Source organism: Misgurnus anguillicaudatus, chromosome 21 (genome assembly GCF_027580225.2).
Source record: "Misgurnus anguillicaudatus chromosome 21, ASM2758022v2, whole genome shotgun sequence".
In the NCBI taxonomy this organism is placed as follows: Eukaryota; Metazoa; Chordata; class Actinopteri; order Cypriniformes; family Cobitidae; genus Misgurnus; species Misgurnus anguillicaudatus.
The window spans coordinates 2,603,824-2,841,945 of NC_073357.2; the positions used below are offsets into that span (position 1 = coordinate 2,603,824).

General features: G+C 37.9%; 1 protein-coding gene across 20 annotated transcripts; it reads right to left on the minus strand.

Annotated features, from left to right (window-relative positions):
- Nucleotides 1–7,203: 7,203 nt before the first annotated feature.
- Nucleotides 7,204–231,075, minus strand: LOC129416326 (adhesion G protein-coupled receptor L3). 20 transcript variants are annotated; one of them, XM_073858892.1, is made up of 25 exons: nt 230,593–231,074; nt 164,107–164,255; nt 138,281–138,494; nt 111,878–111,987; nt 103,878–103,892; nt 95,349–96,149; nt 76,424–76,750; nt 73,075–73,178; nt 68,676–68,861; nt 65,289–65,327; nt 58,310–58,493; nt 52,748–52,870; nt 47,547–47,752; nt 41,930–42,106; nt 35,153–35,362; nt 34,138–34,358; nt 33,876–33,942; nt 33,418–33,509; nt 17,306–17,474; nt 17,094–17,219; nt 16,926–16,976; nt 14,119–14,215; nt 10,931–11,059; nt 10,021–10,072; nt 9,162–9,366 (listed from the first exon to the last, which is right to left on the minus strand). In XM_073858892.1, the coding sequence occupies exons 2-25, from the start codon at nt 164,171–164,173 to the stop codon at nt 9,306–9,308; spliced, it is 3,828 nt and encodes a 1,275-aa protein (XP_073714993.1). In that variant the 5' UTR covers nt 164,174–164,255; nt 230,593–231,074; the 3' UTR covers nt 9,162–9,305. The 20 variants fall into 20 exon arrangements, with proteins under 20 accessions (XP_073714984.1, XP_073714982.1, XP_073714983.1 ...); XM_073858883.1 differs by lacking the exon at nt 10,021–10,072 and having other exon boundaries at nt 7,204–9,366; nt 41,930–42,103; nt 230,593–231,073; XM_073858881.1 differs by lacking the exon at nt 10,021–10,072 and having other exon boundaries at nt 7,204–9,366; nt 230,593–231,072.
- Between the last annotated feature and the right edge of the window lie 7,047 nt (nt 231,076–238,122).

Here is a 238,122-nt window from a genome sequence, read left to right on the forward strand (position 1 = left end):
TATCATCTTTTGGGGTTTAAATATAAGCTGGGCATGTTCTCGACAGATCGAGTGGGATTCACCTATTTAAATGTAAATGGTTTACCATTACTCTCAAGTGTCCTTACAAAGATTTCAATGTCTATATTAATCTTATACTGTATGTGAATATCCCGGCTGAACCTTGACTTCAATGATGGACATCTTACCTGCAGGACAAACCAGCTGAGTATGTGTGTGTGTGTGTGCGTGCGCTGTCCTTCAGGAGCTTCTCTGAAGATTAGATGATGCTATCTCTGTTTGGTCTTCAGCTGGAGTTCAGGCAATGTTCATATATTTAATTAAAATGCCATCGCCTGGCAGACAAAGGCCAGTTATCTAACACAGACGCCTCTCTGCCCTCTAATTTAAAGATTATCTGCTGTGATTGGCATCTGAATGTAGAGATGGAGTGAGTGGAGATGAGGAACATGTGGTGAAACGACCCGTCGGTCCTGAGAGCATCCCGCTGTCGCCACACCAATCCATTTCCATGGCAACTATCATCCGTACAAGCATGTGCTGCTAACAGCTGTGGGCTGATCACACGAATGTCAAGGGAAACATCTGTGTCTGTGGATACTGTAGGTTTGAAATTTGAAATGCTACCAAATCTACAGGCGCATTTTTCCAGTGTGAAAAATAATGCAGAAATATCAGGAGTTATTAATGAAGTCCTCAATATACACAGAGAATGACAACCAGGAAGACCATCACATAATCCAAACACTATGTCTCAAGGCAAGAATTAAACCAGTAGTATATAAAGGAATTAAGTTAAACATAGGTGACACTAAACATTACCTAACAAAGGAGCCTCCGGAGCCAATGGTGTAGGGGCAGCACTCCGATATGTGGTGCAACCCGAGTTCGATTCCTGACCCGTGGTCATTTGTCGATCCCATACCCTTCTCTCCTCCCTGTACTTTCCTGTTCTCTCCTTAATCACTTTCAAATAAAAGGCAAAAATGGCCCAAAAAAGGATTAACTAAGGTTAAACTAAAAGGTAAAACAACGAAACTAAACATAATTTGACATTACTCCCCTCCTGGCAAGCGCATCCCTGTGCCATAATTAAAAGTCCAGGTGTGTAGGGAAGAGGTCTTGGAAATGGATGAGGAGTTGGCAATGGACAGAGGACCGGAGGGAAGACCCAGGGTGGAGCACTGATGGACTTTGTAGGGCAGAGCTCGGTGGCAAAATGACAGACAAAGATCTGGATAAGGTGGAGACCTCTGCGTAGCCGCAAGGACGACGGTCCAGGGTGACACCGCAGGCCTGGAAATCCATGTTGGAGCTGCCAGCTTGAGGGACCACGGCAGGATAGGGTAAGACCAGGAGTGAGGACCCTGGATTAGAGATCCAGAAGAATTATGAGTGCCCCAGAGGAACAAGGGAGCCATATGGAGCCTTAGGGAGAGCACAGAGCCAAGAAGATTCCAAAGGGCCAAGGTGGAGTCCTAGGTGATACCGGCAGGAAGATCAGACACCAGCAGAGAAGGAGGACGGAGCCAGGGAAGAAACGATTCCGGATGGGACCAGGTCATCCAAGCAGCCCAATTGGGACAAGCAAATGAGGAGAAAGTTTAGGGGGGATGACATGCGTGGAAACTGGCTCCTTAAAGCACAAATCAATAAGTCAGAGCTCCGCCTCCGGTTTTGGAATGGTGTGAGCAGCTGGCGATGATTACGGGTCTGTCCTGGCAGCAGACTCCAGCCTCGGGACAGATATGGTCGCTGGTTCTGGAATGGATGCATGTATCTGGCTCTATTGCTGGAGTAGACTGCATCATTGCTGGGTCCATATTGCTGGGTCCATCGTGCATCATTGCTGGGTCCAGATATAACTGGGCCCTTGATATTTGGTAACAGGTGCTCAGAGACAGTGGTTGTGCATGCACAGAATCGAAATGTGATCTACATACATTAAACAGCATCTTGGTGTGTGTGCAGGTTTGACCTACATTATGGCAACGAAATGGGATTATAATGTAGGAAAATATAAAAATTTGCTGTGGTGTGAAGGCACCTCAACTTTCCTTATAACTCAAATGGATGGCTCAATAAGAACGTATTTTTTTAATGAAAATGTAAATATGCATAAAGGTTTCTGTGAGGTCGGGGGACAGAAATGTTCATAAGTTCGAAATGAAAACTATGAAGTCGATGTTGGCATGCACAGAGGTGCTGTGTTTGCGGTTCACTGGCACCTGTTATGAACCTCAGTAATGACTCATTAATAATGTGTGAGTGTGTTTGTAGACGAGAAATTGATTTGTGTGATCAATAAAACTGAAGAGTTTGAGTTACAATGCAGCAGATTTCATTACCTGAAACATATCAACAGGCGTCAGCACAATAAACCTTATCACTGTGAAAAAGTTGCAGCATTTATGTCAAATCAACACATATTTTTATGTTACTTTAACTTAAATTTATAAACTTGAATTTATAAGTTATGTCAACTGTTTTAAGCCGAAACTTGGTTTGACTTGCTAAACCAGGTTGTTTTAACTTTGTGCTGCATATTTTTTATAGTGAAATGTTTAACCTTTCATGAACGCAGTGGTTTTCATACCAAAACAATGACATTATCCTACATCAAACACAAATCTTGATCATCTTCATATGGCTTTAGAAACGTTTAGTTCAGGAGTCATATGGACTTTATATATGTTCATTTATGTTTTGTAACATTTTGTGAAACTTCCTTTCCAGAGATTTTCCATTCCTGGTGTTCGTCCACATTCATTGTATGGAGGAGAGATGTGTGGACAATGTGATCACAAAAACTACATGATGGTGGGAAAATAATCACAGATGGTATTATTAAAAAATATAAGGGAGAACCGAAGCGAAAGCAACGTGGGACGAAGTGATTTTCTCAGAGCTCCGACTAGATTTGCATTCCAGACAGCATCTTTAGTGTGCGTAACCCTTCATAACCCTTGTGTGCATTGAAAAATATTGCGTTATTTCATCACTGTTTCCCATCTGTAGGTTCGGAAAGCGTTTTTCGACCATGGTAAGTAAAATCTGTATTTTTTATCAAACTATAGGTTATTTAGTGCTGTAACACATCCTGAAGTTTGCCTTCAAATCGGGTTTAAATGTCGGTAACACTTGTTACTTTTGTCCCGCTGCTAATACTGTTGCATTATGTTGAGAATTATTATTATGCCACAATTGGTTTGTTCTGTCAGTTCCTATGAAACATTTAAACATTAAAATGGTCGCTATTTATGTTCAAAGTAAAATTATACTGAAGTTGTTTTACATTTGTTTATATCACGGGTTCGTTGAATGCTTCATTCTGATTGGCTAAGAAATGTTCTATGGGTGTTGATTATTTTTCTGTAAACCGCACACCTAACTTGTCAAATGTCTTAAAAAGAGGCACCAGAGCAATTTTTGTGGTTACGGTGGTATAAGATGAATAATTAACTCGGTCCTTTGAATTATTTGAAAATAATGCACACCCAAGGTGGCAATGTGGCACGACGCGAAGCGGAATTAATTTTCAAATAATTAAATGGCCATCGTCAATTATTCCTTACATAAAATTTGTTTAAAATCAACCACACATATCTCTGTCTAAAACATTATCTTTTAAAATGACATTTTACTAAAAAAAAAAGTACTTTCGCCCCTGCTCTCCCCTAATTATCATAATAAATCATTGTCAATTAAAATTTGAGCTGGGCAAAGTTTAATCTAGATTAATCGCATACAAAATAAAAGTTATTTTTTGCGTAATATGTGTGTGTGTGTGTTGTTATTATTATGTATATTTAAAAACACACACATACAAATAAACATTTAAATTTTTTATTATATCAAATGTTTTATTAATTTATATAAAATATAGAATAGTACAAATATAAATAAATAAATATATATACACATAAATGTTTCTTAAATAAATACATGAATGTGTGTGCGTGTATTTATATATACATAATAATTACGCTTATATACATAATAATTACGCTTTTTTTAATCACTTTTATTTTGTATGCGATTAATCTAGATTAATCTTTGCCCAGCACTAATTAAAATTATTATAATTATTAATATGTATTAATTAACCCTTTAAACAGGTACAAACAATAAGGAGATACACTGTAAGAAAATGCAGCTTTCATATGCAAGTCGATTCAAAATATTTTAAGTTTTGACCTGTGAAGAGTTGACATAACTTATGAAAACAAGTTGAAATTGTTCAAACTTCATTTCTTAAGTGAAAGTGAGATAAAAATATATATGTTGATAAAGTATGATATCATTTTTACAGTGCAGTGTCTACTTTATACCTTTGAGGTCACATGTTTACATTCCCCTTGCACAATCTGCAAAATAATAATCATTTATAAAATGATATAAGGAATTATTAAAATCATATTATGTTTATTTTCTTTTATTAGTTTGAAATATACATAAACCTGTATCTTTTATATATTATACTGTTCAATGTTACCTAGACGATCAAGAGGTGTTTTATTGTGATACACTGTAAAAAAAAAATTCTGCCTTAATTTTACTATTTTATAAATTATTTATCTTGACAAGAGATGAGTTGCTACAACTTGAACTTGAAATGAAGTTGACATATTTCCACTATATAAGTGGAATAACAACTCATCTCTAGTCAAGATAAATAATAGTAAGTTGAAATGACTTGTAAATCTGATTTGATTAAACTGTTAAAAAATCTTTGCTGGCCTAAAAAAAAATGTTGTGTTGTTTACGAGTCTCTTGGTTGTCCTGAGTCATTCACTGAAATTCAGAAAAATCCTCACGGCCCGGCACAGTCAGTGTTTTTCCAGCATCTTCTGTATATTTTTAAAGGGATACTCCAGTTAGATATCAAAATTACCCCATGATTTACTCGCCCTCGATCATCTTTCAGACGAGTACATTTGGAGTTATTTTAGTAAATGTCCTTCCTCTTCCAAGCTTTATAACGATAGAAAGCAGGGAACAACATCTGACTTTAACAGGGACATTTCACAAGACTTTTTTAAGATGTTCAATACATTTTTGGTGTCTCCAGAGTACGTATGTGAAGTTTTAACTCAAAATATCATATAGATAATTTATTATAGCATGTTAAAATTGACACTTTGTAGATGTGCTGTTTTTGGGTGTGTCCTTTAAAATGCAAATGAGCTGATCTCAACACTAAATGGCAGTGCCGTGGTTGGATAGTGCAGATTAAGGGCCGGTGTTATCCCCTTCTGACATCACAAGGGGTGCCTAGCTTGCAGAGAATGGTTTACCAAAACTGGGTTGATGTTTTTCACATTTTCTAGGTTAATAGAAGCACCGGGACCCAAAAATAGCACTTAAACATGCAAAACGTCAGATTTTATTCATATGTCCCCTTTAAACCCCAAAAATTGCATTCACAGAAGTACTCCACACGGCTTCAATGGGATAAAAAAGGTCTTCTGCGGGTAATCAATGTGATGTTGTCATCGCGTGAGCCCAAGATGGCATCATAACCGGAAGTTAGTTGTAATAGTTGTTAAGGAAACATTCACTGATCCTTGATAAGTCAATCCATTTTAAGAGTCATGTTAATGTAAATGTTTCAAAAAGATGATGTGTGTCAAATGCTTTTATCATCTTATTTAGCTTCTGAAGGTCATTACAAATGTAAAAATGACACTGTTAAAGAAAATAGCTAGAGATGAAATAGTAATGATCCATGCATAAATTCTTTCATTTATTAACAGTATGTAAACGAATGACCTTGATGGTGTTACACAACATATTCATGTTTGAAGTAGATAGTTAAGAAGGCTTTGGATAAAACATGAATTCTTTACTAGAGAGCAGTTGAACCCCACGGCCATAACTCCAAGCACAAAAGCAGAAATAATGTATCAAAGGTTCCTAAAAGCAGTTTAATTTTCTCAGAAGTGTCTATTGTACGACATGCATTTCAAGGCTCCTTCATTTATTTATTTTTCTACATCTTCAGACTCGTTTTCCCCCTCCGAGTCGGATGAAATTAGGCAGAATAACTCAATAAAAGTAATTTCAGAAGACGCTCCTCATTGTTCGGAGGAGCTGAAGAGGAATTCTGTATCCATGGCAACTTGTCGGTCTGCTCTCCAGCATCTTTTAATTTCCTTCAAGAGCAATGAATTTCAAAACATGTTTTCACCAAGCGGAAGTGATTTAAATTTAAATACCGTCATCTCGCCCAAAAAGGAATCTTATTTAGGGCAGCAGCCGGAGAGATTGACGTACAGTACATTAAAAGTTTACTAGCGTACAGACTCGCCGTTTATAGACCCGACACAAACATCGGCATGCTTTAACACCAGCATGTAAAACTTTCATTGTGACATTATGAAATTAGCTCATCTTTATTTTAGTCTTGCGGGCTTGGCAAAAATTAAACGCTACAGTCGCTCTCTTTCGAATCATAAATTAGAATATAAATGAAACCGGCCATGCTTCACAGGATCTTGAGTTTGAATTGAAATTAATTGTAAATAAAATATATATTAACAGGGAGTAGTGTATGGGAGGGTGGGGTTTATGTAAATCCTGAATAATAAAAACCCTCCCAAACAAAATGTATAATTAATTTATACAATCATTGATGAAAAAGTACAGTACGTACAGTTCAAGCCCTTGTAATTATATATTAAATGGACAGTTCACCGAAATGGTTAATGATTGTAACCAAGCACCATTCAATTCTATAGGAGGAAAAATAATACTATGTAAGTGAATGGTGTCCCAGATCTGCATGGTTGCAAACATTTATTAAAATATTGTTCTCTCTGTTCAATAAAATAAAGATATTTATACAGGTTTGAAACAATGTATGGGTGATGACAGAATTTTAAATTCATGTAAAGCTATACTTTCACTGTACCTTAAATTCTGAATTAATTTCTAACCTGTTCCTTCAAATCAAATTAACCACACAGTTTGGACTTTCATAGTAGGGAAAAATACTATGGAAGTCAATGGGTGCTGTCAACTGTGTGGTTACATTATTTATCAAAATATCTTCAACAGAATTTTTAGATGAACTATCCCTTTAAGAAACTAAATTAAAATATGAAAGACACAGTACACATAAGAATGGAAATATCCAAATTGTTTATACATTGAGAGAAAACACACACACAGTGACCGCCCATCACCACATCATCATCATCATTATTTTTCAGTCATTTATTTGTTGGCAAACAAGTTTCACTGTTACAACAAATATTAGTGAGAGGTCATTTAACCACAGAAAATAAATAAAAATAAAACCCATAATCGTATTTGTAATGAAAAAAAAAACTATTATATCTGCCGCATAGATTTCACCTCCAGACATTTCTCCTAATAGATTGTACTTAGTGTCATTGTCTTCAGTTGAAATAAATAATCATTCATGTATTCTCCTTCAGAAAAGAAGATAATGCAAAATCAAGGCCTAAATTTTCTCTCAATCCAAATGTCAAGTGTCTTGTTTACACCCCTGACAACTTCTTAACCCCTATGAATGATAAAGATCTCTGATATTGTGTTTCTCAAACCTCTATCTCTACATACATTTTTTTGTAATATTGGGCTTTCTTTATTTATCTACAAACTTGAATCGATCGAGCGATTATCCAAACAGAACAAGGAAAAATATCCACCAAAACTGGATACCATTAGCAAAGTATTTGTTTATTGTCTATTAATTGTCACTGTGATTGCCTGACAGTGTTTTTATTGTGATAAGACATGAACGTAGGAGATATAATTAAAGAAAGAGACCTGTTGAAATCGGTCATGGACGATGAGACATCTGAAATCACCATGGTTACAGAAGCAGAGGGTGTGGAGACTGAATGAGCACTGTTTCTGTAACGTCTCTATATGTACACATAGAAATATTCTCTGGTATTAGTGTCGGCCCTCTTTTAATATTTGTTATTAATACAGAAAAAAAGAGAAAGTCTGCTCTAGAGCACACGTGGTAAAGTTGTCCTTTTGATATCGTCCGGTTTTGCTTCACTTGAGGAATACTGTAGCAAAATGTGTCGCCTTTCACCTTACCAGAAGAAAAATATTTAAAAAGCAAATATGGATACAGAAGGTATTAAAATAGTTTTCGAGTCACATTGCTTTCAACTTGATTGGTGTTGAACTTGAACATCTCTGGCAGTTATTTGTATTCCTTTTGGGTTGCTGCGAGTCTTGGATTCACGTAATCCCGCAAGGCTCCGTTTTGGGTCCGTTCACCCTTTAAGCAGAATTGCACAGACGAGACGAACATCAGCAAAGGTTCCTCGGCAAACAAAAGTACCCATAATCCTCTGCCGAACACAATACAAAATTTCCTCCCGAGGTTTTTCAGCGCAGTCCATTTCTCTGCGGAAACATAGAAACAAAAAGTGGAAACAACCGCGACGACTGAAAGGTACACGAACGCAGGAGAGCGCGTGAAGGTTGTGATGTGATCAGAGAGGGGCGGTGGACATGGCCAGAAGGAAATACTGAGCAGGACGATGCACAAGCGCGACCTCTATAAGCTGGTGACCAGGTGTGCAGGCTCCTCAGACGAAAGGTCATCTTTTGGAGGGACGATGAAGCCGTCGCTGCTGCCGCGGCCCAGCTGGTAGTAGGAATGCAGCTGGTGCAGGTGGTTCCGCGAGCCAAGGTTGGGCATGCTCTTATAGTACACGTCATCCGGCTCTCCACTCCTGGGGAGGGTGTGGACGTCCCCGCTGCGGGGCAGCGAGCGCACGCTGTCTGGCTCAGGCAGCACGGGCATGCTGGTGTACAGCGAGTCTCTCTGGGGTGACGGAGTTTCATCCGTTTGTTCTTCGGTCAGCAAAGGGAAAAAACTCTCGCTGTTTTCTTGTGGGAGGCGGCGTCTGGATGACGAGGTGGAGCCGAACGTGTTGGGGAGGGGCTGAGTGTGACCGTCAAGGGGAAGCAGAGGTGCGCTGGACTCCTCCCTAACCAGCTCGAGCCCCAGACCGTCCTCGGGCGGGAAAGTTGTGGAGTCCGCCAGGCCCAATGCAAGATTGACAGGCAGCATGGGTGTGTCTTTCAGTCCGCCCCCGTTGACTTCGTTAACCAACTTGTTCATAAGGTTGCGTCCGTGCTCGGCCGTGCGGTCGTGATTGTTCAGGTAGGTGGGCAGGTAGTTGGACGTGAGCTCTTTGAGGATGCGTTTCTCCAGCGTGGTCTCTTTGTGTACGTTGTACGTGCGGTCGATGATCTGCACGCAGTCGCTCAAGTAATCGGCGCCGGCCAGGCTGTAGCTGTTGCCGTGGTTACCATTCAGCGGTAGAGTATCCATGGCACTTGTATCCCGGGCATTGTTCAGAAGTCCCTCTGTAAGACGGGAGTCAGAGAGCAGTAATTAAAACGAGGCGACACATCTGTTAGAGTCACATGCTCACACTATTCATCCCTGAGGCAGATATTAATTGGGCTTGCACGTTAACGTTATCGAGGGTGTTGATTGGATTCGTCAGGGGTTCGGGGCTGATAAGAGCTCATTCACATATTCACGGGAGCGTGCCAGCCAAGCCCACATTGATGGACTTACCCGTCAGCCGGATACTCGTATCACGCTCGGCAAAGACACAACGCACGTACACAAACGCACACAACAGCCATGCAGACGCTCAAGAGTGTAAAACCACAGTCATGCTGGCCTTTATATAACACAGATATATCATTATTAGGTACAGAGAGAGCTTCTGCACTATCTATAGGTTTTAACCTCGCAGAATTACTGCTGCAGGAATCAAGTTCATTATCAATTAAATGAAAACTTCTTTTCTAGTTCCTGTCATGCACCTTTTATCCACATCATAATTGAATTATCCTCTAAACTTCCGTTTTAACCAAAAGTGCACTGCTATAGAGAAGATCTGGTTTGTATTAGAATTCGATGGCTTGTAAGAGTGCTCTCTGATTCCTAGATTGATTTCAACATCATTGTAATTTAAAGGACAGAGTAATAACTTCAAGAGAAATTACATTTGGTAAGCAATGTTTAGTCTGACTCCCATACTCGTCTCTCTGTAGGGCTCTTAAAGGACAGCATGGAAAAAAGAGAGAAAGAGAAAGAGAGACAGAGAGAGAGTACATGTAAGCATTCACAGTGACTGCTGGAAAAAAAACATGCACCAGATTTAATGAAGCGCAGGTAAGCGGTTTCACCTCTCACATACAGACACACCCCCGAGTCCCTCGGCACGTGCATGTAAAGCGCATGAAATCGTACTTTAAGGACCCTGTTAATGCCTGGGGGGCTTGGGTCCGCATTAGCGACGTATCCACAGTCAGAACCGTACGTAGCTATCGATCGCGCTAAAGAGGAACATTAAAAGTGGCTGGGGATCTATTTGTAATTTGGGAGCTTTTATTGATATTAGATTTGAAGGTCGCTACAATGTTACCGGCCCGGATGAAGATGTTGTTATCCTGTGCCCCCCCTCCTGGCTGACTTTATACAGAAACCCGTCCGTGTCTCTGTGTGCTTTAGTGAAGGTGAAGAAAACTGACAGCAAAAGAAGCAAGTGTAGCAGGAGACGTGTTGTTAATAATAAAGAGAAGAAGTCATCTTGAAGGGTCATGAGAAACATGCAGAATTGCGTTTTTTTCTGTCGCGACACGAAGACAGACCGCCACACTCTCATAGACACAAATTACAGCTGCATGACTTGAAAGAAGCGGGCGATGCTGTCTTGCGACTCTAATGCAGATTTTCTATCAAGTCGCAAGATGCTTTCAGCTAACCTCACTAAGTCGTGATGCGTGTGTGTGCGTGTGTGTGTGTTCGAACCAGACAACAGATAAAAATGAGCTTGAAACCACATATCTGACGCCGTCCCTCCCAACATCACACACACAGAGTTAGTTGAAGCAACAGAAGATTGCGGCACACCTTGAGTGTTGTACATGCTGAGGGTGGGGTTGTTATAGACGCCCGATTCGCCCAGTAAGGTGTTATAGGGGTTGTTAGAGGTGTGCGAGCGCAGCAGAGAGTTTGGGATGAGGTGATTGGCCATGGCACCTGATGCAGCCACACAGATGGAGAGAAAAACACACAGAGAAGATCAAACGAATGCAGTGTTAGCATACAGTCGTGTTATCATCTCGGCCGCAGACACAGAAAAGCAAAAACATTCAAGATGCCATCTCAGCAGAGGCTCAATCTCTCTTACACAGTACATTAATTATAGTATTGTATTATAGTATAAATCATTTTATAGTTAGGGTTTGATTTCTTACATGAAGGTCGTGTATGTGTGTGTGTGTGTGTGTGTGTGTGTGTGTGAGAGAGAGAGAGAGAGAGAGAGAGAGAGAGAGAGAGAGAGAGAGAGACCTTAAAAAGGCCAAAGGTTCACTGAGGTCCACATTAATGTCTTGTACTGCAGAAGTAGTTACAACCTCTGACCTGCACTGTGTCTGTACAAACAGTGTCATAACCTTTACAAGTATCACATCAATTTGTAACTGAAGATGGTTCTTTTGGTGTGTGTGTGTGTGTGTGTCAGGGCCAGATTATCCATAGATGGATTGGGCAGTTTTGTCATGTTCTGTTATGTTTTGTGTGTTGCACTTTTATTTTGATACCCTGTTTTGTTCTGACTTTTATTTTGGTATCATGCTATGTCACACTTCACTTCCCACTTCCTGTTTGTTTAGTATAAAGCCACTTCATTTGGATCATATCACTGCTGATTATTACCTAGTATGTCCAGCCTGTTCACCTTGCCTGTTTGTTAACCTGTTTACCTGTTATCCTGTAGTTTGTTCTTTGTCTGCCAGTTTTTGACCTGTGCCTGATTTTTGGATATTGTTTGTTTTGCTGCCTGCCCTGACCTATTGCCTGTTTTTGGATTACGTTTTGAATTGCCCCTTATTGGATGTGTTTGCTAGCCCTTTTGGAATTTAATTAATAAACCTCTTTTGCACATGGATTCTACTCTCCTTTGCTTTCCTCAAGCACCCCACGTTACAGTGGGTTGTTCTTGTTCACGGTTTCTAGGTTGATGGAAGCACTGAGGACTCAATTATAGCACATGAAAACATGAAAATAGTCAGATTTTCACGCTATGACCCCTTTAAACACATCTCACTTACTGTGCGTTCACACCAGACGTGGTAGAGGCGGCAAAAACGTGCTATTCGCGCGTAGTTGGACGCCTAAACATTTTGAGTTTACTGACGTCATTCGCGCGTGAAAGTTGCACGTAAAATTCTAGTCATTCAAGACATTCACGAGGAAATTCGCGTCATGGGAGGGGCTTATGCGACTCCGCTCGCTTCCTGTAATCATGTCACTACTAGAGCAAGCTTCTGATTGGTTAACACGGCGCGATTTTCCACCAAAGTTCAGATTTTTTAAACTTGCGCATTTCCCGCAAACAACACTCAATTCGCAACATTCGCGAACTAGACGTGAATGAGGTGGATTCGCGTCTACCGCGCTGCGCTAAACGCCTCATTTGCGCAGCGAGACCTCCAGACACACGTAAACATGTCTTTACATTGACTTAACATTGGGCTTATTTCACGATAACTACAGGCTGCCTCTACATTATCCCGCTTATTACACGGGTCGGCTACTTGCTACATAAGAAAAAAAACTGGACATGAATATGAATTTGAAACATTTTATTGGCATATTTGTCTTAAATTAATATTTTTATCCTTCCGCGAAACTTTGCACAGATGCATAAAATGATCGTAATACCTTATTCCTCTGCTTCATACTTGTCTGTCTCCATTTTGTTCTGTTTTAGCCAGTCTTTGAGAAGTTTTAATGCCCATTCTGTATTTTTTGTGTGTTGGCTTCGTAGCTGTCATGCTCTATTTTGTCAAGTTCAGTCTCAGTAAGCTCTCTGTGTCTTGTCGTTTTTCGTTCTTCTATTCACTGTTTAAATGTTTTGTTTTTTCCGTACATGTTAAAATAAATGTCAAAATTTCCATTCTTAATTGTGGTTGTCCAGTGTTTGTTACAAGATGACGCCAAACAGTAATCTTTGTTGGCGCGGAGGGATTTTAAACATACAAGTAGTACCGGCTATGCGTTATTACTTTGGAGCGGTTATTATTTGAAAAGAACGAACCTGCAAATGTCTCAACTGACCAATCAGAATCAAGCATTCCAGAGAGCCGTGTAATAACTATAGTTATTGTATACTAACTGTAACTGCTGACCTAAGATCAGCATAGGGAATCTAAATGGCTAATTTAAAATACACCTATATTTTGCTGATATGTTGTACCTTTTGTTGTAAATTGAGGCATTGCAGGCTAATTTAAGGTGTCCCTCTAAATTTTCTGCTCTGCTTTTTTTGTTCAATTCAATTTTATTTATATAGTGCTTTTCACAATTGGTAATTGTTTCAAAGCAGCTTTACATTAATAGAAGCAGGGGAAAACACAGAAAAATCGACAGACGACATAAGTAGCAAAATACAGCGGTTATGAATAAACTTTACAGGCGAGCGTATTAATAATGTAACATATAGAAGACTCTAGTGAGTAAAAAAGTTATTCTGGAAACCTGCAATGACTAGACCTTTAAAATGTGAAGGGGGGGCACTCCAAATGTGGTCATCCTAGGGCACTACATTGTGTTAATCCAGGCCTGGTGTGTGTATAATACTCTGAAGTAAGTTCAATCTTCAACATCAACCCATGCATTTAAATGCATTTAAATTGATTTCCTTTTTAAATGCAAACAACTATATTGAATTTGGAAAATATAATGAAAGCAATACAGATATGTGATCTGTTTTATATGGATAGCTAGGCACATGTGTGTGTGTGTGTGTGTGTGTGATGTTTTCTCACACTCTTTGGACCTCAGTTTGCCCATCTCTCTCTCTCTCTCTCTCTCTCTCTCTCTCTCTCATATGTCTGGGTAAAGTGCTGTGTGTGTGCTGAGAGTCTAATTATTGCCAACGTGACACTTCCTCTATCTGAAGAGGGTCAATCCATCACCATTACAAAACATTACTGTCAACAGAATACTGTGTGTGCGTTTGAGTTTGTGTGAGTATGTGTGTGCGTTTGTGAGTGTGTGCGTTTGTGTGGGTGTGTGAGTATGTGTGTGTCTACCTCTGTTGAGTGTAGCTGAGCTGTTTATGTCTCCGGTCATGAATGAAGATTCTGTCTGTTTCCTCACCGTGTCGTTCCACATTCGACGGATTCGGCTCTGTGAAGAACATCACATACAGTAAAGTGAATCTAACATCTAAGTGCTGCCGAAATCATTCACTCCTTCACTATTCCCTATATAGCGAAAGACGTTTTAGTCCATCATATGCGGAAAATGTAAACAAAAATGTGACCAATTTCGTACACTGACGTAAATATCATGCGTCAGAGAGTATCTTTAAGAAGATTCATCGTAAACCCTTACGCTGGCTGTGCTGTGACACATTACAGTTTCGTTTCTTACAGTTTGTCACATTTGTCATGTGTACTTATTAGATAATATACACTTCAAAACTTTCTTACCTAGTATTTTTATCTTGTTTTCAGTAAAAATTATCTAAGAAATGTTAAATTAAGATATATTTTCTTGATGAGCAAAATGACCTAGGAAAATTACAGAGCCCTAAGGTGACATTGGAGTAAAAAAAAACATTAAAAGTTTAGTTTCATGTGCTCTCGTGAAACTTTTGCGTGCTCACGTGAAACCTTCATGTGCAGAATTTTTTTTTAAAGTTTAATTTCACGTGCGCACGTGAAACTTTCTCGTGCGCATGTGAAACTTTTGCTTTAACGTGCGCGCGTGATAGTTTCAGGTGCACACGCGAAACTAAGCGCAATAGTTTCATGTGCACACGCAAAACTAAACTTTATTTAATTTTTGCCCCATGTCCCTTTAGGGGCTCTGTAGAAAATAAGTCTAGTTTTTAGACAAAAAATATAACATTTAAGGGAATTTGTGCTTAAAACAAGCAATAAATAAATAAATAAATAATAAACTGCATACAAAATTTTTTCTTAAATTAAGTGTTTAGAAAAAAAGTAAACTTATTTCAAGAAAAAAATTCCAATTTAAGCACTGATTTACTTAAAAGTTAATATTTTTGGTCTATAAACTAGACTAGTCATTTTGTTCATCAAGAAAATACATCTTCATTTAATAATTTTTAGATCTTTTTACTGAAAACAAGACAAAAATACTAAGTAAGAAAGTCATTTTTTGCAATGTAATACTTTAATATAATACTATAAATGCTTGTCATGTTTATTTACCACTACATTTATCTATTATATTTATTTAAAAAGAAAGTTTCTATCAATCACATTTATCTGTTAGCTCTTTCCCCGCCATTAATGAGTTATCTCGTCAATCAAGAGAAAACGCTTCCCTGTCAGTTTTTACGGCAATCCATGTTTCCACTATTATCCACCAGGTGGCGAAAATTACCCAACTTATAAAACACTGAAACATCCACTGATCTAAAAACAGTAAAAACTCTGTGTATGTGTTGATCATCACTTTGAATCTGATCTCTAACAAAAGACCTTTACAAAATCCAATTATCTCAGCTTTTGGCTCAAAATTTGGTATTTTTGAAGAAACCTACCCATATCTGAGAGGTGATTAAAGAAAACAGATGAAGATAGGATGAAAGGTTTTGTTTGTTTGTTTGAAAGAAGAATGTCTGTTTTTTCATTTGATATATTGTTGTTCATATTTTATAGAAAAACATTTTCTGGAAGGCATTAAACTTTTGTGAAAAAAAAATGCTGGCACTGGCAACTTTAAAAAAAAACACGCTGGTGGGGAAAGAGTTAAAAAGTAGAAAATTATTGTCACGTGCCAACATAGTGCACTATATAGGAGATATGGGGCGCCTTTGGACACAGCAAAGACTTGACATCAACAGAAACATTGCACAGTGTTCATAGTTCACCCAAAAATGACAAATCTGCCTTCATTGATTTTATCATTTCTGAAGCTCAAGATCTCCATTCACTGCACTGAAAACAGTGAGCGATACTTTCTTCAAAACTTCCACTGGTACTCCATGAAAGATTGAAAGTCATACGGGTTTGAAGCGACATAAGGATTTGTTTTGGGGTGAATTAACCCCTTCAGGTCATCAATAATGAAAGCTGGTACATCCCAGACAGCAGACGACTCTGGGCCGGAACCACTGTCTGGGATGCAGCCGGGCGCCGCTGTCCTGTGCCGTTCATAAATAAAGAAGTATAAAGGTTCAGCATTATAATACACAAGAAGAAGAATCTTAAGAGTCGAGCCATTCAAAGCTTATTACTCATCCTGCTGACATTTACACGAACACACGCGCGTGTCACAGGTCATCACAGCGCACTCGGCTACGTGTTTGCAGACATCTCGGCACATGACCCACAAAAGGTTAAAGGTCAAACCTTGTCTCCATGGAGATTATGTATCCAGACATACTGTTACCATGGAAATGAGATATTAAAGCGCAGATATGCAAAGGCACAGATTTGTATGAGACAAGGACGGCGGACAATAAGGTTTGTTTGAAAGTCCTTTGAATGTAGGAATATTTTACTTTAAATGTTAAATGAATGCATTCTTGTGTAGGTCTTGTAATAGCGAAAAAAGTAAATGCTGACTTTTCTTTCAATACTTAATGCGCAAAAAAAATATATATCAATAGTATTCGCATCTGAATTCATGCCATAATGAAGCAAGTTAACTCTAAATGTTCAAGCATCCAACTATGGGTGAATAGCGCGAATAATTCGCTTCATTCGCGTCTGGTGTGAACGCACGGTAAAAGCAATATGACGGTAAACAAGACAACATGTACTTTTTTGGGTGAACAATTCAATTCATAAGACAAATAATCACAAACTACAGAACAGTAGAGGAGATTAAGGTGATAAAGATAAAATGGAGTGATAGTTACTTGTTCATACTGTAACTGTGAGGAGTTTGTCATACAAGGCGGGTGGTGAACCTTGTGATGAAAGAGAAAACACACACAGAGACTAATGAAACTACATTTACAACAACGGTCACAACTGTTTGACACAAAACTTTCCCAGCAGAATGGACGCGTGTGCACATGCGTTACCTGCGAAGCTGAGGAATATCGTCCGGGCCCACGGGATGCTGAACTTTTCCCCGAACCCATAGATGAATCCAAACTCTTTCCACTGTAGCAGTGAGTACGCAGGCACTTTCCATACTCCTTCCGCACCTGAATGCACACAAGACAACCGTTAAACTTGCATCATGTCCTCGTTGTCATATTATATCGTGTGTGTTTGTGAGCTTTTCTCGAACCTTCTTCTGCAGGACGCAGTGAAATATGAAGATGAACATGCCCTGCAGCGAGTTAAAGATGGTGAAGAGATACGCCATAATGACCGTGCTCTCGTTCACATACATCAGTCCAAACGCCCAGGTCAGACCCAGCAAACACAGCAGAGCTATGGCTCCGATTACCCACGATCTGAAACACACACGCACACACATTATTATAATGCGCTATAAAATTGATAGTCCTCTGCTGGATGCTGATTAGTCAATAGGCGTGATTTATTCTCAATACAGCACAGTTGACCTTTTCACCGAGTTATTATTGGTTATTACTGCACACCATCTAGATCTCGTTATTATAGACTGTTTACACGTCAATGGCTAGATTTTGTAATGGCACGTAATACAGCACATTCTCTCATACCATACTGCTTAAAACTGCATTTTATTTAACCAGGAAGATCCCATTGAGATATAAATGTAAGACATTAAATTTGTTGAATTTGTGTTTCCAGAAGAGCTTTCCATATAAATTAAAAAGGATCCAGTTGGAATGAGCTCAATGTTTGGTTTTTGTTTTTATATATTCAGTGTCAAATAGGCTTAATTCATCCAAAACTAAAGGCCGATGTATGATCCACTTTGTACGTGTACGCAAAGGTACAGTGCGTAACAAAATTTTCGTCATCAGAAGAGTGCATGTGTACTGAAAATTTAGTATGTGGCCCAGTATCGATAGCCAAATGGTTCAGATTTTGCACACTTTTTACCGCCGTATCGATATTAAAACGCCGTTTACATAACGCCGCAAAGCGTTAAATAAGCGCCGTCAGGCGATAAGTTAACATCAGACGCCGCCACGCGTTGAAATAACGCCACACGCCGACCGACGTTAAGTAAACGGCACACGCCACTTAAGATCCAGGTTTATTTGCTCATTTACATGGACACGCCTCTCTATGGCAAGTCGGGGCATCCAGTTTGCAAGATTTTTAGAATCGAGTTTTAACTAATCGATTAAATAAATGACTTATTGACATGCTGCCACCTACTGCCGGTTTCAGTTTCATTTTAAAGTATAAATTGAGTCATTTAAATTGTTTAATATTTCTATATTCAAAACTTCATATTTTAAACATTAATCTCATAACATCGTTATTATGCATTATACCACGGGTCTGTTGAATGCTGCATTCTGATTGGCTGAGAAATGTTCTATGGGTGTTGATTATTTTTCTGTAAACCGCACACCTAATTTTTCAAATGTCTTAAAAATAGGTACCAGAGCAATGTTTGTGGTAACCGTGGTGTGGGAGGAATGATTGGCTCCGGTCCTTTGAATTATTTGAAAATAATGTACACCTGCAGTGTAACGGCAGTGCCGCGTTACCACCTTGGTGTGCATTATTTTCTTATAATTCAATGGCCTGTCGTCAATTATTCCTTACTTAATGCCACCTCTAAGTCTATTCAAAAAGTCTGTAAATATTCCTTAATGAAACAAGATAGTTCAGTGCCTTGGAAATATGTTGATGCTGATTGCATTTGACCGGTAACTTATTATTCTTCATTGTATTTTTTTATAAAAGTTTATAAATCTAAATGTTTTGGCTTTAAAATAAGACATACATTTAATAAAGTTTGAAAAAGAGGATTACAAAGGGTCTTGTAAGAGCTGTCCTTACATCTTTGCACTCTTGCAAACTGGATGCTCCGACTTGCCGTAGAGTCCTCATTGCCATAAGAGGCGTGTCCATGTAGATAAGCAAATAAATATGCATATTAAGTGGCGTGTGCCACTAACTTAACGTAATCAGTGTTTGTTATTTTGACGCGTGGTGGCGTCTGGTGTTAACTTGTCGCCTGGCGGCGCTTATTTAACGCCTTGCGACATTATATAAACGGCGGTTTAATATTGATAAAGCGGTAAAAACCATGCGAATTCTAAACCATTTTGCTTTCGAATGCCCAGGAGATGCATTACATTTAGTCGCAATGTGCATGCGTTGAATGTCTGTGTACACGTATGAGTCAAATAAACTATACTTTGCTAAACTATACTACGTTCGTACATTGATGTGCGCGTAAAAACAAACTATACTCCGGGCTCATTAACTCAACCTCATGTCATTTTAAACCCATATGACTTTCTTTTTTGTGTTTCCATAACACTGATTTTATTTGCATTTTGAAGTATCAAATAACGAGTTATGGAAATGCCAAATTTCAATTAAAAATCCTTTAATTTGCAAAAAAGTTTTTACCCTTGCTTGAGGTGGGTTTTGACTTTATGCAAAAAAGAGTAAATGCAAATAATGGAAGATGGAAACTGGAATTTGCAGTAGGGATGCACAATATATCGGCCGACATATCGTTATCGGCCGATAACTGCTTATTTTTTTATATTATCGGTTATCGGTCTGATAGCAAAATTAGGCCGATAAATGAAAGCCGATAAATGATGGATTATTTTGGTTTGTTGAACCACTTCACTTGCTCATTGCTGGTCATGTGGAGTTTTGATTGGTGCTTTCTGTGACATAGCACGAAGATGACACGTGTTGCGGGCTTAAGAAGAGTATGCTAGTCTAGCGCAAAGACAAGATGTCCGCGGTCTTCGAGTTTTTCATTGTGAAAATAATATTAATATTTATTGGACTATAGATATCGGTTATCGGCCTTCAAATTTAAAGAGTTATCGGTTATCGTTATCGGCCAAAATTTCCAAAGCGGTGCATCCCTAATTTGCAGAATAAATTCTGACGTAGCGAACATTAAACCCATGTGACTGATCATCTAGTAATGCCCTTGCTGCTTGTGCCTGCATCAAAAATGCTGGATTCCTCCTTCTGTGCACAGCATTAAGTTTGACAAGCTACACTGCTAGTAAATTTATAACTTGCCCAATCATAACTAAATGCAGTCCTGTCTCCATTTTCGTGCCTTGTTTTATTTACTGTTGGTTTCCAATAACACTGTTAATCAATCGAACAACATGCTGGAAACGCAACTAATTATTTTTTGCAATTTTGAAAAGATTCGCTTCAAGTTTGGATGGAAACCCTACAATTGTCACTCAATTCGAAATAATCCGATTTCGGCCCTTTTTGATTGTCAGGTTATAATCTGTCCAGCCTGATCTCATGATAATTTGTTCGTATTTGATGAGTTGGCTAATTCGTATGAATTTGTATGAAGTGAATATTGAAAATGAATGTTGTCGTACTAGCCATATGGAAAATTACACCCCAAAAAACTTTCTTACTTAGTATTTTTGTCTTGTTTTTAGTACAAATATCAAATAATTCTTAAATTAAGATGTATTTTCTTGATGAGCAAAATTACCTAAGAAAATAAGTCTAGTTTTTAGACAAAATATCTCAAATTTAAGTGATTTGGTGCATAAAACAAGCAAAAAAATCTGCCAATGGGGTAAGCAAAAAAATCATGAACATTTTTCTTAAACACTAAATTCAAGAAAAATTCAAGAAAAATTAGCTTACCCCAATGGCAGATTTTTTTGGCTTGTTTTATGCATTAAATCACTTAAATTTGATATTGTTGGATCAATAAACTAGACTTGTTTTCTTGGGTCGTTTTGCTCATCAAGGTGAAGCATCTTAATTTGGGAATTTTTGGATATTTTTGCTGAAAACAGGACAAAAATGCTAAGAAAATGTTTTCTTGAAAATAATTTTTTGCAGTGTACCGATTATAGAGATATAATACATGATGAGAGCATTCTGTCAACATCATTATCTCATATTTAACAGAGGTGGCGTTTAGTGGCTTTTGCATCCGAGCTCCTCATATCTTATCTCAGAAAAAAAGAGCACGAGTGACCACACAATGTTTTGTTTTATGGTGACCTGTTTCTTTAAGCGTCCTCTTTCTCGTAGTATTATGTTGTCTATGTGTGACAGCAGTTAGCACGCATCTCCTCTGAATATTTCAGAGTCAACCAAACCAAACATGCACATCTGTACGTGTGTGTTGTGTTCACCCGGGGGCGACAGATTCACCCTGCTGATCACAACGACTCAATTTAACATGACAGAAATATGCAATTACTGTAAGTATGGATTCAATCCAACATACCGCTCACATGACTATACTATTGTAAACACACAGGAATTTTACATTTGGCTTCTGAAAGAATCTTTAAAAAAAAAAATGTACAAAACATCACAAATATTTCAGCTCATTAAAGATGCATTTCTCATTCCAATAAAGAAATTTCGCAAAATCCTCCATGCTGTTACGGCACAGGAGGTTGCTAAGGTGTTTCAAGCACAATTTGTAGCACAATGCTTTTAAAGTTTCTAAGGTCTTCGAGAGCTGTCAATCAGTTACACTTTTATTCAATTAAATGTTATGATATGCAAGTTATTCATTCTAATTAATTATAGGAATGCTTTCTACTATTTCATCTTTGCTGAGTTTAAAAACCCCACAAAATAATACACAGCAGCATGACCAGACCAAACTGAGAGGCAGCAAACACCTGGGGTCTCATTTATAAAACTGTGCATAGGGTCCTTACTAAAAGTCTACATATGCACAAAAGCCAAATATGGCATACGCCAAAAATATGAAGACTTATAAAACAAAGCAATGTTCCCTTTATAAATCACAGATCACCTGTAAGTGTGCGTACATGAATCATCCTCAGATCCCTGCAAGCCCATTCTCCCATTACGTTTGTTTTTGTATAGATCACAACCTTTGCGTGGGAACTGGCTTACGCACATTTCCAGACCCATTTTGTGTGTACGCACGCTTTATAAATGAGACCCCAGGAGGTTTACTTCAAGTTCATAAAGGAAATCAAAGTTTTACTCCTAGAAAGAGTCTAATATTAAGAGGATGATGTCTTCACATGCAATGAGACTATTTGAAGAGACACAAGGTTAGCCCTAAGAGACAACTCGGGATAAAGAAGGACGACTTTATGGGTTCTGAGAAGGTGATGAACAGAAAACTAAAAAATGGATGGAGAGATTCTGGATCTTCTTACTTAATCTCTGGATCATAATCCTCATAACTGAAGAATCCAACAGAAAAACAGAAAAGCAAAATAATATTAGAATAAATAAACAGACAATAAGTGATGAAGTGATATACTGTATATAGAGCCATTTCACGACCTAAAATGTTTCAAGTCTGTAAAAAATAACTCGAATAGGAGGATTATGAAACTATCATTTTCTTTTATTACTATCAGATTGGCCTCTGTTGGCAAAAAAATTACTTTCTTACGTCTTAGTATTTTTGTCTTGCTTCTTAAATCAAGATGTATTTTCTTGTTGAACAAAATGACCCAAGAAAACAAGTCTAGTTTTTAGACAAAAAAACATAAAATTTAGGTGAATTTGTGCTGAAAACAAGCAAAAAATAAATACATAAATTGCCAATGCAAGAAAAAAAAATCTTGAACTTTTGTTCTTAAACATAATTTCAAAAAACATTTCTTGCCCCATTGGTAGATTTGTTTAGCCTCTTTTAAGAAATAATTTTACAAATTCACTTACATTTTATGTTTTTTGTCTAAAAACTAGACTTATTTTCTTAGGTCATTTTGCTCATCAAGAAAATACATCTTGATTTAAAAAAAATAAAACAAAAATACTAAGAAAATATTTTTTGCAGTGTGCCTAATAAAAATAACTCAGGTTTACTATAGTGAAACTCTAGTAACCGTGTATTTTTAAGCAGATTGGTTAGTATTTTTATTACAAGAGTGTCACTACAAATATCATGGTAAAACTGTGATTTACTGTAGATGTAAGAGAAGATTTTGATAATGTATACATTTTTCATTTTCTGCAAAAAATGACAAAATATTTGTATTTTAGTACAAATATCCAAAAATTCTTAAATTAAGATTTTTTTTTTGATGAGTAAAAGTTTTTAGTCAAAGAATATAAAATGTAACTGAATTTGTGCTTAAAACAAGCAAAAAAATTCTGTGGTTAGCACAATTTTCTTTAAATTGTCTTGAATAAAGTGTTTAAGAAAAAGGTTACATATTTTTTTCTTACCCCATTGGAATATTTAGCTTATTTTAAGCACAAATTCACTTAAATTGTATGTTGTTCTTGTTGTTTTTTTCTCTAAAAACTAGATATATTTTTATTTTGCTCATTAAGAAAATGCATTGTGATTTTAATAATTGTATATATTTGTACTGTAAACAAGACAAAAAATTTTACAGTGTAAATATTTTAATCCCTAAATTGGCTTAAATATACAGCCATGATTTAAAAAAAAATCTCAACACTTCTAAATCCATAACTGTTTCAAAAAGTTGATTCAGTTAGAGCAGTTGTTCTCAAACTTTTTCAGCATGCGGCCCCCCTTGTGCACCGTGCATTTCTTCACGGACCCCCAAAGAAAATGTATAACAAAAAAAGTTCTAAAACTTAACATTTTAATTAAACAAAACATTAAACAATACAAAGTAGCGCTATTGGTAAGTAGCCTTATTTTAGGTTTAATTACACAGAATTCATGATAAATGAATGTATTTTATAAAAAAATCATAAAACTGGGGCCCCCCGTGCACCATCGCGCGGCCCCCCCGTTTGAGAAACACTGAGTTAGAGGAGCCTTGATTCCAATCAAACAGTTTTGAAGTAGCATACAATGTGTTTGATAAAAGATGCAGAATTAAATCATATTTTTAATGAGAGAGAGAAAGAGAGAGAGAGAGAGAGAGAGAAAGGGAGAGAGAGAGAGAGAGAGAGAGAGAGAGAGACAGTGGGGTTATTATGCACAGGTGCACAGGTAATGACCACACACACACAGCAGGTGTACAGCAAAATAAATGATTGATGGAAATAAAGGGGAGACTATTAAACTTCATTTTCAAACGTCCATCTTAATGACAGGAGCTTTTAATCCAGTCGACTGACCCATAAACGCTTGGGGATGTGTTCAGTAGCAGTATAGGAAGTGAGAAAATCATAACCAGATGAAAGAGAAGAACGTGCAGTCATTTTATCCAACATAAAGGTATACATTAATTGAATTGAATTATAATGTAATATTAATACAGTGCAGTTGAACTACAGAGATGCAAGAGCTCATCAGCCCATGTGCTTTATTTTGATATGCAGATGCTCAGATAACTCATTCACACCTCTCTCTCTATTTATCACACACAGGTGCATTTGAAGTGTAATTGAATGGGATAGTGGCGATTTATAGCGTTACAGAGACGTCCTGCTGGGAGATTCACAAATACCCGACGGCAACTGAAGTGTTTATCTCCCAAAGGTACCGTCTCTGCTCATCAGCTGGATTAAAAAATTCAAGTGAATTATGATAAACACTTTAAAAGCAGTTCCAGGCGTCGTTTTTAAGTGAATTAGCAGCAGTTTGTCATATCATCTCGTTTAGTCTCCACGAGTCAATCTGCATCTCAGTGGCAGCTGTAATTGAGTTAGTTGGAGACTGAAAGTCCCGACTGAGATGTGAATGATGTCCTCAAAGCACAGATTTACTTCTGAGACACGTCTCGTCTCGTCTCGTTAGAAAGAGTTTGTTTATGATTTTCATTCACAACCTAAAATGTAGACAAATTATGTGACGTTCTGCCCCTTTACGATAAAAAGGAAATTTGTATTTACTCAAAGATATTTCATATTAAAAAGATGCGTCACTGGTATTGATATGAATGGGGGAGATCGCAACGGTCAGAATGACCGCTCTAGTCCCGCCTCCCAGTAAAAAGAGCCAATCGGCAGCCATTGAAGAATGGAGAGGGACTTTGAATTGACAGGTCAACACCTGGAGGCGTTGCAAATATGCCAACGCAGTGATCCAAGGACTTGGATTTGTTCTCGTGCACAGGGGGGCTCTTTATTGGTCAGGACATTCAAGAGGGTTTAAAGTCATTGTAAAGCTTTGTGGTTATAAAATATCCCAAGCAACAAGTGTCTGTGAAACCTCCAAAAGAAAATACATAATTGTGAAAGATAACACAGGAGATACATGATGGTGAAACCACATAGAGAAAAAGGGGCTGGTGTATGGACGTATGAGCAGAAACGGACTGATCTTACCAGTGCCACTCCACAATGACACAACCGTCATACAACTGATAGCTGGACAAACACAACAGCAGAAATATCACAAAGAGAAACAGAAAATGTTGAAAATTAATGCAAATAAACATAAAAAACTGAAATTCACTTCACAGCTGTTACACGATCACTTTAAAACTGAAATAATAAGTTGGATGAGAAAGAATGAAGATAAGGTAATGAGATTATTATAATGTTTTCGTGTGTGTTTTTATAATGTTGTATTTTGTATTGTCTATGTTATGTTTGAGAAACTGCCTGAACTTGAAACCTAATTTACCTGTGGCTATAAAATAAAGGAAGATAAAGGAAAAAAAACACTAAAGGCACTTGACTTTACAATCAGTTGTAGAGGACCAGGTCATTCATTTATTTATCATCAGAAACAAAACCACATACAGACTTTTTCTTTCTTAAACTAACATAAACACACTAATGGTCTTTTCAGGTCCAAAGAAATGTACCCGACCCGAAATTAACCAAATCACAATTCATCCAAACCCGATAAATAATTTTTTTAAAAGAAAGACCCAACCCAACACAAATCCAAGAAAATATGATCCAAGTCCGACGCAGTTGCCATTTTTTTAACTCGACTGGACCCAAATGTAAATGGCATCGACGTGTGTGCAGCCCCGCATGCAACCAATTTGGCCCGCTGCTCTATTTATTTTCCTTTATTATCTGACGACGACACCAAGGTAACCACTAAAATGTGCATTCAAAATTGATTGACAGAAGTTATTGGCACCACTTGAGCTCTCGGCAAACAGGGTTCCTACACCTTAGTTAACTTCAAATTCAAGGACCTTTCAAGGACTTTCCAGGTCCAATACCCTCAATTTTAAGCACTAAATGTGGGGGGACATTTCAAATTCAAACACATTTCTTCATTTTTAAGATACATTGTTACAGTTCCCTTTTGAGGGAACTTGCGCTGCGTCACTGCGGTGACACTTTGGGGTCTTCTCCAGGTGTAAGTGTGTCTGAATGTGTATATCAAATTCAACCAATGGTGAGGCTTAATGACAAAGACAGGGTGACGCGGGAGCCAGGAAGTATATCGCTATCTGAAATATTGCCAAAGATGGTGTTACAGGGACGCAGGAAGTATGACAAGGAGACGCAGCGTCTCGTTCCCTTCTCAGAGAACAACAGTTACATACATAGCCCGAGACGTTTTCATGTGTCAAACACAACTATGCATAAAAGCATTTTGGTATGAATCAACATTCACATACAGAAGATATAAGCCTTTAAAGCGAACAGTTAATGCTTAAAAAGTCTAGAATTTATGCAAATGTATGTCCGAGGCACACGTGAAACTTTCTCGGGTCGGACCTCGGGTTTTCGGGTCTAAGTGGACCCGTGAAGACCTCTAAAACACAGTTCTGGTTATACAAAACCGTTCTCCACACAACATTAAAGCTATCAAATATTTCCATCCATCGCTTAAACAAAGCCAAGCGTGCAGGCAGCTGCCGGTTTATCGCACAGATAAATGCACACAGTACATCTGGATTTGTGTTATGACAGAACCGAGACGATAAGGTTGTGACCTCTTTGAGATGTGTGGGTCAGCTGTAGGTTGGTTTGTGGTTAATAACTCGCCGTTCCAAATAGCCTTATAAATCACATCAAACACACACGGGTGCGTTTAAATCTTTTCGAGGGCAGTTATAAACAAATCATGGAGAAAAGTTGATGTACACACACTGAACTACAAATCTAAACTCACAGGCATGTATATAAACACACACACGGCTAAAGCTGGAGGTATGATGGAGAGTTTACTATACTATTTTTTATATTTGAGTGGTTATTAGAACTTCTGTGTGATATTAACATATGAAAGTGATGTAAATAAGGCAGTGGTCTCCAACATGGTGCCCGCGGGTGCCAGGCTGCCCGCACAGAGTCTGTGAGTTGCCCGCCAAAGCACATTTTCTCAATAGCCTTGAAAATTTATTTATTACATATTTTTATATTAGCTTGGCTTCTTTTAAGCATGTTAACATTTTAAGTAATGTTTTACTGCCAAACTTACTGATCATCATAAATTGCATTTAGCTTATTTCTAAGTTATAATAAAAAAAAATAATAATCATGGAGACACAAAAGTACCATTTGTAGTATAAACTGTCACTAAATAATATTTCTTATTCAGTGATACCCATATGGCAAAAATGAATCTCAGGCCAAAAATATATGTTTTAAATAGTAAAAATAAAGAAAAGCTTAATTAAATATGTTTTTGAATTTAAAAATATATTTAGTTTTAACCTTAATATAGGCGGTTTCATTGGACGCACATGCGCTGATGCGACACACGTCTGGATCCGAAGCTTATTTCCCGTTTTGCATTATTTAATGGTCTGACTAGTTGCTAAACTGATCTCTTGAACAAATGCCTCGTCGAAAATAACAAATGTTTTGGTTTCATAGGTAATCTATGTTTTTTTTTTCTTGTTATATAAATAAACTACTTTTAAAGAACTTTGTTGTTATTTATTCTTAGCGGAGTTTACCGGAAGTTGCGTGCGGACCACGGCAGCCGCGTGTTTATGTTGTTACTGCTGAAACCGTCTATATCAACATATATTTCAAAATGTATTGTCATCATCATCGTCATTTTTTACAACCTATACTGCAGAAAATTCCTGGCCAACATATACTTTAAATTTAGGCTAAATACATTTTATTAACTGTGAAGTTAATGTTGCAAATGAAAATATAATTAATGTTAACCTTTACAGGTTTTAAAGGGAAAGAAAGTAAAAGTTTGTAACAAACAGTTAAGTTTTCTTCCAATGCGACATGAATATTTTTTCTTGGATTGATATTTATGAAGGGCTAAATATATTTTTAAACGCTTTGAAATATATAATTTTTTTTTTAAATATATTGCAAAATTTACAAACATGGCCAAAATATATTTGCTTGCTCTAAATTCTGCTGGGTTATTTTTAACTCATGGTTAGCATGGGTTTATTTATTAACCCAACATGTGTTTTGTCTAGGGATGCACCGAATCCAGGATTCGGTTTCGGATTCGGCCGAATACTGGGCTTTTTGGCGGGGTTCGGGTTCGGCCGAATCCTAGATTTTTTTCCACCGAACCGAACCCTAGGCTTGCGCTACGCTGGTCGACGTCACGCAGCCGTTGATTACACACATTGGGTGCTGACGTGGAGATGAGCTTTTTCTTTCGGTCAGCTGGACACACCAAAACTTTTAAACACCGCTGAAAACGCCTTGAGGACGCCAAATGCCAGCTGTTTTTCAGCCGAGCGCTTGGTAGCTGTGATGCTTCAGCTGTGAGCCGGTTGGTTGCTGTGGTAATGTCCCGCCCCTCCTCAAATGTAATTGGACGACCGTGTGAAGACTGACATTGACGAGCGGAGCTTCTCACTCAAAGTTAAATATAGTTTTTAGCGCGGAGCTGCTTGCTTATTGGAAAAACGAGCGTGTCGCAACGCATCGCTTTCATTATGCATAGGCTTATGGTAATTGTCAAAATAGTTTTTCCAACTTGTCATCCTGGCATAATGTACAGTTAAAATTAAATAAAATTGAAAATACACTGCTGTGGACGTTTTTTACTTCATTAATGTGTTTTACTGTGTTGGAATAAGGATGCGAGTAGGATTCGGTATTCGGCCGAACCTAAAAAATCTGGATTCGGTGCATCCCTAGTTTTGTCCAATATTTACCCAACCATGAGTTAAATATATATATATATACATATATTGAAATATATTTAAAATTATATGTGCAAATATACTTTTTGCCATATCGGTATAAGATTTACAGCACATACCCCCAAATGAACACTCATACACACTGCTGTCAATGTTTCTGTTCGCTCTGTATGCGAGTATGAAAACAATAGATTATAATCATCTGATTATTAACATGAATACAACGTCTGATTACAAGAATTATCCAATCTAATGTCAGAGCTGATGGAGTGGGAAGGTTTGGATGAATTAAAACCCTCATTCATGAATTGATCAAACACATCCCCTCTGCTCTTCTTCTGAATCCAGAGCTTTATTTTTAGTATATATAATTATAATTATATAATTAAAATATATAATTTTAATTTTTATGAATTTGCATGATGTGAATTGTACAAAAACGTATTATTATTAGAAAAAATATATATAATAAGACCCCAACCCCATCCCTAAACCTAACCATCACTGGTGTGAGAGCAGATTGAGATTGTAAAATACTTACAAATTGCTATTAGATATTTGTCATCTACAAATTTTCAGAGAATCCATCAAAATAATTTGGCTACAGAAGTACCACCTGATTTTTTGGCAAAGACCATTTCTAAACTTTAAGATAGACCATCTGTGAGCGCGTGTGCTCCTTCAGGCTACTTTTGCACCTTGCAATCTGTGTAACTTCAAGAAAACTGTTAACACTGTAAAACTGCTTGTTCAGAATGAGATATATTATATACATAATATATTACAACACTGTATATGTTATTATTGTCCACTACTGAACAGAAAAATCCAACATCAAGAAGTGTGACGTCTAAACTTCTTTGCATAGAAATATGAATGCTTGAGGTCTGTTGTTTATTTTTCAATTATGTTTAAAATTGACAGAATTTTTTTTACTTTAAAGTTGTGCCATCAACCGATTAATCACAATTAATCGCGTAAAAAAATAATATATAATATATATATATATCAAAACATGTTTATTGTTATGTTATCATGTTATTATTTTGTTTTATGGTGCTACTAAGCTGTATTTTTTAAGTTATGAAGGTTTAAATCAAAACAAACTGCAGTTGAATTGATATTAATTGGAATGCACATCCAAAAAACAATATTCTGAAAATTTTAAAAAACTGAGTTATCTCGTTTTGCAACGAAACTCTTCATATATAAATAAAAAAATTATAAATACATATAAATGTTTCTTAAATAAATTCGTATTTATACATAATAAATACACACAGGACACACACATATATTATGCAAACACAAACTTTTATTTTGTATGCGATTAATCGCGATTAATCGGTTGACAGCCCTACTTTAAAGTGTTATGGGTCGTACATCTCCAAAAGCTCCACGGTGCCAACTGATCAGTACAAGAGAAAATAACAGACAACATAAAGTTTTTAAACTGCATATGACCACACTTACATTTATTATGTTTTCACTGTATTAACACTGTTGCAGTGAAATTTTGACAGACATCTCCTAGACTGACATTAAATAATCTGTTAAGGTATTTGACTTTTCACTGCTAGATTTATAATAAATTTGTGGCGGCTGTAGTTAAAGTCTTTAAATGTGTAGCAATACATTTAGACTCGACACATTGACCTTTAACCACTGATAAGCAGTTTCTTCACTCATACATGACTTCATGTACCCGGTCATGTGCCTCTGTGCTCTCAGATCAGATTATATTGATTCAAACAGTCTGAATCATTTGATTCGTTCATTCTCTCTCTCTCGCACACACAGATCAGCTCACTGTCTTGCACACTATGCAGAATCTAAGGGGGCCGTCATACATTTGCATATTTATAGCCCGTTTATGACTCTGCTCTCCTGAGTGGCTGCTTGTGTGGCTGTGATGATGAATATTCATGCGCATGCAGAGGTTAATTTGTGCAAAATGTCTTCTGCTCTTTTCTGTGAAACAACACAGATCCTTAGGTAACAACATCTTCCCCACAGAATACACACACACACACACACACACACAGAATACACACACACGCACACACACAGACACAATGGGGAGATATCTGTGCCACTTCTACTTTCACTGCAAACTGATACAGAGAAAATGAAAAATTAGCAATATCAGCTCTTGAATAGATGTTTATTGGGTCACACTTAGTATTCAGAAGATTAACAGAAAACCAAACAGATGCGCAAAATAAAGTGTCCCTTTTGCATCGCCCATTGTTTAGTAGTTCAGCCCACAGGTGTAACAACAAGAGCATTTTTGTATCTGTTGTTTAATATGATGGGATTCCTAAAATGTATTAACATAAATACACCTGTAAATTAAATTTCTCTTTCCTGTTTATACATCAACATAACTCAGCTGACATTCAGCCAGAAATTACCTTTCCATATTGCGAGAGCCACAAGCGTGCCATGACTCTGTAAACATGCTGACATAAACAGATTTAGTTATAGTACACTGTCAGTATACTGCAGCCTAAAGATGATGACGTCTTGACATTTTCAATCTAAGGTCTTCATTTAATTCCATTCTATATTTTAAGCTATATTACCATGTCGCCCAGACCCCACCCATCAGATTCCACCTCTCCCAGGCTCCACCTCTCACAGATCCCCCTCTTCAGACTTCATGCAGCGTTGCAAAAACCATCAGGCAGATGACATCAAAGTACCCTGAGAATTATTTAAGAAATCATATAAAGGAGTCTGCTTTCGAATCCTGTGATACTTTAATGCCATCCACCTGTCAGTTCTTATGGAACCACATGTCCAGCACACCTATCCAATCACAGACCCCACCCATCAGATTCCACCTCTTACTGGCTTCACCCATCATAGACCCCAGCCATCAGAATCCCCCTCTTACTGGCTTCACCCATCATAGACCCCAGCCATCAGAATCCCCCTCTTACTGGCTTCACCCATCATAGACCCCAGCCATCAGAATCCACTTCTCATATGTCACCACATAAAGTCGAACACATCTATAGACTACACTTCTCACTGACTCCACCCATCACAGACCCCAAACATCAGACTTCACCTCTCCCAGACCCCACCCATTAAACTCCACATCATTCAGCTTTAGACTCCACCCCTCACAGACCCCATTAGACTCCACCTCTCCCAGACTCCGCCAATCAGATTCCAACTCTCAGAGATCCCCCTCTTCAGACTTCATGCAGCGCCGCAAGAACCGTCAGGCGGATGACATCAAAGTCCCATGAGAATGATTTAAGAAATCATATAAAGGAGTCTGCTTTCGTATCATGTGATACTTTAATGCCATGCACCTGTCAGCTCTTATGGCACCACATCTCCAGCACACCTATTGACCCAACCACAGACCCCACCCATCAGATTCCCCCTCTTACTGGCTTCACCCATCATAGACCCCAGCCATCAGAATCCACCTCTCATATGTCACCACAAGAAGTCGAACACATCTATAGACTACACTTCTCACTGACTCCACCCATCACAGACCCCACGCATCAGAATCCACCTCTCATATGTCACCACATGAAGTCGAACACACCTATAGACTACACTTCTCACTGACTCCACCCATCACAGACCCCAAACATCAGGCTTCACCTCTCCCAGGCCCCAGCCATTAAACTCCACCTCCATCTAGCTTAAGACTCCACCCCTGACAGACCCCATTAGACTCCACCTCTCCCAGACTCCGCCAATCAGATTCCAACTCTCAGACATCCCCCTCTACAGACTCCACCCATCGCTGACCCCAAGCATCAGACTCCACTTCTCATAGACTCCACCCCTTACAGACCACACCTATTAGACTCCACCTCTATCTGGTTCCACGCTTCAGACTCCACCCTTCACAGACCCCATTAGACTCCACCTCTCCCAGACTCCACCCATTAAATTCCACCTCTCACAGATCCCCCTCTCCAGACTCCAACCATCGCTGACCACACGCATCAGACTCCACCTCTATCTGGCTCCATGCTTCAGACTCCACCCTTCACAGACCCCACCCATTTGACTCCACCTCTCACAGACCCCACCCATTAGACTCCACCTCTATCTGGCTCCACGCTTCAAACTCCACCCTTCACAGATCCCATCAGACTCCACCCATCAAACTCAAACTCTCTCAGACCCCACACATCACAGACCCCACACATCAGAATATGTTACTCCACTTCTATCTGGCCCCACCCATCAAACTCCACCTCTCACAGATCCCTCCCATACGACACCCATCAGAAACCCTACCACTAGTTGCTGCCCCTTACAAGACCCACAGGTCAGGCTCCACCACTCAAAGATCATCTGTCAAGCTTACTTGATGTTATCAAGGCAACCAGAGTCAGGCTTTAGGATGGCGGTGTGGTGGAACATCTTGTAGAGAGCGATTCCCAAAAAGATCACATTCAGCTGCAAAAAAAAGAGGTACAGGATTAAATTGAGTTAGTTGTGCTCATAAGTCGAATACTTGTAGGGTCACAAAATATGGCATCACATAACAGATGATTACAAACATTCCACATTAGCACACATTTGCTGGATTAATCTGTTTGGTTCTTAATATCGTGTGCTTCCTCTTCATATAACTCTTTCCACTGCCACCACTGAACAGCGAGAAAAATCTTTCAGTTTCTGCATGCAATATTTACACATCTGATACGAGTTTAGGGAGTCCTGTATGAGGTGTAGGGTTTATATGAAAGTATCTCTTATGTAAAGTATAAAGTGTTACGTTTTAGAATAACATCTGGAGACTCAATGATCGCCTCTGCTTACCATGATGATGAGTGTGGCTGGACCTATAAAACTCCAGATGAAATAAGTGTCCAACCTCAACCAGCACCTAAACACAGAAGAGAGATTCATGAATCACATACAAAAACAAACACACACACATGCAAAGACACACAGGAATTAAGACTGCGGGTTGTCTCCAATGTTCTTCTGGGTGATACATGAGAGTTTCTTCAATTATTCAAGCTTTAATTTCCGCAACATTAGACTAAAATTGAACCCTGCGCGCACACACAAGACTTACACTCTGTCCGTCCCATAGCTCTGATAATCCACAGCAGCTGAAACGGCCACGATGAGGGCGGGAATGCCGTATCCGGCCAGGTAGAAATACCGCTTACGCGAGTGTTCGCTCTCAAACACCTCCACCAACATAATGTAAAGCTGAACGCCTTCCAGAAACATCCACGTGAACGCAGACAGGAAGAAGAAATGCAGAAGAGCCGCGAAGACGGCACAGGCGATCTGAAACACAAATGATGCGCCACTCGTCATCAATGTGTGAAATACTTTGAGCTACATTTACCCATTACCTGCAAAACTATGCATTGTCTCATCTTGCATTGTCTTTTTTTGATGCTTTATTTAAAGTAGGGCTGTCAAATGATTAATCGCGATTAATCGCATACAAAATATATTTTTTGCATAATTGATGTGTGTGCACTAATATAAATATAAATAAAAATTTACCTAAATAACATTTTTCTTAAATTCATGCATGTATGTGTGTATTTATATACGCACACAGTAAACACACATATATTATGCAAACACAAACTTTTATTTTGTATGCGATTAATCGTGATTATCTTTTGACAGCCCTAATTTAAAGCTATCAAATATAATGTCAAACCCAAAATCTATCTCTAAATGTCATGTTTCGTTCGCATTTGGCTTTACTCAGACTCTCTCTCTCTCTCTCTCTCTCTCTCTCTCTCTGGATGTGCTGTGTGATGTTGACATTGATGGATGCTGTTCAGTGACCTCAAGCACCTGTCTAGATAATTGAAAAATATGAAATAATCGAATTTAAAGATTATTAATCATGTATGATGTCCCTGCACTGGAGTCACACACACATTAAACTTTTATAAGACACATTCAGCCTTTCTTAAAGTCAACCTTGTCCACGTTGAAACCGTGCTGAGTGTGTAGTGTACTAGTATCTAGGGTGTTAGTGTGTAGTGTACTAGTGTCTAGGGTTGTAGGTGTTCAAGATTAATGTGAAGAGTAGGGTGTAGGGATGAAGAAGGACGTACAGGCTGGTCTACGCGGTTGATGCCTGTGAGGAAGAGCGTTTCAGCGATGAAGAGCGAGATGCACAGGTTCTTGTGAATGGTGTTGCGATCGCTCTGGAGGCCACGGAAGAAGCAGAAGGTGAAGATACAGACGAGCAGACACACCAGAGACAGCAGGATGCCCACCCATGTGATGACGTCCAACAACAGATCGTGCACAGGATCTGCCGGCTACAGAAAGAGAGAGAATCAAACGTCACACCTAACCATAGCTTTTAATACTATAGGTTGTTGGCCGTCCCTTTGCTTTTAAAGTAGGTTGCCCAACACAATAGTATTTCACCTCGTGTACAAGATTTGCTGTTTCTTTTAAACATAGTCACAGTGTGTGACAGCGAGTATGATTTATGAGTGCGGTGCGGTATGAATTCTCAGATCCTGTCATTGATTTCCCGCCGGACTCCCTCCGTAGGGTCCCTACAGAGAGCATACAACCAAGGGAAAAGAAAACAGCTGATATAGGACGCATCCCAAAAGACTTTGAGTTGGTAAGACCGGATCTCAGCATTTCTGAAAACACGGCTCATGAATATTTAAGAGTAGCGCATAGGTACACAACCTGTGTGTGTTTGTGTACGTGTGTGTGTGTGTATGTGTGCGTGCCCCGAAGGGCCGTTGTGCACATAACACATAAGTCTTCTTGAGGCTCATTCACCCCTGAGCGCTATATCTCCAGTACAGTATAGTTTGTGTATGTGTGTGTGTGCGTGTGTTGTGCTGTAAGTAAATCAACTCTTAAAGCCCTGCTCAGCAGATTTCACAGTTAGTCCTCAGACTTTATAGAGTCGACGCTCGCCTAAAGTAAATCTATGTGTCTATAAGCACACACACATACACAACTTAAACATAGAGAAACACAAAGAGCAGGATTGTTGTTCAATTAACTAAACATGTTTAATTCAAGCACTCAAATGCAATACAAATGTAGGTATATGTAGATTTTTGTGTTTTGGAGGTTAATAATCCAAGTCTCTCAAGTCCTTCTTTTTAACTACATTGGACACAATTATAAAAGCAATACTTTTGTTTTTTGCCCCATTTTTATGAGTTTTTCATTTGCTTCCATGATGTAGGGGAGAACCGGGGCAAAAGTAACGCGGGGCGAAAGTAACAAAGCGATTTTCTCCAAGCTCTACATAACATTTGCATCCCGAACTATGACCGCATCTTAGGCACACAACCCTTGACAGAGCTGACAAATATCACGTTATTGACAAATATCGCGTATGTTTTCATGCCGCTGGGAGATTTTTTCCTTGTTTAAAGCCGGTGCTCAGCAGTTTGTCCACACTCAGCGTCGAGGGCTAAAACAGATTCAATTTTGTTTGAAAAGCTCCACTCGTCAATGTCAGTTCTCACACAGCCGACCAATCACAATGGAGGAGGGGCAGGGCAAATATCACAACAACCAACTGGCTCACAGCCCAAGTATCACAGCTACCAAAGTGCTCAGCTGGAAAAAAAAGGTGGTGCTCAGCTGAAAAAACAGCTGGGATTCGGCATCCTCCAGGCGTTTTCAGCCGCGTAAAAAAGCTTTGCTGTGTCCCGCCCCTTACATGTTTAAAAATCCTCTGCCTTGTACTACGCGCTCTCTGGTGTCTCTTCCATCAGCTACAATTTCAGCCATTTCAACCACAAAATTATTTTAGAAATGTTTTTTTGCCGTTAAATAATGGTGCAAAAAACTCCTAGAAATGCATTTGCAATAAGGTCAGTGTCAAAAATAACTAGACCACACCTTTTCATCGCTAATTATCCACTGCGCGTCTTTAGTATATCCTGACAGTCATTATTTAACGACAAATGATGGTTTGTGAAGGCGCACGCTGTTAGTAAATCTTGCCCTTACTGTGGCGTTCACACCAGATGCGGCAAAAACGCTTTATTTATTTATTTGAACATTTTGAGTTAACTCGCTTCATTCACTCATGAAATTCTAGTAATTTGAGACATTCACACGGAAATTCGTGTCATGGGAGGGGCTTCTTGCCACTCTGCTCACTTCCTGTATTCATGTCACTACTAGAGCAAGCTCCTAATTGGTTAACGCAGCTCGTTTTTCCGCCAAAGTTTAGATTTTTCAACTCCCTCAATTTGCGTAATTCGTGCGAACTAGATACGCGGATTAGGCGGAATCGTGTCTACCGCACTGTGCTAAACGCCTCATTCGCGAAATAGGGCTTTTGTGTACATAGAAAAGTCTTAGATCTTTGAGATCAGCTGATGAAAAATGGGGGCAAAAGCAAAAGTGTTGCGTTAATAATTTTATTCCGTGTATATACAAGCCAGACACCTAAAGTTCTCACTTTCTTCACAGAAACATAGTTTCAAGACATTTACGATAAGTTATGTAGTAGTCATTGTCTGAATTCGTTCACCCCTCTGTTTCTAAAAGTAACGCCCATAATTCTGTCTGATTCCTCACGGCTGACACACACCTGTGTAATGAGAGCGTGGGGTAACCATGGTGACCAGTTTCCTCTCTCTCTCTCCTGTAGGATTGATGGATGACAAATGCCTAACATTGTCCCCAGACTCATCATCTTTCTCTCTCTCTCTCCATGTCAATCTGTAGATGAATACAGATTCCACTGACACACCTCTCTCTCTCTCTCTCTCTCTCTCTCTCTCTCTCTCTCTCTCTCTCTCTCTCTCTCTCTCTCTCTCTCTCTCGCTCTCATTCAGCTGTGGCACAGACACTCATCATACACATAAGCTCTCAACGCTCTGAGGGTGAAACTGAGCAGAAGGACATTTATATAAGTGAGTGGATGGATAGGTTAATGAATGAAACCCATCTGTATGGTTGTAAAGGGCTGAACCCACCTATAACCTTTTCAAAAAATATATGTGTAGGTGTGGCTAACCCTGATGTGGGTGTGTGTCCATCTGTTGGTACTTAACGTGACTAACACGGTGTGCATGAAATCTAGGAGAGCAAGCTTATTTCTCCCACAACAGGACCTGAAGGAGGCCTGTTGTTCTCCATCTCACTTTGCTATTCAAAACGCCCTTCTGTCTCTCTCCGGAGAATCATTGCCGCGTTGACGCACAACACACAGTGAGGCCATTCTTTCATCTGTAAAAATGTGATTTTTATTTTCGGTCTCCTGTCAATTGTTCTTCTGTTGTTTCTCTCTAGGTAAAACTGAACTTCGGTTCTGAATGGAAAATGCAAATGAAGCTTTTAGACTGCATGCACCTGGCTGAGGCCCAGTTTGTGGTCCCTCGCCTGCCCGACACACAAAAAAGCAACAATGGCGCGCACGGCCACACCGACTGTCCGACACACACATTGCGACGGCAAAATAAAAACGCACCGCACTCAAAGGTGATCGGTTTGGAAATAAAGCTCCGATGCAATTTATGGGCGGCCACGCCGGATTGTCAGATGGATCGTGTTGGCCTTTCCACAGAAACACAACATGCAGACAAAGAGAAGAAAGAGCAACGCTAACAATGCAGTCTGATAAACACACGGCGTGCTCGTTCATTGCATTAACTCGCTCTGCGGGGAATCAGTGCTCATATGGTGAGATAAAGACCACCCACCTGCTGATCTCCAACAATCCGCCTCACAGTCTGGAGTCATGGCCACACAATAAATAATCAACACAACCTCACACATCAGTCCTTACAGCCACCACACATGCTTCTCATAACAGAAATGATAACTAAAGGCATAGTCTTATTACTGACAGCAATTTAATAGACACATATAACCTGTTAAGCCCATACAGCAAAAATTGTATGTTTTAAATATGTGCTAAATACATTTTGTTGAAAGTAAAGCTTTATTAAACATATTTTTACCCTTTATATATGAGAATATATTTCAAAATGTATTTCAGGGTTAAGAAATACAATTCTAAATTTACAATACATACGACAAATATATATATATCGTCGCTGTCCGATGAAAACCACGTATGTCCATTTTGCCGATTTTGAGATTTTTCGATATATATATATATATTTTTTTTTTCTGGACAAAATATCAAAGTTTGTATAAAATAAAGTATATAATGTATACATATGTATAAAGTATAATATATATTTTTGCAGTTGAAAATATATTTAGGTTTTAACCATATACAGTATGAGAATATATTTTAAAATGTATTTCAGGGGCAATAAATAAATTTCTTATTTTACAATCCATATGCCAAAAAATATATTTTTCCTGGGCCAAATATCAAAGTTTGTATAAAATGTATAAAATTATAAGTATATTTTTTGAAGTTGAAAATATATTTAATTTTAACCTTTTCAAACATGTTATGTTTACAGTTTTTTTAACATACAAAGTTTTTCTTCCAATGCCATGTGAATATAAATGCTTAAAGGGGCGGTGAATTTGTGGATTTTATTGTTTTATACTGTTGTCTGATGTCTACTTATGATGTTCGCATGGTTTTTACATTCAAAAACATCAAAAGCAATAAGTAATAGGCTATTTTGGAACATGGATTAGTGGCTCTCTGGAGAAATGGTTCGTTTGAAGGGGCGGGCCGCATTGAAGACCTGGATGTAAATGCCCACTGCTATGATTGGACAGCTTCATTCCCCGTCATTACATGTGGGGAAATGTTTTAAAAACATTAATGTGTAAAAATAGCAGCCGAACACTGCAACTCAGTATGCAACTTGCCTAAATTACCGTATACAACACAGTAAGCGGGCATCAGAATCTAAATTGTGGCTGGTAAGTCCTCCTTTATCACTAACTTTGTATATTTCTATTGATATATTACAGTCGTATTGTTAAGTGTTGTACCTTTATTAATTGTTTAATGTTTTAAGTAAATTAAAACAGTAACATATGTGTTTAGACACGGATGTTACAACAGACATATCAAGCAATCTCTTCTAAAAAAAGCAATAGTGAAACGCAGTAACTTAAATAAAGTTAAATGTGTATCACTGTGTATACTGCTGTGTCATTTTTGTCAGATCCAATATTAGTGGTGTTTTTAATCACAGTCTCTCTGCAAATCCAGCATCGATTTCTTTACAAATGAATCCGTGTACACAAAGTTAACAAACACTCCCCACGTCAGCTGGAACTTCTTAAAAACAAACTTTATCCACGCATTCCTAATGTTATGTTCTGAGCCTCCGTTATCCAGCGTCTGTGTTCTTTCCATAGACGGTTCTTCCACAACCGAAAATGTGTTTCAATGGTTACGCTTCAATAACAGATCACCGCGTCAAAATTAAAGTCTCTCAGAAAAAATTAATTTAAAAGTCATTTTGGTTACATTTGGCAAGACATGTTTACTGATTGTTGAGACACATGTATGTCACGCGAAGCTGTGGGCGGGGCTACAAAAGTGGTCATTGTATTTGGATTCGGGAGGTGCTTCAATTCTACTTTGACATCATATTTCTTAGAATTCCACACTCGGTCGTAATACTGGCTTGGTGCCAAAAACTGTTATATTTCAGTATCACGGACGTTTTCAGTTCTGAAACTTGCAGGATGTTCATTTAAGTATGATGACCTCTTATATAACAAATTATCAAGTTAAAATTACATTTTTGTAAACATATTTAAAATATATTTCAGTACATAATTTTTTGTATATTTTTAAATATATATAAAATCACATTTAAAAAATATATTTATATATTTTTTATATATTTGTATGGGACCATTTAAGGGTTTGACCAAAACTAGTATGTTTGTTTATAAACAAGTTATTAAACAAGTGATCTCCTTTGGTCTCCTTCCTTTTTCGTGATTCCCAATGGTGAAGTTATAAAATGATTTGTAAGTTGATCTGTTGGGTCACATTTCACTGGAAAGTCAGCCGTTTTCAACAAACAAAAAGATACAACCTGCAGTTTTTTGTTTTAAACAGAGGTGGCGATAGTGAGCCATTCCTATAGGAGAAATTGTTTAATATTTACTATAGTAAGCTGTAGTACCTCACTATAGTAAATATTAAAGTATATACAACAGTATATCGCTTTACTACAGTATACTACACTAAACACTTTAGTATACTATTATTTAGTAAACTATAGTATAACTATCATAGTATACTTCAATTTATTACAGTTTACTATAGTAAACACAATATTTCATGTGGGTTAAGTCAAAGCAAATACTCGGCCTGTAGGTTGCAAGTGTTTAGTTCAGGTTTACTGCGGCCGTTACAAACTTCACTGCACAACAGGGACACAGAGTTATTTTCTGTCCCATTAAACCTGATGTTAATATTGGGATAGTTGGCTCTAAACATGTCAACACTTAAACAAACGGAGATCCTCTTGAATCTGTTGCTGTGCCATTCCAGAATGCAAAATGCGTGTCACAATGCTTCGGTTTTTGAAGCTTTGGGAGTAAAAATGTGTTTTAGGGTTAATAATATATCAGGTGTATCATTTTAGACTTGTATTACAATAAGACATTTAATGGGGCGTACACACATAAACGCGAATTCAACAATTTGCGTGAGCACATTACATTCAAATTCGATGCAAAGACATGAAAAGACGCTAACCTGTGCGGGGTATGCGAATGACGCAAATTGGGCGGTTGTGATTGGCGCAAAAACACACGGTATTCGCGCAAGTTGAAAATATTTAACTTGAGCGAAAATTTGCATTCACAAAGTTAAATCCCGCGAGTAATCTAGTGTGTACGCATCATTAGACTGCTAATGCAATGCTCTACAAGTTGAGCTACAAGTGATGTGTGGTTTATATCTCAGATTAGTGTGTGTAATTTACCTGTACATCCACATGAGCCATGAGTACAGCGAAGTTTGTCAGGTGTGTACACGAACAGGTGGTGTGCGTACGGTTGGTCCCGAGCAGCCGGCAGTCCTGTGTGGACCAGAAACCCGTCATGCTCCGCTTCGAGTAACTCCAGAACGAACAGTTAGGATTGAAATTCTCTTCTGACTGCTGGATGGAGAAGAGACAACATCATCAGAGAGGTAAGACATGATCTGCGTTTGCCAGGTTAATGGTAGTGAATTACAAGCATTTTTGGAAATACATGAGCTGTACTGACACATAGGCACCAATTTCTTTTTCCACCAGTGGGTGCTTGGCACAATGTCACACAACGCATAGGTTGCTTAGCAACAGCAGATGCTACGGGAGCGCCCAAGCACTTTGGAAAGGAGGAAAGCGACGTGGTTAGATGCGAAATGTAAAATGTCCCTTATTCGTGAGATCCACCAATCAGAGAGGCTCCCAATTTCCAAAGCGTTTTTAATTCAAATTAAATGAGCATATCTGCCATTTTGCGTGTATGCTCGGCCACTTTGGTGGATGCTCAAGCCCCGGGGCACACAGGGGATTGGCGCCTATGATCTGACGCATGGTATGAATACACAGAGTTTTCGTTCACTTCTTCCCCATTTAATGGACTCAAATGTCATTTGCTTTATATGGAACAGTGAAAAATAAAAACTGCTAAACTTCATCATGTAACCGAATGTTGAAATCCCTGTGGCCCATATATTGCTGATTTATTAAACTATAACATCAATATTGGATGAGCCACATTCAGTGCTGTCTAATGATGATAAACACACAGCTATATTAAAAAAATACATGACATGAGGAATCAAATTTTCTCTTTATTGAACTCGAGCATCAAAAGCATTCCTCATCATCGCTGATGCCTAAACACATCATGACTGTTACCACAGCAACAGCATCTTTTGCATCAGCAGCACTTCTTTGGTCTGCAGATGAAGTGATGCTCATAGTGCAGGGCAGGCACTATAGATACACATTATTGTCTGCTTTATGTATAAATGATTGTTTGACTGTGAATATGTGCTAGCTAGATGAACACCTGTTAATCTCCTGTCAGTCGCTTGTTTCAGCACAATTTAAAAATGTTTTTTAAAACCTTTTACAAACTTATCTTTTGACCCCTGCTGTCTGTTTCATTCCTCTGTGTGGTGTCAAGCTGTTTTAAATGCAATTTGAATGTCCAGCTAAGCTATGCTGTTTTAAGTTGTTTAACATCATTGACGTTCATGAACTCTTGAGACTACAGGTACAAATGTGTCTTGCCAGAATTGAGAGAATGTTATAGATAAAAATAAAATTCAGAGAAAAATGTTACAAATATAAAGAAAATTTCTTCTAAAACTAAATTTTTTTCTTTGTAATTAGAAATGTTTAAGACAGTACTCTTAAAGCTACGGAGCCCCTAAGGGTACATGGAGCAAAATTAAATAAAGTTTAGTTTCGCATGCTATAGATTGACGTGCACACGCGATAGATTGACGTGCGCACGCGAAAGATTCACGTGTGCACACAAACCTAAACTTTAAAAATATATTCTGCACATGAATGTTTCGCGTGAGCACATGAAACTAAACTTTAGATTTTTTTTCTCCAATGTCACCTAAAGGGCTCGGTATTAAGCCGCATGTCTGACAAAATGATGCACTGCAAAAAATGACTTTCTTAGTCTTGTTTTCAGTAAAAAATATCTAAAAATTCTTAAATTAAGAAGTATTTTCTTGATGAGCAAAATGACCTAGGAAAATACGTCTAGTTTTTAGACAAAAAATATAAAATTTAAGCGAATTTGTGCTTAAAACAAGCAAAAAAATCTGCCAATAGAATAAGAACATTTTTCTTGAATTAAGTGTAAAAAAAGTTAAAAAAGTAAAAAAGTTAACTTATTTCAAGAAATGTTTTCATTTTTTTGCTTGTTTTAAGCACTAATTTACTTATTTTTTGTTTAAAAAACAAGACTATTTTCCTAGGTCATTTTGCTTATTAAGAAAATACATCTTAATTTAAGAATTTTTAAATATTTTTACTGAAAACAAGAAAAAATACTAAGTAAGAAAGTAATTTTTTGCAGTGTGTTTGCTGCAAAAAAATATTTTCAAGAAAAAAATGTCTTACTATTTTTGTCTCGTTTTCAGTAAAAGTGTCAAAAAATCTTGAATTGGGATGCTTTTTCTTGATGAAAAAATCTGCCAATGGGGTAAGACAAAAAATCTTGAAAATTTTTCTCAAACACTAAATTTACGAAAAATTCAAGAAAAATTTGTTTACCCCATTGGCAGATATTTTTGATCATTTTATGCACAAAATCACTTAAATTTTATATGTTTCGTCTGAAAACTAGACTTATTTTCTTGGGTCATTTTGCTCATTAAGAAAAAGCATCTTAATTTAAGAATTTTCAGATATTTTTACTAAATTTTTTTTTCTTGAAAATCTTTTTTTTGCAGTGCATGTACAGTTTTTATCTCTGTCAAGGCACTGTGCAAAAAAACTAATGTCTGCAAGACATATCTCTGTTTTTAAGTATTAAAATAGTTAAGAATGCAAGTTATGCTTCCCTGAACACAGCAAAAAGAGATTTCATTTCATATTTTATACATGTTTCATATTTTAAATGTCATGTTTGTCCTGGCCTTGCAAAATCTCTCTTGAAGCATATATATTTAAGCAATATTGCTCGAGTAGGAGTGTGATATAGCTCTATATCATCACGGCTGTGATTAGGCCAGAGGCACGAGGCCGTAGGCCGAGTGCCGGAGGCAATCACAGCCGTGATGATATAGAGCTATATCACACGACTCCGAGATCGATATTGCTTTTAAACAACCGTTTGAAAAACGAAAACTAGAAAACAACAACGGAGTTATTTTAAAAGCCTCTTTGTTTGAGAACTACTTCTTCCGCCACGGATTTGAGGGCGGCCAGAATGACAGGTAACACTTTCAGCTGCTTTGAATCTCATGATAACTCAATGGACGGAAAAGCCGTTACTTTATATTATATTCTATTATATTTCTTGGTCACAAAGTGTAGTTTTAAGATTAGTTCAGTCTAGAATATATATTTATTATATTTAAATCTACAGTCGATTAGTAAAGATATCGCCTGTTTGAACGTTTCCTTAGTGAGATTCGGTACGTATGAGAACCAAAGCATGAGCGGACGTCAGTGTTCACTCGCCCCGCTGACCACCGCCCTCTCTGGGCTACATCTCTGACAGGGATTCCCTGGCTCTGATATTCGCCTTGTTTGTTTTTGATGGTCAAAATGAGATCAAATCAGCAGTTTTTGGTGTCATGATAAAACTATTACTTGTTTTCTTATTCATATTTAGTGTCTTTTGTGTTGTTATTGTTTTGGCGCGAGGTAAAAGTTAATAAAACTATACTTATATAATGTTACTATTGGTTTCCCATTTACTCTTAACGTGATACGAGCACTCTATTATTATTAAACTTTGTTCTTTTCAGTACTATATAAAACGGTTTTTTATAAGTGTCAGAGAGATGTTTTTGCATGCTGCTTATAAATATACCAGTGGCGATATTCTCATAACATGTTTTAATAGTCACGTCGCGATTAAATAAATGATCAATGTCCACATTTAAAAGCTGCGGTGCTTACCTGCAGTTCCACGTTGTTTTCGCATTCTGATAAGAGATATAGCTCCAGAAAAAAAAACGAGTGTTTACATTCCTCTTTCCAAGTGTTCACACGATGTGACAAGACATTAATCCCATTAAGTTTAACGTAACATCCAAGAGCGCTGATCTTTGACGAAATAATAACTTCTGATTGGGGATTCACCGACTGATTTACGAGCTAGTGAACTAATAAGACACATGGAGAGTGTTTAAAAACAGCGCGTCTGTGTTTTTCCATTCAGAGATGAGCCTGTTTAGGACCTCCATTCACTAGGTGGCGGAATGATAAGAAAGGTAAAGCGGTTACTGTGCCGTTATCAGTACAATATCGCATAGCTCTTAGCCAATCAGATTCGAGAACCAGAAAGAACTGTTGTATAATATATAATATATAACATAATATTAACATAATAACATAATATTATATCTTACAGTTAAGAGTAATAAATTAATAACTTTTTAAAAAGAAAATTAAAAAAGGAAATTAAAAATGTATAAATGAAATAATTTTGTATGACTTGTGTCTTAAATTACTGTCAACAGATTAAATTATACATAATTTAGGATATGGCTGCAGGCGTCTTGACTGTGTGTCTTTAATATAAAGCTAATCTGGCACAAGTTTTTTATTTCTGTTTATGTCCTATATTTATTATTGTTACTAACAGTGTCATCCCATACAGAGTCAACATTATAGGCGGAGTTGGAGGGGGGCACTGCCCCCCAGACCAGAGCCAATTATAATTTTGTCTCAGCTATTAATAAAATAAAAATATAAGCATTCATATTTTATTTGAGTCATCTTAATATTTTAATAGATAGACTTAACGATAGACTAGCTAATCTAAAAGTATTGCAGTATCCTTGTTTTGTATTATGTACTCCCCAAGCACAAATGCGAAACTTCACCTATGTTTAACACCAACGCACTAAATTCGATAGATTTGTGTCAAATTGTGAATAAAAAAATCTTCATTTAAGTAGCTTATTGAAGTTGCATAAATCTGACAACAAACAAGATGGCTCACCCTGCTGTTAAATCACATTAATCATCCCATTCTATTCTATTCCAGTTTGGTTGTTTATGAGTCTTTCTTTTGTCTCGAGTAGTGAATGTGGATTTCAGCATCGTCAAGCCGGTGTTATTGAGACCTCAAACATGCAAAGCACGCTGGGAAACCAAAGAACCGACTGTAGCTGCAGGATTGTTTGTAAGGAACAGTGGGCAGCTCGTGCGCTACTTTTAAATAAAAGTACAATGCTTGAGGAGGCAACACACTGGGTTAAAAAACAGGGGGGTGCACAGTTTTATGACAGGATAATCTGTGCAAATTTAGTCATTATTTTGTCCTGTGGAATATATGTAAATGTCTGTCGTGTGAAATGGCTTGAAACACCCTGAGGAAAACGATCATGACGAACACATTTGTAAAAATCTTTGTGTTTTCTTTATGTGTGAGATCGCTCGCATCCTCCAATGTGAAGAATCAAGGTTTTTAGTGTATGCCACGGGCCACACACAGTCAAATGTGTGTGCTTGTACATTGGTGTGTTTGTTAAAGTCAAAGTGGTGAGAAATAATTCAGTATAAATGCTGGAGGTGCGACTGAAGGACCTCTGGTGAGACAGCGCTTACTCATCCAAATAAAAACACACACATTTAACTTAGTAGCTCAGTAGCAATTGCAATGAATATAGCAGTGTTGTACGAATCCATTGTAAATGACTACATTGTCTTGGATAGATCTATACTATTTCAGTAAAAGACAGGCATCACCTATATAGATAAAGTCCCCAATATAAGAAAGGACACAAAGACATACGGTCAAACACAACACAAAGAACATGTTTATATCTTCATCTCAAATCGTATTCATAACTGAGAAAACAAATAAATTGGCTTTGGACAAACAGCGCTGCATCTGCTGTCATACCTGAACGTGCCGGACGGTGAAGATGACGGGGTCAGACAGGTAGACTTTGTTACTGTCTTTGCTGATGGCTGCCGTTATAACGGGCGAGTTGACGATGACCGAGTAGTTTGTGTTTAGTGTCTCGCTGCTGAACTTCACGCTGGCGTTTTCGGTGGTCAGATATGAACCCAGGTGCTTGTACAACACGAACGCCATCCGGATCTCACCTGAAACAAATGGAAAACAGCTGTTAGATTTATCGTGACTCTGTTCGGTCATTCTCAAGCTCATAATGTGAAGTAAACAACAGCCTTGGTCTGTATATAACAGTCTAAAAATGTATTTATTTTAACCCTTTATGTGTTGTTGGGGACATTTTGGGGGTTTTTAGTCTTAATTTGCCCACAACCTTCTCTGCGTTTCAGCAAATTGAATGATTTTTGATGACAAATCTTATACTGACACATATTTTGAGAAAATGCTTTGACATTTCACAAAAAACTCCACAATATATCGTGAGCAAATTTACTACTCTTTCGGGTTGTTTGTGGCATAAATCTGTTAATCAACCTCATACTGATCAAAACTACCAAATGTTTACAAACATTCCATGATTTTAACCCTTTAAATGCCAAATTCATAAGTGATGTCACTGATTTGGGGGAAAAACACACAAAATGACTGCTTTTCAATACACAAAGTGATTGTAAAATGGATTTTTGTTTACCTTTTTCACAGTTTTGGGCATGCCAAAGATTGGTAAAACATTGGCTTTGATGCATTTTTAGTTTTTTTTTTGCAGCATCAGTTTTTATTTTTGTCTCCCTCATTTGTTGCTCATGGCTGTTTTTGCCCCATTGACTTCCATTATAACGAAATTTTTTTGATTGCAAAGCCATGACACAATACTATCATGCATTTTTGATTGTTGGTGGTTTTTCCTTTTGCTAAGAGGTAGAATTTGTCATTTTTACTGTTGATCGCCATGTGGCACTATTAACCCTTTAGTAGGCCTGTGCAGAAAACGAAGCTTAATTTCTGGCTTGTACAGTGAGTTATATGGAGTATAACACATATTAGAGTGTGTGTGTGTGTGTGTGTGTGTGTGTGTGTGTGTGTGTGTGTGTGTGTGTGTGTGTGTGTGTGTGTGTGTGTGTGTGTGCGTGCATGCGTGTGTGTGTTGCAATCAAAAAATGTCTTTATAATGGAGGTCAATGGGGCAAAAACAGCCAAAAACAAATGAGGACAAAAAAATCTGATGCTGCACAAAAACTAAAAATTAATCAAAGCCAATGTTTTTACTAATCTTTGACATGCCCAAACTGTGAAAAATGTAAAAAAAAATCCAGTCCACAATTTCTTTTTATATTGAAAATCTGAGATTTTGTGTGTTTTTTCCCAAAATCAATGACATCATTTATGAACTTGACATTTATTTTTGTAAACATTTGGTAGTTTTGTACTGAGGTTGATTAACAGATTTATGCAAAAAAATTGGAGAAAAAATGTATATGATACATTTTCATAATAAATTTTTACATCCATTTAATTTAGTGGCTTTTTTGTCCATGAACAACCCACAAGGGTTAAATGTAAAGGTTTTTTATATCAACTTCATTAAAAGTGAGATACATGACGAGTTACTTTGTTTTGTTAGATTGATGTCAGCATATTTATTTTAGAGCCCGACCGATCTGCGTTTTTTCGGGCTGATGCCAATACAGATATTAGGGAGTAAAAAAAGAGTGATAACGATATATCGGCCGATATTCTTTAGGTGTATATTATAGTACAGTACACATACTACAGTATATTATACTACAGTAATGTACATAGAATACACTATATACATTAACAGAATATACTGTATATAAATAAATACAATGCAATGCAATGATCACTCACAAATGCGGTGATCAAACACTTAAAATGACGTAACAAAGATATGTTTTATAGGCAAGAAGTTAACAATAAACTTTATTAATTAAAATGAGTCTGATATCAGTGCACTAAACCGTAAACTTGACTTATGATAAATAACTTTAAAACACACACAAAACAAAATACATAAAATTTTCATCATTTGCAGTTTTTTCGAGAATATATTGGACTTGAATTGAAAAGGGAAACTTATGAAGTCATTGTATATTAGCTTTACAGCAAGTTGTATACTCCACAAATTAGTTAGCAACTCACCGTTAAGAAGACAACGTAACATACTGATGTAGGCTAATATGTAATGTACTGCACAACGTTTTTATAACAAGAACCCACAGTGTTCGCCGCAAACTTTAGACTTTTATAAAGTAAAGCGTCTTCTCTCCGCCTCTTTTATTTAGTGAGGGTGTAAATATACTGTTATATAACTGTTATGCACGACTGCGCGTAGTTTAAACATGTCATTTCTCCGTCTCGCGTCATTTCTCCCGCTTGCGTTTTAATCACACGCAAGTCGACAAAAGAGAAGGATTAAAACACCAAATGTAAACTGGAATGCGTCTCTCTTGTCCACTTATAATACAATCGACCAAAGCGCGTCTTAATACCAGGTGTAAAAATGTTGTAAAAGATACCGCGTCACTGCCGCCACCTGAACTGAGAGACTGACTGAAGTAAAGGGTGGGGGATTGGCTGGTGTCGCCATTAGCAACCAAAAGGGTGCACTTTGCTGAACAAACAAGTACTTACATCTTTCAAAAGCATTTAATGTGTTCTGTAAGAAAGTTCATATCGGCTGCATATCTCCGGCTTAAATGCAGATACAGATATATCTGTGACAGGCTCATATCGGCCGATAAAATCGGCAAAACGATAAATCGGACGGGCTCTAATTTATTTTCATTTTATTTTGGTTTTGCAAACCTGAGTTTGCCTTAATTATGGTCAAACTTACCTGGCTAGTTTCATGGTAAAAGACCGACAGCCCGAACAAGCTAAACCCAAACACCAATAAACGATTAATACTGGCATAAAATCCCCTTGAACCAGAAGTCGTAAATCGACTTTACTTCCGCATTGTGTTTTCTACTGTTAATTGATTGGATATAGAAAAGTAGGTGTTTTTAATTCAGAAATGGAACTCGCAGCAGATTAACAGTTGGAGGGGCGGAGTTAACAGACGCTCCGCCTAAGCCATCCAGCTGACATCATGAAGGATTGATTTTCAGATTTTGATTAAAGTTTATGAGGGCACATAAAACATTTTTAAATAATGACTTGTACAGCTAAATTGTTTATAATGAACACTGCAATATTCCTTTAAAAATAAGAATTGTCAGTTTTGATTTCATGGGGACTTTAAGTTGATCTTGTTAGCAGGGGAATGGCAAAATTCTTTAGAAACGCAGAACTTGATTCATCTGTTGCTTTCTTTAGGGTTGACTAAAAAAGCCTTTTTCATTACCGGGTGCTGATGGCATCTATTAGAGTGCTCAGACACTGTCACAATGCCATCAAAATCCTGTTTCGGCCGTTATACGAGAGGAAAAGAGCAATGAAGTGAAATCATTTCAGCTTTGATTAGATGGGACTCAGTAGATCATGTAATGAATACATAACACCCGTAATGCATTGTTCTTCTAGGCAGCCCTCACCCATAATGCTTTGTTCCCCTCAGCAGCATTTACTGAAAGCCACAAAGGTTTCAAGTGGGGAATAAAAAAACGTCTAACCACAGAGGCGATTTGATTCGGCTTCATTGAAATGTCATTAGCGCTTTACTGGCTCCGTTGACGTTCTGCTCGTTATTTTCACGTCTCTAACTCGCTTATTTTTTGTAGTGAAACAAAATGAAAGAACACCCACCGCCGTGCCCCCCCCCCAAAGTCTGGCATCACTGACTCACAACAGAAGAAAAGCAAAAGAACGATTTTTTTGGCTTCCCTGTTGATCGTCCAGTTGGTAACAAGCGTTTTTTGGAGGGAAAAGAAGCCTTTGATGAAGGAATGAGCTGCACGTCAGCTTATTCGTAAAAAACAGAAATACGTTTAGGAGTGAAAAATGTTCAGAGGATCTCTGCTCCGCTTGCATGAAAGCCATAAAAACATCTGAATAAAAAAGTTAAATTATTTTGTGAACTTCACGTGTAAATGGGATTCAGATGGACCGTACATGGCAAAAAAAGAAGGAATGATGGTCCTAAAACAAACACCAAAGCTAAAAATCAAACAGAATCCATTTATTTAAGTCTGTGTAAAGTCATTGCAGAGAATTGTTTTTAAACACATTATAAATATAATAAATGTATTGCTTAAACATGTTACAAAGGATTGTGGAGTTACTCCGTTAAATAGTTTTTCCACATTTTTGTGTTATTTGGGCGGAGCTAAACGGTGGCTCGATGATGCACTGGAGCCAACGACCATGGCCCCGCCCCTAGCACAATCATAAGCATCTATCCAGATTGTAGCTGTATTTAAGAGTTGATAGAGACGGCAGTTTTGCTGCGAGTGGGCGTGGTTTCAGCGCCGACAGATGACACGCCCCCAGCGTTTGGGAGCATAGAATCCTGCCTGTTTTCCAAGATTGGGATAACTTATTTTATTTATTTGGCGTATTTTTAATAATTCAACTTTGGCTGTGGTGGAAACTTATCCCATTTTTCTGTGGTGTCACAAACTAAGAACACATTTAATATCGGACTTTAAAGATGGAGAGAAAAAAGAACCTCACAAAAAAGAATAATAATATGTATAATATTAAGTTTCCATCACAATAGCGCCATATCTCAACGTTTCTGAATATTCATTCATGACTCAATGATAATTCTGTGTTATCTCTACATTAACTGTAACATAAATTTACAATAATGTTGTGCTAACATTGATGATATTTCATCAATAACTCCATGTTAACTCTATGATAACTTTGCGTTAATACTGTGATAACGCAAGACCAAAAAAGTCATTTTCTTCAAACAAAATCCAACATATTGCATCCATCAGCAAGTAATCAATACTTTTTGAATGATAAAAAGTAGAAACTTGGTCATTTTAAGTTACTTTAAGTTATTGTATATCATTTGAAGACTGTTTGTGCGTGCCTGCCAACCATTTTGGCAGAGTTGGCGTTTAGATTTCCTCAAACATTGGGGGTCAAAAATTGGTTTTTGTTGGACTTTTCAAGTAGTAAAGTAAGTTAGAAATAAATGTAGGAAATAACTGTGTGGCCTGGACGTCACCTCACATCCACATACATGCTGTTGTTTTGTGTCAGGACCGTACCGTTTCTCCCATGTTGTTTAAGAGTGTTAGCTGACAGGTGGATGGCGTTTCCTTGGCCTCCAGTCTGTGGAAACTTCAGATCAGGAAGATTTCCATCTGTGCTCATCCTGGCCACTTCCAGCTCTAAACACACAAACAAACACAGAGAGAGAGAGTTAGGACACAAACATGTGCAAAAGCAGATGGGAAGGCTTGACCATGCTAGTCAGGACACATGATTCAAAATGTAACATGCATTCTTCTGATAGAATTAAATGCACAGTACATTAATAAAAGGATACTTAATTTACTAAAGCAATATGAGATACATATGTCCATCATCTTTCAGACGGACACATTTGGAGTTATTTTAGTAAATGTCCTTGTTTCTCCAAGCTTTTTAATGGTAGATAACAAGGATCAGGGAACAACAACTAACCTTAAACCCGCAAAAAGTGCATTCATCTTTCCCAGAAGTAATCCACACGGCTCCAACGGGTTAATAAATTGTTTTTGTTGGTAGTCGATGCGATTGTGTAAAATATCCATATTTTAAACTTTATAAACTATAATTAACTAAATTTCGGTAATGACACAATCCTGGACTCGAGAGTCACTGCACAACTTAACTATGGCAACCAACGCTCACTATAATAAACCTTGTGTGAATCGCATGAATCCAAGATGGCTTCGTTAATGGAAGCTAGTTATTACACTTTATAAAGTTTAAAATATGGTACCCAAAGAAGATCTTTATTAACCCTTTGGAGCCATGTGGATTACCTCTGTGAAGGATGAATGCACTTTTTGGGGGTTTAAAGTCAGTTGTTGTTCCCTGATCCCCGTTTTCTACCTTTACATAGCTTGAAAGAGAAAGGACATTTACTAAAATAACTCCAAATGTGTTCTCCTGAAAGATGATGGACATATGTATGTCGTAAATCATGGGGTAATTTTGATATTTGGCTGGATCCCTTGAATACCAATTAAATTGACATCCTTATTTTAAACACATGGCAATGATGCAATACATCAAGTTTGGGTATCAATAAACATTTGAGTTCATGTATTGTAAAGCAGGGTTTTCCAAACTGGGGTTCGCGAACCCATAGTGGTTCGCAGAGGAATTGCAGTGGGGTTGTGAGTTGATGAAAAAAATGAAACAATATATAAAGAAAACATTTACTTACAATATATATATATATATACAGAAGTTTATTTGTCTAATCGTGACTTTTAGACAAAATTATGTTATATCAGAAATTATATTTATGTTGAACCAAGGTTAAATTACCTTTTGATTTTGCTAATTAAATCAATGTTGATATTGCGACATTCTTTCAACGTCTTACTTTCAACATGGGTGAATTAAGGTCTTTGCATCGACTGAAAATATGCATTGATTTAGCAAATTGAATCAACATTCATATCGTGTTTAGCATTAACCATTTTTCAACGTTGAACAAACAACTGATATTTCACGAGTTCACACTTACAAATAAGTTGGATGAATAAAATTTGTAAACGTATTTGAGGCTGTTTACACTTGGCATTAACATGCGTTTTCATCGATCGGATCACAAGTGGACGACGTTAATGCCAGGTGTAAACGTTCAAAACGTTTTGAGCTCATCCACTTTCGACCACTTTCAACCACATTCAGAGGTAATCGAAACCACTTTCGATCGGATCGCTTTTGTAGTTGCGGAACGCACATGTGGTTGAATGTGTTCGAACAGCCACACGCGACTGCCTTCTCTCCGCCCATTTATCTAATCTGAGGTACTAAACACAAGTTTACGTCTTTTCTGACTTCTGGCTTGAAGATGCGGTGAACAGCGCTGTTTTTAACCTTTCATTAATACAACTTAAGCGGCTGATCTCCTTAGTTTCGTGTTGAAAGCGTGTGAAAGTTGCGCAATCCTTTTTTATCAATTGCGCTGAAAATTTCAGAGAAAGCTCTAACATATACACGTAAAAAACACTGTGCAGCATGTTTACTTGCTAAACAAGCAGCGGACTCCGACATAATATTAGTTTGCATGCTTATAAACTCATCATTACCCCCGCTCGCGTTTGAATGACAGCAGAGAGACTCGCCCACCGTCTCACAACAGACCACCCCCTCACAGTATTCAGGACAGAAGCGGTCGAAAAGAGACGGATTTAAATACCAGGTGTAAATGTGATGTGTCTCTCTCATCCACTTGTGAGCCGATCGATGAAAACACATCTTAATACCAAGTGTAAACAGTTCAACTGTGATTTATATATGGCTTGCTTTCGAGCGGATTGGGTGTATTGTTGATTACCGATTGTAAGGGGCTGGTGCTACTGACTACTGACTGAAAACAGCTGGAGTCACTTAGGTATTTTATTTGACGTGTTCCTCCCGAACTTTGTTAATAAGACATAATTTCAACCAAATTTCAACGTTTATTTTTAAGCATTTTATTTATTTTTGCAACCGTTAAGCATTAACTGTTGTTTCAACATTGAACAAACAACTGACATCTCAACCAAACTTTAACGTACATTTTAAGCATTTTTTTAACCTTTTGCAACCGTTTAGCATTAAGTGTTGTTTTAACGTTGAATCAACGTTGAACAAACAACTGACATTTCAACTAAATTTCAACGTTCATTTTTAAGAATTTTTACCTTTTGCAACCGTTTAGCATTAAGTGTTGTTTTAACGTTGTATCAACATTGAACAAACAACTGACATTTCAACCCAATTTCAACGTTAATTTTTAAGCATTTTATTAACCTTTTGCAACCGTTTAGCATTAATTGTTGTTTTAACGTTGTATCAATGTTGAAAAAACAACTGACATTATTTCAACCAAATTTCAGTGTTGAAGGTCGGTTGCATGCCAGCTGGTTGAGAACTCGTGCAAAATGGACAGATCTGTTTTATGTACCAATTAAAGAAAATTACCTGATAAAGGTCCACTAACAAGTAATAATAATGTATGCAAATATAAAAACTTTAAAATGGATGAAACACAAATATTTTTTGTGGGTAAACATGCATGTTCTATTTTAATTATTTATATACTTACTTAAAATCTCATGGATTCTATTGACAAAAAAAGTTTGAAAACCCCTGATGTGTAAGTCTCAGACTCAGAAGTTTGAATGAAAGTCTCGAGAAGGATAAGAAACATGAAAAAATGTACACAAAATTCTTCCTGTGCTGTCTGATATTATTCATCTGAGGACTTGAATCAACCGCTTCATAGAGTTTTTCACCCTACTCCGCTTTTCTGGATGTTTGGGGCATTTATAAACTTTCTCTCACAGGACCTCAAAAGAAGCTGGCTGTAAAATCAGACGAAATTAACATTAAAATTCTTCGCCGGATCTCTGGCTGGAAACTGATGGCTTTCCGCTCATGTCGCATTCACACGCAGGTTGTTGCCACCATCGGGACAATAGAGACCGATAAACAGTGACGGCAGAGCAAATACTCTCTAATTTCTCCAGCATTTCTCTGAAAGCCTTAAGACCGGTAAACAGCAGAAATGTTGTTGTGCCTCTGGAGAAATAAAAAGCTGGTTTAAATTGCACATTAATCGCTCAAAATCTGCTCATCGGATTATGAGTTTCAGGACAAACAGTCATACGCTTCATCTGAAAGCGGAATCTAAATAGTATGGTACGCAGTGTTTTGAGGCGTATTATATTAAACTGCGGTGGGAGGATAATGATGCTTCAGGGGTATTCGGCAAAAACTGAAAATCCCAAACAAACACACACACAAGCCTCGGCTTTACCCCAAAAACTATATCATATGATGATAGCGATGATGCTTATGACAATCTTCTGTCATCTTTCCAAATGCCACTGCATTTGTTCAAAACAGTTCATCCCAAATTGCCACTATTCACCCACTCCTTCAAAAATATACCGTCAAAACAAAAGCATGCAGTGAAATTGGAGCTGTAAAGTTGTCCAACATGAGCTTTAAGGAACCTGTGAGGAATTAATCAAAAGTTACCAAAATCATGATTCACTGAGTGCATGTAAATGTGGCATTGTTAGACGCAATGCATAAGATGCAACGTCAAAGGCACTCATGCATGATGTGGATGACCGACACATACAGCATACAGCTATTGAAAAGCCAAGGATCATAGCTCATGTGACATGGTTTAATTATATGACACGTTTATAGCTCAGCTCAGACATTCAGCTCCTTGTGTGTTCGACGGAGGAACGGCTTGAACGTAAATAACTTCAAAACTTTCATTTTTAGGCGTACCGTTCCTTTAACTGACGGCTGCTTCTCAGCTCAGCGGTGTCGACGGGGACCCCTGCGGGCCAAACAAACCTTACAATGCTGCAAACCAGCACCATCAAACAGGGCCCGAAGGTCCGCTAAAGGTGTCAAAGCGCGCAGATTAATCGCCATGCAGTGCGAGGGATGTAAAATAACCTCGTAAAAAGTTCATCGGAGGGACTCCCTCCCTCTGAAAAGCCGAACTCCGGATCCCTTAATATCGAGATAAATCCGATGGCAGACGCGATAAATTCTGCTTTATTAATTCCCCAAAAAGCGAGCATCTCCGCTGAGGGATGGCAGACCTACATTCAGGAGTTTCCATGGCAGCCAGACCCCCTTAAATCCCAGTGTTTAGGAAAAGGAGATATAGTGCCTCAATCCTCACGCGCCGCTATCCTCAGAGGAACGCGCGCGATCGTTCACGCTCTGATATTCTCAACCAGATGTGAGCGGCTCAGGAAAATGTGGGCGTCCTCAAAACGTCTTGTCCGTTCCTCCCGGGGTGAGAAATGCTTTGTAAAGGACATTAAATTCTGCTAGCAGCAAGATAAGTCAGGCTTCTATTAAAAACTGCTTCATTATCATGCAGGCCTGTAATGTCCAAAGGGATCTATGATACCTAGAGCGCTACTATGCATTTCCATTCATTTTAATGGCTGCTGCTCGTGTGCCTATACACGCTCGAGTTTATGAAAACATCATGATGTCGATTCGCCATTGAGACCAGAAGTTTTGAGCAACTTTACAAAATAAAATTTTAATATTCAATTTGCATCTTAAAGGGGACATATCTTAAGATGTCAAATAAATCTTTTGTGTCCCCAAAGTACATAAGTGTAGTTTTCCCTTAAAATACCATATAGATAAATTATATAACATTTTAAAATTGCTACTTTGTAGGTGTGAGCAAAGATGTGCCATTTGTGCTGTGATTGGATAGTGCAGATTAAGGGGCGGAATTATCCCCTTCTGACATCACAAGGGGAGCCAAATTTCAATGAGCTATTTTTTCACATGCTTGCAGAGAATGGTTTACCAAAACTAAGTTACTGGGTTGATCTTTTTCACCCTTTCTAGGTTGATAGAAACACTTAAAGATGGAAAAAGTCTTTAAGAGTAAATAGTTTCTAATCTTCATTTGTGTGATTTTGTTATTTCGAGCAATGCACATTAAATGCTCCAGAAGGAGGTAACAGCACTGGACGTTTCAGATTTGTGCCTGTTATGCTTTGGATACACCAAAGTGAACCCTACTTGTAGAAAGTGCCTCTTACAGACAGATGAAAGTGACTTACGGATGTTTTCCGTGTTTTCCTGCACCACGTCGGTTTTGAGCAGGTTGTCGGCGAGCACGAACGCCCCCTGCTCGACAGTGTCCAGCAGCATGGTGGCAGCGCGGAGCTGCTCGCCCGTCGACAGCTCCTTCCACGCCGCCCGAGCCTGCGGCTGCAGCAGGTTATTCACCGTCTCCACCATCGCCTGCGAGAGCAACATAACGTTATTGTTCAAAAGCAAGTTCTTAAACCTGCTAAACATTAACTTTTTTCAGATGAATCGCATTTGCCCGTGACGTAAGGAGTGTATGTGAAGCGATGGATTGAGCACAAGCAGGGTGATGCACAACTTTGGATGGGGAGAGATGAGCACAAATCTGCACTGCATGAAGCTAAAACTATGATGATAGTGATGATCTTATAAAAAGTTAACAAGTCCTAAAAAGTCCTGAAAATCCACAAAATCTTTTTTCAATAATAGCAAATTACCTCAAAAATAGATAAGCCATAAATAACTACATTACCCATAATGCAATGCCTAAAACAATTTGTCATACAGACACTCAACAAGCGTTGTTAACACCTGCCTGGCTTTCTTGTCAAATCCATAACCAATTCAACAGTTCACTAAGTTTTAAGCTCTTCACAAAAACACGGCTCAGCGCATTGAGATGAGAGCGGTACAGCAGCGGCGGATCAATCAACCTTTTAATAATGTTTAACCTCCTTCATCAAAACCTCATCATTCTGCCCAATAGCACTAGCACCAATTAAACATTTAAAATGCTACGGGCGAAAAATGTGCCTGGAATGCTAATAAGCTCAAATGTGTGGAGTGTAGCATCTATTAAACGCTGGGAAATTTCTGTTCGCCGGATGGCCGTTTAGACAGAAAACCATCAGGAGAAGATGAGAAAGCCGCTGAAGTTTAGGGACCCTCGTGTTTTAGCTTTTCTAATTTGCACTTTCCAGCAAAAAGCTTCGTTTTCAATACCCAACACTGAGCATTTGAGAAGACAAAAGCAGAAAGCTCTTTACGGGAAGAGATGTCCAGTACGGTGATAGCGCACAAGGACGTCCTGATCCCGCTGCTCTTAAAGCTTTTGATCAATGAAGTATGAAAGAGAATATTCTGATGTAGAAGAGATAAACGCTGACAGAACACAGCCGATCTGTCTCTCGCTGGAAACCTGAATCATGGCTTGTATGGGAATCGAGTGTGAATGACACTGTGGGGATATCGCACTTCACGTGTTAACTTTATAGAGCAGTTCACCCAAATATTTGTTTTATCCACATTTACTCACCCACGTGTCATTCAAAATTCATATGACTTTCTTTAGAAGACAAAATAACCCCTCGTACCTCAGACCTCATCTTCCTAATACTTAAACCTTGAGACATTTCTATTTTGTCTACTTCTGTTATTTGAAAACTACAGTGGAAAAAAATTAAAACCTTATCACAACCTTATTAAAGAATAATGTCGGGACTCGCAATTGCAACCATTTTGGTCCCATATGTCCTGAAATTTAATTGAGGCGACCTCAAAATATATTTGGGAGCATTTTGGGAGTGCAAATGATTGTTGTGGTGCAACCCGTTTTCATTTCTTTATGAAAGTTCGCATATAATGTGGAATAATATGCGAACGTCTTATAGACACCAATTAAACTTTACATGGATGACTAGGTTTTGTGCTTTTTTTTGCCTCCGAGGACACGAAAACGCGAAGTTCACATTCAGAGCTGCTGTCAGTTTTCACGCGGATTTCATTGTTAAATTTAAAAATGCGATCGTCAAAAACATACGGACAACCCATCAAAATAAAGGTCTGTTAAAAGTAATGACGTTAACAGAAACATAATTGTTTAGTAAAATCTACTTTTAAAATAATAAAGATAAAAATAATATTCTTTTAAGTAATATAATTACCCTCAAAATGTTTGTACTTTCATTTTTAATTTAATCAAAGTTTTGTTATGCAGCAGTTTGACAAAAAATAATAATCAATTTGTTTTATTTTTATTTCATTATTTTAGAAAAGATTTACATTTTATGAATTCAGTTTATTAAAAATACTGTTTAAAAAGTAAAAATAAATATTTAAGTAAGTGAAAAGTAAATACAGAATCCATAAAAATTGGGATTTTTTTATTTAAAATAAATAATTTAAAATAACAAATGTTTTTATAGGGCCCCATGAATCTACAAATTTTAAGCATAAGAGCTTGTTTAAAAATGGGCCATGCACAAGTCACATGTCTGGCAAATAATTTAAGATCAAGTTTGATTGTTTTAATCTTCAGAATGAGTTGTGGTGCTTCTATAATTTTTTATGGATGCTCCCAATTTTTTGCTGGTGCTCCTAACTTTTAAACTTGGGAGCACCTACTAAAAAAGTTCATTTCGAGCCCTGCATAACGTGATGTATTTTTGGTCAAAAGTGTTAATTTCATTTAAACAAAGTTGTATGTTGTTATTGTATTACGTGCAACATTTTCCTTAACATCTTTCGTCTCTGAGTAACAATAATATTTTTTTGGGGTTTAAACAACATCCACAAGAGTCAGCAAGAAAAATGTCAGTAGCTTGGAGAGACTAAACAGATCCATGTTACAAATGCACGAGTCTGCTCTTCATGTGGTTATAAACTTTGAAGTATTTTGTCCATGGACCAGCACTGATCGCTGTAATCCAGCACAGTGTTAAACCGGCTCAGACTGAGAGTTTGGGCTGAGCTGAACCGGTCCACTCTGGTCTGTTTCCCGGCTTACACGGGTCTGATCCTCCCCGCATCACGGGCCAAGGCGAGCGGCTTACGACTCGACCTCAGATCATCCCCACCGAGAACAAAAACAGATTACACACTGATCCCAGTTCAGGTTATCTGAGCTCAGGGGAACGTGACACCAAACACACCAAATGCTGTCTAATTCGGTCCAATTTAGGAATCAGCATCATGCGCAACCCAATAAATATTCATTCATAAAACATTCAAGATTGCGGCTTCACAAATAATATAAAACGTCTCAATTCAGGTGGTGTATGCAAATGAGAGTAAATAGAAATTTAATAAGATAAGAGAGAGAGAAAGTCAAGTGTGAGGTGGATTTAAAGCTTTCAGGGAGATAAATGTATTAGCTGGAGGATATAAACAAACTTACATCAAAGAACGTTAAATTATATACACAAGACACAACAAACTATTTAAAGAAGAATATTTCCATGAACGGCCATCAATCAATACAAATGATTAACTGAATGAAAACATTTGCGCCATAATTTTTATGAGAATTAAGAAAATAAGCGATGAATATAACTGTATTATTAAAAAACTCTCCCGCCAACATGTACGCTTTTAAATAAGCATGCATTTTATTCAGTAACGCTATGAAAGTCCTTCAAATTGTAATTCACAGATGCACTTCGCATCTGTTTTTGTTTTTACTTTTGCAAATTAAATTCTGCATCTTCTCGTCTGAGGCATTCTGCTCATACATACTGATGGCATCCATAACTGTGTGTGTACACAGCCGATCGCTCTGATAGTTCAGCTAGGAAGAAAAATTCATATTTTTATACACAATTATAATACAAAATATTTCAAACTGCTTTCATGGTGTGCATACAGATAGCCAAACAACCCATAATGCCCCTTTGAGAAATCCTGTGTGTTTGTAATTGAATCTGGAAAACAGACAGCGACTCACTTCACTAAACACACACCTCTATCTCTCTCTCTCTCTCTCAATCTCTCGTATTTAATGCAGTAAACTGATCAAATTCACACACACTTTTCTTATGTGATTAAATCTTTCTGTGATGTGACAGCATTGGTGGCTGTGTGTTTCCAATATGTGTGTTTTGATAAGGTTTCTTCATGACATTTAAAGTTACATTTATGCATTTGGCAGATGCTTCAAAGTGACTTACAAGTTATCAATTTTATATCAGTATGTGTGTTCAAACCCATGATCTCAACGCAATGCTTTACCACTGACCTATTGACTATCTTACACAACCATCATTAAAGGATTATTCAACATTTTTGATAATTTACCCCATAGATATGTATAAAGGCTAGATGTCTCGCCTACGCTGCTGGCCAATCGAGTGGAGCATCCGCATTTGGCGGCCATCTTACCACAGGCAGCTCGCTCACTCATAGCATTGAGTTTTAATGGTGCAGGTACTTTTAAATGATCATAACTTGCTACATTTTTACCGATTTTCAAATGGTTTGGTTTGTTATAAACGTCAAAGATGTACCTATGACACTGCATACTTACTAAAAAAAAATTCATAGAACATGTCCAGAATTATAGCCACGTTAATAACGTTTGTAAGAAACCAAACCGTTTGAAAATTGGTAGAAAATTGAGCAAGTTATGGTCATTTAAAAGTACCTGCACCATTAAACTCAATGCTACGAGTGAGTGAGCTGCCTGTGGTAAGATGGCCGCCAGGTTATGACGTTAGAGACTCCGCCGTAACACATCTAGCCTTTATACATATCTATGATTTACCCACCCATGTAATTCAAGTTGTTTATGTCTTTCTTTGATCAGTAGAAAAGAAATTAGGTTTTTTAAAGAAAACATTCCAGGACCTTCTCCATATAGTGGACTCTGGTGGACCTGAACAGTTTACAGTTTCAATGAAGTTTAAAATTGCAGCTTCAAAGGGCTCCAAACGACCCCAACCGAGGCATAAGAGTCCCATCTAGCAAAATGATCATAATTTTAAAACAAAAATTACTTTTTAACCCCTACCTCTCGCCCTGCACCAGCCATGTAATGCGACAGCATGACCTTACGTACTAGTTAATAACGTCAAAAGGTCACGTCAAAAGGTATGTGAAACTACCACTCCAGTGCTGAGAAAGAGGACCGTACAGACGTTGTTTTTGGAATGATATTAATTAATGTCTTTGTGTCAGTTTATTGTTTAAAATGGTCTGCAAGTGTGCGTTTCACATATTTAATGCGTGACCTTTTGACGTGATTGCAGAGTACAGTCGTGGTGGCACGTCACACAGCTAGTGCAAGGTGAAAAGTTGAGGTTTCAAGTACTCTTTTTGTGTGTGTGTATATTAATTGACGACTGTTTCTCTAGATAAGACCCTTATGCATGGTTTGGGATCATTTAGAGCCCTTTGATGCTGCATTAAAACTGTAAAATTTTAAGGTCCCCTATATGGAGGAAAATCCTGGAATGTTTTTCTTAAAAAAATTATTTCAAACATCTTGGATGACATGTAGGTAAGTTAAGAGTTTATGGCAAGTTTTCCCTTTGCACTGTAATATTTTATCACAGATTTCTCTTTCCAGCATATATTTATATGCCGTTACTTAATGCAAATCCATTTACGTCCCACTTTATACGGACCCGAAAAAACAGCAAGAACAGTAATAAAATCTAAAGACTTCATCGAGTCCGACGTCAGCGTTTTATAGATTCCTCTAAACCTCTTGTTTCTTTGAAATAACAACTGATGTTCCTCAGTTTGTTGTGGGTCATTTATTGACTGGGAAAGGTCATCGATAGTTTAACTTTAAACATCAAACAAGTTTCCCCTTTAGAAATACACACTCTCTACCCATAATGCACCACCAGATAAGGTTTTTTGGTCCTAAAGACACTCTACAATAAAATCAATTCCTCACTTGGGATCAGGTCAGAAATTGATCCATCACTGTTAATAATAAGTCAAACACAGCACCGGTGCACAAAACATAAATTATTTTTAAAAATCTGCACTGCTCAGCTCTCGCAGGTCTTTATATTGAACATGACTGTTTTCTCTACTATGAACATTAAACCACTGACCATCAAAGCAAATCCTTTATACTCCCAGAGTTGGTAAGCAAATACTTTTAGTTTTAAATAAAGCACAGACTAACGCTGATGTATGGTGCAAAAAGAAAAATGTAGCATACAAAGCTTAAACTGTTTTTATACTTTGATGAAATGTTTGGTTCTCCCTCCGACATCAACTCAGTTACCGCTTTAAGTACAAGTGGCCACATTTTGCTACTAAGGAGGAGAAGCGCAAACTGCAGTGTTGCACTTAAAAGGGATTCGCAGAGAAGAAAAGGTTAATAATTATCACAGTTTGAGCAATTCAAACTTGTAATATCACTTGTTTTTCAAGTGCTTAATCAAATACTCTGAGTCAGTGGACATATTGCGGCAATGCCATGTTAAAAAGCAGATGGATAGAGCACAATGACATATGATCACGCTAAACTTTGCAAAAACTGGCAAAAATGTCCATCGTGTGAGACAGCTTTCATGCCGACCAAACAAACAAGCAAATTCAGGCCTGCACCAAAAGTATTCAGGGCATTTTCATAAAGACTTTCATGTGTTCATAAGAATTCCTGATGATTTAAGATATCCTAAGACATTGTTAACCAGCCATCAAGTGCTTGCTGGGAAGGGTGAGAAATACATGCAAACAAAGCTCAAGCGCAAATCTGCAGGTGACTGGTCATCTGATCTGAGACCAACTATGCTTTAGATCTTAAATAGTTAAATGCATTCAACAAAACTACCAGCAAAACAGTTATGTACAAAACTGAATTAGAACTGCAACTAGGTTTAATTTTTAAAAGATAAGCAAAGTTGGTTTTATGTGAACTGATAATGATGAGCAATAATCTAAGGCCATGATCAAAAAGAATTCTTCTTCTACAAGACACTTTTGTCAAGTAGTCATCCAATGTATTTTCAGTGTACATTCTGAATATGTGTTAATAATCTTAAAAATAAAATTTCCAGTGGCATTTAAGTCAGTATGAGGCGTCTGCTTAGAAGAGCACCTTGATTATCATGGGTTATTTGCAAAGATTTAATTGGTCAAGGCCTCAAATGACAACAACATCACCTTACAAAAACATGACCACATGCAAATGAAAAATGCACAAGCACACAGTCCCATGGCCAGCTCAGCAGAAATGAGGATGAATGCGATTTAAGAAGTACAAAAAAATACCTGAACAAAATATCGACACGACCGCTCCCTTTTCTGCAGCTGAAAATCCAAATAAAACAACATATATTACATTAAAGTCATTGTTAGAGCCACATACAGTACTGTAAGAAACATTCAAGTACTGCAAATGACATCCAATTTGAAAAAAATAAAACAAGAAGAACAGTAGAATTGGTGACTTATTACAATGCTTAATGCTGACTTTAAGATAGCTAAAGAGCTCGGCTAACGTATGTCCCATTATTAGGGTAATAAGTGTTTTGTTTCCGACATACGCTGTGTGCAGAAAGACCAATCACAACTGATTGGACACACCAGCACCATATTCAGCAAAAACAATTACATTCTGCACACACAGCCTTACACTTTATGCTTTTAAATTTTAACAGAGACAGACAGAGTCTTTTTTAAATCTGGTCCAGGCCGTCTCCAAGGAACAGGGCTTTGGTTTGACAGGTTGTGATTGTAGTCATGATTGCGTGCTAGCGCATTAACGCACAAACTCTTCTTGGTCACCGCGGGAGCAGAGAGCAGCAGGAAGCACACAGAGAACTGTGTGTGTGTGTACTCCATGAATTATTGAATCAGGGAGAGGAAGAACGAGGGATAGGAGCAGATAAAAATAAATAGCGGGCAGGTCTGTCGCCCCGCCGCCGGTGCTGATGGAATGCTAATGCGGACTGACGACGGCCATCTTTAGAAACACCTGTCCCAGATCGCAGCACACCTGCAGCTCGGCGCATTACGTTCGCTCTTTAGCAGCTTCTTTTAGCGCCTCTTCAGGCTCTCTGATCTCTAAAGTGTCTTGATCTTGTCGTTTGCAGACTCGATCCTCTCCGTCTGTCGGTTAAGCCCGTTGGCACGCTATCAAAGGAATCTATCACTCCGCTTCAGTTGGCCGGCGTTCGGCGGAGTGTGTCGAGAGGATGGTGTCCTGAGCTAACTGTGATGGTGTCATCACGCCAGGAATTTCGACGGGAACTTTCGTTCGCATTTTTCAAGGCTAATGCGCACATGCATTCCGGAGTAATGCAATGAGCTTTTTTAATTGAAAGGCAGGACTTTCTGAAGGAGATTTGTGTCGCATGCTGCTGTACTCTCATTAATCTATGACCGTTCCTCCTCATCACGCTGTTTCTAGCATTACTAGAGTCTCCCGTGTGCTATTTCTGTGACCATTAAAAGAGCCGCTGCCATTATAGGGCTTTTAAATGAGTCACTTACGAGGTCCTGTGATGGTTAGGAGGCAGCCGTGAAAGAAAGCTTGGGAGGGTTTGGCACCGAGCTTATATGTGGTATTGCAGATGATGTCGAGTCGATCTGAAACTACACTTCCAGATTCACAGCAGCTCAAACCTGTCAGCTGTAAAATGTACGGCCAGGCTCGGTTTAAAATAAGCACCGGTTGCCTCATTAACATGCAGGACAGGAGAGCGTGATGCCTGCGTGAGAGAGTGCGAATGTCACCGTCCCAACAGAAAACGTTCACCGGTGCCGTGGAAAGTGACATTTGCGGATCCGAGGGCGGAAACAAGTGTGATGTTTTACAGCAGATGCATGGAAACAGCCGTTTGGGTTAGACTGTCGAGCATCAACACTCGGAAAACCTGTTTGGCACTTTCCACAAATAAATACAGTAGACTACCATCTTCTGTCTGGACTTTTAAAACATTAGAGGTAAACTAAAGAAGTGTCAAACTATTATTAATATTGCATAGACTTAATAATAGATCTTGCATTCATCGTCTAGGTCAGGGGTCTCCAACATTTTTTGAGAGTAAGGGCTACCACAATGGATAAAACAACATGGAGGGCTACTTTTTTTATATAGCCTACTCAAAACTTTATTTTATTTTCCTTTTTTATATCATTGTTTAAAATTTAAACATGATGAATAACTCACTTTTAGCCAAAATAAACTTGAATTATGTCGTTTTTGCCCAAATAACATCATGTAAGTCAACAGTGATTACAAGGTGTTTGCTTTCTTTTATTTCTCTTATTTCGTTTATTCTTTTGGGCTATGGTTACACGTCTATAAAAATGTTCACAGTCAGCTCAAATTGTTTAAGTCTAGATGTCTGGGCTGTGTTTGGATATCTATTAGATGTTTTTAAATGCAAAACTGCTTGTTGGGCAGTGTTTTGAGAGCAATCCTGGAAATGCGTGGATTTCTTCCTATTATACGAATTATAAAATGGCCTATTATAAAAATGTTTTGTAACTTAATCGACACCAACTAAATTATTTATAAAGCAAAATATTTGGAGTTTTAGTGCCTGTGTTTCAGCAGAAGATTGTGAAGACTGTGTTGAGGATCACATTCACTGTAAATGACACCCAACCACCTGATTCAGCCGTCTGCATGCGGTAGGAAAGACTACACGCAGGTCTGGAGTAAACCTCATCAAACAGACCCCTTTAACTCCTCACAAACTTTAATAACCGCAGTGATTTTTCATGTTATTTAATGTATTTAGAGAGAGAGAGAAAGAGAGAGAGAGCCTGCACTGTGAGGTAAGAGAGTTTTTCTTCCCCCGAGTGAAACATATTTTTAAACAGACGTCTGACTGTGAGGAGAAACACGGGGGATCTTTTATTCTGACAAACATGGACATCATTAAAAACACCCACTTCTTATCTTCTTCCTGTTCTTCATCCAGAGGAAACTCACTAACTCTTCATGTGCATGTCTCTTTTACTGAGAACCGGACATCGCCTCTGATCTGGACTTGAACTGTAGTGTAGGCCTTATTACTGTAGGTCTACTGCAGACACATCAGACCGGTTTACTAAAGCGTCTGATCTTTCGCTCACCGACAGTGTTTACTTTCAATTCTCAGATAAGATGACCACCAGATACTCCGACTGTATTGCTGTGTACACACCAAACATGAAGCATCGCGTTCCTCGCTCTAGATTACTTGCGGGATTAAACTTCGTGTCATGCAAATTTTTCTGTATTTCAACTTGCACAAAGACACATTTCAGGTGAATAGCGCATGTTTCCGCGGCAATCGTGCCACCTAATAAGAGTCATTTGCATCGCCCGGTGCAAATTTGCATCTTTGCATTGACTTTGTATGTAATCTACCCGCGCAAATCGTTGAATTCACGTTTGGTGTGCACGCCCCATATGATGTATACTGCAGAGAGTACACTTCATCAGGGGTTTTGTTGAGTATGGTTCTTTGTTACATCACAACGGGTCGAAGTCCTTGTATGGGCATTTTTTCACGGAAAAGCACATGCAGACACCAACCAGACCAAGAGCAACTTATTCATTCAGAAAGTGTAAATGTGCCCTAAAAACTTGAATCAAATATTTTCAGCTAGTAACTTGTGAATGTTGATTTCATTGATGATAAATTATGACGTAAACGTTACCTTGTTGAGGCTTCGGGCAGCGCTGTCCTTTCCACCGGGAGTTAGATTCCTGAGCTGGACGTCGAGCAGGTCGATGAGATGACCCAAGGCTTTTACCGTGTAGGTGATGTCACCGGCGTGCATGTGGCCCTTGGTCTGTTCAGAGAGCTCGCGGGAGATTATGGCTGCTGGCTCGCCCGCTCGCATCTAAAACACAAACACACACAATGTGATGAATGTGACCACATGGACCACACTAGGTTTTTGCAGATTACTCATAAAATCTTTATCACAGTTACAGATGTTTGCAGCATCTTGCAGTGAATTCAAGGAACATGTTTGAGCAGTTTGTTTGTCCTGGGAATTGAACCCATGACCTTGGCGTTGCCAGTTAAGCTACAGGAACACAATCAGCCAACATTGAAACACAAATGAAACTTAGCTTGAACCACCATCCTCTCTACATTCAGTATCTGCACTGCTGCCCTGACATTCCCCTGAAAAATGTTTTGATAGACTTTTGAATTTGTAATGTGCAATCTGATTGCAAACCCCAAATCCAGATGTCCCCTGCACCATATTTCACTGCTGCAATCAGATTTTGGTGTTCTGCATTTCAGACAGGATTCCTAAACCCTCTTCTTTTCCACCACTGGTCGGGCTGAACAGAAATGTTTACACAGATCACCTTTAACTAAACACTTCACTACAAAATAAAGGCATTCAATTGCATGCAGATCCTCAACAATAGTCTTGCTTTCTTAAAGTCATTTATTTAAATTAGGGGTGGGCCCTGGTCCTGGAGGGCCACTGTCCTGCAAAGTTTAGCTCCAACCCTAATCAAACACCTTAAAGTCATTTCCAAGTCATCCTGCAGCTTTGATTAGATTTTCAGGTGTGTTTAATCTGGGTTGGAGCTGAACTTTGCAGGACAGTGGCCCTCCAGGACCAGAAATGCCCACCCCTGATTTAAATGAACAATACAGAATGAACAAGTTCGTTCAAATGAATTAGACTTCACAACGTGAACTAAGATTAAGACTGTTTCTGTATTTTAATTATTGATAAAGATACGTGAGCAGTCCAGTGTGATACGTACAGTATGTTGAAAACAGGTGTAAGTCATTCACTTGAGTGAGTCGCACATTGTTTTCTTGAGTAAAGAGTTTAATGTAACGCTCCTTCAGTCAGAGAAAGCAGTGTATTTATTTGTTAATGAGAAACACACGACAACTAAACATGCTGTCGTCTCTTCGGCTGCCTGCTGGCTTTGAAGAAAAAGTTCAGTCGAGAATGTAATTCGGTCACTGTTTACCCTGCCTCATGTCAAACCCATCTGCTGTTATTCAGGCAGAATTCTGAAAATTGTTTCTGCAGATCTTTCCATACAATGACCACGTCTGTCAAGCTCTTAAAACAATGACTTTAAAACACAACTGAAGAATGGAAGTCAACTACACTGTAAGAAAAGATGTACTGTTTCAAGTTAAAGTAAGTGTTTGTGCTGCTTCAGATTTTTTAGTTAATTCAACTTGAAATGTTTACTTAACATTAGTAGTTAACTAAAAATAATACAAATTCAGTAGTAATATTTTAAAAAGTTGAATTAACTCAAAATTTGAAGCGTCTGCCAAATGTGTGAAGGAAAATGTAAAGTAATAATAAAAGTCTACATGGTGTCAAACCTCATAGCAAGTCAGAATAATTTGTTTGCAAATTACTCCAAGTGATTTTTAGTGAGCGCCTCAGGTTATGTAATGTAAAATGGGATCAATACATGATCACACGGTAGCCATGTTTTCATGTTTAAAAAAAATATATATATATATATATTAGCGCATCAAAACGTTTACTAATATATACGATTTCAGCAGTAGCAACATAAACAAACGGCTTTCGTGGAATGCACTTAACTAACGGTAAACTCAGCTAAAAATCAATAACAACAAAGTCCTTCTAAAGTAGTTTATTTGTAATAACAAGCAAAATAAACAAAAAGTAGTGTTTAGTGTAAAGTTTCGACCAGACGCGTAACCGCGACTATGGACAGTTTCATCGGACGCATGCAGGTTGTCGTGGTTGGAACTTAACTTCCTGTCTCTATTTGTTTAAGAAATTGGTGGCCAAACTGAACTCTGGAACAAATACCTTGTGGAAAATAAGAAATGTTTTGGTTTCCTAAAAAAGATCATGGATTACCGCTATGTGAAGGGAGGTTTGGCAGCCAAACTATTTTAACTTGAGATTTAGTTAAAAAATGCGTCTGATCAACAGCATCTCTGTTGTTGGCCCAATGCTGTTGTCTTTAGATATTCTGGACACTTTTGTGATATTTCGTACACCTTTGCGATATTACGTATTTCAATTTTGTGAAATTTTAATGACTGTAAGCTGGCAAATTTCGAATTTTAAGCTAGAAGTATAGTCCCGTTTTTATGCATACGCAAGGGTCAGGGCACTATGTGCATGACGCAAATTTCATCATCAGAATAGTAAATGCCGGGTTTTTGTAACCACGCATACTTTGTAAGCATAGGTCACGCATGTAGTATGTTGTACAGGAGATGCAATGCATTTTGTCGCAATGTGCATGCGTCAAACATCTGTGTACACGTACAGTATGAGTCAAAATAAATGATACTTTGCAACTATACTTTGCGTTTGTGTACTGTACTATACTCTGGGCTTCATGTGACATTCTGTTTTCGTCATTTGTGACATCATTACGCACACCATTTCATCGGTTAAAAGTCATTTAATTTTTTAGCGCAAAAACTGGATGGAAACATGGCTACCACGTATCTTTGAAAGGGAACCAGACTGATCAACCTGAAACAACTCAGACTTGTGTGAGCAAATGAGCATGCAGGGTAAATCAGACGCTGACTTGTGCTGTTCACGAGTCTCTGATTTCGAGTTCATGTCAAACTTGAACAAGTAAGTTGGTGACTTAAAGGGACAATATTCTTTTGAAAATATGCTCATTTTCCAGCTCTGCTAGAGTTAAACATTTGATTTTTACTGTTTTGGAATCCATTCAGCGGATCTCCGGGTCTGGCGTTAGCACTTTAGCATAGCTTAGCACAATCCATTGAATCTGATTAGACCATTAGCATTGCGCTAAAAAGTAACCAAAGAGTTTTGATATTTTTCCTATTTAAAACTTGACCCAGTTACATCGTGTACTATGAACGACGAAAAATTAAAAGTTGTGATTTTCTAGATATGACTAGGAACTATACTCTCATTCTGGTGTAATAATCAAGGACTTTGCTGATGTAACATAACTGCAGCAGGCGTAGTGATATTATGCAGTGCCCGAAAATAGTCCCCTGCTATTGAAAGTAAACAAGGGGACTATTTTCGGGCAGTGCGTAATATCACTACGCCTGCTACAGTTATGTTACAGCAACAAAGTCCTTGATTATTACGCCAGAATGAGAGTATAGTTACTAGCCATATCTGCCTAGAAAATCACAACTTTTAATTTTCTGTCAGTCTTAGTACACGATGTAACTACAGAAGACTCAAGTTTTAAATAGGAAAAATATCAAAACTCTTTGGTTATTTTTTAGCTTGATGCTAATGATCTAATCAGCTTCAATAGATTATGCTAAAAGTGCTAGCGCCAGACCCGGAGATCAGCTGAATGGATTCAAATCAAATGTTTAACTCTATGGGAGATGGAAAATGAGCATATTTTCAAAAAAAGTGTAGTGTCCCTTTAAGTGTGATTGGAGTCAGAGACTCGTGTTTCTCTCTGTGATATCTTCTGTCAGACTGATGTGTGTGTTTCTGATCACGGTGAAACGAATGAATTACACACTGACATGTCTGATCTCTCACTCTCTGTTCCTCCAGATATATTTGTCTCTCTGAACCTGTCGAGTTTGATGTGAGAAATGAAAGTGTAGTTGTAGAGATCTGAAACGTTATATCAGTTTTACTCATAATGATCTTCAGATCTAACCCAGATAAGAGTCACAGAGATGCAGAGTAGACTGTTTAACATCAGCGTAAACAAAACATGTCACCACTTCAATAGTGCTTAAATAAAAAACTGCCGGCTAATAATTTGTCACAATCGTGTTTTTCTATTAAAGTGCTGACTTATTGCTTCAAAACAGAATTGTTTAGGGTTTAATACTGTATGCCTCATGGGGAATGTTGGCTGGTCCACAAAATGAAGGTGATTTTAGGTTGTACTACTTTTGTAGGACACTTGCTCCGTGTGTGTGTGTGTGTGTGTGTGTGTGTGTGTGTGTGTGTCTATAGACAAAGTAATTATAATCATGGCATCAGGCTGATTTGCCAGGGTGTATTTGCGTTTAATGTGTGTGTATGTGTGTGTGTGTGTGTGTGTGTGTGTGTGTGTGTGTGTGTGTGTGTGTGTGTGTGTGTGTTTGTGTTGTTCTTTAACCTTCTGGTTGATGATGTTGATCCATGTGGAGGTGCAGTTGCTCAGATCGGGCCCCTGCAGGTCCCACAGTCCCTCAGGCCCGTGACAGGCAAACACAGCTGTTCCTGCACAGAGAAATGAGCCGTTACCACATTATCACTGTGTGAGAGGAAATAATGCCAACGTCAGATGTGTAAGTGACATGTAAGCACACGCACCCCTTCAGGTTACATCCATATGACACGAAACACATTCAAATCTGATCATAAAAGCGAATGTAATTATACAGATCGCTGAGCTCAGTGTGTGTTTGATTCATCTGACGAAGATAAAACTCACTGCAGTGTGTTGTGTTGTGTGTGTCTCTAACCACAGACAGATGCAAATGTGTGTAAAGGTTAAATAAAGCTCAGGGAATGAGATGTCTTATTCTCAGTTCTAATGAGAAGGACAGAATGAATAAAACATGTCATGCTTACACATCAACAGCTGTATGAGTCTTCATGTGACTCAAAAATGTACATGCATAACTGTAGCAGAAAAGAGTTTATGATTTGGTTAGCTCCAAAATACATGAAATAATAAAGCAACATGGCTCTCGTGGTAGTGTGATATGGTTGTGATTAAGCACAAGGCTGCAGGTTGAGTATAGGAGGCATTCACAGCCATACTGATATAATGTCACATGACACAAGTGTGTAAAAAATAACTGGGGATTACTTTTGCTTTGGATATATCTGCTTTTTGAACTTTCAAAGTGGGGCAAACAATTGATCTGCATTATATGAATCACAGAGCACTGCAGTTTCTGCAAAATATCTTCTTTATTGTTAATTGCACTAACATATCGGATGGCCTGAGGGTGACCAAATAAACAGCAAATTTTCATTTTTGGCTGAGCCATCCCTTTCACAACAGCAATTATGTCTCACTATTATTGCAATTGCCCAATCGGAGTCACTTATTATCACCCAAGATCCACCGAATAAACACCATAAAAGTGTTAATTTAATGCTTAATTTACAATCTTTTGCATATTCAGCTGTTGATCAATCATTATTAAAATAAATATAGTATATAATTAATTAAAATAAGAAATGCGCCGATATATCGGGCAGTAATCGGTATTGGTCAATACCAGCATTTTTCACACTATCGGCAAAACCCGATAATCATGGCTGATATATCCCTTAAACCAAAAGAGAACAGAGAAATGCTATGAATTTGAGGTTTGTGTATAAAAAATGTAAAAAAAACATCACTAATGTTCAATATTAAATGGTCATTATATGAATGAATAACATTCAGAAAATTTAATATTTATAATTTAGTTAATATAACCACCAAACTATCGGCAATGGTATTGGTCGATGTAAGTCTGAATAATCAGCTACAGTATCTGTATCGGTGGGGAAAAAATCGGCATTGTGCTGGCAAAATGAGTGGGAATGCGAACAATGTAATTCTGAGCTAGAGCCAAAAGAAAATATAAATCTTGAGGAACTATATTTTATGGCGTAATAGCACTTTTGGGAGTACTTTGACTCGCCTGAAAAGTCCGCTCCCCTTCTCACTCTCATAATGGGAGAGGGAGGGTGTTACTGCGCCGAGTCGAAGTACTCCCAAAAGTGCTATTACGCCATAAAATATAGTTCCTCTTTTAAATCACCTTAGAAAAGCGCTACGTTTTATTTTGTACCACCAAACTTGCTCGTATAACTACTCGTCTTAAATAGGAAAAACGTTGATGTGTTTTGTCACTTCTAACTTTATCTCTAAATGGTACCATTGAATGAATGGGGCTAAGCTAAATGCTATCGAAGTGTCGCAGCGCGATCCAGCGCTTACGTGCACGCACACAGATGATAGAGGGATGTATCAACAATTATTAGTTAAGGTAATAACATATTTTAATATTGAAAATGAGTAGACTATTCCTTTAATTCTGTGCTGTGTAAACACACGAATTTGGACTCATACTGTAACATCTATGACTAACAATTTCGTTTTTCGTTGCTTCAGAGCGTCATTAATCAACGTCATTTGTTGATATTGCCGTTTTGGCACCACCTAGTGGCGAATTTTACGTATTCCATCTTTAACCCACTGTACCTTTAATAATGGCACACATTGAAATAATACTATTAGGTATTAACACATATGGTAGAATATTTTGAACTGATAAAATGATTAAAGGCGGAGTCCACGATGTTTGAAAAACGGTTTGGAAAAGGAGACGGGCCGACTACCAAAACACACTTATAGCCAATCAAATCAAATCAAATGCCGGGTTGCGTATGTGTGGGGCGGGTCTATCAACAGAAGGTCCAGATTCTATTGGGGTAGGGGCGTGTTTGTTTAGGTGATTTCAAATATCAACATTGGCTTTCAAACATCATGGACTCCGCCTTTAAATGAATTGTACTACAATATATTGATCACTCAACACTTATCAACACAAATGAATCAACTATACTTTGATAAAACATCTTCACATGTTCATTTAATAAAAGATTTTGAAAATGAAGTGCGGCATTAAATTTTCCTTAATTTTTTTAGACACATGGCACGTCTTTGTACTAAACCCATGTCTTTGTTTTTCTCTCACCCCAGGATCAATGAGTGAATGAACTGAATAAAAGCATAAAAAGTGCTGTTGTACAAAATACCTGCGGCACAAACAGCATTCATATTCACCTTAACAACACTCATGCTGGCTTCAGAAGTACTTGTTACTGTTACCGTAAGTTCTCATTTTTTTATTCATTTAAACTATTTACATTTAACATTCACCCAATAGATGCACAGCTTTCCAATCAGGATTAAGAGCAAAGCCATCTAACAAACGACAAACTCCTTCTTCCTTGTTTAAATGTTCTGGTTTCTGACTTCACAGAGATTGTGAGTCAGATCGACAGCCTGAGGACTAATCCACCAACTGCATCCTCAGTCTGGAGCTCAACTAAACTTCAAGAACAAAGAACTAATCAGGAACGACTGTCAATCAACCTGAAACCATGATAACAGATGAGAAAGAGAAAGGGAGAGAGGATGAGAGATGTTTGTGGTAGTGCTGCAGTGGTTTTGATGTATTTCTCCACACTTGTTATTTCTGTTCATGCCGAGCGTCTCTCTTCTTGTGCACATCCAAATATGAACTTATAACAACCTACACACAAGAACTGGGTTTCTAGCAGAACTGTATTTGTTAGACATAGTGAGTAGATGTTATTTATTTCCTTTAATACCAAATGACCTAAAGCTAAACTACTAACAAAATATTTCTGTTTCAGTAAAAAAAACGATTGGTCCTTGTCAGTTTACAACTAACCAACACAATGCTTTTTGTGGATGTGGAAAGATGTCTTACCGATAGTTCCAGGTGGACACGGTTGCTTAGCGACGAGTCCCTGTCGTGTTTTTGGCCAGGTGAGGGCGGAGTCACTGATGGGGCTGCAGTATTCCACAGCGATGTTAGGCAGGACAGAGGAAGGGTCCGAGCGCGTGGTGGGAACAGCGCCCTCTGCAGACTGTCGTTGTGTCGGAGAGCTGCGCGTGGCCGCCGACGTTGTGGCGGGTGGTTTGGTCGTTGTGGTTATCGTCGCTGTGGTGGTTGTCGTTGTGCTAATGGTAACGGGGCGAGTTGTGGTACGTGTAGTTGTTGTGACCATTAAGACGTTATCCGAGGAAGATGATTCTAAAAACATAAACAAAATAACGTTATTACAACAATATTACAACTAAAGCGGCACTCACATTACATGTTCAAAACCGAATTCATACCGATATCACGTGAAAGTGTACGATCAATAGAAAATTAACACAACAATGAATGCGGAAAATCCAAGATGGGTATTGCATTAACGCATTTTGTTTAAAAAAGTCTCGCAAAGCAATGACAATTTATATCATATTAAATATGAACATTTATAATAATTTTACGACGCGATACACATGACACGATCGGATTGTAGTGACAAGCAATTTGACTGTCCAAACCAGACACGATGCGGCTGCAAGTACGTGACAAAATCAATCAAAAACCACCACCAATCAGAAGAACGTGTGGGCGGGTTTCACTAACAATGAAATGGATACATTATAAAAATAATAAATACTACACCACTTAAACATGATTAAAAGTACATACTGAGTTACTAAAACAATCTTTGTAATTGAACACAAAATGATATTGAAAAACCTTTAACATTATATAAAGCACATAAACAGTACCTGATATTACAGTACCAAACTGTGTGTTGTTTTTCCAACAGCAACATCGCAGAGAAATAAAAAACATTTTTAAAACAGAATCGTTGCATGACGCCATTGTGGCTAGCTAGGAAAACTAAATTAACACGTAAAAGATACCTTTCATTGCATCTTGCATTGTTGTGTGTATTTAGGTCTAGGGTTGCAAAATTCTGGAAATTTATGGCAATTAACAGGAATATTTGGGAATAAACTGGGAATTTGAGAAAATTGCAAAGTTGCCTATAACAAGGAACTTAAATAAAGCCAACAACCCTTGCATTCTTCCATCATTGCATGTATTCACAAAAATTACATACATTTGTTTAAAACTTCCTTGTGCTGGTGTAGGCTAGTGTGCAGGACTTGTAAATTTCCAAACATTCATGTTAATTCCTAAAAATGTAAACAATTCCATAAATTTCCATAAATTCCTGTAAATTCCAATACATTTGTTAATTCCCATATTTTCCATAAATTCCCATAAATTCCTATACATTCATGTTAATTCCCATACATTTCCAAATAACTGCCATGAATTCACATAAATGTATCATAAATTCCCATAAATTCCAGGAAATTTCAAACAATTACCATACATTCCTGTTAATTCCTATAAATTCCCGGTAAGATTCCAATTTGGAATATTTCCAAAATTCCCCAGGTTGAGATCCCTTAAAAAGTTTCCAGAACTTTTTCGGAAACTTTCCGCCCTTTTGCAACCCTACCTGTAGTTAGGACACCTGCAGTAACGCCAATTCTGTTGACCAACATAAGGTTAGGTCATGAAGTGTGAAGATGCCCAAGCATGCCCAAGTGCGACACTTTCTCACAGAACCAGGTTACATCCTTCAATGCTGCATTATGGCACTGAGGCTACGGGGACAACACTGCACTGAGAAAAATAACCGCAGACAATGCTGTGTAATACTGACATAAACAATAACTGAATGGAGACAAAGGACCTGTGATTCTGGGGTTAAATCCATGTCCAGACAGAGCTGAGTAATCGACCTGATGAATGTGTGCAAAGATGACCAGGACATACATCACATCACATCACATGCTACACTCCTGTACGAACTAGTTTGTCATAGCTGTAAAATTGAAAAATAAAAACTGCCGAAAGCTAAAATAATTCATGTGACTAAAATTTATAAACACACAAAGAGTAGCTCTCATTATTAATGATTAATCGACTTCTTTTTACCCATTTTTTGGTCAATTTCAATTTACAAATTCATCTGTTATTGCCAATAAACACTATCTGAACATCACCAATGTTAACAGAATATTCAGAAATGAGAGAGAGAGAGAGAGAGAGAGAGAGAGACTCTGGAGGAATATGGCCCCTGACCCAGGAAATGAGTAATCGACCCACCCGCAGGAGGAATTAGTTTTACGCACCATTAAAGACAGGGCAGACCAAATATTTCATAGATATAACACTGAAAAAATGTACAGGTTTGCTTCTGGAAACCTACTTTATTTGCTATTAAGTGCTTCAAACAAATAGTATTCAAAGATTTGAGGCCATGAACCTGACAAATACAAGAAATAGTTTTTCCTCAGATGTGCATTATACATCAGACGCTTAGTGACTGAACTGTGGGCGCATCTGAGGCGAAGACTATTATAATGTAAGTATGATTCACTATACAGCGGGTTTGGATCATTTACATCAGATGTAACAGCCTACGCAACATATACAATGACTTACCGTTTATGCATTTACATTTAGCAGATGCTTTTGTCTAAAAACATCACTGAGGAAAACAATAAAGCCACATTTTGTTCTTCTAATGTTTAGAGGTGATTAAATCTTGGATTTTATAATTGACTTAGAATAAAGAGAAAACGCCTGCGGGCAGTAATAGCACAACGTTAATTGTGTCGAGCAAACAGCACTTTGTACTCAAAATGGAGGCTTAGTTAAAAAGCCGCAAACTATAGTGAGTCAAGTTTGCATAGAATGAAGGTTTGTGCTGAAGCGAATGAAAATAACATATCTACGTACTTGCTGTGCAAAGCAATTGCAGCACGTTTAACTAGTATAGCTGGATCGTGGTTGGCTTGTAAACAAGATACAGGTTTTGCATTGAAATACTGAAGTGTCGAGTGAATTGTGTCCTTTGTGTTATTATAAAAATGTATAGTATATTGGCTGGTTCTGCTTGTGCGGTCCTTCTCATCCAATCGGTGATGTACATTTTAGTTCATTATTTCAACCCACCACCACCAATGACACACATAAACCCACTCATCTTGTGTTTCTATAACAAACAGCTGCACCATCTGAATCAATGATACCCACAGGTTTAAGCTTTACTGCATCATTAAACCCAAACGCAACAGAGATACATCCACAAACACTGTTAGACAAAAACGCTAAAACATCACGCAAACACACAGCTGTTCTCTCTCGTGCAGGGAGACACACTGTGTTTTTCATATGGATGTTGGAGGGAAACAGGACAGCAGTGGGAAGATTATAGAAAAGAAGGAAAACGGATACAAGACAGATGGACCATTGTATGGACAGACAGACAGTAGCTGCGAAGGCCTCAGTCTTCAATTTATGCAGCTATAAAGTCCACCAAACAAACTGAAATGAGACGGTCTAGGCTACAGAGGATTAGGATTTGCATCACCCACCCACCGCTCCTGATGGTAGCGGGACACAGCAGCAGGGACGTTTCTGACTTTTTTAAAACAAAAATGGATACAGAAATTTTTTGTTTTGTTTTAGAGAATATGATGCATTGTTGTCTCTGACAAAAAGGCAGACAGACAGACAATGAGGACAGACAGAAGGTACAGATAGATAATGTAGAGAGACAGACAGACAATTTGGGCAGACAGAAATTATAAACAGACAGGCAGTATAGACGGTCAGAAAGTCTAGAACAGATAGAAAAACAGAGTGGACAGACAGAAAGTATAGACAGAGAGACAGTGTAGACCGACACGGACAGAGAGACAGTGCAGAAAGACAAGCAATGTGGAAAGAAAATATAGACAGACAGACAGACAGACAGACAGAAAGACAGTGATGACAGACAGAAAGTGTAGACAGTCAGAAAATGTAGACAGACAGGCAATGTGGACAGAAAGAAAATATAGACAGACAGACAGTGTAGACAGACAGACAGAAATGTGGACAGATAGACAGACAGACAAACAGATAGTGTAGACAGTCAGAAAGTGTAGACAGTTAAAAAGTGTAGACAGACAGGCAACGTGGACGGAAAGAAAATATAGACAAACAGGCAGTGTAGACAATCAGACAGACAGACAGAAATATGGACAGATAGACAGACAGACAGACAGACTGTGTAGACAGACACAGACAAAAACAGAGTGGACAGACAGAAAGTATAGACAGACAGACAGTGTAGACAGACACAGACAGAAAGACAGTGCAGAAAGACAAACAATGTGGACAGAAAGAAAATATAGACCGACAGACAGACAGTGTACACAGAAAGACATTGTGGACAGACAGACAATATAGATAGACAGACAGACATTGTAGACAAGCAGACAGACAGACAGACAGAAAGACAGACAAACAAAAAGTGTAGACAGACAGACAATGTGGATAAAAAGAAAATATAGACAGACAGACAGTGTAGACAGACAGACAGAAATGTGGACAGATAAACAGACAGACAGACAGTGTAGACAGTCACAGACAAAAAAACAAAGTGGACAGACAGAAAGTATAGACAGACAGACAGTGTAGACAGACACAGACAGACAGTGCAGAAAGACACACAATGTGGACAGAAAGAAAATATAGACAGACAGACAGACAGACAGACAGACAGACAGACAGACAGAAAGACAGTGTGGACAGACAGACAATGTGGACAAAAAGAAAATATAAACAGACAGACAGACAGTGTAGACAGAAAGACAGTGTAGACAGACAAAAAGTGTAGACAGTCAGAAAGTGTAGAAGGACAGACAGGAAGTTTAGACAGACAGACAGACAAACAATGTGTGTATACAGAATGTAAAGATAGTCAGAAAGTATAGACAGACAGACAGACAATGTGGACAGAAAGACAGTCAGTGTAGACAGACAGACAGTGAAGACAAACTGTCAGACAATGTAGACAGACAGACAGTGTAAACGGACAGAAAGAATAGACAGAGAGATAGACAGACTCATGTTGTAAGACACATCCACACGTATAATTTCCATATTTGTCTGTCAGTGTGCTGATGTTCATGTGAAGCCAGGAAGAGAAGAGTCATGGAGTGACAGTGACACATGATCATATGCTTGACAAAAGAAGAAAAAAAACCCTCATCTGTGATGATCCACAGTGATGAGAGCTTTAAGTCATTACCATAAAACCACCTGCTAAGACTCAGATAACACATCACATCCTTTAAGATGTCTTACAGGTTATTTCTCAAGCATTTAGAGGATTACAAATGCTTAACATCAGTTGCTGAGCTTGAGCAGTATATGTAGATATAACTGTGACATATGACTTATATTGCAGTCTGTTGTGCATATCAAGCAGCACATCACTCCACCGATGAGGGAACATAACTCTTGATGCAGAGATTTGAAACCGTGCCATTTCACTGCATGATCCATAATGTCCCAATTCATTTTTCTATCAGGCAAAATCTTTCACCTTACAGGAAACATTGAAACCTGAATGAAGTCAACCCTGCCTCCGGGTCATTATCAAAGCATACTAATATCTTAAACGTTCTGTCCATCATCCAGACTGACGGCAGAGGCCACAATGTGACTCCGTTCCACGGCAATGGTCTCAGTTTCAGACGATGTACTATTACACTCAATTTGAAGTGTTCGTCCTGTCATAATTATCCCTTATTCCTCTCCTCAGCACCAAAGAAAATGAAGAGAAGTTTCTCTGGCTGTCAGAAACAGCTCATTACTCTGAATTGTCTCTATTCTGGTGTCTTATCAGCGTGAGTAAAAACCAGCTTGGCTCATTCTCGTCTGGCAGGGAGATTAAGCGTCTCTATCATTGCTCGGTCACAGCCATTTTTTTAATTAACGTTTGGACAGTTTTCACACTTCCCATCACGGCTGGTTAATCTGTTACAGAGCCGGGTCATTAGCGTTTTCTGAAACGGAGAGGAAAAATGAAACGAACGATTTACACGGACATGCGTGTTCTTAAACGGAAATAAAAACTTCACATCTATTACACCTTACGTCGTTTCAAACTTAAATTTTATAACCATATCGTATTCTGTCAATATGTATTAATATTCGTTTAATATTTATTCACTCTGTAGTTTACATTTTTTTATTAAACATAAAAGGTGGCACACAATCATGTCAATAAAATACTTTTAAATAGAAAAATGTATAAAAACCTTTATATATATTATATAAAAATATAATATTTTATACCACGGCCCTGTTGACTGCTTTATTCTGATTGGCTGAGAAATGTTCCATGGGTGTTGATTATTTTTCTGTAAAACGCACACCTAACCTGTCAAATGTCTTAAAAAGAGGCAGCAGAGAAATGTTGGTGGGATAAGAGGAATAACTGACTCCGGTCCTTAACTGGCACTTCACGTCGTGCCACATTACCACCTTGGGTGTGCATTATTTTCTTATGGTGCGTTCACACCAGACGTGTAAGAGGTGGCAAGCACGAGTGATTTACATGTTAAGTTAATGTAAAGACGCGAATAAGCATCCTGCGGCACAGTATGTGCAAATGGCACGCCGCAAATGGCGCGGAAGACGCGTCGCGGATGTTGCGTTTCAAGCAAATTGAGCGTTGCCGCGTGATTCGCGCAAGTTGAAAAATCTGAACTTTGGCAGATTTTTGCGCCGCCATAACCAATCAGGAGCTTGCTCTAGCTGTATTCGTGAAAAACAAAACAATAATGGAGAACAATCATCATCGCTACACGAGACATCTTCGTACTTTTACAGGAATTTAAAGGATCTTGTTTAGAAGAAAGTAAGTGAGGTTGAACAATCTGATAAGTTTACTCAATTTTGGATATATATAAGCCCCTCCCATGACATGAATTTATGCGTTAATGTCTCGAATGACTAGAATTTCATGCGCAAATGAAGCAAGTAAACTCCAAATGTTCAAGCGAACAATTACGCACGCATTGTGTGTTTTTGGAGCCTCTTCCGAGTCTGATGTGAACGCAGAGTTATAACTCACGTCATCAATTATTCCTTACATCATCTAATATACTAAAAACGCTACTGAAAAATCCAGATAAAACCAGCTAAAACTGGTTAAGCTGGTGTAGCAGGCTGGTTTAGAAGGGGGTTTGGCCACTTTTTTGCTGGTCAGGCTGGAAGACCAGCTGACCCACCATCTTAAACCAGCTTGACCAAGCGATATTGGCTAAGCTGCTTGGCTTGTCTTAGCTAAATTAAGATGGACGAAGCTGGTTTCGGCTGTCTCTTCCAGCCTGGCAAAGCTGGTCCTCCAGCCTGTTCAAGCTAGTGGGTCAGCTGGTCTTCCAACTTTTTGACCAGCTAAAGAGTGGGCAAAACCTTATAAACCAGCTTGCTACACCATTTTAACAAGCTATAACCAGGGTGAGAGCCAACCAAAACCAGGCTGGGAGAGCAGCTAAAACCAGCCAACCAGCTTAGGCTGGTTTTAGCTAGTCTTTTCAGAGAGGTACATTTGAAAATGACATCAAAAGCTTTTTAAAATGCAATACTTAAACAAGTCTCAGAGTAAATTGTTCATGCACACATTGGCACTGGTGTTGTTAATTAATGAATCTGTCGGGAGTCTTCAAACTAAGTATTCAAACTAGCAAGTCAAACAGTGAGTTATATTTGACAGAACGACCCAGCAATTCAACAGGCTCAGGTAGTCACGACACAAGGCAGCACTCCTCCGGGGTCAAAGCTAAACATATTCCACTCAACATATGGGCCAAATTAGGTCAATTACCGTCTGCCTAAAGGGTCCCGCTGAGTCGAGTCGCCTGGAGAGTCGTGCCAGTGCTTCAGCTCTCGTACACCGCAACCAAACATCAACATGTTTGACATTCCCTCACATGTTCTAAATATCAGGTCTGTTTCTCATCACAGCAGGTCAAAACAGAAGATCAGTATCTTAAATGCCTCATGACATGTTAGGACTCAAATGACCCTAAAGAAAAAACCAAGGTCTTTCAAATAAAATATCTGTTCATATAAAACAGATAAAGAGCGTGCCATAAAAAATAAACATTAACATAGATGTTATTCTAGGTCATGCTTCGTTTTATAAGCAAAGGATGTACAGGTTTGATTGGATGCCATAGGAACAGAACGCAATATCCTGATTCTTGTCTCCATTTCAAGAGATTTTATGCTGATTCTGTAACATGATGCAAAATTTCAAGATTCGAAAATGATGAAGTGATGCTGATTTTTAAAGTAATAGTTTACACAAACATTGAGTTGAAATATTTTAACTTGCACAGAACACACGATTGAGTCGAACATTCAGGTTCACTGCAAACCCTTACTGAAAAGGCCAGCTAAAACCAGCCTAAGCTGGTGTTCCAGCCTTGTTTTAGCTGGTTTAGCAGGCTGTTTTTTAGCTGATCAAGCCGGTCTTAGCTGGTCAGGCGGGGAGAACCAGTTGATCCAACAGCTTGATCAGGCTGGAAGACCAACTTGAGGACCAGCTTTAGGGGCCAGTCACACCAAAAGCGCTTTAAACGCTTGCAAACTTTTTTCAAATGGCAGTGCGACGCGGCTTTTCATATTGCTAAGCAACCACCGAGTCAGCTGTCTTGTCAATCAAACATTGAGGCGTGAGCGCTCTTTTGCTGTTAACTGTCATATTAGCAGAATGTTTAAAACGAGGGCGCTTGCTCTGACCTTGTTTGAGGGTGAGAGGTGCACAAACACGCAGGAGAGAGTGAGCGAGTGGAGTCCGGTTCTTCAAAGCAACTGTAAACTTCCCTCACCACAACGTAAGGCCCGCCTCTCCCCTCATTCGATTGGACAATGGAAAGACGCGAATGGCGTCGGGCGCTTCTCCGCTCTCAGCGCTCCTTCAAAAACGCGTGCGCGGCAGGCGGCAAAAAACCGCAAGGCGCTCGGCGCGCATAAACAGCGCGCAAACGCGCCCTGCCCATATAGAATATCATTCAAAAAAGGCGCCTGCAACTGCCATAAACGCTTTTGGTGTGACTGGCCCCTAAAGCAGCTACTTCCACCTTAAACCAGCTAAGGCCAGCTAAAAGTGTCCAAACCGCTCTAAAACACCCCAGTCTCATCAATTTACGTATAAATAACACAACTTTTCAAAATAGTGCAGTGCATATGCCAAAGTTCGATTTTGCGTGTACATGATACACCAGTCCTTCCCGTTCACTTTGATGGAGAGCAGGTGCCTACAAATAGCACGCATGTGTTTTGTGTCATTTTATGTATTGGTTTCTAATTATTATAATCTTTTTATACAATTGCCGGTTGGGGTTAGACAACTTTCTTTTACATTTCGGACATTCTAACCCAATCCTTAAATCTAACCCCAAGCGACAATGGTTTTAAATAAAAAAAAGGGAAAACAATACGTAAAATGACACAAAAAGATGCGTGCTATTTGTACGCACCTAGGGTCTCATTTATAAAGCGTGCATAGGCACAAAACGAGGCTGGAAACGTGTGTACGCCAGTTCCCACGCAACGGTTGTGATCTTTAAAAAAAAACTTGACGGGAGAATGGTATTGCAGGGTGGGATCTGAGGATGATTCATGTATGCACACTTGCAGGTGATCTGTGATTTATAAAGGGAACATTGCTAAGTCTTAATATTTTTTGTGTATGTAAATTTTGGCCTTTGTGCATACGTAGATGTACGTAGACTCTCGAAGTGAACAGGAAGGACTGGCATATCATATGCACGCAAAATTGAACTTTGGTGTATGCACTGCATGATTTTGAAATGTCGTGTTAATTGGGTCAGTGACAAAAACGGTTTGACAAGATGAGAAATTCAAAATAAAATAAACTAATTTTAAAAGAAAGTTTAATTTTTATGAAAGTTAAGACTGAACAGACCGGAAAATGTCAAGTGGTGTAACCGCCAATTGCGCCAAAGAATGAGAAATATGAAATATTTTATCCAACTTGATGGCATGTAAGTGTAATCATTAAAAAATATATATTATTTTATTAGTTATTTCTCAATGTAAATTTTAATGCGTTTTTTTATAATATTTGGCCGGACATATGCTGAAAACAGCTCAGTTTTCTAAATAATCTTTGACAAATTATGTAAAAATCTATGTAAAAAAATCATATTTTATTCCACTTTTTTATATATTACTTATATTTAGATTTAATTTATCTGATGATCTTCATCGTGACACCCTGTTGTTGTGGTGTTAATCGTGTGGTCTTTTTCTCTGAATGGGACTGTGTGTGTGTGTTCACACTCAGTGAATCTGGATCAGAGAGTCTGGTGTTCATCTCTCTCTTGACTGCCTGTGATGAAGTACAAACACACTTCTGGCCCTGAGCTCAGGGATTTTCACCAGTGAGTAATGGAGCCGTGTGCAATGATAAACGCAGCCGACGCTCAAACTCTCCATACAATGTGCTGTATATACACAGTATACCGTATTGACATGATATTACACTGTTGTATGTTTCCCATTTGATCTAAAGACTTATGTTAAATTTATTCAAATTCAAAAATATTCATGCCTAATGTATGCATTCATTTCTTTACTGTCATTTTAATGAGCTAAAGCAGATGGTGAATGAAACAGCCAGCATGTGTCCAGTAAGCGGAGATGTGATCTAGTCAAAATCTATAGGTCTGTAGGTTATGCCCCCTAGCGTCCTGGATAAAAGATTTGTCTCTCTGAACACTGCTGGTTTCAATGTCATTAAATGTGTGTGTGTGTGTGCGTGTGCAGTTGCATGCCACACTTCACAGATGGCACGGGACAGCGGGTGGGTTGGAGATTAAGAGGTCTCAAGCTCACATGATGTGCAGAAAGACAGTAAAAAGCTAAAGATGCGGTGCACAGCACAATACTGTCCAGAAACAGGGTATCAAACAGGGCCTGATGCCAGAAACAGGTTTTAATTATTTGTCAAGAAATGGTCAACAGGAGCTTCACCAAGAGAGTGTACTCGCACATCAGGAATGACCTCCTGTGACCGATTTTCCCATTTCACAGGGAATATTTGAATAAGGTGTCTCCATAAACTAATCCTCACCACCAGTAGTATAGAATAAAAAAGGGAAAATGCTTCAGAGGTCTGTCCTGATATACAAGCCATATAAGAGCATCAAAATTAAAAAGATACGTTTTTTAAAACATACAAATAAAAGTCAGTCGTTCTATACGGGCTAAGTTAGCAACAAATTGTGGTCGAGCCACTTATGTCATAAAACGTTATCAATTTTTAGAATAATCCAGCTAATGGTTTCTGGTCAACGTGAAACTATTTGTTAAAATCATTTACTTGGACTAAGTATAACCTACTACTTGTCCAAACCATATTACTTTTTAACGGTCATGGTTTTTTAAACTCCTTCCCCGCCATTGATGAGTTATCTCATCAATTAAGAGAAAACATTTTCATAAAAAAAAAATTATCCTGATGAATTTTTATGTTAATCTGCAATACCGATTATCGATTTTCCACTAGATGCGCACTTACCCAATTTATGAAAAAACTGAAGCCAAAACGTTATTTACTCATTTTAAACTCTGTGTATGTTTTGATAATCGTTCTGAATCTGATCTCTTACAAAATTTCTTCACAAAAATGCAATTATTTCAGCTTTTTGCTAAATAAAATTTTATTTTTAAAGAAAATACCCATATTGAACAGTTCATAAGCAGAAAAAAATATAGATGGATGAAACGTTTTTGTCCTGTTTTGTTTGTTTGTTTAAAAGCAGATGGTCTGTTCTTTCATTTGATATATTTGTATGTTTATTAGGGCTGTTAAAATTAACGCGTTAACGCAAATTCATCTTAGCGGCACTAATTTTATTAACGCGCGATTAACGCAACACGCAATTTCTGTTTGACCCACAGCTGGATGAACTGAGATGCAGCAAGTGACCCGCGCTGTTTAGATAGGTCGGAGGTTTTCATAAAAATAAGAACATTAAGCTCTCGTCTAGCAAATCCAATGCTGTAAATGGTCATTAAACAACAAAATTATCTTTATCTGCACGTTTCCTGAGAGGTGTACCGTCCCAAATCCATAGAAGCGTCTTCTTTCACTTTTTGGTTTCGTTTTTAAAGCATTCAGAACTTATAGAAAATAGACTGCGGGTCATGCTTGATGTTAAAATAATTATTAAGAGAGATAAAGTCCAGGTCCTGATTAATGTTAAAAGAGTTATTAAGAGTGACAAGATTCAAAAGCGATGTCTGACACAGATGTCTGAAGCGCATGCACACAAACACGCGAGTGCGCGACCCAGATATATACTATATAGACATCTAACACAAAATTACAGTTTTAAAAATATCTGTTTTGACAAGAATTCACGCAGGTATGACCTATAATCTGTTATATCTGAAGTGAGTGTTGGGTTAACTGTTGAGGAAAAGTATCTGTTGTGTAACATTATATTAAACCCTTGCATATAGCCTACTGTATCTTAAAGCAGAAGCAGTCTGTCTCAATGTCAAAATGAAACAATAAAAGAAAAACATATATTGATATTGTTTTTGCTTTGCGTAAACAGGTATAGTTCTGTCATGCTTTGTCAGATTCCAACAATTGTTCCAATTGTTTTGAAGTTTTTTTAACAGAGAATGTTAAAATAGAAATAACACATTTTAGAAAATTTGCTCATCCCAACTCAATTTGCCAGCACAGGTCACAAATGATGCAGCAGCAAACAGAAATGGAGAAAGAACAAGGTCTTCTAAAGGGAAAATCATATATATAACTATGGCTGATGGTTCTGTTGAAAATGTAAACAGGCTGTTGTAGACATACATTTGCATATAGCATATATATTGACCAAATCCATGCTGATTAGAGCATTAAAAACTTGAAAAGTGTTACATTTAGGTAAATTTAGAACATATAAAAATTAACTCATGAAATCATGCGATTAATCGCGATTAAATATTTTAATCTATTGACAGCCCTAATGTTTATATATTTTTAGAAGAAAATTTTCCTGGAAGGCATTTTGTGAAACTTTTGTGAAAATCACAAAAAATGCTGGCGGGCAACTTTTCAGAAAATGGCTGGCGGGGAAGGTACAGAAGGTACTATATATAGTATGAATATGGAAAGTATGAATGAATTCGGATGTACTATATACACCATGGTGATGAATCACGTGACATACGTCATTATAACAACAAGTTAGTTGTTAACTGGAATGATGTTTAACCACAACGGACAGCTGTTTAATATGTATTTGCATTTGAATAGAGCCGTGTTAGCGCTTTTGGACATTTTTGAATAAAACAAAGACCCTCTGTCGTCTTCTTCGTTGTATAACTCCTATTTTGGGGGATCACGGGATAGTAAAGGGTCCATCGAATGAAGACTTCGGGATCTTGCTGGAGTAGGTAATCTGGGTACTTTTCACCTACTGTTTTTCAAATACTATGACTTCCGACATACTATTCGCCTACTGCTTTTCACCTACTGTATAGTATGGAAGTAAGCGGTTTCGGACACAGTCATGGTTTTACAACAGTAACCGTGATTTAATCAAGGTTTTCAAAGCACAACAACCATAATTATTATGTAGTAACCATGGTATTTTCTTCTGTAGTACAATCATGGTTAATTTTCGTAAGGGGTTTAAATTGATGAAAGGGAGAATATGTATGAACCTCTATGTTTATCCACTTTATTACACGGCTCTCTGGAATGCTTGATTTTGATTGGTCAGTTGAGACATTTGCAGGTTCGTTCTTTTCAAATAATAACAGCTCCAAAGTAATAACGCATAGCCGGTACTACTTGTACGAGTAAAATCGCTCCGCGCCAATAAAGATCAATAAAGATTACTGTTTGGCGCCATCTTGTGACAAACACTGGACAACCACAATTAAGAATGGAACATTTTGACATTAATTTTAACATGTACGGAAAAAACTAAACATTTAAACAGTGTATAGAAGAATGAAAAATGACAAGACACAGAGAGCTTACTGAGACTGAACTTGACAAAATAGAGCATGACAGCTACGAAGCCAACACATAAAAAATACAGAATGGGCATTAAAACTTCTCAAAGACTTTCTAAAAGAGAAAAAAATGGAGACAGACAAGTATGAAGCAGAGGATCTTAATAAGGTATTACGATCATTTTATGCATCTGTGCAAAGTTTCGCGGAAGGATAAAAATGTTAATTTAAAACAAATATGCCAAAAAAATGTTTCAAATTCATATTCATGTCTGTTTTTTTTCTTATGTGACAAGTAGCCGTGTAATAAGCGGGATAATGTAGAGGCAGCTGGTAGTTATCGGGAAATAAGCCCCGACAGTGTGATCAGGATCCCTTACATGACGTACTAACAACAATCAAAAATAATTTATTTGGGAGTTATTAAAGAGGTACACACCATGAGGAATGAATTTTGTTCTCGTATCACCTACACTAAAACAAAGAGTCACATAAAGATGAAGATTCATGAAGGTTTCAAGCATGTCATAGATGTTACGCTCAGTGTTGGGTAAGTTACTCAAAAAAGTAGTTACTAATTACATCTTCGATCATGTAATAAGATTACTGTACAAATGACTTTACTACACAGAGCCGAATTTCACAGAAAAGCTCGTCAAAATCTCATTTATAATCATGGAAAATCGCCTCCAATATTGTATATGATTTTGCCTAGCTTCTCTGTGAAATCCGGCTCTGTGTGGTAAATGCCGCTCCATCTAAAAGCAGGTGATAGCAATTTACTACTAATCACCAAACCGACTTTACTGATGAGATGCACATGAGAATCGCAGGCAATTTTTTGCCCAGCTCTTTGTTAAATCCACTATTGTATTAGAGTATACATAATTGATCTACAGTCCATACACAGTATTTAGTTACATCAGAAGTAACTGTTTAAATTACAGGAAAAATAGAGTAATCCCTTACTTTTTTAAGGAAAAGTAATTCAATTATAATAACTAATTACTTAGTAACTTGTTACACGCAACACTGGTTAGCTATAAAGTAATGTTAGAGCGCTCACTGCAGATGAAGTTGTTTCTTGTTCAGACTGTAAATGCATATAAGTGTATCTCAGATCACAACATCATTTGATAAGAGCAACGGCAACACGTCAGAAACACACAGAGAAAAATGTCCTCTCTCTTTAACCCCAAACAAGAACACACATTTACAAGCTATTATGTGTGCAGTACAGTATGAAACCGCATACACATTCAAATAACCATTTAGAGACATTTAAATGTACTGCATCCTTTGCAAATGTACTGTATAATACCAGCTCGCATTTAAATAGTATGTAAAACAGTGCGCACACTTTCCCAGTAGTATTCCTCACATGACCCCAATGTGTCAGCAAGAAAGATAGAAAGAAAGCATGAGAAAGAAAGAAAGAAAGAAAAAAGGGAAAGAAAGAAAGAAAAAGAAGGAAAGCAGATTTGTCAGTGGTCAGTAAGTAGCAGGGATTGGAGTGATAAATGACTCCTGATGGGTTGAGAGAGTAAAACTGGCGTGATCGCAGCACACTTACTCACTCTGTCAAATACACTTTCACTCAGCTGGATCTACAACACAACAGACACACTGCACACACGTAACTCATGACCCTCCAAACCCTTTCTGTTGTCCAGGAGACATGAATGAGACAATGAACTTCGACTGAAGTTTTTTAGAATTAAAACCTGTAATGGAGAAGAGTGACGTATGCGCCGTTCACAATATGATGATAACTATAACTTAGGGCTACACGATAACAGGACAAATTATGCTTGTGGTTATTTTGCTCAAGCTTTTGGACACAATTAAAAATCAGGATTATTCTTTTGGTAAAGAACTTTTTTATTTCACTTTACAGCCATGTATATAATATTGTGTCCAATTAGAATAAAACATTTTTTTTAGAATAAATAATAATAATTTAGAATAATTGGAGCATGACTCCTTTTTGAGAACTAACTGTGCCATTATGTTCGCTCAAGGTGAATGCATGTAAATCTCGTGATGCCTACGTACTACGTACAGGCCGCGCTTGCAATTTAGACGCCGTCACATCAGACATTATACTTCAGACGCTGTCCGTCATCCATTCCGTATACTCTGACTACGCCCATAACAAACAAACACATTGTTTGTTTCTAGACCGTCTGTTTTGTGCTTTGTGTGTGACGATTTTCATTAATTAATCACGGGCACACATAATATTAACATGATAAAAATACGACACATTACATAAGTATCACTGCGCCACTGTTGCTGCGTACTGATTTATGAAAATAAACACCACATGTGTCATATTTTTCATATTTTTAATTTGTCTACAATTGCACAATTAATAGCGATATCCAGATACATGTCAATATTGTTGAGTCATCTCATCAATAAGGAGAATACGCTCCCTGAGGAGTTTCTACCTCAAATTCATATTTCCGCTATCCACTGGGTGGAGATCTTACCCAACTTAAACACCGACGCATTCAATCAACACTAAAAACAGCGTGTTTTGATCAGGCTCTGAATTTGATCTTACAAAAGTTCTTCACAAAAATGGAATTATCTCCGCTTTTAGCTGAACATTTGAGAGGTGATAAGAGAACTAATGAAGGTAGGATGAAACGGGGTTTTTTTTGTTTGTTTGAAAGCGGATGGTCTGTTCTTTCATTTGATATTTTATGTTTATTTAAAGAAGATCTTTTTTCTGGAAGGCATTAAACTTAAACTGGGTGGCAACTTAAAAAACAAAACAAACAAAAAACCGCTGACGGGGAAAGAGTTAAGCATGCTTCCAAGCATATTTGATCATCACTTCAACAGTTGCACAATATAAATGTTAATGTATAAATTAGATAAATGTTGATTTATAAAAATAAAGACCACGGTCGTTAATCGTATTTTCATTGTGTCTTTGCTGTGTTGCTTGAGAACTGCGCTCTGTTGCAGACACACTTGATTCTGAGGAACTACTTTGTTTAGAGTAATATTTGTACTAATATAATTACAACTTATTTGTGTTTTATTTTATGAAATCCTGCCATGCATATGAAGTAACCGTTTTATAAAAGCAATAAGCCCTGCAAAGCAGTGGGGTTACAGTGCATTTTATAACAGCTAAGGGGGTTTCCGCTTCGCGTCGTGCCTAACAACGTCCCTTAGCTGTTATAAAATGCACTGGTAACCCACTGCTTTGCGGGGCTTAATGCTTTATTAATCATGCAGCCCTACTATAACTATATATTAGCGTTCACACTAACAAATGATAATGTAACGTTAATTGTAAACTAATGCGTTGCATTGTTACAGTCACTAAAATGGATGTAGATGAACTTCTGTTGCTTTGTGTTTTCTATGCTTTGCGTTTTTCTCCCAATTTTGACTGTAAAAGCTGGATGCTCTCTCTGAAGGTGCTCTTGTCGCTACCATGTACAGCATAAATCTTGCCAGCTTGCTCATATTTACATATAAATAATTGACTGCTATGGTCTTTAATTCTGAACCTGCACCGCCGTTAACAATAGACAAACAACATTCAGGAATTCGTTAGGGCTGTGACGATTAATCGTGCAAATGCGCGTTTTCTTAGTTAACGAAATGCTTTTACATCCAAAGGCCAGAGGGCGCTCTCATGCAGAAACTCCATTTGTGCCACAGAAGAAATATCATTACAAACACTATTCCAGGAAATGTCTATAAGCATATTTATATCGCTGTTCTTCAAATTGGTATTTTAATGATAATAAGAAATTTTTTTACCATATTAAGTTAAAGTTGTCGTCCATAGTGTAAATGGCGCTTTGGTGGCCCACCCAGAACACCACAGCATCCACTTAGCAATGTACTAATTACACTCAGAACACCTTAGCAACCACCTAGATTTTCTTAGCAACACACTACAGTAAATAGCCTACTACAGAACATGGGAGTAGTGTCTTTGTAAGGAGTATAAACGTTTTCCGTGCGTAAGCAAATACATTTTCTGTAGAAAATTAAAAAATATATAGTTTTGTTTGTAAGTGAAAATAAACAATGCTGGAAAGCAGTTAGAATAGTTTTCAATTGATTTTCTTTCCCTTAGCGAGGAGCCAAATGAGTCTTCCTCCATAATTACTCTAAGTCGTTTTCATTAATGCTGTTTTCCACAATGTTGGTGCAGATGTTTATGAACGTTTTCTTTCTTTTAAAAGCTTTTAATTAAATGGCAAAAGGAATGTCACATTCAGAGAAGCATCGGCTCTCTAATTACTGGTGTCCACGTTCTGACTTTCAGAAAGTAACTTCCCTGCACAAACTTTACTCTGTGCTTTCCAATTAAAGAGTCCGTTTCAAATGTTCTCGTCTGACATTAGCCAAACACTAACTCAAGTAAACACTGTCAACACTCATTCTGTCTGTGTGCCACCCGCGGACCATAAACAGACTTCACTTCACTAAATCTCACACAGTTACGGCTTTGACAACACCACACACAGCTGTGGTTTCACAGAAATGTGTTAAATGTCCCCCTAAAATTAAAATTATGTTTTGCATAAATAAAATTAACCGATTTTGGACCATCACACATTTTTAAGCAGCCCCTCCCAAATTGTGTGCATCTGGACATGAACTTTCTATTTTTTTATATATGTTAATTTAATTAGGTATACATTTTTATTGCTGAATATCCACTCTTCTAATATTTTTGTTTTTCAGGAAAACACTGTAATATTTAATAGTTAAATAAGAATAAAAGGCATCGTGATAAAAACGTTCTCGGAAATTTAATTTTGGTATGAACGCAACCAAGGATTTTCTTGTCAGATTTTCTAGTTCGAACGGATTTTTTTGCTGACAAGTTGTAATTTGTGATTAGAAAATGAGGAAAAACATATAATAAAGCTCTTACCTTGCCTGATGTCCAGCATTCCAAAATCAAGTGTATATTTGACCACATGGTAGTTATTCCAGACATAAAGCAGATTATCTCTGGGATTATAATCCACGGCAGCAATATACTGATAGGAGTTTGGGAAAGGGATGTCCAAGTAGCCATCTTTGCTCAGCTCTGTGTTGTAGATGTAGTCGATTTTATTCCCAGTGGCTTCGCTGTCGTCGTCTTCGTAGACGGTTTTTATGACGTACAAAATTCCACAAATCATAAAAGCGTTGGAGGCGGAGCGTTTGTCGTAAGCGGTATCCCACGTTCCCTCTACCCGAAGCGTGTACGGATTCAGCTGGCTGATCACAATTCGTCCGTTGTTTTGTTCTGTGGCGTAAATCACCCAAAGACCATTTTCATCCACTGCCAAATCGATATCGGATTTCCCACCCCAGCGGTATGGAGACGTATCATGGTAATTTGCACTGGCAATGATGGCCTCGCCGCTTTTGATGCGGGTACGCAGGTCAAACTTGACGATGTTCCGTGTCCGCTCCTTGTTGAAGAAAAGAGCCCCGTCGTAAACGACAAACCCTGTGCCATCAACCCGATGGGGCAGTTTGTAAGTTGTCGTGGGTCGACCGGCAATAAAGTCCTCTTTGCTGGAGTATTCGGCGAGACTATCTGTCCGATACGGCGTCCAGGGCATGTAATAGATCTTATCGGATGCCTGCAAGGGGTCTTTACACCAAGCGCCAGACTGGTGGTCCGATTCAAACAAATGTTCACTCTGATAAACGCCCCGCAAGAGCCCTGGGCACAAGAAAACTACAGGAAAACAGAGAGGAATCAGTGAGGACAACTTAAGACTTATCTCACAAAACCTCACCAAAAGGTCACAAAATAAAACGTGTGTCTGAATTTAGATAACCTCTTACTGGAAGTACATAACAAATGATTTCATAAAAGTTTCACAACAAAAGTTTCAGTTCCACTTTATATAAGAGGAAACACATCTTTTACTGGTCCTGCAGTTTACTTTCATCCATACAGTACTTCCACTGTTGTTATAGAGTTCTCATTCATCAGACAGACTTAAACAATGTATTTCACCTCATACATCATTAAAATCAACATAAATTGCCGTTTACAACAGTGGTTCTCAAACTTTTTCAGCGTGCGCCCCCCTTTGTGTACGGCACATTCCTTCGCGCCCCCCAAAGAAAATATATATGACAGAAACCTAAAACTTAAAATTTTAATTAAACTAATTATATTAAATTATACAAGTGGTGTTGATTAGTAGCCTTAGTTTTTTTAGATTTAATTACACAGAATTCATGATAAATTAATGTATTTTATAAAATGTCATAAAACTGGGACCCCCTTGGCACCATCTTGCGGCCCCTAGTTTGAGAACCACTGATTTACAACACGTTAGCACTTAGTATGATGGGTTTTTTTAGTATAGGGGTATACTGCAGTTAATAGGGATTGGCTAACAATTAAGAAGGCTTGATGACATCAGCTTAAAAGGAGAGTTGTTTAAAAAACAAATAATCTCAGTGTTTTAATTTGTATTGTAAAATTTATATTTTTTTTACTGTTATACACTGGGTGCATTATAGGATAACTTTATTTTACTAAAATGTTTTCTCTAAAGTTGCTTTAACACTGCACAGTCAAGTGGAAGAAGTGCTGTTGAATGAATTGAATCACATTAATATAACATAACAGATAGGGTGGATCTGGTGGGTCATGGTGAGGTTGAGGTAAGGATAAAGGTGATCGTATAAAGGTGAGGTTTGAGGTGCAGGTGGGGTTGGTGGGTTGAGAGTGCAGTTAGGAATAAAAGTGGGGGCAAGGGGATTAAGGGTAAAGGTAGGGTTGAGGTAAGGGTGGAGGTGGTCATATAAGGCTGGGGTTTGGGGTATGAGTGGGTTCAGGGTGCTGTTAGGAATAAGGGTGGGGCAAGTTTGAGGTAAGGGTGGGGTAGGTGGGTTGAGGGTGCTAGTAATAATAAGGGTGGGGGCAAGAGGATTAAGGGTAAGGGTGGGGTTCAGGTAAGGGTGGAGGTGGTCATATAAACTGGGGTTTGGGGTATGAGTGGGTTGAGGGTGCTGTTAGGAATAAGGGTGGGGCAAGGTTGAGGTAAGGGTGGGGTAAGGTTGAGGTAAGGGCAGGGTTCAGGGAAGGGTGGAGGTGGTCATATAAGGGTGGGATTTGGGGTATGAGTGGGTTGAGGGTGCTGTTAGGAATAAGGGTGGGGCAAGGTTGAGGTTAGGGTAGGGTAGGTGGGTTGAGGGTGCTGGTAAGAATAAGGGTGGAGACAAGGGGATCAAGGGTAAAGGTAGGGTTGAGGTAAGGTTGGAGGTGGTCATATAAGGCTGGGGTTTGGGGTATGAGTTGGTTGAGGGTGCTGTTGGGAATAAAGGTGGGATAAGGTTGAGGTAAGGGTGGGGTAGGTGGGTTGAGGGTGCTGGTAAAAATAAGGGTGGGGGCAAGGGGATTAAGGGTAAGGGTGGGGTTCAGGTAAGGGTGGAGGTGGTCATATAAGGGTGGGGTTTGGGGTTTGAGTGGGTTGAGGGTGCTGTTAGGAATAAGGATGGGGCAAGGTTGAGGTAAGGGTGGGGTAGGTGGGTTGAGGGTGCTGGTAAGAATAAGGGTGGGGGCAAGGGGATTAAGGGTAAAGGTAGGGTTGAGGTGGTCATATAAGGGTGGGGTTTGGGGTATGAGTGGGTTGAGGGGGGCTGTTAGGAATAAGGGTGGGGCAAGGTTGAGGTAAGGGTGGGGTAGGTGGGTTGAGGGTGCTGGTAAGAATAAGGGTGGGGGCAAGGGGATTAAGGGTAAGGGTGGGGTTCATGTAAGGGTGGAGGTGGTCAAATAAGGGTGGGGTTTTGGGGACCAGTGGGGTTGGTGGGTTGAGGGTGCTGTTAGGAATAAGGGTGGGTGCAAAGAGATTAAACGTAAGAGTGGGGTTGAGGTTAGGGTGAAGACTATAACCTATAACTGATGTCTCCAGGGCCTCTGGGCCTTTTGACCAGCTGTCTTTAAAGGCACACCATGAAACTTTTTGGCCACTAGGGGGTGCTACACATGTATTTTTCACTTCTAGCGCCCCTAGAGCCCACAAGCGCCGCAGCACTGTCGCAAAGGAAAGGAACTGGCCAACCTTAAAACTAAACTAAAAACTAAACATTTAAAACGCTAAAAGATCAACATTTTGAGACAACAGTGAGAAACGCAGTCATGTTACAACTTTCTGATGAGGAACTCGTCGTGGCAGAAGCCATGTCTCAATCTGAAGGTTGCAGCCTCCAGATGTTGTATTTCTAAGCTGTATACGTCATCAAGACTGTCTTATTTCACAATATTAACAATTACAAAGTTGACTATTATACCTAGTTAATCGTAAATTGTTGCAGTATGCTTATGACTTGCGAATGTATTGCTCAGTTTACCTTAATAAACCAGGCTTGATGACGTATGCAGCCTGCATGTTTGACCTCCGGAGGCTGCAGCCTTCCAATTCAGAAACGACCAGAAGTATTTCCTTGCCTTTTCCCAAACAAATATTGTTGCATCGTCTCTCTCTCCCCCTCGCCATCAGGATTTTCCGCAATGGCACTCGTTTTTCCTCTCTTTTGTGTGAAAATTGTCGCTCCAAATCCAAGTAAACCGATGTGGTCCAAGCAGACCTAAAGGCTGCCGCTTTGTAATACGTCACGCGAGTGACAGCGGAACGCAGCAAATGATGAAGAGAGAAACGCTCGGATCTGATTGGTGAATGAATAGGGTTTGGTTTTACACTGTGTGAGTTTGAGCAAGTTTGAGTGCTATAGCATCCTGGATTGTAATGTAAATATCATAGACACAGTAAAAGAAAGGTAAATACGCGAACACCGCATGTGAATACAGGGAACTATATGCAAGATAATCGCCGTCATTTATAAAGAACATCGCATTTATGTATGAATCAAGAGTTTATATAAAAAATTGCCTTAAAGGGGAATCGAACCCGGGTCGCCCGTGTCATAGGTCTTTGGCTCTAAAGACTATGCCACAGAATCACATAATAGAAGCTGCTCTCTACATTCCTTAAGTAAGCCTCCACCAAAATTCACCTTAAAAACAAATTGTGTGGAGGAAGTGACGTATGCCGTAAAGCAGTCGAATTTTGTAGTTTTTTTTGTGCTCTGGTTACTACCAGAAACCCTAAGTTTTAAAATACGAGTAAAAGTGATACAGACCCCGTCAGGCTATGGTAGACATGTCATGCAACCTATTTAAAGTCGATGTACTATCACAAGGGTCTTGAAAATTTATTATGAAGGTTGAAAAATTACATGGTGTCACTTTAATTATATAAGGTTATATAAGAGTAGGATTTTGGGTACTGGTGGTGTTGGTGGTTTAAGGGTGCTTTTAGAAATAAGGGTGGGACAATGGGATTACGGATAAGGGTGGGGTAAGGGTGAGGTTAGGGTTCTGTTAGGAATAAAAGTGGGGGTAAGAGGATTAAGTATACAGGTAGGGTAGGTGGGGTTAAGGTAAGGTTGGAGGTGGTCGTATAAGGGTGGGGTTTGGGGTATGGGTGACATTGGTGGGATAAGGTTGCTATTAGGAATAAGGATGGGGCAAGGGGATTAAGGGTAACCGTGGGGTGGAGGATAGGGGGTGGTCGTATAAGGGTGGAGTTTCAGGTATGGGTAGGGTTCGTGTGTGGAGGGTGCTGTTAGGAACAATGGTGGAAGCATGAGGATTAAGGGTTGTGGTAATAAATGAATGTGGTAGAGTTATGGGCAAGGGTGTGGTTGGAAAGGGTGTTTAAAGACTCCAAATTAACAAATTTTTTGAAACACTATGATTATTATCTAGACATGACTAGCATGTCTGTGGTAGTTTTATTTTGTATCCTAGACTCTCCAAATAAGTAGCTACACAACAATAGTATAAATCGCCGTGCAAACAGATGAACATGCACAAGAGAATACCCAAATTATGCAAAAAAATGTAATTCTGACTTAAAGTCGGCATTTAAAATTTTGATAAATAAGAGTCTGCTTATTAATGACAGCTGGTCAAAAGGCCCAGAGGCCCTGGAGACATAATAATGATCTTATATTTATTACAATCTGAACAAATTCCCTCCCAACGCTAAATTTAACTAGATATTGTCAATTTGTGTCACCTTGATTTATGGCGCCTGCACACACAAAACTAATAATAACAGTATTTCCCTTCATTTCGGTTCACTCTAACCAGCCAGGCTCCGTCGGTAGAGAAAGACTCTGTTTCCTTTCAGGGTCTCTGCTGCACAGAAATGAATTAAACGCAATGCCTGACTACAGCGATCCCTGCACTTAAACAGATTAGTTTAGAAATATAATCTCATTCCAATTAATTTCCTGTGAGGGGTCAAATCTGTTGATACCAAAGAGATTTTGGCAGTAACCGAGCATTAGGTTTGGCTCTGTATGTCCCTATGATATGAAATGTATCATATTTACGATTGCGTAAGAGCTCAGAATGGTTAATAAATCAGTTTTTAAACAAGTTTTAGTTTATCTAGTAGTCCATTAACTATATACAGATTTCAACTTTGCTCTTTTTGTTATTTGAAGGTCACACTGAAAGTAAGCAGAATATATTTTTTTTTCGGCTTTTCAAAAACAATGTAGGCCACATGTAAATTCTGTTGCTTTAAAGGATTACTCCACTAAAATCTACTCACCCCCATGTCTTCCAAGATCATTATGCTTACTTTGCTCAGTCAAGAAGAAATTCTGTTTTTTGTGGAAAACATTTCAGGATTTTTCTCCATATAGTGGACTTTAGTGGACCTCAACAGTTTACAGAATCAATGCAGCTTCAATGGGCTCTAAACGATCCCAACTGAGGCATAAGGGTCTTATCTAATGAAAGATCATCATATTCGCAAAAAAAATTACTTTTAAACTACAACTTCTCATCCCTTACTAGTCTTGTGACCTTACGTATTACGTAATCACGTCGAAAGGTCATGTGTTACATGTAAAACGCACACGTTATAAACAATAAAATGACACAAAGACATACAACATACAACAACGTCTGCACGATCCTCTTTCTCCACACTTGTAAACACTGGAGCGGTAGTTTCACATACATCATGCCTTTCCATGATTACATAATGGGTAAGTTCACATTGGAGCGTTACAAGGCTACTGCAAGACGAGAAGTTGTGTTTTAAAAGTTTTTTTGTGAAAATGATGATGGTTTTGCTTATCTTGGGATCGTTAAGAGTCATTTGAAGCTACAATGACACTGTAAACTGTGTCTCAACCACTAAAGTCCACTATATGGAGAAAAATCCTGGAATGTTTTCCTCAAAAAAACGTAATTTGTTCTCGACTTAAGAAAGAAAGACATAAACATCTTGGATGACATGGGGGTGAGTTAATTATCTGGATTTTTATGAAAGTGGAGTAATCCTTTAACCTTTCCCTAGAGTTTCTATCCAAATTCATAATAAAAACATTAATAATAATGTTTTATTAACGTTGTTATCATTTTTATGCCCTCAATAATCTACAGTAATTTACATCTGATGAAGTTTACATATAAAGTTTACTTGTATAAAGTACTGAGCCAGCAGCATTGGGATTTTTTTATTGATATGTGAAATTTCTTCAGTCCTGCAGGGAGTCTGAGCATCTACTGTAGGTATTATTAAGATTAATGAAGTGGTTTGTGGGCAGCATTATAATGCTGTTAATACCTGTATCAGTATCTAAAAGCCAACATATAGACACACAAACAAACACCTCCCAGCAGAAACTAAAAAGACAGACAAACGGACAGATAGACAGGTGCCCACTCCCATCAACATCATAGAAACTCGGTGGAACATTACAACATCTGATGTCGGACAAGTGAAGTAACCTTTAGATGTGAGACAAGTGAAGATGTTGCTTTAAAGAGACAGTTTACCCAAAACCACATTGTTCCAATACTGTATGACTTAAAATGAAATTATGAAAGTATGCATATTCATTTTTGGGTAAACTCGCTGTGTTTTAATGCTCATCTCTGTTGCTGTGAGACACTAAATGCCACTCGAGTCCATGTCAAGACCAAAACCAGAGATTGAGTGTCAAGTCCAAATTCAGCTTTATCTGGACTCGTTCTTAACATTTGATCTCTGGTCTTGGTCACTGCTAATTACCAATGTTTGATTTTTGGGACATTTCATTGGCTTTTAAACAATAAAGGATATGCCGCGCTGGGTCACTGCTTTATTTCCAGTTTAAAAACTGAATTGAACTTACTAATTGCAAAACAGACATCTGAAAACCACTAACTTAGAAAACTAATTAATCGAAGCAGAAACGTGGCGTAAGATTCGGCTTCGAGCAGCGTGCATGCGTTTTATAGACGTTCTTATGTTCGGTTTCTCGTCACAATGAAGGTCAAAAGTACTATCATCGTAATGATGTCATTTAAAACGCTGACAGCTCATTGGCCGGACTATTGATTGGGCTTTACTGGGTGTTACTAAATGAGAATTAGATTATGAATATCATTACCGTTAAAGTGCTAACGGGGGTTTGCGAGCACTTATCTGATACAATGATGCTATAAGATCCAATTACCAGCCAGATGAAAAAGGATACAAGCTATTAATAGATCTGAATAGAGGTACGTGCCGAGCATGTTAGCACGCTCATACGGTTTCAACAATTACTGATTCGATACTTGACATTTGTTGGTGGTGCCAGATGGTATTTACAGTAGAGTGCTTAATGTAATTAACTTTACGCATTCGTTCTCAAACATCTTTGTTTTAAATATCAGCCTGCATTTTACTGTCCAATAAAATAGTCAGTAGACTACACAAATAAAATAGTCAGTAAATTTAAAGTAGCTTCCAAACACAAAGTTTCTCTGCGGGCCCAGGAGAAGAGCATTAAAACATGGATGAAGGAGGAATGAGGGGGATACAGTATGAAAGCCCATCACCCCCACACATGAATCCGCTCGCACACTTTACACATTCAGACACGTGTGTAACATCTCCTTCAGTATTACATATCACTGTAACACAAAGCCAGTGTCAAACATAATCTGGATCTGAAGGCATTGCTCATTTGTTGACTGGTAAGAGCGCCACACGTGTTGTAAATGCAGGAGATAAAACTGTGCGAGTGTACTCTGACAAAAGTACTAGGGCTGAGAATTGATTAATCGCGACTAATCGTTTGCAGAAAAAAAACGTCCCTGTTTACATCATATATGTGTGTGTGTAATGTGTATAATAATTATTTATATATAAATACACACACATGCATGTAAAATTGTATAAAAATTGTATAAAAATGTATAAACACATGTAAATATGTATTAAATATATACTTGTATCTGTGTGTACTTATACTGTATGTATATCATTATTATGCACACTACATACATATATGATGTAAACAAAAACTTTTATTCTGCAAACGATAAGAAACGATTAATCGTTTTGTAGGCCTAAAAATGACTTTACACGGGGTTAAAGAAAAACATCTTTACCTTTCTGATCCACCTCTATTTTAAGCATGGAGAAAAAAACAGAGAGAAAACAAGAGCAATTAATTAATAATTCAACGTGTGATTCAGTACAGCCTCAGTTATACAGCGTCTGCCTGTACTGTACATTACAATAACAGAAGAAATCATTTCTGTATCAGCAAATCTTCCCACAGAGGCCTGTAAACATACAAAATAACTGTAGAAATAAAGTGCGTTAAAGGAGACTGGAAAACTGTGAAACAATTTCAATAAAACACAACAACTTTCAAACAATCAATGGGTCAAACAATAATCATGTGTAGTGCATGGGACTCACAATTGTTTCCTATACAACTGGCATGATAAAAAAAATTAGTACAATAACAATATCTTCAGTTATTATTAGCAATACTGGCATTGATGCCTGCTGTCGCTGTACTGTCTGACAATTCATCATGTACATTAATATTATTATAAAGATAAAAAAAACTTTGTGAAGTAGCTAGTTTGTCCAGAACAAAGCATTCACATAACTCATCTGGGTAATATACTTATGCCGCAATAGGTAGCCTGTCTGGAACCGAGCGGATTTTAAACCACAATACTGTATGACACTTGCATTACATGTGAATGGCCCCTACGCTAATAGGATTCTGTTTTTCTCTCCCTGTCTCGACCCCGAGGAGGACAATGAGACAAACAGAACCAGTTCCTGCAGCTGTGAAGGCAGTCACACCACTGATCTACTGGCTGTCCTTCAACATGTTGCCCACCGATACGCAACCACCGACCACAGGCTGAACCAGTTTAAACCGCTTACCCGCTTCCTATTCCTACCTTTATATATATAAATATATATTAATCTCTCTCAAGAGTTATTGTCCTCCTAGGAGTTTTTCACAGGGTTTTTCTCCTAGGGGTTTTTTCATCCCTGTGAGAGTCAGCCAACATTGGCTTAACTTAGCACTTTACTGTATACGTTACATTATTACTACGCTTGCTTGTACGGTTTATTCTTAGCCGCTGTTGTCGTCTTCTTAGAATAATCTATAGATAATATGTGTTTTTCCCTACATCTATTCATGTAAAGCTGCTTTGAAACAATTAACAATTGTGAAAAGCGCTATATAAATAAAATTGAATTGAATTGAAAAGTTTAATCAAAACCATGATGTCACGTTAAAGAAGTTAAATTATCACTAAAGTATAACGCGTGCAATAAATAAATAAATATTTAATTGTCAAACTGCTGTTAAATTGTAGAAAACTGTACGTTTAATCAAAAACTTATAAGACAATCACCACTAAGATTTGTGCAAATTGCAAAAAGAAAAGCAATGTTTAAAAAAAATTAATGTAAGTTTTTGACATTAATATAATGTCACGATGCAAACCGTCATAATGATGATCCAAAAATGAAAATTAAAAAATGAAAAAATGATCCAAAACTTGTGTAAATGTTCTTTGTAAAATATTATTGCTAATTATGTCAACTGATGAAACTAATTTGCCAATGAAGTGAGAAAATTAAAGAGACATTCACGAAAAACGAGTCGTATTATCTGAATATTTACTAAATCTCACAGATTGTATGAATCTTAAAGCACTTAAAAGTACAAGCATGAGGTGATGATAGTGATTGTGTTTGATTGCTAAACCATGGCAGAGGAATTTGTGTGTGTGTGTGTGTGTGTGTGTGTGTATGTGTGTGTGTGTGTGTGTCTGTGTGTGTGTGTGTGTGCATGCGTGCGTGCGTGCGTGTGTGTGTGTCTGCATGTGTGTATTTGTGTCTGCTACAATTAAGTGCTTTGGGACTGTTTTTCCACAGAACTGCAGCATCAACAATTAATGTTTGACACCAAATCTTTACAAAGTCAAACACACAACAGACAGACGCAGATTAAACACACACAGACACACATTCTGGTTTCCATGTTTTGTGGGGACATTCCATAGACGCAATGGTTTTTATACTGTACAAACTGTATATTCTATTCCCTTCCCCTAACCCAAACCAAACCCCAACCATCACAGAAAACTTTCTGCTACCTAAATTTTTAATAAACATCATTCTGTTTGATTTAGAAGCTTGTTTCCTCATGGGGACCTCAAAATGTCCCCACAAGGTCACAAAAACAATGGTATTCTTATATTTGTGGGAACAATTGGTCCCCCCAACGTAATAACTACCAGGTACACACACTCGCAGGCTAAAATACTTCCTAAAAAAGATATAAAGATGGTCCTCAATAATAAGGCGCAGATAACAAAAGAGGTAAAAGCTTGCATTATTGGAAAAAAATAGCTGTCTGGAGTCCGACCTATGTCTGGGAACGACCGATGATTTTTAAAATATTATAAATAATTATGTAATTAAGTATAATTGTTATGGCATTAAAATGTTGCTGTAGTCTGTTACATGTTGCATGGCGCGTCTGTAGCCATGAGTCCAAGACAAATTTCCTAAGAAAGGACAATAAAGTATCTCTAACTCAATGATTTAATTACGGACCTAAAAACTATCCAAATGAATTCACAGCCTTTAATTTCTGTCTTTGTAGCTCTAACGTGTTCTGCATGCTTTGTGGACAACAGAATCAAAAAGCCGTGAGAAGAGCCAAGCTGTTAGAATGGAGGTTTAGATTATTTCCGTAATCTGCTTGGGGGAGCAATCTGTTTTCCACTGCAGCGATGGTCTTCAGCGCTGTCCAGATTGATTACATTCTGCGATTCTGGAGCAAAGGCCCAGCGGACGCTTATTTGGAAGCCCTGATCTCTCCAAATCTACATCCAACCTCCCAGCACAGCTTGGAGGGTCAAGGGGGGGCGTCCAGATACACGCCGGTGCCTTGGCTCTGATTTTAATCTAATTCGAGTCCAACCCGATCCCTGAAATCACCTGCTTATAACAAACACCTGACGGTATCCCCACGCTGCCAAGACCGATTTGCTGGCCGACCGGCATCAGGATAATTAACAATCCCTAATTGGCTGAGATCCACGCAGCTGCGTGCGAGCGGAGGTTCGCGGGACACTGATGTCTATGACCAACCCATCGGTTCCAGTACTCGTCCGAGCTCTCCGATTGGATGTAAATAATGCTCCGGCGCGAGATGCTGTTGTGAAAACACGGTGACAGGTAAATGAGCGTGCGCTTACAGATTGAGCACAGGTGCTGTTTGTTAAAAGACGAATGACAACGAATTAACTGGCGGGACAACACACACAAACGGCAAAGACAGAGATCAGCGTTGAGATTCATTACGACGAGAGAGAGAGACCCAGGTGCTAAAAACCTGCCAAAACAATCAGCTCTCATTCTATTGCCCCCATAAACCTCAGAAATCCATAAAGCCATTCTCTCGTCGCACATGCATGCAGGACAAAAGGCTACGACTGAACCCACGCGAGCACAATGAATGCTGGGACCTCCATTTTCTGCTCTCGCTGAAATGGCGTTATTGGAAACTGGCTTTAAGGCAAATGTAATTAAAGACTAATTAAATATCTGCGGTACAGCCGGTGAGGTATCCAAACAAACCAGCGGCTCGATATCTGGAGTCAGCGATACCGGAGAAACAGTATCTCCTGCTATCTGTGTAACAGCTTTCATTTGACAAGAAAGATATCAAAACTCAAACGGATGCATTTCTGTGTTAATTAAAGGTAGTTACTTGCTAAATGGTTCATGATGGTTGAAATCACAATTCGCTTTAAATATACAGATAAAATCACAACGTCTGTAAAGTGTCCTCACTGATATGGTGACAGCACCGTGTGCTTCAATAACACTGCAGAGGAACTCAAGGTCAAAAATGAAAGCCATGATAACATCTCTATAACGCAGAAGAGTCCATCACTCCAGGTCAACAACACGCATACAATCACCTTCAGTGTCACTGTGTGTTTGTTATTTTAACTACTAGATAAAGAAGTCTGACCATCTCTGTTTTCAACTGCTATTAAGATGCATTTATGGGCATAAATTGAAAAGAAAATTTACTTCATTACTTGTATAATCCTTTATTTATCAAGAGATTTTTCCCAATCATTTGCTCCATCTCTTCTGTTCCGTTCACATGACCGCTAACTGACAGATTTATTATTTTTCACTGATGAGGTTATTATAAACAGGAGATTTGTTTCTCACAAACACATGTGTATGCTGTCACAGTGACAAACAAACGCTAACTCGAATGTCCTCTGGATAATTTCGAGTAAATTACACTTGTGAGACTGCGGGAATTCAAACCATCTGACTCATTATTGTGTCTGTGTTGTTTTAATTGACACTTTATTATTTATAATAATAACTGGAGGGATTTTGTTTCGACCCGTAATTGCACACTAAACAAATGAGCAAAAGAATTCCACTCTGCAACCGCATAAAACACGGCAACGTTACACAGGGGCTATCGCACGCCTCCGTCCTGGCGTTAGTCGTCTACACAACAACATGATGATCAGCTCGTCATCCTCTGAGGATAGAGAACAGATCCGAGCTCTCCTTAAGAGTCTTAGATTTAGAAGCCATTCATTTCTATTTATAATTACTAAATGGATTCAGCTTTGTTGTTAATAACAGCAAAACAATCACTACATAAAATCACCTCTTGCAAACAAATGATGAGCCAGCAGCACACCATGTAACACTGTGTATACATAACAGTATCTTGTTGGTGCTATCTAACTAACTTGACATTTTGACATCACAATGGTCCAGTGACAGAAGCTGCTTTTATAAACAAATATGAAACATATATACAGAGACTTGGTAATGCAATATTTCACCAGAAATTGAAATAATGTAGACTGATGACTTTAACAGAAACATATCAATTAACAAATTCTTTAAAAAAAACATTAATGAAAGCAATTCAAATTGCACTTAAAAATAAAAACTTAAGTATAAATGCAAAGGTTCACAACATTCTATACAAAGCTCATCTACCTGAGAATCAGTCTATAACAATTCATGATTGGCTGTTTTTACTGGAAGGCAAGATTTCCATTACTATGGTTGTCATATTGAAAATTTTACATTTACCTGCCCAGGTACAAGCAGTTGTTTATATACAAAGGTGAACAAAATAACTAACTCAGAAGTAAGTGAAGTAACCAGACCAGTAACCAGTAAATAAACTAACCCGTAACCTGTAACTAAACTAACCAGTCAGTTAACTAACTAGCAAGTAAAGTAACCAGTAACTAAACTTACCCTAAATTAACCAATAAGTAAAAGTAACCTTAAACTAACCAGTAAGTCAAGTAAGTCAATTAACCATTTAGTACAGTAACCAGTTATCAGTAAGTAAACTAACCAGCAAGTAAATTAACCAGTTACTGTTACTAAACTACACAGTGAGTAAAGTAGCCAGTTACCAGTAAGTTAACCAGTAAGTAAAGTAACCAGTTACCAGTAAGTAAAGTAACCGTTAAGTAAAGCAACCAGTTACCAGTAAGTTAGTTAACCAGTAAGTAAAGTAACCAGATACCAGTTACTAAACTTACTCAAAACTAACCAGTAAGTAAAGTAACCTGTTACCAGTAAGTAAGTTGACCGGTTCGTAAAGTAACCAGTTACCAGTAAGTAAAGTAACCAATATGTAAAGTAACCAGTTACCAGTAAGTTAGTTAACCAGTAAGTAAAGAAAGTAGTTACCAACAAGTAAAATAACTAGTAAGTAAAATAACCAGTAAGTAAACTAACCAGCAACTAAAGTAACAAGTTATCAGTAACTAAACTAACCCTAAACTAACCAGTAAGTAAAGTAACAAGTGACCTGTAAGTAAACTAACCAGCAAGTGAAGTAACCAGTTACTGGTTAACTAACTATCCCTAAACTAATCAGTAAGTAAAATAACAAGTGACCTGAAAGTAAACTACCCAGCAAGTGAAGTAACCAGTTACCAGTAACTAAACTAACCCTAAACTAACCAGTAAGTAAAGTAACCAGAACCTAAACTAGCCAGTCAGTAAACTAACCATTAAGCAAAATAACCAGTTGCAAGTAAATAATCTAACCCTAAACAAACCAGTACTTAAAGTAACCAGTTATCAATAATTAAGTTAACCAGCAAGTAAATTAACCAGTAACTAAACTTATCCTAAACCAACCAATAACCTTGGTTATTGTAGTAAAGTACCCTTAAACTAACCAGTAAGTCGAGTAAGTAAATTAACCTGTTAAAACAGTAACCAGTAAGTAAAACAACCAGTAAGTAAACTAACAAGCAAGTAAAGTAACCAGTTGCCCTTACCCGCCTAACCCTAAACTTACCAGCAAATAAAGTAACCAGCTACCAGTCACGTCCCCGTCTCCCCTTTACTCCCTTGCTCGTCCGGAATTCAATAAAGCACGATGGGTATAGATTTGTGGTGTTATGCCCACTACTTGGGGGCGGGACTTCAGTCCTTAAAAGGGTATCACTGCACCCATTTCCAAAACATTTGCCGTCCCGTGCATTTTTCTCGTTCTCCCTAAACCAAACTGTGCAGAGTCTTTCACTAGGATGATGTTGTATCTTCAATACGTATATGTACGTGTGTGTATATGTATGTGTGTGTGTGTATGTATATATATATATATATATATATATATATATATGTGGATATGTGTGGATACAGTATATATGGATATATGTTTGTGTATACTGTATGTACATGTGTATACATATGAATGGCCCCTATACGCTAATTGGGATTTGTTTTTCTTTCTTTATGTCTCGTCCTTCTCTCCGAGGACAATGAGACAAACAGACCCAGTTCCGGTAAATGTGAAAGTCGGCACACCTCTGACCCACCGGCAGACCTTCAACGTGATGCCCAGCTGATGCATGACCAACGACCACCGGCAGAACCCGCTTAACCTCCGCCTAATCTCCTTAATCGTTTCAATGTATATAAATATATCTCCCAAGGGTTTTTCCCTCCTATGACTTTTTTTTACTTCCCCGGCTGAGCCTGGGGTTTTTTTTCTCCTAGGGGGTTTTTCAACCCGGGGAGGCAGCCTTCTTGGGCTTAACTTAGCACCCTCTTCTTTACGTTACATTAGCAATACGCACGCTTATAATGTTGATTCATAGTCGCATCAAATTTAGCTGCTTGTGCTATCGTGTATTATGTTGTGCTATCTGTCGTTTTTCTGTGCTTTCCACTGCTTCTATTAATGTAAAGCTGCTTTGAAACAATCACCAATTGTGAAAAGCGCTATATAAATAAAATTGAATTGAATTGAATTGAATTAAGTTGACCAGTAAGTAAAGTAACCAGTTACCAGTAAGTAAAGCAACTAGTTATCAGCAAATTAAGTAACTAGTAAGTAAAGTAACCAGCAAGTAAACTAACTAGCAATTAAGTAACCAGTTACCAGTAACTAAGTTAACCCTAACATAACCTGTAAGTAAAGTAACCAGTAACTGCAAGTAAAGTAAACTGCTGTTTTTTTTACTTCTAGATTACAGTTTTTTTATTCTCATTTAAATTTGCTAGATCTGCCCTTGTCTCCGAGTAAGTGAGACTAGCTGGTGTAAAGGTAAAGCTTACACTGGAATACTAAATCTCCTGCACAGGTAATTCCTACAGGTAGATGAATGCAGCCCTCCAGTCGCACAACTGATACAGAAGAGCAAATCTATCACAGTCAAACGCTATCATTAGCTATCTGGCAATTTACTCATTTTGACAAAGTGCTGCTCTTGGATGGTTTATCACAGAGCTATGCTCACAGTAACCAAAGTCATCACATAAACTTTCTCTCTCTTGCACACACACACACACACACACACACACACACACACACACACACACACACACACACACACACACACACACACACACGCACACGCACGCACACAGAAGATACTGCAGGTTCAAATGAAGGAGAGAGATCTAACTGTGGAAAAAAGTTGTTGTGAAACAAAGCACAGGTCAAGAGTTTCCATGCCGGTGTTTCCACAAAGCTGCAGAAAAAAACATTCATTAATTATGACTTATGGACATATAATAGATGGACACTTACTGTACGGCACACACTCGTACTGGACTTCAAGGTATTTGTAGGTTCCGGGACAGGGGTCAGGAAAAGTGTCCGGACCGGCAACTAGAGCACACTGTGTCCTGTTATTACACCTGAAAACACACCAAACAGAGATCTGTAGTGCTGTTTGCTGAGGCAAGCATACATTACTGCTAGATCTGAATAAACCTGAAAGATAAATCAATCTGAATAAAGGAGGAACCAGAGATATATCTACACAGAGACTAAAATATCATTGAGACTTGAGGGTCTTTATATTGCAACACCCTAGTATAGCACCTACTTTACTAGCACCTAGTATAGCACCCCAGTATATCACATTTTCTGCAGAAAATCTACTTCATTTACACCCTGACTTTTATGTACACATTAGGGGTACATTGATATGGACTGATGCATCAAATTGATGTGATGCATCGATGCCACATGTAAAATATCGATGTGACATATCCTTATTTTGATACTCTCAACACGTTCATGTTTTTTTTTAGGTATAATATTCATGAATATTCAACAATCATGTAATTGATAGATGAATCTTCCATGAGGTTTAATGTCAGTATAATATCAGCAGACTAAAGATATTTCCATGCCTTACATCACAAAACATTTAAAAGTATATAAGCTATAGCTCTAAACTGTCCTCTAGCGAAGTACAACCGCACGCAAATAAATAAAATCCATGCCGCAAGTCATTCACAATCCCTGGAGTGGATATGACTAAAAGATTTATTCATCCGGTCTGTCCGTCACAGAAAGGCCTATCGATTGAACACTAAACAGACGCTGACAGGACCCTAAAGTTTCCCATAAAAACTTTCCAACACATCATGATGATCGTCAGTCGCACAACCCGCCCGTCTGCTTCACAGGTCAGAGGTCAGACTGTGATTTATAGCGCATAATTAAAAGGTTTTCACAAAACCTCCATTAAGAGTGCAGTTACACTGCAGCAGCGTGCGTACCTGTGATTAACGCCACACACGTTAATGAGATATGAGACAGGTGTTCTCTCCATTATGAGGTCACGGCCTGCCTGCCAATCACAGGTAATTAGCATAGGACAGTCGCATGCACAAGCGTCACCATATGAGCACAACATTTTACACTGAAGGTAAAACCTGGAATGCTGTATCCACATTAAACCTGCAGTGTCCAAAAAGTCATCACAAACCAGGCCCGATGTTTCTCATTCCTCATTTGCATAATGGCATGTTTTGAGCAAAGATGAGCGCACATTTTCAATTAGGCGTGACAAGCAATAGAGGCTCTCCTTCATGTTAAACTGTTCACGCTAAATTGGTGCTGTACCACAACGGTTCTTTCGTCTTTGGAACACACATGGAGAGACTTGCTTTGGACAGAGGTTTTAACTGCCAGGCTAAAGTCAATGGAGAAATCACAATAGGATTTGTCTGGTGAAAGTTTTGACACTTAAAGGGTTAGTTCACCCCAAAATAACAATTTTATCATTAATCACTTACCCCTGTGTCATTCTAAACCACCAACTCCATCAGGACACATTTTTAGATATTTTAAATAAAAACCGGGAGGCTTGTGTTTGTGCCAACAGTAGATAATAATACTATGAAGCGACAAGAACTCTTTTGTGTGCAAAGAAAGCAAAACCTACGATGTTATTCAATAATTTCAATGCAAAAAAATGACTTTCTTACTTTGTATTTTTGTCTTGGTTTTAGTAGAAATATCTAAAAATTCTTAAATCACAATGTATTTTCTTAATGAGCAAATGACCTAAGAAAATAAGTCTAGTTTTTAGACAAAAAAATATCAAATTTAAGTGATTTTGTGCATAAAACAAGCAAAAACTCTGCCAATGGGGTGAGCACACTGCAAAAAAAGATTTTCAAGAAAAAAAATCTTAGTATTTTTGTCTTGTTTTCAGTAAATATATCTAAAAATTCTTAAATCACGATGTATTTTCTTGGTGAGCAAATAAACTAGGAAAATAAATCCAGTTTTTAGACAAAACATATCAAATTTAAGCAAATTTGTGCTTAAAACAAGCAAAACAATCTGCCAATGGGGTAAGCACACTGCAAAAAAAACTATTTTCAGCAAAAAAATTACCTTGTTTAATATCTAAAAAAATATCTAAAAATTCTTAAATTAAGATACTTTTTCTTGATGAGCAAAACAACCCAAGATAATAAGTCTAGTTTTTAGACCAAAAATATCAAACTTAAGTGATTTTGTGCATAAAAAGAGTAAGCACATTTTTCCTGAATTTAGTGTTTAAGAAAAATGTTCAAGATGTTTTTGCTTACCCCATTGGCAGATCTTTTTGATTGTTTTATGCACAAAATTACTTAAATGTGAGATTTTTGGTCTAAAAACTAGACTTATTTTCTTAGGTCGTTTTGCTCATCAAGAAAAATCATCTTAATTTAAGAATTTTTAGATATTTCTACTGAAAACAACACAAAAATACTAGAAAAGAAAGTCATTTTTTGCAGTGTATAACTTTTCTATGAGAAGACAAGATAGTAAAGTCTGTCTGACCTTCTATAATATTTCTGCAAGAACGTTATAGTGTGATGCATCTACAAACATTTTAATAAGCTCAATGGAAAATGCACAAAACAAATAAATATTCTGATTTCAGATAGCTGCATGGTAAAGAACGAGAGAAAGACCACCGCTACAAGATATATTAAACAAAAATGGCAAACCCAAGTAAACATATACTGTAAATATAAACAAAATCATGTAGGGAACCCAGTGTTACTATAGTATGTACTGGCCTGCAGCAGCCACCTCGCATCCCTGATGTCTTATGTATCTTGTTGGATTAAAGCGGTTAAAAAGCTTCACACTTCATCCTATAATGAAATCTTGGCTCCAAGGTCGAAATACAGTGAGTTATGAATCTCTGCCTGCCGAGAGAACTTTTATCGAGCCGGCTGAAGTTCAATAACATCAAGTAACCAGAAAGGATTGTCTGATAAGATACTCCATAAACTCTCCAGCTAATCTCATCATCCAGACTGTCATTCTCAAGTTGAACATTATTCCTCAACGTTTAAGAGGATTTCTGCGATCGGTGTTTCCATGTGCACAGATCGGCTCAGAATTCATCCACGTTTAGAGAATCTGCCAACAAGATGTGCATTAGGTGCTGTGATGCAAACAAACAACACCTGTTTACGTTACTCAGTCAGGTCTGGACTTTGTTTTAGATTACAGTAAATTATGAGAGAACCGAGAGCTAGGATTACGTTAGGATATTTACAGTAAACAGTAATCCTCTCCAGGACAAAAGATGTGCACATTGAGAACGCTGGTCAAATGAGAATGACATGAATCAATGCTACAACAGTACAGTATTGATCAATGCCGCAAATCTTTCGATATTTCGTCTTGTGGCTGCAAGCATCCTAATGAATAAACCAGCATCAACTCTCTGCCACAAACAAACTTTAAAGTACACAATCGCAATAATCCAATAATCATTTCTCATTGGAAATCAATAAATCATTCTGGAGAAACGTTTTTCTGCTTCAGATCTAATTGTTATTTGAATGAATTACTTAAAACTGTAAGGAAATTCATCTAAACAATGTTTATGTCACAGAAAATGAGGTGAACAATATAAGGTATAAAAATATTCTAGTAAATGCATTAATACATGGTTTAATTTAACTTGTATGCATTATAATTTGACTTTTGATAGTTTACATTTCATTCAGATGTTAACCTTACCATGAAAAGGTTTTAACCAAATGTTTTTAACTATACTGATTTCATACAATAACATTCATAACACTAAATGCACACACAAAACGTAAATATAATACTTTGAAAAGCCATCTCTTTTGCATTTGTTGAGTATTAGTACTTCTGGTTTTTGCATTTTTAGTGATAGAATTCCTACACTGCAAAAAATGATTTTCAAGAAAAAATTTTCTTAGTATTTTTGTCTTGTTTTCAGTAAAAATATCTAAAAATTCTTAAATTAAGATGCGTTTTCTTGATGAGCAAAACAACCTAAGAAAATAAGAAAAAATCAAATTTAAGTGATTTTGTGCATAAAACAAGCACAAAAAAAACTGCCAATGGGGTAGGCAAAAAATCTTGAAAATTTTTCTTAAACACTTAATTCAAGAAAAATTAATATCTATTTTTTTGCTTATATTATGCACAAAATCACTTAAATTTGATATTTTTGGTCTAAAAACTAGATTTATTTCCTTTTGTCGTTTTGCTCATCAAGAAAAAGCATCTTAATTTAAGAATTTTTTGATATTTTTACTGAAAACAAGACAAAAATACTAAGATTTTTTTTCTTGAAAATCATTTTTTGCAGTGTACAAAGTATGTTGTCTCACGATTAATCTATTGCAGAATAAATGTTTTTGTTAACATCATATATTTTTGTGAACTGTGAATAAGAATTATGTGTGTGTATATATATATTTTTTAAATATATATATATATATATATATATATATATATATATATATATATATATATATATATATATATATATATATATATATATATATATATATATATATATATATATATATATATACACATATACTAGGGGTGTAACGGTACGTGTATTCGAACCGGACCGTTTCGGTTCAGGGCTTTCGGCACGGCACCGAAAGGCCGAATGCATTGCATTTTGTGTGCGCCTGTGCGGAACATAATACATGCGTTTCCACACGAACATATTAAGTGGCGGAAGTCTCCGCGTTCAGCGCAAGTCTTCTGTCAAACATATAACATAATTCGGCCCGCAGAAAGATTTTTATTTACTTAGTTGTATATACGTTTGATTATTGATGTAAACGTTTACGTGTCGTATCTAAAAGCGCATGTTAAACGCGTGTCAACGTGCTGCTTTGTTCTTTCAAAAGTGCGTGTGAGGATGCGCGTCTTTCGTTGCTACGCATTCATGAGACGCGCTTTCTGTGACAGCGAGAATAAGGAATGCGTGATCAGATTTTTCATCTGCACATCACGTCAATCATATCATTGTGCCAATGCGATCAGCTGGTCGGGACAGAGAAGAGCTGTAACCCGGGCTTACTCAACTGTTACTCAGCTGCGGAGGGGTTCGTTACAGCTTACATTGACGACACAAGCAAAGATTAGGAGAAACATGCAAAAGATCAAAGATGGCTAGGTATGCAACTCACTAATCTCAAAATGAGTGTATAATAAGTATATCATCATGTTGCTTGCTATGCAGTTACACATAGAGCAGTAATATTATTTTTATACAGAGATGGTACATAGCCAATTCAATTCTGTGAGTTAAACAATCCAAAATAAATCAAAACAGAAAATTTTTGGTGGCAAAAATGTAGGCTAATAGTTCATAAATGTATTCAGGAATTGAATTTGTTAGTTCAAGGTTTTAGTAGAAAAAGTTTAAGAGAAGGTTAAGAAAAGAGTTACCTTCTGTTATAAAATAATGTAAAAAAAAAGAACTTTGCAGTAGTATTTTATTTATTATTTTTTCATTTTATATATATTTTATATGTTATATTTTAATAAAAAGTGTTTAAAAAAGTGTAAACAAATTGTAAAAAAAAAGTTTATAGTAATAAACAACCTGCAGTTTAATGTTTGCATTTCTTCCTTACTGCACCGAAAATGAACCGAACCGTGGCTTCAAAACCGGGGTTCGCACCGAACCGTGATTTTTGCGTACCGTTACACCCCTAATAGATACATATACACATGTGTAAACATTTCTTAAATATATACATGCATGTGTATTTATTGATACAAAGTTATAATACACAGTACACACACATATATGATGTAAAAAATTCTGCATTAGATTAATCGTTATGCAACCCTAGTTTATTTCCCTCATCTAAAACAGAAGACACAACATTAAACTGATATTTTTCTGATGCCTACACTCTATCATTAGAAATGTATAAAAAAATGTATTTAATATATTATTATTATTATTATTATTATTATTATATTTAATTTTTTGACTGAAAATGTCACATCCATACTGCTGGAATTGCCCAAGTCCAATTAAACTTAAAGTCATCCTGTACAAGCTCCATCCTCTGCAACCTGTGCTTCTATCAATGTTTTTAACATAATGATGGAAAGCTACGTGTTACCACATGAAATATCTTTTCAGTCATGTGTCATTTTAGTCACATGTGGTCATTGTGATATGTAGTATTTGCAAGAATTTTTATTTATTTGTTTCTCCTTTCCATCCAAACACAACAAACCAATTTAATACGAACATGCAAACAGTCAAATAGCTGATAGGCAAAATGTTGTTGTTTTAGGTCTGACATTTAAATAAATGCTGGTTAGTGTCCATCAGTTAGAAAGGGTCTTGAAGCTCTTGGCTGTACAGTATGTAACACTGATGATAATGTTAAGAGAAAATATGATGTTGATATAAAAACGCCTGCTGCTGTTAAATGTCAGCAGACTGAATTGTTGATGTTAAGAGTGTTTTTCTGCTCTGAGGGGAAATTCACCGCTTGCAATTTTTCAATTTGGGGCAGTGGACTGACACAACAGAGCCCATTACAGGACAAATATACAAATCTGTCTATCGAATGTGTGGGTGTCTGTAGACATACTGTACAAAATGACTTTAATTTTATTTCTCAGTGCTCTCTGGACAGCGAGAAGATTAAAGGAAAAAGTGAAATACATGAAATCATGAAATACAAACACCCTCACCAAAAAACCTTAATAAACCTAAAGTACACAATAAATCTTATATGCTATCCCATAAATCTACACCACAGACTATACAGACACACAAACACACACACACACACACACACACCAGTTAACTCTTGTGTAAAATAAGCATGGGCAGTGTGTGAATATGCATGTATCTGTGTGTTCTCTCTGTCTCTGGAGATAAGACTCCTGCTGTGCTCCAAAATCAAAATGCAAACATACACAAATCCACACAACACATCACATGAAAACAAATTACAACACAATCTCTTATAAAATGATAGTAATTCTCAAAAACATCAAACCAACAATCTGAATAACATTACACTGCTATATTTGTTTCCAAAACCAAATATAATTTCCACAAGAAGCCCAAATATTGCAGGATTTTTGTTTCCTCTTTCTTTCCCTTTGTTTTGTTTTGAGCTGAAATGATGCAGTCTTGGCACCTGATGCCCTACAGGGGATCTTTCATTTATTCTGGACGTGGCGCTGATCCAGACCCAGAGAGCCTGAATGATCAACACATGCATTTAATGGCTCTGTCTGAGAGAAAGAGAGAGAGACAGATGGAGAGAACAGGCTTAACCCTCAACCCAATAAAACTGGAGGCCGTTTATTGTGCTTTGTACAGATTATAAATGCTAAAATATCATACATGCAGATTATATTTTATTATCTTGTCTAATTTCTGTTTTATGATTTTGGTATGAAATATAAAAAGTTCAGTGCTGGCCTAAGTGTCTGCATGTACACATTTCCCATTCAAATGTGTATTATTTCACACTATAAACAAATGTTAGTGTTTATGTAGTATAAAATCACTGCATTGGCAATTTGCAATTCAGAGCGTGAGCAGAAGTGGAATTTGATTTGATGAATGAGATGTTTCTCCTTGTTTTGAAGCAGAGAGATTGAATAGAATAGTAATGCCGGAGAAAGTATTTTACATTTAAATAAGACTCTTCATCAAACACAGGTGCGACATCTCATCAAGCTGTCCGGCATCTTCACTAAAACTGTGCATTTAAAGAATCGCACACACTTAAAGATAAATCAACGTTTGTGTACACTGACATAATTCTGATTTGTTTAGTTTTTTTAGCAATGTCTGTCCCCACTGTCATATAGCAGGTGATGATCTAATCCATTTGATCATACATTGTAGTCAATATTTTGTGTATCTACATTACATCAGCTGCTTTAGACTTATTTTCTTAAAAAGAAAATGTTTTGTTACTATCTTTATCTTTGATGAGATTCAGGCATAGTGCAGAATTTGGACATTTAAAACTAATAACTACTAAAGTACTACTGTATCATATATTGTTCAAGAAAACATTTTACAAAAAGGAGGTTGTGAGATTCAAAAACATAAAACTCTAGATATAAAATATTGTGGTTATCAAACGTGGACCATGGACACAGTTTATGTGATAAATTACACTGTGGTGTCTGTGCTGGGACACCAGAGTGATGCAAAAAATTTGATGGCTTTGAATTTGATGCTTTGTGTAATAATGCATTGATGACATTTTAAAGTCTGGGTTAAGTGTCCAAACACCTTCATGGACCACTGTATGTTTCAGTCATTTACTGTACTACAAATACAATGAGAATACCACATAGTTCATCATAAAGAGTATTCATTTAATGTTCTGAATAAACAATAATACAATCGTATTTCCAACCACATATGGATCAGGATCAGGATAGTACATTTTAATGTGTTTTCCTGTTAGACCTGTTAGATTTTCGCTGTCTGTTGGCCCTGTATGAGAGCCAATAAAACTGTAAAGCCCACACAAATGTTGGTAAAACAAACCCACAGACGCACGGTATAAAACAGGCAAAGAATGAAGGCTTATTAAGGGACCTGAATCACAAAGTCACAACGGCATAAATTACCATATGCGCTTGTCAAACCAAGACCAATTAAAGTGAAGACAGCAACCGACACCGGGGATAAGAATTCCCAAGAGCGGCGCCAGAAATCTCCACACATTTCTCCACATAAGACAGACATAGACTCAATCACACAACACCACCCGGTCAATCATGATCCGTCTGTCAAGGTCTTCAAATTTTAGCTTAGTCTACCAAACCTCGGCTGTATTTGTAATAGCATACTAAAATACTACCGCTTTTGTGTAAATAGAGAGGGTGAAAACATCTACTGGAGGTCATTGAGATGTTAACCGGAGTCTGATTCTTCATCAGATCTCATGACGAAACTCAGCAAATGAAACTCAGTGAATGTCTCAGCGGTAGGAGAGATTGTACGAGTTGGGCAACTGCAATGAAAATTAAAGGCAGCACAGTAATCCACCAGAGACCCATTTAGAAGACATGCAGCACCTGAAAAAATCACTTTAAATGTGGAGTGAGAGCCAGACAGTCGATTGTGAAGCATCCTCATAAACTCCCATCAAATTCAATTATGCTCCATCTATTTTTTCATTGCCACCAAAATTGATATTTTAAATGGGAATGCAGTTAAACTAAACTAAACAAGGAGGTTTGCTGGTTGTGCACCAAACAAAACCTATATGATCGTTATTGTCAATCTGACTGAATTTAATCCGATTGCAGTTTACGACAATACAGTTTACATGCACCCTAAACATTGCAATCTGAATAAAATGTTTGTTTACATGTACATTCTATATAATCCCAACCAAATGTCTGCGCAAGCGCACCAGCCCAATGGACATTCAAATCTAGCCCAAAAGCATCCCAATGACCATTCACAGCCCAAATGCCAATAACTAACAATCAAAATCCTTTCATCTTTAACCCGCAAAAAAAAACCCTCACTGAAACTGTTTAAATAGTATCCCAAATGTGAACTAAAAAAGCAGAGGATTTGGCAACGCAGCGCACAGCATCTCTCGTCGATGTTCATGCTTTATCTCTGCATAAATGTCAAAAGTTTAAAAAAAGGCCAAAGTTGAGTTGGATAAATAAAAGCACAACTTTTCTAAAGGCACAAGGCTATTTTATTGCTTTATGTAATGTTATGAAAGACAATAACCCTGTAGAATGTACAGCGCGTGACCCCATTACATTAATAATGCGTGTTGCCATTGCCTTGCTATTGTATGTTTCTGTGAATCATGTGATACGTAAATAAGAGGTAATTATAAGACGTGAACTTAAAGGCGCTCTAAGTGAATTGACGCGTTTTAGACCATAAAACATTTTTTGTTACATACAGCAAACATCTCCTCACTATCTGCTTGCTGCCTGTCCGCTGATCAAACTGTAAAAAAACGCGATCTCTGTAGACAGCTCAGGCTCGACAAATGGCAATATCAACATAGTGGCCAAACCTAGCACAACAAAACATAACAAAGTGTTCCAGCCAATAAACGACAAGAAGGATTTGGGGGTGGGGGTTGGGCGCGTTCATGAAAGCACGTTAGCTACGCTCCGTTTGTTTGAAAACAGTTCAAACATCAACAGGAAGTGACGTCGCACATTATTCGCTTAGAGAGCCTTTAAGCACAATTTCTCTGCACATGTGCACAAGGTATTTTATACTTATATTTTTACTACAGTTTGATTCACGCGTTTACATGCGATTACATGCATACTTTTCTCCTGATGATCGGATCACAGATCGCACTTCACTATCCCTTTCAATACGTTTGAAATTTGCAATCGTATTGTTTAAGGTGTTTACATAAAAGCTTTTCAATCCGCGCCATCAATACTATTTCAAACAGATTATTTTGTTGCATGTAAACGTAGCGAGTATGTGTGTTTCCAGGGATTGAACCCACAACATTTGTGCTGCTAACACAAAGCTCTTCCAATTGAGCAGACCCTACAGCGTATAAACTTAAGATTTAAGTATGTTTGTCACTTTGTACAACTTTCATAAAATCAAAAAGAGTTTCACAAACATTCACAGCAGATGTTTAATGTGCCTTCAGCTGAGAGTTCAGTGTTCGGTGCGGCATGGCCATAAAAGTCTCAGCACCAAATTTGCCTCAGAAAAATACTCCCAAATCGACAGAATTTAATGCTTCGGTGCTGGTTTTGTGATTTTTTATTGCGTTACTTTTACATTATTGATGTTTGGTAAATTGCTTTTTGCTTGTAATGTTTATGCCGTTTCAATTTTGCTGTGAAGCCTAAAAAATTTTCACCGGAGTAAAAGTGTGATTACTAGCCTGTTGACTGGCAATATCAGAGGGGAAAATTGCTGTAAAATAACGGCATCATTATTTGTTTTGTCACAGACTCGTTAAACTAATATCAATTTTGTCTGACAAATGACATCTGTTGAAATCTTTGAATTGCAATTCAGTAAACTCAAACTGAATGTAACATCCCGACCAATCTGACCAATTCAGTACAAATTTCAACTCATGAATTGCAAAAGAAAGATGTTTGAAAGAGGACATATCATGAAAATTTGACTTTCCATGTTTAAGTGCTATAATCGGATCCCCAGTGCTTCTATCAACTTGTGAACATTTGTGTAAATTTGTCTCCCCTTGTGATGTCAGAAGGGGATCTTATTAAAATAATACCGCCCCTTAATCTGCACTTTCCAACCACAGCACCGACATTTAGTGCAGAGAGAAAGAGAAAATAATTGACAGCACAACTGAATTTCAATTTCAACAAACCACCATTATGGTGATCAGTGTTTGCATTATCAGCTCATTTGCATTTTGAAGGACACACTCAAAAAACAACACATTTTGCTCACACCTACAAAGTGACAATTTTAACATGCTGTAATAAATTATCTGTGGGGTATTTTTGAGCTAAAACTTCATATACGCACACCAAAGATTAAAAAAGTCTCATAATATGTTCCTTAACTTCTGAATTTTGTCAAACCTCTAAGTAACAAGTTACAAATAAATCTCCTATGATCTCCATCTTTTCTTTTTAACCGATATTTACAATTTCACTACACTAAATAAATGTTTCACATGGAAATGTCAACATAAATTGATATTTATGTTGAGACTAACAGCTCACCTGTACTTTATGTGACATTCTGAAAACTCTGATTCTCATTGGACTGCATTGAAGGCCATTCATTCATAACCCAGCAAGACATCACAGAGAAACCTTGGCAACAGCTGGAGTGATGTCATAACTGAATAATGAGCTTTGGATGAAGAGTCAAACCAATGTTCCTGAACTATCTAAACGCTCATTGAGGATAATACGCTTTAAAACTGATTGTGTGTCCACGTTTTATCCTGCAGTCAGACCCTTTATGATGTACAATGAGTGCAGTTTTAAAAAATCCCTGAAAATGTCCCAGTTATTCCCAATGTCTATAGAGATCGGACAAATGATTCTGGCTTACAGGGTTATGATTTACACTATTCTCAAGATGAGAGGGACCCACTGGCCAACATCAAGACTAATGTTTACTTTATCACCTTTATACAGTATATATATTGCAAGGGAAGTGTGTGTATACATTTTTTAGCTGAATGTGTATAAAAGATCATAAAAAAGTAGCTTGGCTGTCTCGGGCTGCTTTGCTTGCCATTTATGTTTCAGAAATATACCTGCATACCTGCTGACCACACAGATACACATGCACACGCTCATTTTTTCGCATTAAGGCCAGACGTTATGATGGTTTATGCTTAAAGTATGTGACCCTAGACTACGGGTATGTAGAAGCAATAGCTACCAATACATTAAATGGGTCAAAAATCATTATAGGATATTAAGAAAAGATCATGTTTCATGAACATATTTTGTAAATTTACTACTGTAAAAATATACAAAATTAGTAATATGTGTTGCTAAGGACCTTTTCATTTTCTCAATTTTCTCAATATTTAATTTTTTTGCACCTTCAGATTCAAACAGTTGTATCTTAGCCAAATATTGTCCTATCTGAACAAACCATACATTAATGGAAAGCTTATTTATTCAGATGATTTGATGAAAATATTTACCCTTATGAATGGTTCTGTGGTTATGAAGTAAAATATTAGATATTTTACTTTAGTTTTCAATGTGGCTCATCCAGTCAGAACACACAATTTGTTTTATTAATAGTTTTCATGCTTTTGTTTTACCTGAATCACTGATTTGTTGCCGAGCTGTCAAGTTTATATTTTATCTTTTGGCTTGCATTCAACAACAAAGAGAAATCAATAAAGAGTGAAGTATTTCAATAATATTTTGTCATTTCAAGTTCAAAGTTCAAATTCAAGCTTTACAACACTCGTTTTAATTACAAACTATTAAACCATAAAAATTGTTGAAAGTACAGCAAGAAAAAGTAATATTTTATTTGATAAAATAAAAGTATGCATGTCATGATATAACAGTTTGGTCAATCCTCCCAACCAAAGGGTACCCACGGGTCCTTGAAATCCTTTAAAGTTTGTGAATCTGGAGGAAAAATTCAAGGCCCTGGGAAGTTTTTGAAAATCTACATACATATATACAGGTCATTGAAAGTCCTTGAATCTATTTTATGCAAGAAGTTTTTTGAAAAAAATCCATATTATTCCCTGTGTAGTGTAGGATAATATCATAAAATGCGCTAAACTGTTTTAGCACTTTAAATGCTTATATCTTCTGTATGCGATTGTTGATACATACCAAATTGGTTTTTTTTTTTTTTGCATAGTTGTGTTTGACACATGAAAACGTCTCTGGTTACGTATGTAACTGTTGTTCCCTGGGAAGGGAACGAGACGCTGCGTCTTCTTTGCAATACTTCCTGCGTCCCTGTAACACCGTCTTTGGCAAAATTGCAGATAGCGATATACTTCCTGGCTCCCGTGTCACCCTGTCTTTGTCGTTAAGCCTCACCATTGGTTGAATTTGATATACACATTCAGACACACTTACCCCTGGAGGCGTCCCCAAAGTGTCACCGCAGTGACGCAGCGCGAGTTCCCTTGAAACGAAACTGTAACAATGTATCTTAAAAGGTAACACGATGTAACCTTGATCTCACTTGAAATGTGTCCCCACATTTAGTCCTTGAATTTGAGGGTATTGGACCTGGAAAGTCCTTGAAAGGTCCTTGACTTTGAAGTTAACTAAGGCGTGGGAACCCTGCAAAACTCATACACCTGCTGACATTACACACACGTATACACGCTTGTACAATGTGCAGAGATATTTCAGATTAAAGATGCATTAATTTTGTGTGTGTGTGTGTGTTTGTGTTTATAGCCAAGGCCCTGTTTAGAGTCAGAACTGAGCTTTTCAGAAGGTCCTATGTCGCTATGCCAAGCATAGCAACCACAAAGAGAGCTTAATCCCCTTCATACAAAGCCTCTCTCTTAGCACAGCAGCAGCCATCCTCATTCCAAACACACATATACACACACACGGGCACACACATGCACACATGGGCGCACACACACCAATGAGCGACACACACAGGTCTTAAAGCATTACATTTCCATTTCCATTCTGAGTAACCATGGCAACCCTAATGTCCAACTCCAAAGACTGGTCTCTCTCTCTTTCTCTCATTCCTGAGTAATAGCGCTCAGCTCTAAGACTCGACGGTGTTGTTTTAAAGTCACAGTGAACGGCTCACTGCATCCACAACAGCACCCTGTGTCTGTGTCATGGCTGTAACGCTTTAACAATGACATGAAGAGAGAGACAATCAAAAACAAATTAAAAAACAAAAGACCTTCCTGAACTCTCAATCTGATGACCTGCAGAAGCTCCACAGACGTCTACACATCTTCCATTGTTTGGCCAAACATTAATTCACAAATATTTTTTTGCAGGCAACATATGGCTAATATTTTTATAATGATTGTACACTAATTATTTACAGTAGGTGTACTGTGGATTAAAAACCCGCCACCCAAACAACATCTTTCTCCGAGTATGTCAGACCTGTTTCCTCCTGGTAAGTGTTGAGCTCACAGCATAAAGATATAAAGCCAAATAACCACTGTACTATGTTGCTGTATATCACGCACCCCAGAGGCAAAGATAGATTTAGTGCTCGAATATACGACAGCAGAAAGTAAAGCCCAGTGACATGATCAACAGGACAAGCTCCTGAATCCTGCTGTCAGAGATGATGCTTTTCTCGGGGGAATCAGGAAAGATGCTTACAGTAACAGCGGCTCACAGAGAGATGCGGGTCTGACCGCGGTACACGCCGAAATACACACCCTGTCCTGTTGTTAAGGTGACAGCGTAGTCCACCGAGACCCTGCTGTCCGGCTCTGTTTGTGAGGGTGTCAGGGACGTCTGGCTGGCTTTAAACTTCCACATTTCAAAGACGATCCCCCGAGACAAGAGCACACACTCATATATTTTTCGAGAGTATAGTGTTTCAGAACAGATCCTTTTTCATTTAGGCAGTAGACAAGGTTTTCTAACAAAGCTTGAATTTCACCCTTAAAGACAGCAGATTAAAGTCAATGATTTGCAGAGACGTCTCTCTTGTACTGCACGCCTTGTATAATCTCAGTGCGAGTGAAAACACATCTCTCTGCTTCTACTTATACTTTAACTTTTTCTAAAAGGCGGTCACGGCGCTTCTGAAGTCTTTTATTCAGAGAGCCCTTTGATCGAATTAGACTCATGAATACGAATACGCACCCGTCAAAGCCTCCAGCAGCGAGCTATTGACAGCGCCGGCACACGAGGGACTCGCTCAAAGACAGCAGCACGTCCTCACACGCTCGGCTTCCTGAAAGAGTCACATCGACACGACCTCGGAGACGGCCAGCGTCAGACACCGGCGCTGACATCACAACGGCACAAAGATAGAAAAATCAGACTGGCTACAGTCTGAGGAAGAGACAGACCATCATCAGACCTATACTAAATACTGAATGCACGGTAAATGCACATTATAACCTTGTGAAAGGGAATAACAAAATTATGTCTCAAGAGTAAACATCAATGTGTACAGGAGCTACTGCATAATATCACAATATCATTATGCAAAAGCATCATCAAGCACAAACTAGGATTAAGGTTTTTGGCAAAATCCCAAACTTTCCCCATTCTGACTTGCTGCATATAAATATAAACAAAATCAACATCCTAACATACAAGAGAAATGAAGTGATGGTCAAGTCCCATATTCTTGTGAAAGACAATCCAACAAACAAATCCTTGAGAGTTAATGAAAATGAACACAAACAAACATCTAACAAGCAAGTAAAGTAAAGACAAACTAAAAATCATTCAAATCGTTCAACCTGACCGGAACGCATCAGTTCACTGAGCGATAAAACCAGCCGGCGGTTCCCTGCAGTTCAGTGTACTACCAGCTGCACGCTCTTTACTGAATACAGATTTATTACATCACATCAATTTAATACAGGATACATTCATCCTGTGCTCTCCTGACACACGGCCGAGTACACAGAGGGCATCGCCATTATCTAATCACAGAGAGAGAGAGAAAGGATGGTAGAGTTCAAGCGGGGAAGTACTTAATGGTACTGATGGAAGACAGAGGCAGAAAACAGAGGAATCTGGCGCAGAACATCAAACAGATTCTGCATTTCTACTCCCACCAGTGATTAGGATGATGAATAAAAGACACAAGACGAGATAGACAGAATGAGAGAGACTTTAAGAGAGATCTGGGGATTTCCTGATCAGTATGAAGGGGTCTGTTTACACGGCCTAAATAGCACCTATTCATTTTATCTCATTTATATTCACAAAACTATTCATTAAAACAGAACACAACTTCACAAAGTGATGGCATTTTCGATGACATTTACAAAATGACTGTTAAATCTAAATTTACTAATTGTCATGCTTGAATCGCCTTGGATTGGTTTTGTGACATTTGTGTGTTTTTTTTTTGTGAAAAGTGTGTCATTTAAAGCAGAGAAGGTGCAGGACGCTGAAATGTTCGAACTGCAAAAATAAAATAAATGACATCACTTTCACATCGTATTTAGCATTTGTGAACAAGTTCTTTCATTAGAGACAGTAAATCACACAAAGACACATACAATTACTTTTGACACAAACATTATGAAAACTAATGAATGTTCAAGCCATTAATCTTCCACAAAGTTTGTAAGTGGCAATTCAATTAGGGTGAATGTGACTGAAAGACAAACAGAGACAGAGACAGTGAGACAGACGGAGAGTGAGACGGACAAGACAATAGACTGAGACAGACAGAGAGTGAGACAGAGAGACACAGAACAACTTTGTAATGAGGTCTGAGATTTGGGTTAAACAAAACCACACTCAGTGTGATGAAATGTTGCTGTAATTGGACATCGGAACACAGACTCGAGTGTGTGAGTGTGTGTAAGTATGTGAGAGCCAGTGTGATAGTGTGTGAGTGCATGTGAGAGTAAGGTTGTAAGAGTAAGTGTTTGAGAGTGACGCCCCATTCAGACTTGCAAACGCAATCTCATTCATTTCAATGGAAACCGGGCGACTTCCGGCGACAAGAGCGAAAGTGACCGTTGGGGACCGTATGGGCGTGTCCAGCGACGCGAAAAGGTTAAGAAAAGTTTAACTTTATGCAAATGTCGAGCGAATTTTGGGAGCGACTACCAATGGGAACGAAACAGTGGAGTTCACGTCATCCTTCTCTCATCAGTTACTGGCATGGATGGTACTCATTTGTTTATGACAAGCAGATTTAGAAACGCCTCATTAAAAGAGACGGGCGACACACAGCGATAACGTCGCTGGCTGTCTGAACGAGGGGTAAGTGTGACAGTGAGTGTGAGAGTGTAAGTTAATGTAAAGGCAAGTGTGAGAGCAAGTGTGAGAGTAATAGTGAGTGTGACAGCAAATGTGTGATTAATAGTTAGTGTGAGAGCAAATGTGAGAGTAAGAACAAATGTGAGATTGATAGGGAGTGTGAGAGCAAGTGTGAAGGTGAAAACAAGTGTGAGAGTGATAGTAATTGTGTGGAAGTGAGTGTGACAGTGAGTATAAGAGTTGGTGTGAGTACAAGTGTGAAGGTGAGAACAAGTGTGAGAGTGATAGTAAAAGTAAGTGTGAGAGTGAGAATAAGTGTAAGATTGATAGTGAATGTATGAGAGTAAGAGGGGCGGTGAGTGTGAGTACAAGTGTAAGAGTGATTGTAAATGTGTGGGGAGTGAGTATGGCAGTGAGTGTGAGAGTTTGTACAAGTGTAAAAGTGAGTGAAGACAAGTGTGAGTAAGAGTAAAAGTGAGTGTGAGAACAATTGTAAGAGTGATAGTGAATGTGAGAATTAGCGTGACAAGTGTGTGAATGAGAGCAAGTGTGAGTATTAGTGAGTGTGAACAAGTGTGCGAGTGAGAGCAAAAGTGAATGTGTGGGAGTGAGTGTAAGTACTGGTGTAAGAGTTAAAGTGAGCGCCTGGGAGTGAGTGTGAGTACAAGTGTGCAAGTGAGAGCAAAAGTGAGTGTGTGGGAGTAAGTGTGACAGTGGGTGTGAGTATAAGTGTGCAAGTGAGAGCAAAAGTGAGTTTGAGAACAATTGTAAGAGTGATAGTGAATGTGACAGCAAGTGTGACAGCAAGTTTGAGAATGGGAGCAAGAGTGAGTAATAGTGAGTGTGAGAGCAAGTGTGAGAATGGGAGCAAGTGTGAGTAATAGTGTGAGTGTGAGAGCAAGTGTAATAGTGAGTGTGATAGTGAGTGTGATAGTGAGTGTGAAAGTGATAGTGGGTGTGGGAGTGAGTGTGGTAGTGAGTGTGAGAGTGATAGTGGGTGTGAGAGTGGGTGTGGTAGTGAGTGTGAGAGTGAGAGTGAGTGTGGGAGTGAATGTAAGAGTGAGTATGAGAGTGATAGTGAGTGTGGGAGTGAGTGTGAGAGTGAGTGTGAGAGTGTTAGTGGGAGCGAGTTTGGGAGTGAGTGTGGGAGTGAGTTTGGGAGTGATAGTGGGTGTGGGAGTGAGTGCGAGATCGAGAGTGGTAGTAAGTGGGGGAGTGATAGTGGGTGTGGGAGTGAGTGTGGGAGTGAGCGGGGGAGGGATAGTGGGTGTGAGAGTGAGAGTAAGTGTGAGAGTAAGTGTGAGAGTGATAGTGAGTGGGAGTGAGTGTGAGAGTGAATGTGGGAGTGATAGTCGGTGTAGGAGTGATAGTGGGTGTGAGAGTGGGAGTGATAGTGGGTGTGGGAGCGAGTGTGGGAGTGAGTTTGGGAGTGAGTGTGGGAGTGAGTGTAAAAGTGATAGTGAGTAAATCATGGTTCATCTTACGGCACAAAATAGTTTATTAAACACAATAAATACTGGCTCATGGGACAAAAAATTCATTGAACTTTCATGATACATTTCATATTTATTAATATGTTAGATCCTTTAATCCAAAGCAGTGTACATTCCTCATCCTAAATGAGAAATCTTAACATTAAGTAAGAAACTGAATGCTCAATTGATACCCAATCGTCTGTACAGACAGATATTTCTAGATATCTACAGTGTATTTCTTTCTCTCAGCTTCACAGACAGCAGTGTGATGGACTTCATTTAGGGTACAGTTAACTGACCGAAGACATACAGTACATTATCCTCGGTATCAAACACACAGACCAAGCCTGAACTTCTCTTGTTTACCTGAGCAGCTGGAGAGAGAGCAGTTTTAGTTCAGATACCACTGAGGCTGAAGTGTTTGTGTACATCATTTATAATGACAGGAGACTCACTGTACAGTACATATTTACCTGAAGGTGCCAAGGGTTTATTGTGTGTGTTTGAGCACTCAGCTCTTAAACTTCAGCAACAGAATCAGAAAACACTGAAGTATTTGTATTGAAACACAAGTTTGGGATGATAAAGTGGGACCGAACCATTAATATATAGCACTTTTTGGCACGGCACGACTCGGCACAGTTTAGTAAGTTTAGCTTCAAAGTGGGCGAGATTATAGGCTTATTGTTGTAGTTGCGCCACCTCTTATGTGGTGACATCAGCATAAACGTGAGGAGCAATGAAGCAATGGATGGAATGGTGTTCTTGATTCTCAGCATGTGGATGTTTTTACTACTAAAATGGGAGTTTGGATTTATTCGGTGGCACAAGAGGGGAAGCTAATCTTACGTTTAGCAATGATGCTAAACAGTACCAACAACCACGTTTTTTGTGGTAAATGTGTAGTAACCATGTTTTTTTGGTATATTGATTACCAGTGTTGGGGGTAACACATTACAAGTAACGTGCATTACGTAATAATATTACTTTTCTGAAGTAACGAGTAATGTAACGCATTACTTTTAAATGTACACATTCATATTTGAGTTACCTTTTCAAAAAGTAACATAAACATTACTTTGCATGAAAAGTAATGCAATTAGTTACTTTTTTTGGGAGTAACTTAATATTGTAATGCATTACTTTTAATCGTAACTTTCCTCAACACTGGTGATTACTATTAGCCAAACAATGGTTATTTTGTGGGAATCATGGTTTTACTACAGTAACCATGTTTTTGCTTTTAACTGTAGTAAAAACATGTTTTATTTTCGCAAGGCCAGAGACTACTGTACACTGTGGAACCCCCCCAAAAAATGAGCCATACTATGCAGTGGAAAATGGCATTATTTATTTTTAAAATAGCAATAGTGTTTAGTTACATTACAGCCGTAAAATGTGATTTGCTACTTGCTATATTATAAGTAATAATATTCTCTATATATGCTCAGTACATTTTACTATTAAATTTGTGACCTCATGGACAGAATTCTCATTTGGATTTCATTGGCTCTTTAAGTGGGTCATATTTTACGCATTTGTAGCATTGTATTTTTGTCCCTTAAATCCACTTGTGTTAGTCAGTGTTAGTCATAACCATTTCCACCCTCTTTTCGTTACTACTTTTCATATCCTATCCCAGTATTTCCAGCAACAGACAAGCGTCAAGGGATTCACCTGCTTCTCAGGAAATAATAGTAAGATACAGCTGTCATTTTTCATTTTTCTGTTACTATATCACTCTTAAATTATGTGTTATTGTACTATCAAACCTAAAACTCATTCATACATTGTGAGTTAAAGGTGCCAAATAATGCATTGTACACTGAAAAAAAATAATTCATTGAATTTAATCATTTTTTTTTAAGGTAAGTGGTTGCAATCAATTTATTTAAGCTACATTTAAACAAAAAAGATTAGTAAAGTAAAACAAAATATAAAACTCTAAGCTACATTTAAACAAAAAAGATTAGTAAAGTAAAATAAAATATCAAACTTTTGTTTAAATGTAGCTTAAATAAATTGATTGCAACCACTTACCTTAAAAAAATTGATTAAATTCAATGAATCATTTTTTTCAGTGTATAATCTGTTAAATTGATATCTACACAGAAGGTTTTTGGTTTTATTAAGTGCAAAAATGATTCAGAGTCCATTTACAATCCTAGGATTTGCCTTTAGAATGAAATGGTCTATTATTACCTTATTCGAAAGGTTCATGAATAATAATGTTGAGCTCTGATCTGATTGGCTGTTTCTCAAAGCAGCTCCTTCAGTAGCTCTCTGTGCGTGTAAATAGATCTTATGTTTGAGTCTGTATCAGATTTTTTAGTTTGGACCTGCAAAACAGAACTGTAACATCAATAGTAGAACTTCAGCTTAAACACTAGCATATAGCATTAACTAGCATATAGCTCTAACTTTAACTTTAATTTTAAGAACATTGTACTTATTTTAATGTGTAATTTAATGTTGGGGCGTACATCTCGACTGTAACGTCACAGTCGGTGTTATGTTGAAAGGGGTCTGTTTTCCAGCGGTCTTTTGTATGCACACGGTTTAAATAAGAAGGAGGAAACAATCGTATTTGAGGCTCATAATATGGCATTATTATACACAACTCTTATTATTTATCTATGCCTCAATAAATACAGTTTAACATTCTACGTCACCTTTAAATATGAAATGTATTTAGCATTGTTTAATTATTGCTGTCCATGACCCCATTACGCTCATATTAAGAAGCTTTGATCTAAACACATTTCAGTGTAAAACACACACAAAAACTCCTTATGAGCTCGTAATAAATCAAACACCTGCAACTAAATCTATGCAGACACACTGAATTTAAAATATTTTATATATATATATACATATATATACATATACATATATATATACATATACATGTCCGTCAACATACTATAACAATTTTTGTAATAAGAAAAATGTTCATTTGGCCGCTAGAAACATAAATTAGCTGATGCCGGCTGTGTGTGTGTTGTGCATGAGAGGACTCAAGCTGTGCCAGCGTGCAGACAGGTGGCTTACAGCCCATTAAAGCAAATCTATTCCCATGAGATCAGAACGCAATGCTAAGAGTAGCACTTCCGAATTGAGCGATCAAATAACTCGAGCAAGAACCGCCCATGTTCAGAACCCAACAACCCGTGTCATTCACAAAACACACACACACACACACACACACACACACACACACACACACACACACACACACACACACACACACAGGAAGAGGCAGAGAGATACAATGACAGATATAGAGATAAACAAATCTTTCTTGCTAATGTCTTTGTTTAATAGGCTTGTGTGGGATGTGGAAGTTTTACCCCCTCTCATCTCTTCACATGTTAAGACTGGATAATTGCAATATATTTTGCTGGGTTTTTTTTCAACAACGGCAATATGGTTTCTAAACACATTTTCACACATTTTCAATATTTTGTCACCTCTAAAACGCATGTTAAACACTGGTCAAGCTTCTTCCTTCCAAAGCGCGCTCCCGTGGCGTCTTTCGTAGTTAAGCTACCAAGCTCTCCGGGATGGAGAGGAAAGCGGAATACCTGATCGGATTTAAATCGGTTATCTGTACCTCGCATCATATCTTTAGCCTCTTTCACACAGTAATTCTGGTAAATTACCATGAATTTACCAGAATGAATTTACCAGTAAATACAAAAATGTGCTGTTCACACATGCAGTGACGTTCCGTCTTTTTACCAGTAAGACATCATTCACACATCAGTATCAAAATACCGGTAAACTCGGAGAGAAAGCGGAAGTTACCTGTGGCGCGCGGCCGGCGAGCTCCGTCCGTGTCGTATTTGTAAACGGCGGGTTATGACTTAATATCCACGGTCCGTATTTTGTTGTTTTCACATCTGTGGCAAACGGTCGCGAAGTTGCTCGTGACCAAACAACATTGCGTTCAGGCGGCGTCAAACGGAACCTGTGCGTTTGCACATTAGGCTTCACAGATGGTGTGCTAAGGACGTCGGCAATTTGGCAATTAGATGGTAAGCTGTTTTAAACAACTTTGGTGAAGAAATGTGGATGTTAACTTCAGGTGTGCTCGACTTTTAAGCAACATGTGTGTGGAAACGTCCGTAAACAGTCTGGGGGAAACCGCGTCACCTGTATAAAAAACTTTCTGATTGGCCCGCCCGATCTGTCAGCGCGGTCTGACGTCATCTAAATGCCGGTAATGCTATATTTGTCATTTACACACAGCGCTTACCGGCAAATTACGTTAATCTTACAACCTGTCTTACTGGTAAATTGGGAGCACTGATTTACTGGAAAGGTTCTGTTCACACATGACATGTTAACTGCAATTTACCAGTAAATTACCAGAAAAGATGAGAAACGTGCAAAAGATAAAAGTACATATGAAGCTACTTGCCTCGTTATGAGTATGATATGTATATAATAGGGGTGTAACGGTACGCAGAAATCACGGTTCGGTGCGTACCTCGGTTTTGAAGCCACGGTTTGGTTCATTTTCAGTACAGTAAGGGGGAAAATGCATACATTAAACTGCAGGTTGTTTATTACTATAAACATTTTTTAACCATTTGTTTACACTTTTTTAAACGCTTTTTATTAAAATATAATAAATATATATAAAATAAAAAAGAATAATAAATAAAATACTCCTGCAAAGTTCTTTTTTACATTATTTTATAACAGTAGGTAAGTCTTTTCTTAACCTTCTCTTAAACTTTTCTACTAAAACCTTGCACTAAACTAACAAATTCAATTCCTGAATCCATTTGTGAACTATTAGCCTACATTTTTGCCACCAAAAAATTTTTCTGTTTTTTTTAAGTCACAGTATTGAATTGGTTATATACCATCTCTGTATAAAAATAATATTACTGCTCTATGTGTAACTGCATAGCAAGCAACATGATGATATACTTATTATACACTCATTTTGAGATGAGTGAGTTGCATACATAGCCATCTTTTATCTTTTGCACGTTTCTCCTAATCTTTGCTTGTGTCGTCAATGTAAGCTTTGACTTTACAAACGAACCCATCCGCAGCTGAGTAACAGCTGAGTAAGCCCGGGTTACAGCTCTTCTCTGTCCCGACTAACTGATCGCATTGTGACAATGATATGATTGACGTGAGGTGCAGATGAAAAATCTGATCACGCATTCCTTATTCTCGCGTGTCACAGAAAACGTGTCTCATGATTGCGTAGCAACGAAAGACGCGCAACCTCTCACGCACTTTTGAAAGAACAAAACAGCACGTTGACACGCGTTAAACACGTGCGTTTCGACTCGACACACAAACGTTTACATCGATAATCAAACGAATATACAACTAAGTAAATAAAAATCTTTCTGTGGGCCGAATTATGTTATATGTTTGACAGAAGACTTGAGCTGAACGCGGAGACTTCCGCCACTTAAAGGTGCAGTGTGTAAATTGTAGCGCCATCTAGTGGTGAGGTTGCGAATTGCAACCAATGGCTTAGTCCACGGCTCACCTCTCGCTTTTGACACACCTAGAGAAGCTATGGTTGCCGCCACTGGACAAACATGTCATCGTCGGAGACAACTTAGTAAAAAAAATTGTCCTTTAAGGAAAAAATGGCAGCACAAAATGGCGACTTCCATGTAAGGGGACCCTCTGTGTATGTAGATAAAAAGGTCTCCTTCTAAGGTAATAAACACATAACAGTTCATTATGAAAGGTCTTTATACACCCCTGATAATATAGTTTCGTATATTATTTTGCATTTCTGGCCAAAGATCCTTCTAAAAATTACACACTGCACCTTTAATACGTTTGTGTGGAAACACGAAAATTGTTCTGCACACAAAAGATTGCATTCGGCACACATGTGCACCGTGCCGAAAGCCCTGTACCGAAATGGTCCGGTACGAATACATGTACCATTACACCCCTAATATATAATGTTGTACGCTAGTATCTAAAATATTAATTATATAGCTTGCTATCCAATAACAAATAGAGCTTTAATATTATTTTTTGTCCATCTTGTGTAACATTAAATGGCCTACTATCATTCAAAAGTTTTAGGGTCAATTTCACTTAGGCTATTTATTAATATTTTCCACATATTACTATAAAAGCAAATTGATGAAAACTATTAAAAAAGTCAATACTGTGACTGAAGAAATCCATTAGTTTGAGACCCCTGCATTACAGGATTTATCACTGACTGACGTTCAGGTGCACCTTATTAATAAAAGTGAGCCTTAAAGTCTTATGTTTATTTGACAGTGAGTTTACATTTCATTTTATATGAAGGCTCAATACAAATTAAAGATGAACATCAATTATTTTATACCATTTAAAAATATATATATTACATTATTTTATAGGAGGAGGATTTATAGACTTGGCAAATTCATTTGTTCACAAGTTTGTAGGTACAGACATTCTTTGTGGGCATTCTTTGCAGTTTATCCCAAAGCTTATTTAACATTTATACCATATTGATCGAAATTTAGAAGTATACCGGCAATAGAAATGTTGGGTATATCATCCAGCCCTATCTTATTGCGGCTTACGGGGGTCAGAAACATATCTTCATTTATGATCTGACGATGAACGAAGCTCTTGAACGACATGAGATTAATGAGTAATTAATAACAAACTTTTCATTCTGAGGTGAACTAACCCTTTAGCGTCATCTACTAAATATTGCAACTAGTTCTAGTAAAGCTCTAACCCAGAGGACTACACAGCTAATACAGAAACCCACAGCACCAGATATTCGAATCAAATCTGTCAAAACTGTCAAAACTTTACTGTCTATAGCGGCGCTTTCACTGAAACACTACCACACATTTGACTCCATAATAAAAGCTGTGTGTGTGTGTGTGTAGATGTTTGGGGTGCAGAAGGAAGGCATTGTTCTGCGGCCACCGCTCTTGTTTGTATTCTCGCCGTGTTGCTGAGCAGCTGGTTTGATTTATTTCAGCAGCCGAAGAGAGAATACACACAGGATCAATTACAGACATACTGAGATCCGATCCCGGACCGTCTGACTCGTTCAACCTCTGCCGAGAGGAGACGAGCATCCGACCGTTCGGGCTTTAAAAACCCCAAATCTGCATCCATGTATCACACAGACAGTGTGCGGTTTAGAAACCCTGAAGGGCCGATTCACAGACCCGAGGCTTTCTGAGATCCTATCATCACAGTGTCATTGAGCGGAGCGCTTAACCCCGACTGCTCCAGGGGGAAGTTACACTGTCGTAATTGTGCTGTGAGATGTGCTACTAAATGACACAAAACGTCTTCATTTAACACAGACACACACACACTGCGTCAGAGCCTCGGGTCTGAAACACAAACAAACGCTTTAACTGTGGACGATAGGAAGAAAGCAAACCCTCGCGCACACAAAATACAGTAATACATCGCATTCACTAATAGAAAACGCGAATCACAAAAGTCTGGACATGTTTTGAATGTCATCATATTTTATGAATGCATTTATTATGATATGCCGCGTTTTTACCTTTGGCTCATGATCTTGTAGGCATCAGGCAAATAACAGCGCGTGTTCTCCATTTGGGCGGGGTCTGCGTCGCAGATCTTGTCGTCGGTTCGGCCGTAGTTTGCGCTCTCGATCATGATGACGTCTGTACCCGGACAGCGCAGCTCGATTGGGTAACTTTCACAGGACAACTCCCGCCGAACGACGGCCATGGGTACAGGGGATCGACTGAACGCTGCAGACAGACAGACAGACAGACAGAGAGACATGTTATTTATTTACTTATATGTTATAAATTTAGCGATGTGATCCTGCATAGCTCATAGCAATTGGTTAGCAGCGCAAAAGGTCATGAGTTTGAAGGAAACACACAATGATATACAAATCTTGTAATGCACTTTAACTTGCTTTGGACGCCAAAGTGCATAAAATGTAAATGAAATAAATAAACAAATCTTCCAACCTGTGCTGTTTGTGCTTTATTTATGTGCAACATTAACTCTTTCCCCACCATTGACGAGTTATTTCGTCAATTAAGAGAAAACGCTGAAATGCCAATGATGAGTTTTTACAGCAATCCATATTTCCGCTATTATCCACTAAGTGGCGCTCTAACACAACTTATAAAACACTGAAGCATCCACTGATCTAAAAACAGTAAAAACTCTGTGTATGTTTTGATCATCGCTCTGAATCTGATCACTAACAAAAATCCTTCACAAAAATGCAATTATCTCAGTTTTTTGCTCCAAATTTTGTATCTTTGAAAAAAAAGACCTATATATAAGATAGGATAAAACATTTATTTTTGGTTTAAAAGCAGAGGGTCTGTTCTTTTATTTGATATATTGTATGTTTATATATTTTTAAAAAAGGCATTAAACTTTTGTGAAAATCATAAAAAATGCTGTCGCTCGTTGCAACTTAAAAAAAAATGCTGGCGGGGAAAGAGTTAAAGGATACCCATTATGCAAAATCCACTTTTACAAGGTGTTTGGACATAAATGTGTGTGGAAGTGTGTTGACACAACAACACACTCCTTTTTATCCCCATTAAATCAAAGCAGTCACATTAGACATGCTGTTTTGATTCTCTTGTTAATGTGATGTCACACTGATAAAGCCCGCCCCACTTACAGTCCTGCATTATCATATTTTTCACACATAGCGACTTTCACCACATCTAATATACTACAATTTACTGTAGTAAATCCTAAAGTATACTACAGTATTTTTCATGTAGGTCATATACAAAACATGCTCTCGAGAGGTTTGCATTTCATTTTTACTCTGCATGATCTATGTTAAAAATAAGTTAATAAAATGTAAAAATATGCATAGAAGTGGGTTACTGTAAATACCTTCCTTCCTTTGGGAAGTTTGGAAAAATAACTTACACTTACACAATATAAATTACATACGGAGTACAAACAAGCACACGCGGTAAAGTAATAAACTCAAATGTCATCTCTCTCGCACAAACACAACTCAGCGCTTCTGACTGACGCTCACACATTATTTCCTATAAAGACATCACAGCCGCCCTCGAGAGCTTCCCGTCGCTTTGAGATTCAGCATCATTAATTATAAAGAGTCATAATCATATGAGTGCAGAGTAAACTGATGCCAAACTACAGAGAAAAATCAATTCCTTCATTCATTTTCAAAATATACGGCAAATAAATCAGACGTTCCCACGGTGTGAATCTGGGCCGCTCTCTCGCTGACTTATTTATGGTGGATTATGATATACGCCACAATGATTCCCACGTTGCGCTCTTTCAAAAAATATTTCATCTATGACAGAATTCAAAATTCATTTCATGTGTTGATGGTCCGGGATCACTCACAAACAGCACAAACTGATACCAGACTGGCTTGCTGGATATGTACCGTAAGTAGCTGTTCAAATAATAATGTGCATCAATATGACAATCGTAAGAACCATTGTATATTAATTTAAAACTATTTCTGATCATTATGTGTTTGTATGTAAAGATCTGCAAAGATCTACCATTAAATCATACAAAATCATAGATATGAAATGAATCCAAATAGGATCAAAGATGAATCAAATAAAATCCTATCTGAAAACAATAAACTTCAAATTCAGATATGGGACATTTCATCCCACTAACATCTGAGATCTAAAGGTCCAAAATTTTGATTGAAATCATTTGATAAAGTTGTAAACCCAACCAAGTTCTTCTTTGTTGTTCCAAATGACTTGATGTTTAAAAAACAAATCAGATTACTAGTAATTAAACACATCCCAAATCAAATATGGCAGCATGTCCATAACATCATATTTCATTGGATCCTGCTGGTCTCAACATGAAGCAGAAACTGACATGCAGACACATCAGCTGATATTAAGATGTTAAAAAATAACTAAATAAAAAATTAGGGCTGTCAAGCAATCAATCACAATTAATCACTTACAAAATAAAAGTGTCTGTTTGCATAATTTATGTGTGTGTCCTGTGTGTGATTACTCTGCATAAATACACACATATTCATGTTTTTTTTCCATTAGGAAACATTTAATATATTTATTTATATTCGTATATAAATATAATATCTGTTTCATTAGGAAACAATAAATAAATAGATAAATAAATAAACAAATAAACAAACAAACAAATGAATGTTATTTTATTTTATATACAAGCAAACAAACAAACAAATATATATATATATTTTTGTTTGTTTGTTTGCTTGTATATAAAATAAAATAATTGATATATAATAACAATTTTTTACACTAATACATAATACTTACACAGTACACACGCATATATTATGCAAACACAAACTTTAATTTTGTATGCCAATCGTGATTCAACGTTTGACAGCACTTACAACATTATCTTATTCTTGCACCTATCGTTCTGCTTTAGAAGACATTTATTACTCTAATAAATTGAATTTAAATTGAGGACTTTATTATGTATGCATCAGCAGTGACAGCATATTTTTTATTAAAATCTTTGTGGTAAGATGATGAAAGGAACTCATATACATCTGCGATGGGATGAGGGCCAGTAAATGATGAAAGAAGTCTTTCAGGTAAAGTTGTTTTTGTACAGTAAGTGCTGAGGTCTAAGCTGTCAGACGTTTGTTATTAGATATAATAATTATCTCCACCGGGACACGCCCACATGTGTCATGTGTCTGCCGTGCTGGATTTTAATTGGCTCTGTGTGTATCTGTGTTTAGTGAAGGTGTAGGTGAGACAAACTCTCACCTGCTGAGAACAAATCATTACTCGATACACTTCACATATCCTATATACTCACACCCTACATGACTGACATCACAATATCAGCTTCAATATCTGAGAGAGAGAGACCATGAGAGAGAGAAAGAGAGGGAGAGAGAGAGAGAGAGAGAGAGTGTTCAACACATTATTGGTACATGTAGACTGACATTATGTTTAATAATTCAAGCATCACTTAAATAGTATTTATAATCTGTGTAAATGATTTTATACTTGTACTTATGTGCGTGGATGTGTGTGCGTGCGTGTGCATGTCGGCAGATGGTCTCCTGCGGATCTGTTGACACTATCTGAAGAGTCTCTCTGTGTTTTGTCATATGAGTGACAGCCGAAGACAAGAAAAGCGCTTTAATTTTTACCTTTAGTATCTTTAACGGAGAAAAGGTGAAAACTCTGACAGCTTCAGAGATAAAGCAGATGTTTCTCTGTGTGTGATCAGCTATTGTTATATCTTCAGGGACATTCAGAAATGAGATCAAATATTAATACCTTGTATATGCTTTCGTAAAAACACACACATAGCGCATACAATCGGATAATGTCAGTGCCTTGGCATATATCAAAGCGCTATAGTATTATCGTTTTTTGATACCATTGATGTTCAACGACATCGTCTAAGAAACGATGTTTTCGTCTGTGCAACAAACACTTTGTGAGCGCAACAGGCTTCAAAATAGCTTCAGATCAGAAATGTGTGCAGATGACTCTGAAAACACATTTTCACAATAGTAACAGTGAGGAGAATCGACCTACAGAAGTCTGTGATGACAGATAAACTCATTAAATAAAAAAAATTTCTCAAGAACCCCCTGAAACCTCCTGGAGGCCCTCAGTTTGCAATGTTTAAAATATGCATGTTTTGATGTAGATGTGTGATCTTTGAAAAAGGTGCACAAGGCTAAATGTTTGTATTGTGCGCATCTGTTGGAACAGAGAGATTCTGACAACGTGAACAACAATTCAATGATTCTGAATGTCATTACATCTCAGCTCATTTAGAAATGCACTTGCGTTAACATGTTAGCGTCGGCTAAATGTAAATCGAAGTTGAAGCGGTTTGTTCGCATTGTGCCCACATATTGCCGAGGAAGACGGATATGCAATTAAAATGAAGCAACATTGAGGTCATGAGAGATTTCTGTATGATGAAATGGCAGGTAAGCCGCTAAAGTGTTTCTGAATATCATCTACAATGTGATTTATGAGCTAAATGAGGAATCCTACCCATCTATTAAAATACAATTTCTGTATGAATATGAGACAGGTACATGCGTGTAAATAAAGAATATTCATAACCTCAGGACAAACTGTGGGTTTCATTATATCTCACCATCAATAGAGATAGCAACGTGATCTCATGAGAATACGTGTGATTTTTTACGTTTCAGTGTGGTCATACCATACGTACATTTACTTGCGTTTAAAACACAATATGGATGTTTTGGCAGGACTAATACGTAAATTAGTTACATATTTACAGCTTTACCGACGCACAAATTTGTACATAAGTTATTCCTATTCATAAATATTAAAATCGCGGGCATTGGCATTTCTTACTCAAATTAATGACCTTTTCAGTCAAATTTTCTGACTTATTGATTTACCCATTTACCTAATGAAATGATTATGATATTCAGAGAATTACCAACTAAAACCTTAAAATGAATAACATTTATGTAATTATTTAATGATTTTTTTAAATATTTAGTTTGTTTGCAAGACACACAAAAATGCATTTTCTCTTATGCTGTCTTCTATGCAATACGTTATCATTACTACTAAACAATAATTACATCAAAATACAACATAAATTCACAAAATATGTTTCTTTTATTCATTTGCTGTAATACACATCTTTAAAATTCATATGATTGTGAGGAACAGATCCAAATTCAGCCCTTTATTCAGCGATCTTGATCCGAGTTCTCATTAGCAACCGTAAAGTCAGATCGCGCGTTCGTTATAGGCTTATATACATTTGGATTCAAATATCACGCCTCAAGAAGCTTTACGACACAGTGCTCTACGGCAGTGATATCAAAAGCTCATTGGCTCTTTGCGTGCTACGTGACATATTTGCGTAATTTCCGTTTCCGTTGGTGTACGTTTGAAATAAAAAATAATAATAATCAACATTCTCTTGGATAAATAACTTTAATACTTCTCTTTACTTTTAAGCCTTGCATAGGCTTAAAATATCTTTTAAATGCTATATTGTTACTATTATTACTAAAATGTTCCTAAACATATCTGTCCGCTACGTTGCATAATATAAAAGGAATACATTAAGCATTTAAACATTTTGTATAAAAAGGGTTTGGGTTTAGGGTAAGGTTTGGGGTGGGGTTAAGGTGGTAACATTATCGCTAAAATGGTTAAAGGGAAATATACAGCAATTTTTATGGAATATAAGATGCGTAAATGTTTTACGGTTTTTAGCTGTAAAAATGTAATAATGCTACGTTTAAATGTTGTAAATCCGTCTACATTGTATGTTTCAGCATCTATTTAAACGTCAGAGAGAGAGAGAGATCAAGGTCTGGAAAGGCTCAGTGTAATTTGTTCTTTCTTCCTGTGTGGTTGCCCCCCCTCTTTCTCTCTCTCTCTCTCTCTCTCTATCTCTCTCTCTCTCTCTCTCTCTCTCTCATATTACTTAAGGAATGTTGTCAACTAAACACACACAGAGGTGCAGCCCCATAAAGCTTTAAGGTTTTTTGTGATTTTAGTAGCTCTTGACAAAGCAGGGTTTAACTGAGGTCAAACAAACAACACGATCTTTCCTAAAAGGTGCCACACAAAAAGTGAGAAAGAGATTCATTGTATAGTAGACACAAACAGTGTGAGACACCTAAAGACTTAAACACTCATTATACCCATCTAAAGTTTATCAGCCAAGCACAAAACCCACAAACCCACTCGGACGCTTACACAGAAAACATGTGAAATAGCAAGAATACTTGTTTTATAATGTACCCAAAAAAAATCAATAAATTCCCATTAACCTTTTTTTCCTGCCATTGAGGAGTTATCTAGTCAGTAGTTAAGAGAATGCTTCCCAATGACGAGTTTTTACGGCAATCCATATTTCCGCTTTTATCCACTGAGTGGCGCTCTTACACAACTTATAAAACACTAAAGCATCCACTGATCCAAAAACAGTAAAAGTCTGTGTATGTTTTGATCATCATTCTGAATCTGATCTCTAACTAAAGTCCCTTACACAAAATGCAATTATCACAGCTTTTTGCTCAAAACTTGATTTTTATGAAGAAACCTACCCATATTGAAGAGGTAATAAAAAGAGAACAAATGATTTTTGTTTGTTTGAAAACAGAGGGTCTTTTATTTCATTTGATATATTATATGTAGGGCTAGGCGATATGGCCCCAAAAAATCGTGCTAGTCGTGAGCACTGCATTTTCTTCACAGTTGTTCATTTTTCATTTTCTCTGTCCACTGTCAGTGCTGAAGCCACGCCCACTTGCGGAAAAGCTGCCATCTTTCTCAACCGCTACAACCTGAATGGATGCTTGCGATTGTGTTGGGGCGGGGCCATGCACAATGGTTTAAGTGCGTCTTCGAGCCACCGTTTAGGCCAGCTTAAAAATCCTGAACTCAGAAATAGTTAAAAACTGTTTAACAATCCAACTCAGTAATTCAGTACTGCACAGTTTACAGTCTTTGGGGCGTATTTCAGCTATACAATTCTAACATTTTTAATGTGTTTAGAAACAATTTTTAAGATTGACTTTACAGGGCCAAGATATGTATGATTTTTGTAATAAAATATCCAAAAACCACTTGCGCAGTGTGATATATTTAATGTAGTTTGTAAAAGTTTGTAAATCCAGGGAAATTGTTGTTTTTAATAATGCCCTGTCCCTTGTAATTATCACACTTTTAGTTACTTAATACTTGCGCAACCCTCAGTTTCCGGTTGTAGACACTATGGCAACACAAGTGGACAAATGCATAAGTGGCGGTTCACATAGTGCGTCTTTTGCGTGCTCAAGTTCGTTATTAAAAATGTAGGCCCGCGGTATGCATGCTCATAATGGAAGCGACGCGCACGTGGTGCAACACGCACATTTTTTTTCAGGCGCGTCATCACCACATCCAGTTAAAAGCATTTCAACTTTTCAGAATGCCGCAAGCGAATCGCAGGTCATTTGACAAGAACCAACCAAGCGGTTGTAGATGCGAAATGTGAACCACCCCTTATACAGCATCTAACACAAAGCCGCTAATTGATTACGATGGCATAAAATAATGTGATTAAATGTACAGATAATAAAAACAGAGGAATAATTGACTTTTTTTCTAGAATAATGCACACCCGCAGTGTAACTCCACTTTGCATCGTGCCGCATTACTTATTCAATGGCCCGTCGTCATTTGTTCCTTACACAACTCATCACATATCTCCTGTTATTATCACTAATGTAAAGCTCCAGTAGGTGGGCAGAAGATGAAGATTTAAAGTCCACGAGTGATGTAGGATTTATGAGGAACATCATCTAGTCTGCTGGTATTTTACCCTTCCTCACATCCCCGCTGTTACAGAGACGTGCATTAATACCAATTACAACACAAAGCCCCCGTATTTACTTTCATAATGAGGAACAGAAATGATCCGGACACGTAAATTAAAAACGATTTCATGCGTGCGCGTATCTCTTTTGTCTCTGCGAGCTGCTAACAGGCCGATTTAACGGCTGCTGTGTAAACTCCTCTCTGCGCAACATCAAACCAGCCAATCTGACCCATTTAAAAAAACAAAGACCATAAATATAAAGTCCTCTGTGTGCTTCCTGTGGAGATGAGAGAGAGACAGATGGAGAAAGAGAGAGAGCTAAAGATGAAAGGATGAAGAGAGCAAACGGGCTGTAGTTGGATGAGTGTTTACTGTATCTATATAAAAAATAAATATGAATTACCATATTGTGTATTTTTTGTAACCCGTTCTCCATCACTTAGAAGCAACAGGCTTTCAAACGCTTCATTTTCTCAAAGCAGGACCTCGATACAAAAATGATGTCATCATTTACTCATCCCCATGATGCTCCAAACAATCCTACTTTATCATCAACATATTGTTCTTGAATCTGACTGTGAGGACAGATGTGATTCAGAGGATCATTAATAAACAGCTAGTTAGTAAATAACTCATAAATATGAATGCTTTATTATTCTCGTGATGCTGCGAGGTAAGGTTGTAAATTCATTTCCAGCTCCCACATTAACTTTATACTTAAGTGAAAACTTTGTTACGAATGAATCAAGCAGACCGCACAAAGTTAATATCAATAATTTAAGTCAGGTATGGTAAGGCGCGCACACTTAAAGCGTAGATTACTTTTGTTCTCCAACAGATCTAATAACTTTTTTCTGACACGTACAATGAAGTTGTATTTATCTCCGCCTACATATAAATGAATAATAGCTTTACTCAGACCCTCGAGACTGGCAATGAAAGAAAATAAATGACTTGCAATAAAAATAAAGTGTCATCTGCAGACACGAACAACAACAAATCTAAAGTCGCTGCAGAAGTGAATGGGGCGGCTGTGGAGTGAAAGGTAATCTGGGCGGGTGCGCACCTGTGGTTTCTCCGCACACAGGAACGCTTTTGTAGTTGGGAGACACCTGGAGGACCATTCTTTACGTTTCAACACGTTATGTAAAATATCCACGTACTACAGTTAATTAATGCGCACACGACAAAGATAAATGCTGGATAAATGAAGCATGCACCGCTGCAGAGTTACCTGTGCGAAATCTCTCATAAAATAACAAGCGTATGATTGATGGCATCATTTTTCTTATTCCTTGTTTGGAATGCAGTAAGTGGTGTTCCCATCGGTCTGGTATGTAAAAACGTTTGGGGTTTAGTGTTAGTTTAGCACTAAAGCTTCTTATTTGCTTATCCTGAGACTTCAAGGCAACACTTTAGGGTTTCATCCATCAACGGGTCAATTGCCAAGCCCTTCCCAGCTCTCTACAGCACCAACAAAACAAGAAGAAGAGGCGCAGAGATATCAAATAATAAATCTTGTGTGAAGCGAGAGCGAGAATAGAGATACTCAATATACAAATCTTCTTCAAATGTTGTGAATATTCTGTTGTTTGACTCTTTACTAAAAGCATTTCATTCATTAGATTATAAAGGATTTTAGATTTTTGTTAACATTAGTAAATGCACAATGAACAACCATGAATAATTAACTAATATTAACAAAAATTAATTGCAACAAAAATAGTTTTTACTAATGTTAAAGGATTATTCCACTTTCATTAGGGGTGTGACGAGATCTCGTGCGACGAGATGTCGCGAGATTAAACGTGTCTCGCGAGATTTCTTGTGGAGGTGCTGGCCGTTTCTCAAATAAAAGACTGCATCCATTGGAGATCGCATTTTTAGGGCCAATCTCATTTCTCTGTCTTACCCCTTCCCCTTTGTCTTCGTCTTCCTCTTGCCCCTCGAAACCGAGTAAAGGGGAAAGGGGTAAGACAGATCGTTCGTCTAAAAAATGAGACACCACTCGATTACCGTTTGCGTCACCTTCCCTTGCCGCTAACCGGCTGCTACGTAAACAGACAAGCGTTGACAAACAATGAAGATGCCGTTGTCTCAGGTTGTGGTATCGATTGCCTGAGCGGAGCTCCACAAATAGCGCATAACTAAGCTGCTAGCTAGCGCCTTAACTAGTGATTCAAAACAAAAACATTACAATTAAAACCGCTTGAACATTTTATTAAAAGTATCATAAAACATGTGTGTCATAATACAATCTCAGTTAAACTGCAGAAAATAACGTTACTTTCATTTTTGCGACTCCTTAACAGTTCGACGTTCATCAATAAAGCGTCTTGATGCCGGCTCTCCTGGGAAATTCTTACGTTAACGTTTACGCCTTGGCCCTAGCCCTTGATCAAACTGAGAATTGAGACACCACTTCGCCTCACATGAACGCGCAAAACCGAGGTGAAGGGGTAAGGGGTAAGACCCTTAAACTGCATTTACTTCATCACTGTCTTATTAGAGACTATTAACAATTATAAAGTTTACTAATTATTTAGTTAATCGCAAATTGTTGTAATATGCTCACGACTTGCGAATGTAATGCGACCTCCGGAGGATGCAGCTGTCTGTTTGACCCTTTTACAGTGCATGCATTATATTTGTCTTTTACTGCATTTGCTTTTTTGTTTAGGTTTCCAATAATTTTCGTTTGGGAGCTTGTGTGAAGTCTGAGACACGTTGTAGACCCTTACCGTGGGTTCACACCAGCCATGTTTAAGGCATCAATATCTCGTCTACCGCGTCTAGTTTGCCACTTGAACAGTTTGAGTGTACTCGCTTCATTTGCGCGTGAAATTCTAGTCATCGAGACATTCAAGCGGAAATTTGCGTCATGGGAGGGGCTTCTGCGACTCTGCTCGCTTTCTGTAATCACGTCACCACTAGAGCAAGTTCCTGATTGGTTAACACGGCGCGTTTTCTGGCAAAGTTTGAATTTTTCAACTCGTACGTTTGCCGCGGCAACGCTCATTTGAACTAGAGACCTTCAGACGCGCATGAACACGTCTTCATTGACTGAACATTGAAATCACTCTCGCTTGACGCATCTACCGCGGCTGGTCTGAACGCAGCATTATGCCTCATTTGGGATCGTTTAAAGTCCTTTGAAGCTGTATTGAAACTGTAAACTGTAAAGTCCACTATATGGAGAAAAATCTTGGAATGTTTTCCTCAAAAAACTTTTTTTCCCGACTGAACAAAGAAAGACATAAACATCTTGGATGACATGGGAGTGAGTAAATTGGTTGGATTTTTTTATGAAAGTGTAGTTGTCCTTTAACAAATACAACCCTAATGTAAAGTGTTACCATAAAGTTTTGTTAACACAACTGTTTGTTTATGTTAGTTCACTGTGCGACTTTTTAATTTTATTTGGTGCACATAAAAGTCCCCATGAAATAAAAACTGACAATTCTTATTTTTTATTGGAATATTTCAGTGTTTATTATAAACAATATTATAAAAAAGTCTTTTTTCATTTATTCATGTGCCCTCATCAACTTTAATCAAAATCACGTACTTCCGCCCTTTTGTGCCAATCATTCTCTGATGATGTCAGCTAGATGGCTTAACCCCCCCCCCCCCACAACTGTTATTTGCTGCGAGTTCCTTTACTGAAGCGTCTACTTTTCTATATCCAATCACTTCACAGTGGAAATCACAAGCCACACCCCCTATTTCCCTTGTGTGATATTCCGTTTTACTCGGAAATAGGTCACAACATGGAAGTAAAGTCTTTCCTGACTTTAAATATCATCTTTCATTCATTCTTAACTAGATTTTGATATATTATCATTTAAAATTTCAGAAATATTGTGATTTGTCAGCTCTATCACACATCCTTACAGGAAAAGATTGATGTGATATTATTATTCATGTATTCTTAAAGCACACAGTATATTGAATTAATAGAGCTCATAGGTTTGAAGAATAATTGAGAAGTTGATGGGTTTATTAACAGGAAAATTCAAGCACGCCACACCTGCGGGGTAACACAGGTCACTTTTGTTAAAAGCTATATTGAATTCCAAGCAAAAGCTGCGACAACCGGCTGTAGGCCGGATCGAGTGTCCGACCGTCCCTCCCTCCGGATAATGCCGGAAAGCCGATAAATTCTTAATCCTTTCTTGTGTTATACACGGCTATTGTTCTTTTTCATAAAGGGTTTCTGTTAGCATAAGCACATGCACAACTTACTGCATTATTCTGAGAAGTGTCAGATGGCTGTGTGCACAACAAGCTTAGATTTTGAGAGGATCACGTTTGGGTCGTATGTTACAGGAAGAAATGCTCATTTTCATTAAACACGACAACTCTTTTTGCCAGTCGACTACTCGCACAGAGACTCTTGTCAGGTCAAACGCTGTGCTGACAGAAACTAAGTGTCTCGTAGATGACATGTGCACAAAGCCCATCTAAACCCATTCACCTTGACCAGCTTGGAGGCCACCTAGACTGGTTTACAGTCTTTCTCTTCTTTTCGAGAGTCTTCCTTAAGCCGTTCTGCTCCGCTGCCCTCGATCCAAACTAAAAAAAGCCTCGCTCCGTCAGACAGTCGACTAAACACAAGGCCCATCGGAGCATCCTCGCAATCTCTTTATCTGTGCAAACCTTACGCACAAGCAAATCGAAAGCAGATTTGGGCCCGCGGGGACGCGAGCATTTGCGTGTTGTTTGTGTTGAATGATTGATGCTCCATGTAAATCTCGCAGGTACCGCGCTTGTGTCCCATTAGCATGAGAAGAGCGAGCGAGCAGATATAGATGTAATCCTTATGATTATGGAAAGCCGATGGTTCCAGCGTGTGCATGTGTGTGTAGTTTAAACCACAGAGCCATTTAATTATGATGCTGTATATATAACAAAATACCTTCAGGACGACTACAAAGGAAATCTAAACAAGAGAGCCACAAGGAAAACAGCTTAGCATCCACACAAACAAACACAGCGCTGCTTACATTCGGTATGACAGGAGCTTTGCGTGCCCGGCCGCTCTCTTATCCGCCGCGCGCCTTTATGTTGAAAGATTTTACGCGAGTCCGTGTCATCCGCTTGGCAGCCGAATTGGGTCGAGCTATATAACATAAAACCTACTTTTGTTTTCTTCACAAAATGACTAGTTTAACTTAACACGGTATTTGATCTGTTGCTGGTTCTGTACTGGATCTTGGAGCCTTTAGAAGTCTAGACATATCACATCATAGCCAACGCTATCTCATGGCAATTCGTACATATTTTACAAGATGGATTCTAGATGTATATGACTATATTTCTATAGCCAAATTTTAATTAATAATACTGGCTCTTCCTAGCCATGTAATGATATTGAATACCGAAATTTTTTAGTGAAATCCATCCATCATTAGCGAAGGAATGGGTTAATTTATGCCTTTTATAGCGAAACTATAGGCTTGCAAGAGAAAACAATTAATATTTTATGTGTATTTGGCGACTGATACATCACAAAATATAAACTAATCTAGATCTAAAATGACTGATGCTAAGTAAGAAAATTATTGGTTCTCACGTGTCTCTTGAGTGGTTGTGTGTTATGTTACAATGCATATAACGATTAGTCAAGGAGAATCAACCAGCTTGCATCAGGGTACCGAACAGACATGACGCAGTTGATGCAAATGCTGCGGTAAACACGTTAAAATTGTTTAACGTTTAATTATTCATCACCGGCAGTTACAACTCGCAGACTGAACAGAAGTCATATAATCACAGATAAAGACAGAAGGACGAGCGAGCGTGGATTTAAGAATGAGAGGACGGATTAGAAATGAATGCATAAAGAGAGGAGGCTGAAGACGGATGAGAGCATTACACAAGAGGCACAAATCCATGTTAGAATACAAATAACGTCGAGTAACGTCTTTCTGCTCTTTAAATTGTGGTGAGTCATTAAATCTAGAAGCGTCTCTGTGTGCTGTGTGGGAAGATAACATTAAAATGTAAAAAAATCAGTGTGTGCGTATGAGAGCATCGAACTGACAGCTGTGTGCATCCCTTTTGATAACACCTGAATTCTCAACAACATACCTGTTAACAAAAAACACATGCACACTCATACTGTATGCACACACACACACACACACACACACACACACACACACACACACACACACACACACACACACACACACACACACACACACACACACACACACTCCAAAACCTACAGCCATAGACAAACACGTTGTAAATGCATACAGGCATATTTACACACAGATTTATACACACAAACATTTAAAACCATGTGCACACACTTATGATTATTATTATTATCATCATTATTATTAGTATTATTATTATTATTATTATTATTATACATGATAATAATAATAAAAATAATAATAATAATAGTAATAGTAACAATGATAATAATAACAACTTTTTATTTATAAAAACAAATTATTATGTTATTATTATTATTGTTGTTGTTATTATTTTTTTAATTATTATTATTCATTATTATAATTATTACCTGTTGTTGTTATTATTATTATTATTATTATTATTATTATTAATATTATTATAGGTTATTATTATTATTATTATTTTATTATTATAATTATTAGCCATTATTATTATTATTATAAGTAATAGTGGTGGTGGTGGTGGTGGTAGTAGTGGTGGTAGTATTAGTGGTATTAATATTAGTAGAAGTATTAGTAGAAGTATTAGTATTAGTAGAAGTTTTATTTTTTAGTTTTAGTTTTAGTTTTAGTTTTAGTAGTAGTAAAAGTAAAAGTAAAAGTAAAAGTAAAAGTAGATGTAGAAGTAGTAGTAGTAGTAATTGTAGTAGTAATTGTAGTAGTTTTAGTAGTAATTGTAGTAGTTTTAGTTTTAGTAGCAGCAGTAGGTAGCAGTGGTGGTAGTATTAGTGGTATTTGTATTAGTATTAGTAGAAGTTTTCATAATCATATCTGTTTTAGTTTTAGTAGTAGTAGTAGTAGAAGTAGAAGTAGAAGTTTTAATAATAGTGGTAGTAGGAGTAGTAGTAGGAGGTGGAGTAGGAGTAGGAGTAGTAGTAGTAGTAGTAGTAGTAGTAGTAGTAGTAGTAGTTTTAGTAGCAGTAGTAGTAATAACAGCAGTGTTGGTAGCAGTGGAGGTAGAAGTGGTGGTAGTATTAGTGGTTTAGCATTAGTATTTGTATTAGTAGAAGTATTAGTATTAGTAGAAGTTTTCATATTCATATTCGTTTTAGTAGTAGTAGAAGTAGTAGTAGTAGTAGTAGTAGTAGTAGTAGTAGTAGTAGTAGTAGTAGTAGTAGTAGTAGTAGTAGTAGTAGTAGTAGTAGTAGTAGTAGTAGTTTTAGTAATAGTGGTAGTAGGAGTAGTAGGAGTACTAGTTGTTGTTTTTTTAGTAGCAGTAGTAGTAATATCAGTAGTAGTAGTAGTAGTAGTAGTAGTAGTAGTAGTAGTAGTAGTAGTAGTAGTAGTAGTAGTAGTAGTAGTTTTAGTTTAAGTGTTAGTAGCAATAGTAGTAATAGTAATAGTAATAGTAGTAGTAGTGGAGGTAGTAGTGGTGGTAGCATTAGTGGTATTAGTATTAGTATTTGTATTAGTAGAAGTATTAGTATTAGTAGAAGTTTTCATATTAATATTCGTTCTAGTTTTAGTAGTAGCAGTAGAAGTAGAAGTTTTAGTAGTAGTGGTAGAAGTAGAAGTATACGTTTTAGTATAGTAGTAATAGTAATAGTAGTAATAGTAATAGTAATAGTAGTAGTGGTGGTAGTGGTAGTAGTAGTAATAGCAGTAGTAGTAATAGCAGTAGTAGTAGTAGTAGTTTTAGTATAAGTGTTAGTAGCAGTAGTAGTAATAGCAGTAGTAGTAATAGCAGTAGCAGTAGCAGTAGTAGTTTTAGTTTAAGTGTTAGTAGCAATAGTAGTAATAGTAATAGTAGTAGTAGTGGAGGTAGTAGTGGTGGCAGCAGTAGTGGTAATAGTAATAGTAGTAGTAGTAGTAGTAGTAGTAGTAGTATTAGTAGTGGTATTAGTAGTAGTTTTTGTATTTGTATTAGTAGAAGTATTAGTATTAGTAGAAGTTTTCATATTCATATTCGTTTTAGTTTTAGTAGTAGTAGAAGTAGAAGTTTTAGTAGTAGTAGTAGAAGTAGAAGTAGAAGTAGTTTTAGTAATAGTGGTAGTAGGAGTAGTAGTAGTTGTTGTTGTTGTTGTTGTTGTTTTAGTAGCAGTAGTAGTAGTAATAGTAGCAGTAGTAGCAGTAGTAGTAGTAGTGGTAGTAGTAGTAGTAGTAGTAGTAGTAGTAGTAGTAGTAGTAGTAGTAGTAGTAGTAGTTTTAGTTTAAGTTTTAGTAGCAATAGTAGTAATAGTAATAGTAATAGTAGTAGTAGTAGTAGTAGTAGTAGTAGTGGTAGTAGTATGCTGTACATTTTCGCTAATATTTTTTATTACTTAATTGCTGTAAAAAAAATCTGTATGATATACATACAGAAATATAATAAAATTATATTATTCAATATAAGATTGTTATTTATTGAATATAAAATTATTTATTTTATTTTATTTTTATATTATATGAAAATAAAAAAATGATTACAACAATTAAGTAAAAATTTTTTGTTTTTTTAAACTTGACCTGAATGTTTCTCCCAGGTTTCATAAGCTTCACACACACATACAGACACACACTTGTATTGAACGTGTTTCAAGCATTAACATTGTCTGCAGATCTGAAATGAGGAATGCGAGGTCTCAGCCTCAGAATCGTCTTATATTTTCCCCTGACACGTTCTGATTATTACCCTCAAACGCTTACAGCCGGCTGTCTCAATGCAAAACACTTCAGTGCAAATTACAGCCGAGCACAATGCACAGAAGACATAATTCACTGACAAACACAAAACACAAAGACCCCGGCATAAGGATATAGATAACCTCAATGACAGAATCAAACATGACGGCGTGTTTGTATCCCGTCCTGCATCTCCAGCACTGATGGAGTCTCTTGAAACGCAAGCACCCGACCGTTCTTTACTAACACAATCAAAGCGTCGTATAAAAACTGCAACAATAAGAGATTTCCGGAGAAAAATAACCAGCAGTAAATGAGATACAGAGGAAAAAATGAAAGTGTGTGGTGTGGTTGGTGTTGTTTTATTTGCTTTGCATAGGAGAAAACAATCCTGCAATCAGTTTCCAATCAGTGGTCACATATGTCACCATGTTTCACATGTGGCCCTTACATAGCATTCACACACACACACACAAAACTTTTTAAAACCATAGTTTTACACCGAGTTTCGCTCGTTTTTACACATGTGAGATTTATGTGGCTTTTCTGTGAGGGTTGGCAAGCACGTCATACTCTTAAGTGTTAAGATGTTGTCGCACAAACAAGCTCCAATTTCCTACAGCCAAAGTGTTAAAAAAGAAACGTTCTGAAATGCAAATAAAGTTGTGAGGTGTAACTCGATTGCACATCCTTCTCAACTCAAAAAGTGTCACATGTTCACACTGGAAACAACAGAAACAACGTCCCTTCACGCTGTTTCTTCAGTCAAATTGTAACTGGAGTTATTGAGAATTCATAGATTCAGTATGAAGCAGGCAAGACAAAAAGCAAACAAAACACATTCAAATACATTTAAATATGTTACACCCATCTGAGACTACAAATCTCACCGCAGGTCAATTCAATAAATGCATCACTCTTTAGTTTGACACTGTGATCGTATTAAAATATGTGGGCATAGGAGGATTTCAGGATTTTACATGGCGATGACCCAAAGCAGAAAAACAGTACAATATATCAGACAAATATCATTCAAATTATTAAATTATATAAATTGCATAGGTCCAACAATATAAAAACTATTACATTATATAGACAGCAGATGTTCTTTCACATTTCAACACATGAGTCAAATACAAGATGACATACTGTACTAATATTCACCATATTCACATTGACATAACTGTGAATTCTGCTCAAAACATCTTTTTTTACTTGAAGCTTTTCTTCAGCATGCATTAATTTATGTTGAGGTTAGGGATGCACCGATATGGACATTTTGGCCGATACCAATAACCGATAACTCTTTATATTTGGGGGCCGATAACCGATATATATAGGCCGATAAATTTCACAATGAAAAACTCCCAGACTGCGGACATCTTGTAAATGCGCTAGACTAGCATACTCTTCTTAAGCCCGCAACACGTGTCATCTTCGTGCTATGTCACAGAAAGCACCAATCAAAACTCCACATGGCCAGCAATGAGCAAGTGAAGTGGTTCAACAAACCAAAATAATCCATCATTTATGGGCTTTGATTTATCGGCCTAATTTTGCTATCAGACCGATAACCGGTTAGTCCGAGACAAAAATACAAAACAACTTGCCTTGATCTATCTTAAAATATGTGTCATTGTTGTGTCTCAAGATGCACACCAGTAATGTGTTTTTTTTTATAAAAGAGACATAAATATCCTAATTTAGACATAGTACTGGGTTAAGCCCTGTCTGTAAAACCAGGCCTAATGCCATGAATGAAAATAAAGGAAATTAAAATAAAAAATGCCATATTCACAATGTTATAACACTGTAAAAAAAATCAGTAGAAATTGCAGCTGGGTTGCCGGTAACTTACCGTAGATTTAAATTATGTTATTTACTGGCAACATTTTGTTCAAAGTTAAATGAACTTTTAACATTTATAAGTCTTTGTCTTTACAGAGTAAAACTAAAAAAACAGTATCAAGCAAAACATTCTGGGAAACAAAATCTGAAGAAAAAAAAAACAGAAAAAGGTTGATGATGATTTCTGGTTCCCAGAATGCTTTGCATGAGGCTGTTATTGTATAGTTATATTCTGTAAAGATAAAGACTTGTTAATATTTAAAATTTATTTAACTTTGAACAAACTGTTACCAGTAAATAACATCAATTTTTTTACAGTGAAGAGTGAGTTTTCCAATATTAAAGCTTTTTAACTCTTTCCCAGCCATTGACAAGTTATCTAGTCAATTAAGAGAAAAAAAATTCTTGGCCAATGATGCTTTCCTGATGAGTTTTTACATTAATCTGTAATTCCACTATTATCCACTAGATAATCTATAAGATATTATCTTACCCAATTAATTAAAAACTGAAGCAAATACTAATTTAACAACATTTAAAACTCTTTGTATGTTTTGATCTTTGTTCTGAATCTGATCTCTAACAATGCTGATATGGCATACATTTTTTTTGGCAAAAATCCTGTTTAAGACAAAAAAACATGAGACCTGTTTCGAAAGCATTACTATTAATCTTTTTTTGTGTGTGAAATTTAGGCCCTGTCCAAATATACACTGGTACCTTTTTTATGTGATTCGGCAATCCGTCCACACGCAAACGCAGTATCATGTGACTGAAACAAACTTTTATAAAAACTCCTGCCAGGATGAAGATTTTATAAACTGCAGCGTTGTTGTGGATCTAGCGAAACCACAGTTTTTGGCTTGTGAAGTCATTATTCGTGCCAAGGCTTTACGGTTAGGGATATATCGTCATCTGTTGGTTTTGCGTGTAGACGCAGAGATTTTTTTTAAGGAGGGAAAAAAGTTTATAAAAATTTGATGTTTTTAAAAATACCCAGGAACGTGTGGACTTGGCCTTAGTGTTAAAAAACAAATAACCCATTAAAGGTTGTGACTACAATGCATTACATATAGGCATTTTAAAGGACTCGACTAATTATAGATGTACCGCTCCAATGTGCTCATTTATCACAGTATAGAGGCAATGTGGTAATAGAGATTTTAAAAGTGTTTCCTGCACTTTAGAAAAAATAACATTTGAGAACATTATATACATAACAGTGTTTATTTCAGTGTATCCACATGTTCTACACTGCAAAAAATTATTTTCAAGAAAACTTTTTCTTGATGAGCAAAACGACCCAAGAAATTAAGTGTAGTTTTTAGACCCAAAATATCAAATTTAAGTGATTTTGTGCATAAAACAAGCAAAAAAATCAAGCAAATTTTTCTTGAATTTAGTTTTTAAGAAAAAGGTTCAAGATTTTTTTGCTTACCCCATTGGCAGATTTTTTTGCTTGTTTTATGCACAAAGTCACTTAAATTTGATATTTTTGGTCTTTTGGTCTAGACTTATTTTCTTGGGTCGTTTTGCTCATCAAGAAAAAGCGTCTTAATTTAAGAATTTTTAGATATTTTTACTGAAAACAAGACAAAAATACTAAGAAAGTGTTTTCTTGAAAATAATTTTTTGCATTATAGTTAGATTATTTCAGTTCAGTATTTCAGCAAATTCGCTACAACACTTACGATCAGGATACATAATGTTCTTCCGCTAGGAGATTAGTAGCTTTTCGGAAGTTTTTAAAAAACTAATTTAAGTTAATTTAACACTGGATTGAGTTAAAACTACTTTATTGTACTCTATAAAAATAAAGAGCTGGTGTCAAAACACAGTGTTACCACTTTTTAAATCAACTCCTACAGTGTTTTGTTAGTGGTGTTTGTTAACTCCTAGGGTGTTAAATAGAGAAGACCTCCCACTTTTTACAGCACACACTGAACCATGTTTTTCGATGATGCAGTTCAAGCAGAAGATCATCTCTCACTGTAAATAAGTAAATGTTCAATAAATACAATTTTGATCAATAACATTTGAGAGTTGTGAGGTGTTATGTTTTATATTGCTGTTAGTATCAAGTTTACCATTAAGAGTCATGTGTTATTGTCATTATATGAATGCAGCAGTTGAGTTTAGGTCTTAGCCTCAGATAAATAAAATAAAATAAAATAAAATAAAATAAAATAAAATAAAATAAAATAAAATAAAATAAAATAAAATAAAATAAAATAAAATAAAATAAAATAAAATAAAATAAAATAAAATAAAATAAAAATATTAACTTTGTATTATTTTCAACACTAATTATTACTATTATTATTATTATACATAATTTAAGTGTCCGGAGTAAACCTGAACTACAGCAATCCTAGCAAACAAAACAAAATCTCTCTCTCTCTCTCTCTCTCTCTCTCTCTCTCTCTCTCTCTCTCTCTCTTTCGGGGCATTACTAGAGCGTAAGTGCTGTTTGTGCAAATTATAAGACGACGCAGTTAAATGAATACTTGAGTTTAATATCCTCCGTATCCCCACATGCGTGTGCAATCTGGCAACGGTGTCTCAAGGTTACAATCCAAACAGGTCTCCTGCGGGCTATAGATGCGTAGAACGAGCCGACTTTAAGTACCTGGCCGGTTAGACGCACCGAGCAGAAATGCTGTTTTTAATACTTCATCTTTTTAAGTGAACGCTATAATAGCCACAAATCCCTGCAGTCAAAATAACGTTAAATTGCACTCATTAAAAAGAAGTGGGGAAGGCTTCGGTGAAATTAATTTAGCAAACACAAAGTCACTTCTGAACGCAGACCGTCCCTGAACAAATTAAACATGTCAAAAATATCCTGATTGACACAAAACTATTTTTAAACATAAAGAGTTTTCTCTTATCTAAAGAGTTATAAAAATATTACTGCAGTAGATAAGAGGGAATATGATTCATTTTCTTGTATCATTATAAGTTAAGAACTCTACGTTATCAATCGAAGACGTGCAATGACTTATTAACCATCTCAATATGATTTTAATGGCTGTCTAAATAACATTTTGAGAAATCCCAAATCGATTTGAAAAAAATGACAATATTAATACTTTATTATATCAAACATTAGATCATTTTTATAGACATTAATAATGTGGGGCTTTTCTGAGTATTTTATAGTTGAAAATAAAGCCGGGCAGAATTAGGTTTTATTCTCAGCAATTTAATTACACTGAAATGCTACGTCATTATTGATGAATATTATTTCAAATCCATGTGTGGGTTTGGTGAAAGCAGCGTGGAGGTCATTACAAAACCAGAAACTTATTAAATTTTGATGAAAGATCATAAATAATCGTTTTATTTTATAATAACGTGCACTGCTACAAAAAAACTGCAGTAACCAGCTGACTCTCCATGATACGCCAATTACTGCAATGCTATTAACCAAACAACAAATACATTATTGGTCATGAAATGAAGAGTTTCGTTGCAAAACGAGATAAATCCATTTTTTAACATTTTTGTCAAAACATGTTTATTATTATGTTATCATGTTATTATTTTGTTTTATGGTGCTACTTAGCTGAATTTTTTAAGTTATGAAGGTTTAAATCAAAACAAACCAACTGCAGTTTAATTAAAATTAACTGGAATGCTCAACCAAAAAACAAGATTTCTAAACAATTAAAAAACGGTGGTTATCTCGTTTTGCAACGAAACTCTTCAAATATTGACTAGATTTGAAAAATAGTTGAGTTAATCTCTTAACTAAAGAGTGTGTTTAATATTTTCATTCTGGATGTTGATTTATATGATGCACTTTAAAGGTCTGGTTATTTCATGAGTTTACAGAGATCAGAAAAAAATCAGCCATTGAACTAAAAGGCAGACGCTACATTCACGTAACACACACATTGCTTCAAACAATGTTTTCATAGTATTGCATCATAGCACGAATGAAGAAAAAAACTTCAGGTTAAATATTCAATATGTGTAAGACCGCATAATGTGTGTGTGTGTGAAACTTTTTTGCAGCTTCAGGATCCAGATAACTGATAAACACTGATTTATGTAAATATTGTTTGTATTAGTTGGACATCTTTAGCAGTGCTGTGTTATTAAGTGAAGTGTCCGACTGTGTTTGAAAGGACAAATCTGCCTTTAGAATCAGAAACATGATTATTTACTCCCTCTTGTCATTTCACACATGCACTTTACATAAAATGCACAAAAGCTGAACGTTTGAAAAGAATGGATGCAAACTCTTGATGTATGGTACAACTCACCTAAAGGATTATTAGGAACACCATACTAATACTGTGTTTGATCCCCTTTTACCTTCAGAAATGCCTTAATTCTACGTGGCATTGATTCAACAAGGTGCTGAAATCATTCTTAAGAAATGTTGGCCCATATTGATAGGATAGCATCTTGCAGTTGATGGAGATTTGTGGGATGCACATCCAGGGGACGAAGCTCCCGTTCCACCACATCCCAAAGATGCTCTATTGGGTTGAGATCTGGTGACTGTGGGGACCATTTTAGTACAGTGAACTCATTGTCATGTTCAAGAAACCAATTTGAAATGATTCCAGCTTTGTGACATGGTGCATTATCCTGCTTGAAGTAGTCATCAGAGGATGAGTACATGGTGGTCATAAAGGGATGGACATGGTCAGAAACAATGCTCAGGTAGGCCGTGGCATTTAAATGATGCCCAGTTGGCACTAAGGGGCCTAAAGTGTGTTTTGAATGTTTTTTGTTTTTGAAAGCAGAGGGTCTGTTCTTTTATTTGATATATTGTATGTTTATATATTTAAAGAAGAACGTTTTCTGGAAGACATTAAACTTTTGTGAAAATCATAAAAATGCTGGCGCTGGAGTTAATAAGCTAGTTTCTATGGTTCATAAACACATGTTGATGCCAGTTTACAGGGCGATGTAATCTAATGGCTGTTTCCAAACACTTTTAGGCTGAAATAAAGCCTGTTTTTATTTACATTTCAGTGCCTAGTATGTCTATTTAATGGTCACGGGTGCAGGGCAGGGCGGGTTGTAAAGATATATACAATGATGCGGGGCAGGCTGTGGCAGTCCAAATAATTTCCTAAAAGTGGGACTCATGAGATGGAAAAAAACCTAACCCGCGCATCACGCAGTAGTCTGCATGTCTGAGAAAACATCATGATGAGTGCCATGGGTGCCATATCTGATGTTTGTTAGCGCTCTCAAAGGCACAAAGCTTTCCATGTTTCACTCCTACAGAATCTCTCGTTTCCAAACTCTACAACATAAATGAATGTTCTTCTCCACTGTGTTTGTGTTGTAGGATTAATTGTGAGCTGTATTAAACACGGCAGCTGGAATTAAGTGAAACACAAAATATCTTGCTCATTTAAAGTAGGTTAGTAGGTGAGTGTTCTTTTCTGGAATAATCCTTTAATATTTCAATACAGCTGTAAACGCTAACATGGCATTAATCTTTTGTTGAATACTCACAGACGTCATTACAAACATGAGATGAATGTTGTTCCAGACTCATTTTGTATGTCGTGATGGGATTTCATACTAAACCACAGCTCCTCTTTCACCTTTTTACTATGACAACTCTACACGTTATATTATAGCAACTGTATAAGCTGTATACTGACCATCACCTACAGTGTAAGTGAGCGCTCTGAAGGGTGCAGTCTACAGGAAAACACACATCACCACAACATTTTGTTTTAACCTTGATAACACAGCAGCAGCAAAAAAAAGTTTTAGATATTACAATTAGGAATGCACCGATATATTGGCCTATATTCAGTAGATAAAAACCCACTATCAGACAATGGCTGATTGTTTAACAACAGCCGATGATCAGGGCAAATTTTGTCCTGGCAACCAAAAGGGGCAGAAAAATACATCAGAAGGTATACTGTGCTATTATTTTGAAATGGGTGAAAATAACAACAAAATTGTAGTTGCTACACTCTGCACTTCTATGATTTCGTAACATAAACATTTAAAACAAGGAGTAAAAAGCAAAACTCTGTATCGGTAAAGTCCGAATAATGGTCTATTTTTACGCATGCGCAAGAGTCCACATACAGTGTGCGTGGAACAATTTTTGTTCTCAAAAGAGTGCACGTGTACTGTACGTACACCGCCAGAATTTTTAAACCCAACGTAGATTCTATTTGTAGGTCGCGCATGCACGTAACTAGAAATGCGTAATGATTAGTTGCGACTAATCGCTTGCAGAATTATGCTTTGCAATGACTTTCTTACTTTGTATTTTTGTCTTGTTTTCAGTAAAAATATTTAAAACTTCTTAAATTAAGATGTATTTTCTTGATGAGCAAAATTACCTAGAACATTTTTTGTCTAGTTTTTAGCGAATTAGTGCTTTAAACGAACAAAAAAAATCCGCCAATGGAATAAGAAATTGTTTCTTGAATTAAGTGTTTATGAAAAAAGTAAACTTAATTTAAAAAAAATGTCTTATTCCATTGATCTTTTTTTTGGCTTGGTATAAGCACTAATTTTTAGTGATTAAAGTTTATATTTTTGTCTAAAAACTAAACTTGTTATTTATTTGCTCATCAAGAAAATACAAATTAATTTAAGAATTTTTTGATTTTTTAATCAAAACAAGACAAAAATACTAAGTAAGAAAGTCTTTTCTTAGTATTTTTGTCTTGTTTTCAGTAAAAATATAAAAACAATCTTAAATTAAGATGCTTTTTCTTGATGATCAAAACGACCCAAGAAAATAAGTCTTGTTTTTAGACAAAATATATAAAATTTAAGTGATTTTGTGCATAAAACCAGCAAAAAAATCTGCCAATGGGGTAAGCAAAATTTTCTTGAAGTGTTCTTGAATTTAGTGTTTAAGAAATGTTCAAGATGTTTTGCTTAAATTTGATATTTCTGGTCCAAAAACTTTTTTTCTTGGGTCATTTTGCTCATCAAAAAATACATCTTAATTTAAGAAATTGTAGATATTTTTACTGAAAACAAGAGAAAAATACTAATTAAGAATTGTTCGCAGTGCGACTGTGCATGTACACTTGGATATGCTCTGTCTATTGCTCTGTCTTCTCTGTATGGTGCACAAAAAACGAAATAATTCCTGACAATATTTCTTGAGCGAATTAAAGCAATTCGTGTTTTCTAAATGATCAGTACAGTACATCATGTTTGCAAACAAGAAAATTACTTCAAGCATTTAAGTGATAATTGTCTATTATACAGTACACTTCACTAATGGAGAGATTATGTTAGTCATTACTGTATGAAATCAGCCTTTAAATAGCTCATCGTTCCTGTTATACACTATAAGGGCGCAATTATGACATTTGAAATTCGCAATTGGACGTTTGACACGCAAGCGTTAAAGACTCACCCAGAGTTACAGGGCCAAGCAAACTGGCAAATAGCAGCACTCGTAAAAGCCCCATTGCCCCGCCCATTGTCCTGGATTGGGTGGTATGAGTGTTGCTCCTTTTCTTGCTATGGCTGGCCAGGTGCAAGTGGTTCTTACTATAAAGTCACCTATAAAGACAAAGAAAATGGTAGATTAGCAGAGCTCGAATGCTGTGGGTTTTTTAGTCGATAATAAAAAAGCATGTTAGAAAAAACACACAATATTTAAACAAAAATTACTTTAAAAATCCACTGAAGTGCCTTGAAATGTGCAGCTTTGTTCTTTTGACGTAATTTCCACTGAAACAGGAAAGGGTGAGACTTAGTGGGTGACCCCTCCCACTTTTTAAATAGCCAATGGCATCGAGTTTACCTCATAGCTTGGAATGCGGAAGCAGCTACAGTGCAGAATGATGTCATCAATATAATTGATCCGTATTGGTGGAAGTATACAAAATGTGAACTTTGTCAGTGTTTCAACTAGTTTATAGATATCCGCGACATACTTATACTAAATGCAGAGGAACTTCCTTTCATAATCTCTCCACACAGAGATTGCTGTCGAATTGCAGTCTTAGAGGCTCTAACACAACTGATAGCATTACTTTATCATTCTCCCAAAGTAAACTCAATGTATTGATGTGACCTGCGATAAACTCTTTAACACTCTTGAACAAAAACAAACAAGCGATTGTTTCGGACAGCTGATGGATAGTCCGGGGTCAAAGGTCAACGTGATAAGGACCTTTTTACTCATCAGATGTCGAAGAGAAAGTACACAGTCTTTCAGGTCAACATACTTGCTTTAGCTTGTAAAATACTAAATGAATAACTGCGCATCTGCGTGGGAACCGAGGTGAGGACTCCCATGATGCATTGCACGTTTCCTGTAGTGTTAATTAGGACTCGTACGTCGAAAAAAAAACAAAATATGATCAGAGCGCGCAGTCACGTATATCTGCTCTCACGTGTGTTTTATTAAGGCAGAGATGCATTCAGACCTTCACAGCCACATAATGTTGTGTAGATAAATTCACTGCAAGACTTTCAACACCTCTCTCTCTCTTTCACCCCTCCTCACTCGCTCGGTTTTCTTTCCTCTGGAATTCTGTTGTTCTGTGGCGTCGAGCTCCTGGGATCAGACTGATAAAGGCTCTTGCGGTATTCCCGAGCGCTCGGCTCGCCGCAGCGGATATGAATAGGTGCTGATGTTTACGGATTCTTCAGGCCTGAAATCTCAAGAGGGATTCGAATGAGGAAAACCAAATACCGAAGCACAGGGAGGTCGGGTGAAAATCAGAAAGACTGCTATTTTTATTCCTTAACCACCATTAAGGGTGGGCGGTATGAGCAAAAATCTATTTCACGAAATTAGTTTTACTGTGAATTTTATTTCACAGTAACAATATATTTCACGGTAAACATGTTTTTCAGCTTTATGTTTTTTCTATCATTAAATGCTCACCACAGTTTTAAAATATAAGCAAGTTAAGGAGAAAAAATTTGGAAATACAAAATCTTGTTTTTAATCAGTTATTTATATTGTAGAAGATATGTATTGTATACATTATGAATACAATATTATGATATATGTAAGGAATTATTAACGACGAGGCGTTGAATTATTAGAAAAATAATGCACACCCGAAGTGTAACAGCCGCATCACCACCTTGGGTGTGCATTATTTTTCTAATAATTCAATGCCCCGTCGTTAATTATTTTGCTTATATTACGATTACAACACTTCAAAACATCGATTACATGATATATTTAAAGTGATTTGTCAGGTTTTTGGACTTAAATCGCTATTGTGAATAGCACTATATCTTCGGCATCCAACGGCTCTTTTGCTTGTTCCAAAATGTCATTTTAAAGCTGGCAATAGAGGCTTGAGCCATTAATAGCATTCTAATGCAGTTATTAATGAGGTTATTAGAAAAAGAGTGAGAGCGACAAAGACACAGAGAGAGAGAGAGAGAGAGAGAGAAAGAAAGAGAAAGAGATAGAGAGAGGGCGAGCAAGAGATAGAGGACAAGCGATAGAGATTGTGTGAATGAAGCTACTTCAGTGCGTCTCTTAACAGCTGTTATTGCCTCGGAAAATCGTCTGTCATGTTGTTTTTGTTAGTCCGTTTTTACAGTTACTATGCAAAGTGATATGGAACTGTAATGCGGTCAAGAAAGCTGCCTGGAAATATGTTCGCCATGCGTTTCCCAGAAAATGATTGCACACCTTAGAACATTCATCAACCAATCAGATTCAAGCATTCAACGGACCCGTGGTATAATACTCGTTCAATTGTTATGTGTGGATATTTTAAGTTTATTCCGTCACACTCAGTCTAATACACGGCTTGCAAAATGCTAGTCCGACCACAATGCATCTCCGACCTGCCCGTCGGGCTATCTTGACTTATTGGGAGGAAAAATATATTTAAATGCTTATGCATTCTCTCACAGATTTGGATGGGTAATTATCAAGGTGTATAACATTCAGGAATCGGCTATTTAAATCACGCTTGAACAAGCGTTCGCGTTTACTTTCAGTTTTTGCGAACACATAAAGCTGTGAACTGTACAGGAAGCAAGCAGTACTGATTTGTCATTGACGATCTGGATCTGTTACGCAAAATTTCCTCCAATGTCATTCTGTTAGCCATTACTATTCTCACGTAAAAAATGAAATCTATTGAAGCAACCTTAAAAGTTATGTAGATTGCATGTGAATCTAGAATCTGAAGTTTATAGAAATTTCAAATCAGTTAGAAGCAAATATTTGTATTGATGATTGTAATCTAATTATTTTAAGTGTATTTTTGATAGTGTTTTGTAGGGATGCTCCGATCGATCGGCCGATAATGCTTGCTATGCTTCTCAATGAATTAAGGCGAAATGCCGCTACATCCAAAAGCCAGGGGGCGCTCTCGTGCAGAAACTCAAAATGCGCTGTAGACAAAGAACAATACACATGCAGGTATGATTACACGCAGCTCCATGAAATGTCTTAAAGATATATTTATATTGCTGTTCTTCAAACCTTTTCAGGTATTTTCATGATAATAAAAAATTTGTTTAATAATTATGTTTGACGAGTGTTGCTTTTTCAAATGCATGTTATAAACGACTCAAACTAACAGTGATTTTAGATCGATAAGGACTTACTGAACAAAAGCCATTGTACATGAAATAGCTGTGAATAAGATCGGCTGTCCGATTCAGAATAGTGATCGGCCACGTATTTTTAGTGGAGATCGGCATTGATCAGAGCATCCCTAGTGTTTTGATGATGAATGATACAAAACTATAGGTTTAAAGCACACGCTCTGGACGTCCATCCCTCACAGCCTTGGTTTGTAATCAACATGGAGGCAATCTGAATAAGGCGTAGAGAAATCTGTTACATTTGACATTTTATTTCATGGTAATGGTACTGCAGTACTGTCCAGCACATCCCTGCTGAAAAAACAGCATTAAACCAGCATGGACCAGCATGGGAATTATGCTGGTCTATGCTGGTTTGATGCTGGTTTAGCTGGTGGTCACCAGCATACCAGCACCAAAACACAACATATGCTGGTATGCTGTTTTTTCAGCAGGGATGCAAAGAATTTAGGCAGTTGATCCAAAAGCGTCTGCCAAATAAACACAAAAAAATATAAATATACAATATTAAAATCTATACAAACAAAATATATAATATTAATATGATATGAAAATATAATATTTGCATGATATTGACATATGTAGATTAAAGCAAAACATGAATGACCAGATTGATTGTTGAGGATTTCAAATACTGTTCATCATTGAAGTCAGCTTTCCTCTTACAATATTTGTGAGTACAAAATCACGGCCCTACCAAGTATAGCGAGCCTTGTAGAGACACACACAATAAGACGGTTTTGTCAGCAAAATGCAGAAATGTTGGCATGTGTGTGTGTGCGCATCTTCTCAATAATGCGAGAGAACGGCCAATCAGAGCAGAGAGAGGCATGCTGGGATATGCAGAGCAGCAGATGAGGCTTGAATCCCCAGTGTCAGCGCAATCGCTGGCCTTTTTTGTACCCAGATTCCCTGTCGTCAGCTGGTGCATTGGGCTTTTTTGCTCGCCGACTTAACCACAACTGTCAGAGACTTTCAGTGCAATTCAGAAATAGAGATACGCACGCACACACACACGAACACCAACGAACGCCACAAAAGAGAGAAAGTGAGAGAGAGAGCTGTGAATCCACACACTTGAAAAATATGACACTTAAAAGTCACACACGCACACCGAGAAGTGGCAGCACATTGTTAGCTGTGGTTTAGGACGTTTCAGTACCGTCTATAAATGAGGGTGAGATTTTTCAGAAAATTATCACATCTAGTTACACCTCTCGAGTGATTTTACCCAACTATTTCATTCCCGCGTCTTTCTCTCTCACTCTCGCCCTTCAAAGCAAAATCATTTCCTCCCCGTTAAACCAAATTAAATTCCCATCCGTATCGGACCGCTGCCAAACCGAGGACGCATCCGTGCACAAACACGCTCATTAGCTCTGATGCTAGCTTTGGATCTTCTTCAACTTAAAATTACCACCGGATAACATTTAAGGTCACAAACTCTTGCATCGACATATGCTCGACAACGCAAACGCATTCAGATGAGAATTAAAAACGATCTGAAAAACAACTCACTCCTGGCAAACAGCAATGCTATATATCAACATTTTCATTAGACATTAATAAACACACATGCTAACAAAAATGCTAATGTACATGCCTTGTTTTTTTGTTTTTTTTTACAATCTCAATATATTTAACTACACTGAAAAAAATTATGTTTATGAGAAAAAAATCTTAGTTTTTTTGTCTTGTTTTCAGTAAAAAAAATTCTTTAATTAAGATGTTTTTTCTTGATGAGCAAAACAACACAAGAAAATAAGTCTAGTTTTTAAACAAAAAATATCAAATTTAAGTGATTTTGTGCATAAAACAAGTAAAAAAATCTGATCTTCTTGATCTTCAAGAAAAATTAGCTTACCCCATTGGGATGTTTTATACGCAAAATCACTTAAATTTTATATTTTTGGTCTATAAACTAGATTTATTTTATTGTGTCGTTTTGCTCATCAAGAAAAAGCATCTTAATTTAAGAATTTTTATTTATTTTTACTCTTTACAAAGCTCTGGCTGCCCTGCCAATGACACTACGATTCTCTGGAATTCTCTCAAGCGTTTTCCGCCTTCTGACTGGTTTCCGCCGAACGTTTCTATATTCCTACTGGTTGCCGCAGAACCGCGTCATAGCTCATTACCATAAAGTTGAACTGATTTCAACTCTCCTCGACGCTCACACCGTACATGACACGCCGCGCCACTGCTTTAAATAATGTCTCTAAAATTATTTCAGTGATAGAACAACTTTTAACTGGACAAATTCTACTGCTGCTGCAACCTGAGCAGGCTCCTAGCTGCTACAAGCACACTCTGAAAGTGGCGGTGGAGGGTAGAGCACACAGCCCCGCCCCTCCCCCTGCCTGCAGAAGACTGTCTGATACCAGGCACTGTTGCGCTTTTCAACCACATGGGGAAGCTGTAAGTCATTTTTACATGGAAACTACATAGTGTTGCTTTAAAGGCGTTCTAAGCGAATCTGCAAGACGTTAGTTTTTGTTGATGTTTGAATTGTTTTCAAACAGACGGAGCGTAGCTAACTCCTCCCCCTCCCCCTCCCTTCCGTGCTTTCATGAACGCGCCCAAGCCCCACCCCCAAATCCTTTTTGTCGTTTATTGGCTTGAATACTTTGTTTTGTTTTGTGGTGCTAGGTTTGGCCACTGTGTTTATATTGAAGTTTGTGGAGACTGGGCTGTCTACAGAGATCGTGTTTTTTTACAGTTTGATCAGCGGACAGGCAGCAAACAGATAGTGAGGAGATGTTTGCTGTATGTAACAAAAAATGTTTTATGGTCTAAAACGCGTGAATTCGCTTAGAGCACCTTTAATGCGTAAAGCAGTTTTCTTTTATTGGGGAAAGCCCATAAACGGCATAAGCAAAAACCGATTTACATTGCATGTAAACACCTTAACTGGCAGAGAAACTGCAAAAATAAAAGTTTATTTTACATTATCATACAGGTTCTGCCGACATGAGAAGGGATACAACAGTAAAGTAGGGCTGCACAATAAATCGCATGTGATTGTGCACGCCCATCTCTTCAGTAATGCCGGTTCCTTGATTGGTTAATCACCATCAGCTATTTTCAGATGGAGCGGCATTTACTACACAGAGTCGTAGTTCACTGACAATCGGGGAAATTCCGCATTAGTTATCGCGAACGTATTGCCTGCGATATGTATGCGATACGGCCCAGCTTGTCAGGGAACTATGGCTCTGTGTAGTAAATGCCGCTCCATCGCATGCAATTTATCGTGCAGCCCTACAGTAAAGCTTAAGACAGATTTCCAGCCGGCTTTCTGAATGACTAGACATACTCGGTGACGTCACTGCCTGCGAGAAACCTGACAAATCTCGAAATCCCATGTAAACGCAGTTTTCTGCATAGCCGGTTTGTTGATTTGCATGTAAACGCACTCATTGAGGAAGTTAGTATCCAATAGAGATGTGGGTACAAACATATTCCTGCAATTCGTTGCTGTCTTAAGACTGCCGGTAAAGCACAGAGATGAACATCACACACCGTTGAAGCAATGACACAAAAAGAGGACAATCGTAGAGGACAAGCATGAGTTTGCGAGACTGCTAGGACAGAACTCTTATCTGGACATCGTTAAACGTGTGTTATCTGTGTGTGTGTATGTAGGACAGATATCATGATAACCATCAGGGTGTGTGTTGCTTGGAACAGTGAGCTCTGTGGGCCGACAAAAGCTTTCATTAGGATGAGACCCGTTCACACACACACAGTAACACAATCCTGTAACACAAATGCTATCAGATGGGAGTGTGAATATAATGGTCCCACTGTACTGAATAACCCGAATATCTATCTCGCTCACTTTCTCTCTCTCTCTCTCGTCCTATAAGGCACGAACAGGACTGATATCTCATATCATGGGCCTTGTAAAGACAGCTGTGCTATAACTCCTGTCAGTGATCAGACCTCTCTCTCTTTCCTTCGCACATTGCGAATTCTGATAGCTTCAGTTGTAACAGATAATCTTAAGGAATCTGGTGTTTGGCATTTGTGTGCTGGCTGAACCAGCGAGGACCAACCATCTCAGGTGGTTATTCTTTCATTTGCATACTTATGATTGGTGTTTCTTTGCATCTGTTTAAGATATTTTGCATGTTTTTGTCAGTGTTCTTTTAGCGCCTTTGTAAGTACTGAAGTACTGTAAGTACAGAAAATGCAAATCTGGTTTTGCAAGAAAGAACATTAATGAACAAATGGCCAGTTCTCCAGATACTAGAATAAATATACACTTGATTCCTAACACAAACATCTGCACACATTTTGCTTTTACACATTGGGGTCAGCATATAGTACAAATAGGAAATAATATGCGCATACTCTACGCGTTCCTCCAAATTTTTATAATCGAGCACACTTTGTACGTGTATGTTGCACATGTTTGTACAGGAGTATGTAGTATGTAGCCCAGTAGAGGTATTGCAATTTGGTCCTAATGCACATGCGTCGAACGTATGTGTCCGCGTAAGAGTCAAATTAACTATGCTTTATAAGACTGTGTTCAACTGTGCAAGTATGCTCGCGTACATGTAATAAAAACTAACTATACTCCAGGCTTAAGATCAATAGTAAGGAAAAATAAGATAAATAATATGACAAAAACCTGCCTTAAGTGACATTAGGGTGTCCTCGTTTTGCTTGATCCAGTTAGCGGTATTTAATTGTAACGTGTTTGTCATTATTGTTATAAAACTTTAGAGACATTCAGGAATGATGGTTGCACACTGATATGTTAATGCAGAGACATCTGCACGCCCCTTAACATGATGCGGCACAATGCAAAATGTAATTGTTTTTTTATCGTGTCAGTCAAATGGACTCTTGGGCGGTCTGCAGCCAATCAAAAGGCCATGGTTACCAGACCTTCAGTACAATCTATTGTGTGTTTACTGTACAAATAATAATATTGCTCATGCTAGCATTTTGTGGTGGTGTGAAACATCATTGTGAGAGAGGTCTGCTTATGACTGTGCAAGAGGAAAATCATTTCCCATAATTCCATTAGCAACACCGTCGAACACAATCTGACCTTCAATTTGTGTAAGCAAATGTTTAGCGTAACAAACAAACGTAGATAGAAAACAAAGCAAAATTAATAACTCTGTTTGTCTAGTTACATAGTTCACACAGGTCACACACGCCCAGTGTGTTTGCAAATCTACAAGAGTTGTGTTTTGATATCTCTGCTGAAGACATTTGCCTGTTCTGCATCACTTACTTTGTATATTCTACATTCAACCACAGACAGAAACAAGCGAACGAACGAACAAACGACCACAGACAGAAACAAACAAATGAACAACTTTCTTTCATTCCATCTAATTTTTTCCTTTCATTCTTTCTGACTGAAAATAAATGAATCTGATTTTAATGAATCCTCACGCGGCCGCTGTATGTTTTCAATTGTTTCCAGTGAAAGCGCCATGCTTTTCAAAAACGGCAGCAGCTGGCGGGTTTTGTCCGCGCTAAGCGCCGACACTCAGCGTTTTTTCTAGCCTCAATGTCACTTCTCACTCATCCGTCCAATCACAGTGTAGGAGGGGTGGGACCAATATCACAACAACCAACCAGCGCATCATTCAACGCTCAATAAACAAAGCAGAAATATCATAGCAACCAAAGCGCTCAGCTGAAAAAAGCTAGCAAGCGCCTACAGTCGGCGTCTGCCTGCCGTTTTTATGTTTAAACGCTTTGGTGTACATGCCCCTTTAGTGTCTTTAACCAGAAAGACTGATCAGCCGTGTATCTTCTGCTGTTTGATCTCCATGTACTTTATCACAATAATAATGCCACCTGCTATGGGACTGAAGGAGATTTCCAGTGAAACAGCTGTTGATCGAAACACACCTGATACGCACACTTCACTCAGTTTGTCTTGCTGAATTACTTCCTGCTGAGGGACAATATGGTCCTCCCCGCATGCCGTCTGATTGGCTGCCGAGTCTTTCAATCACTGCTAGCGTCCAATCCCTGGTCCTCTGTCATGTGATATAGACCGCAGCGGCCCATGCAGGATGTCAGCTGTCGGTTATTCAGCACAGGCAGACGCGTCTCTGCCTCCATCTGTCCACCCTATCTCTATAACCTGATCCATCCTCTCAGAGGATGAGTGTGAGAAACACACAACTGCAGGTGTGAGAGTTTATTGCTCAATATGTCCGTCAGGAGAAGAAGTTATTGCTTTTGCCCCAGAGGACCAGAAGAGAGACAGAGAGTTGGAAAGAGTTAGAGAGAGAGAAAGAGAGAGAGAGAGAGAGAGAGAGAGAGAGAGACAGAGAGAGAAAGAAACACAACACTCACTGCTGTACCATAAAGTTAACACTTCATTTTATTTTAACCTTTATTCAATAACTGAAACTGCATTTCATGGTTCTGCGCCTCGTGCACCTTCATTATGAAAACTTATCTATTTCTTCCTTGTGGTTACAATAAAAAGCTGGTTGAAGTGATGGTAGTCTATTCAAGTAATAGAAATCAGAAAAAATCTTCACACAAATTCATTTTCTGCCTTAATTACATGACCTAGTTCAGTCATGAAACTCTAGAGGCACGGAGATATATTTCCTAGTCTTGCGATCCGCCAGCCAATCATCTTTATTGGCTTTTCAGGTCATTTAAAGCCAATGATATAGTGATCAGAGCTCTAACAGTCACCCACCTCCAGCCCCAACTCCAAGTGACTTACAAGTCGCACCTGAATATAAGTCGCAGGACCAGCGGAAATATTAAAATAGTGTGACTTATAGTTCGGAAAATACGGTAGACGTTTTTGAAATCGTCTTCCCTTATATATATCAGCATCCACTTGCTGTAGTGCAGAGATGATGAAACACTTTATAAGTACTGTTTATACAAGTACTGTGAATGACCATACAGTGCTTTTCAGTGGTCTAAAAGAAAGTGCAGAATGACTTTTACATTGTTCCCCTTTTATAGGGTGGCCATTTGTGCCAGTTCCGCCGGACACGTCCCGAACATGTTTTCAGGTTCGTTCTCCGGAAGTCGCGTTGTTCGACCGCATACGTCATCAAGGTTTAATATTTCGGGTTTAATTTCAGAAAAGCAACCGTTACATTTCAAGGTAAGAATGAAACTACAATGATTGTATGTCTTAAAAGAAATAAATCTTTATTTTCTAATGTATTTTAACTGAAATGTGAGAACCTCGATGACGTATGCGGTTGACCAACGCGACTTCCGGAGAACGAACCCGAAAACATGTTCGGGACGTGTCCGGCGGAACTGGCACGAATGGCCACCCTACCCTTTTATAAACTCAAACATCTGGATTCAGACGACAATAACCAATTACCACACGACTTGGCGTTCATCAAAAAACAGTAGGTGATTCGGTCGGGGATTTTTATGCACGTGGTCGGAAAAAACACTGACATTCTAACAGCAATAAAATCACTGACTAACCCGTGTAAATGATGAAAATACCTTATATCACCACGAGAAACAATTACCATCCAAAAAACGTTTTCGTAGTCCGCCCTACCTTGGCAATCGGTAATTTGATGTCACTCATACTTTAGTCCTGCCAAGACTTAATACACTGACATGATCATTAACAGGTTAAAATTCATCCCAAAAGTTGACTGTAATACATACAGTACAATATATGTGATTATATGCAATAAATCTATAAGTCTAGGCAGATAGGAAAGTATATATTCTTGATCAATCATATATTTTTTTAAGACTACATGGGCAAGAAATTTTTCTAGAATTTGCCAACTCAGGTTTTCACTATCTCTGTATGCAACAATTTTAAACCACAGTGATTCTGTCTGATTAAAAAAAATCTGTAGACAACGACTACCCGTCGAGAAGTACAGTCATTAATCACAGAGACAGTAAGTGAGACAGAGAGAAGAGAGAGGAAGAAAATGAATAATAAAGGAGAGCATTGTCTATTGTAATGTTCATATTCCAGAGCCAATGAGACATTTCCTCACTATAAATGGAGCAAATTAACACTAGAAATTAATATCAAGCATCCTAATGGTGCTCATTTGTGTCATTTTTATTGGATGTTCAAATATTTCAAATATAAGACTAGCAGTTATTTTATTTAAGAATCTATTTGCTGCTGCTGTATAGATTTGCTGTGTTGTCCGTATATTGGCTATTAGCGATCAGACATCAAAGTCGCCATCTAAAACTCAATGCGCAATAATCACATGTTGTGAAAGTGCAATTACTGACTATGAACGAGATTACCAAGGGAGTCATGGTAACCGGAAGTTGGCCGTCTCCATGGCAACGAGGAGAGGACAGCGCAAGGTGCGATAAGTTTGGCTCGGAAAGGTCAATAAATAATTGTAGAGGAGAAGAGAGGAACACTTCAAAGGCAGTTATTTTACCTGTATATTCACCAACACACACAAAAGCACTATATCTCCTATTCCCTTTTCTGCTTCTTAGCCGGCCTTTCTCTTCTGCTTTATAAGTCCATCCTTTGATGGTCTACAGGGAACACGGCCCACTGTCTGAATAACATCTTCTCCATTCAAATTCAAAGCAATCCAAGGCCGAATGCAGCTCTTTCCTCTCGCAGGCTTTTATTGAGTAATATTTTCATCTTTTCATCTTCGGCAAGATTGTAAAGAGCGCAACTCGGAGAGCAAAGGCATAGAAGTGGAATATAAAGCCTCCGTCCCGTTCTCGCTTGGCCGGTGCATAATAACGCATGCAGATATGCTCATAAACTTCTAAACAACTTCTCTTTAGCCAGATCTCTGGAGAGGCTTTGCCGCGCGTGATGCTAAAATCAGAGCCGTTTTTCAGAAAACCGACGACAGTCATGCATAAATTATGCTAAATTTTGTCCTTGCGCCAAAGTAGCGCTCCAGCAGAATAATGATGTAGTGGGATGAGAAGAGTTTCCCAGCGTTCTCTGCTTTTCCCACAATAACTCAAACAGACAAACTAAACCCCTCTGACCACTTTAACCACCAATGTCTACTTTCCTGACTAGCTAACAAGTGCTCAAAACCCTTCCAAAATCATTCCTGTAGACCAACCTTACCAGCTAAGATTGGCAAACAATCATAAGATGGACTTAAAAAGCATGGAAAGATTTGCTTGAATTTGAAGACATAGATTTAGCAATCAGGAACCTCTGTTGATTAATATGGGTACATTTCTATGATTCTGAAAATAACGGAGATGTTCTGCATGCCTGGTGATCTGTGTGAAGACTTGAAGACCGCCAAATCAGCGGTGACTGGTTGACCTGTAGCTGTTTCTCGCAAGGATGGAGAAGTCATTATGTCTCCACCTCAAGAAATTGCAGTGAGAATGATTTTCTGATCCTTTCTGAAATGGCTGAGTAAAATCAACCCAATTAAAATGTTCCCAAAGCATCATTTTCAAACAGGAACGCTGTGATCCGGTCCGGCAGCCAAATCAAGTGAGTTTCGGGCCTGTTGACAGCTCATTAAACTCTCGGCCTCAGAGTGTCACTCTGAAACCACTAACATGAGTAATATTATTTTACAAGAGGTGTTAACAACCAGACGCTATTATGAAACAGTATCGCCCCTAAACAATCTATGCCAAGCATTGAATATTTCAAAAGAGATTGGTGCAGTGTTTGCGCAACCCTCATAAACATTGTCCACGGTGATACTTCAGTACTATAAAGCGTGTTGTTAGTGAGCTGATGACCATTTTCAGTTTTCCTTCAAATATAACATGGTTTTACAACAAATATATACGGGAATGGCACATCAACTTTTCTCTGTTTAACTCTGAGCTTGCCTTGACATTTTACAGAGCCTGGTACTTGAAAGGTCAGGTCATGTTTTTACGTCTAAATCTTTACAGGTGAGTGCACATAACGCTTTAGAGAACGGGTAGTGAAGCTTTGCGCCGCTAACATCGTAAAACTCTCGCTCAACCGAGGTGTGTTAAAGAGAGCTTTGCAATAACTTTTCTTAATTATGGAATGACTTTTCACTGATGTAAAATATTAATGTTGACCAGGCTCTTCTGATTTAACTGTGGAAGGTTTATGCTACATACGTAAAATAACTCTGAACAGAGTGTTTGTTCTTTATCTATACCATTTATGCCAGTTCTCAAGGCTATTATCACACATGTAAGTGTCTGCTTGTCACATAATAAACTGAGAATCAACTGAGATGTACCCTTGAGTGTGTGTGTCATTTATTTGTCTCTCCTGTTACTGTAAGGAAACAGAGTTTTTGCACTCGGTTATAGAAGACTGTGTTCTGCAGAAAATTGTACCTTACAGTTCTGGGGGCTCGTCCGGGACAAAAGTAAAAAATACAAAAGAGGTAAACCTAAGCATACCATAGGACCAGAATATCAGAGATGTTGCAGTGGAGCTCTTTTACATTTACATTTAGCAGACGCTTTTATTTAAAGCGACTTACAAAGATTATGAAACAATACAGCGTTTTGTCATATGCATTAATAGAAGAGATGCACCGATTAACTGGTCAGAGACCGTCAGTCTCAGGACATTCACATTCCAAGCTGGTCCTTTTGTTGCAAGCAATAACGTCACAGCCATACACAGACTCGCAGTGGAAACACCACCCGACCAGTTATCCAACAGCAGCATTCATTTAATCCATACCCGGAAACAAGATCCAAACAAGACTTTTAAAGAAACCTGCGGAAACAAGTCAAAATGGTCTTGAGTTTTAGACCCGCAGTCTGCCGTGCCTATATTGATTCCTGCCTTGCATCTACTCTGCAAATGAACCTTTGATATTATTCCATTGGTTCACTCACCTGGGTGTAGGACTCTGCTCTGGATGACCAGCTGTTCTCCAGGCAGAGGCTTCAGAAATCTGATGAGTTTCATAACTGATATTTGGACATTATGTAAGTGAGCCTGACTGAGTCTGAAAGCACTTTATTATGAAATCTGTTCAAATGAAAGAAGATCCTGTAATTTAATGCAGTTGGGGTGAAAGTGCAATGTTTAATAATTGATTTTTTGATGAAAAAGTTTTTTATTAAAAAACAGAAAAGTGGATTTTTTCTAGCCTGTATGCGGTCAATTGTCGTCAAAAATAGGCATTGGCAATCGTCCAAGAAAGTTGCAATCGGTGCATCTATAATTAATAATTAATACAAGAAGTGCTTACCAAGTTACTAGTTTGCACAATTCCAAAACATTACCTATTGAGAGAGAAAAGTTAGTAAGTTTTGTGTTTTTGTCCAATAAACACTGACCAAGAAGATCCTTAAAACCACCAAACAGTGCACTGAAAATACACAAACATATAAGCTTCACACTTTACTAAAGAACTTTACTCTCATAGTACAAGCACAACGAAATAAGCAATATAACCTCTGACAGATTAAACCAGATTAACCAGAGGATGAAGACAGGAGAAGAGACTTAGCACTTGTCTAAGCACTTCAAGCACGGTGAATGAGATGGTTGATTTGGGGTTTACAGTAGCTCAACCAAATGATGTGGTCATAATAACCTATATACACACGCACACACACATGCACAGACACAAAATGGTGTATAGTTGCAAAATGATTTGTATGAGCTATGGCTTCCAGCGCTTGTCCTAATAAAGACATTATACTTATATTTGCATGGCAAATTAAGCTCTGACAAAGTGAAGCCTGATTTATACTTTTGTGACTTACCTATGCTGTAGCTACAGTATGCCTTAAGGCCAAAAAATGGTCAATTTTTGACATCTCGCGAGGGACTGAAGAGTCCACACGTACTTTTCAAAAATGTAACAACGCATTAGTTCTATGTGGACCACAAGTGCTATGATGATCTGCTATGATTGGTCCGCTAGACCCCTCCCTCAGGTCATAATTTAAATTCTGACATAGCGAACATTAAACCCACGTTACTGATGGTCTAGCTGTATCAGCTGATGTTGCCTTTCCCATATATGGGGCTTGACGTCATCGAAATGCCCTTGCTGCTAGTGCCTGCATCAAAAACTTTGCATTCCTTCTTCTGTGCACAGCATTCAGTTTGGGAATTACAACCGGCACTGCTAGTTAATTAATAACTTGCCCAATTGTGACTACATGCAGTCCTGTCTCCATTTTTCCAAGCGTGCCTTGTGTTGTTTATTGTTGGTTACTAGGTTCCAATACCACCGTCATTCGATCGAACAACTAGATGGAAACGCACTTAATTCGCATTTGTTTGTTTTTCTTTTTTTGCGAATTTTGAAAAAATTCGATTTAAGTTTGGATGGAAACCCAGCTAGTGTTGATGTTTCTTCAACAACTCCAAGCTGCTGCTGCTGCTTCTTTTGCTTTTACCTTGATACTGTAGGTCACACCAGTAACATGCCTATGGACACTGCCTACTAGAGGTCTGCCTGTGTAATTGCACATTGTCTAGACTAGAGCAGTGGTTCTCAACTCCATTCCTCGGAACCCCCTCCCAGAATGTTTTAGATATCTCCTGATATGAAACACCTGATTCCACTAATCAGACTACATCCAGAATGTTGAAACCTTTCCTTAATTAACACACTAACAAACTGATGAACTGAATCAGTTGTTTTATGTATGGAGACATCTAAAATGTTCTGGGAGGGGGGGCCCGAGGACTGGAGTTGAGAACCACTGGTCTAGAGAAATGATTCTCACTTTGGGTGCGAGAGGTCCTGAGTTCAAATCCCGGACGAGCCCCCACATGTGTCACAATCAGCTCAGGTCATGACAAAAAGGAGGACGCAGTGAAAACCAAACTATTTAATCTTTTATTTCAACGGTGAATAATTAGACTGGGCTTAAAAGAAAGTTTTTGGCAGTTTGACATTACAATGTTTGAAAAACACAAAATCGAAAATAATAATTACAAAGTCAAAGTAAGAAAGAAATCAAACACAAAATAACCCCAAATAAAACCCAAGCAGAAATATACTTCCGTGAACACATTAAACACCAAACTTAGGAGAAGTAACAAGCAAGATTTAACAAAACAGCGATGCAGAAGTATAAATAAAAACGAATGCGTAGCTTACAGCATAGAGGATAAGGGATCAGACTGACGCGGGAGTATAAAACAGCTTTGATTGTGACTTTGGTAGGTGATGTGTGTTTGTGTGTTGCTCATAAGTTGTTTTTTGTTATTGTTACATGAAAAGCTCCATTTTGTTCTACAGTAAGTAACTTTGTCTCAGTCTTTTTGATTATTCTCCAGACATCTTATAATAAAAAATGAGAACAAAACTAGACACAAACAAGTCAATCGAGCTATGAAATGAATGTGCATAGCACAGCTGTGGAGAAATGTAACAGTTTTGACTTTTGATTAAAAAGTGAGGCATACCGACAAATCATCTGGAACACTGGGATCTTTAATGCTAATTTACAGGAGACGCGTGATAAGCATCCAAAGCATCTCTATTTTACAGTATATCCAACCTAGCTTTCTTTGCTACAGGTGTATGTGTGTGTGTGTGTCTGTGTGATCTGATCCTTGTTTAAAAGATCTAGGCTAATTGAGCTGAAACAAAGCTCATCTCAATGGAAACTCCATGGAGACGTGGATAAGTCAGTAGTTCTGAGCTCCACTTTCACAGTAAGAGAGCGAGAAGCAGATGGCACAACTCAATTAAATTCTCCATCACTCACAATGCAAACAACAACAAAACACAATCAACAGGACAAGTCTTTTCTTTTCACTTCCACATCTGTCTCTCTCTGTCCCGCATGTCTCTCTCTCTCTCTCTGTCTCTCGGCCAGGTGTAAATGAGAGCATCGTGTGTGCTCTGCAGGTGTAAAACATCCAAATCTTCCAGAAGGTTGTTGACATTAATTAACCATTAAAAAATAATTAACATCACAGGTACACACAGTCTGTCCGCCACTCAATGCCTCTCTCTCGCTCTCTCTCTCTCTGAATTGAAGGATTGCTCTCAGTGGAATCTGATCTCTCTGTTGGTGCCTTGTAACAAAGCGCTGAAACTGATCTGATTCAATACATGACCAGGATGAAACCGATCTGGTGTGTGTTTCTCAATACAGCTCGCTGTTAAATAAAGATCAGCGCACAGATGGACCGACTGTCATCAACACAAACAAAACTCTGATAATAAATTATGAAAGATGCCTGCAACATTGTAAGGCATCAAATGTGTGCAGAAAACGTGACGACGGGCTGCAACATAAAGCATGAGTGCATGTCTAATTCTCATAAAAAAAGAAAAAAAATGAAAATGTTGTTATCATTTATTCACTTTCATGTTATTACAAATCTCTATAAATGTATTTGTTCTGATGAACACAAAGAAAGATGTTTCAAGGAATGTTTGTAACCAAACCGATCGGAGGCCTCTTTGACTTCCATAGTATTCTTTGTCCTACTATGGAAGGCTCATGATTGGTTATTAAAGTAGCACAGTTCATTTGATTTGATTCAAGATATGGTCCTCGACACCTGAAAAGCATTAACCGTGTTGTGCTTGTCTGTACATGATAGCCTATTAGTGTGTTATGGGTCACTGGCGTGCTGCTAAGACGTTTCGTGTGCTTTTAAGCATGTTATTATGTCATTGCCTTCAGGGTGTTAGACTAAAGAGTTGCTGCCTACATATAACATTACTAATCAGTCACTTATGAGGATGTTATCTATGTAGACAACAGACAGAGTAGTTTTGAAACAATGCCCTTGTCCTTATCTTCAGACTACAGCGTTATCACACTGATAATAATGAAGTTTAAACAGGACGCCTGAGGATTGTGGGAGTGCACAGGTCTCAAGACATTATCATGAAAAAACACACAGATCTTATGGCTAATCTTAACTTGTGAGTCACTCGTGGATTTTACAAGCATGTAGGGTTCAACGTGTACAGGAAAATACCTGAATGTGTGTTCGTGTGTGTGTAGTCAGACAATTGCAAAACTGTTTACTTGCAGGACCAAAAGTCCAGACATGACTAATATAGTGAAAAGCTTTCTTCTGACCTCAACACACACCCATTAGAAACTGAACCCTTGGTTTTACGAGGATCAGAGTTTGAGGAAGGGTAAGACAAGGTTATTTTTAAATGACAGTGATGTACAGTAAAATGATGACAGGTGTCGTTGTGTAACCTGAGGTCAGGTGTTGTTGTGCTCGGGGTCGAGTTGCGATGTCGTGTGTCTGGGTCACATTTACCTGGAACTGAAACCCTTTGAAGTGCCACTCAGATCTTTAACCATTAGGCTTTAGGCAAAGACAGGGAAACATTAACTGATTCCTTAACTAAAGTTTACACACACTTTCAAAAACACCCTGTTATACGCACATGACTTAACATTATTCAGAAGATTGCATGCAAAATGTATTTTTTTACGTTTAAATAGATGCGGAAGCCTACAGCGTAGACGCATTTGCAACATTTAATCGTAGCATTATTACGTTTTTACAGCTACAAAACGTAAAACATTTACAAATATTTCATACCATAAAGATTGCTGTATATTTTCCCTTTAACCATTTATCAAATGTTACCACCCTAACTCACCCATACCAAAGAAAAAGAGTTTTAAAAACCACAAAAATAAATAAAGAGTTACTGCCAAAATCAGTATTGTATCAGGTCAGTATTTAAAAGTAAATTCTTTATTTTACGCAAAATCTGATATCCGCTGTGTTATTCTGTCATCTTTTCTCCCTTTTTTCCCAAAACGCAATAAACGCCAGTTCTTCTTTGCAGAATGCATTAAATCCGCTCAACAAATCACAACGCACCATTCCACGCATTGTAAACAACAATGGCGGCGCTTTGAATACACACCGAATCCTAGTTTTCCTCATCTACCAAATCCTAGTTTTCCTCATCTACTTTGTACTTTATAATCAACAAACAAACAAAAACAAAATAATACTTTTGATGTCATTGATAAACCTGTGGTGGTTTTCTATGACAGGAAAGAAACGTAAGCCATCAACATCTAATAATTTACGCAAGAGGCACTCGGGAGACGGTTGCTTTTTCTCATGACACCATCAAGCTCATGCTAACACATTGACCCCAGGGGATCTTATGAAAAACTTTACATTATTTTACTCAAAGTCAATGAAAATCGAGCAGAACTAAAACATTTTACAGCTGATCGCTGTGAAAAATGTTAAGCGACGACGTCCCAAGGAGGACAGCAGCAATGACCATGTTCTTAATATGACAACGTAAGTGTTTTGGTTAATGCCATTAATGTTTTTTTTTTAATCAGTGCATACCACTAGTCAACTAAATGAATATAACATGGCAAAGATGAATGCACATTTATATATTGATTCAATAAATTTATAGCATTTTGAAAAACAAAAACTTGTCATGGATTTATTGCATTTTGTGGAAAAAATTATCAATTTTTATAATATATTTTTGAAATTTAAATTACGGCTTTGAATTTTTTTTTTTTTGTTGTTGTTTATAAAACCCAAAGATGTTATGTAAAAGTTTGTAACAGAAAATAGTGGTTTTCATCTTGTCACTTTCTTGGTATAAAAAACAAATTTTTACCGAAATTAGTCAAAATGGATTTATTACGTTTTGGAAACAAACTCTTCAAATATTGAAGTTATTAATCCAGTTATTAATCCAAATCTGTGACATAGCAAATAAGAGCCAATGAGTTTCGCTATCACTGCCATAAAACAATGTTTTGTAAAGCTTCTTGAGGCACAATATTTGAATTGAATAACAAACACAAGATTTGACGTTTACAGTTGCTGATAAGAAATGGGATCAAAATTTGGATTTTGGATGTGTTTTGGTGTAATTATTATTGCATAGGAGAAAACTACTTTTGTGTGTCACAGCAAACAAACTAAATATTACATAATGATTAAAATGATTACAGAAATGTTCTTTATATTAAGGTTTTAAAAGGGAGTCTTGTGTAAGTCTCTGAAAGTAATGAACATTTCATTAAGAGTAAACTATCTTAAATAAATAAGTCAGAAAATATGACTGAAAACATGTCATTAATATAGAGTAAGAAATGCCAATGCCTGCAATTTTAACAATTATGAATACTTACAAATCTGTACGTCTGTAAAGCTGTTAATACTTATATAATCAACATATTAGTCCTGTCAACACGTCAATGTTATATGCTTCAGTGTGTATGCAAATGTAAGTAAAAAACCACACTTTACGTAAAAATACACACATATTCTCATGAGATTACATTGCTAATTCACATATTACAACATTCACGTTACATCAGGTTTGATGTTAATGTCATCAAATGCAATTGGTCCTCACATATCTCGTGATCATCCCGGTAAACATCAAAACTGACACAATTAATAATGATGACAGAATACAGTATTTAGTTCTAGAGATGAAATCTGTGTTTTCAGCTTCACAGATCCAGCTCAATAACTTTTAGCATTATATATCTGAGCTCACATAAGCACTTAGCAGGATGGGATTACTGATCCATAATCCATAATCATATGAGATCAATGCTAAGCTACATTTACTGCCTGAGCTTTTAGATGGACACGTATGATGGGTTTTATCTATATCCGTTTTAAAGGTCAAGAAGTAGATACTTCATTTCATTCTGCACAAAAAATCTTGTTTTTATAAAAAAGTGAAAAATTAAACAATGAAGGAGAAATCGAAGTCAAGCTTTTAAAGCATTGTGTCTTATTTGTTTATAATCTAAAGTATCTGTAAAGAGTGATAACCAGCAATGTATGCAAAGATATCCTAAATGTGCTTCGTTCTTTAAAATGTACAGCTGTTATTCAGCAACTTGCCTAAAAGACACGTTTACCTCTTCTTAACAATATTTCATCACGAGAAAGAAAACGCAAACCAAACGTCCTTCACTTATGACCACCGACCGTAGCATTCAGTAATGTATGAGTCTGTTCTCATAAGTAAACTCATACGTAACCTATAAGTTTATGATTGTATGAATGAACTCTGATAAATGTTTTCAGTCATGAATAGTCATCATGTACTGCAGTCAGTTCAAAGAAATACATCAATGATTCAAAGTGACCCTGACATTGACATTCACAGTCGGTCTGAGCTCATGTAACTACACACACACACACACACACACACAGGGAGAGAGCTGGTTCTGCTCAGCTAGCACATTGGGCCCATCAGATGGTTATGGGGTCAAGGTTTCGGAAGGATAAACACACAAGAAGACAGCAGCGCTCATTTGCATTACAACACACACACACACACACACACACACACACACACACACACACACACACAGAGACTGTAACTATAACTGTGCTGTATATCTTTTACGGCTCAAGCTTTAGTATATTAATTCAATTTATACAATGAATTTAATTCATTATATAAAAGGTTTATATAGTGCGTGTGTGTGTGTGTGTGTGTGTTATATCCACTTCATATCAACCAGACTAACATAGCACAAAGATCAGAGAGACATCTCTGGATCAGAACCTCATAGAGACACAAGCATGGACTCTTTGGACTTAAAACTGGCCATATATCATCATGTGACTGATCATCATAAATTGGGAGATGTTTACAGAGTTACAAAGAAAGACAGAGGGACGGCGTGCTTAAACACTTTTCCAACAATGTTAAATAAGAATGCAAACACACACACAGCCCGCAGACACCACACAAATACAACTCGTCATGTTTGTGAAGCAAACCAGCGTAAAGGAGTGACTCGAGTGAGCAACCTTTTCTGAGGGGCGGAGACCATAATCTCCCACATTTGCATACGATCATTAACACCTGTCTGTTGAGGCTTTACATAAATGCGTATAGGATGACAGGAACAAGTAAAAATCAACTCCATAACCCCTCATTTGCATACCACACAGAAGGTGACAGCAATACCTTCATTAAAAAAAGTCATGCATATTCACGAAGAAGATCAAACTTTAGATTACTTTAATGCTTGGCGTGACTGTTTACTGTTTATCTTTAAATGATGTCACGGAAATCTCATGCTTTCTCTTTATATTCTGTCCTAAGACCTCCAATGTATTCATATTTTAAAGTACAATGTAAAATTGTATCATCCAATATCATTTTGGATATCTTAAGACACATATGGGGCGGTATCCTGAAATGCATCTTGCACTGACGTATCTTAACATACACATAACAATGCCATTGTTTTGTCTCAAGATGCACACCAGTACAGTTTTTTGTAAGGTTTGTTTGTAAAAACTACTTAAATGTCCTAATATAACTAAGGCCTAGTCCTGGATTAATCTAACCGCCCCTTTATCAAGTTAATTATATATCCACTGCACTTATACTTATATTTTTGGATGGACATTTTTTTCTCTATTTGTCCCTACTGAAAAATCCAGCAAAGACCAGCATAAGCTGATTTAAGGTGGCAGGAGCTGGTCTAAGCTGGTCCTCCCAGCCTGGCAAAGCTGGTCAAACTAGTGGATCAGCTGGTCTTCCAACCTGACCAGCTAAGTCCAGCTAGACCCGCATAAAAGTGACCAAAACACTGCTAGACCAGCTTGCTACACCGGCAATACCATCTAAAACCAAGCTGGGAGACCAGCTAAAACCAGTGGTGACCTTATGCTGGTTTTAGCTGGGTTTTTCAGTAGGGTACAGCTGACTATTAATTATATTGACCCTATGCAGCATTAAATTAAGGCCTGGTTTCATAAACAAGACTTAAGAGAGGCCCAGACAAAAATGCATGTCTTAAATGAATACAAATAATATATCAGCGCCACTGCTTTGTCTCAAGATGCACACCAGTAACATTTTATAAAGCTACTTGAATGGCATAATTTAACTTAATCCTGGCTTAATCTTAGCTTTGTCTGTGAAACTGGGCCTAAATGTGCAATGGTTTGCGATACAATAGTTCACTGAAGCACTTCATGCGTCCCAGTTCAGTTTATTGCAAGTCATTCAGAACTTAAAATGCGATTTGCATTTATACCACGATTCATCTTTCAGCTAAACTCATTTAGCTATTTATTAAAGGATTAGTCCAGCCAAAAATGACATTTGTGTCAACAGGAGACTTTAATGAATAAGCGGTTGGGTGAATTCAGTAGAATAGCAGTACATGATAACTCACTGTAAGGATTAATAAAGCACCCAGAGTCTGGATGTAAAATGCATGCGGTGCTATGATTATTTTCCAAGTGCTTAGATGGATTGCTGTGAAAAACGACCTGACATCTGAGAAACTCTTAAGAAAAACTGCGGTCTGGAACGACATAATAGAGACTTCATTTTAAAGCAAACTTAACCACTCCAGAAGCTCTTAGTATCGGCTTACAAGCAGTTTACATGCCCATAACAAGTCAAAAAAAGAGTAAATCTGAGTTAACCTGCAAATCACTCGAACCACTTTGAGATTCTGATAAATGAATCAGAATCTGTGAACCGGTTCAAGCCATTTAATAAAAAATACTAGAATTCATAAATCAGGCTTTGCTAATGAATAGTTTAAATGCTAGATATGTGTAGGAAGAAATGTTGACCCTGCTTAAACTGGTTTCCATTAAAATATCAATAGCTTTTACCATTAAAATTATTTCAAAATTCCTTTTTGTAATGTGTTTTGGGAAATATTCCAGTAGGATTTAATGCACCAACCAACAGAACCCAACACATAGACACAAAGACCCACAGAGACTATAATAGTTTCCATTTAAACCAATAAAATTCCCATTACATCCAATAGAATTTCTGTGGTTTCTATTGTTTTTTAGCAGGGTAATAGTGAGTTTTTCAAGAAAGTGCCGCTTCATGAGACCTTTGAGTGGTTATGAAGTGGCTCGAAATATTCCCACAAACATCCATCAGCTTTTTCACATAGGATGAGACTGCTCTGGTCAGAATGAGATAAAGCTGTGCTGAATTTGCTGTAAGGACTTTGAAAGCTACCCAGCAAGCAATAGCCACCATTTCACCGTCTAGGTTAACTATAAACCCGTTATTGACGGTTTCATCGGACGCACGTGCGGTGACGCAATTACGCGTCTGTTCGGAACTTTACTTCCGGTTTCTGTTTGTTTACACTGCAAAAAATGACTTTCTGACTTTCTTAGTATTTTTTCCTTGTTTTCAGTAAAAATATCTAAAAATTCTTAAATTAAGATGTATTTTCTTGATGAGCAAAACAACCTAGGAAATAAGTCTAGTTTTTAGACAAAAAAATATAAACTTTAAGTAAATTAGTGCCTAAAACAAGCTAAAAAAATCTGCCAATGGAATAAGAAAAAAATTCTTGAAATAAGTTACATTTTTTCATAAACACTTACAGGTGCAGTGTGTAATTTTTAGAAGGATCTCTTGACAGAAATGCAAAATAATATACAAAACTATATTATCAGAGATGTATAAAGACCTTTCATAATGAACTGTTATGTTTTTATTACCTTAGAATGAGACCTTTTTTATCTACATACACCGAGGGTCCCCTTACATGGAAGACGCCATTTTGTGTCGCCATGTTTCTACAAAAGCTCTTAACGGATAAACTTTTTTATTAAGATGTCTCCAACAATGACATGTTTGTCCTGAGTTTCAAAAGCAAATGGTGAGTTGTGAACTAAGCTGTTGGTTGCAATTTGCAACCTCACCACTAGATATCGCTAAAATGTACACACTGCACCTTTAATTTATGAAAATTTGTATTATTCCATTGACTTTATTCCAAGTCTAAATACTACACTTATTTTCTTAGGTCTTTTTGCTCATTACGAAAATTCATTTAAGAATTTTTAGATCTTTTTACTGAAAACAAGACAAAAATACTAAGTAAGAAAGTCATTTTTGCAGTGTAATGGTCTGACTAGTTGCTAAACTGAACTCTTGAACAAATACCTCGTCGAAAGTAACAAATGTTTGAGGTTCCTAGGTAATCTACGTGTTGTTTATTTTGCTTGTTATATAAATTAACTACTTTAAAAGGAGTTTGTTGTTATTTATTTTTAGCGGAGTTTACCGGAAGTTACCTGTGTTCCACGAAAGCCGCTTGTTTACGTTGTTACTGCTAATACCGTCTATGGTCCGGCGGTGAGTAAATGTAACATCAGCCATCCAATCATCCGACCCCCAGAGGGCGCATCTCCCGAATACTGACTGTGCTGTTTCTTCTCTCTCCACTTCCTGTAGCTACATGTTATAAGCCATCTCAGATGTCCAACATGTTGCAAAGTATGGCCAGTTTACCCCTGTCTCTACCAAGCCATTGTTGTTTGCTGCGTGTATGTCTTATTGCCTGTTTTTGACCTTGTCTTTTAGATTACGATTTGTATTTGTTTGCTGTACAGACTTCCTACTGTTATATCGACCTTTGCCTGTTTATGACCACGATTCTCTGCCTGCTCCTTGTGTATTACTTTATTTACAATAAATCTCTGCAAATAGATTCCGCTTCATCAGCGTCCTCATTACAGTTACCCACTTCAAGACAAAATAAACTTACATTTGGTTGTTTTGCCAAAATAATTTGCGAGATGTTTGATATTGATATATGTAAAATAAAGTCAACAGTGATAAGGTGTTTGCTTTCATTTATTAATTTTATTTCATCTATTTTTGGGCTACGTTTAGACGTCTATTACATTTTTACTGACAGCCCAAATCTTGCCTTCAAGCCTCGCAAAATTTGAACATCCCTGGTAGCCCTTCGAGCAGGTACTCTTTAATTTTTGGTAGCCTGAAATTAATCTAAGTAGCTCAAATACAAAACTTATATGTAGAAACATAAAAAACTTTATAATGTAGAATATTGATAAAACCTGGATTTCCATGCAAGCCAACTGTTCCTGTCAATCTAAATCACGTTTAAGCTTGCTGCGGGATATTTCACTTGTAACGTGACAAGACAACTTCGAAAGAAATTTTTCGCAACAAATCCAGAGCATCAATGACAAATCACTACTGCCACTTCCTGTACAAAGTGAAAGTTAATGCGAGTGCGCATTTAAACACGATTTCAATACCCAATGCCCGAATTACATACAATATAATTACCTAAGCAAATCTGAGAAAAAACATTAAAATATATCTTACTCCCAAAGATAGCCCAACAAGCAGGGCGAAGATACATTTTGGTAGCCCGACAGGAATTCACAATAGCCCTGGGGCGTCAGGCTAGCATTTTTGTGAGCCCTGGCCTCGTTTTAGCCTAGACGTCTGGGCTGTGTTTGGACGTCTATTAGATGTCTTTTACGCATAAAATTGCTTGATGGGATATCTGAGCTCCCAAACCACAGCAAATTCATTGTGTGTTTGTGCACACTTGGTGCATAAATCAGATTGTATCAAACTTTTAAGTATGTAGAGAAATCTAGTGCTTCTTTTTCTCTCTCTCTCTCCTTCTCTTCTTGTCCTCTTGCACTGAACACATCTCTGCACATGATAAGGTTGAATTTAATTACAGTTGAATTAATGAGACCCTTAGCCTGGCTAAGTGGACCATCCCTATATAATCAATTCTTATGAAGCTGAAGTCATTAAAAACAGAAATTACAAAACTAATGACAGACACTCGGTCACAGACACAGGTATATTTGGGATGCAGTTTTTTGCAAGGGCACTAAAAACTAGCGTACACGCTAAGAAATGGATTATTTTTAAAAATGGACGAACCCAACATGCTAGGTTGTAATTTGATCTATGCTGGGTTGTGTCAACCCATTGTTGGGACAAATGTAAGCATTTAACATATGGGTTAATTGAACCCAATGGCCAATGGCTAGGTTTGTCCCTATTTGATCCAACGCTTGAAATAAAATAACTCAGCATTTTTAGGGTTGAGATATATTAGTTGTCACTTCCAATAAAGGTCACACACAGTTTTTGCTAATCTCATGTAAATCTTGAGTACCTACAGTATAGATTAGTATTACATTCTATTTGTTAGAAGTGTAACGACAAATGGCGACACACACTAATATACTGGTCCAATATCAATTCTGAATCAAAAAGGTGATATTATGCACAGCTCTTTCATGTACTAAGGCTCTTTGATCAGTCGGAAGTCCTTATCAATCTAAAATCACTGTAAGAGTTGTTTATATCATGCCTTAAAGCAACACTCATCCAACATAATCATTATACATATTCTTTATTATCATGAAAATACCTGAAAAGGTTTGAAGAACTGGGATATAAATCTGCTTTTTCTGGAGTAAATGGTACTTCTTCTGCAGCGCATATTGAGTTTCTGCACAAGAGTGCCCTCTGGCTTTTGGATGTAGTGGAATTTCACTATAATTTATCAAGAAACATAGCAAGCAAATTGCACGATTTATCGTTACACTCCTACTATTCGTAACAAAATTAGTAGTCGAAAAAAACTTTCCAAACTTGTAAGAAACCTGACGAAGTGCATTCGGCATAGAAATACTCTATAGCCCTTTTCAGACAGACATTACGAAAAAAAAACGGAAAATGCATTCGGGATTTGTCCGGGACCGTTTGATTTTTGGTTCATTTACACTGCCAATGATTTTCTGGAATCTGTGCGTGCCTTTACACACATACCGTAAAAAACGTTTTTAAAAGTCCTGCACTTGCTATTTTTTTTCTCCACAGCATCTGAAGTTTGCTTATATCCGTTATTTCTCTCTCCAGAAACCACTTGCATGTAATTTTGTTTATGATAAGATAAAGGTTCCAGTTTGCAGACATTCCTCGTCTTAAATGTTGATCTGCATGTAAATCTCTCATTTTAAAGAGCTGAACCAAAACTTCATTGTTGCGATGAAACATGCACCCTAACTTACCACTTACGGCATTGTTTCTGTATCTTGTTCACACATAGGGCTTTCCGGATTGTTATGGGAATGTTACTAGGTCGTCTTTTTGGAAGCAATCCCAGAACATTTACGGGACGTGTTTGCATTCACACAGAGGCCTGTCTGCCAATTTTATGGGTATTTTCTAGGACCAAGAGGTTTATCATACGTCCAAACGGTTCTTTGAAACGTTGCCCATGTTTAGTATGAGTATCCAACCCTTTAACTGTGTTAATAAGTCAGAATGCATGAAATACCATTAGACCCCCCTTTAAAAATTACCCACAAATAAACGTCCCAGGAATATTGCCACAGCAGTTCAGTTGGTAAAGCATTGCATTAGCAGCTCAAAGATCATGGGTTCAATCCCAGGGATCACACATACAGATATAAAGTATAATGGAAACACGTGGAAGAGATTCAGATTCAGCAGGATTGAGAGAGATTGAGCTGTAAGCAGTTATCCTGCAGTAACATCTCAGATGATGTAACCCTACCGAAACATCTCTCTTTCTCAAGGGCGAAGAGCAACACACATATTAATGCAATACCTTTAACTTTTATACCCAATTCAAGTTTTCATAACGCCCAGCAATTTAAAACAAATACTTTGTTTCATGGTATTGCCAAACTGTTTCGTTTAATATCACACGTTATGATTTGTGTGCGAGGCTTTATTTTTCAGTCTAAAGTGCTTAGGGTTCATCTGTAGCAATTACAATTATCTCTATATAGACAGCCGAGTAAACATTGTATTGGTAGAAATACCCAGTCGATCCCATTCACAGGGACCTCATCAATAAAATGCTTCTAGATTAGCCAGCATGCATATTGAAGCCCTCATTTATAAAATAAATCACCGTACACACATACGGCACGCATACGGCACACACACTCGCCACTCAGCACTATGCACAGCAGTCAATTAAACTAATGTACTGTGTGCTTGTTTGAGTGCCGAGATATTGGAGCCTGCTGATGGGCGGGGCTGGAAATGGGTGTGGCTCCGCCCCTTGCACCATCTTACAGGTCATGACCTCGACTCAAGGGTTCAGGGCGGCAGGTGCGAGTCCATTTCCTCAGTCATTAGCGAACAACCGGTAAAATCATCCGCCCAGCGTAGCATTAGTCCGGCCAAGATGGCCAAAGATCATTATCGGCCCGAACGGGACGCCAAGCTCCTAACTTTTGACTTTCACAGTAATAACTCCTCTGTACGTTTTGCGTTTCTTGTTTTTCCTTAACCTAATCAAATTAAACCAACGAGAGGCCGGCACGACTGACCGAAATCACTCGGGAGAAACTGCAGAACTGAGCCAAAGCTCCGAAAGTTGCCAAGCAGCGGAGATATCGTCGGGAAACAAGGCAGGAGACACACAACTGAGCCAAGATGGATGATCAAGGAGAGGTTAATTATTATCTAGCTACGGTGTCACGAAACCAAACCTCTTGTGCCAAGAGACTAGCTCACATATTCACATTAGCAGAATTAGACTGCAGAAGCAGCGAGTCGACAGAGTCTTGGCTGACCGAATCGCTCGGGGGGGTCGAGCTCTGGCGAAACTGCAGAGACGTCTCTATCCTAAACACAGCCTCGTGAGCTTTACAGTTCACACTGAATATAATGAACAACTACTGATAAAATAAAAATTTGTCATCATTGTTTCCTATCACATCTGGCTGGAGATAAATATGTGTCTGTTCTTCATTAAAGTAAAAAAACGAACATTTGTAACTTACATATCTGAATAAAATATAAAGTATTACCAACCAAGCAAACAGTACATCTAAGTACAGCCAGAGTGGATGCAAGCGCTCGCCGTCCGTCTCTCCATCTGACACGCACTCGCATTACAGCACATCTAATGTATGGAGATTGGCGTCCGGGTGACTCGAGGGGTGATGTACGAGCGACGTCTCTGCCGTATTCATGGCTAAAAGCTTCAAATCGATGTCCGTGTCGCACATACGTAGCATTTAACGCCAGCTTTAACAATCTTTAGCAGCTGCCAAACCTTCAATAGTCACTGACCTCGACCCAGGACAGGTAATGAATTAACAACCAGCAGTCATTTACGTCTGAAAATACGCAGGCACACTGAATCTGTCTGATGGCTTAATATACAGCTGGTTTTATAGAGGTTTTGGACACTTTTAGTTGGTCTTTCAGCCTGGGAGACACACCAGTTTGACCAGCTTGATTAGATTTGCCATGCTGGGAGGACCAGCTACTTCCATCTTAAACCAACTTTTAGAAACTTTCTCTCACATGACTTTCCTCTCTTGCTCTTTGTAAGACACACCTGAAGTATTTGATTTCTTTCGCACCAAAGCCCTAACAAGATTTGCATTACCAGAGGGACAAACTGTACTAACACTTGCAAATCAGTAAAAAAAATAGTGTAAAGTCTGGTAAAGCGAAATACAGTAATCAGAGATGCTTTGCCATTGTTTAAAGTTGATGCAGAACAGATCAAGTTAAATTGTATTTTAAATGGTGAACATTTTATTAAAGTCAGTGTAAAGTTATGTCACTAATGTCAACTAAGCGTAAAGAATTGTTTCTAAACACATTATAAATGATAGAAATGTATTGCTAAAACACACAACAATGATTGCAAAACTGTAGACCCTTTTACTGTTTGTACACAATAATGACGTAGCAATGTATGCGCGTGCATTTTGGCAACGTAAGTATGGCGAGAATCAGCAGCATGTTACGAGAGCGGATAAAGCAACACATACACAAAGTTATTTTTATATAGTTTTATAGTTGTCAAATGGTATCGAGCTACCAGATTTGTGTACTATAGTGGAGTGGATAGAAGACGTTAGCAGATGGCCAAATATATAATATAAATATAACATATTATAAAAATATACAAATATTAATGCAACCATAAAGGCAACAACCAGACATTTTAATGCTGGGAAACCGTAAAGAGCATGGCCCCGCCCCTAGCACAAACGAACATCCATTCAGGTTGTCACTGTAAGTTGAGAGAAATGGCAGCTTTCCTGCGAGTGGGCGTGGTTTCAGCCGCATCAGTGGACACACCCCCAGCGTTTGAGAGCAGAGAATCCTGACTGTTTTTCCAAGATTTTCATAATTTGAGTTTTTTTAATCTTTTAAATTTGGCGGGGTGGTTAATATTTTTACATAACATTTTTCTGTGGTGTCACAAACTGAGATCAAATTTAAAATTGACTTCACATGCACTTAAACTTCTTCATGATGTCAAACTGTGCAAATATATGTGATAAAGTAACTGTACGAATTTAGTTAATTATGTAATGCTTAATGCGTAACTAAACCCTAAACCAACTTTTTTTAGTTAATGATCTGTAAGAATGGGGCTTTATTAGTGCTGTTCATTGATTTTAGAAACTTTTTTGACATTTGGTTTTGAAGTGTTTCAATACTACAATATATGATGTAAAAACGTCTGAGTGCTGCCCTCTTCAGGTTGAACGGTGGCTACTGCAGTTGAATTTTCCTATTGGATGTTGGGTCCAAAAAATACCATGTGATCTAAGCAGGTTCAAGCTCACCACGCCCTTGTTACGATCTCACCACACACTTGGTACGAGCTTAGTTCGTCCCCTCTATCTCCATTGGGATCTGCCCACTTTTCTTGCATTTTTTCTTGCAAGTTTACACAATCTTTGGTGTATAAGTGTGTATTAGTACATGTTAATGATATGCAAAAGGTACAAATCCCAAAGTAAACAATGACGCGAGTCTTTTTTTGGACTACAACAAACACATGGGTTGTAGGCAACAGTTTACTTCCTGGGCCTGTTGACGTGGACACAATGCTCATTATCATAACTCCGCCCGCTTCTGACTCAAAGCTTGTAAGTAGTTTATGTTTTCATATTTAAAGACTTTACTACTGACTAAACTATGACTCAAACACAAGTTTGTGCAGTGCAGAGTAGCGCTTGTTTGTCGTTTCTACGATCACAAATGCAGACATGGTTTTAATGTTTTAGTATTCTCACCAATCTCTTTCTTTCTGGTAAAGTTGATCGATCAGCTTGTTCACCTGCATTTTCTGGATCACTTTCGGATAACACAGTAAGACAACATTTACTCCTGTCAGTATTACATTGTGAGCAAATCTTTCAAACATGGTACGGAGCGTCACATTTCCTGCTGATGTCAGAGGAATTCAGGCCAATCACAACGTACAGATTAGCTGACCAATCGAAGGACACAGCACATTTCACAACAATGAGCTTTCACGTGTTTTTTAAACCATAAACCACAAAAACACATTGTATTACATAAAATACAAAAAATAACGTTGTTTTAGCAATGTAACAGGGGCTCTTTAAATTAAATTGAAATAGTTCACTTTGTAATATTATTACATGCAATCATGTTTCATAAAAGGGCCATGCTGTACTGTATTGTGAATATAGTCACTCACACAGTGCGCTGAACAATGTGAGCCATGACTACAATCACAATATAGCCAAACATCTCTTATTGCTTAAAAGAAAACAGAGCGTCATTCAACTCTAGAGAGTCTATGGGAGGCTTTTGAAGAAGAAAGACGTCAATAGAGACATTTATTCAAGCATGAATGCACTAATTTAGATAACAAGACACAACATGGAATCTGTAAAGATAACACAGGCACGCATGCACGCACACAAACACACACACACACATTAGCGAACAGCAAAGTTTCTTTTGCTTGGCTGCTAAATCGATTCACTCAACCAATCAGTACTCCAGTTTAAAAATACAGCAATAAAAAATCTCTCTCTCTCTCTGTGTGTGTGTGCGTGCGTGCATGCGTGCATGTAAACAAAGCACATCCCGTTTCTAAAAAATGACCGGATTCTTCAGTGTGTCACAACGGCCTCGTAACGAAGCAATCATCACCTCAGCAGAGATCGACTGAATGAAGTGTGTGTGTGTTGAAATATGATTATGGTAATGACACTCTTCCCTGTACAGCGTTTAGTGGTTACACACACACACAGAGAGAGAAAGAGAGACACACACACACACTGCAGTTTCATATAAAATCCAGCAGAGGGGAAAATTGGATGGGCGATGTCGACAGGCGTAACACCGTGGCTCCGTTGAGGATAAAACGCCATCGGCATTCACGATCAGATTCCTCTCCCGAGTTACATCTGTACCCGACATGCTCCCAACAGCAAAACACAGCACACATAGAAGGGCACACAAAGTCAAGGACACCGCACGTTTTCTTTTGAATGATCAACCCTAAGAGCTTTTCACCTTCTCGCTAAGTGTTGCGCTCAAGGACTCGATGAAATCCTTGAACCCGAGCGGCGTATTAACAAAGTCGTTTTTTCCGTTTCTCTGGATCTTTCGACCTTTCGCTAAGACGAAACGACATCTCTGGATGAAAGCCACTTAGAAACTCTCATCAAAAACCTTTGATGGGCAGAAGAGGCCGGATAACACAAATGTGAAAGAACAGTACATTTAAGACGTGAACAGACTAAACCTGTTTCTTGTGATCCTTGCTCTCCAATCTCCTCCTGATGTGGAACTTGACCCTCGGTGATGCCGGGGTCTCCGTGAACTTACAGCTGTGTAGATGTGTTTCCAATAAACTCCAAAGGGTTTCTGCTGTGTGTACGGGCCGACGGACGGGAAGACGGGGTCACGCGGACCCCTCCAAAGACCCGAAGGGGTCAAAGGTGTGATGGGGAATGTAACAAAGACTGTATTCAGTGCTGCAAGGGAGCAACACTTACCACACTTATCAATCCCCAAAATACACTGCAAAAAATAACTTTAATACTTAGTTTTTTTGTCTTGTTTTCAGTACCAATATCACATTTTTTTATTAAAATGCATATTCTTGATGAGCAAATTAACATAAGAAAACAAGTCTAGTTTTTAGACAAAAAAAAAAACATAATATTTAAGTGAATTTGTGCTTAAAAAAAAGCAAGAAAACATCTTCCAATGGGGTAAGAAAATCTTAAACACCTAGTTCAGGACAAATCCACAAATTCACCTAAATTGTATATTTTTTCTACAAACTAAACTTAATTTCTTAGGTTAGATCAAGAAAATACATCTTGATTTAAGAATGTTTTAATATTTGAACTGAAAACATAAACACTTAGAAAGAAATAAATTTTTGCTGTGCACTCCTAAAGTATTATTATGAGTTGTGTAGTATCTGTTGTGTAGATGACATTTATGCTTGGATTTTAGTTTGTATATCTATATATGTATATACATATACATATATGATAGCTGAATATACACTGAAAAAAAGATTTTCAAGAAAAAACATTTCTTCTTATTTTTGTCTTGTTTTCAGTAAATAATATTTGCTTTTTTTCTTGATGAGCAAAAAGACGCAAGAAAATAAGTCTAGTTTTTAGACCAAAAATATTAAATTTAAGTGATTTTGTGCATAAAAAAGCAAAAAATCTGCCAATGGGGTAAGCAAAAAAATCTCAAAAATTCTTATTAAACACTAAATTCAAGAAAGATTCAAGAAAAATGTCAGATGCCATTGGCAGATTTTTTGCTTGTTTTATGCACAAAATCACTTAAATTTGATATTTTTGGTCTAAAAACGTATTTTGTTGGGTTGTTTTGCTCATTAAGAAAAGGCATCTTAATTTAAGAATTTTTAGATATTTTTACTGAAAACAAGACAAAAATACTAACAAATTTTTTTCTTGAAAATAATTTTTTGAATATTTAAACTTATATAATTTAAAAGTTATTTACAGTAAATAGTTTTATTTTATTAAGAGAAACCATATTTTTAACTTATCGGTCGAAGTCGTCACATTTGAAGTTTAAGGTGTACTAACATTTAATAACACACTATAATTAAAACATCCAAAATATAAAACATTAAAATATTTTCATTTATACGCATAAAATATTACTGAAACAGGAAAATGCTACTTAAAAACTGCCATGACTTTCTCAAAGCTGATGGCAGTGACTCATATCATATTAATTGTGCCTATTGAACGTCACAACAAATTATATTAGCCAATAAGGTTCACTTCTTTAAAAATATATTATAATATATGTAAGGAATAATTGACAACGGGCCATTGAATTATAAGAAAATAATGCACACCCAAGGTGGTAATTCGGTGTGTGTTACACCGCGGATGTGCATTATTTTCAAATAATTCAAAGGACCGGGTGATAATTATTACGCTTATACCATGGTTACCACTATTTTTAAGACATTTGACAAGTTAGGTGTGTGGTTATCGAAAAATAATGCATACCCGTAGAACATTTCTCAACCAATCAGAATACAGCATACAACAGACCCATGGTATAAATATAATGATCATGTCTAAGACCTGTATTACCTGTAGTATTATTTTAGGCATCATATGACGTTGCTAAAAAGAACATTATTTTGTGTATTTGGTGTATTGCAATGTGTTTACGTGGTTTAAGGTTCAATAAACACACTATTTTCCACATACCGTACATTATAGTTGCTCCTCTAAAACGTGTCGATTTTTCAAAGCTTATCATTCTGATTGGCCAGCTACCCGGTGCGTTGTGATTGGCCGAATACCTCAAGCGTGTGATGAAAATGTTACGTCCTTTACCATATTTGGAATATATCAGCTCCCAAAGCAATACAGCGTCTCCACGACAAGGCGGCGACGGCAACAATACTACAGTGAAAATAAAAGTTGCGCCTTCTTTCTTTGCGTATACATTTAGGTGGTGTTATGCAAACCTTCTCACACAGTGACGTAGATATGTACTGTAAAGGTGCTTTAGAAAAAATATGTCTCCAAAGACAGAGGAAAACATGAAATCACATCATATGAAACCTTGCATCAGGAGTATTCATCCTATGTAAAGTCATTTCATTTTATATAAACCTTTAAAATAGCAAAAAATAAGTGAAGATAACGTTCATGTATTCACACAGCGTGAGACGAGGAAAGATTGCGAAACTAATAACACCGTCTTTACGAACCTAAAGGCCAATAAAAAGGGTATCAACATCCTCCACAACATTGATTATTATACACACCGCATGCAAATATTTCGTGGATATCAGTCAGCCCTGAATTTAAATAAGCAAATGAGTCTCATCAAGACCTGTGCAATTCACGAAAACAAGCAAAAAACATCTCACGGTCTCATCCCTCATTTTCACTCAAGCGCCAAAAGCCCATCTGAAGGAGCGTTTAGAAAGCGACGGACGCGCCTCGCAAACGAGAAAAGAGTAGCCAGCCGTAAAATTGGACAGCCATGTCTCCATCCGAGCGAGGGGCTGGAAACGATGAAGAGAGAGAAACACAACAGAATGGATGAAACAAGCCGAGAGTATAAAGACGACTGAATGTAGAGCGACCAGCCGCAGATCTAAAGCTGCTAGCAAGCCGACTGAAATGCTGCCTATAGTTCAAATGAATGCAAAATAAATTCAATTACATTACGGCGCTATCCGTGACTTTCAAGAACTGCCAACAAATTTTCTCGAAGAATGAGAAAAGCTCTGGAAAAAATATGAAAGCAATCATTTGTGACTGAAACTCTCTGTATCTCTAGATCTAAGAGAGCTTTGATCTCCACAAACAGAGAAAAGATTGAGAAAAGCAACGCTATTCATCGATATCTGGCTGAACTTCTCCCAACGCTTTCGTTTTTACGGAAGGCACCTTTGAGTGGACCTGACGGGACCTTTCAACTGAGATTTGGGTCAAACTGTGTTTTATCAACACTTCATCTCCGGTCAGAAACAGCACAGAATATCAGGAAATGAGATCTGGATGTGGTTTCTCTGGAGTCGTGCTGAGGAATTCTGGACGGGATGAAGCACACAGTTGACAGCGGTGGGCCTTCAATTTAAACGCCGTCCTGATTCTCTCTCTGCGGGTGGCTGATCGAGGTGTAGTGTAGATATAATATTGATAGATGTCAGATGTATTTGGTTCATTACGCGAGACAGTCGAAAATCAACAACACCCACAACACTGTTTACTTCTCATCCACATCCTAAAGAGCTGCCTTGAGAGTTAAACCAAACCCCGTAGGTGTCTGATTTGGCCTTCGTAAGCAGATGACTCACCACTGATTCTGATGGAGGCTGACGTTAATAAGCTACCACCATATTACAATAAGCTTACACGTTTTAACCCACTGTTGGGTCATTCTCCGAGTTAATTTAAAAGAAAATTCCTATAACCCAATTCGTCCCTTTAGACCCAACGCTGGGTTGAAAATATTGGATAGAAATATTGATCATAACTGGAAAAATAACAATAAAGATGTTTTATAACGAAAACCTGAAGGGAATGAAAAATCCTAAAACTTCATTCACTAACTATCACGCGGCATTTTCTCGGATAGAAACCGGTCTGTTTCTGCTCTGAGTGCTGTGTGTTTGTGCTCTGAATACCAATCGCCTGCTGGTGCTTTCTAAAGACGTCTGCAGCATCCAGGCTGTGAAATTAGGACTAAACACAGACACAGGCCTGATTCTTCATCCGCCCATCACTCTAACCTGCTCCCGGACAACTGCTATCACCCCATCGCCCTCACTTTTGCTAAAAGGGTGAGAGCACTTTAGCTGTCACATTCGAACGAAAGGGCGAAGGATGCCCTTTTCCCTCGTGCAGGTGCGACGGGCTAAAAAGCAAACTAGTGAGCAAATGATAGGCTATTCATACCAGACCCTCCTGCGGACGAGAGCTGGAGACTTTACGAGCGCTCTGCTTTTAAAGATTCCGGTTTTGTTGTCTTCTAGATGTTGTGTGTTTGTGATCTAAGAGACAGATGGTTGTCAGGAATCAGCCCTCAAACCGCACCAGGAACCGACACGTGTGCCAGGAGGAGCGCCGGGCGCAGGAGGATGCTCCTCGAAGAACCCACGGGAGGTCTTCATCCTCCTCCTCATCGGCGTCGCGGAAACAGCGCGAGGGCGGACGTGTTTCCCTGACATCACTCATCGCTATGGAAACAGCTACTTTTCTGCCTCTGGGCTTGGCAACATCCGTCAATCACAAAGCTGTAACTACGGGAACACCCAGGTGCGCAGACGGATCACCTGGTAGATGTGGACTGAAAGCTACAGATCTTCAAAACAGCTCAATGTGCCTTAGTTGATCAACCTTTTATTGGACATTTCTGTGAAATAAATTATTGAATACATTTTTCACCCATTCAAGAGAGATGAGGTGACCTTTAGCACCTGCTGAATGTTTCATAGTGGGATGACAGTAGTAGCACGTCTCCTCAACATCTGACTATTGTGCATTCATACCAAACGCGAAAGAAACAAGTAAAATCACGCTATTCGTGCGTAGTTGGATGCTTGAACATTTTGAGTTAACTCACTTAATTTGCCTGTGAAATTCGATTCATTCGCGCACTAAATTTGCGTCATTTGCGTGCAAAATTTGCATTATTCAAGTGCAAAATTTGCAGCATTTGTGTGCAAAATTTGCGTTATTCAAGTGCAAAATTTGAGGCATTTGTGTGCAAAATTTGCACCATTTGCGTGCAAAATTATTGCCATTTGCATACAAAATTCATGTCATTTGCATGCAAAATTAGCGTCATTTGCGTGTTAAATTCAGACATATACACTCAATTTGTCGGCTTTAGCTAGCTTGTAGTCTCAATAAATATGTACTGTTTATACAGTATATAGCTCAAATTGAGTAAAGAGCATTTATTACAACTTACCAGATTGTCCGACCTCCTCACTCACTTTTTTCAAGCAAGATCCTTTTTATTCCCATTTCTACAAAAGTACGAAGATGTGTCGTACAGCTCCTGATGTCCACATACAGCTACAATGATTTTGACCTCCATTGTCATTATTTCTGCCTCCAATCCCTATGTCTTGATCACGTCACTACAAAAGCAAGCTCTTGATTGGTTAAAGCGAATGTCCGCCAAAGTTTTTTTTCAATTCGCGCAATTTATGCAAATCACGTCAAACGTCCAAAAACGCTTAATTTGCGCTGCCTTATTCACGTGAATTGCAGTGCAGGATGTCTATCACGTCTTTGCATCGACTTAACTTGTAAATCACTCGCACTTAATGTTTCATTCGTGTCAATGAAGTTTAAAATCAAAGTATAATGAGGGTTAAGAGTTTCATCATAAAGTAAAAGCAATGCTTTCCAGCCCTAACAAACAGACAGCACACAATGTGAACAGTCTGGACATTAATTTATTTCATTTATGAGTATTTCAGAAACAGCAGGCCTTTCTTTCCAAAAAGGCTACTTGTCTAATAAAAGAATAAAGATTTCCGCCATTTACGTTTGGGACATTTTGTTTCTTTTCGCAAAAGCATGCCGCACTAAAAGCATATTCTGTCATTATAGCTTCATAATAGGGTTAGAGAAACAGACGCTCGCTTTCCATTTGGCCTTTCAGAGGAAAGGATTATTTCACTGAGATACACACACACACACACACACACACACACACACACACACACACACACACACACACACACACACACACACAGAGACACAGGGAGGAGGAACAGGGATCGATGTTTTGAAAGCAGTCCATTCCTGCTCAATTTCTTCTATTAGTAAAGCCGCAATTAAAAGTCCCTGCAAGCGCCTTTTTCAATCCAAACTTCAGTCACTGTGGCAGGAGTGTCTATCTGCTGACCGACTCCCCTTTCTCCTTCTCCTTCTCTCCCTCTCTCTCTGATTATATGGATGGTTGAGTTATTGACCACTGCCACCCATAGAGCTATGAAGATCATGTATCACTGCTTGTGTCAATCACAGGTCTGTAGCAGCGCTGTATGGGGGGCGGATTAGAAGGGGGCACTTACTGAGATTTCATATCGGACAAATCGACCTGCAAACATGAGTACAATGCTAAGCGCAGCATATTTAAAGGATTTTCTCCAATGTTTCTGTCCTGTATTAGGAATAGAGTTACAGAGGTCATAGGTCAGCTCTTAATCTCATGACCTCAATCGAATAACATCCGTGCAAATGAAATATGACATCATGTCGCAATCTTGCCATTCTTGCGACTGACTAAACATTTCATTAAATAAGTTTAAAATATTAATATATTTCTTACACCTGTCACTTTGCATCAAGAAATATTTATTAATTCACAGTCTTACTAAATGATGGCCGTGTGCAGATTTTGGAGCATCAACATTTTAGGAAATCTTTCCATGTACTGTACAGACCTATAGTGAAAGACACTATTTTTATTTGAAAGATATATGTGACCCTGGACTACAAAACCCAGCACATTTGTATAAAATGCATATAAATGCACGCAGTGTGAAAACTCATGCAATACATATATAAAATTCCAACTTTGCATTTATATGATACGCCAGTCCTTCCCATTCACTTAATACGGCATATCTTTTCATGTCTTTTTATGTATTGGTTTTTCATTTTTTACTTTTTTTTACCATCGTCACTTTGGTTTGGGGTTAGAACAACTTTTTGTTACATAAAATAACCTCCTAACCCAAACCCAACTCCAAGCGACCATGATTTAAAAATAAATATATAAAATGACATCCTAAAGCAAATCCCAAATCTAACCCCAAACCAAAGCGACTAGGGGTGGCACGGTTCACAAAACCCTCGGTTCGGTTCGTATCACGGTTCTATGGTCACGGTTCTCGGTTCAGTACGGTTCTTGTTGTTATTTTTTCTTTTAATTTTTAACATCCCAGAAATGTATTATCTTATTAATGTATTAATTATCCATAATTTAGGATACAGTTACAGTATTAAAAAAGTTATATCATGTAATCATGCACAATCTGAATTTGACTTTAAACACATTATTGGGACCATCTCTGAGGAAAGCCAGGTGAGATTTTGATACAGCAAGAGAAGACATTGATGATTTCAACATGCTTTTCATTTATTTGGCAAAAAAGAGAATGTGTATTGCCATCTACATGAACTTATGTGCCTTTTTAGCACACAAAGATAACTTGCATTTATCAAAATCCCAACTTCAGTGTAGCTGTAAGATTTATCAGAGAGTATATGTGAACGAGAGAGAAACATAACGTTTACACCTGTAATATTTAAATCCGTCTCTTTTGTCCACTTTTGACTACTTCTGTCCTGATTACTTTAAGGGGCAGTTTATGAAATAAGATCGCGCAACTTTCACGCGGTAGCAAAATGAAACTACGCGGAAATCAGCCGCTTTCGTTTTATCAATGAAAGGCTAAAAATAGCGCTGAATACGAAAAGACGTAAAACAGTGTTCATTACCTCAGATTAGATAAATGGTCGGAGAGAAGGCTGTCGCGTGTGGCTGACTGTATCTATTGTTTTATTTCCGCTGTCATCATAGGTAACATGAAATAAAAAATGTTTCCACACACCAAACTTATACGACGCTGGGGCATCATCCAACTCCGGGCACACTTCCTTTTCTCTCCCTCTTGCCATTTCTACACGTAACATGACCGGCAGCACTCACTCTCCACAGCAGTCACCTCTTCTTTCGCGCTATTCGCGAAAGGGAAACACGCTATCTGGGGTCACATACAGGGCATGAGGCTACATTGCGCATGCCCTGACCCGTTGAACCGTTCGGCACACACGCGCTCCGAACCGAGACAAGCGAACCGAACGGTTCGGATTTTTTTCATGAACCGTGCCACCCCTAAAAGCGACAATGATAAAACAACAGAAGGATTTGCGTATTATATGCACGCAAAATTAAAATTGGGCTTATGTATTGCACAACTTTTCACACTGCATGCATTTATATGCATTTCATGAGAATTTGTTGCAAAACCATTCATAAGTCACACGGGTATATTTGTAGCAATAGCCAACAAATTTATTATATGGGTCAATTATCCATTTTTATGCCAAAAATTATTAGGACAACATTAAGTAAAGATCGTGTCCATGAAGATATTTTTTCAATTTCCTATCATAAATATAACAAAAATGTATTTACCATTGTAATATATCTTGCAAAGGACTTCATTTGGACAACTTTGAAGTTGATTTTCTCAATATTTCAATTTTTTGCACACTCAGATTCCACTTTTTCAAACAAATACATCAATGGAAAGCTTAATCATTCACTTTCAGATGATGTATAAATCTCAATTTCAAAAAAATTCCTTAAGACTGCTTTTGTGGTCCAGGGTCACATATAGACGTTTCAGCAGCAAGAACATAAACAAAGGCTTTTATGGACTAAAACTTCTGGTAGACTTCCAACAGAGTCCTTTTAAAGTAGTTTATTTCTGATAACAAGGGAACTAAATGACAAGTAAATTACCTTCGTTCATAATATATCATATCTAACGCATATCCGCTATTACATTGTGTAAAATTAATGTATACAATGTTAGCTACAGGTCCTTGAATTCTTGCCAAACTCTCTGCACAGTCGTCTTCCTACATCTTTAACAAACAAAACATTTTGTTTTCGACAAGGTATTTGTTTCAGAGATCAATTAAGCCACTAGCCAGACAGATAAATTAATACAGACTGGAAGTTCACTTCGGTTCAGCTGTGTAACCGCAAAAAACCCGTGTGTGTCCCATGAAACATCTATCGACCTGGGATGACACGAGTGTGAGTAAATTAAAAATATTTAAATATCGCTTTAAACTAAATATCATTTAATTTCTTAGAGATTCACTTAAATGTCGAATCACAGCGATTAATCATTTTACTCCGGGTTGGGTGTGTGTGTAAGGTGCGTTACTTGAATTTAAAGGCCAGCGTTATTAATTGTTCTCAAAAGCAATTAGAGCTTAAAACAGCCAGCTGCGCCCATCTACACACACATACACAATTCAGCTCTTACAAGACACATCTGGCACAATAATGAAATACTTGAAGTGACCTTTCATCAGTGATGTTCTCACGCACACCTTGCAATGTATTCAGAGTTTTGCTCCATCATCACATAAAAACAGAAAGCAGGTTTGTGCACAGCTGAAGCTCAGAGACGAGTTATCCCTCCTGTCCTAAACCGTGAAAAATCACTCACCACCATTTACATCCATTACTTCAGCTAAAATTCTCATCCATTCAGGTTACACTTTGATTGATGGTCCACTTATACATTCAGGTAACTATCATTAACTTGCAACTACATGTGATGGTTGGAGTTACAGTTAGGGTGTGTATGAAATGTAATGTTTAATAATGATGACCGTATCAGGGTCATGTCCGCGTCTGCCTTCACTTCAAGGCGTTATTATCCTCCCCGAGGATTACTGTACAGAAATAAAAGCACGTCCTGGAGAGATGACAGCATGCATGATGGGAAGGTGAGAATGGCTTAGAAACAGACGGAGGAGTGTGTGACATTTAGTCGAGGGGAGGTGACGATGTGACTGTGTGTCTCCCACTGCGATGCATCTGTCTGCTGCCACAGAGAGACACACACAAAGAGAGAGAGAGAGAGAGGTTGTCATCAACCTATGACAGCCTCTTGACTGCTCTTATAGTTTCCACTTTCATTTACACAAACTGCTCATTATACGTCAGACAGAAGGTGAGGACGAAGCGTCTCACACATACAGTCTCCCATCCTGGTTTTAGCTGGTTTAGTTGGTGTAGCAGGCTGGTTTATGAGGGATTGGCCACTTTTTAGCTGGTTAAGATCACCAGCTAAGACCAGCTAGACATCCTGCTACACCAGGCTGGGAGGACCAGCTTAAACCAGCTACTTCCATTTTAAACCAAGCTAACCACACTTCCAGCCTGGTTTTATCTGGTGGTTCAGCCAATCTTCTAGCTCTACCAGCTAAGACCAGCTTGAAGAGCTAATAAGTGGCCAAAAGCCCCCCAACACCAGCCTGCTACAACAGCTAAAACCAAATGGGTCTTAACTTTTGACCGATAACAGCTGAATACAATGAAATGGCAAATGATTTCAAATCGAAAATAAAGCCTCTTTAGGTCCACAAATCATAGAAAAGCATTGCACGGGTGCATGGCTACATGACTGAGTGCAGGACTGCAGCGTGCCTGTCTATAAACGTGTGTCGTGCTCAGCAGAGCGGCTCACAACGTTCCTTCATTCGCCTTGACTGAGGCGGAGTCTGAGGCTCAGGGGGCGCGGCTCTGACATCATGACGGATTACTTTCTGTTAGCGCAGAAACCCCGCGAGGGCACCGGCGAGACTGCCGCACTCTGACCCGATCACCACAGCAGCCCAACACACACACGGCTAAAATCAGCCGGTAACCTGACAGCTTCAGTGATGTTGGCTCGGGTCGACCATGACAGCTTCTCTGCGGCTCGGTTTCTCTCTGCCGAGGTGACTGATGGGTTCATTTCTCTTTCTCATCAAACACATTCGCCTCACTGGGAATTTATGACCATTAAGGCTCTGACAACTAAACTCCTGAAGAAAAATGTCGCTACCTGTTCTCGGAGTTTGAAAACACTGCTCGAGGAAGCAAACAGTGCTCAGATTCAAGCGTCCTTGCCTTTCAGGTCTACGACCTCTGCTAGAGAAATGACAGCCGGGTTTATCCGTCGAGCGCTCGCAGAGGCACCGCATCGCTAACAACATTGCACTCTGACAGCCGCAATCCTCCCCCGTCAGCGATACCAAACTCAAGCTTTGAGACAGTCAATTAGGTTCAAGGTGAGAGAGACGCGTGTCATCGTTTAAAGCGCTCTGCTCCGCTGGGCCGCGCATTCATCTCCGCCTCATTGGCCGGCTGACGGCTGAGGGATCGCGCTAAGAACGTTATTGGCCGGAGGGTGCATGTTGCGAGGAAGATTATTGGCCGCGGGGTTGGCGTTCAAAAGATCATTGGCGGCATCGATGCGGTGATGGATCGCTTTAAGATGCACCTCCGATTTTTATTCTGATACCTCGGCCCCCCTCAGAGACCGCGCCCGGATCACCCGAGACACTTCCTTCCTTAATTCCAGCTTCACACTATCGACTGAATGAAAATCAATCGAGCCCGAAGCCACAAACCCACAGGGGACACGAATTGACACGAAAGCAGAATAAATCCCCTGACAAAAGAGCTGGAGAGCGACTGCTCTTTACTGTCCGTTGTCCCAATTAAAAACACAGGAGGATGAAGAATAAATCCAAACTCATCCCAGCTTTATTAAGAGATCAGAAGACGCAAAGGTGATTCTTTATGAATCAGCGTGTTGTTAAAGTAGGTAAATGTTAACAAGATCTTAAAATGACTGAATGGGCCCGAAAGATAAAAAGAAATGATGCTCATATCTAACTGGCCCGACACGCTGCGGTGCATCGCTGACTTTACATCCACACAGATGCCAAGAGAACGTCTGCTGTATGTGTGCTGTTTTTAATACCCCAGCATGCTACATAGATTATTATCTGATCATTAACTAGAAGGCTTTTGGAAATCGGGTGGCAAATTAACCGTGCCTGGAATAATTGGACGTTCGCAACACATTTCCAGTCGGCTACTTTGATTGTTCTCATTCAAATATATGAAATTGCTTAATGCAGAACATCATAAACACTTGGTTTTCACACTATCTCTGGTCTTAAAATTGGACTTTGAGTTCACTTTGGGTTGTTCTTCATTCATTGTGTGGCTTTTGGGTACGCAGGATGCCCCTAAAGTAGGGATGGGCGATATGGCCTAAAATCCATATTGCGTTATACATTGCCGCCTCTTGCGATAACGGTATTTATTGCGAAATAATAATTTTAATAGACTCATTTCAGAACAGGTTACATAGACCCTTAGAAAAGCCAAACTGCTAAAAAAAGTAAGTAAAAGAAAACCGTTATGGCCAGATTAGTCTTGTTACTTCTCTTAGCTGGAACTTTTGCCTGACACACTCTACAGCAGGGGTGTCCAGACTTTTTTGTCTGGTGATCTACTTTTAAAATGATAAAGCCGACAAGATCTATCTGCTAAAAAACACAGTTAATTATTTTTATAACACTAAACACTTTAAATGCTTGTGAGGACTATACTGCATATATATACTGCATGTTTCACAATTACTAGACAATAATGCAAAATTTGCGCGTGGAGCAGCAGTTAACTTATGTGCGATCTACCAGCATTGCCGTATTGGACACCCCTTGCTCTACAGCAGAGGTTCACAAGTTTACATTCAAAGGTCCAAAACTGAATTCTCATCATTTACATAGGTCTGGAAAAACTTTATGTAAATCATTTGTTTATATAACAAATCTACACAAATAGTTTGGGAAAACATAAGTGTATTTTGCATTTACACTAAAAATAATTTTTTAAACATAAACACAAGAAATATGCCAAAAGTAACCAGGTGCAAAATACAGAGCAACCTAATTAGAGAAATGGCACAGTTTGTTCTCCATCAGATGCATAAACCATGGCAAAAAAAATGTGGTTGGTAGGCAGAGACACAGACCTAAATTAGGGGTGCACCTATAAATTGGCTGATAATGCTTACTATGCTTCTCAATGAATTACGGTGAAATGCCACTACATCCAAAAGCCAGGGGGCGCTCTCCGGCAAAATATGCGCTGCAGACAAAGAACCAGATACACGCAGCTCCAGGAAATGTCATATGGATATATTTATATTGCTTTTCTACAAACCTTTTTAGGTTTTTTCATTATAATAAACAATCGGTATTGTGATTATGTTTGACGAGTGTTGCTTTTTCAAATGCATGTTTTAAACGACTCAAAACAACAGTGATTTCAGATTGATATAGACTTACTGATAAGCCGTAGTACATGAGGTAGCTGTGCATAATATCTGGGTGTGATGGCTACAGCGTCACACAGGACAATTTTAAACAACTCGTTTTATTTTCGGACCAGGAATACTCTTAAATCTGACGCTTTCATCCATGTTTATTCGGCTGCAGCTCGTGGCTCTAAAGTTTGCGGGTAGATTGCGTCATCAACACGCATTATCGCGATAGTGCAATAGATTTAAAATCTCTATCGTATGCCAATTTTGTATCATTTATATTGCATATCGTTTATATTGCCCATCCCTACCCTAAAGCTTCCTATTTTAGATGGCAGGTGGATAAGCAAAATCACCCAGTACCAAAAGCACGGGAGGGTGTTTTAGTTTGGGGGTGCTGTGTGTATGGCCCTAACTAGCTATGACATCACCCTTGTAAATCTGTAATATCATCTCAATCATCAGTTTAAAATGGAGTATCTATGTATATAATTCACTTTGTAGTATGCAATAATAACACAGAGTGTAAATGAATATATTTTTTACATTTATTAAAATGTATTAAATGGATGTTGCATAGACTTACCTAACCCTCAGGGGCGTTGCACAAGATCTCGGGCCCTATGCATAGGCAGTCCTGATAGGCCCCCATGCCCCACCCCCATAATATATTCCAGACTTTCAAGGGCCCTCTCTTCCTTTGGGGCCCTGGTAATCAGTACTGGTTTTACCCCCAGTCCGACGCCCCTGCTAACCCTACCCAATAAATTTTTTATTCTTAATAAACACTCTTTAGGTACTTAATTTCCACTTTTTGATCAAAACATTGCGTCAAAAGTTTCATGAGCCATACGCTCTACTCCAGGGCTAGCCAAATGCGTCCCTCCAATAATCTTTTTTTTTCTGGCCAGCCGTTCATCCATGTCTGAATTAAAATCATTCTGGTTACTTTAAAGCCGCCTTTCCACTGTACATGACAAATGATAATTATGCCGTATGAGGAAAGTCGCAAATCTATCTGCGGGTGCGTAATTTTTGGAAATTTCACTGACTGCCAATAGGGGGCGAATTCCGACAGTCGTGTCAGAATATTGTGTACAATGAAAAGGCGGTTAAGCGTAAAATATTAAAAAAGAAAACATGAAGTGCAGTTTTATGTTGCGTTAATGTAGAGGCGGCAAAAATGTGCTATTCGCTCATAGTTGGATGCTTAAACATTTGAGTTTACTCTCTTCATTCGTGTGTGAAAGCCGTGCGTGAAATTCTAGTCATTCGAGACATTCACGCGGAAATCCGCGTCATGGGAGGGGTTTCTGCGACTCTGCTGAGACTCTGCTCGCTTTCTGTAATCATGTCACTACTACAGCAAGGTCCTGACTGGTTAATGCAGCGTGGAAATCCGTAGAAGTTCAGATTTTTCAACTCACCCATTTCCCGCCGCAACGCTCAATTTACATGGACACGCCGCATACCGCGCCGCAGGATGCCTAAATGCGTCTTTGCATTGACTTAACACGTAAATCACCCGCCCTTGACGCCTCTACCGCGGCTGGTGTAAACACAGCATTAGTCATTAAGATAAGACTGCTATATGTTGTGTGAATACTTGAAATTGAACAATTTATGAAAGTTAAATAGTTAAAAACAAAAAGAGTTCTGCATTACAATTAGTGCTATACAAAAATACATGTTCTGATTATTTACACTTGCACTTTTTTCTGCAATGTTCATAGTTGAACTATTAACATTTAGCTCTTGCGATGTTAAACTGCAATTGTTTTTAAAGTATTAAAAAAGAAAATATGAGTTTTCAGTAATTATAATACTGGATAAAAGAAGTGTGTATCTTTTTTTGAAAATGCATGTTTTTCAATATATGACCTATAACAAAAAGTAACAAAACAACATCAATTATAACACCACTCCATGCCACTGAATGTTGAGTTTTACATTTCTCTTTTAAACTTTAGTTTTAGTTAATTATTAGTTTTATGTAAATGGTTTTTTTTTGGCAACAAAAGGGAAGCTATTAATTATTAAATATAAATCAACCAAAATTTGTGTTGCATTTACAACCCTGCAAATTAGGGGGTGCTGCAGCAACCTCAGTTCCCGATCTTCCGGCGTCCATGCCAAGCACCAGCTGTGGTTAGTTTTGAACCCTGGTTGTAAAGACGTATAATAAATATAATAAAGAGAAACTGGGGTAAGGCACGAATCAAGCAAAACAGACTCAACTGTTGTACTTCAATCCAATATATTAAAAGTTTCATTCATTCAAAGGGAAAACTGATCATTAACTCTATAATTCAAATCGTGTAATATCCACTTGCTTATGTGTCAAACAAGCTAGCATTTACTTCTATGTTTATTTAATGCATCTGATATCAGAGTGACTTCAATCTTTAAATGGTTCCCTTACCGCAGGGGTCTGACCACCAATTAGCATCATGAAGAGTCTGCAGGTCTGCGCAGGAGCATGCGCACGCATCAATATTCCACTGAGGCTCTACTCTGGTATTGGGTATTCAGGGCCAAACAGCCGTTCCCAATGCACCATAAATTATGTTCTTAGAGGCCTACGTGTGCCGCCTTGTTACCACGGCCAACCTCTCCTGACTCAGGAAAAATAACAGCAGCGTTAGTATGAACTGGAAAACCAACACGCACGGACAAGAAAATCGAGAGAGATGTAATTTTTTTCTTAAGAATTATGCAGGTGTGTCTAAACTCTATTCATAATGAATGAAGTCCACTATCATTCCTCGCTCGTGTCACGTGATGGAGCTTTAATGACATCCTCCTACAAAAAGGAAACGAACACATCGGCTTTCAGACTGCCAGGCGAAAATCTCATGGGACGTTGAGAGAATAACAACAGCTCATTGTGCAGTGAAGAAATAATTCACACGCATGCACATTCTTTCAGTCATAAGAGCTATTAGCTGTCTATTCAATTCAGTTTTATTTTAATATAGGGATTTTCCCAATGCATGCTGAATATTGCATCACAATTGGTCTTACATGGGTCCTCACTGAGCAATTTGAGAAAACTATGCCTATTTTTGTCAGCACACTTTAAGCCGAAGGTAAGTGTGGGGTATTATCCCATTTATTTTAACTTTAATCGTCACATATTTGGTATTGGTACCAGATAACCAAGTTCATAGTCATAGTTTGATAATTGAAGTATAAATGGGGATGACTTCAGGAAACGACTGATCCGAATCAATCGTCGATATGAATGTTAAGACTCGCCCAGACACTCGAGCACAATGTTTCCATGACATCATCGCTTTTGCTTCATCTCTTTCTTAAGTCTTTTAACACCGAGGATTATGGGTAAATCCCTCCAACAGCCGTCCGGCTGAATGCTCCTGCCGGGCGGGTCCGTCCGCAGGGTGCGAGTGTGTGAACCGCAATTGATTTGCTAATCTCCTTCCTTTTAAAGAGAGAAAAGATGAGTTATTCCCATGAACCAAACACAAGATTTGACTTTGCATTATCACGCGCTTCTGGGTTGTCAGGTCTAGACACTTTTGACTGGAGTCGCCCATGTGGGACACAGTTATGTGGGTGGCCTGAAGCGTATCCTCACCTATTTAATATGTTTTGAAAAATCATATTTATACTGTACATTTTACTCAAATGCAAATGTGAACATTTGCTTTATGAATTCAAGTTCAAATAAGCTCCAATCTCCTGAATTATTTTCCATACAGCCTCTCAATCCAGTGTTTACCGGCGTAAAGGGGACATTTCACAAGACTTTAACATGTCAAATAAATATTTGGTGTCCCCAAATGAGCTGATCCCTGCACTAGATTGCAATGCCGTGGTTGGATAGTACTGATTAAGGACGGTATTATCCCCTTCTGACATCACAAGGAGAGCCAAATTTCAATTACCTATTTTTTCACATACTTGCAGAGAGTAGTTTACCAAAACTAAGTTACTGAGTTCTCACATTTTTTAGGTTGATAGAAGCACTGGGGACCCAATTATAGCACTTTTCACAGATTTTCACGCTATGTCCCCTTTAAAGCAGTGGTCCTCAAACTGGGGGCCCTAATTGGTGCCAGTGGGGCCCAAGTTTATTGTCATTTTATAAAATACATTCATTTATCATTCATTTTTTGTAATTAAACCTCAAAGAAATAAGGCTACTAATGCCCACCCAAAAAGTTTGAAGACCACTTACATCACAATTTACATATTTAGACTGTTGTCAAATAAATCTTTGGTGTCCCTAGAGTCCCCAATGAACTGATCTTTGCACTAAATGGCAGTGCCGTGGTCGGATAGTGCAGATTAAGGGGCGGGATAATCCCCTTCTGACATCACAAGGGGAGCCAAATTTCAATAAGCTTTTTTCTCACATGCTTGCATAGAATGGTTTACCAAAACTAAGTTACTAAGTTGATCCTTTTCACATTTTTTAGGTTGATAGAAGCACTGGGGACCCAATTATAGCACTTAAACATGGGAAAAAGTCAGATTTTCACGCTATGTCCCCTTTAAAGCAGTGGTTGTCAAATCGGGGGCCCTAATTGGTACCAGGGGGCCCCAGTTTATTGACATTTTATAAAATACATTAAATAATCATAAATTCTTTGTAATTAAACCTAAAAAAAAGGGGGCTACTAAGCAAGAGCACTACATTGTATAATTTCATATGTTTTGTTTAACTCAAATGTAAAGTTTTGGAATGTTTTGTCATAACATCTTTGGGGGGCCACGAAAAGATGCACCATACACAGGGGGGGCACCCAAAAAGTTTGAGGACCACTTACTTAAAGTCACAATTTACAGAGTTTGACCCTGACCAATTAGACTTAACCTTAACTAGTACTCACGAGAACAAGCGTTTGACACATTCAGTTCCCACCAACCATGAACTTCTATGTTTAAAACAACAACGTCAAAGAGGTAAAAGGCCGTTTTGGATTCGTATTATCTGTGCACTAAGGCCACTCACCGTTGAGAATTGTTGAGGTGTCCAATAAAATGCTAATCCTGATTACTCATCCCTCCATCCAAACAAAAGCAGAAAAAAAAAGATTGTGACTCATCCGCAAGTTTTAAAGCTTTCTTCTTTCCCCTGCTGCTTTATTCTGAAGCTCTTAAAGGCTCAAACTGTCACTCTTGGAGGATTCGTTCAGCGTAGCGTGCAGGGAGGAATTGTTGATGTCTCCAGCGTTCCACTTAAACCCAAATAAAAGGTCTTTGAGATCTCTTCCTTGATCTCCTGTGACAGTGAGACCGGAGAATAATGTTTCCCCTGCTCTGCTTTGACTTACGGCCGCCCTGAGAAACGCTCACCCTTGACTCCCGATGACACCCGGAGCCTTCACTCACCCTAATTAACACGAGAGTCCGCGCTACCGCCGCTCCGATCGATATCGGCCTGGAACGAAGCCACTTTATGTATTTGTGTGATCAGATGCTTATTAAACAGAAATTATAAACACAAGTGTGAGCAGGAGGGTGTTTACTGTAAGTTACTGTACTCTATTATATCTCACAGTAAGAATCTTCAAATAACCTTACCTGAAATGATACTTGAAATAGTACTGGATTGATTTTAGCTATTGATATTTCACATATGTAGTCTGAGTTGATTCTAATAAAGTTTGATGGTAGCGTGTTGGCAAGGTAACAATGCATTCTTGTATTAAGCAGGTCCACATGAAACACGCGGCCACAGAAAGATCTGCGACTCAAAATTTAAACCACTAGAAAATTCACTGAGCTCTTTGCTGTCTGCATACAGATCACGCTACACGTTTTCAAGCCAAATTAAATATTGTGCATTGCAAAAGGTGTCCATTCATGTTTATCTGTCAACCTGCAAACATTTCACACTTCGTCTGCTCAGCGTGAATGATCGTGTTAGTGCATCCAGAAATGACAGCCCCTGTAACGTTTCACTCCGTTAACAGCGTCATTGGTTCGAATCCCATGAAGGATTCATACTGATATAATGTATAATTTGAATGCACTGTAGGTCGCTTTGGAAAACAGCATCTGCTTGAATGCATAAATGCAATTGTGCGGTCAATACACTTGCCCACATGTAAATATATTCATATGAGATTAGAATAGTTTATTTGAATTCACTAAACAACTGAATAAAATCCAGAAAATCTGTTAAATGTAAATGATGTATAAATTATATAAAAGGTTTGCAAATTAAAATATCTTACAGTGCATTTTCATATATTTATGGATCTCATTCTATTGATTTGTGAATTAACCCTTATGTGTTGTTGGGGCCATTTTTGTTATTTTTTTAGTCTAATTTGGCCACAACTTTCTCTGTGTTTCAGCAAATGGGATGATTTTTGGTGACAAATCTTATATTTACACATATTTTAAGAAAATGCTTTGCAATTTTTCAAAAACTTAACAATATACCGTGGGCAAACGTACTACCCTTACGTGTTGTTAGTGGGCAAAAATGGCCACTAAATTAAACTGCTGAAAAAATGTATCGGATGTTTTTTTCCCCCAATTTTTTTTGCATAAATCTGTTAATCAACCTCAGTACTGATTAAAACTACCAAATGTTTACAAAAATTCCATGATTTTAAATCTTTCGTTGCCAAGTTTAAAAGTGGTGTCACTGATTTGGGAAAAAAAACACACACAAAATGACCAATTTTCAATATAAAAAGTGAATGTGGACTGGATTTTCTTTTACTTTTTTCCCAGTCTTGGGCATGCCAAAGATTAGTAAAAACATTGGCTTTGATGCATTTTTAGTTTTTGTGCAGCATCAGATTCTATTTTTTTCTCCCTCATGTATTGTTTGTGGCCATTTTTGCCCCATTGACTTCCATTATAACGACATTTTTTGATTGCAGACCCATGACACCTTATTATCATGCATTTTTGATTCTTTGTGGTTTTACCTTTTGAAAAGAGGTAAAATTTGTCATTTTAACTGTTGATCACCATGTGGCACCGTTAACCCTTTAGTAGGCCTGTGCAAAAAAATCCAGTCCACAATAACTTTTTATATTGAAAATCAGTGGCATCACTAATGAGCTTGGCATTTCAAGAATTAAAATCATGACATTTTTGAAAACATTTGGTAGTTTTGATCAGTAATGAGGTTGATTGGCAGCTTTATGCAAAAAAAATGGAAAAAAAATATTAATTTTACAGCGGTTTAATTTAGTGGCCATTTTTGGCCGCTAACAACATGAAAGGGTAGTGAATTGGAACAAGGCACAAGGGTTAAATCTTACATTTATTTGTGGATCTCACTAATAGAGCTATAGTTTAGGTTCATCTGAAATGGCTCTCCAGCCAATAACTCGAAAGAAAATACACATCGTCTGCAGCATCTTTGTTTCCAAATATCTCTCTCCCCCCTTTCACCTCTCTGGCTATAGAAAAGTCAAGACAACAGATCAACTGGAGCACTACTGCAGTCTCTCTCGCTCTTTCTCTCTCTCTCTTTCTCTCTCTCTTTATTTGATACTGCGGAAACAGAAACAAGGAGAAGAAAAGAGAGACAGCGGGAGAAGAAACAAATAAATGGATGCTGTAGTCAGGTGGTTTCAGTCAGCAGAGTCCTTTACATAAAACTTTTGTATCAAACACATACAGACACAAACACATGCTTATCTACTGTACTGTGGACAAATCATAGAGTGTTTTCACATATAGTTCATCTTAAAGGAACCAAACCCAGTTCAATTAAAGGATCTAGCCGAATGTGACCTCAGTCCTTTTGGTGTTCACAGTATAGTGGACTCACAAAAAATGACCCAGTTCTTTTTTTGGTCCTCTTCAGAACTGAAGTGATCTCAGACTCTTTCTTGTTCACATCACAACTTCATAAGAACTCAGACCCCAGCTTTCTGTGCAGCAGTTTATTTTGATAGATGTCAAAACCACAACTGGGACCTCATTGCTTTCACATGTCAAGAAGAAATCAAACCACAAAAGAAGGTCTTTTTAGGGGGGTCTGAGATCAGTTGGTTTGTTCAAATATACACACTGAACTGCTCCAAGAGTGTTTGAAGGGCTTAAACAAATTAGGGGTGAAAACACCCATATTATTTCTTTACAAAGCAAACCATTTTTATTATCAACTAATTTTAAGTACCATATTTTTTGGTCTCAAGCCGCGTTTTTTTTTTCATAATTTGGCTGGTGCTGCGTCTTATAGTCAGGTGCGCCTTGTAAGTCAGTATGAATTAATTTTGACATTTAAGAGGCAAGAGACAACATTACCGTCTAAAGCAGCGAGAGTCCGCTATATGCTGCTTCTGTATTTTTGTAATTCAATGGATTCAGTGATGTGGATTGACGAGTCTGCGAACTTCACGCTAGTTGGCTTGTTCGGTTAAGTGCAAAGCCTGAAAGGAGAAGAGTTTGGTCCTCACGGGCTGACAGGTGGCATGCACACATGTCTGCTAACACTGAGATGAGATGATAGTGGACAGATGCCTTTATTTTGTGTCCCAAGTTCCCAACAACTTAAAGGAATAGTCTACTCATTTTCAATATTAAAATATGTTATTACCTTAACTAAGAACTGTTGAATCATCCCTCTATCATCTGTGTGCGTGCACGTAAGCGCTGAAGCGCGCTGTGACGCTACGATAGCATTTAGCTTAGCCCCATTCATTCAATGGTACCATTTAGAGATAAAGTTAGAAGTGACCAAACACATCAACGTTTTTCCTATTCAAGACGAGTAGTTATACGAGCAAGTTTGGTGGTACAAAATAAAACGTAGCGCTTTTCTAAGCGGATTTAAAAGAGTAACTATTTTATGGCGTAATAGCACTTTTGGGAGTACTTCGACTCGGCGCAGTCTCCCATTATGAGAGGGAGAAGGGGAGCGGACTTTTCAGGCGAGTCGAAGTACTCCCAAAAGTGCTATTACGCCATAAAATATAGTTCCTCTTTTAAATCCGCTTAGAAAAGCGCTATGTTTTATTTTGTACCACCAAACCCGCCTGCACAACCACTCGTCCCAAACAGGAAAAACGTTGATGTGCCTGGTCACCTCCAACTCCATCTCCAAATGGCACCATTGAATGAATGGGGCCAAGCTAAATGCTATCGTAGCGTCACAGCGCGCTTCAGCGCTTACGTGCACACACACAGATGATAGAGGGATGTATCAACAATTCTTAGTTAAGGTAATAACATATTTTAATATTGAAAATGAGTAGACTATTCCTTTAATATAAGGACTACAAAACAGTAAATTGAAATGCATTATGACATTGCTTTACCCAGTTTTTGGCATTTATGTAGACAGCAGATGCACCACACAGATCTTTCACATATGCAATGTATCCTCATGAAAATAATGCATTATACTAGCTTACGATTAAAGAAGAGATAATGTAGTGATCTGTGCTCAGGAGATTGTGTTTGACTGTTAATTGTGTGATAGTGGGATGCAGCATGCTGAAGAGAGAGAGAGATTGTTCATGTGTGTTAGTAAAATAAAGCCAAAAATGCTCACTAAGATGTCTACTCTGTATCATCACAGAATATTTGATAATTTTATAAAAATCAACTGAGACCTTTTCAATTTTTACGATTATTTTGTGATTAAATAAAATGATGCAGAATCGCATAATAACGTGACATATTGTTGATTTTGCGCTGTGTGCCGCAATTGCAGAATCACGAAAAACTGGAAGGACTGTCTTACTATCGCAAGTGGAAATGCTTATAAAGATATGCAACGCAGATTTTTTTGCGTCCAAAGGGGAGGGGTTCTAGTGGACCAAAATCCAAGCGCTTGCGGTCCGCGTAAAATGGACTTGTTGTTAAAATTTTGCAGAGGTGTGCGTCAGGCTATGCAGAGATGCGCATAGCCTACAGCATAGAACCTACGCACGAGTACAAATTGCACTTAATTGTATGGGTTAAAAAGGTATAAGATGCAATATATAAGGGTGTACAACCCAGTCTCACCCCATGGCGTCAATATTTGACGACACTTGACCATGCGTCAATATGTTGACGCGGAGGGTATACCTTTCGCGTCATTTTTTGACGAACTGGGGACTTCAATACTATTAAGGCCGTTGCATTCTCTTTCCTATTTTCTTCCCATTTTCTACCATTTTCGCGTCGGTTTAGGGTTAGATTTACATAATGACATCCCTACCCAAACCTTTCCCTAACCCAAATGCCAGGCGACAACTGTTTAATTTCGCGTACCTAATAGTATTGAAGTCCCCAGTTCGTCAAAAAATGACGCGAAAGGTATACCCTCCGCGTCAACATATTGACGCATGGTCAAGTGTCGTCAAATATTGACGCCATGGGTGTGAGACCGTGTTAGGGTGTAACGATTAACCGTGCAAATGCGCGTTTTCTCAATGAATGAATTTGAATGAAATACAGTGAAATCCAGGCACATCCGAACACCAGGGGGTGCTCCCGTGCAGAAACTCCCTTTGTGCCACAGAAGAAGTAGCATTACGAATGCTATTCCAGGAAATGTCTAGAGGAATATTTATATCGCTGTTCTTCAAATTGTTTCAGGTATTTTCATGATAATAAAGAATATTTTAAATAATTTTGTTTAACGAGTGTTTCTTTTTTAAATTCACGTTATAAACGACTCCGACTCGTTATGATTTTAAATTGATAAGGACTTCCTACTGACCAAATGCCGTAGTACACGCACAAGCTGTGCATGAAACAAAGAATCGCAGCCTTGCGATTCAGAATCGATTTCAGTTTAATGGGACACACGGTTGAATCGTTACATCCCTACCAATACAACTAATTCAAATTAAACTGCCCAGTTCATTGTGTATCAAATGTACAATACCATATCAGAAAACTGCCCTCTCTCGCTTTATTTGATTGTGACGCGTATGGTAGTTGTGTATTTACTGCACATTCACTTGTTCAAATGCTTCTTAACACAAATCAGTAAATCGTCTGCAAAGCTTTAAGACATGTAGACATGGTCAAGAGGATCTGCTGCAGTTCAAAACAAACATCAGTATGGGCAAGAAAGCAGATTTATGACAGAATTGAGTTTAAATCAAATGATCTGCATTCAGTTCATGTCTGTGGTGCTTCAGTCACTCAGGTGTGAAGTTAAACGCCTGCATTCACATCATGAACTTTTACTTCTGTGCACCAAAACCAAGATATTAATCGTGCATTGATGTAGTGACCTGCTCTCATCTGATCCAAAATATTCACTCATTTACTGAAGTTTGGATGCAACTTTAAAGAATTCAAAAACATCATATAAGAGAGGAAAGAGCGACTTTACTGTTTTCTGTTGTTACACAAATATGAAGATACACACAATGACCCAAACACACACACAGAAGCAACAAACACAGACAAATTATCTTAACAACACACACAAGCAGAATCACACACACACACACACACACACACACACACACACACACACACACACACACACACGCAGACATAACACACAGCTGCACTCATACAACACACACACACACACACACACACACACACACGCACGCACATACACACATGACAGGTGTTCTGTCACCGCCCACAGCAGTAAATGTTCTGGCTTGGGTGAGAGATTGGATTTATTTAATTAAAAGGATTTAGCTGCTGTCCATGCTAACAAATGGCCACGCTAAACACTGAGCAACCAATGACGTCCAAATAACCCACAACACAAACCACAAACTTTATACACAAAATGCATACACACAAACCTGCATACACACGCACGCACACACACACACACACACAGTGTTTAAAACACCTCCTGTAATCGGCCCATGAGCACCTGCAGTTATTAGCCATCATTTTTAGCCTTTGCCACATTCAATGACTTCAAGCATTAGATGGCCACTTATATATGACACAGTCATTTAGCCGAAAGAATGACTCACTCTCTGTGTGCGTGTGTGTGTGTGCGTGTGCTTCTGTGTGTTCAGGTTTAAGGTGGTTTATTGGCATGACAAATATTTGTAGTGATTAAATACACCACGTATAATTAACATCGCTATAGTGTGGTATCCACTTCACTCCTCTTATACTTGTTGACTTAATGCAAAGAACAGTTCTTCATGCTCATCTGTGTCTGAACGTTTGCATGCTGAGATCAATGATACGCTCAATCTGTACAGATACAGTTGTGTGTTACGTCCTAGTGTCTACTGAGAGTTTACCCCACTGTTGCGTTTCAATTTTCTAATGTGCAAATAATTGTGTTTCATTTTTGCTTTCATCTGCCTCAAACACATTCAATGGCTTTTCACACGCCAGACAACATTTATAGCAATAGGCATCATTTATTCATTGCCATGTCATTCTAACTCTAGTACTTCTTTTGTAAAAAAAAAAAAAACTAAGGAAAATATTTACAAATGTATTATTGTACAATGCAATTTAAACCACTAATGGCGCTTTTCCATTGCATAGTACCCCACGGTTTGGTTTAGTTTGGGTCGGGTCAGCTTACTTTTGGGAGCTTTTCCATTGGGATCACTTCGTAGTACCCGATACTTTTTTTCGTACCACCTCGGTTGGGGTTCCAAGCGGCCCGAGCTGATACCAAACGTGACGCGTAAACACTGTAGTTCACTGATTGGTCTGAGAGAATCGTCATCGGCGCCGTCATCCTATTATGTAAAATATTAGCTTTAGCTTAAGGCTTGCTGCTAGCTTGCGCTGTCTCGAGCAAACATGTTGTCATCTGTGCTCTGTTTTAAGTTTCCAAACACCCTTTTAGCGTTTTAAAACATCCACAGGTTGTGAATCAGGAACACATAAAAGTTTTTTCCAGACTTGCAGTTTGTGGCGGCACATTCGCGACGTGCACGTCAGTATTATTTATGCTTTAATGCAACTTCATTGAGGCTCAGCGGAGCGCCGTCGAGAGACGCCACGGGTGTTTGAACAGAAACTGTTATATGAGACAGAGGTATTTATAAACGCGATGTGCAAAGTAAACTTCTATTTGTGGTGGCCAATTTTAATTTTGTGGCGGCACATTCGCGACGTGCACGTCAGTATTATTTATGCTTTAATGCAACTTCATTGAGGCTCAGCGGAGCTGTTGACTGACGCCACGGGTGTTTGAACAGAAACTGTCATGTGAGACAGAGGTAGTTATAAACGCAATGTTCAAAGTAAACATCTACGTATTTGTGGTGGCCAATTTTAATTTTGTGGAGGACTGATAAATAAATAAATGTTTGGGAATGTACAAGGACGCTCTCTCTTGTATGATGTCACAGCCGTATGCAGCGCAAATATAACGACACGCCTATAATTCCTCCCACTGCGAAGTGATACTAAACTCAATGGAAAAGCTAACCACGCCAAAGTGAGGTGAGCTGACCCGACCCAAACTAAACTAAACCGTGGGGTACTATGCAATGGTTAAGAATTGCATTAGCAAAACTAAGGTTAATCTGTCAAATGCATAAACCTGACAAAATACAAAAATTTACATGCGTAACTTTTTATATATATATATATATATATATATATATATATATATATATATATTGTGTGATAACTGGACTGGAGGTCTTCTCGGGTGCAAAGCAATGTACCCAACTCGAAATGACCCGAATCACTTTTAACCCAAACCGGACGTGCATAAATCTTTTTTTTTTTTAAGAAAGACCTGGCTCAAGACAAACATGAAAAAATTAGACCCGAGTCCGACCCGATAAAGTGGCAATTTTTTTAACCTGACTGCATGCACCAGTCAGACAGAAAGAAACACCGGTGGCCTCGCAACCAATTTGACCCGCTGCTCCATTTATTTTCCTTTGTTATCTGACAATGACATCAAGGTAACCGCTTACATTGTGTATTCAAAATTGATTGACAGGTCTGGTTTAACAAAAATGTACCTACCGCCAGCTACACAATGTGGCAAGTGCTCTTGGCAAACAGATAAGGGGTTAGAAAAGGACTCAATGCACACAGGCGAGAGAGTTTGGGTTTTATCAGGTCCGTTTAGCAAAAACATATTCATTTTTATATTCACAGAGACCCGAGGCACACGTGAAACTTTTACACCGGAATTGTCTCAGGTCTCGGTCGGACCTCGGATTTTTGGATCTAAGTGGACCTGTGAAGACCTCTAGACTAGACTGCAGCTGAACTCATTTCTGATAGATCATCTCTAAACCTTTGCTCATTCAAACGCACCATGTTTCTTTCCAAGGCCAGACGTTTCACAAAATAACACTGGATTCAAAAACCAAAGATTGGTGTACAATAACAATTTTGGGCAAATGATTCCTTTTTGAGCTTTTGAAGATTTGGAAATTTGTGGTTTGGTTGTTCTTCTATACAGTGATTCTCACGAAACCATTGAAACATCACGGCACTAATGATTTTAGCTTTAAAATGTGTAATATAGTAACATTAAAAAGCATCAGAATTAACACAATACTCTGTTCTACCTTGCACAATGTGTGATTTCAACATAAGAATTTATAATTGTAAATTTTATCTCATTTTCTGCTGAAATTCTCATTACCGCAATGTGTCCGGCTGTGTTTGAACATGCGTTATGGTGTAATTTAATCAAATTAACACAAAAATATTAAGAAAAAAAATAAATGGATGTTTTGCTAGACTACTTTAGATGACAGAATTTTTTTTACTGAATATTCATGTATAATAATAATGAAGAAAAATTAGGAAAATTATGTGTCCATGCCTGATGTATGTTCTCATCCTCCGCAACACTTTTTGAGAACAGTTTAAGCACACATACAGAATTTTAATAAAGTTTGATTTTGAGTGACCAAGCACATGGACCAGTTACTTCAAGATGGCTACCAGGTAAGATCATTTTTTACAGTTAATTTGAAATATTGTCTTGTCGGAATGCTTACACGACATTTTGATTATCATTACCGCAACAGATGCTTATTAAATGTTAATTTAATTAATAGAAGCATAATACTTTGATTTTAAATGCATGTGCAGAATCTCCAAATTATGTTCTTTCAGGTTTGTCATGTCATTTTGAAAATATGTCAGTGTTGATGTTTTCTGACTGTTGCGGTAATGAGATTTTTTAGGACTAATTTTTTTAATTATGTTGCAAAAAGTGTTAAATGATAAGTAAAAGTTTTTAAATTAATGTTCCCATTTACTCCAGACTTTGTTTTTCAATGTCTGGTGGGAACAAAAGTAAATTTAAGCAATTTTTACATTTTCATGCTTGACATTTTTAAAACCAAGTTTTCGTGAGAATCACCCATACAGTGTGATCTTTATTTTTTATATCATCCTTGTCCTTAACATAAACAACACAATAACACCGCCAAAACTTTCCACCAATAGCCAGAACACCAAGTTTTTTCTCCCACAGCCTGCAGAAACAAAAGACGTGCGTGTTTATAAATCTGAGAGATATGTTGCTTTATCAGTCTGTGAAGCAGAGAGCTCGGCCCGCTCCGCGGCCTTGAGCTGAATGTGAACTACGTCTTATCGTGCCACTCCTCAATCCGCCCGAACGCCCTCATAACTGATTCCAGGTCTGTGAAACACACGCAGACGTGGTCCTGTGAATCGAAGCGTTTCTCAGTTCACATCGCCGCAATGCAGAGCCATTATTTAAAACAGATAAAGGCCTTCAGTGTATGTCTGTCAGGAGGATGAACGAGGGAGATTTTCCGGCTTCAAATTGTTGGCTTGGTGTGTCGATAGCACAGTTTTCCTATGGAAAAAATATTCACTCAATATGTAACCGTGAATTCAGGATTATTTCCTGAAGAGCTGATGCTTCTTACCATAATGCAACGCAAGGTCAATTTATTGCAGTGAGCAACAACATTGTGAAGGCATGAAGTGACACTTTCACACAAGGTTTAGGCAATGACACTTACCAAGCATCATTCCAATTGACCAAACCATTTCTGAGATATCATCAAACAATAGCCCGGTTTCCATTATAATGCACAAAATGTATGTGATCATTTCTAAATGTTAACAAGTTAAGTCTGTAAAACATGAGACTCTTAACCTTGGGGTCATGGGTTTGTGACTAAGCCATGATTGGAAATTAGACGCCCCCAACATGGGGCTCCACATTGGGTGTCTAATTTCCAATCGTAGCTTAGTCACGCTTAACGGTTGCCAGTTAGAGTTTCACTAGTAACTCGACAGACGTCTCACTATCACTTTAAATGTGAAGAAAAACTATTGCGAATTAATCCCTGTTATGCGACTAAAGCATATTTTTTGCAACAAGTCCTTCCAAAACTCGTGGTTATGGATAGTGGTAGGTTTACGTATATCGCAGCCACCAGACTAGCCATTAGGTGCATTCGACTTGATGTGGTGCAACTATTTTTTTTAAGGAGGTGAAAAGGAGATGCAGATGTGTTATCCAAGCATTAAGGGTGTTTCTGGGGGGTAAAAGTATGCAATTTTTGCATCTTTAAAGAATGATCATGTGACGTTTGCTGTATGCACGTCAGGTGACCTGTAAATGCAAAAAAGTTTTGCGCTTTTGCTAAATATATTCCTTCTTCTAATTGCTTGCCTGAAAATCCACCTCATGTAAGCGTAAAAACTTTTTGCAATACATTGGGAACTTTTGCGTTATTTGTGTATTTCCAATTTAATGTGCAATTTCAATTTGCGCAATTCAAAGGGTATTGGAAACGCAACTAATGTTTTTTTAGCAAGAAAATATTTATTGTACAATATCTGAAAAAAAAGTCTATGTTAAAAAAACTGAAGCAAAGATTTTTTTATTGGGTGTGTTTTCAGTTTGCAATTTTAATTTGCACAAATCGAGGATTATGGAAATGCAACTAATGTGTTTCCATTAAAAAAAAGATTTATCGTACAATATTTTTAAAAATCTACGTAAAAAACAAAATCTTAAATTGAATTTCCATTGGGCGTGTAATCATTTTTAATTAGAAGGGTACCGAACACAACTAATGTCAAATCTGTAAGAGCAACTACTCAGCAATCAGACCTTCCAGAAAAATGCTGAGGTTTTTTGTGACTGGTGCGGGCAAAAATCCTTGATCTTGCAGCACATTTTCTAAAAACATTCAATGGAATATGCAAGATATTTCTGCAATTTTATGCTATGAAATTGCGGGAACTTGCACGAATTGCGGGAACTTGCACGAATTGCGGGGAAATTGCAAAAATTGCGGGGAACTTGCAAAAACTGCAGTTGGGGTTTGCAGCTTTTCAATGATGTTCACGTCACGTAATTACGTCACTTCATAACGTTCCCATAGCAACAAGGGACATGGTTGCGCTTGTGTGAATGCAAAATTTTCAACTTTCTGGTAAGACATTTTGCTACGAAAATGCAGGGATTATGAAATCATGCAAGCCCCATATATTTTGCATGCGGAAATCTGCAATTTATGTGGCGAAAGTGCGGCGTATTTGAAAAAATGTGTCCCCTGCTTAAGTATGCGGACCTCGGTCGATTATTCATTGAATCATGCGATCGCATCATCGCGTTTTTCTGGAGGGACTGAGTAATGGCTGAAATTGTATTATTTGTGAGAGTCACATTTGGTGAAACTTAAATAAGATTTGCAGTGACAGAAAAAGATTTATTGTACAATATCTGAAAAAAAAAGTAAGCTTAAGATGAAAACCGAAAGTGCTGCGGTGAACTAACATCCAATAAGGTCGTTCCATATGGAAACAGTCAAGAAGGTTTTAACGAATCGCAGGGCCCGGTGTCACCTGGGCCGTGAATTAAAATGCACTGTTATAAATCACTCTCATTAGGACGCAAAACACATGGTGGCCATGGCAAGGTTCAGCCCTCGAGGGAGACGTGAACAAATTCATTTCAGCTGTTTAGAATCAAACACATACGGGGAGAAAATTTAAAGCGTTTTCAGGTTTATCTATAGGATCTTACATAAAGTGAAAAGAGATTTCTCACCTGCGCTTTTTAGTTGAGTAAATAGCTGATAACAAAGAAACCACTCAATGTTTGTTCTATGTGAACAGGATAAATTGCTTTTTACATCCCAACCTACACAGTACACCTCACACAAACACAAGGAAATGTTACAAATGAAAACATCCAGCATCAAACACACGCTACAGTAACACACATACATAAATGACCCACACTGGAAAGGTCAACCTCCTGACCCAACGCTTATTGATTAATGTGTTGCGATGATTTCATTTGAGACCGCTCTGGGTCAAAAGATTCACGGGTAATCAATCAATCCTCCAAGGACCTGCCGGAAATGCGGAAAAAATGAAGTAGAAAGGTTTCGCCAGGGGTTCATCGGCATGCTGAGATGGACACCAACAGGGTGACTGAACTAATCTTATTTAAAGCGAATGAACGAGCACGCACGCACACAGGAAGCCACTCGACGGCACATTTCCCAAAGCTCTCGGCCCGGATCAGGTGACTCCTGCCCACTGCGCTCAAGAGCTAATGAGAAGCTCTGCTTTTAGTTTGAGAAAGCACCACTGGGTAGCACTGACATTATTAACACGCGTCCAGATAATGCCGCTGTTGTTGAGAGTCTGCTGGTATGTATTAGTTTGAATAATGTGCTTTTGCACTCATTGTGAATTAATGGCACAGACTCAAGCATGCGTCTACTAGGGTCAACAGCACTTAGCGCAGTCCTACGGCATGCAGCGACACATCCATGCTTACCTAGATATCCAAAAGCAAAAACGAAATGTTTTTTTTTATTGATCTGATACATATTCACACTCCATTTGCTCTCATCCTGAGCACAGTTTAAGTCGTTTTGTAAGCAATGCACGGGTGGAGAGGCAGCGTGACTGAAGGCATTAAACATCTCACTCCCTTCAGAAAGGGAAGGGAGACGACTTTCTGAGTGTGACTGGACATAACCATGACAGATCAGGACCAGAATAAATTTCAATTCTATGCAATTCAAAATGCTAAAAAACATGGCAGCTAATAAGATGCTACATTTCATGATCCAATCCCCCAAAGGGCTTGTTTATAACACCGGACACAGTTAAAGGTTTTCTCTGGTTCTCCGGAGACCAGGACCGCTCTGATGAAACCATTACTAGTACACACAGATCCCATTTGCTCTGTCTTTAAAACTTCAAGCAGCTCTGGAAGGAAAGCATGCATTCAGGTGAGACTAACAGAGGGCCCCTAATGTCCCTTCAGAGGCTTCTGATAAAGGCCAACTCCATTATGCCTGAAGTACAGACATTTAAACTGTTTCCATACAACCAGAAAACCTCACCAGTTCAGAGTAAAACGACAATATAAGCACTGCGCATTAAACCCAGCAGAAGAGAACAAGGTCTCAAACGAGTGAGAGGTCAGTTTGAAACGGCGTTTTCTCCGCACACTGCGTCAATTTACTCGTTGCGCTTTGGCGCAGTTGCGCTCGCCAGACGTTCAAAGCGAAACCAGTCCGGTTCAAGTTCAAAATGAAGTTGAGTAGATTTTTTTACTATTAAATGGACCTGTAAACAATTTTCTGTGCATTACAGTGCAGGACTGTAGTGAAATTCAGAACAGGTGAGCGCAACATACATTTAACCAAATGAAGCATTGCGGTAGAAGCGCTCAAAACAACCCAAATCTCTCTGAAGCCATCTGACCATTTCAATCAATGGTTGTTTGGAAAAACATATTTTGGTCACAAACCGTTAAGCTTCTAACCATGACACACGCAATGATTCATACTAAAGTAGACTAATCGTTTGAAGGAATGACAGAGATCCAGAAACACGCACAAAGGTGATTTATTTCTAATGCCACCAGTTAATAATCCACATGCGCACATAGCAGCTATCCACACCACACGTGTCAAAATATACAAATATAATCGTGCTTTTTGAATGAAGTATTATGAGATATTATGCAGAAGAATGACATTGAGGTTGAACTTACCCGCGTCTTCGTGTAGCTCGTGGTGATGGAGGGTCTTGAGAGCGCCGGTGCGCGCAGCCCGCACACAAGTCTCCGGACACAATCAGTCTTTTACGCAACGAAATCGTCCTTGCGCGCGAGTATAAACTGTGATACAACGCAAAACGCTTATATTCCTGTAGGTTCTCTACGGTTAAGTCCAATCTGACACTCTCAGGGTCATCGATGTCCCGATATCCGCGTGTTTTACAGCAGCTTCTGAGCGAGAATAAAAAGGCTCCTTGTTTGGGTGCCCATCATGTGTCTGAGTGCCACCTCGGCACACCGTGTCCCCATCTCTCCAGTCTGGCAAAGAAAGCAAATGTCAGGGAGCGAATATAAATGCAAGTACATCCAGTTGTCCGGTTGTATATGCTGAAACAGTACGCTGGTGGTGTCCAGGTGTAATGTGCGCACGGTGACAGTCTGATCTGAGCGCACACGCCGAGGAAAATGCGGGCTGAAGGAGGGTTGCCAGATATTGATGCGCGGTTTGCATAAACCTATCGTAAATTATAGCCAGTAATATTCAGTTATTTGTGAAAGTACATTTTGATTTAGTGCTGCTTGTGGATTTGTGTCAAGCACTCATAAAATAACAATTTATTTAAATTTAATATCCAATCAATATTATTGCTATATCGCATTTCAAAATCTTGCTACGTTCGCTTTACAGAAATTGTTTTTTTTAGAACAAACAGTAGAGACAAAAAAAAAGAAATAATGGGAAAAACATAATAAACAGGAAAATGATAAAATACAAAGGATACATTATTTAAATGATGCTGCCATATTTATTAAACAAAATAGAATTGAAATCTAATGGCATTTTGTAAGTAGGCTCACTTTAGGGTAAATAAATAAATAATGCATATACTATAATAATAATTAATACAGTCACATAGAGAATTGCAAAAAACATAGAAGAGACTATAACCTGTTCTGAATTTACAAACAAAATTCTTGATTCTTGTTGCCATAAGTCAACCACTGTCAATATACCAACGTCAATAAATTCGACTCACATAATGACAAGATTACTTTTTAAAACACAAGCATCGCCTAAACAAGGTCTAAGAAGAGCTCGTAAAAACATACTGGAAAGAGCTGGAGGGATTTTTCTGAGAATATTTGGCAACCCTTATTTAAAACGCAAGGTGGATCGACCACAATAAAAGGTCTAGAGCTCCCCCTAGCAGTGAAAATTAAAATCTCTCTCTCTCTCTCTCTCTCTCTCTCTCTCTCTCTCTCTCTCTCTCTCTCTCTCTCTCTCTCTCTCTCTCTCTCTCTCTCTCTCTCTCTAAAAGCATTAGTTAAACTCTCTTGCTGCCTATAAAACGAGTTTTTCCACAAGCCTCTATACTTAATCCTTATAATTACCATTTTCATTCATATACAGGCATCTGAGATTTGAGATTGGGTGACAGGTTACAATAAATGTTTTGTTTAGACACAGAACGGAAATGCACAACCTGTCACTGCACATTATAAACCTACAGAAGCTATACTTAACAAGATTTAATTGCACAACATTTAGAATAACAAAGCCGTTATGGGATCACAAGCTTTCTTTCTTTCTTTCAGACTTTTGTCACCCGTTGAAATCTAAAAATGAAGGGCAGACATTAAGCATATGTATAAGATCCATATCACTGTGGGCCTTGTTTTTGTTTTTCAAAAACCCATCAAAAACACTTAACAAACTCAAACAGTCCAGCAACGTGACGTGATTTTAAAAATCTAGTTACAAAAACAAACTCTTGGCTCAATGATTCATGTTGTCTGAAGTTATTGTCTTGTTTTGAGGTGGAAAATGATATCCAAAATAATACAACCAAATTAATTTCCCCAAAACTGTCAGTGATATGTACAACTTATACTGCTAGAGTATAAATACTATTTTAAAGTAGGCCAATTTTTTTAATCCCAAAAGGAATAGCTGCAAAAATATCAATTATTTATAAATGAGATAAATTTAACAAGTGTATAGTAGAAGATTTTTTTAATACATTCTCTGAAAACAAGTTTTAAGATCTTAAACAGTCGCTTAACGCTTTATGGCACTAACAAACTTTCAGATCTGGCAACATATACCATTTGATTTTATTTATATGGTGTAAGATCTGTAAATGTATCATGATTTTTAAATATTTCCAACAGGAAACCAGAAAAAGAAATTGCAATACTGCATTTTTTGCATTGACTCATGACTGAAAATCTCTCTGTTTCTTGTGTGCATACTGGCAGTAAAAGTGTGTTAGAGATGTGTTTGCTTTTTATACCCATATGGAAATTAATGGTTATGTTTCATTGTTGTGTTTCATTTGTAATTTTGGACACTGTATCATTATGGATTAATCAATTTTATCTATGTGGCTTGAAATAGCAGATGTATTTACAGTACACCTGGCAGAGCTGTGTCTCATATGCGTCTTAAATTGCCATCTATTATAAATATGTCTTGAAGGACATTTACTGTACACTTGGTCTTTTCATTATCGTATTGCTCTCTAATCAGTAAAATGCATAAAGCTACCAATTGTAAACACTCTCTAAAGCCCTGTTTGTAGTTTATTTAATCACAAGTTGTCATAGATTGATCATCATTTACGACAGTGATTTAATAAAACATACCGTTACTGCATCTTCATAGCACAACCATGCAAAAACCCCTAAAATAAGCAAATATGTCTATTAATGTCTGAAACTTCAGTGATGTAGGACTATAATCCTGCTAATCCTGTTGATTTTCAGCTTTTTACTTCACTGGACACATCACACCTGTGGTACCTGGTACAGTGTTTGCTCCATCCAGAGTTTATGACATTTCCTTTGGTTTGTTGAACTCTTTGCTATAAAGACAAAAACAGAAAATAATTTGGTATTGCTTGGTTGCAGTCGCCACATGATCTGTGAATTATTTTCTTAAAGGACTCCTCATAAGTCTTGTCCACTGTGTCTCAATTGTGTATTAGTCAACATCTTTTATTACATTGATCATTGCATTCAATATATTACAATTGCAATTCTTGATATGCATGCATGCTTAATAAGAAAAGCCTCTTTTGTCATGTAGGTCACTATTAAATGATTTATTTTGTGTAACACAATCGTCACTGATATGTACTTAACATTACATTTAGGCTAATTGTGATAAAATAATATGATCTTAATTTTACATATTGCTATGTCGTCAGCCTTGAGGTTTCAAATGGAAATGAAATGAATTGATTCATTGAACTGTTTGTCATCTGTAAGTGAACCTGACGAGAGATATGAGACTTTGAACTGACGCAGCCACCTTTTCACTCAGAATGATTAAAAGAAGTGCAAAGGCAAAGTGTCCATCACCTACACCCTTTGATACCTTGCATTTTAAAGAGCCCTTTGAAGTGGTCAGTTTTGAGCACTTTGGTTAGGACAAGTCTTCAATACAGCAGCCATCATCGATTTATCAAATTCTGAACACAGAGAAGCACAGCATTAATACAGCTTCCCTGAATAAAGAGTCATATGATAGTCTCATTATAAACAGATCATGAACCACTCGCTGATGTTAAAGAGCACCTATGGTCCGATTCACAATGTCCTTTGGTGTGTATTAGTATGTTAACGATTTGCAAAAGGTACAAACCTCAAATTAAACGATGACGCAAATTATTGTCTCCAAAGTAAAAATCTTTTCTTGGACAACAACAAACACACGGATTGTAGGCAACAGTTTACTTCCTGGGCCTGTTGACGTGAACACGACGCTTATTATCATTACTCCGCCCGCTTCTGACTCACAGCAGTGCAAATAGCGCTTTTTGTTTGTCGTTTCTACGATGAAGACATGGTTTTGAGGTTTTAGTATCCTTACGTCACCAATCTGTTACGTTCTGCTCAAGGTAAAATTGATCAATCAGCTTGGTCATCTGGATTTTCTGGATCAGATTTGGCTCGTATTGATGAGGTAGTATAGACGATATTAACTCCTGTCAGTATTTCATTGCATTGAGAGCTAATCTTCCAAACACTGTAATGCTGGGTACACACCAAAAGATAATCGGGCTGATTTTGGGCCGATTTCCCCCCTTCCGACAATCCTAGCTATGTCCCGAGTATCGCAATGGTTTTACAGATTATTTTATCAGATTGTCCCTTCATGTGAGTTGTGTTAAGAGTGTCCGAACCTGCTCGGAAGAACGTCGAAGCCGCGCCGATCGCGAATCGTAAATATTCAACATGTTGAATATTTACGATCAGAAATCCCGATGTGTGTGGGGAATCCCGAGGACAAACGCGAGCACGCTATTGAGATTATCACGTGAAACGAAACCATATCCAATCAGAAAGCCAGATGAGGGTAGACGGAAGTAATGGCACGGCACAAAGGCCGCTTCTCATCTCCAGGCTGCATAAACGTCATCAAGACTGTCTCAGAATATTAACAGTTATAAAATAGACTATTATTCCTAGTTTATCGTATATTGTTGTAATATACTTATGACTTTCGAATGTAATGCTCAGTTAACTTGAATAAACCAGGTTTCATGACGTATGCAGCCTGCATATGCGACCTCCGCAGGCTACAGCCTTCGGATTGAGAAACGGCCAAAGTGAAGTTGATGTGGACAGTAGAGATGGAGGATCAGCTTGTTGATTTGTGGCAACAGCACGAATGTTTATACAACGTGTCTTGTAAAAATTATTCCAAGCACTATAATTGAAATGTCTTCCTGCATATCGTCCGCCATTCTAAAGTCTCGCGATATTTTGTGTGATTTCCTGTGTTCACAGTCGAGACTCTGGTTAAAAATCTGTTTGTGTGTGGTGTGCTGTCTTTGACACATAATGGCACACCACACACTATAGGAGCAAAACGGTTAAATCTAGGATTTTTTATCCTCATGTTTGTGGTCTATCACATTTTTAAAATCTTATAAGATGTAAAAAATCTTTTGGTGTGGACCCAGCATAAGGAGCGTCACATTACCGGCTGATGTCAGAGGTATTCAGGCCAATCACAACGCACTGGTTAGCTGGAGCCAGGACACTGCTCTTTTCACAACGATGAGCTTTGTACAAAATCAACGTGTTTCACGGAGGCAGGGCATAGAGGAGCAACAATAATGGTATGTGGAAAATAATGTTTTTTTTAACCATAAAGGGCTCATTATCGTTGTGCGTAGGTCCTACAGCGTAGCCACAATTGTGTAGGTTACACGTCAGTTTTCATTTATACTTTTGCATCGTCGTCCAACACACATGTGCAAACACACATGCAGACCGCTGGTAGGCAGTATCTACGTGTGTAACCACAGTAGTAGCGCGACCGTCAATGAAGAAGCAGCTTGTAAAGTTTTACCCACAAACGAAGAAGAAACAGCAACTTGTTGTGAATGTTTTGAGATGACCAGCAGTGATGGAAGTAAATAAACAGCAACTTATGTTGCAGTTTAAGTTAAATCACTCATCAACTTGGCCCATGTTTGTTCTCACTGCCGCAAACAGAAATACTTATGACGCAGTTTTTTATCTGACGGGAGGGGTTTTTGTGGACCAATCACAGCACTTGCAGTTAGAGGCTGTGGATAAACCTACGATGTAAACCTTATGCACGAGTATAAATTGGACTTAAACCACACAAACTCATTGTATTACACCATACAGTGAGGAAAATAAGTATTTGAACACCCTGCTATTTTGCAAGTTCTCCCACTTAAAAATCATGGAGAGGTCTGAAACTGTCATCGTAGGTGCATGTCCACTGTGAGAGACATAATCAAAAAAAATCCAGAAATCACAATGTATGATTTTTTTACTATTTATTTGTATGATACAGCTGCAAATAAGTATTTGAACACCTGTCTATCAGCTAGAATTCTGACCCTCAAAGACCTGTTAGTCTTAGGGTGGCCATTTGTGCCAGTTCCGCCGGACACGTCCGTACAGGTTTTTCGCTTTGGTCGACCGCATACTTCTTCAAGGTTTAATATTTCGGGTTTAATTTCAGAAAAGCAACCATTACATTTCAAGGTAAGAATGAAACTACGTTGTACAATGATTGTCTTAAAAGAAATAAATCTTAACTTTCTAATGTATTTTAACTGAAATGTGAGAACCTCGATGACGTATGCGGTCGAGCAACGCGATTTCCGAAGAACGAACCCGAAAACATGTTCGGGACGTGTCCGGCGGAACTGGCACGAATGTCCACCCTAGTTAGTCTGCCTTTAAAATGTCCACATCCACTCCATTTATTATCCTAAATTAGATGCACCTGTTTGAGGTCGTTAGCTGCATAAAGACACCTGTCCACCCCATACAATCAGTAAGAATCCACTAACATGGCCAAGACCAAAGAGCTGTCCAAAGACACTAGAGACAAAATTGTACACCTCCACAAGGCTAGAAAGGGCTACGGGGAAATTGGCAAGCAGCTTGGTGAAAAAAGGTCCACTGTTGGAGCAAACATTAGAAAATGGAAGAAGCTAAACATGACTATCAATCTCCCTCGGACTGGGGCTCCATGCAAGATCTCACCTCGTGGGGTCTCAATGATCCTAAGAAAGGTGAGAAATCAGCCCAGAACTACACGAGAAGAGCTGGTCAATGACCTGAAAAGAGTTGGGACCACAGTTTCTAAGGTTACTGTTGGTAATACACTAAGACGTTATGATTTGAACTCATGCATGGCACGGAAGGTTCCCCTGCTTAAACCAGCACATGTCCAGGACCGTCTTAAGTTTGCCAACGACCATTTGGATGATCCAGAGGAGTCAATGGAGAAAGTCATGTGGTCAGATGAGACCAAAATAGAACTTTTTGGTCATAATTCCACTAAACGTGTTTGGAGGAAGAAGAATGATGAGTACCATCCCAAGAACACCATGTGAAAGCACCCTTACTTTGGAATTTGTACCTTTTGCATATCGTTAACATGTACTAATACACACTTTCACACCAAAGTAATTGGTGCTGACGTATTACATGAGGTCTTGCTAGCGCGTCACAGGACAGTAGGAAGATGATAAGTTGTGGTTTAAAAGTGCATATTTTTCTTGCTAAAAATTACAATTGTTTCGCTAGATAAGACCCTTAAGCCTTTTTTGAGATTGTTTAGAGTCCTTTAAAACGGCAATTTCAAACTAAATCAAAACTGTTAAGTGTTGGGGTCCATTAAAATGAGAAAAATCCTAGAATGTTCTCCTCAAAAAACCACCTCCTCTCGACTGAACAAAGAAAGACATCAACATTTTGGATGACATGGTGGTGAGTAAATTATGTTTTTTTTTTTAAGAAAATGGACTAATCCTTTAAGTTAGTTGGTTGTTGATAGTAATGAATTAGTTTCTTTGTATCAGTTAATGTTATGACTAAAGAATAAGCGTAGGACACACTTGTCATGCAAAGGTTTAACACGGCTAAATGTTATTTATGGACTTGTATTATTTGCCCTTTTGTGGTTTAGGATTTACAGAATTTAAAAACTAGTTCTTATTTTTGTTATTACTAACCCCCGATCTC

Bases quoted from the DNA above. Each gene is read 5' to 3' on its own strand.
- LOC129416326 (XM_073858881.1), bottom strand. From the start codon at position 164,173: ATGGGCGGGGCAATGGGGCTTTTACGAGTGCTGCTATTTGCCAGTTTG. The intron at 73,179-76,423 runs GTAAGACATCTT...TTCTCTGTGCAG, and splicing joins GTGTCCACCTGGAACTATCG to GAACAGCTGTGTTTGCCTGT. The intron at 33,510-33,875 runs GTAAGCAGAGGC...TTTTTTTTGCAG, and splicing joins CAGCCACACTCATCATCATG to CTGAATGTGATCTTTTTGGG.